Consider the following 260,039-nt stretch of genomic DNA (forward strand, 5'->3'; position numbering starts at 1 on the left):
TTATCGGTTCCTAGGAACTTTGAAGGGGATCATCTTATCTTGCTTCGTTATTCCCGTCACGAACAGAGTGATGTTTATGAGTGGCAGACCCAAGAGCGAAGGATTGTCAAGAGTACCAATACCTCCATCTCTAGCATTGTTCCGGTACCATCACGTCTTTTAGCTTTTCGAAAGACTCAAGACAAATACAACCACACTCGAGGCCTTAAGCCATGGGCGTGGCGAATCTAGTTTGGCCTCACCAAGGCCTCTTTTCATGAGCCACGCCAGCGTTCAAGCTATTCGTACGACATACTTCCTCGTAGACCACCGCCCGTCATCCAGGCTTCATCTGCACCCTCTAATCCCATATCCTACAGCACTTCAACCTCAATTCTCACCCATCACACCTCTCACGTCTCCCCAAAAACAAAAACCCCCTTCCCCTTCCTAAACCCACCAAGCGCCCCCTGAACAGCACTCTTCAAAACCCCCTCCTCAGTACCCCATTCCCACCCAACCTCCTCAACCGGCACATCCCTAAACCTCCCCTCCCGAATCATCCCCAACACGTCCTCAATCGCAAACTTCCTCCCCGTCGGATCCCTCTCGTTCCACTTACTCAGCCAGAACCCGACAAACCTAATATCCTTGAAGATCAACAGCCCCGTAGGCAACATGACCGGCTGCCTCGCCATCCCACCATACGAAACCATCGTCCCGCTCTCCCCCAAACTCCTCGCCACCGCCGTGGCAGACTTCCCGCCCACGCAGTTCAGCCCCAGACCGACCTGCTCCCTCCCGCCGCGCGTCAGCTCCGCAAGCCGATCCCGCCACTCCCGCGACAGAAACTCCTTCTCCGTGACCACGACGGTGGCGCCCAACCCCGTCAACTCCTCCTTCAGCGCCTCCGTCTCGGCAGCCGTCTCCCGCTCCCGGACGACATTGATACTCCGCAACCCCCACAACTTGCCCAGCTGCACCGCCGCCCTTCCAACGCCGCTATTCGCCCCATTCTGAATAAACCACCCCCCCGACCCAGGATCAAGAGCCTTCATCCCACCATCACTCCCCTTCCGTATCTCCCCGGGCCCATACGTCCTCAAAATCCGATACGCCGTGCACGGATTCACGCTCACGGTAGCAACCTGCGTAGGCGTCAACCCCTCCCTGCTAACCTTCATCACATCTTTCGCCTCGGCCACAGCATGCGTGCGCCACGTCCCAAACGAGCTGGCATTGGGGATGACCCAATCCCCCTTGCTCAAACCCGAATCCTTGGATCCCACCGACACGACCTCGAATACGCCCTCGTTTCCGGGGATCGCAGAGGGCTCGGGCGTGCCGATGAGTTGTGTAAAGGGGGGTTTGGCGCCGTATGTGCCCTGGACGGTGTTGATGTCGGCCGGGTTGATCGGGGCCGCGAGGGCGCGGAGGAGGACGGCGGAGGAGGGGATCGAGGGGGAGATGGAGTGTGTGTGTAGTCTGCGTTGGAAGAAAGCGTCAGTTCTTGTTGTCTATTCGTTTCGAATGGAGGGTTAGCAGGCTGTCTACGTACTGCAAAACGTCGCTGGGCTCGCCCTCCTTGGAGAACACGAGCGCCTTGGCCTGTGTATACCCGTACGGACCGGACTTGTATCGTCGCGCAACACGGGGGAGGTACTGCGCCGCCTGTCGGCCCGCAGCCGGTCGTAGCGCCGAGGTCAGCGGCCGAAGCGCCGTCGTCGCGGTGTTTGTGCGCAAGCTTGCCGCCATTATCATATGTATGTATCTGTCCAGCCGTGAACAGTAAGTAAGTTGGCAATTGGCACAATGACGCAAGAGTGGTGGTTGTGGGAAGTGGACAACCCAAAAAAAAAAACCGCAGCTCCAAAGCTGCAGGTCCCGGCTCTGGCTCGGCAAACGGGTGACCTGGAGCTCCAATCTCACAATGACGTCCCCTCCCACCACGGGCCGACGAATCAGCCCACTAGCGCCGTCCCCTGGAAAAGTGCACGGCGCACGGCGCACGGAAAGGGGGGGGGGGGAGTGGTGGTGTGGTCCCGCCGTTTCCGCGATTGGCTCGAGCTTTCCCACCATCACCACCCGCAGCTCCGGCCAAAAGGGGACGGACGCCGTTCCAAGGCACCGAAACATGAAGCGGCGGCTCCGGATATTCAACGGACTCACGGGGGATGCGGGAGGAGTCTGCCCGGCACGAAAGAACGCCTGACAGACGCGCTATTCCTCACAGGTACAAGTGAGTTTCGAGTGGACGGTCGAGAATGCATGGTGACATGTTCTAGCGATCTGCTTTGCTGCAGCATCTTTCTCCAGCAGAAAAAAACTAGGTAGCCATGGCCTTGCTAGGCTCTTCTGCGCGCCAAAACAACCTGCAGATGCAAGCCTCTCGCCACATGATGTGTTCAAGGGGCCATAGCGTCAGGTTCGGATGACGCGGGGTCCATCTGCCATCAATCTCCTTTCTCACCAAAGTTCGGCTCGTTGTGTAAGTCTTTACGAGTCGACGGATATCCTCACATGTACAGAATATCGAGGTCATCTTGATGAATCAAAAGTCAACATGTCGAAATCAGACGGTCGTAAAATGTAGTCTCTATTACTGCTGCTGTTGCCACATAAGCACCAGCGGCATCAGGATGCACTTGGCCAAATGCTCCGTGGTCTGGCGTTTCCAGCCATCGTGGCTAAGCCCAAAGCATCTTTGCCATTTGGTAGTTGCGTCCTTCTTTTTGCCATGCAAAGGCTGACGCGAGCCCGAGTTGTTCCTCGTTCCTCGTTCCGCTATCGGTCGTCAGCCTCGCCACCACTTCTCAACTCCCACAAGCTTCTCCATCAAACCCGTAAACACAAACATGTACATTAGAAGGTAAGTCGTAGAGTAGGAAAGGGTTTGACCAACAAGCCCACAAGGAAAAGAGATTCGGGGCCCATGGTGCCTGTTTTTTCCAGACAGCGCAATGAGATGAAGAGAAACACACAAAATAAAGAAAGTGTAAACATCGTATGTCAGAATGAGCCCGCGGCGCGAGCTGGGTATCTTGCATAACTTCTTCCAATCTTGCCTCCGCTCCTTTCCACATCTGCTTCGTCCCATCTCCGCCTCTTCGTCCCCAGCTCTGGCTCGAAATGAAGTTTAACTCAAGAAACGCTAGGAAATCGTATTGGTGCATCCGTTCGGATTCGGTCGTTCGCTCGTCGGCGCATATGAGGTGGTTTTCTTTTTCTTTTTTCTTTCGCATTCGACAAAGAAGCCGGTTCCCGACTCCAAAAACCGGCAGCTCTGTATATAGCAGTCATGACTAGTGTCGGGGGTTGTCCGCATCTAGTCAGTAATTATTTAATGTTCTTGAATAAGTCGTCTCCGAGACTGCCCCCGTCCCTTACATCCAGCCTGGCCTGGAGGGCGCTTAGCTCGGGGATCATGGGTGGCGGAGGCCCTTGGACCTGAGGTGCCTGCGCCTGTGCCTGAGGGATCTGAGGCTTGCTCTGCGTTTGGCTGCTCGTCTCGCTGACGTTGGGATGCTCGTAGACGACACTGGATCGTTTTTGTGGCGGGGAGGATTCGCTGGTTCTCAGCCTCTTGAACCAGCCGCTGCTTCGCTTCGATTTCTTCTCGTCGATGATGCTGCCTTGACTACGGCTCATGGGACGGTTGTGGGCGGACTGGGTTTCGCCTTCTGCATATGCTTGGTTCAGTAATGTCCGGCTGAAGAGACGACGGATGCTGCCTTGTCTGCTTGACGCTGCTGGAGAGAGTGGTGTGTCATCCGAGAATCCTTTCGTACCATTGGTGGTGGCAGGCGAGCCTGGAACTGCTGCTGCATGACCATTTGTCTTGTTCTCGACCTTCTCCTTGACGGCAGAACCGGAGTCCTTGGTTTCGCTCACACGCGGGGTCTGGGGAGGCGTGGGGACCTCCTGGACGGGGCTGGGGAGCGGCGGGGGGATGTTGGTTCCCTCGGTCAAGGAGCCGAACTTGAAGTCAAGCTTGGGGAGCTCGAATCGTTTCGAACCGGTGGAAGGCATGGTGGGCGGTGATGCGGATTAGAGGGTTTGTGTCATCAATTGACTTTGTTGATGCAAAGGCGAGGTTGGGCCAGGATGGGTCCGTTTGAAAGGCGAGGTTTGCAAATGGCAATTGCAGGATCCGCCAGCAGCCAGCTCGACAAACGAACGCGTGACAGGCAGTGAGTGCGGTTCGCCCCGTGGCGTGTGTCGTTGGACAGAGCAGCAGGGGGAGTCGAATCGGACCCAGTGCGAGTGCGGGTTGGGGTCTGGTGGGACAGCGTGGATGTGGTGGACGAGGAGCGAGCGAGTGCGACGCAAGAAAGTCTGGGATTCGGGGAGCGGTAGGGAGGGATCCGCTGATATGGTGAATTTTGTATGGAAAACGGAGCCGAGTTGTGAAGGGTCTTGAGAGCTTGAGAGTGAATGAATGTCGAGGTTGGTGACAAGACGGGCAGCATGCAGGGTATGCTTCAGAGCGAGATTGGGTATTCGTCTTGTGCGGTGGCGCACGAAGGAGCAGGCCGCCAGGCGGAATGGTGGACAGGCGATGCAGTGTACCAGGTACTCGTATAAATGCAGGGTACGCAGTAGGGAGTACGAAGCAGGTAAGGAAGGTAGTGGTCGTGTACGAAGTAGTGCAGCAGGTTCGGGCTATGTATTGCCGCCGTGCTGGGATTCGAATTGGGTCTCTAGGTATCCGTAATACCAAGAGGTCGAAGGCGGTTGTATTGAGCCACGATGATGTTTGAGTTGGCCTTGAATCGTAGCCATAGGCTGAGCAGTCGTAAGGGGAAGACTGAAGTGTCCTAGGCAAATGGACAGACACGGCGCAAACAGCGGTGCTGGTTCTACTTGAAGTCGAATCGAGTTGGGCTCCAAAGGACGTGGAACTGCAGCGGCCAGAGACGAAACGACACGAGACGGCGATTGAGAAAGAAAGTAGGCCCAAGAGAGGAAGAGAGGCCCGGGGAGGGTGGAGTAGAAGAATGGAACGGCAGGTCGGGGGTCAAATGGGAAGTGGACTGGACCATTGGGGACGGGATGCTGTGGGAGAGCGCCCTTGGACCTTGGACTTTGGACCTTGGTTCCTTTGCTTGCCGGTGCTTCTTCTGTTTGGTGCTTGGTGCTTGGTGCTTGGTGCTGGCGTGGGCGTTGGATGGCGGGATTGTGCATTGGGATTGGACTGTTCTGGTTCAACTGGGCTGGATTGGATTGGATTTGAGATGTCCTGCAGGGGTCTAGCATTTTGCGTGTTTGTCACCTCAGTGAGAAACTGTGAGTTGACCAGGACTGCTAGGTCGTTCCTTGACGGGTGGGATGGCGTCGCACTCACCTTGGAGCCCCTAGAGGTGTCCGGGTACGCAAGTGTGGGATCTGACAAGGATGCGCCTGCCAACTCGGTTTCTTCGTCTTTTCTTCCGCTGTTCTTTTTTTTTTTTTCTTCCTCTCCCTCTGTCTCCAGTGACCAAAGTCCGCACGAAGCAGATTGGCAGAACACTTAGACGCATCTCCGATCCCCTCTGCTTTTCTTCTTCTGCTCCCTTGGAGTTTCCCTCATAGATAAATGAACCCCAGGGCCCCATTGCTTCAGGTTGGTGTTCTGTTCTGTTCGGGCAAGCGACCTGAACCTAGCATTCCGCATTGCTGGGATGGCAGTTTGAGATGCCAGATTGAGGCGCCGGGCTGGACCTTTATCAACATCTGTGCCCCATTCTGGATAGCTCTGGCACTCTGCTGTTTCCTTACATAAGACGCCCCTTCCAACCGTGCGAAGATTTACCTCATTACGGCAGGCAAGAAAAGTAAGGTAAAGAGCACAGGTGCAGCTTGTCAAATTTCAACCCAAGTTACCTTACCTTACAATGTACGAGGTACTTCGTAAGTACAAGACGAAAACGGGGGACCGAGGGTGCGAAAATGACACTGACATTGGCAATTGCACTTGCACCTGCCTGCCATTTCCAATGCCCGGGCACCAACCGTGCCTGCATCTTCCTTCCGCGGTCACTTCCATTGGTTCTTGCCCACCCAACTTCCTCAAGTACTCCGTCCCTTCCTTGGGTATCCGGATGGAAGGTCCCTTCCCCTCCACTCCTCCGACGTGCCTTCCAGCTTGGATGTCAGTGTCTGGTGCATGAACATTGCTTACCTAAGTGCATATTTCCCGACATGCAACACGTAATCTTAGAGTTCGCATTATCGACTTTCTGCAAATTTATCCCATCCGGCCCAGACGTCAAACATTCAGCATGATCGGCGCTGCCTCTCGAGTCACAGAGCCTGTCACTGGTAGGCTGGCAGCAGGGGCTTTCTTTGCTCTTGTGCCAAGTGATTTAGAACTGCAAGCTCTCGAATGTCCATACCTACATACGGAGTACCTAGTGCCATACTCTCGACTGTGCCGTGGTTGTCACACTCTCACCACCCTCCCCTCTACGCTGCGGGATGGACATGAAAAGCTTGGCTTCACAACCACTGATATGCAAGAGAAACACGATTCAAGATGCACCAAGTCGACGCCTGCAGGGAAATTGTCCGTGAACCTGCACTAGCACAACTTGCACGACACCCTCTTGGCTGCACTACTTCGTACACAGTGGCACACTGCCTGCTGCACACCATACGAAGTACATATCACGACCGAGGTCTAATGGATGCATATCGGCGCGTCTCGACAGGTTTGCCTGGCACGCTGCAATTCCATCCGCTGTTCGCTTCTCCTCTAATACGATGCGCAGGTATACGCCGGCCACATCGGATTGTCATCTACATGAGCATTCCTCGGAACAACACCACAGTCATTTGTCAAACATTTACGTTCCTCTGTCTCGATTTTGCTGGGTCCAGCAAATGCCAAACCATGTCTTCCAAGTTTCCTCTCTCGGCCATTTTTGACTCCCATGTTCACGCCGCGCGCCGCCTAATACCATGATTTGGGTCCGTTCCCGAGCTAGCAGATCACAACCACCCATCTCCGCCCACGGGGCGTCTCCTTCTCTCAGTCTCAACCATCCTAGCAATCCGGCCACGAGCCGGCCTCGGTTTGAAGCTCCATAACTTCCCTACACAGATGTAAACCCGTCTCAATTGGTCCGGTATGCTCGACTGTCCGGCAGACCAAGCAAACGCTCGAGGCGCCGTTGCGCCGAGCCGTGTCGCTAATAATCCCGTTTCAGCAGTCAAAGTCAACCGGGGTTCATCTGCCGCAGATGGGGACACTCAAGGGAAGCTGCATTACAACTCGCCGCCTTTCCAACAAACGTCAAACGTCCCCTCCTCTACTCCCGCCTCTGATCCGGTTTTCAGACTTTGGTCCAGCGAGGCCGCCTACCGTTGACAGCATGGCTATTCGACTAGGTCTCGGGGCTTTTTCATGTAGCGATCGCCGCAAGGCTCAAGACCACAACGCTAGGTATCCGTATTCAAATTTCATGCGACGGCCACGTCCATGGTGCGCGAAAGATCGTCCTTCATCACGAGTCAACGGCACGTATTGACAACCTTACTCGATGCTGAGTCCTGACAAGCCATTCTGCCCTAGCCCAGTCTCACGTACGGTTACCTATCGCGTTCTCAACTTCTCGTTCAAGCGAGAAACATTGGATTCCCAAACGGGAAACCGGCTCCATTCCGAATCTCCTCGCATGCAGGCAGGCCGCTAGCACCAATCCCCACGACCATGGCCCACAATCCTTGATCCTTGAGCGCGTGGTGGTCCCTGGCCGCCCCCATCCAACGAAGAGCCAGACCAGGCAACCCCTATTTCGCATTTTCCCGTCTTCTTCTCATCGTCAAAGGTCCCGCGCACAAGAAGCTTTTTCTGCTCTAGCCCGAGACCAGGGACAATTGGTTAGAATTGGGCGAGAAAATTTGAGCTTTCCCGCTTGATCGTATGAATTATCGTAGCTTATCATACGGAAAGTGCCTATCAAGGATACGGATCGTTTCATGCAGCCCACACCAAGAGCCTGGCACGCAGCACGAGGCAAGAAAGTTCGTCCCCGCTGCCTGGGTCTGCAAGCAAGGGCGTTGAAACATTTCATGGAAACACATTCCCTTTTGCCGGTACGGAGATGCAGGTACCTCAGGATTTTGTTTCCTCCAGGCTGCATCAGCCGCGCTTATCTCCAAAACATGATATTTTTATCATGGGTCTATTGTGGGCTCCTTGAATTTTGGCTCTGTTGACCTCTTTGGGTCTTTCTAATGTCCGATTCTTCGCAAGCAGACGAGCAACGATGTTACACCGTTGTCCACTCTGGCTAGAAATGTCAGAGCGTTTGCGCCGAACGTGGCTCCGGCACGCTGATAGACCCAGAAACGATCAGGCATGACCCCATTTCTCCTACCCTGGCTCGAGTGGTACTTGCGTATCATGGTTCGCGCATCACCCGGCGTCAACAGTCGGACACGGAGCCCAAGAAAATCCTCATCTGCTAAAGAACTGCCACTGACTCGATTGCGAGCTGCCCGCTGCGACTTTGACGATTACACATGACGGTGCCGGCGGGGCACTTTCGGAACGGTGGGAGTTCGGGACCCTCTCCAGTCGGAGGAGCAGAGAATATCCATGGACGAAAAAGTGTACGGACTCTCACCGAGCTCCGACGCTCAGAGGCTCAGTCCTTTTGCCGTCACCAGCCCGAGTTGCCTGTTATCTTTTGCACTGGCCATCCGCGGGCCGGCGCGGCACCCATCGGACGACAATTGGTCTCCGAGACGCGGAGGCAAAGCTGGCTGTACGGCGTCTCTCGATGGTGTTGCTCAACGCCCAACTATCCGCGCTCTCACCTGTGAGATATTTTTTACATTTATCAAATGAAAGTGTTGGCCTTATAGTTTGAGCACCGCTCGTTGCTTTCAATGCCTATTTTCAGTATGGCGGAAGCCCATGCGAGCAGAGGCCGCAGTCATCGCCAGACCGTGGTTCTTTACAGAGTATTCCAGCACGGCTAATGGAAAGCAGAACCATCTCAAGACGTAGGGATCACGGTGAGTCGTATTCCAGTCAACTTCTATACTACAGAGCAAGAACACGATCCGCACAGGATAGAAGTCACGTATGCACACACCGACAGTCAGAGGAGAAAGCGGAGCCGGAGGATCTGCTCCACTGCTATTACATCGACACTTTTTTCGTCGCCACAAGTCTTTGTAGATGATGCCGTTGGGAAACACGGCAGCGACTCACATTCGCACGAGTGCGGGTTGTGACTGCATCCGCTTGGTGTTGGTGTCTGGCGACTTGAGTATCACGATGCCCTCGTCCTAACACATACGACCATACCCATTGGAAAACTCGGGATCCCGTCCGCTCTCCCATAGATAAGCCAATGAGGGCCGGATCAGTAGTTGGGTCGGTGACGACAAGCGAATACCTGGTGTTGTATGTTTTTGACTTTTGTTGATGTTGCTTTTTGTGGGTTGAGGTGGGTGACGTGACGGTTTGGATTGAAGAGGTGAGCTTCGAAAGCTGGGACGGAGCAGCCCACGCCAAGCGAAAAGCTCGACTCGGGATGGGGAAGTGTGCGAAGTAGAGAGAAGCAGCCGCATTCATGTTTTGCTGCAGTGACTGGCTTCTCACCTTCCCCGGGGCCCGTCGACCGCGCATATGATATCCCGAACTGCCTTGAACGGCATGATATTGGTTTTGGTACAGAGAAAGGCTCTGACTCTATGGTGTACGTACATACAGGTATGTGGCTGGCTTCCTATCGTTCAGATCTCAAGCCGTGCAGAAGGGCCGTTATGCTTTGGGTAAGGGGCTGAAAGGGGTTGTTGAGATATCCTCGTCACAGGACTGAAATCTAAAAAGGCATTACGGAGACGAGGACCAGAGCCATACATCTAACTCTAGGAGGCTGCAGTTAGAAGGGGTTCGGCAATGAATTAGTAATATATTCCTCTAGTTTGATTTTCATATGACCTATGAAGCATTGAGTAATACTCGGCGCTTTAATGTCTGTTTCCGGTGGCGTGAGGTCAGATTAAATATCAGTGTAGCATTGTTATTTTCACAGATAAGTCTCCATGTGGTGTTGAGTTTGATTGCCATAGTTGTAGAAGACCCCGAGATGTTAACCACTTTGTGCGATGGCATCGAGGAATACACCTGTTAGGGTCTGCTTTACTTGTATAACCAACCCGTATTCGATTAACATAACTCATCGAAGAGAGCCCACAGACTTAGAACATATGAAAAGCCAAGAGGTGTGTCACATTAAAGAAACTAAACTTAGAAACTGATGGTTGACTGACTTTCGAATCAGCCTGACATTGTATTAGGCTTCCGGGCCATAGTAGCAGACCAAAAACATGACTACAGCTGCTTGCCTTGCCTTGTCATACTTGGCAGCGATTTTGAAAACTTGCGTGCGAAGATAGTTCTAAGCTACCGGCTCGTCAGTTGAACGGCAACTGAGGCCGGAGTAAGTTCTATATATCAGATTTGCGATTCGGGAAGACGTGTTGCATGCCCGCATCCGTCGTTCCCGTGAGATAAAGAGGGAAGCTTTACATTTTATGCCGAGGCGAGGTTACTCCATTATGTCTGTCTGTACCTTAGGTACCTGAAGAGCCTCCTCAGATTGGAAGACGAGATACCTGCCTCTCTCTTCATGCCTGCCTGCTCTCCCAAGCGAGTTCCGTTCATTTTGTGGACTGCGGAACGTGCCGCTCAGTTTCAAGGGATAAGAGCACCACCATCACCTCTCACACTTCTCTTCAAGCGTGTAGAAAACATTATATATTTTAATTACCCGTAACCTCTCCTAGAGTTATCCAACACATGACTTTCACGACCAGAGCTTCTGAATCAAATACTCAATCGGCTCAGCGCGATATGTATCCGGCTGAACATGGACCAAGTCCGTAACATTGACATCGAAACCCATAATCTCAGGGTTCTCAACATCGTACCTCGGCCACCGCACACCCGTCGCGCCAGCATTGGCATTCGGATCCCCCTTGGTGATGAACCCAACCCACATCCTCGACATAATCTCCGCCAGCGCCTTGTACGTCTCTGGCTTGCCCTCGAAAGGATTCACCGCCACCGCCGTCTCGTATCCCAACCCGCCCGTGTTGTTGAACACAAACGCGACCTCCTGGAAGTGGTTCACGCCCTCGGCGGGCGTCATGCCGTTGACGAGCACGTTGAAGTTGTACGAGTACACGCTCTGGTTTGCCCTCGGTCCAGCCCAGTTGCGCGCAAAGAACCGCCTGGGACCGTGTTGCGCGCGGTCGCCAGCGAAGGCATTCACACGCTTCCACATGGCTCCGAAATTCGCCTGCGATCCCGTTGGTCGACCGTTGAGCGTCGCCGGTGTGCCAAGGCGCGGGATATCGGGGTACAGCGCCGAGAGCACCTCGATCGTGAGGTTACCCGCCCCGCCGGAGCGGAGGTACGATTGCCACTGCGCTGTGGTGTTGACGCCCTTGATACCAAACTGCGTGCCCTCGTCCGAGTTGGCGCCGATGAGCAGCGGCACGCGCGTAAACTTGCCCTCGTTGATGAGCTCGTGGCGCGCCGCCTCGAGGAACTCGCCGTCGACGACGCCGGTGAAGGCCGGGTTCGTGGTCGTGGCGTTGAGCACGTCGCTAAGAGTCCAGGCCGGAACGGTGCGAAGGCAGGAGAGGGTGTCGGCTGCCGCGGAGCAGTCTGTCTTGTTGACGATGGTGTCGTAGTAGTCCTGCCACGTAGCCGCAGAGGACGACGACGCCTCGACCTCGCCAAAGTCTGTGCCGAGACCGGTGCCACTCTGCAGGATCGCGGCGCGGTAGAGGCCCTCGTCCCGGCCGCCGTAGGCCAGCATCTGCGAGGCTACGCTGCGGGAGCCGGCGCTCTCGCTCCAGAGGGTGACGTGCGCCGGGTCGCCTCCGAACGCGGCAATGTTCTCCTGGACCCAGCGCAGGGCCAGGCGCTGGTCGCGGAAGCCGAGGTTGCCCGCGCCCTCGGCCTTCATCTCGTCGCTCCAGAGGAAGCCCCAGGCGTGGAGGCGGTAGTTGATGCTGGCGGCGACAAAGGGGGAGCCCATCCTGACCCCTTGCTCGACGATGAAGGAGAGGTTGTAGCGCGGGTCGGCGCTGCCGCCGTTGGTGAGGCCGCCTCCGTGGATCCATACCGCGACGGGGAGCTTCGCGTCGGCGGCGACGCCGTGGGGGCGGACGACGTTGACGGTTAGGCAGTCTTCTGATACGTGGTTGCCGAGGACCCAGGTGTCGCTTCCGTAGCCGAAGCAGAGCGGGGAGTACTCCGTCGCGTTACGGGTGCCGTCCCAGGACGAGTTCAAGGGTTGAGGGACGCGGAAGCGGAGGTTGTCGACGGGGGGTTGGGCGTACGGCATGCCGAGGAAGAAGTCCTGGTCATGGGGTCCATTATAGACGCCATAGTAGGAGCCGTTCTTGAGGTCTACGGTGGGGACGGTGCCGGTGGTGGTGTTGTCCGGGACGGCCTGTCTCGGGACCAGGGCGGACGCCGTGACGCAGGCCGTGGAGAGGGCGGCGAGCAGGTTGACTCGGGTCATGGTGTTTATCCGGGTGCTATGCTGCGTATGTGACCGACGATGTCTTGACGAGCGTACGCTGCTGAGCTGTCGTCTCGTCAGGTCACCGAGGAGCAGGGCAGCTCTTGGACATTATGTACTTTGGCCATGGACTGCGGGACCGGGAGAAGGTCGGACATTGGAGCCCCAGGTCGTTCTCCATGCTGTGAGATGAAGCCCACCATGGCTCGACCCCCTCTAGGGTGGTGATCCCGGCGTCATGCTACGAGACCAAGGCCGGCCGGGGGGGGATGGCCTCCAAGCTAGAGGAGTGGGCTACGTCACGAAGAGAGGAAGAAGAAGTCCGAAGCGGTCGTTCGCCGCAGTACTCCGTACCAAAGCCATGGATGCCAAGCCTGGGGCCAGGAAGACCATGATGCTTGATGAAGAAGAAAAAAAATCAGTAGCTTATTTGTCGTCGATGGAGACAGAACGGCAGAGTAGCATGGCATGACAGGTCCGATCCAATGGGCTGGGTTGGTCTACCCCGCAAACGCTCCGCAAGAATCGGCCCTACCCTGGCACTTGGGGAGCATTGTGGAGGGATTTGGGGTTGAGTGGTGTGGGGGAGAAATAGAGAAGTTTTGACAAGACTCGTGAGGAACGGCTCCGGGGTTGTTGGGTGCGGTCAACTCCCGAGGGGACGAGGGGATCAATGTGGTGTAGTGGAGGATGTTTGGTAAACACCCGAGTTCCGAATCACCTAGTCACGGAAGCCGAACATGCAAAGGTCGTGTTGTTCAAGGCGCTTTCGCGGTGTTGTGATCAGGGCATTGACAAGTCCTCTGCTCATGGCACAATTCACCGACTCAAAGTCCAACTACGTTGATTTTGATCAGTACCTAGACTCTTGGCAGTGCTAGCTTAAGTCCCTGAGTCAAGTCAACTAAGACCTTGGGCTGATGAATTACTCGACTACACATCACCTTTTGTCTTCTGTGTAGGTGCCAGACCGGAGCCGAGCAAAAAAAGCCACAGCGGCTCCAGCATTTCTCCGCGTTTCTCCGCCTCCTTGTCGTGGAGAATCCGGCGCACAAATTTGGCCCCCGACGTCCCGACAACTTGGCTCTAGTTAAAGACTAGAAGAGGCGGTTGCAAATTTGGGGTCTACGGGCAATTCCTACATCAAGAACTATCCTCACTAAGGCAACTTAATTGCTGGGCAAAGCTTTTCAGTCTCTCAGAAAAAAAAGTACGTTGAGAAGGAAAAAAGATTATGCTTGGTCGGCTCATTGACTCGGCTAACATTAGCTGCGTACTGTGCAATTTCACCGCGAAATTGACACGTTCACACCGTCACCGCCAATACAATCAACTATGGATGGAGATGCTTGAGATGGGGTAGTGATCGTGTCCTTGGTGCACCTTGTCAGTCTTGGCTACCTGTGTAGATAGGTTTCATCGTCAAAATTTAAAATAGACATGCCTATTCGTCATGCGATCGCGTTCCACGGCTTTGGGCAACCTCCCCTTGTTGACGAGGACTTGATCATATTAAATGTCCAACGCATGGACATCATCCGAAATTACTGAGAACGATACTTGAATTCACTATGAGCTATCTCACCAAGCGTAACAAGACTAAAGGGACTGATTCAGCTAAGACTCTGGCAAACGAAACACCAAGTACACCATGTTTTCTTTGTTGACTGAACTTCATTACACTCGAAGATAAATAAACGAACATCCCTCATTAGCTCCACACTTTCGATAGTAGTCTCCCAAACCCAGACCATCAGCATCAGAGACGACGGCGAATTCGACATATTTCTTACTTCGAGGATGGGTCGACTTTAAACATCTCGGTGGACAGCATTCAAGCTACAATCTTGCGGAAGGTCGTGGGGTACGGGCTCAAGATGTAAGTCGGGCTGTAGCCCGGGTTCGCCGTCACGGTAACCGTAGTGGTTCGCGTGACATGGTCATCGGGTGCCGTGGTGGAAGTGGAAGTAGAGGACGAGGAGGTGGTGGTGGTAGAAGAGGAGCTCGAGCTGGTGGTGGAAGTCGGTGTGACGGTGCTGGTGGTAGACGAAGTGGTAGATGAAGTAGTCACCGTGGTGGAAGTGGTCCTCCTGTGCCTGCCCTTACCCTTGCATCTGGACGTCCGGATACGTTGGGGCGGAGGGATGTAGTACTCATCCTCATTCTCCTCCTCTTCGTCCGCAGAGGGCTCGCCAGTCACCAGTTGTCTGGGTGCAAGGGTCTTGGTGGCCGCTAGCTTGGACAGCTTCTTCGACAGGCACGCACGTCTCTTGGGGCTATCTTTGTGGTAGGAATCGGCGGTATCGTCGGTGGAAGACTCCACGGCGCCCGTCTCCTGCTGTCTAGGCTCGAGGGTCTTGGTAGCTTCCACCTCCGCCCAGCGCCCACTCTGAAAGGGGCAGTCTCTGTGTGTGCAGAGGTAAGAATCGGCGGTCGTTTCCGCAGAGGGTGTCACTTGGCTAGACTCCTGCTGTCTAGGCTCAAGGGTCCGGGGGACCTCCATTGCATCGCCGGGGCATTTGTGCCATGTGCAGATCTTTTTGGGGATCTTAGGGGGGCATTCTCCGTAAAGGCAGGGGCGAGAATCGTCGGCGTCGTCCGTAGCTTTTCCACCATGGCCAAACTCCATCTGTCTAGGCTCAAGGGTCTGGGGGACCTCCATCTCTTTGGGGCATTTGCCGTGCGTGCAGAGGGGGGGCTCGGCGGTCTCGTCTATCTCTGAGCTGATCTGGGTCTTGGTTCTCTGTGGCTTGCGGGCCTCGTGGTGTACGTCTAGGGGACCTTGGTGGATGAGGAGAGTGGAAGGTTTCTCCTTGACGGGGACCGTAGGTTGAGGCTCCTGGGCATCGAGGGTCTGGGTATTGCTTTCCTTCGGTCCGAAAAGCTCGTAGATGATCGCGGGGGGGATTGCCGAGAGGGAGGCACCCTCGATCACGTTCGTGGGCCGCGGAGGGAGACTGGCCTCGGCGTTGATGAGGGAGGGACCGAAGGAGACCAGCAGGATGCTGGCCAGGATGGTGATGTCTTTCATCTTGAGCTTTGTTCCAGATGGTTGTTGTCTACAAGATAGATTGAGGTTACATATGTAAGAGAAGATGACAGAAGAAGAAAGAGAAGAGGAAATGTCTGGCAAAAGACGGGCTTAAGTACTTGGATAGAAACAAGCTGTGGGATGCAGTGGTTGAGTAGTCCACAGGGTTGCTGTCCTGGATTCAACTTTTGCTGATGGCTTGAACGGTACATGGCGGGACAGGGCTGTCAAAGCTCTGGAGATATCACTTGCTACCTATGTACGATGAAAAGGTTCGGTATTTGGAGGGCACTGATGGAGAAACATCACAAGACCGATCAGGGCCCCGAAAGAGACATGAACGTGACGGGAAAAGGTTGTTAGACGTGTATCGACGCGACAGGGGTCATTGGGACATATGTCGTTTTTCGCTTCCAGGCAGCCAGACGGCTTGTCTTTTCAGATGAGAGGTTCTCAACGATGGACGCCGGTTGACACCATTGTAGCCACGACAGATTTGAGTTTGGTGGTGAACGCCAGCCTCGACGGCCTTCGTGGCTCAAAGTTTGATACACTAGTGTTTTCGTACCTTTGGAGACAGAACTTTGTATTTTCTCGATTACAGACTGTGGAAACTCTTACATCGCTTTCTGTCCCTCTTAAGCTCCCGTGTTCACTGGCTATTGACGCCATGCATGAGCCGCTCCGTCATAAACCACTGTGGCTTCATTCACGGAAAGAGAAATACATACTACGAGTACCGCAAGGTCCTCAAAATTCCCAATGAGGGGCTTTCAGCATTTTCCGTGTGATATACATGGAATAGCAGGAGGGAAAGCTCATCAACAGGAAAGAACAAGAGTTAGTTTCAAGGCCGATAAGTCCTCATGTCTCCACAAGAACGATGTATCGGCGCTACGGTGCTGCCCATAGTCGTACTGGGCAGAAATTAGACCTATGCCAAGGGATACGAACGTAGAAAAGGAGACGACATGAGACTGGCTTTGACGAGGCAGACCAAGAGACCGTCTATACGCCGTCTATACGACATGATCTTGTTAGTGTGCCCATCAACGGCTTTCATAACGCCTTACGTTGTCATAAGCTCAGGAAGTAAGGCTGGATGAACGCTTATTACTCAGGGCTGGGAATGCTGCCTGAAGGAAGAAGCTACGGAGTGGTACTCGTGTGAGAACAGAATGGATTCTTTGAGGCTCGTAACAAAAAGGCGATCCCCTGCCCCTCGACGCTATGATACGAGCCCTCAGACAGACAACTGTACTACCAATGTCTCAAACTCTCTGATTCAAAACACGATGATGTTTTTCATGGACCGATACGTCCAGCTGTTTCGGATATTCTGGGTTGAATCGCATGACAAGCGTTTAATAATCTGGCCCTATGTCGTCGGGACATTTGGGACACTAAACTTGGTGGCAGCCTGCTCCTGGAGCGCATTGAGGGTTCACCATGAAACCAACACACACAAATGACTTCTTGAGCAATAACATAGAGTTAGGTAGTCTGTGAAACTTAATAGAAGTAGTAAACACTGAGGTGAAGTAGACGCGCCCCAGTTGCAAGACTCTCGGGAAATCAACCTGATGGGCAGATTCAGTCGCATTGTGCAGATTCTTTTCCCTGGAGCTCTCTCCGACCGGTATTGGTGGCAGAGGGACATCATTGCGAATGGCTTCCTCGATTGATGGTTTGGCCTGATGGTCGGTATATTCTGTGTAGAATATTGAGAGGATGAAGGAGGGCAAGGCGAAATTCACCCTAGAGGTACAGCACATCGAGTTAATAACGGATCAGCTCGCCTCCATCCGTTTTCAGTCGTACTCTGGTTACTACTTCTCTTATATAATACCGCAGCACAAGGACTTTTGTACCAAGTAGATCACCAAGAGCGATGCCTGCAATATTGGACAGTTCTTCAAGGACTTTGCCGCCGGCGTAATGGGTACAGTCCTTTAAGAAATGTCGATCTCCGAGACCTTTAGGCTTGAAGATTCGACAGAAGGGCAATGGTTACCGTGCTTTAGATTTTGTAAAATGGGTTTCAAGCTTGTAGAGATAATTAGACAGGTGGCTGATACCACGGTACATACCTCCCGAGATACCTGCCGCTGGAGGATAAGGTGGCTGCAGACGCAGCCACAAGCTTCGAATGAACCAAGCAGTTCACACTACAACCCACATTTGAGATCTTATGTCGTGCCACAAGCTCTATAGAGGCTGAGAGGCTTGGGTATCTGATAGAAACACATAGGTACCGTTGTGGTTTAGGGATCCACATTGCTCTGAACTATCGAGTTCTGCCCTCAATCTCCTACTACCCCTTTTGCAAACACGGAGGCCACGCACGCAGATGGTTGAGGATCATCAGTTGCGGCATAAACTCCAGACTGCCAATAGATCCGCCCGCCCTTTAACCAACCTTAATGACGAAGTAAAGGAACGGAGCGAGCCCTCGTTGACGAACAGACCCCTATGATCACGGCCGACGGCCGGGCGTAGCTCACATGGTTCACACCGACGAGTTCATGTCAGGCAGTCGACCACCGATAACAAGCTTGAAATTTCCGGTCTATGATCTCTAAACTAGCCAGTGTGAGGCGAGCGGGGTCAGTAGAGCATTCTCAGCGAATGTGGAAGACGATGTGAATTCATAGTATTGACCTTAATCGAGGCTCTCAGCTCCAGCCGAAAGAGGGAGAGTACCAATCACACACTTATTTTCCTTCGGCACTTCCAAAAAAGGAAGAATTATAAGCTCAGCCCTCCTGACGGGGGAGACACGGATACGGACCTCCGACACATAATTAGAACACTATTGATAAACGATGCAGGTACTTTCAACGAGACTAGAATTCGTGCCATGGGTGCGAAATAAATCAGTAGCGACCCGACATTCTCCGCTACAAGAACCATGGGCTGATGATGGCATCGAACAGATTTATTGAATAATAGGGTATCGAGGCGAGCAGTCGGGCGGGTGAGCGATATGTCATGTGTGTGAGTGAGAGTGAAGCTGAACGGGTCTGGTGGTGGTTGGACGCATTCCTCTAGGGACCCCAAGGCGGCACCTCAACCGCGAAGCGAGCGTGATTACTTAGAGGTGTTAGTGATTTTAAAATCTCGGAAGGGTGATCCCGTAACTTACTCTGCGTTCTTAACCGCCTTCTCGGGATCTTCAAGGGCGAATTGCTTGCATAAGTCGACATCATACCCGTAGTCAGTCGTACCAAGCACGTCTCGCATGTGCGTCGCCTCATGGATAATGGTACTATCAGAATCTCAGTCAGACACAGTCTCCTAACTCACTATGATGAGAAGACATAGCTGTCCTCGGGGTCGGGACATGAACTCACTCCCACTGGTTCCGATGCCGCCCAGTAGGCGGGAGCATCGCCTCGTTGAAGTACACACTGCAAATCCTGACGTCGCCGTACGTGCCGCCAATAGTCGCGTAGACGACGGTGCTGGTACACGAGCAATCATACGAAAACGTCGTGGCTAGATCAGGCGCGAATTTCTGTTCAACAATGTCAACTTCTTATTCAACGTGATTCTCAACCATGAAGATTGATAGCTCCGCCAAACGCACTTTGAATGCCGTCAACACGCGGTTATAGCGCGCGGTACTAAACGTCCCGTACCACGTCGTCTGCACATCGCTTCCGTTGGGGTTATCCTCCAAATGCTCAATCGCCGCAAGGGACTTGTTTGTCGCTCGTTCGATGGCCGCTTCGAGGGTGACGATCTGCGCATCGGTGCAGGACTTGAAGGTCGCGGCCAGGGTGCCGGACACGATGGACAGGAGGCCTGCCAGGTGAGAGATCCTCATCTTGTCTCGTGGCTTACAATCCGAAGCGATTACTCTTTAGGACGTTGAATTAACTCTAATTTGCTTGGGAGATCGAGGATTCGCAGAGTCTTTAATCCTATAGAAAAGCGGATGTCGTGTAATCGTCTCATGTCGCTAATTCTTGGCAGACATGCATTAGGAAGGTACAAGATTGCCGGCTTCCATCTCCCGTGGACACTTTCCGTTCCAAGGTATCGGACCGCGCAGGGATACATTATCTCGTATTTTCGCTGTAGACCTGCATGGGCTTCTTCAACATCACCAGTCCATTGCTGGAAAGCAGCTCTTTGAAGATACACGATCTCACTAGAACTCGAGCACGTTCCTTGAGAAGCTTCTATATTCCTTGTGACTGCTTGACACTCTAGCAAGAGAGATTTGAAAGGTCGTCGGAAAACGTGCTACTGATGAAACTGTCAGAACTACATCATTACCAACACATTCCTCAGCAAGGTTCTTTTCTTCAAGTCAGACTACGTCCGACATAGATGACCGATGGATGGACTTTTCGCAATTGCAGGCGTCAACCAGCCACGCCACTGCGTCCATCCCAGCGACCAGCACCATTCACCTGGTCGCTCTCCATGTCGTAACATAAACCCGGCCAGTTTTATAAATAGTACAGCCATCCCCCTTGTGTTGATCTAAGGCCAACACCTACCTCGTAGCTGTCCACCATGAGAATTCCTCTAGCTGCGCGATAGGCTGGTTCGTAACCGCTTCAACGAGATGCAAATTTAGCAAGCCGGTGCTATCTCTAACACAGGCGTGGATAATAAGGCAATGTCTCGGACTTCTCGGAGACCCCGCATCCGCCTCCGTATACTCGTAGACCCGCACCCGGCCGGAGGGCGCCGGGCCTCCCGACCAGGACGACTATAAGGGAGTAGCTCCCGACCCAACGCTGTTTCCATCCAATACATCGCCAAAAGAAAAAGTAAATATACTCTCATCGGCAACAGCTTCATTGTAAAGACGGGCGATCTCAGTCAATGCTTCTGTTTCGATACCTTCATGCGGGACTCCCAACCCCCTTTTATATGGAAAAAAGGTACGTGAGGTATATCTCAAGCGCCGCAACTCAAGGCACAGCCATAATAGCTTGTGAATCATCTAACATCAGCCCGGCGGCCGAATCTTTAGAAACTTGCCCCAAGAACTGTAGAACTAGAGCTCGCCATCTATACTTGGGCAAAACCAGACAGGCATGGTGCATGGGTACAGTAGATGCCCCCACCCAGCGCGGATTCGACGAACCCTCACAACCTGTTTCTCAAATTCCCCGGCTCTCGTTCCTTCAACTAGTTCCCTCGCCTCACGCAACCTCGCTCTACGAGACGAATGAGAAGACCACTCAAGCAATCCCCTTCCCTTAAACCATGAGAGGAAGAAAAAATAAGATAAGGCGTGTTAATCGCTAAATCCAAAGTTCGTCGCTCAAACTCATCCCCACAACGCCTTCCCAAACCATTGACACCTCCGGCCAAGCCCGAGGACGAACCCCTCACCCACGAAGCTAACCTCCGTACGTCATGGTGTTCGCGCGATCCTAACACCAGTTCGTGCAAAGCACCTCACGAGACCAATAATTCTGGGCCCTCTACCCTCCACGCTCTCGTCTCGCTCCTTTGTGTCCCCAATTCTCCTTCCCGAAGGCGTCAATCGTTCATGGCTAAGCACGGCAAAAAGTGGACAGGATGTATCATATGCAAATCCAATGGTGTTTTTTTTTTTTGACATTGACCTGATAGCCGCTGAACCCAATCGCTCCACACGTGAAAGTCATAAATATCTCTCGCTTTCCCAAATCTGTTTAAAAAAAAAAAAGATGTATAAATTCAATGAAAAGATGCGCTTCTCGCTTTCAAAGGCTCCTCGTCCAATGCTGCCGTTAGATAACCAAAGCTCCGCGCATACAACTATCGTCATTTCCTGCTACATGATTCCTCTTACATCTTCTTTCGCAGGACTCCTTAGCCTTCAATGGCAAGAGTCTCGCGGTCACGCTCTCGGTGGCGGTGGTGGTGATCATCACGTCGCCTCGAGTCGTCCTCGTACTCGTCTTCGTCTCGACGATGTCTGCGGTGGCGATCTCTGTCACGCTCCTCGTCGTACCGCTCATCATCGCCTTCCTCTCTCCTGTGGTGACGGTGCTTCCGCTTCTCGTCATCTTCACCATCGCGGTCACGTGCACGATCCTGGTCCCGGTCGCGGTCACCGCGGTCCCGGTCTTTGCCAGTCTCTTCGCGTCTCCGTTCTGTTCCACGATATTAGTCTTTGTTGAAGCAAGTGCTTCTAGTCTCTCAACATACCTCTCAAGACCTGTGTTGCGGCGGCATAGGCCTGGATCTCTTCCTTGCTGAGAACGCGAAGGACGATGACAAAGTCGTCTCGGACTTCAAAACGCTCCTTGCCAACGGTCAAGGCCTCAGGGTTTACGATCTTCCGGCTGATCTTGGTCCAACGGGCACCGGGAGGAACTTCCCTCAGCTTCTTATCGTCCTTGTGAGGTGCCACACCCTCGCGAATTGGGTTGTCCTCCTCGGGGTACTTCTTGGGTGCCTTCAAGATACCCTTGAGAGGCTTTGTGTCGGACTTGTCGCGAGGTGGAGACACAACGCGGACCTGTTTATCGTCACGAGGTGGTGTAAGGTCGCGATCGCGGTCGCGATGTTCATCTCTGGATGAAGTAACATTCGAGTCGGCTGAAGGGAGTGAGACGGGTGATTCTCTCTTTGGTGGCGGTGACTCCTTCTTGGGTGAAGGCGTGCGTTCCTTCGGCTCTCTGTGCGGCTCGCGGAGCGGAAGATCGGCATATGTTTGCTTGTCCGATCTGTCGTCTCTCTCAGATCGTTCGGGCCTGTCCAATCGGTCGGATCGTTCGTATCTATCAGACCGCTCTGTACGCTCTGAGCGCTCCGGACGTTCTGAGCGCTCTGGACGTTCTGAACGCTCCGCCCGATCGGCACGGTCTACACGGTCTACACGGTCTGATCTGTCAACAGGAACCGGGACCCGTTCTGGCTTGTCATCCTTCATGGCTGCCAGTTGCTCCTTCAACTCCCGAATATCGTTGGTGTTGGTAGGGTTGAAGCCAATCTGCCGCTTCGGGCGTCTTGACTTTTGCTCGTCATCTTCGGGGGACGCATCTCGTTGTGCAGTTGTAGAATCGCCCGTGAGCTTGGCTTCGCCATCTCGGCGGTTACGGTCGCGATCACGCTCTCGGTCACGCTCCCGATCACGTTCTCGGTCACGCTCTCTCTCGCGTTCTTTTTCGCGCTCCTTCTCACGATCACGAACGTCTGCCTCTTGCTCGGCGGCAGCTCTGCGAGTCTCGACAATGACGGGTGCACGGTCACGAGGGTCCCGAGACTCCTCCCGAGGCTTGTATCTCTCGGCAGCACGAGCTCCAGGGTCCTCTTCGTCGCTTCGGCGCCGGGACTCCCGCTCCGGCTTTTCGGGACGCTCGTCCTTCTCCTTCTCCTTTTCCTTTACGGCCGAGCCAAGGCCAATCGCGGTGGCGGCAAGACCGAGCCCTGCACTCAACTTATCACGTAGTCGCTTCCGCTCGGCTTCGTCCTCATTGGCCGTGCTAGTCCGCCGCAGGTGACGATCTTTGTCATTTTCGACGCGAGCTGAATCACGCTTTGGACGATCCTTGTCCTCTCGTCGCTTGGATTCATCGTCGGAGCCTCTCTTGACATCCGGAGGCGATGTTCGATGACCACTTCGAGACTCTGGTCGGTGACCACCGCGTGACTCCGGTCTATATCCAGTGCGGGAGTCTGGGCGATAGCCATTCCGAGACTCGGGCCGTGCCTCCCTGCGTCGGTCTTCAAAGTCGCCGCCAACGGGAGCCGAGTCTGTACGAATACCGAAGCCACGGCTAGTCACGCCGTTGTCATAGTAGTCACCGCTGCCATAAATGGGATCGTACTTGCGGTCAGGCTCCCGAGCTTGTCGCTGAGCCCGATCGTCATCGCGGCTCCTGTAGTAGTCCTCGTGATGGCTTGATCGAGGAGGAGCTTCGTTGTACACTGACACAGGTCGCCGAGAGGCAGCCGCTCCTGCGACAGTTGCCGCAGCCACAGAAGTCGCCGCGGCTACATCCATAGAAGAAGGGATACCACCAGTGGAGCGTCGGCTTGTTGGGCTGGGAGGAACTGGTAGGTGAACGGGCGCCACAGGGGCAGCCGGAGGAATCGAGCTTTGGGACGGATCATATACATTTGTGGAAGAGCGGTTGATTTTGTCCAATCCCCAGGTGGTAGGCGGCGGACCTGCTCGCTGTCGGCCGGCGTCGTATGCACGACCAGTGCTTTCAGTCGTGGTGACATTAACACTCGGTCGGTAATAGCCACGATCGATACTCTCTCGCCTGCGTGATCGGGAAGGAGGCCGAGTGTGGTCCAAGTCGTATCGTGCCAAGTCGCTTGGTGTTGTATATTCGTAGCCATCTGTGCCACCAATATCTGGGGCATTTCCATGGCGGGAGGAGTTGGCATATATGGCTGAAGATCTCGAAGGGCGATACGAATCGTGCCTAGACGGTGTAGGATCGAGGGTTCGCTCGCGCATGCGGGTAAATTCTTCGTTGTCCATTGTTGCGCTGTAAGAGCCACCGCGATGATGGCTTCGAGAACGTATGGATGACGCAGGCTGCGTGTAGAATGTCGAGTCGCTGGAGCGATAATCATCGCGAGTTGGGCTGCTGTGTCTGTTGCTGGACGAGTGGTGCGATGATGAACTGGCCTGCGGCGGTCGGGTGGTTGTGGTGACAATGACTGGTCGGGCAGAGGTAGAGTCGAGGGTCGATGAGCGATGAGAGCGATTACGGCTCGCTTCTCTCAGGCCGGGGCCGCGAGCAAGGGGGTCTTTGGTGACTGCATAAGTCGTCGTCGTGGTCGTCGGCGTGCCGGAATGATGCGGTCGTGAACTACCAGAGGCATATCTTGTCGAGGACGTGGGCATGACATGAATATCACCCCCATACATGGAACTGTAGCCAATACTGGTGGGAAGCGAAGCCCTCGCAGGATTGAAAGTGGGCGACCTCGGCCGAGCGGTGGTGTACCGCGACGATGAGTAGCGGTGATCCATGGCAACGTCGAGTCGTCCAGTCGTCGACAAATCGTCCTACGTGTGGCTTTCGCTTGTCGCCGTCGAGGTGCCTTTTCTCCGGAATGAGTTGGATAAGGCAGAATGCTCAGCGCCTCGAGGGTGCACGTCGAGGGAGGAGGATGAGGTGAGGAGGGGCAGTCGGGAATTGGGTTGGGCGCTGACCACCTTGAACAGATGGATATGAAGCGGAACGGCCGTAGCGGCTGGATGCACGTCGCAACCACGTGAGGAATTCCGCCCTAAGGAAATTTGGTCTCTTCTTCTCTCACTTTCCTAAATTTTTTTCTTCCCCCTCTCAGTCGCTTTGACTTGGAGGTACTTTAGCGCCCTTTTTCGGGCTGTCGCTTGTTTGGGCGTCGAGGTGTCTCACTTTGTTGTCTGATTTTGGGCGATAGAGCTACCAAGTGGACGGTGCTCTATTTTGTTCGTTTTTTTTCCCTCCCTCTTTTGCACGGAGGGCGAAGGAGAGAAAGAGGAGGGGCGAATCGTTAGGATACCCGCTGAAATGGAATGTGAGGTGGATTCTTTTTGGCTGATGAAAGATGGCGGGGTCCCGGTCTCCTCTCAGATCACTTCAGTCTGGTCTCTTCCCGTTCCTTTGGTCGTGTTTGTAGTGGAAGACCCCCGTCAAATGGGCTGGGTCAGGTCGGGTTCTCAGGTCGGGCTAGCAGGTCGGGCTGGAGTTGGGTGGACTCTGTCGTCGGATCGCTGTCGAAACGTCCCAGTCTGTCTGTTGTGGACTGGAGTGGAAATTCAACTGCATGCATCTGCAGTACCGTAGGAAAAGAGGGGCGAGTCAGCTTTGTTAGGAGATTCAAGTAGATGTTGAATGGGCGGGCGTAGTCTCAAAAATAGGATGAATGAATGCATGCAAGGTCTCCATATGGTTCCATACCATACACTGTGGATGGTTGTGCCGAGTATAGACCATACGCATGGCGTGTTTGTACGTACAAGAAAGATGAGGTGAAGAAGCGGGATGTGTGTATGTAGGAGGAAGAGGGAATCACCTACCAGATATCGTAATACATCGTAATACAGAGAATAACGTCACTGAGGCTGAGGCATCCGAGAAACGCAAGAGAGAGAGCCAGACGGGAAGGGGGGGCAAAAATTGGGCAATGGTTGAAGACACTGCGACGTCGAGTATTTTGGGAGGGGGATTATCCCAGGCGCAATGACGGAGGGAGGAGTCGACTGATCCCTGTCGAGTGAGCAGCAAGGATCGCGGGGGGTTTGCTTTGATGATGGATGCTGATGGATGGATGCACCGGGGCCCTCTCCAGCCCGTGTATCCTTATCCCCTTATTAGCAGAAATGTCAGGGAGAGGAGACAGTCAGCAAACAATGGAACAATACGACTGGTTGCCCGAGAGCTTGTCTTCGGTGTAGGGGGGAGCCGGCTGTAGTAGGTATACGGAAGTACTGAAGGCGTCGTGTTGGTGGTATCGGTACGGACGTTGACGAATTCTGCGAAAACCAAGGACTTGGGTGATAAGGCCAAGGATGTCACTTTGCCGAACCGTGTACTCAAGGCGCACAATGTTCCTCCAGTAGGGGTCTTCGGAAGATGGCGAGTGGCTGCGGTTATCCGGACTTGACGACGGCTGGTCGCTTCTCGTCGTGACAAGGCTGCATGTAGCGCAAATGCCAAAGAGCGTCTTGTTCTTGGGCGCTGACCTCTGCACGTGAAGTATTGCTAATGATCGCCAGAGGTATTTGGTTGTACCTTGTCAAGTTGTCCTAAGCTGACGAGAAAGATTGGTAGAAAATGGGCGGACGTGCGTCAACGTCAATGCCAATGCTGTGAGGTAGCGCCGCCGTCAGTGACGGAGCAGCCAACGAGATGACGGCAGACTGATACCAGTACCGGGTGGTTTGGCCTTTTTCTTCCCACTGTTAGACTTCTTAGCCCACCGCAGTAACGGCAAGCGTGTCGCCAGCTAGGTTGACAATCAGCCACAGAGTCTAGTTGAAGTTGCTCAGACTCGAGGTCGAAGATTCAGGCCAGTCAGAGGGTACATGCAGGAGCAGTTTGCTTGGCTAGGGCCGTTTCGTCTCTGCAGTGTAGATGGTTCTCACAAAGTTCAGATGAAAACCAGGCGGACATCGCATGAGACGGGGGTTCTGGAGTTGACATGCAGTTCCTGTCTCGGTGTCTGCTTTTCGGTGGCGGGTGGTCCTCAATCAGCTACAATAGCAGAAAGCCAAATTCTGCTCGGAATATTCGCTGCTAAACTGTGAATGTCGAGACGGATTGTGGCTTTCCAGCTGGCAGGATCTCAGGAGCTTTACCCCGTCCCGGAACGTGCGATCCGTTGTACTTGAATGGTGATTTGATCGCAACGAAGCTGCTTGCTGACCGCTGACGTCTCGGGATGCGAAATGGAATGTACCTCCAAAGACAATGATGATGATATTATGCAGAGGACTGCACATTAGATAACATGGATGGTGGCCTCAACCCAAAGTGCAAAAGCGTCCCGAGACAAGGGAGAGGCGAGAGCGCAGGTGCCGCGGAACGAACTCAGCCAAGATTGGTGTAATTATTCCGACCCAAGGGTCCGACCTGATGGCGCTGGCTCAGGAGAATGAAACTTCAGGTAGCAGAGCCTTCCCGCGGTGGGATGTGAGACGGCCCTCCATACCTCAAAGGCGAGGCAAAGAACCCTGCTATTGGTGTGAGCAAGCATGTAGTTGACGGGTTGATGGCTGTTGGCAAGGTGCTGATGGTGTGCAAAACGGTCGCTCTCTTGCCGTTTTGGGAAGCCGGTTGTCGTCCGTGTCGATCATGGCGATGACGTCCTGCTGGCTGGACGTGGATCAGGACTGAGAAGCTAAGTTGAGGCCAGGATCAGGACCACACCGGGCTGGTCGGTTGGAGTTTGGCGCTTTTCAGGCCCGGCGAAGTTTCCAATCCTAGATTTTCAACCTTTCAGCCAAGGTAAGGAGGGTCTGGGCCACGTCTCTCAATGCCTGGTGGAATGGCCTGGAAGACCTTTGCTGTTGTCGACTGGTAAAGAGAGATCCAGCTGCACTCCAAAGGATTGGGCAGATAACATTCCATCGCCACCGACGAGATCCTGTGACACTGTACCTGACGGGGACTGTCAACAACTGCTACCTACCACAGTATGAACAAGCCAACAGTCATCGAGTTTCCAGTGTTGAATGTATTCAAAGGTGCCTGGTTCTGCGTGGATATTGCATACATACGCATTCAATGGCACGTTGGCAACGGGACGAGAGAACTTGCGCCAGACCGCTCCAGGGGCGCTCAACCCCGAGATTCCATTCGCACAATTTCTGTCATCGTCTCGAGGGTCGACGTTGCAATTATCTCTTCTGCGGCGTGTGTGGTCCGTTGCTCTGAAATTCGACGGCGCCTGTCTCGATGCTAAGGGTCTACGGCAGGGGAACTGCTCGGGTCCCTGACTAATAGATACGGTCGGTTACCAGTGACAACTAGAAAGGCAGGCGAGAATTTGACCGACGTCAGCGTCAGCGGAAATGATGGTGACTGGATCTCGAAATTTGTGTTAGCGCGTGGTGACGACGGGGAGCATGGCCGAGGGACGTCTATGGACGCCAACCGTTCGGGACGGTTGGCGAATTATTGCGTTTGGCTAGGAATGGCCTGTACTGGGGCCAATGGAAGATGCTGTTTGGTGCATGAACATGAACACGTAGGGAGCCCACGGCCATGTTCTTCTGTTCCCTCGTTTTCTTCTCCGTTTGCATCGATCAACCGGTTTGGATGTCACAGAATGAAATTACTTCATTTGCAGCTCCAAGAGACCAGAAGTCTAGACCGCGCCGCCGTCATGCTTGAAGATGGACCATCTTTAGAAGGCAGGAGGAACCCTCGGGTCTTGCAGGTTTGCTCTTGCCATTGAATCCTGAGGTACTTGTGTACTTTCCACTTGCTTTGTCAGGGAAGGTACCGAGGTACGTATCAAGGGAGTCTGGGAGGGAAGGGACGTTCAACAGAAAACGGGAGGACAGGAGCAAATCAACGACGTGCCGCTTCATCGACGGTTCGCTCAAACTTCAACGGTCAACCATAACCAGAGACGTGGATGTTGCGCCCTCCTAAATTCCTTCAACATCGGAAAGGCAATGTGCCCCCTGAAAACATACACTCATGAGCACCGGAGAACAATAACGGCCTGTCACTATTGGTTGCCTCGTCGCAGTCTCTGTTGCTTGCCACACGCTTATCCTCCACTTCTCAAACCTTAACTACCACGATCCCTTCCTCTCGCGGGCATTGAGGCGCCCATTGTCGTCCACCGCCGCCTGTCGTGTGCTCCACTGAGCCGGTAATCCGACTTTGACTCCAACCATGTCCATGTTCGTGTGGATGTCTCTGAGCGACCTTTCACAGCCCCTGGCCCGTCGGGCTCTGTACGATCCATCAGGTTGCCAAGTGCAAGACTCTTCACTGCAACTGCTGTGGTATCGTCCGGTCCGCGGTACATCCAACACCATGCCCCGTTTCGACCCAACCAACACCTCCTGCATTTTCGGCCTCAGTTTTCCTGCGTCTACCTGCCTGTCGTGTCCCTCGCCCTCGCCCTGATGGCTGTCAGTTGTCGACAATGCAACCGCCAAGCAACAAGCCCAACTATGGGCCGTGTCGAAAACTCTGGAACCCTCTCCGCGCCGCCATCCCCGGGCTTGAGTTCGATACCATACGACGCTAGGCGTTCGGAAGTATGGATATCACCACCATTATTGACTGGGCGATGCCGACGGAACACAGCGGCTGACGGCAGACCACCCCGCACCACTTCACCCATTTTCAAACCACGACAACCTCTCGCCGTACTAAACTAGTTCTCTCGTCAACACCATGGCCGGTCAGATGCCGCCACCGAAACTCGATTTCGCCCTCCCCTCACCTTTGGACTACATCTGCAGCATCTCACCTTTCTGCAAGGCGCATACCCATATTAACTGCATTCAAAGACCACGCCACAGCGCAAAGCATACCACCAAACAAGCAATGACTTGCGTCTGCCCGCCCTGACTCAATCCCCCTTAGGCCTTTCTGCGTCTACAGCCCGCAACTGCCGCGTGGGGTCAACGGGGCTGATCTTTGAGCCCCAAAGATGCGATGCAACTCGACATGTCTCCGTTGCTTGCTCACCGCTATACTCTGGCGACACCCAGCTGTTGCCGCAGTATTTCCCTCACTTGCAGATTGCGGCATTACTTGCATGGGCAAGCCGCAAATGCATGGGAGAAGGCAACAAGTGCAACGTCTCCCAGGCTGCCTTGCCCGTGTGAGGTGACGAACGATACTCAACACCAGGGATGGCTGTCTTGACAGCCACGCAGATGACCGAAAAGAGGCAACGGCGATGCTCTCTCCCGTTTTTCTTCCGCCCAGACAAGGAGCATCCCATTTTCATTGCTTCGCCAAACAGCCCTGCCGAAAGACATGGTCTTAGCGGGCCTGTCGTTGAGGGTGTACACTACATACTACTAACTGGCTTGACTTGCCGACCTGTAGGCTGTTCAACGCGCTCCTTCGGTGAACAACGAGACCACTTCGCCTTGAACACTACTTACTCTGCGGGGGCTTGCTCTCGTCTGCTGTGGTCCCCATCAGACAACGTTGACACTTGGGCAGGGGCGGTCCCGGAGACCCGCCAACAACGTCCGTTCCGGCGAAGCCCAAGACGGGGATGCCCCGGTTCTGACAGCCCTAAGCCACCAAGCAGCGCCGTTGGATTCACGCCCGACCTGTGTCGGGCGCATCCGTCCAGAGGGCATTTGCTATCCATTTCAGGTCGTTCCGCTTTATTGACCCACGAGTGACCTGTCCCAGCCTTTCAAAACCGTCAATTCGGTGAATGAAGGAAAATTGTGAGATGCTTATTCTCGCATCTCGATCTCGCAACGTTTCATCCAGATCGGCCGACGATGGCGGGCCTTGATGTGCTACGTGCGCAGGCTTGATACGAGATGATGCTCTCCACCAAGCTCAGAAGATGCAACCGACAGCTCAATTTACGCTGAGCTCCTAACAGGCAGGGCGTTGAGGTCTGAAATGGCCTGTTTCCCACGTGGTTCTTTACAGTGCCAAGAAAGCACCGCACTGCCATCTGAATTGAGGCCATAGTCTCCGTAATCTGAACCCGCGCTGGCAAATGTGCGGCTGAGGCTGTTGACCAGTCACGCAGACATTGGCACTTCACAGATCGTTGGCGCTCCTGACCGAGCCAGTGCCTGGAGAGCTACATTAGCAGGGCAGACAATGACACTGACTACACTGAATAGTTGACCTGAGCACTAATGCGCCGTCAAGCGGCACTTGGCCATGCGTGATGGAACTAGTTTCTATCTAAGCGTAGTCCGTTCTTCCACGTGCCGCGATTAGACTCAACTTTGTCGACCGGCGGTTGGTCTAGTTCATGAAGGGCTTAGACAGGGCGCAAACTGATGGACTATGCGGCCTAGCTTCACGTCTTTGCTATCAATTTTCAGCCCATCAGAACACATCTTACGGTCTCAAGCAAGAGTATGCCTCAAAGGCGACGAGAAGATGTGGTAGGCTCGTGGCAAGTAACAACAGACTCAGCATTGCCGAAGCTGGCGCCAATAGTGACAAAAACTCTGCCTATACGCAAGGGCCCGCCATCGGGACCCCCTTCGCTTCACTTTTCGTCTTTTTGAGGCCAACAACCCGCCCAAACCAAGCTATGCAGAACGCGTCCGGCCTTGGAAGATAACTTTTGCGGGCCGGGCAAGACACAAAAGTGTACGAAGTATAAGCTGCTTACATGACTGGACCCTTTGTCCCGGACACCCGGGCGAGACCATTTTCGGTGAAGTGAAGTGGGGTTCCTTGCCCTAGAAAGTATTTGGCGAAGCGGAAAAGAACCCCGGGGTTCGTGGTCGACCGCCCCGGGGAAGGTGTCCGGGTCTTCGGGCTGTCTCCGTCCCGGAGACGGTGTGCGGGGGCGCGCATGTTGATGGTAAATGGAGCTGGAGATGGAAACTGGAGCAGAGGTTGACGGGAACTTTGACAGAAGTTGATTAATGATGAGTTGGCGTAGTCCACACATAGTCCACTTCGTGCGTCGTTGGTCTGACGCCGGTCCGGATTGAGCTAGACGACCGTTGACGGCGCCGGACCCAAAAGTGTCTCCATCTCGATGCTGGGTTATCCCGTGGGCAAGAGCTGTCAAAACCACGACCGCGGATAAAAAATCAATGGTTTTCACGTCGACCAAGACTGCGTTCAAGTGGGTTTCTATTTGAGACTAGTAAATTGACACGCTGTCTGCTGTAGCTGAAGGATTCTGAATCATCATCTGTATCATACGCAGAAGAGGGGGAAGCAGATGAATAGTATGCATCCATCTTTCTCACAAACACCCCTCCCCATCTAACACGGCATCGGCACACGCGGGATCTACAAAGATCTCTAAGCCAAACTGCACATGGGATCCCACAGCGGCAGCACAGTCGGCTCCGTCCCAACCACGCCGCGGACCTCCTTGCTCAGGAACCGCGGATCAACAACAGCCTGGTAGACAAACTCATCCATCCACGCATCGCTCATCACGAACCACCCCTTATCGCCCGCGCTCTCGCCCCAGCTATTCTGCACCCTCCACCGCACACTCTCGCCGCTCTCCTCGTCGAGGTGCACGGCAGTCAGCACCATGGCGTGCGTCATGGCGCTCTCGCCCGTCCGGAGACGGCTGGCCTTATCCATGCCCAACAGGGAGACATTGAACCCGAGCTCGTAGTCGATGAGGTCGAGATCCATCACCCCCGCGGAAGAATTACTGAATTTCCCGACATCGGAGCCGAAGAAAACGGGGAGTCCGGCTTTGATCATGGATACGCAGGCGGATTTGAGGGTGGCCATGGAGACGTTTACGTAGGTTACGCCGCGGCCGCCTACGATGTTGCCTAGGCGGTCGACTGTGAGGAGGGTGAGTGGCGGGTGGCGCGGGTCGTGGACGAGGGAGACCATGGAGTCGATTACGGAGGAGGTGATGCGTAGGTCGGAGGAGTAGATGTCGCGGGCGAAGGATTGAGGTGTTGTTTTGAGGGTGTGGGGTTTGGAGGATTTGTCGAGGTAGGTCCAGGTGAATTCTTCGCGCGGGTTGGGGGGCGGGCCGAGGGCGAGGGTTAGGATGGAGAGGATCTCGCGCATCATTTTCTCTTTTGTTGCAGTCAGGGTTTCTGCTGCTGAGGAGGCAGAAGAGGGGGAGGAGGAGGAGGAGGATTGGACGAGTTTGCGGAGGATGAGGGCGTATTCGCGGAGCTTGGTCTTGACGATGGAGTTGAGGACGCCCGAGTTCATGGCGTTCCACGAATCTGGGTACAGCGCCTGCGGGACGAGGCCGTACTTTTGGACGAGGTTGTAGACCATGTCCCATTGTCCTCCATCACTCACGATATCGCCCAGCAGGGCCTGGACGAGGCGTCCGTCGAGATCCTCTCCCGCGGCGGCAGTGTCGATGATTTGCTCGAGAAAATAGTTTGATTTTTCGAGCTTGTCCCAGAAGAAGAGGTAGGATTGGGAGAGCTCAAACGATTCGAGGCTGTAGCGGCGCATGAGGGCGACGCGGAAGACGTTTGTGGAGGCGAAGAGCCAGCAGCGGCCTGAGGAGCGCTGGTTCGTGATAGGACCGCCTTCGAAGGGGATGCGGGTGTTGAAGATTTGGGGGTCGGCGAGTTTGGTTGCCGTTGAGGTTAGGACTGTGCGGGGGTCTGCTGTGCTTAGGGCCGTGAGGGCGAGTCTGTTGGAAGAAGAAGAGTCAGCTGTGGTGTTTTGGTGGATGAATTAGAAGAAGAAGTATTTACTTGTTCTTGGGGTCGGCGAGGAACCTCGACTGCCAGGACTGCGTCTGTTGGACGGGGAGACCCTCTGGCTCGCGGACGAGTCTGATGTCGCGCTTCTCGTCATCGCTGCCGCTGGCAGCCACGTTGACGAAATCATCGTCGGTGACTTGGAAGCGGCGGAGACGCTCGAGGAGGGCCTTTTCGTTGGAGACGTCGACAGTGGGTTTGGATGTTTGGGAACCCATATTGACTGCTCTACTCTGTGGTTTGCCCTAGATCCAAATAGAGGTTGCGCTTGCTGTTGAGCTTGAAGTTGATAATGAAGCTATCTTATTAGCAACGCAAGGAAAGCTGAGGGTGAGAAGGATGATGAGCTGTCTTGAAGCCCGTTTTTTTTGCTTTAGCCAAGCAAGATCAAGCAATCGTCAGAGGTCAAGAAGCTTAGGGATAAGAAAGAAGTTCGGCTCTCCATTCAAGTCTACATAAAGAAGGTCGGGCTGCGGGCGTGGTATTTAAGACAAAGGAACCGATAACGCGAGTCGTAGACTAGAAACCCCCGCGACCCCTCACCACCCTCCATCCTTCACTCCGATCCGCCTGATACCGAGCAAATGCTACAGAGAAGGGGTGCAAAGGTGTCTCTCCAGGTTGCTTCGCTTGTGCTTGCTAGCCAGCTAGGTCGGGAAGGTCATGAACAAGCTTCCCGGGGTAAAGTTGGGTGTGTGGTGCCCGCACTTGCGCGTCTCCCTTCTGTCTCACTCTCACTACCTATCTCTCTGTCGACTGCGTTTCTCTTATCAGTTGGAGTCGAGTCCGAGAAGGGATGGAGGGGTCTGGGGTTCGCTTTAACGTGCTTCATGGGAGAAATCCAGCCATACAGCGATGAGAGTTGGGGAACTTTGGGGTTGGGTCGACAGGGATTAAGTGCCCACGAGGCAGCGATTGGAGAGTCACGCACCCGCAGACGGCGCGGACGGCCGGGGAGGATGAGTGGCCGGGGACCATCAAGGTGCTTACTATGAGACGGAATGTCGGGGAGAGGAGCACATGACGAGGTGGGTTGAGGGGATTGATTGAGGTGTTCCTGCGGTATGTGAGTTTTCGAGTAATGGCGATTCTTCAGGCGGTAGCACGCCATGGGACTCCACGATTGTTAAGTGCAGAGGTGCTGGTTAACGTGTGCATCTTTGCTGGAAATCATGTCTCGCCTATGTGATCTGACATTCGGATGAACATCAGTCGCTTACGAACCCCGTTGGACATGAGCTTTTGGGTAGATTCGTTGACTTGCTCCCTCTTTCCGGTGTTTAAGAGGTGCCATCTCAAATTTGGCGTCATCAACAGCCTCAGATAGGTAAGAGGTGCACTGAAGCAGCAACTACCTTTATACAACTCTGGAATACAGGTAAAACTTGATCGAGAAATACGTAGGAGATAAGCTCAGCATTGCGATCGAGTCCAGTCTCGTGCGATACGGAGGCCCCACCAAATCGGAAGGACCGGGAGAGGACCGGGAAAAGCGGGGCCGAGGTTTTCAACTATTTGAGGCAGCTATCACGACTGAAAGCTTGCGTTGAACGCGAGCTGTGAAATACATCGATACACCTTCGACATGTATCAAGGCAGAATTGTTCCGCTCTTCAACGTTTAGCGACGTAGCCGGCTAGAGACTGCGGAGCAAAGGACAGGGCAGGTGGAATGAAATAAGTAAGGGACAGGGCAGGACATAGAACTCTGACGAGCAGGAAGAGCATATTACGTCTTGCTTTCAGGAATAGACTGGGTATCATGAAGCAAGAAGGGAAAGGGAAGGAAGTTCGGAGGAGGAGGAACCTGGCGCAGACAGACCGCGAGAGGCATTCGGTGTGGACATGACAAGGATTTCTTGAGGTATAAGCTGGATGATTTGTTAGAATGCCAGAACACCTTAAATCACGCGATGCGGAGAGGACATCCAAGTCCCTGAACTATGGTCACACCAACCGTTGTAAAGGGTGAACGCCTATCGAGGCGTGGAAACTTCCACTCGGGTGCTAGATGTTGAGGCTCTATCTGTTGATCACTCATTTTGGCATTCTATAAAGCGATCTTCAGGCTAGAAGATATGCTCGACTGTTGGGAACATAGTTTGCAGAATAATCTCTCTTGCCTAGCGCGTCCTTTCTTGCGTCACCGAGCATCAAACTTCGGTGCATACCATTCTCCTACCGGGACATGTTTGATAAAAATAGTTTTCTTTTTCTTCTTCTGTCACTATAGTTATTCGTCCTTTTCCCGGTCATTTTTTCTCGTTTTAGGCTTTGGCAGTCATAGAAATGCAATAAAGGAACGTAAGGTGAGCCACGTCGGTGATCAAGTCTGTCCCAAAGCCTCCCGAACCTCCTGATCAAGCCGGAAAGCGCCACATTCAGCCCCCTAACTGCCTAACTTGCTTGTGTCAATCTTTAATAGCCTCCTTGTGCTGTATTTCCAACATGGTAGGTCTTCCTAGGCTGGCAAGCAATATTTGTTTTCGTACGGGCAATTTAGGCACTAAAATCCGCCACTAAGACTATGGCATTGTCCTCGAAGCCGATGTGTCTTTCTGTGACGGATTTTGGTTGTCCAGCGAAATTCATCTCAATATTCTTAAGAGATGCGGCTAGCTCGGAGGGACCTAGGCCTTGAGTGCCTTCAGACGTTTTCCTGTTACTGGCTGGGTTCATGAGGATGTCTCTCACTGTAATCCCTCAGTCAGTAATCCTTTTCACGCAGCTGAGTTTGATGATTGCGATGCATTACCTTTTCCGAGATCAGCCTTGAGGTGCTTCAGCAATTCGTCATCACCCAGCTTTGCCTCATAGTCTGGGCCGAATCGCGCTTTGAATAGGTCTCCTTGCTTCACCAAGACCCCCGACAAGTCCGCATTGCAAAGCTCAGGGTCTTCTCTGCATACCAAGATTTCATTGATGATAACGTGGCACTCAACTTGTAGAGAAAGTATCGTAGCGCGGGTTTTGGAAGAAAGGGGCGCAAATGCCATGACTGCGGAAGGAAGCAAATTCATTATAGAAACGTAGGTGGCGAGTAAATAAATGTTAGCTAGGCACTTGGGAAGGAGAAGTGAGTCCTTATATTTTCCGGAACAGGCGAGATATCTCTCATACCTTCAGCTAGCAAACATTCATGACAAAGAGGCATGTTCAACGAATGCCGCCGACCAGCTTATCCCGACGAGCACATGACGATCGAGCTTGACAGCACCCACTGTTCACTTGACAGTCCGAAGTCTTCTTTCTCTATGTCCACCGAGAATTATTCTGTGCGAGACAAGCAGTTAGCAGTCTACCGACGTGAGCGAGATTCTTATTCAAAATCGTCAGTGGCGGTTTCCCAGTCCTTTGTGCTTCGACCCAGGATCCTGGTACAGCGTTGACGATCGTAGATGCCGATTTCCACGGTTTGTTTCCGCCTCGATATTCCTCCTCCTTCCATACCGTCAATGCTGCAAGTGCTTTTTGCGTGTTCTTGGTGACCCCAGCGATGGGGGTAGGAGGCCCGGCTGGCAGTGGCACGCAGTCAAATTAAGAAAGATTTTGATAATAATAATACTTTATTTTGTGTTTTTTTTTTTTTTCATCCCGTTTTTTTATAGCTTTTGTTCGTAGGTCCGTATGTGAAGAGAAAAGAAAGAAAAACACCCAGAACCATGAGAATGGTGGAAACACCCCTCAGAAACACAATCGACACCAAAGCCATTTGGAGTAAGCAAGCCAGTCAAATACTGCCGCATTCATTGTAACCGCCTAACATCCGTAAACTGCTCTTCAAGCCCGGCGGCGCTGTATTCGAACATGCAGTGGAGGCTGAAGTCGATTTCTCCCAAACTCGCTTGGTAAGCCCGCGTCGTGGCTGTTGACCGTGCATATGAGACCACAGAGTATTGAAAATGACGAATGCGATCGGTTCGACTAGCTCGTACTTCCCTGCCGGCTGCGGGAATGGAGTATGTTTCTATACAAGGGGCTCGCACAGTACGCTCAGCAGGTACTTGTCCGAGATGCGAGGAATGACACCTTCATCCCAATTTGAAGAGTAGTCGGCATATCTGAGCTGGAGCAGTAGCAAACGCATTGGAATCATCCTGGACAACACTAAGCCCAGTCGTGACCGTGGGCCGATGCCCGGGGTAGTATCTCTGGTAACATCCTGACCGGGCAGTATGACGGGGTCTTGCAAAGTGGCTTTGCCATGCGGTGTGTTTTGAAGCCGGCCATCGAGCATCCGCCATACTGCATTACTCCGGTCAGCATTCAAACCCGTTGAGCTTGAGCCGTTGCGATGATCTACCTTCGGAGAGATGAACGTAAAGAGCGTCCAAGTCCATCTGCATATCTTTGGAAAACTGGGGGTGATTATCAAGGTAATTGTCGAATACTTCCTTCCCTTCCTCTGACTCCCCCCCGTCTTTGTCGAAAACAAGGACTTCATGACCCCACGCCATGAACCCGGCCTGAAGCCTCTCAACGGCACGGACCACATCAGGATGATCTGATCCCCTCAAGATGCTTCTAAACAGTCTCGCACAACTCTCAACCAGCTTAGATGCTCTTGCGTGTCCGAAACTGAATACGTGCTTGTGATTTGAAGTGGCTGTGAGCACTACATCCATTAGTCCCGAGTCTATGGATATGGAGTTCATTCGCGACGGGTCCAGCATTGTGTCGGCCATGATTGTCGTAGCAGTTTCGTGGTTTCGATGTCGGTAACAGAGATGTGTGCGAGAAGTGATGAAGCTAGGTATTGGAAAGAGAGGATGTCGGTGACCTATTATGTACCTCAGAGGATTACATGGTTCTTTCGTTACTTCGATTCACAGTTGCTTAGCATGAAGAGAAGGTGTTCAGCAAATGCCCGTAGTCGGCTCCTCCTATCACGAGCCAGCGATGGCTGGGCCCAACACCACCCGCTGAACAGCAGGTGATTCAATTTTCTTTATTGCCTTGTCATAGCTGGCCAGGACTAAGAACAATTGAATATTTATGCAGTTCAGGTGTCATTTCAAATGCATTTGAGTACTGATTCTTGAACCGGGTGGGATCGTATGTGGCGGTTTACCCAGTTCTTTCAATGTTGTGGTACACGACCTGAGTAGAGCATGTAAGAGAACAAAAAATGCAATAGGATCTCGAGACACTGACTGGAAGCTTCGTCTTAGCCACAGCGATGTACTGCACTGAAGTGCGTTTGACAGGGTAAGAAAATTGTTGCTCTACCGCGAATTTCTGGAGTTTCACCAATGACGGAGACACGGAGAGATGTTACACAAACCATACTTGACATTCTTTGACCTTCCAGGACATGTTTCATATGAACTTGAACAGAGGATTCAATGAAACCTCATCGAGTCTTCGGAGCGGTGAGCCCGCCATTGAAAGAAGATGCTGAGAATGAAGCCTCATCTGTAGTAGCTAAATGAGATCCAAGAAGCATCGCTTAGATCGGGACCTTGATGCTGATGATGGTGGTAATGATATCCGTACCACTAGGCTCCGTAAGTTTCGGAGGCGAACGAAATTGCCTGTCCAATGGCTTCCGTTAAAGGGGCATATGGGCACGATAGCCACGAGGGCGTCGTATCGCATTCTTGGTTGTTTTCTGCTATTCCCCGGCACGAAGTGAGATGACTGAACACCATTCTTTGTAAAGCCTTCATGCGCTCTTGCATATAAAGGGTATGGCACTGGCATATTGCACTCGTTGAGCACTTACGATGTCGCAACATCATCTCGTTCATATGCCTCTCAAGTATCATTGGTCGAGGCCTGCATGTACAAGGTCAACACACGAGACAGACGGGCTCCCAAACGGACAGATCGATATTGATAGAAAGCATGAAATGAACTTATGATGAAGACAGGCGTGTAAAGACCTGGATCTCAAGATCACAGCACATGGACTGCCTTCATTTATCCCCCCTCGCCGAGGCAGCTCTGGCCTTTGGAGATGCATAGCCAACATAGTTATTGGAAGACTTCAATCTAGTGAGTTCCCTGGGGATCTCTCCAGCGAACCGTGACTGAGTACGTTCGGGTCATGATGGTGGTGATGATGAAAGGCATCCAAAGCCGTGCCGAGGTACGTGTAGTGTAGCTGGAGTTCGAGGTGCCGCTTAAGCAGCGCGGCCCTCAGACGTAACCCTCAAGGGTGCATATAGCAATGAGATCTTCAGGATACGCTCAAATACGAGGGAGTCAAACGGCCGAACTCAACTGGATCCAACTGCTCGAAGGCAAGTGCAAGAGTCTTCGAATCTAATGTAATTTAAACTTTCTATGGGAGAGATTCACTAGGCCTCTTTCCACTGCCGCCCCATAGTTGAGTCCCAAGATCTGAATGAAAGAATTGCTCTTACAGTTGATTGCCTGGAGAAAGTATGCAAAAGCGGCTAGATAGGGACGACAACCAACTTGCCCGAGATATTTGGGCTTGAACTGCCTCATAACGTGGCAAGCAGAATCAATCATGAATCCCTAATCTCAACTAGATTGAAGTTCAGGTCCATATCACTCCCTTTGCCGTCGAGCGCGATGATGGGGCATAGCGAGCGCTGTATATTTTACTTGTACTGTGTACACATCCATTGTTGTAGATGGCCTCAAGAAATTCGGATCCCATGAAGGTCGATCTTCAACGCCAGTGATCCGGGAAACCCGCGTCATATACGATGATATACCAAGAACGATGCCACGAAAATGATGAAGTTTATTCCAGAGCTTCCTGAGCTAGGTAAACAAGCCAAAAAAGTACCTGATTCCTTGTAATCGCCACCATCCCACTGCTTTTCCCAAGCCCCGAAAGTACCGTATCTTCTTCTCAAAGCTGGTATTGGTCCACTGGCAGCTGCTTCGGAAAGAGCTGGTTGCTGTCCGCCGTCGAATATGTTAGGCGGTAGTGAATGTGGTTTCATTTGCACATCTCTCTGCTAATCGAAGGAAAAGGAGGATGTTTGGACTTCCGGGGATCCGGCTTTTCGCAGGAAAGATTTAGTGAAAACGCCCATTCATGAACTGACTCGTGACGCCCTCCTTGATAAACACAAGCTCTTCTAGGTAAAGATTGTCGAGCTTGTCGGTCTTGGAGAATCTGACAGACGCGACCTGGAGGAGGACGAGGCGCATTGGAATACCCAAGGTGATGTAATAGCCAAGGTCTGATCGTGGACCGTAGTCTAAGTTATAGAGTACCTTGGTATTCGAAGATTCCATCACGGGATCTCTCTGAGTGGCTTCATCACCCCTCAAGTAGTTTTCAGCTCCTTCGAGGAGCATAGATTTCACTTCATCAGGCCAGTCAGCATTTTCAAACTATTGAGGTCGGGTTGGGTGCGGTAACTTACCTTCTTGAAGTGATAGGCGGAGATTTTCCAGGTCCTTCATGAAGATGGTTTTCTCGCGTGCACTTCCCTTTATTATCTTGGCATCGAAGGCAACCATCCCAATCAAAGGTTTAGGTTTATCAAGTGTCACTTGAAGGAATCTATTGATCCAAGTCCTAAAATCATCCCACAGTTGGCTGACCAGTTGTCGCGCTAGCTTATGATGGATTTTGCCAGAATGTTCCACAATGGTCCTGAACTCTGCATCACATTGCAGCAACTTTTTCGATGGATCGTGCTCGTGGATATTGGTGTTGACATCACTTGTTGATGAATCGTTGGCGGGAACCACGGCGGGAACCTGGGTGTTGGATTCAATGGAAGTCATGTTTGTCGTGCAAGGTGGTCCCGATGTATTGAGGCTACAGAGAGGTTTCTTAGAAGTGATGAGGCTATCTGGGAAAGGAACTCCCGACATCTTTTATAGTCCGGGAGACTATCTCGCCCTCGGAGTGTTCAATAGAGACCCGTGGCTATGCCTCTTACTCACAAGCCCACGATGATCGAGCTTGACGGCATTCTATGACCACTTGATGATTCATATTCCTCACCTTCTTTGTCCATGAAAGATCTGTTGAACCGTCCTACCCCGAGTTCACGATTGATGAAATCTAGGAGTATTGATGTCCTGGTATGAATCGGGCGGGATAATTGTGGCGGTTTCCGAGTCCACTGTGCGACCACACGATAAACAATACTGCCTTTCAACACTCGGTCCTCACAATTAAGACAGAGATGTCCCACCATCCATCACACCTCGAGCTCCCACCGTCACAAGAGAAACGTAGATCTAGAAAAGAGGCAAAGTTTCTACACGTGCAAGTTCGAAAACGACTTCTCCCAGATGAATGATCAGCCACGATGGTTCGACTTTGGCGGTGAACAGCGGTCACAATGACTTCTGTTTCCTCCCATGATGAGGTGGTGTATCGAGAGGCCGGCATACCGCTGCAAAGTGATTACCCACAAATGTATCTTCTGAAAAGTGATACTCAAGACCGCCGAGGATTACCGACGGCGGCGTAGCTGACTTAGTGACCTCAAAAGATCTAATGCCCAGCGCAAGGGATCCCACCCAATTTAGGGGTCCTATAGCAGACATTTGGTGGATGGAGATGGTCAATTGATACATGTACTCGCGACTAATACGCATAGAGGAGGGAGGAGGTGCGCACGACAGAAGTCTCTCACTCTACTGACTGGATATCCTTTAGATTATATTGCCTCCTCGGATAGCTCTCGCTTACATAATATATAATGATATATTCAGATCAACTTGACAATAAATCATCCCTTTCCTCTATGACTAGATAGGGAGAGGCCATATGTGGCAGTACCCCCCCAGTTTCTTTGTTCGACCGCGTGGTAAAAGTTATGAAATCCAAACTGGGAGGCCCTGATATAGGGAAACAAGCCGCAACGTGCCGGGTCCCTCGTAACTGCAGCGTTCTATTCTGCTTCATTCAAGCCCCGATGGCACCTCAGTCGTATTCATGGCGAATGTTTCTCGAGGTATCAATAACTGGGTCGGAAAGCTCACCCTGTGGTTGACCGTTGTCGGCCCAAGGCCCAGCTCTTCCGACAATGGATGGTGAAAGCGAAATGTAACCGATTCTGATAGCCGTCGTTCCTTTCATACCTCCTCAGTGGGCTCTAACTGCGCGCTGGGGTATCCTGGGACTGATTCTGAATGAGCTTGGCATCTACAAGTGTACTCATTAGGGTCTCCTGAGAGACAAGGTTTATAAGTTCTTGCTTCGTTTCCTCGCTTTCCATAAACTCGTGTCTCAAAAGGGCAATCTTGATCTTGATACTGTGCATATGCGCTGAAATGAGGTAAAACAAGTAGGCGCCAAGGGTTGTGCATGGAGCACCGCCTGTCATATCTCTCGGGGATCCTGTCCGAGTTCCACGGGATCTTCCCTCGTGGATGTTGCCCACGCCCTGTTTTTTGGTCTATATGGGTGGTAGCCGTCAGCGTCTTGGAAGCCGGTGACAGCGTCACCGACGCCGACCATGTTGCCCGCTGTATTACTTCAGTCAGCCTTCCTAGCCTAGATTTAGATTGGGTTCGTTGCGATCCTTGCTGAATTTTTGAGAACTTTAAGTAGACAATCGCCGCGACTCAATGTACCAGCAAAACGATTCTGGTCTACAGTCTTGAGGACTCCGAATTGCTCACTGATACCCGCGATATACTCAGGTACCGCTTGATGAGGGAAGGTCACAATTCGCAAATTTGGAACAGCCGTGGTCGTTGTAGAGGTCGTAGAATGTGTTGTCGATTTCACTTACAGTGCCGTGATCCGAGAGAAGTCATGAGGCTATCCTGGAACGGAAGAATGACTTCTTTTGTATCCCGTGAAATCGCATGACTCTCTCTCGAATTCGACACAAAGAAGCATATTCAGTAAAAGGCTACAAACATGTCTCTTCCCGTCACGAGTCCCCATGATTGAGCTTGATAGCACCTATCAAACACTTGATAAGTCAGATGAATGCTGTGTACCAGTTGCTTAACCTATTCTCCGTCCATGAAACATATCTGGCCTTTGGGAATTCATTGCCAAAAAGAGTCTTCGAAGATCGTCTTCCTGGTCTCCCGGTCTGCCATGGTACATTCATTTTCGCTTCGTGATTCCTTACATTAGTTGGCGGCCTTCTCATTCATGCTGGTCTTCTTCGAACGAGATAGTCAAAGGAAAGATAGCCGAGGGTCTTAGATCTTCAGCAAGCTGAATGAGAGACTTGAGTATCTGGCCTACATTAGCTTAGCAATCTCCGACAAATCGTGATGGCCATTAGTACTGCCTCGGTAAAGTATCACTTCGGTCGTTTGCCGACCCTCATGAAGGCTAAGAATAAGGAAGATGATCTGAGAACGGCGGCAGTTTATATGGAGACAGCGGGCTTACAACAGCTTCTGCCCAGTGAGAAGATAAGATCGATCTTGACTAAGCTACATGTATAGTCATTAAGGCCTTACAGCCAAGTTCGACATTTGACTATCTAATTTGGTGCTAAGGGTTGTATTAGATCTATTTCTCGATTCCACAAGTCTCAAGAGCGAACTCTATCGCCTGAACACCAGCTTTAGTGCAGAGAAGGACCGGCTTCTAGCTCGAATCACCGATATCTATGATGATTTGCACCGCTTCTTCGACAGGGACTCGGGGTTAACTAGACCAACCGCCTCGAAAGCGACGATTTCCTTCCAGGAATTGCACGCTCGTGCATCTACATTGTATAAGTGTTTAGCACATCAGTGGAAGTGCTGCTGTGCTACTGCACACAAAATCGGCATCAACGCGCACCTTAAAGCTACCAAGTCACCGGCCATGTCTAAGAGCGAGTATTTTGACATCTTACTTGACGCCAAGGACTGCAGAACACAGCCAAGGCTGCATTTCGAGGCTCCCAACACCACTGGTGAATCGGATAAGACGATGTTTCCGCTTGCGGCACCGAAAGCAAACTCCGCGATAGATATCAAGAACCGGGTGCTTTTCAAACAGCAGATTAAGTCTGGGGCTGATGCGGCAAGTGAGAAGAGCATTTCCGCGTTGGCAATTACGTCTCTGGCGATTTCAGCCCATGCACTTGAGGCGACACGCCGATCTATACTCAGGAACGCAACGAACAAGCTGAAAAAGCTTCAGAGTCGGACCCGCATGACAAGCGGTGCACAATCGTCATCCCTTGACGGCCCGTCCGAGAAGAGCACTAGGTTGAGTCCCGTGGTGACAGGCACATTCAGCACATCAAGCACCGCATCTGAGGTGACTAATGATCCGAGTCTGTAAACAGCACCTAGCAGGTAAGGAGAGCCAAACCTGTCACTATATATAGCGCCGCTAACATTCATGGCATAGGAGTGGGTTGTCACGATATAGCATCACCACCTCGTTTGCATCCAAAGTGCGGTTTCGCCGACGCCGCGCCTCCAACGCCGCCACCCGAGGAATGCGAAGCCCAGACAGAAGAGATGAAGAGCATATGCGAGCTTGTGACCAGTTTTGACAACATGGATGAGAAAGCCAATACACTGTCAGTGGATGGAGAGAAGTGAGTCGTTCTGATGCCTGAACCCAAAGACCAGGGCTCTGTCAAAACGTCAACGATGCAATCGATTGATAGCTTCATCCACTCCACATCACTGAGGCCGGTTCGGCTTTACATCGGTCTCAACTTTGCCCGCAGCCTGCTTTGCCTCGCAACGTCCTCCTGGATCCCGCCCAAGCTAGCAAAAGACAACATCTTCCTCGTTTGCTGCGGTTTGTCTCTTTCTTCAACGCAGGTTACCTCTCGTTTTGTGATGTCAAAAGCGTTTGGTCATGTCAGCTTGAAGACATCCATCCACCACGCCCCCGCGCCTACCGCCTTGAGATTGACATAGGCTTAGAAAAGGGGCAAATGTCTATATGCGGGTAAACTTTACTATGGACTTTTCCCACGTATAATCACAAGCGACGATGCTAACAGAGACATCTCACCAATGCTGAGGTGGTGTATCGACAGGCCAGGTCACAACCTTTTTTTAGTGCTGCTCACAGATTCAAAGATTTGGTGGATGGAGATAGCCAATTGGTAAGTTTGCTCGTTTATACTGGGTGGTGGGGGTTGATGGATACCCATCTCTCTGGAGCTATCTAGCTGTATAAGCACGCCCATTCAACCACACAACTCGTCGCCTCAAGACCTGGTCGGAAGTCTGGTTAAGGTGTGGTGGATGTACTGCCATAGGTTCATGTGACTAGTATGCATGGGAAAAGACTTCTTGGATAGCTAACGAAATTGAGCACATTACATCACCAATTATCAGCCAGGGCATAAAAGACAGTGTAGTACCCAACACATGGATTACAGATCATATACAGAGCTACATATCTACGTAAAAGACTCCTGGATCCTTTATCCGTTCTGTTTTTATCCAAAAATCGACTTCAATTTCTCCATTACATTTGATCATCTGTAATTCGTACATGACATGTTTGCTAGATAACCCATTGACATAGCGCGGAACGCTTACAGACGAGAGCCGTGGATGACCTTGACGTCGACGGCGAGCTCACGGCCAGCATCGTTGAGGACAAGGACGCGGACGGAGCCACGGCCGGACTCGAAGGCGTTGTTGAGGCGGGACCAGAGGTTGGACTGGTCAATGACGGGCAGGCCCTGCTTGACATCGCCGGTCTCGGTCATGGCAGTGACCTGGCCATCGGAGAGGTCGAGGACGCGGTACTGCTTGAAGACGGGGCCGAGCATGGTCTGGACAACGACGCTGGGGGCAGGGTTGGCGATGAAGGAAGACTCCTCGTGGAGCTGCTTGGTGAAGAGGTCGACACCGAGGTAGCGGTACTGGCCGGTGGCGGCGGAGGTGGAGATCTTGATGACCTGGCAGGGGCGGCCCTGGAGCATCAAGAAGTCGCCGAGGCGGATGTGGTGGCAGGGGATGGTGACGGTGTTGGGGAGGAGAGGGGCACCGGAGCCAGAGCCGGAAGACTGGCGGCGGGGGGCGGAAGCGGCGCGAACCTCGGAGACTTCGTAACGGTCAGCATGACCATGATGATGATGGTGGTGATGGTGGGGGTGAGCAATCTTATCCGCCAGCTTGTGAAGGCCTTGACGGAAAGAATGGTAGTGGCCTGGTGGTGCGAGCACCCTTCAGTGTCGGTCCATAGATTGGGGGGACGAACGGCGCAACCAAAACACACACACAAAGCCCGACAAGCATCGGACAGACAAGCAAGCAAGCAAGCACGCACGCATAAGGGGGTCAAGCAGAGCACTGGGGAGGGGATTTCAAAACTTACCATCCTCGTCGTAGTAACCCATCTTGGAAGACTTGTGTTGGGGCTTGGAGACGTGAGTGGGCTCGATGGTCTCTTCGGTAACCTTGATGGTTTCCTTGTACTGCTGAGGACGGGGGCGCTCAGATTCGACGGTGTACTCGTCGACGTGGGAGTGCTTGTGGTGGGAGTGGTGATCCGAGTGGTGATCGGAGTGAGAGTGGTGGTGGTGGTGGTGAGCCGGGTAGGTCTCGACAGTGACTTCCTCCTTGTGGTAGGTAGGCTGGAGACGCTGACGGTACTGGCGTTCGATTTTATCAATCGGGTTTACCAGGTGCTCGTGGTGACGGGTGTCGATCTCAACGCGAGTGTCGTGGTGGTGGATGCGAGTGTCGTGGAACTCTTGCTGAGTGGTGTATTGAGAGGGAGCAGGAGCAGGAGCGGGAGGGGCAGGGCTGGATGGAAGGAAAAGAAGAGAGAAGTCAGTTGATGTTTTGATGGGGGAGCTTGATGGGGAAGCTTTTTCGCTCCGGTTGACATATTTGACGTGACAAGTGGTTACTTGGCCAACATGGGACTAGGGGGCCGGGAGGAGGCGTCCAGGGTCCATGACTGGCGGCTCGTAATGGGCAAGGAGGGAAATTTGGCGAAATACCGGGGCCCGAGCTGAAGCGGTCCCGAGGCCGGGGTGTTGAGGTGGTAGGGTAGGGGTGTATGGAAGATAGGTGAGAGGTGAGAGAGAGACGGTTGCCAAGGGGAGGCGGAGGATGGGGGGAGAAGGGGCGGTGACCGGAGTGACGCGAGTGGGTTTGCATTGTTTTGAGGTTGCATGGGAAGAGGGAAGCGGGAGTGAGGGGGGGTTGGATGAATCGATCGATGCCATGCCATACATAAGCTGTGATGGGCACATGCGGCCACAGATAGAGAGAGAGAGAGAGGGTTGAGCACAGAGAGGTCGGAGAGAGAGGATGGAGTAGAAGAACAGATAGACAGAGAAAGATCAGGACATACCGGTACTCCTCACGGTAGTTGTGGGACTCGTAGTGGACACCGGGACGGTGGTAGTGTTCTTCGATGCGGACCTCTTCTTCGTAGCGGTGCTGCTCTTTCCGAGGGGGCAGAGGCTGCTGCTGCTGCGGCTTTTGCTGCGGCGGCTGCGGCTTCGACTCGGCGACGGTGGTGAAGGAAGAGTATTGACTTTCCTCCCGTCCGGGCCTCTGAGGCTTCTTCTCGGGGAGTTTGATCTCAAGCTCTTCGTGAGTCTGAGTGACTGTTTGGGTCTGGGTTTGTGTCTCACTCTCCTTGTAGGTGGAGGGAAAGACGCTAAAAGGGACGGGGACACGAGCTTCAAAATCCAGATTGGCGGCCTTGGGGGCGCAGAGAGGAGAATCTTCTAAGCGTTCCTGAAGTGAGGAAGGCAAAGAAGAGTATCCTCTTGCTTCGTTTTCCTAAAAAAACAAAGGGGAAGGGAAAGGTGGGAGAAGCCGGTCGTTCAAGTGACACGCGCTTCTGCTTTTCTCTTCTCTTTTGGATTTGGAGGAAAGGGGGTGTGCCGACAAAAGGTGAAGTTGGGCAAAAAGGGCGATTGAAGCTTTTGGAGATGGATGGAGAGGAGAGAAGAAGGAGGGAGAAGAGGGTCGCTCGAGATGTGCGATGCGGATTGGGTTTTGAAGACGGGGGGGTTGGTGGTTGATGGTTGGACGGAGCAGCAGAGCGAGCGGCGAGCGAATGCAGTCTGCAGAAAACGAGGGTTGCGAAGGGTTGCCGGGGCAAGGGGTGAAATGTTGTGTGTGTGTATCCGTATTGTGTGTGTGTTGTGTGTGAGAGAGTGTGTCCTCTTGATTCCTCTTGAGACTTGGATTGGTATCTTGGAGCGATGTGGGACTGAGACTGGGATCAGTTCTCTTCGTGGGTGGATGGACGGCTGGGAGTGGATGCGGAGGAGGCGGGTTGGATGATCTGGATTGGACAGGATTAGATCGAGTGTGTCTCGTTTTCTTGGAGAGATATCAAAGATGGGAGAGACCAACCGAGAGTCTGTGTCTGTCTGATGTGGGTGTGATGGATGGTGTGCGAGGGTGAGGGATGAGAGAGAGAGAGAGAGACGAGAAAGATGCCTGCAGAATAGCACGAAATGGTAGTGTACGGATACTCCGTAGAGAGAAAGACGAGCAATTCCCAGCAAGAGAGGTGGCCAAAGTGCGCAGAGTGTTGTGAGGGAATGTTGACATTGGCTCCCGTCTCCTGCATCAAACTAGCAGTGGATATTCCATTTGTTTATTTCGGCCCGAAGAGGACTAGTCCGGGGGATGGGAAGTGGAGATTCGACATGGGGGGGGGGAAGAAGCTCGGAGCTGCAGCTCGAAGCTTTGACGCCCTGGCAAGCCGCAAAAGTCACGACATGGGAGGGAATCCTTGAATGGCGTTGCGATGGACGCCTTGCATCTGAGGTGTCCAGGCCAACGGTACCCAAGTCAGGCACCAGCTTTGTTCCGGCGCGGCAGGTACCGGGCACCACTGCACACTTTCCCATTCTCCATTTCGATGGCGACCTACCTAACTGTCTGGGAACGTACGTACCTGTGGCCCTGGATACGTACCTGAGCTAGCACCTAAGAATGGAAGGAACCTCGGATACGTACTCCGTACCCGCTGTCTGAGGTCGTCCCTCCCGTCCTTTCCCATCTGATTCTGACTGCCCGCACATGTCGCGCACACACCTCAGAAAAGCTATCTCTTCCCATCTAATCACTGCGCCTAACCACGTCAATTGACAGCCCGACAACTTTGATATGGGGTCAATTGATTCAATGGCCCATCTTCATGCAAGTAATCACTATTCGAGTCATTCACATGCGATGGAATGACATTCTGATGCATGCACGATGCTGCCGACTTGATGGGCAGCAACTGCTCCAGAGCTTCCACAGAGCTCAGCTTCCACACACCACACCCACGCCCACACCTCTTTTCCCTAGCGCTGGAACTGGAAGGTGTGCCAGGCAATGTCGGCAGTAATCGCACCTCCAACACGCCCGCTTGCGCAAGCTCCAGCAGTGGACCGTCCAGCATTGATTATTGACCACCGTCCTGGAGAAGTTAGAATTATTGCTCGACTGACCGCTGCCGACCATCTTCGTCCTCGGCTGTTCCTGGGTCCTTCCCTCCACCCCAAGATTGCAGGCGCCGTGGTCGATCAGCAACAGAATATCTAACCCCAACTTTGCTCGCTGGGCTGGCCCTGACAAGATACGGAGGCTGGAGCAGAGAAGAGGAAGAAACTGGGACCTTTGCTCAGATAGAGGGAACCCCCGGATTCTCACAATCGACCCAGAATCTGCAATTTTCCAGACCCACAGGCATTCCCATCCAGACGACGTGATGGGCGCCACAAATCCAAGAGGCGCCATTCAATGGACTCATTGGACCGTTACTTGTTCTTGAGCATGAGGCGACGAAAAGACACCAACGATGGGCCGTGTCGAATGTCTCCTTAAGTCCAGCTGCATTGCTGACGGCTGTCGCGAGTTGCGCACTGCGGATGATTGACCTGAAGGTTCTCGACCCTACGAATACGCTCTGTGCATGTCGCCTGTCACATCTGGCAGCTTGTTGACACGCTCGTCAAGTTACGAATACAACAAACAAAACACCGACTTGGGGCTGGGTACGAAGATCGTCGTTTCGTCCACGGCCCAAATGCCCGCTATCGACCGTCTGCATGGTCCGCATAGCCTGACCGCGGCAGCCCGGAAACTCAATTGGCCAGTCCTGGAGCTTCCCCAACCACCTTTCAGCTGCAATCGTCCTTCCCGGCCTTTTGTTTCCAGGGTTTTCAGGCCGGCGGCTGCTGCTGAGGCCCTGCCGAAAATCAGCAATTGACCACTTTCTCACACCAATATGGGGATCGAATACTGGGTCTCACACATCGTGGAACACCTCTATTGGACTGTCCGTCTGCAACCGCCGCACAACTCATGCAAGTCGACGGTCGCACATGCAAAACGAGGCTGGCTGGCGGCTTTGCTTTTTCCAGGGAGGCCTACGACGTGGCCAAGGCAAAGTTCCCTACCTGCGGTGCCTGCCTACCTCACGGATCCCGCCCGCAGCGCCCGAGTGGGTCTTCAAACTATTGATGGATCTCGACAGTCAGATTCCCCATTTCCCCTGGATCCATCAGAGAGTCATGGAGACGCTGCTCCGTCTCAGATTTGCGCTCCCACGAGACTCTGCAACGGGGGGAGGTTGGAGTTATTGATAATCACCAGCCTCCCGTCCTTGGATCATCCCGATTGGCATCAAATTGTCCATGGTTTCAAACCAAAGCCATCAAACCAGACGAACCGGTCGGGACACACGGACGGGAGCTCCCTTGCAATGCACCTTGTTGCCGTAACGACTACCTAGCCCCGGCTCCCGCACTAACCGTAATTGGATACCCTTTCTTCGGCACTCGACGACCATCGCTCTCCGCCGCCGACGGGATCAAACAAAAGACAACAGATCTGTTTGTGTACGGAGTAGATGGATGATGGATCACATGAAGTTGAAATGCAGCTTGAAAGTCTATGCCGCTCACTGTTGCCATTTTAACGAGAGTATTCTGCGGTCGCGGAGGAAAGGAGAAATCCGTCGTCCAGAGAGGCAAGAGATGACATTGGACAACGAATTTGAGCCGAAATCCTCAAATTGACGAGCAACATCAGTCACGACTCTTAGAAGATCTATCTAGCGTCTTCTCTGGCGGTGCAATGTTCATGGCCTAAACTCTTCAAGCCTGTCAAGGCTGGTAAATGTTGGCTTCTTTACTGAGTACGCAGGCTCCTGCTTCCAGTAGAGTCTACCTTGTGATGCCCTTGCGTCCAAGTTTTGGATCCGAGTTGCTTTAAAACATCGGCATAAACTTGACGATCTAAAAAACGAACTTTGGACTACTATTATCAAGTAAACTCTTGAGCGGCCTGGTCTATGCGATAGTACATTCTATGCTTGTCAAGTTGTCGATGCTAGTTTTGCAATACCTTTTACCTGTCGAGCTGCACCATCTGGTATGATGTAGCTTGACAATATGAAATGCTCACAAGACCGTTATCAAGAGTAATATATGACTTACTAGCCATTCTCTGACGAAGAGTGTCGGGGGTCCTTTCTTTATCTGAACCTTCTGTTGAACTCAGTATACGTAACCGCGTGGTTGTAACGGTTACTTCAAGATTGAACAGTACTGCAACCCTTAGACACGCTGTTCTGTGCTTTGTAAATCAACGTCTCGAGTGCAACATTCTAGACAAAGACTTTGCCTCGTCTTATTTGAGTTGGCACCTGTCACTACAAGCCGGTGGCACAGAGCTTTAATTTAGTATGACAGCTCTTCATCTTTTCTTTGCTTGAAGCTCGAAATGTGGCGCTAGAAGTTCGGTGTGCGTCATCACGGCCACCTCGGGTTGAGAGATGAGAAATCGAATTGAGGCCAATCCTCGTCAATTCGGCCAATAATCCCATTCAGAATCATTCAATTGTGTTAGTATTTAACTTGACTTGAAAGACATTCATAAGACCCATCCAATTTCCCAGCGATTGGCAGAAAGATACGGCGAATGTCGAGTGAAGTCCCGGTGACAAACCAGGCACGTGACGTCATCGTGGCGCATCCACATCTCCAAAGCTCTTCAGCCACGAATGCCCCGCGATTATTCATTTAGTATCACGAATCTTGCCCCTCATTCGAGTCAACTCCTGCAACGAAAGCCGCCACAAAAGACTGGCGCGCGTACTGTAACTACCCTCGCTCTGTACGAAACCTCCGCGACTCGAATTCCCGCAGTCATGAAGCAGCGTTTCTCCTCCATCGACGTCAAAGTCATCGCCCACGAGCTCCAAGAGAGCCTGAACACCTTGCGACTGGCCAACGTCTACGACCTCTCCTCCAAGATCCTGCTCCTCAAGTTCGCTAAGCCCGACAACAAGAAGCAGCTCATTATCGACTCTGGCTTCCGATGCCATCTTACAGACTTTACGCGCACGACGGCCGCGGCGCCGTCGGCTTTTGTGGCGCGGTTGCGCAAGTTCCTGAAGACTCGGCGGTTGACGTCTGTTAAGCAGGTTGGGACGGATAGAATTTTGGAGTTTCAGTTTAGTGATGGGCAGTACCGTCTGTTCCTTGAGTTCTTTGCTGTAAGTGGCTTACTTTGATCATCTTGACAAAGTATTCAACGCTGACTTTGTCCCTGCGCAGAGCGGAAACGTCATCTTGACCGACGCCGACCTCAAGATCCTCACAATCCTGCGCAACGTCCCCGAAGGAGAGGGCCAGGAACCCCAGAGAATCGGGTTGAACTACTCACTAGACAACCGGCAGAACTTCAACGGCGTTCCCGACCTGACGAAGGAGAGAGTACGGGCGGCGCTGGAGCTTTCAGTCAAGAAGAGCGCGACAGCCGTCTCGAAGAAGATCAAGACGAAGCCTGGTGATGAGTTGAGGAGGAGCTTGGCGACAACTATCACCGAATTACCGCCTATTCTCGTCGATCACGCGTTCCAGATTACCAAGTTTGATGGCACTAAGAAACCCGCCGAGATCCTCGAGGATGAGTCGCTACTGGATGCGCTCTTGAAGGCGCTGACCGAGGCCCGAAGCATTGTTGAGGTTGCCACAAGCTCTTCTACAGCCAAGGGTTACATTTTCGCCAAGTACCGATCAAAGCCGGACGGCGCGCCAGCGGCAGAAGGAGATGAAGCCAAGAGGTCGGATCTTCTCTACGATGACTTCCACCCTTTTTTGCCCAACAAGTTTGCGAACGACCCCACTGTCAAGGTTATCGAATTTGATGGCTACAACAAAACTGTCGACGAGTTCTTCTCGTCTTTGGAGGGCCAGAAGTTGGAGTCAAGATTGACTGAACGAGAAGCCGCGGCAAGGAGAAAGCTCGACGCAGCGAGAAACGACCAAGAGAAGCGCATCGAAGGTCTCCGTGAGGCCAAGTCCCTCAATGTCCAGAAGGCTACCGCAATTGAGGCAAACGTCGAGCGTGTGCAGGAGGCGATGGATGCGGTCAATGGCCTTCTTCAGCAAGGCATGGATTGGGTCGACATTAGCAAGCTCATTGAGCGCGAACAGAAGCGCCGTAACCCTGTGGCTGAGATTATCAAACTGCCGATGAACCTCGCGGATAACACGATTACCTTGTTGCTGGGAGAGGAGGAAGAAATCGAGGACGACGAGTCCAACTACGAGACCGACTCCGATGCATCCGACAGCGGGGACGAGGATACCAGCAACAAGCAAAAAACTGCGAAGCATTTGGCGATTGACATTGATATCACTCAGTCACCTTGGGCGAACTCCAGAGGATACCATGAGCAGAAGAGGACCGCCGCCAAAAAGGAGGAAAAGACAGTCTTACAGTCTCAGATTGCGTTGAAGAACGCCGAGCAGAAGATCCAGGCAGAGCTGAAGAAGGGCCTCAAGACAGAGAAGGCCGTTCTCGCTCCGATCCGGAAGCAGATTTGGTTCGAAAAGTTCACGTGGTTCGTCTCGTCTGACGGGTACCTGGTGCTCGGAGGCAAGGATGCGCAGCAGAACGAGATGTTGTACAAGCGCTATCTCCGCAAGGGCGACGTCTACGTTCACGCGGATATGCACGGCGCCGCGACTGTCATCATCAAGAATAGCCCCAGCGATCCCGGTGCGCCGATCCCTCCTTCGACGCTGGCGCAGGCAGGCACAATGGCCGTGTGCAGCTCTAGTGCGTGGGACTCCAAGGCGGGTATGGGCGCATGGTGGGTGAACGCCGACCAGGTTTCCAAGTCTGCTCCTACAGGAGAGTACCTCCCCACAGGAAGCTTCATGGTCAGGGGCCAGAAGAACTTCCTCCCTCCGGCACAGCTTCTGCTCGGATTGGGCATCATGTTCAAGATTAGCGAAGAGAGCAAGGCCAGACATGTGAAGCACAGGCTGTATGAGAGCGCCGATGTTCCCGCTTCGGCGGCTGATAGCGCGGCACCAGAGACTGCGACCGATGCCGCCCAAGCCAATGATGATGTTCCGGATGATGCTTCTGATATTGGTTCGGAAGATGACCAGGAAGACGAGAAGCCGCGGGACAATCCTTTGCAGAATCTTGGACGGGGTGGACAGGATGACTCGGAGGAACAGCTTGCATCTGAAGAGTCCCCTGCCGAGGAGCTGTCAAACCTCAAGATTGAAGAGGATAAGCCTGCGGAGGACGAAACCGAGCCAGCAGAGAAAGAAGAGGAAGATGAAGATGAAGAAGAAGAAGACGACGACGAAGAGGAAAGCGACAAGGCAGCCACAGGCCAAACATCAACGCCCGCAGAGCCCTCCGGCGCACCAAGCACCGCGGCGACTGAGAAGCAGCAACCAGCCAAGCGAGGCCGACGCAACAAAGCCAAGAAAATCGCAGCCAAATACAAGGACCAAGACGAAGAAGACAAAGCAGCTGCTGAAGCCCTCTACGGCTCCGCGCGCGGTAAGCAACGAGCTGAAGCTGAGGCGCAGAGCAAGGCAGAGCGAGAAGCTCAGCTGGCGTACCAGAAGGAACGTCGCCGCGCGCAGCACGAGAAGCAGCAGAAGGAGACTGCAGAGCACGAGGAGATTCGCAGGTTGATGAACGAGGAGGGCGTCGAGGTCCTGGACTCGGATGAGCTCAGCAAGATGACGCTGCTTGATTCGCTGGTTGGATGGCCTCTCCCCGGTGACGAAATTCTGGAGGCGATACCTGTGTGTGCGCCGTGGAATGCCATGGGCAAGTTCAAGTACAAGGCCAAGCTCCAGCCTGGTGCGGTGAAGAAGGGCAAGGCTGTGAAGGAGGTGTTTGAGAGGTGGAAGAGCGATTCATCGAAGAAGGGCGCGCTTGATGAGCGGTCGCAGGATAAGGAGAAGATGTGGCCGAGGGAGGTGGAGCTTATGAAGGCTCTCAAGGCGGAGGAGAGTATTAATGTTGTGCCGGTTGGTAAGGTGAGGGTAATGATGTCTGGTGGTAGCGGGGGGTCGGGGGCCAAAGGGCAGCAGGGGAAGGGGGGACGTGGTGGAAGGGGATCTAAGAAGAAGTAGGTTGATGAGAATGAATTCATGGCGAGGAAGGGGTCTAGGTATGCATTATATCTATATAGAGTTTCTTAGGTCTCCGATAGGAACTTGAGAACACCAATTGCATCCAACTCCCCCGTCTGTTCAAGTCTTTCTTGTCTATCGACCCATTCGCCAGCCTCGTCGTAAATCTACTTCTTCCCCCTGGCAATCTCAAAAGCCCTCAAGATATCCATCTTCTGATGCTCCGAAGTCCACTCAAACACTCTCTCCCCGCACCGATCCGCACGCACTTCCTCCTCCGTAGCCCAGACAAAGTCCTCGTGCTCCTCGGGATCAATCTCGACCTTCGCGGTGGTCTCAACTTCCACGAGATACGTATACTTCCTCCACGCATCCCGTCCCTTGAAGAACTTGTGCGAATCCTTCACCACCCCAACACCCGCAGTCCCCTCCTCCTCTACACCCCCACCATCACCAGACACCCGTCCAACCTCAATAATCCCCACCCCGCCTCTACTTAACCCCCACGCCTGATCCCCAGCCACAGCCTCTGCTAACTCGCCCGCCCCAGCACCTTCCCATTGATAACACCCCACCAAGGCAACAAAGTTTGCTGCGCGGAGGCCAGTTTCTTCCCAGAGTTCGCGGGCGGTGGAGGCGAGGGAGTTGGTGTCGATGGATTCTGCTGCGCCGCCGGGGAGTTCCCATTTATGGGGCAGGGCGGATTCTTTTGCGGAACGTTGGAGGACGAGAATTTTGCGGGCGGAGGGAGGGGAGGAGGGGGAGAGGACTGCTGCGCCTACGCAGAGGCGGTGGGTGTGAGGGACTTCTTGCGCGGATGACGACGACGGCGATGGTGATGGGGGTTTGTAAGGGTGGAAACGGAGGGTGTAGGGGAGGAGGGAGGGGGATGTTGAGTAGTTGAGAGGCTGTGTTGGAGCTGCGAGAGGCATTTTGCAGGTTGAATTTCTGTTACGGACTTTGGAGTTGGTTTGAATTGAGAGAGAATGCAGACGGAAACAGGATCGATGCTTCGATGACGGTAACTTTGTAGATTGTGGGAGCCTGGCTGGCGTCGTGAGGTTCCCGGGTGCCTGTTTGTGGTGGTGCGGGTGCCTGGTGGTTGGAATGTCAGACGGAAGGCGCAGTGCAAATGCGAATTGGGGCCCGTTCCGAGGACGGAGGTGGTGGCGCGGGGTTTGAGTCACCTTGCCGATGTGGGGCACGGATGCGGCGCCGGAGTGCCATACGCCGGGTATCGAGGCGGACTAGCCGGATTCGGTAAGAACACTGTGCACATGGTTGGAGGTGAAATATGCTTCATGGGATTCTTCTGATACTCTAGGCGGTCATTGGAAGATTTGTTTCAATGGAAGTATCCCATTGATGATTAGATACTTGCTACTGATGTTTCTAGTTATGTAGCTTCTGGGGTATCATTTGACCCATGGACATGACCTACTCCAGGTACGTCCGACCTCGAATCCACGCTCATAGTTGCTTCGACCTGCGTAACCTCCTACCAATCTAAGTATCGCCTGTGATATCTTCACTGACTCTCTCCATATACCTCCAAGGTTCCCTCTGGCTTTTCCCAAAGAATGTACTCACACTCCCCGCCCGTAAACCGTTCATGCCAAAACACAGGCGTATCCTCATCAACTCTCACATACACGTAGCTATACTCCCGGTCATATTAAATCTCGATATATGCTCAGACTGAACGATGCCGTCCTTCCAACCTTGTTCATACAAGAGATCATCGTAGAACCATACTCCACACAGCGAGAAGAGTCGTCTTCGTCGGGATTTCAAGTGATGCGTGACGTGAGGAACTGTTGATATGGCTCGCCTCGTCGTCGCTATTATTTATGCCAGAATCAAAAGGCTGACACGTGCTCAAGGTCGCCTTGAGGAACATCGTCGCCGGATGTTGCACCGCCTTCTCCGACGGTGATGGCCTGCATTTCGTTATGTTGTTCGTGAGAGTCTTCTTCTTCGCGGTCAGACTGCCAGCCCCAGTAGTTGATCGGATCTCTGACCTCTGAGACTTTGTAAATGTCCTTGCCATAATAAGATTGATCTTCCCAGTTGTCTCTGTCGTCGTCGTCGTCCTCCTCCTCCTCATCATCATCATCATCATCATCATCATCATCATCATCATCATCCTCTTCGTCATCGTCCTCATCACCATCATCGTCGTCGTCGTGACCATCCTCCTGCTCCTCCTCATTGCTCTCATCACTCTCATATCCCTCAAAATCCCCCCGAAGCCTAAACATCTCACCACCCTCCTCCACCCCCTTCCACCGTCCCCACACCCACCGCACCGCAAAAGCCAACACTCCAAAAAGTAATATCGCATACAACAACCCACTCACCACCACGGGAACACACTGCCCGAAGATCAACCTTCTCATTGCATCCCAAACAATCGCAACAGAAAGATACCCCGTCGCCCGACTCAATACACTCCAACTCCAGAAGCGAAGAGCATACCACAACCTAGTGAAGCACTCATACCTCCCACTCTTGGGAGTTTCCCGGGCACCGAGCTTAGTTCGTGAGACGAACTCCTCAAACATGGCATTCCCCTCGTGGAGAAGTAGGATGAGAGAGGCGTAGTGGGACCACGTCATCTGGAACGGGACGCCCTCGTCGGAAAGAGCCGTAAAAGCCGAATTTTGCGTGTCGGGGAAGTGATTCGGAGTCCAAAGGGTGAGGTAGACAATCGCATTGATGACGAAGGAGATAATCTCCCATGTATCAATCCAATTTTTCCGCGGAAACCGTCTCGTTGAGAGAAAGAAGTGAATTGAGAGAATGAATCCCAACAGCACTGCATCAACCCAAATCGCAGTCAACGAGTGTCCCACAGTCAGGATAACTTGATCGATGACATCCGGATTCGCGTAATTGAGGAGTAAGAAGAAGCCAAAGATCAATGGGTGGTTTGTTTTCTCTGTAATAAAGACTAAGATTGCTGTAGTTACGAAGACATTGCCTGTGATATAGGATCCGAAGAGAGGGGTGAGGACGTAGGTGACGTGGAAGAGGGACGTGTCGTCTAGGCACCCGCATATAAAGTCTTTAGCCCGTTGAGGGATTCTACTGGCCAGAGATTGGACGGCGTTGAATACAGTCTCTCTGAAGCCGTCCATTGTGTTGAACAGGCCGTTCTGTTGCAGTGGTTTCTGGTAAGTACTAGGCCGGAGAGATGGTGGTGACGAGGTTGGTGTTGACTTACGGTTGGATGATACTGTTGCTGAGTTCCTGCTCTTGGAGTTGGTGTATTCAATGATGTATAAGTCAGAGTTGAAAAGACGACGTACAGTAAAGTTGTCTCGACTTGAAGCCCAGGCGCATTCCATCTCCGAAACCAATGGGTTGCGAGGCATCGTGTTGGACTGGAAGTGCACGACCAATCAGCCACTGACGGAGCTACCTAAGATACTTCGAGCTTCCAGAGCACGTCTTGCTATCATTTCTAGCTAGCTTTCGGAGATCGTGAGTATGTATAGCCCGTCCTAACCATTGCGACGGAAGCCAGGGGAACGCGTCAGTCAACCTTCTTAGAAGGGACGTGGTTAGGCTATTTGGATCGTCTACTTATCACGCTCTTGGCGGACTACAGTCATTACCATTATATTGTGGCATTCTGCTATATTCCACTTGAGCCGGGGTAGTGTCAAGCTCACGATAACGTTGGATGGTCCCAGAAAACTTTGCGAGGAGATGACTCGAAAGGTTGGCTGTAAAGTCATACGAATGATCTGGGCCGCTCCTAATAGGTTCTTGAACTTTGATAACAAGGTGTTTGTACAACTGTTGAGGATATGAATTTCATTGTAAGAAAAAATAAATTGTAATTCAGAATCACGACCTCACGCATAAACATAAATAGGGAATCCTAGGAAAAAGCAGAGACTACCTCAAAAGGAAACTATCCCTCGGCTCCAGGATTTCGAACCCTCCACCTTCCTGCTCTACATGTATCCGGGTGTCCGCTGCCGCAGGCGGGGACGCTACAAACAAGTTACCGTCAATGGAATCACCCGTCCACAAGAATTCCAAAGGTAGGAGACCACTACAGTCTCAGCGTATCTTGAGCTCCCTCCGCTCCCACCCGAAAGCCTCCGGACATACATGTGTCTTACAATCTCTAATGTCGATCCTGAATATGTTCAATCGCTGCCAAGTCGACCCGCCATCACATGACACCAATCCTAGACAGTAGAGAAGACCGTTCTCTTCCTCTTCGATACCCGACCCGATGCAGAGACAGAGTGCCCGAGACTCGTCTGCCAACTCATCTTGCGTGACTCCGTAGGATTCTCACGCAATTTTAGCCAAGTTTTCACAATATAACCACAAAACTGTTCCCGGAAAGTATTGACCCGTTTCCCCCAAAGACCCAGCAGCCCTGGCGACATATTCGTCTGGATCATCTTTATCATGCATGGACCACAACGCTTTGAATCCAAAAGTCAGCCCCGTCACGAGAATGAATTCTATAGTGCCCTCATCTCGGTCGTTTATCAATCTGGAGATCCGCTCCTGCGTCATGGACGACCATTTGAAGGTGGATCCATCCGCGTACCGAAGTGACACTTGTACAGCAGACGCAAAATACACCTTAGAGTGCACCATCGATTAGTATGGAAAGCACTGGAATTTTTGGAGATGCTGAAATCCCGGCGATCCATGCCACCCCAGCCATGTCCAACTCTGCCCCCAAGCGCGTCTTTGGGGGATTGGAAGGAAGGGTTGTCGCTCTCCCCACAGCAAAGCCGGCGAAAAATCGCAATGGCCTCCAATCTTGATTCCACAAAACAGGACAGACTTCCCCAAATGCTCATGGTTGTAATGGCACTGCCATCCCTGGAATGCGCGGAAGACGTCCGCTTTGATAGATAGCTCCCGTGTTGCGTAGCTCTCAACGTATGGAATAGAAGATGACTGATTTAGTACAGTACTATCCCATGCGGTCCCATTCCATGGGCACAGTTCATCCGGTAGGCCTTCGACGTAGCTTTCTCCCTTGTTGCCATTCTCCAGAAGGGCAAAGTGGTTGGTGAAGTACAGCCGCCTCGCCGATGAAGCCGCCTCTTGACAGGTCCAAGCTCTCGTATTACACTTGGAATTCTGGATTTGTTGCTTGGCCCAATCAATGTTGGTGGGCATCCATCTGATGGTCTGGGATCCGATTTGGGAAATGTCAAAGACTTTTCGTGTTGTCTTTCCAACCCCCGGTAAGCCGTAGTCAACTGCATCGAAAAACCCCACTGACACAATGCAATCCTCGAGGCCGATAATCTCGTCCGTGAAGCAATCTATAACACTCCACCCGGGAACCTCTTGTCGGAATTACACTTCCCAGTCTCGACTGCCCTCCAACTTCGGGTGTTATGGGCAAGCTTTTCGCACTACGGCAGACTTGATTGACATCAGGTCTGCTGGGAACTTCGGCTGCGGTCGACTCGAGGAGATGAACTCAAAGGTGCTACCCTCGCTGGAAAATATCAGAAAAACAGTTACGTCCGCTTCCAGTCCCCTAGTTGGTTTAGAGAACGACATATTTAATCTACACATCTTAAGCTGTGGAATGAGAACTTCATCCTCCATGGGACTATGATGATCATATGCTGGCCTCCGTCGGTAGTGTAGGCAATACACAATATAAGCGTGGGATCATGGGTATCTGATATGGTTGAAAATGTCGCAACAGCTACAGCCATTGCTCTTGACGTGTTTGACTCTGATGCCCATCATCTCTACGATGCCATCATTGTCAAGATGCAGCAGTGCAAATGGAGAATCTAGACCATCTAGGTTGAGATAGCGCTTGCGGATTTCGGCTACCGGTTTGCCTACCACTGCTTGTGCATCGTTGATGAAGGTATCAAAGTCGATGGATGCGCATGCTGAGCGGAGGTTCCCTCTACGCGGGAAAGAGGAGATGGCGTCTTCTGACATTATTGTCGTGGAACAACTGCAATCGAGAAAGTGTGGTGATGTTGTGAGATTGACGAGAGGGAGTTGTAACTTGGAGCTGGAAAAGATGACTAACAGGCTGCGCACATGAAGTGAGGCTGTTGAATTGCTGCCTTGGCCAAGCACCAATCATGTCGCAGGTGAATTTACACGAAGCCTTCCTCAGCCCATGTGAGCTTTCGATAATGCTCCTCCCCATCATGCCGAAACATTGACTACTAGAACGGAAAATCTCGAAGAATGACTCAGCATCATGGGATTTGCCGTGCGGTAGTCGACAAGCGAACGGTGTTCGTCCGAACATAATGAAATGACCATCGGTCGTCAAACGGCTGATTCTTAAACAGTAGCCAATGGTCTCAGCTTCAAGGAGGCAATCCAGATGAGATTGTGAACAAGAACTTGTTTGCTACGATCTAACCAACGATTCGAGGGACTAGAGAAGAATAGCCATTGTCGCTTCGCAAACCTGCATGGATGCAACCTTCCCCACCCCGCCCATCCTCCGTCAAGTCCGTCCGCAAGTCAACCAGGGGGGCGGCTCGAGAGCCAGTCTAGGCCCCTGCAGCAGCGTGTTCGATCTGGGATGGGCCGCGAGCGGGACAGGCAACCTTGTTGTGTAGTGCGGCGCAGAGATTTCGCACCGACCAGGTAATTGGAGCTGAACGATCTACTGTGAAGTTGCAGCTCCAGGGAGGGCCATAGATTGCTTGCCGTCTTGGCGAGGGGTCGAGCCTTTCCGTACCCACTGTGGGGGAAAGCAAAGAAGAAGGAAAGAGGCCTGGTTTGAGAACGATATTGAGAGCAAGCCACAAAGAGCAGGCCAGACAAATGACCCTTGACAGATCACATTCAGACTTGTCCACCCTCTTTTGACGTATCGGTAAAGTTGAGTAGTTGACGCATGGGTGGCCTGAGCTGTCATTCCCTCCGTCATTCCGTCAGATAAAGCTCCAACGTGCTGGACTATGGAGTTTCGCCAAGCTCCTGTTTGTGCGCCACGGCCGAGCGTTGGCTGATGGTGAATGGCCTATGCCTCGTACAACTGCAGCCGCAAGTTGCCTCCCTGTTCGTCGCATGACCCAAGTTCAGGCGGAATCTGCCCTCTTAAAGATCCGTCCACCTCCCAAGAATCATCGTCAACTTTTGATGCTTGAGTACTTGTCTGAGGCGGCGGGGCGACAACAAAAGAGACCGACAGCATCAGACCAAGTCCAGACCGAGCCAGAAGCGTGGAAGCGAAAAGCGGTAGCCGTTTTTGACTGCGTACATTATCCAATGACCGCAATGACGGGGCTTTCGACAGCAGATGAGCAGACAAGCGAGATGCTGTTGGCATCTGGTGGAACCGCTAGAACACCGTCTCTAGAAGGGCTCCAAGACAAAGAATACAAGGCTCATGTCTCTATGGGCATCGGATCTGAGACACTTTCTGCGAGCAGACACGAGCTGCCAACTGCTTTTGCGACGCGAGAGGATGATGGCATCCCTGGTCAGGCATGGACCTCAAAAAAGCAATATGTGGCGCCCGACGGCCAACTGGTGCTCCCGCAACACGAAGAACCAGACTCCGGGCTCTCCTCTCAACTTACAGAAAACACAACAGAACCCGCCATCGCGCATTCGAACCAGCAACGATCGATCGACTCAATGACGGACGCGACAGCATCGGTGCCAGCAAAGAAGGAGAAGCCGTCCAGGCTGGATCGGCAGCCCGACGACCCCGCGGCGGCCAAGCCAGACACTAGCGAGTTCGCGGAAAAGAGTCAAGCAGCGCCCGATTTTGCATCTGCCAACCGCAACGCATATGAGGCGAATCAACACCTGCCTCGCGATGCATTCCCTGCGCTGAGGTCGCCTTTGACACATCCTAATGGTGTCCCGATTTTCCCAGATCTGTCGGCCGAGCAGGAGGTCACAGAATCGTCAGAAGCCACAACGCAAGCCGAAAGCTCCATCGTGGCAGACAGTGACGACATGGCCTCGATTTTCGATGGCACAGAATCGGATGGAGGATATGGAAGCGACAGTGCGACAAACGCCAGTACGTCCGTCACGTCATCAGTTCGAGATTACATGTACGAGAATGGGCGACGCTATCACCGCTTCCGAGAAGGACTGTACAACTTCCCCAACGACGAAGTAGAGCAGGAGCGTGAAGACATGAAGCACGCCATGGTGAAGCTCCTGTGCAATCAAAAGCTTCATTTTGCGCCCATTGGCGAATGGCCGCAGCAAATCCTTGATATCGGGACGGGGACAGGCGCGTGGGCCATTGAGAGTAAGTTGGGAGACTTCATCCTCGCAGAGTTCGTAACGAGTTTGTGATGTTAACAATGATGCAGTGGGCGACCAGTTTGAGAGTGCGACAGTGCTAGGAGTCGATCTCAGCCCCATTCAACCGGATTGGGTACCGCCAAATGTCAAATTTGAAGTCGACGATGTGGAAAGTTCGTGGTTGTATCCGAGGAACCATTTTGACTATATCCATTCTCGACACACGGTCATGGCCATCAAGAACTGGAGGAATTTGTTCAACAGGGCATATGAGTAAGTCGCGAGTCTCCGACTTCTCGATGGCAGGCCTAACGTATTGATAGGCATCTGAAGCCTGGCGGCTGGATCGAGTTGCAAGAAATTCATCATTTCCCATCCTCGGCATATAACGCCATGCCGCCTTCACACCCAGTGGCACAGTATTGGAGTTTCGTAACCCAGGGGCTCACGAGCCTCGGCATCGATTTCAATGCTGCCGCAGGAGATCGGTTGCCCAACATGATGCGCGAGGCTGGTTTCGTCAACGTGACGGAGAAGATTTTCCACGTGCCGCTTGGTACATGGCCGCGAAACAGGGTGCTCAAGACAGTAGGCATGTATTGGAGGACGATTCTCCTCGACGGACTGCAGGCCATTGCTCTCGGCCCGCTGACTAGAGGACTGCTGTGGACACCAGAGCAGATTGAAATGTTTCTCGTCAGCGTGCGGCGGGCGTATCACGATAATGCGGCGTTGATGTATATGCCATTGAGGATCATGTATGCGCAGAAGCCGGCGTATGGGGGTTTCCCTAGGTATTCGTAGCGCACTGGGGGAGAGCTCTTAGGTATCAGTCCTAACGCGGGCTTCTGTCTCGAGATGGGTTCTGTGGGGGGCCATTAGCGTACAGTATTGAGCGAGTGTCTGTTTTGAACCTCTGCAAGCGGAGTGGGTTTGTGCGACATTGACGACTTTGGTGATGGATAAGGTTGGTGTGGTCGGTATTACGGACGTATCATGGATGGGTTTCTGCTTGGCGGGGGATGTGAACAGTGACGACGAGATGGTCGGCTAGGAGGTGCATATGGATAGCCGCATCATGGCCGGGTCTTGGCGACATGAGGCGAGATTGCGAGAGGAGCATAGTTTTCGTGATGGGGTGACATGGGCGAGCGCTAGACAACGAGCTTCTGCGGTGTCTGATGGAAGAGGAATAGGATCAAGTAATGTGGTGCAAGCCATGGCTTGGGAGGAGGAGAATGGGGGGGCGGAAGATGGGCGGCATTGGTTGACGGAGCACGTTGCCGTTGCATTGCAAGAAGATGACCAGGGATTTCAGGACGCCATTTTCCAGGCCCGGAACGGCGGGTATCCTCTCTCGTGCTTTTTTGGCAGGGGGCGATGGATGGAACTTGCATGGAAGCTGTCAATGGTTCAGTTCTTACTCCGTAGGTTCCTTCCGAAAGAAAAGGGAGAGAGACAGAGACACCCACGCACACCAAATGGCAAGAACCACTTAATTCCCGCTGCGGTTGCAGGTTGAGACTCCACCTGACGGTAAGCCTCAAGGTATTTGGACAGTCCATTGGTCAATCGTTGGTCAGCTCTTTCCACGTTTTTGATGGAAAGACCGGGTTGTGATGATGCTGTGCCGCACCTTCCCAACGCTGTCAACTTGTCAAGCCCAATTGGCAAGTGCGCAGGGCAGTGGCAGGGCAGTCACGCTTGCCGAGTCACCGGTGTCTTGGAAGCCGTGGGAAGGTGCCTGCCTGCCGCCAGCGTGGTAACGAGGCGGGGGGAAGGTACACTATTCGTAGGTGGAAGGGAAGGGACAGCCCGTTGTGGTGCACCCACACTGCAGTCACTGCACTCGTCTGCACCTTCCATGCTTTCCCCTCCTCTCTCCGACTCGACTGAGGTGTCACTGAGGTCGGGTGGTCAGCACTCAGTCTGCCACGCTGCCACGCTGCCACCTGCCACAAGACGCCGGACGGCACCCGGGAGGAGTTCCTTCTCCCCATCCCTTTCCTAACCAGGAAACATCCCACACATCCCAGGCCGGCTGCTGCTTGACATCGATCAACCGGAAACTTGACATCTGACCACGGCAACTATGGGAGAAAATGTGACCAGTCTCTTTCTTGTTTCTTTCTGTCACGTCTGTTCCGAACCCACGCCGGTCAATTGACGAACAGGTTCCCAAATCAACGGCACTGCAGAATTCCCCGTCAAACGGCGGGCGGGATTCGTCAACGAATTGATACGACGCTGCCACCGGTCAAACTACCCTACCTCACCTGCTTTGTACAGATACTCAACGGCAACCACCCCTTTTGTCTGCCCTGTCCCATTTGGTTCCAATTTACCCTTTCGACTCCCGGCTGGGCCCCTGCCCGTCTTGCTGATTCCACTTCTCAGTCATCAGTCCTCACACGGCCTCGGTCTCGGTCGACATTTCACTTCTGAACTGAGAGCTCATCATGACATTGTCGACGATGCCACTCTAGAACCGGTTTGCCGCGGGAGCTTGGGAGCGTAACAGCCATGCAGCTTAGCTTGGGAAAGCTTGGGACCCTGAGCGATCGTCGATGGCTCCGCGCCGGCGCATGGCCTTCGTCCGAACAGACTCTTCTAGCCGCCAGCCACTCCCAAGCTTAAAAAGCCCAAAGATTAAGGACAAGGAGAGACTTGGACGCAAAAGGCACGCAACGCGGACGGCAATCCCAGCCCATGGCGTCGGATCCCAAAGCATGGACCGCCGCTAGCTAATGAGGTGTCGTTGCAATACTGAGCGATTCAGCGCCCATCCCGGTTCCTGTTCCGTCCAAGGCCCACGCTCGGTGAACCAAGAGTTCCATCCTCCCAGTCTTGGGTTCGCTCTTCGCTGTTTCGTTCCATTCGTGTCTGGCTCTCTACCTCAGTACCTACCGTACCTACCGTACCTCTCTCTCTGTCTCCGGTAATCTGGCACTCTGGGTCCATACCTACTCCCTACCCATCACCCAATGCCGTCCGTCTTATTAAACTAGGATGTATCCCTCCTTGCCGTTCCCTTGGGTCCCTCTGGTGTTTTGACGAGAGTTTTCGATTGTTTTCCCCCTAACTTCTCGGCGTTCACAAACTCATCGCCGCAAACTCGTTGCAAACTTGTTTACCAGACAATCTGACCAAACCTCAATTTCCCGTACGTCACAGTAGTTGGCGAACGACCTCTCGGTATAAAACCGTCACCGTTTCTTTTGCATGCCAGCTGGCCCTGATTTGTGTCAGTCGAGACCGCGTCCGTGTCCTCGGGTCCCTCTGTGTCACAATCGTTCCGAGCGTCGTCGCAACCCTGTCTGTCACCTCTTTCCGCGAATCTGTCGCCCAACCCATTTCAAAGGATCGTGGGAATCGACCATTCTATAGTTCCGAGGCATTTGGAAGGTGTGTACAGGTGCCTTCTTACCATCTTCTTTCCCCTCATATCGAATGCATCTCCAAAGCAGCTTCTCAAATAGCTCTTTCCCTCATACCTATCTTCTTGCCCCGCAACTTCAACGTCTGGCGCATTCCTTCACGATGTACCTGCCTTAGTCCAATCTAGCTCGCTCTCAAGCTCGAGCACAGATGGCTAATGAAGGCGGAGTCTGCGATCAACGATGCTAGTGCTGCTGTATCTCAAGCGGGTGAACCGCCCCCTTTCCTGGCGTGTGCGATTCCATTGACCCATGCTGACTGGAAAAGCACAAAGTTCTCTCGACACCCGCAGAATACCAACGTCTCTGTCTTAACTACCATCGCAAAGATGAACAAGTTCAAGTTTAGCAACTGGCTGGGTACCAGCCCGTCACCCACCGCCGCAGAGGTTGAGCAGAAGAAGCAAAACCGACGATCATTCACCCCATTCATCACTCGATCTACCGCCAAACCTAGGGACGAGGTCCCCAATGGAGCGCCGATTTCCAAGCCCGCGCCTGTCGCCTCAGAAAAGCCTGCGCATACGCCGTCGAGGTTAACGGAGCTCGCAAAGAAGATTGCGTCCGAGACAGAGAAGCTGGAGAGGTACATGCAAGAAAACAATCTGCCAATGCCTACATTGGACCCCAACGGCCCCAGTGACTTTCCAAGACTTCCCGAGGACATCCAAAAGAGCCGTATGGAGATTATCTTTGCGACTAGAGAGCTCGAAGCATTGGCCCACGGCCCGAGAGAGGACGTCCGGTGGAAGACGTGGAGTGTGAGTAGAGAAGCCGGGAGAATACTAAGAGTCGCAAGCTGATTAGTTGGCAGTTTCAAGACAGTCTGAGTCTCCAGCTTGTCAACCACTTTGGCATCGGTAAGTGCAGAACTGCAGAGCCGGAAGGTTTCTCTACCGCACACTAGACTAACACTTCACAGCCAAGCTTGTACCCATCAACGGCACCATCACACTAGCAGAGCTTCAGACCAAGACTTCACTGGATCCCGTCAACCTTGCCCGCGTGCTGCGTCACGTCATGACCAACCGCATCTTCCGCGAACCGTCCCATGGAGTAATTGCGCACACCGCAGCATCTCGCCTCCTGGCCGAAGACCAAGCCCTTCAAGATTGGGTGGGCTACAACCTCGAGGACAACTTCCCGGCATCAGCGCACGTTTTGCAGGCTCTCAAAGCATACCCAGAAGCCACGTCCCTCACACGGACCGGCTTCAACTTTGCATTCGACACCGTAGACAAGGAACCAATGTTTGTCACCTTTGGCAAGGACCCTCCTCGCGCCAAGCGATTCGGCGGCGCCATGCTCAGCTTGACGGGCGGAGAGGGTTACGAGGTCAGGCATCTTGTCGACTCGTACGATTTCGAAGAGATTGACGCCAGGGGAGGGACCATGGTCGACATTGGCGGCAGCCATGGGTTCGTGTCGATTGACCTGGCCAAAAAATGGAAGAATATGAAGTTTGTGGTGCAGGACCTTCCCAAGACCGTGGATTCGGCGCCCAGCCCGTTGTGCGACGACGCTCAGGTTGCAGAGCGCGTTCAGCTCATGGCGCACGACTTTTTCAAGGAGCAGACCGTCAAGGATGCCGATGGTGAGTTTCTTTGTCTCGATCCTTTTCAGGATTCTGTTGTGGGAAACCCCAAGACTAATTGAACCGCACAAACAGTCTACTTCTTCCGCTGGATCATGCACAACTACTCGACGCCCTACGCAATCTCCATTCTCAAGAACCTCGTTCCCGCACTGAAACCCGGCGCCAGGGTAGTCATCAAGGACCACTGCCTGCGCGAGGCCGGACAAGAGACGCCATGGGACGAGCGCATCATCCGCAGCATGGACATGGTGATGCTGGCTGTGCTCAACGCGCAGGAGCGTAACGAGGACGAGTACCGCGAGCTCTTTCGGGCCGCGGACGAGCGGTTCGTGTTCAAGGGCGTCATGAGGCCGAGGGGTTGCAGGATGAGCATCATTGAAGCGGTGTGGGATCCCGAGTCGGAGAGCGAGGGCGAGGGCGAGGGTGGTAGGATTGAGGCGGACGCCCAGACGGACGCGGGGTCTGCTGATTCTGCTGTCGTTGTGGAGGTGAAGTAGCGGTTGCGTTTGCGATGAGATGCGATGCAGTGTCTCCCTTACCCCGGATCCGCGGGCCTCCTGTGTGCGATACCCAGTTAGTTTGTTAGATTGTTTCTTTAGATCTTCTGTTCTGTGACAGAGATCCCCGAGATGGAATCCCCGATGTGATCGATCTCGGGTATCTAATCATAATGCCTGCACAAACACAAACAAAAAGCAATATGCGAGATCTTTGTCTTCGCAGAAGTGTTTGTGTTGTATTGTGTTGTTTGTCAGATCGGACCCCACATCGTAGATCTGATTTGGTTGGCATGCCCCGCCACGTCTACCTACATGAGTTGTCTTTTGTGCTTCTTTGTCATCAATAAGTGTTGGCCTGCTGGCGAAATGGCATCGCGTCACATTTCGGCTTTCTCTCTTAGTCATACTGTGAAGATTGTAGGTTCGATCCCTACGTAGGTCGCCAATAATTCATTTTTGCATTTGTTGCACGTTGTCATGGGCAGTTTTTCTGGTGAGGATAGCAAGTTGGTCATGTTTGTTTCGATGTTGATATGCTCTAATCAAAGTTTTGGAGCAACATCCGATCTCGTTAAACTCAAATTAAATTAGATTCAAACCGAATTAATTTGGAGTTCGCCAGGTACCCTGGAGAACTAGACCACCACTACCGCCACCACCATTACTGCCTTACGCCTTCCAATACTTCTCCAACATCTCCCTCGCAGTCAAAGGCTTAATCTCAGGAAACAACTCATTCAAAGACCCCTTCCCACCCTCAACCTTCCCCAACCCAGTCGCCATCCACAGCTCAAAAATCGACAGGAACCACTGTAACCTCTCCTTGGGGAACTGCGCATACGACGCCTGGTGGCCAGGTAACTCTGAAACCTCGGACCTCTTCAACTTTTCCACGTCATCGTAGACCACATCAAAATTTACACCCCTGATTTCCTCGGCCAGTATAACGAATTCGTTAAAGGTCAGTTCATCGCCCACGATGCGGAGTTCGTGGTCCGCGGGCCAGGTGGGCAGGTCTAGTGCTGCGACGACGTAGCGCGCCACGTCAAAGGTGTAGGTGAAAGTCACGGGGGTGTTGCCGTCGCCTGGGATCGCGGCGGCGGCGTGGGCGATGTCGAGGACGAGGGTGCTGTGCGGGTGGTGCGATTTAAGGGTGGAAGGGGCAAAGTATTCTAGAAAGGTGCCGTTGTGGACGGCGGCGTATTCGAAGGAGGTGAGGGAGAGGGTGTGAAGGGAGGTGAAGTAGTGTTCTAGGGGCGGGAGGAGGGCGACGCCGCTGGGGGGGGTTTGTTAGTCTTCTTGATGCTCTCTCAGTTGTGGTATGAGGGAAATTATGTGGTGAGGCGAGACGTACTCTTCGGGATACCGCATTGCAAACGAGCTGGGGATGAACCGCTTCGTTGCGGATGAGAGGTCCGCTGCCTTGATGAGGTTCAGCTGCGATGTCGCGAGGGACGTGGCGGTGATGCCGAACGCGCTGATGACGGTGTGGATGTTGTGTTCCTCGAGGAACGTCTTGAGAGCGTCGACGTTGGCGTAGTCTACCTCGAACGTCGGCGCCAGAGGGTTTTCCTCTGGATTGGGAGCCTTGCGGTTGCGGGAGAGGATGAAGGCTTTGTGCTTTGTCTGGGTGGATAGGACTTCGATGAGGGTGCGGCCTACGGCGCCTGTGCCGCCTGCGATTGCGACGTTGACCATTGTTGCGAGGTTTGGTTGGATTTCCAAATGCGGGGAGGGGCTTGAGGGGCTGATGTGAGGTGTTTGAGGGAGTTGGTGATGTTGGACTTGTATCTCGAGAGAATGCCTCGATCTTCATACCGGTGGCATTATCGTGGCATGATTCGAATATGTAAATATGTGATCTACTCACGGTATTAACGGACGTAAAGCACGTTTAACAAAGTTTGCTGACATTTTCTCAGAAAATCATCGGTTATAGGCCGTGAAAGACACCCCGTTGGACGGAGTGACTCCATTTCCTCGGCGGCCGCGGACAGCTTTGGATACACGTACGCTCAGTCTCATGGGCGACGATGATGGGCGAGGCTTTCCTCCGGTTGGGTTCTTGCTGCGAGCCGAGTCCGGGTCCGATCTGACGGATTTGTGGAGTTTCTTGCTCCGCCGAAAACCTGCCTGTTCTGGATGCGGGCGGACGGCATGTGGGTGAGGTGGACTTGGGGCAGCCGGCTTGTCAGACTAAGATCCTAGAGATGGCGAGGCGCGTGTTCGATGAGATGACGATGATGGAGTTTTGGAGTTTTTGAAGAATATTGGAAGGCTTCCGGGACAGATAATGTTACGGAGTATGGTCAGTCACAGGCACGGTTCCTCATCATGATGAAACGCAATGGTTCATTTTCTCAGATATAAAGGCAGGCCCCCAGAACCAAAACCTAACCCTCACCGGCCAGGCTCTGGCTCCGAGAGCCCGCCGCAAACACGCAAACACCCCCTCTTCCCTTTCCCCTTCTCCTTTCCTCCCCTCCTCCCCCTCCAACAATGGTATCGCGCAGACACCTCCCGACGATACCTAGCCAACTTTGCAGTTGGTAGGCATCGCCGGTGGTGTCTAAAGGGAATAGGCCGAGGCCCAGGGCGGGAAGGCCATGGTGGCGGTGGTGGTGGTGTGTTGCCTCTCAAAGGCCAAGGCGCTCATTGACGGCGGTGGCGGCGATCTCCCAAAAGACTCTCTCCATCCGACCACCATCCTCCAAGTCCTCCGGGTCGAAGATCTCGTCGAGATAGAAGGGCTTGAGGAGGTATGGACCGTGGTCCTTGTCCGTGTTCCGATGGAAGATGATCCGAACCGTGAGAACGCCCTCGTCGTCCACGTACTCCGGCTCCTTGAGAGCCACCTCGTCCGAGCTGGTGTCGTCCGACTTGTCGTCCGACTCGCCATCCGAATCGGTCAACTCTGCATCAGACATCAGCTTGCGATACTCGATACGGAGGGTCTCTCTGGCCAGCTCAGAGCCGTCTTTACTGTCGTAGTCGACGAAGACGCGGTCAGTGTCGACATTGTAGTTGACGACGTAGCTGTTGCAATCGCTTTTCCATTCGTCCTCGACACCACGGAAGATTGCGATAATCTGATTGACGTTGGGGTATTTGAGCTCGTCCAACTTGATTGTGGCGACGGGCTCCTCGTCGAGTGCGTTGAATTGCTGAATCGGGTACTCATAATCGGTCCAGGCGCTAAAGTCTTCTATGACGATGCGTGCCATCTTGATTTGAATGTTGATGTTGTATCCAAGGTCTGGCGAGACGTATCCGGGAGCGAAGGCGGGGTCGGGAATGTCGGTCTTACAGCCCAGCGAAATCTCATCTGTGCGAGGGTTTATATAGACACAGTCAACATGAGGAATCAGTTGGACCGCCTCGGTAAAGAAGAGGTCGCACATGTCCTCCGGGCGCAAGACTGCTGGATCGTAGACGATCGGATCACCCGGGTTCTTGTCGATTCTGATGTAGGCGTGGAGAAAGGCCTGGAAAGACTCCTTGTTGACATGGGCAAAGGCAGGGTAGCCAGGGCGGCGCGCGTTTGCGTCCGCGTTCGGACCGATACCGACGAGCTGGCCTGAAGACTCGGCGACCATCTCCTAGATGACCGAACGAATTGCAAGCGGGAGGCGACGGAAGCTGGTAGGGCTGGGGGTGGTGTCGGACAAGGCGTCAGCCGAGGGGGAAGACATTATCTCGATGACGGCATCGGAAGCGTGGTCGGCGGCGGCAACGTTCGAGGAGCTGTCGACTGAGGGAGAGGACATGATCTCAATAATGGCGTCAGGAGTGTTGTCAGTGATGACGATGTCGGACGAGTTCTCATCCGAGGGAGAAGACATGACCGAGATGACAGCGTCTGTAAGGTTGTTGGCGGTGATCATGTTGGACACGTTGTCAGTCAAGGGAGAGGAGGTGATCTCAATGAAGGCCTCAGAGGAGTTGTCTGCAGGAACGACGTTGGGCGAGGGACCAGCCGCGGGGGAAGACACGGTTTCCATGATGGCGTCGACAGGCTGGTCAGCGGCAACGACGGTAGGCGAGTTTTCAATCGAGGGAGAGGACATAGTCTTAATGAAGGAGTCGAGGGGGTTGTCGGTAGGGGGATCGTTGGACGAAGGGGAGCTTTGATGAGCCATCGTCGGTTGTTTAGTAGAGTCTGATGATGAAAGCTCTTCGTTCTCCTGAGGTGTAGGAAGGGAGAGATTTTTTTGGGAAAGAAGGGAACCCATGAGTAGGTCTAAGTACATATTTCGTGGGATGTCATATGATCAGTGAGCTTGCTTAGTCGTTAAAGCCTTCGTCTGGTGTTGAGAGAGGTGCTTTAAAGCGGGAACTAATATCATCGTGAGTTTGGACGGACTGCTTTGTTGTGATCTGCTCTCGGCCGTGATGAGACGGTTACTTACTGATGAGGTTGGCGGGTGGGATGGCTTCTCGTCTGGCGTTCAGACGATTGCTTTCGGCCGGCTTCATACCTTCAGACGTGGAGGTGTTCAGACGAGTGACATCGATACTGCTTTCGGCCATACCTAGACAGAGTTGTCCTCGACTCAATCTCGCCCCTATTCAGACGAATGCTTCGTCTGAGAATAGCTTCAACCCAAGTTCTTGCCTGGTTTGAAGTTGTCAACTCTTGACTGGGCATTCATCTTCGCAACAATTCCTTTCAGTGCATTTCATATTCTTGTGAACTCGACAAAGAACTTCATCAGACAAACTTAGACGGGAGAACTATGTCAATCAGGTCAAGTACCAACAAGGAGAACGCAAACAAACCAGGGAACCCTCAAAGTCTTAGAGTTTTCAAGATTTCGCAATCTTTGTAAGCGCATTCCCTCTCTACCAATTTCTTGTGGTTTTTATAGATAAAGTAGGTAATTGATGCATCCAGCATCGGACGTCAATCATTGCAGAAAACCGGTGGAAGGGTGGCAATAGTGATCATGGGAGGCGGGGGAGCCGGTTGAAAGGCAAATTGCAATGCCACATCTAAAGCAAGTTAGTAAACGGGACGGATTTCCCGTCGGTCTCAAGTCGAATCGAGAACCTGAATCGACACTCGAAGACATTCAGGAGCCGGAGGAGAAGCAAAACCTACAAGCACGCGCTGGACGAGACTCTAATCATTCCCTGTGCAGAGAGGACTTCGAACTCTGCTCTGAAGTCTTGGACCACCGGACAGCTGAATATACTTAAGCTTCTCAGTTCAGCCATCGAAGGGGAAGTTGAGATCACTTGCGCTGATATACTACAACGAATGGGAGGATGAGGCGACCACAAGATCATTGGGGGGAAAGTCGAGTCATTACACAGACACATGTGAGTAACATATGTTTGCGTGACTATCAAGTCACGAATGACGCCGGGGTATCCATATCAGAATCGATTCAATCGAAAGAAGAACAGTTCTATAGACGCTGACCTTGGACATGCTCAGTAGAAGTAATGTGAAGGCTTATCCACCACAACGCTGACTTTAAAAGGCCCTTGTGTACACGCACGTCTCGCTTCCTAACCGACTGGAAGCGTCCGAGAAGGCGTTCTCAATACCATCCACCGGCTAATTTTCATCTAGGCGCCCCGAGATATAATCCAAAGCAATTTTCCAAGCGCGGTGCATCAAATGAAGTCCATCGACGTGGAACTAGTCGTCAGTGATCCAATCGAGATTGCTATCGCGCAAGATGTCGATGCGGATACAGCAACTCTCATTCGCGTCGACCCTGAAACAATCATGAGGGGTAAACTCGTTTGGCTGTATACCTCCAAAGTACTCGCTAGGTAGAATCGCGTCGCGATGACAGTAAAGCTTGTTGGTCGGCAAGATGTAGCGAAGATGAACTCCCGTACCACGCAGCGAGAGTGTTTTCAGACCTAGGTTTGTGGGTATTGGAATGCAAATCAGAGAAACCAGGTAGATGACCTCGAGGCATGGGAATTGGAGTTGGGGAAATGGAATGGGGCCTTGTGGGCTGAAAGAAGTGATAGCTTTGCCTCTGGAAAGTCTCTCGTTGAATATCCGCTGCAAAAAGCAGGTGTCGTGCAAACGTAGTTTTCGAAGTTGTTTCTTGATGTCATCCGGCAAGGTTGGGACCACAAGTGGGTGGCCCAAGCCGTCAACTTGTACAAGCCATTGAGGGTTGGCGAGCTGAAGTCGATAATTCCCCATTTTGTGAACGCTCGTACCGAGAATGAGGGTGTCAATATCAGGATTGAGGTAAACGTGGTCTTTGATGAGCCAATAGAAGGAGCTTCTGTTATGAGGCATGCCCGTAGCTTCGCTGATGAGCCGAATGTACATGCTCAAGAAGAATTTGCGGCTTTCTTGATGAACGGCGGACATGACGGGCAGACGGCTTCTTCGGGCAAGCCAGTCTAGCCTGGGACATATGGCCACGAGCCGGCCTTCGAGAGTCTTGCGCCATACCAGGTGTCTTATTTCCAATGGTAAAAGGCTGAAAAGGTCGAATTTGCCGGCTTCGGACATGACTGACGCCTCTGGGTCTCGTCTTGTGCTATGGTGCGTGATGGTATGGCGATAAAACGAATGATAATACGAGCAGAGTGGTATTTTGGGAAGAAATGTAGCACTGGAAGATGCTGACGACTTAGTTGATGAAGCAGAATGTGGGCACTACCCTGCTTTCTCGTTGCTCTTTTCAGCCATTCGCTTCTATTAGAGGTGCCTGACTACCTGTGGAGATGCTGCCTTCTCATATTCGTGGAGCTGTCTATCGCTGCTTCCGTGGATGCGAATGGCCACTTACCATTCGAGTCCTCGGCACTAGATACCTGTTCCTTTTTAAGTCTGTCGCCCTTTCTAACACGAGGGCACTTTGAATGAAAGGCCAATCGAGTAATGAGGATGAGCGACCAAAGACCAAATGAGCTTCCATTCGAGAGATCCGACTATTTAATGATGCCTTGGCTTCATTCTCATCGCGCGTCTATTTGATTGAAATGTGACGATGCGCTCCCGAATTTCCATAACCTGATCTCCATAACCTGATCTCCATAACTCTCAGATCCACAACTCCCAGAACGCCCGTGAAATTTCAATACTCATCTTTCGCAAAAAAACCTCATTCTAAAACCCAAAGAACTCCTTTATCTGCACCGGACAACTGCAGACGAACCGTATCAAGCACCAACATCGCGTCCCATCTTAGGACCAACGTTGACCCGCTTGCCGTACTTCCTTTTCTTCGGCTGAGGCTCCAATCCATCTTCATCGGCGTTGTTGGTGCCCCCTTCATCATAGGCCTCGCACTTTCGCGCAACTACGTTCTCCGCTTCCCTCTTCACAGCTTCACGGCGCTCCTTCGCCTTGATCGACGTGTTGTGTTTCCCTTCGTATTAAAAGCGGGCAAGGCTCCCGAAGCGTTGATCTGGGTCAATTATGCCTTTGTCACTTGGCCACTTGTATCTGCGTCGGATGCTAGACTCGGGAATTGAATGTTCAACAAGAAACTCGTTATCGAGCCACGGCATAACGTCTCCATGCAGATTGAGGTCCCGAAGCAAGGATTTTGGGTCCCAGAGGCGCTGAACTTCATGATCCCAAGCCAAGCCAGTGCTTTGGAATCTCAAGATCGTGATATTCTGAAATCCTCGTAGCTCGTACGTAGTGGCGATGCGGATGGCCTTCTCTCTGCTGTCGGTTGCCGAGAGGAACGGACTCAACTCTCGACAGCGCCAGCGAAGATGTTTGCGCAAGTGAAGGTGCAAGAATATTGGATCGGTTCCTCGGCCCAATCTGGCCTTGATTCCTCCGTGAGGTTGATCGCCATGAATCGTCCTCCATAGGTACTGTGGACGAGTCTCGGCATCAACAGTCGAAACACTTTGATCGATTGAAAGCAGCGCTGTGCCGTTGACGCAACCACTGTGACGAGAATGCTTCATGACGTCCAGAACTCTGGGAAAATGGTCCTTGAGAACTTGTACGTACTCTGGCAGTGCCGGAAGGACCCAGGGGACGTTGTTCGTAGTGTTTTTGGTCAGCCAAGCCTTGACTTTCGAAGATCCATTTTCTGCAATCTTCTCGATTTTGCGCTCGTAGCGAGCCACCAAAACTTCCTTGGCTGGAACATACTCCATTATCGGGGAGCAAGGGAGCTACTTGAAATTGTTGTATGTGGATTCCAAGTGAATGATTGCAATGCCGATGCTGCCAATGAGTGATGTATGACTGTGTAAATTTGCAGAAAGAGTAGCATCGAAAGATCGATGTATTTGGAAGAGATCTCTATGTCGAGAAGCTGAAGATGGCCTCCTCTTAAATAGAACCGTCGGTAAGAGGAAGGCGTCAAGTGGAATGAGAAAGGAGGAAGGAAGCCATTTGAAATGGCAGGAGGTGGAAATGAGAAAAAGCATGACCCTTCGATACGCTCCTTTTCCATCGTATTTACGTTCAAAACATTCGTTCTCACTTGCAGGAAAGACCATACCGGATTAGACCATGATGTTTCCTTCGTCGCTTTGGTGGCTTTGGTGACTTTGGTGACTTTGGTGACCTTAGTGACCTTGATGACATTTTTTCCTGGTGACTGTTGCGACTTTGGTGATCTTGGTGACCTTGGCGACAATTTTTCCTGGTGACCTTGGTGACTTTTTCCTGGATGCGGAATAGCGCATACCGACAAGCATATGAATGTTGCATCGACGAATGACCAATCGTGGTTCAGCATGATGATTCTTCTCCGAATATCAAGACGCGCCGTTATTTAATAGGGGTAAAGAGCTTTCACGCCCTAGTCACTATGTCGGGGTTCAGCTAAGTAGTAACAATTATTCGACTTCGTTCTCCTTTGGCGCTAATCATCCCTCGTGTGGATTGAAGCGTACCTAGACGTTTTTGATAGAGCAGGTCCTCTACTCGCCCTAGAAGACCGGTGATTTGAAAGGCAACGACTGAGACTGCCCTTATCCTCGAGGGATCGGCGGTGATACGAGTGATGAGTTTCGGTAATAGGGTCCTCATTATCAGCAGCAGAAACTCAAGGCGTATCTCACATGAGGTTCGGCAAAGAGAATATGATCGGATTAATCTTTGCAGAGCTGGTCTTGGGGGCTTGGGTCGTCTCACACCTCAAGAGTTCACAAAAGTTGGTCAATGGAGACTATTTGATTCACTTCTGAGCCTTGTATTTCTCATGTCCCATGATATGAACCTAACACTCGAGATATCTAGGCAAATGCCGAACGGCTCTCATCCCAGTCAGGTCTCAAGGACTTGCTGTCGAAGCTCATATCGAAACTAGAAGTGTGAACATAATCCGCCTGCCACTCAACATTCAGCGCAACACCCTCCGCAGCCTGACTCCAAACCGTGACAGCAATGGTGTTGTCTCCGTTGTAGTTGAGAATACCAGTCGGGACAGGGAACTGAACCTGGTTGCCGATGTACGGGTTGAAGCGACCATACTGGTATCCGTTGACGAACAGAAGGGCGCGAAGGCGGTTAGTCTGGTCAGCTGCCGCCGTGAGGCGGAACGAGATGGAGACATCGAGGCCAGCGGGGACATCGAGAGGTACAACAGTGCGGAAGATGCGGATGCCGGCGTCGGGAACGGAAAGAGATCCGTTGGCAGCGTCGAAGGACTCCCAGTCTGCGTCGGGGTAGCCGGGGAGATGGGCTCCGACACGCTCGGCGTAGAGACCACCTTCGTTGATGGGACCGCGAACGGGGTCGATGAGGTCGTTGCGGCCAGCGGTGCCGGCAATCTTCCACTCAGAGAACTTGTAGTTCGCGGCGTCGGGGCCGAGGAGGGTCGCGTTAGTGATACCACGGGGCGCGAGGGCTGCCTCACGCAGGTCGTGGCCCGAGTTATCCATGATAACGACCAGGACATTGTCGCCGGTCTTGGAGAGGGTGGCGTTCGCAAAGGAAAACTCGCTGGCGTCGGCTCCCAGGTAGGATAGGCCGAGGTAGGAGCCGACGTACTCGGAGTTGAGCCAGACGGAGTAGCCGAAGGCCAGGCCGCCGGTGACGTTGAGGAAAACGCCGGTCGGGGCGGACTCGGAGGTCGGGAAGGTTGCACGGTAGATGTGGTTTCCGACGTGGATGTCGTACTCGTCTACGTAGAGGATGGGGTTGTTGGAGGCGGGCTTGACGGTGTTGGAGGTGTTCACCTTGTTGGCGGCTGGATCCTTGTTAGATTGCTTTCCCCCGAAGTTACAAACAAGATATATTAAACATCACTTACCAACCCAGCTGTCAGATGTAGCTTCGTAATCGGTGGCGATTTCAGGCAAGCTGTCGTGAACCTTCCAGGGGCCAAGTGCGGGGACCTCAAACTTGGCAGGGCCCTCGATCTTGGCGGTGAAGACGTTGCCTTCTCTCGAGAGGAGCTCAAGCTTCTTGCCGTTCCAGGTGATGCCGCAGATTGACTCAGAGGCAAAGACGGTGATGGTTGTCTCCTGATCGGCATCTCCAGAGAGCGCCAAGCTGCGGCCGGTCTCGTTGAAGGCGGCGTGACGGACGAGGTAAGGGCCCTGAACGAAGACTACACGAATTTGTCAGTGAACTGGTATACAATGTGTCAATGAACGAACTCACCAGTCTTGTTGGCAGGTGCAAAGGGGTCGTTGTCAAGCACAGGAACCCAGAAGAGGTACGCGGCGGTGCGGTCGAGAAGAACGACGCGGGATCCATCTTCAAGATCAACGAGCGTGATGCCCTTCTTCTGCGTGTATGCAATGGTGACGTTGCTCTCGCCGGGGTAGACGTTGAAGTCGCCGACGTTGCCGTCACCAACAAGCTTGGCAGAGTTGACACCAGTGACTGTGAACTCGCCAGCCTCGCCCTCGGGAAGCCAAAGAGCAATGACCTCTTGACCGTCGAGAATGGTGTAGCTGAGTACCTCGGCGGTGGAGTAGACGAGCGTCTTCTCGCCAAAGGTGAAATCGGTGACGAGGATCTTGGCCTGGTGGCCGTTGATGGCGATCGAACTGCCGTGCTGGGGGATGGTGACTTGAGCCCAGTTAGTATTTGATCCGCGGAAGTTGATGTTAGGTACAAGGAAGACTCACGGGCACCCTGGGAGGTGTTGACGGAGAGCTTGAAAGCCTCGTTGGTGTTGGAAGGGGAGTAGGCGTGACGAGCAACGTAGAAAGCTGCGTTGTTGTCGACATTGCGGAGCTCGGACACGGTGATGGCTGAGTTGGTGGTGTAGCCGGTACCCTGGAACAGATCAGCATCTCGGATTCCTGGGATCGCTGCTTCACTTACGTTTCCAACTCTCTCAGTCTTTGTCAGATCCTTGGCCACTGCCTAAATGTTAGAAACCATCTTGCCTCCCGCAAGTGCGAATACTCTACGAACCTCTAGTGAAGAGAGTTAACAGCTTCGTCTCATGGAACTTGCTGCCAATGATTCTGTTCTCAGAAACTGGGGAAGAGTAGTCGTAACTCGAAGCTAGTCCGCCCAATTAGCACAAGTCGATCTCATGTAGGCCGTAGGTTAGCGGTATGGACTTACCAACGACGGGACAAGCGAGCCAACCCCAGTTGGTTCCGCCAAACATCATGTAGAGGGAGATTGCGGTAACTCTCTGGTAGATGAGATCGCGGTAGAAGATGTTGGCAAAGTCGGCACCAATGTCGCTGGGGCATCCACCCTCGGGTCCACCCCAAGGATTGTAGGAACCGCCCTGGAACTCTGGGAGAAAATTGGGTTGCGATCTGCAAAAGTGTTAGACTTCTGCTTTGAGGGTATCAAGACTCGGAATACTTACGGTGATTGAACTGTGAAGTAGCTGGAGGAAATTTGTTAGTTTTGACACACACGAAGACATTCAAGCAATAAGGCATTCTCACGAGTAGTAGTCTTGAGTCAGCTGCAGGTGGAATGATTAGCAAGAGAACAGCAGTTCCGGTGAATCTGGGTTGCTCACGTAGGGGATGTAGGCTCCGTTTGTACCAGTGCACTCGCTCAAGTTGCAACTCCAGCATGAAGGGTAGCTGTCGACACCGACGACATCGACGTTTCCAGTAGCATTGGAAAAGTCTTTGGACCAAGAAAAGCCGCGCTGAGTAGGGTCAGAAGATGAAAGAATGCGGTTCCCTAGATAGAGTTTCTTACCATGTTTGGGGCGTTGTGGGAGAGAGGCACGTCAATTCCGTTCTCCCGGGCGCTGTCCTGGAGAAGCTGCATGTAGTTGGCGACAGGCGGGTTCAGGGTTCTCTTCGCAATGTCCTTCCACTGCCCGTTGAGCTCGTTTTCGATCTATGTTTCCGCTTAGCACATGCTCTCTCGTGAGTCCTTGGGAATCATCGCGTACCTGGAACATGATGACGTTTCCGCCGTTGGTGATCAGATGGGGCTTGATAACCTTGGAAATCTCCGACCAGAAGGGAGTCCATGCCGCAGTGTACCTCTCGTCGTCGTTTCTCAGATCGCCGTAGGCGCCAGTGGTGGCCCAGAGAGGGAAGCCGCCGGCGTTGGTCTCGGCGTTGACGTAGGGTCCAGGTCTGATGATGAGGTAAATGCCGAGTTCCTTTGCGACGGTCATGATGGAGGTGAAGTTGTGGGCGCCGGTCTCAAAGTCCAAGACACCGGGCGTGGGGTTGTGGTAGCCCCAGTGGTTGTAGATGGAGAAAGCATTGAAGCTGTCATCTGCATGTTAGCCACGAGAAAACTCATTTACTCTAGAGATTCTATCTTACCCAGCCGCCTTGACCTTTTCGAGGAGATCTCGCCAAAGTTCGGGACTTAAGAATATGTCAGTAAGCTCAGCACGACGCAAATTAAATCGAGTTGGATCACGAACACAGGAATACGCCAGTAGTGGAACTGTGATTGTTAGCGCGAGGGTCTCAACATGCGAAACCGGGAGGGAGTTCGTTGCCATACCTCGCCAGAGAAGACGAAGAGCCTCTCTCCGTTCACAATGTAGCTGTGGTGATCCCTGCGTGGAGCTCAGTCAGTATCAAAGCCACGATTCCACTTGTCAAAGAAGCAAGGAAACCTACCATTGAACGACCTCATTGAGACCATTGTCGTGAATCGGCCAGTCAACATCTTGAGCCAAAACACTCTGCGATCCGCAAAGCGACGCGGCAAGCCAAAGAAGGCCGCCGGCTTTCAGACCAAACCTCATCGTGGCGTTTCTTTTTTGACTATTGCTGAAACTTGACAGATGCAACACGATAGCCGAAAAAACAAGTGAAAGAGCCAACAGCCAATTGAAGAAACCGCGCGCGCAAGGAAGCCATCGCGTCTCTTCTTTAAAGGCATCCTACCCTACCTTGCTTGCCCACCGGCCCCCCCGGTCCCATCCGGTGTGCACCCCGGCACAGCGTAGCATCCGGACAAACGTGCTCGGTGTTGATCGAACCGACAACTGCGGGGAATCATGAGGGGGAACCGGGGGCAAAGACTGGAGAAGATGATTTTGACGATCCAACACCCCGGCCCGCAACCCCCGCGATTCCTGTAGCCGCAGCAATCACTGACCCAAGGCACCTTGGATTGTGAGCCTGATGTCATTCATCGCTTGGAGACTTTGCAGTAGCGTCTCTGAATTTTCGATGAGCCAATTTTAAGCGATCTTTTCACCGACGGGCATGGCTCCCGTTGTGAGCTGGGCTGGATGACTGGTTCGTCTAGCGTGCTCTCGTGAAAGTGCTGTGCCTTGGCAGCCAACACGGCCGGATATTACGTCGCAACATCATGGGCCGATGGCCACTTTTTATGTCAATTCGGTAGGATCCGATCATCCGAGGCATAGGTAGTATAGAAGCAAAACATGCTTAAAGTTGTCTTGGTGACATCAAAAACTGACCGATCTTTCAATGAGGAGTAGGTCTACTCCATATAATGAACGTCTGAATTTCTGAAGTTTGTTGGGTTACAATTCGGGCTGATCTGCCTTGCGCAACATGCCGGACGAACACTCATCCATGATTCAGTTCGTGTTTGTTTTGAGCAAGACAATACATTTGACTTTGGCTGATTCCGGTGGGATTCATTTGCCCATGAGTTGTCCACTGCGTGTTGGTCCGGACGGTTCATGCAGTCATCTCGCATTACTCCAATGCATTAGTGGCACAATAGCCCACAGAGTCTTGGGTCGGCCGACACTGCATTCCTCTAGTCTCCAAACAACATCACGCAACAACCCCTCATCTTTGGAGATCTCGTGCGGAGATTTGGGGTGGTCTTGTCTCCATCTACAGGAAGTAGTGTCCGAGTTGCCGACTTGGAGCAGCCTTAGTTTCCTTGAATTCAAATACTCTAAACATTTAATAGCATACATAATCAAGCGGATTATTCGTTCTACGAAAGATTGCGGTTGCAATTGAGTACCTATGGGAGTTGCAGCAAAGCTTGTTCAATCTCTAAGGCTCACCTCATCGTAGCCACTCTGTTCACACCATCCACTTTCCCTATCCTTACTCCAAGTTCGACAAGAAGAGAAGAGGAACTCTAGCACACAGGAGTTGTTGCAACTGCATACACAGTCCTGCACCCAATCTTGTTACAAACATCAGCCTCCTCACACTCAAAGTCGACGGATATAGTTGATAGAGCAGGGCAGCCGCAGGATCTCGTAATAGACGAGGTAGTGGTGCATTGAGCAACGAAGCAGCTCTTGCAAATGGTACCAGTAGAGGTGATCTTGGGACAGCTGAGAGATGAGCAGGGCGCTGTGGCCGTCTTCGTGATGATCTGAGTGACGAGTGCGGTGGTGGTTGAGACTTCTCGCAGCGTCGTCGGGCTCGTCACGACAGCAGTCGCCGTCGTAGTGGCGGTCGTAGTGGTTTCCCGAATCTCTGTCGTTGTGACGGTGACGGTCCTGGCTCGGTCTATCTTTGATGGAGTCAGCGTGATGACTTGGCCAGAAGCTCCCCTGAGTCGATCAGTCAGTAGCGCCCTCGACATATGGTGCAAACGGGTTCTGACCAAGTTGCCCAGCTCAGGATTATGCTGAAGAGACGAAGCGACTGCATCTTTCGCACCTAGCTATTCTGTCAAGGAATACGGGAAAGATGTCAGCACTGTGAGTGGGAGAAGTTCAGCGCAGGCTATGCGATGGGCTTCCGGGTCTCGAGAAGACCATGGCGGCAGACCGGTCTGGCTTGAAGGCTTCGTCTTTCTTATAGTAATGAGTCTCTCTCGAGAGCCGGGCGGAAGCGTTACAAACATACTTCCTTCCGACCTACACCATGTTAGATTAGGTGTACAAGGGGTTCACCATTCTCATCCGGCTGTAGACCAATCGAACATACAACGCAACCTTGACCGACTTGAGCCGCGAGCTGAGCTGAAAAACGGCAGCCTATAGGATAGAACGACTGAAATTAAGCCCGTAGCCGAGTGTGAGTCTGCTTCCAGCCGATACTGCTGCATGGCGGCTGAAGCTGGTAGTACTCTCACGAGGGCGGATGCAACGGCACAGATCCAATCAGAGCTGTCGTTCGAAACCAAACCTGCCGCATCGGGCAACTCGGAAGCAAGGGGCGGTGCGTGCAGATCGCCTCATCAAACCCCCTTCTCCTACGTTGGGCTCTGTTAGTAAGCCCCATCAGATGAATTGCTGTGCCATCCCAACTATGATTTGTACGAGCATACAAACATTCCTTTACACGCTCAAAATGGCTACTTCATCTCTATTTTCTCTTACCGTACGGCAAATGTGAGCTTGAAGCTGTGTAGTAATGGCGCGGTAATTAGAAGAGCAGTCCACGGACTTTCACCGCAGAGTACTTCGAATTAGAGGAATACAACTATAATTCGATTGCTACTTGTGGTATATAAATGGCTGATTCAAATACGGCCGGCACTTGGCCTGCCTAGCACCTCCAGGAGGTGATCTGGTTCTCGTACTCAACGGTACGAGGATCGTCGGGGAGAGCGACGGCCAGGTTGTAGTTGTAAGAAGAGGTGAGACCGCGGTCATCACCCTTGTTGTTGCAGCCCTTGTACCTTTGATGCATTGTTAGTTTACCTGATATGACAAGTCAAACCCATTCATGGTAAGGCACTTACTTGTAGAACTGGCACTTGCCGCCGGTGTTGGTGGAGAGGGAAGAGACCTGGTCGTTGAAGCGGTCGCTGATCACGGTGGAGTTGGCGGCCTGGAAGTTGAAGTAGGAGACTTTACATACGAGTCAGCATTTCGTTCATCTCATAAAAAGCGTAGAGTCAAGCACTTACCACAGTCGCCGGGGCTGGCACCGAAGACGAGGCAGTCACCGCGGAAACCCTGCTTCTGTCAGTATTACTTCACGACCAGTCCAGTCATATCTCTCCAAGCTTACGGCATCGGTGCACTGAAGCACAAAGATGGTCTCGGGGTTGGTCTCGTTGCGGTTGGGGTCGGGCTCGCCGTCCTGGCGGGTCTGGAGCTGCTTCGGGGCCAGGACCTCGGTGTTGAGGAACTTCTCGTAGGCGGCGGAGTTGACAATGTCGTTGCCGATCTTGATGTTGAGGTCGGAGCCGGTGTTGCGCTGCACAAGGGGCTTGCTGACGACGGCAGCGGTGGCCGCGGTGGCCGCGAGAACGAGGGTGGTGAAGCTCTTCATCTTGATGGAGTTTGGTGTTGTTGGAAGCGAACGTGTGTAGTTTGTTGAAAGGAATGGACTTGTTAGAGCGATCGACGACTTGCGTTGGCTACAAAGGATTCTATCTCATCACTCTGGGAGGCCGATGTGAAGTGAACCGGCTTATTTATCTTCATATACAACATGGCCGGATGGCCCGCAGTAGCCAAGAGACAAAGTTTCGATCATAATAACCGCATACAACCTCATCCCAGCCCGCCCCGCGAGCGCCGATGCACTCGGATTCGGTGATGATTGCCTGTGGGTCTATACCGGCTCGCCCAATGCTCATCTATTCTCGTGGCACAAACGGCCGCCGGAGGCATTGGTAGGAAAATAGGGAGAGTTTTTTGTTGGCCCGAGTGTTCCGTCACGGCCTCCGTTGACGATTTAGACTTCGGAGAGTTAATATCGAGACGGGGCTCATCACCACCGCCAACTGCCGACATCCATGACAAGGTTTTGAGTTGCAAAATGAAAAGAGTGGAAACTTCAAGGTCACAAAGGGGATGAACAGTCTGGGGCGAACCCGTTCGACGCCTGAGTGGACTTTTTACTCCGTTCATCTTACACAGTAGAGTGGGTTATATGTGCTGGCTCTGTGGTTTGTTTATCTGAATTAGGTTTTCGTCTGAACTAAGGCAACTGACTCGAAGATCGGACGGTTTAATAAGGATTCTCCCGCAACGTGAACCTAGAAAGGGGCCGGCCTGCGAGGATGTTCCGCACACGATTCTTGGGCTTGGCTTTGCTCGGTTGGCGACTTTTTGCCCCATTCACACCTTTTCCATCTTTACTAGGAAGGAAAAGAATGCCTCAAATCGCCGGGAGAGAAAGAAAGTAGCGTCCGTGGATCTTGATGGATACTAAGGAAAGTCTCCTAGGTTGGTGATCGTGGATCATACTGCATGCACTAGCCTAACAGGAGGAGTATCAATCAGATAGACGTTCCAAGCACATGTCCCCTTGGCTCCACGACTACAGTCCAACTGCCAATCTGGGCAGTGACCCTCGATCCGGCATGGATCTACTGCTCCGATAGCCTCTCGTATTCAATGATCTTTTGTGTTCCGGGGAATGCCCACCGGCAGCTTCCATCATTTGCCGGCCTTGACGTAAATAGCGGAAAAGTTGCCCAAACACGTCCCCGACGGTCCAACCACCGTTCAAGCACTTCTTGGCAACTCGGGAGTCGTGGGACTAGAGTCTATCAATAGCACACTGGTCACTCGGAGAATCTAAACTTGCAGTCGTCCTTTACACGTTTATATCCATGTTTTATCAGTAATCGGGAATATCTTTGGTTGTTGAGATCCTGGTCGCTCATTAAACAAAGACCTTGATGGTTGGGCTATTGTATCACTGCGCGGGGCGCTCTGCGATGTAAAGACAAGTCTCCGTATGCCGTCTTCAGCCTTTCGAAGTTGGCTCCCGTACCCATCATCGATCATGTTTCGATGAACTACGGAGGTAGATGTTCAGTTGACAAAGCCCTTACGAACACTCGAACAGTGGGAGAACGACACAAGGTTGGATTCGCTCCAACTTGATCCATCAAGTCAAAGTCTCCGAAAGGTATCAACCTGAGATCCCTTGCCAGACTGTGGCTGGGCACCCGGTATGGTCCATGTGCCCCGGGCTGTGGCTGAGGCCACCAGCGCATTTCCTTTAATAGGCTGACCTTGCCGCGGAGTTTCTCTCCTCCGCACACATCACCTTTCTAACACTGCAATACAGCACTTTTGCCCTCCGTCAGCCTACGGCTTTTTAGGTTTCTTTGCCTCTCAGATAGAGACTTGACTGTTTTGCTCTTCACAGAAGATCGGGCCCGTCCCTCAACCACCAAAGGTCGCATATGCGACGATGACGCAAACTTGTCGGTGTATCCTAGGTCAAATGAGAAACCTGCCGCCAGCTCATGACTCTTGGATAGGCATACACGATGAGTCCTTGAAGTTTCGCCCATCAATTCGCAAAACTTTGTGACGTTGATGCTGAATCCGCGACATGAAAAGTTGCCTTCTCATGGCTCGGTAGGTTCCGAGACTTGAGGTAGGCAGACGGAGTTTGCATCTCATCTTGAAACAGCCAGCGAGACAATCATCGATCTTAAGAGTTTGAACAAGACCTCCGGAGCTTAGGGAGAGAAGAGAATAGTTGCAACAAGTCGTAAACCTAACCTCAGTCATCTTGCACTTTAAAGGATTCAGGCCGAGTCCCAAATAGGAAACACGTAACTTGACTCTTCTGATTGGCTGTCGGGATCGCTCTCCGAGAGTAAGAAAATCAGTGATTGGTTCGTCGCATCAAAGAGTTCAGGTCCATGCTTCTCTCAGATCCTCGGGATCCTCCGCTTCAGCTTCATCAAAGGGCTCGTTCTCTCAGCTAGTTAGTCAGGGGAAATGGCATCTTCAGAATCTTCCGAAAAGAAAAACGTGTTCATACTTCTGACTCTCATAACGTCCTGCTCGCTGCTGTTTCTGTTGCTGTTGCTGTTTCGCCAATCGACTTATCGCCTTTAACCACGTTACGCTGCAGTAAACGCCGAGACCATGGGTACCAAAACCAGATCATCGGAGCCTACGTTCGTGGTTCACAGCTTCCAAGGCACGCGTTCTCAAATTCAGTTGGAATCGCGGCCAGCGTCAAGAGCCTCGTTTCAAAGTACCGATGAGGGCGATATCAAGGCGTAAGTAGCACGTGAGAGACTTGTTGGTTGGAAGTGAGGTGTCCAGGGCGCACTTTAGTCGACATGTCGTTTGTACCAGAGCCTGGAAGAGATCGAACGAGAGAGAGCAAACAGCCTGGAATTAGGGGGTCAGATGCATCTATATATCGAATCTGGATCAAGGACTGACCAAGACGGACATTAGAACTCCACCAAACGGCCAGGTCCATGTCTTCTCGCTCTCGAACCGACCCAAGCAGAGCCGCGCGAGCGCGCCCAAGACCCGGAACGGGTGTAAAGAATGCAGGTACGTTTTTGTCAACTCTCTTATACTCACCTGTCATTCGCTCCCCTCCTCGTTCCGCGTAGCCGTCCGTTCCCACCCTTGATGAGAAGAATACGGGTCTCACGTGGATCGTTCGTGTAGGAAACGCCACATCAAGTGCGACTTGGCCAGGCCACACTGCATGAAATGCGTCAAATCAAATCGCCGATGCGAGGGCTACCTCGATTCGGGACTAAGCCTCATGCCGCAGAGACACAAGCCAGCCCAAATCCCCTCCCATCCGGGCGGTGGAAGCGGCGGCGGCGGCGGCGGCGGGCAAATCACCCGCACCGCACAGCGTCGTGCCCCTGACCACCGCGTCCTCATCACCCCTGGCTACGAGACGGCCCTGTTCCAGAACCAGCGGCAGTGGGACTCGTTCCAGTCCCTCATCGTGAACCTGGAGCAGGGCGCGACCGTCCTCAAGGACCACGTGGCGGAGATGACGCCGCAGTACGCCAACCACGAGATCGCCATCCGGGAGATCTGCTCCGGCATCGGGGCCCTGGGCAAGGCCCTACGCCCCGCCAACATCGACAAGCTTGCTGGCGCAGACTACCGCGCCGCGCTGGAGCACTATGGCCATGCCATCAAGGCCGTCTTCAGCGTTAAAGCGACGACGTACACACTGTTGCACATGGTCCTAACGTCGATGCTCTTCACCACCTTTGAGATGATGGCGGGCAACCCTGAGGCTGCGTCGAAGCATCATAACCATTCCGTTGCTATGATGGACCAGTTTGTTACCCTCCGGCTGGAAGAGGACGGCGTCCCGTTTGAGAAGCTTCATCTCTCTAAGCTCGAGTCTGCCCTGTTCGATGCTTTGCAGAGACTTGATACGCATCCCTGGGCCACGGGGTTCGGTCCGGAAGGGATCCGCGTCAAGGCGCAGGCGCGCAACTTCCCTCACGGGTGTAGACACAGATACAACATGCAAGACATGCCGTCAAGTCTCACCAACATCACCCAAGCGTCGCGATGGTGGCATCTAACGCAACACGCCATGATGCACTGTCTCCACGGCCTCAAATCCTCCACCGACCCCTCCGATGCCCCCTCCAACGACACCGCCGTCTGGAAAGAATCAGCCAACCTCCTCCAAACATGGCACGCCAGCTTCTCCCCGCTCCTCCAAACCTCACGACAGCAAAGAGAACACAACCCCCACCGCTGGTTCCAAGCCATGACCCTCGAGTCCCTTTACGTAGAGAACCTCGCGGCAATCTACAAGCGCCACAAGCTCGACGCCAACGTCCTCCCCGCCGTGACCCCGCTGTACCGCGACATGATTAGCTACGCGCTGCAGCTGGCGCGGAAGCAGGAGCTCAACGGCCTCAAGACGCTGGTGCTCGAGAACGACCTCATCCGGCCGATGGCGTTTGTGGTGTACAAGTCGCGCGCGGACCCGGAGATTATGGGCGAGGTCACGCAAGTGTTGCAGGAGTTTGTGGGCGGCGTGGGGATGGCGGAGTCGTTGTTGTATATGTTTGGGTGTCGGGAGAAGAAGGCTCCTTTGATGGCGCTTGAGAGGGCTTGGGGGTGGTATTTCACGACGTCGGGCGTTTCTTCTGGGGCTAGTTGTCTTGATTACTTGACTTGAGCTGGTAGTATAAAGTATGCAGTGCCTTCATGTTGGGTAGACAAAACTCATGATGGCTTGCTATTGGGAGACTTCAATCAACGGTATCTACTGATAGAGTTACATATCAAGAGATTTGATCACTTTACGCATCACATATCACAACCGTCAATCGTGTAATGGAGACTCATTAGGTTGTAGTATACTATCTCCAATCGTATAATAACAAAATCTTCGCTATCATACATCCATAAACATGACCATATCTCCGGTGAATATTAAAGTTGTGGTGGCATCTTCGCCTATGTACATTTCCTCAAAAAAGCTCGTCCTTTAGAATTTCAAGGATGCATCTCCCTTAGAAGGCAGCGAGGGCCAGGCCGACGGCAGCAAGACCGACGGCAGCGGCGTTCTTGCCGGCGCCAGCAAAGACGGGGGTGCTGGGGGTGGCAGTTCCGGAAGGCTACAAGAGAGAGAAGAAACCACGTTAACAAACAAAGAACACCAAAAAAAACGAATTTTACGTCTACATCATAGACCAGGCCCAGGCGACACATACAATAACAACAGAGGTTCCGATGGAAGTGACGCGGGTGACGGTAGCCGCGGAGGTACCGGAAGCAGCGCCAGAGGTGGTAGCGGCACCAGAGGCGGAGGCGGAAGCGGAAGCGGAAGCAGAGCCGGAGGCAGCGGTGGAGGGAGTGGTGGCGGGAGCACCGGCGGCGGAGGTAGAGGCAGCAGGGGCCGAGGACTCAGCGGCAGCAGAGGTGGACTCAGCCGGGGGCGCGGCGGCGGAGGTCTCGGTGGTGGGGACGGGAGCGGGAGCCGCAGTGGTGGTGGCCGGGGCGGGGGCGGCGGTGGTGGCTGCGGCGGTGGTCTCGACGGCGCCTCCGGAGGGGCTGGGGGTCGGGGAGAGACCGCACTTTGCGGCGGCGGAGGTGACGCCGGAGGAGTAGTACATCCAGATGGAGTAGGTGTTTGCGCAGGTCATGCAGCGGCCGTAGCGCTCGTTCCACTCCGAGTTGCTGCAGAAGCCGTCCTCGCGGCCAAGGGTGATGAGAAGACCTTGTTTGGAAATCAGCTTTTCTAAGTCGTATAGAGAGGAATGGCGTAAGTTGTGGATATGGAAGAGGCATTGGACTTACCGCAGTCCTCGTGGCACTGGTAGCGGGGGGTGCCGGGCTCCTGGCGCTTCTCAACGGCGGGAACAGACTCGGGGTACTCGAAGCGAGGGTGGACCTGGGCGACGGCCATGGAGGCGACGGTGGCCAGGACGGTGCAGGTAACGAATGAACGCATCTTGAAGGTTGGTATTAGGGGTTGGTAAGTTGAGAGACTTGAAGATGCTTTGTGGGAGGAAGACTGGAAGGGAGGAGGATTGTCTGAATGGCAGTCAAGTTGTTAAGTTGGGGGAAGCGAGCGTGAGGAGGGAAAAGGGGGGTGGGAACGAGAAGCAGAGAGGTTGGAGAAAGAGGTTATTATAGGATGTGATGGCTTTGTTTTCGTCACGTACGAAGTAGGGGAAGTTCAGGTACGGGAAATCAGGTACAGGAACAGGCACAGGAGCCGGCGAGCATGCATGCATCAATCAGTCTAGGCTCTCCTGGCCTGTGAATGTGGAAACCTGGGAATGGATGCTCATGTCGGCCTCTTCCGTGGTCAAACTTGGCCGATGAGAGTCTCCATCAGCTGGCAGACCTAGGCCAGGGTAGAACCATGGGCTTGTAAGGGGGTAATACGACAGGATCTGAGCAGGACATGGCAAGGCAAGGCAAGGCAAGGCAATGACATAAGGCAGTGATAGTCGATGACCCGCGGAGCAGGGAGGCGGGCGCGGGACTCAAAGAGCGCGAGAACATTCGTATAGTCCCCGGAGTGTATGGGACAGCTAGAGGAGACGAGCAAGTATTCAATCGTGGAAGCTCGGATTTGCCCCGGATCGCCGAAGTAGACCCAGCGCGCTTGTAGTGTAATTTGCGGGATGCCGAAGAAAAAAGCTCGTACCAAAGGTAAAGAGATGCAAAAGATCCTTGTCATGCGTGGTCGTTGGCATGGCATGGGCTACTGCAACTCAAGTGGAGGTCGAGAGGAAGGGCGATGACTGGATGGGAGCGGAGGAGGAGGAAGAGGGTACCCGCCGAACCAACGCAACTCTAAGTGTACATACATGGTACGGATGTGACCCTTGGTTCTTGGCCCTTTGACTAAGAGGTTATCGAGAAGGAGGGGTGGAGGCTCGGAGAGGGGGATATGGGACATGGGACATGAGGAGTCTAGAGCCTGGATGTACGAAGAGCAGCTCAGCAGAGAAGAGGATGTTGGTGAGAGAGACGGAGGAGATAATGGACCGAAGCGGATGGCGTCGGCCATTGCCCGGCTGCTCTTTTACTCTCGCCGTTCGGTAGAGCGGGTTACTCCAGAGAAGGCTGATGATGATGATGAGAGTTCGCTCGCTCTTCCGTGATGTCCCCTCGTTAGTCCGAGAGTTCCTCCCGGAAGTCGGAAAATAGCAGCAACGGGTGACCTGATGGCTGATGCCAAGGGCTGAAAACATGCGGTTCAGCCGAGAGAGGAGCGAGAGTCACAAACCCGCCTTCCCAAAAAGGGCTGTCTGACCCGGGCAACCGTTTTATTTATTAGTCTTCTAGCGTTATCCGTATGTGCGGCGTTGCCTGTGCCTCACCGATATCGTCGACGGTTCGTCCATGTGGTCTTGGGAGTCAGGGACCAGTCACCTTGGATCAATGTGCGTGATTGGGGGGATCGGGGCGTTGTGGAGATGAGGAGAATGGCTGGGCGGCCCTGTGGGATACTATGTGTGACTGTTCGTGGCGTGAGGAGGCGTTTATTTCCTTGCGTGGGCTGCGTGAGTGGTGGGATGAATCGCGATCCTTGTTGGGACTCTCTGCGGGCGAGGTCGGACAGAGTCAAGAGTTTCTGCGACTCTGCGAGGATTCACCTAGACTCACCCATGTCCATCTATGCTGCGTCCGGGCTAATTAGGGTTAAGAACCGACGGGCGGCCTTTTGAAGCGGAGAACGGAGGAGACCCAGAACCAGACCCGACCAGGGGGTGGGAAGAGGAGGAGGAGAAGACTGGGAGTAAGTTGTGGATTAAAGGCGAGGTAAATCGTAAAAGTACCTAGCGCTGCGGATCTCGAGGATGCATCTAATCTTATCAATCACATCAGTTAAACGACAGCCCATCCAGCCATCAGCCAACAACTTCTGCCAACCATTGCCAGCCAGACAATGGCAGACATCCACGTCCGGTGAACCATTCCCTGTTTGGATATATTGCTCCATGCTGCCAAGAGACACAAGCGGGCCGGATGGCATGATCTGATTGGACAAAGGGATCTGATAAACTACTTACGGTCTTGGTGAAAAGGAAAAAGAGTTTTCGAAACTTTGATTGTGGTACATGGCATACACGGTAAATGGACTTGAAGCATGTTTATCCCTCGTTCCCCTCTATCTCACCACCCTAGAGTCGCACCCATTCCTACGCTACTCTGCAACCTGATTGTTTGCCAAGGGAACTTGTTGTGATGGTATCTTCATTCTCCAGTAATTGCCTGGGCACTTGATCCCTCACAAAGCAACGTATCCGGCCCCTTCGGCGGCCGAGCGAGAGAGAGAAAGAGAGAGAGAGAAAATCAATAGAGGCGGGGCGGGTTTTTTCGGTTTCTGTCTGCTTCGTATTCCCAAGTTTTTGCCGCCCAGCGGTCTTCCCTGTCCCATCCACATTCTTGGCCATCAATCCATTTAGATACCAGACCTTATTGCCCATCTGCCCTCCCCCAAAAGTTCCGCCGTTCATTTATCAATCTACGGAGACCCTAAGGATTCTAGGAAGACCTCTATGTAGACATGAATGGTACTTTCCAAGACTTTACCAAGCAAAAAACCGCGGTCGCCACCTGCACCACCCTTCACCCATGCGGCCATGGCCTCCTCCCCTCCCCATCCAACGGGATTCAGCCAAGTCTGTGGGCACAGAGTTGCCATGTTCTGGGCGCGGGTCGTATGGGCACTATTGGCGAGAAAGCCTGAACAGAACTCGTGCCTTTTTTTACTTTTCTTTTTCCCTCATTCCTCTCTGGGCGGACCTAGGCGGGATATCCGCCCCTTCGTGACTTCTGTAAGCCCATCTTTTCTCCGCTGACATGTGTGAGTGGAGGGTGGTTGGTGTAAAGTTGACCCAAAGAGGGGAAAGGAAAACGGAGACATGGTTACATGCAATATGCAACCAGTCGGCTTGCAAAAGGCAAGAGAAGGAAAAATCTAGGTAGACCTGCAGTAGTATAACTTGACCGTTGTTGCCATCCGGTTCGTTCTCATGGATGCTAGTCAACCGCCCCTTAATTCTTAATTCTCCCCTTGAACCCTCCCTTCCTCCACAGTCGTCGTACGCATCTCTTTCGTAACGCAGTCTGTTGGTCCCAAGGCATCGCGTGTTTTGCCGCATACCCGTCAAAGAAGAAGCTTATTTCTTGCATCTCGGTGTCTCCAAATCCCACATCACGGCAACAATGCACGCCTCCTCACTCAAGACGTTCCTGGCCCTGGGCCTCGCCTCGGTCGCCTGTGCTCAGCACACCAAGCAGGATGACGAGATGGGCCCCGCCGCCTTCATGTGGCCGGCCGACAGAGTCTGGAGCGGAGACATGGATAACCAGGCTCCGTGCGGTTCAAAGTCCGGTGCTGCCAACAGGACCGAGTTCCCCTTAGGTGAGTTAGAGAGCCTCATAACAAAAAGTCTTGATAAAGACGTGAGAAGATGTGTGGGCTTCTGACTGACAAGCATCGATGAATAGTTGGCGGAAAGGTCGCTCTCGTTGCTCAGGATGATTACTACAACAGCAAGATCTCCATCTCTTACCAGAACGGTATGTCTACGGAAACATCACCATCCTACAACGGAGTCTAGAGACTCGGCAACCCAGAACCCCAGAACCCTTCGACCCCTATTCGCTCTCCCAAACCCATCTAATCCCCCCCCCCCCCCCTCCCTATTCCCCTTCACAACACACGACTAACAAACCCCCCTTTCAAGACCCAACCTCCAACAGTGACTTCACAACCCTCATCGAGGAACAATCCGTCTCGGACCTGAACCCAGGCCACACATGCGTCGACGTCCCCAACCCGCCCTCCTCTGTCGCAGCAGGCTCCAACGCCACCCTCCAAATCATCTACCGCGCCGACTGGGACGCTCCCCACAACCAGACCTTTTACGCCTGCGCAGACATCACCTACGTCGAGGCCGCCACCTTCAACACCCGCATCCCCTGCTTCAACGCCACCGAGCCGGGCGAGGACGACATCGCCGCCACGGCGTCGCCTTCCGCCTCGTCGACCAACGCTGCCTCCAACTCTGGCTCTAGCAGCGGAAGCTCGGGAAGCAAGAAGTTGTCTGGGGGTGCGATTGCCGGTATCGTTATTGGTGCTGTTGCTGGTCTTGGACTGTTGATTGGTGCGGCGCTGTTCTTTTACCGCAAGAGTCAGCAGAAGAAGCGGAACTCGAGACTTGCCCGTATGGAGGAGAATGCGAAGCGCTCTGAGCATTACAATGCCGGCAAGGATTCTACTTCGCAGAATAGCATTAAGATGAACAACCTTCCTTGAGGTAGCAGGTAGATGGAACTCGGCATTGACGAGAAAGAATGTTGGTGGTCAGGACGAATTTTTGGCTTTTGGGGAAAAGGGGTAGCTGGGGAGAGAGGATGAATGGTACGTTGAAATGAGGAATGGGGGATCTGATGACGGACGAGGTGAGTTGGGTTAGTGGATGTGATGGGCTGGAGAGGTTATGTGTTATGTGCGATGAGATGATATCCAGTTCTTAGTTTAGCAATGATTTATGTTTACGTTGTCTTCCTACCTTGTGAATGGACCGCGAGCATGACGATACTGAGTGCTTCTCTGCTCTTCAGACTTTCTCATTGAAGGTAGATGTGAACGCAAGAGATCGCTGCATGTTTGATGCGACAAGCTTGTGTTAACTCCAATTCATTTCTTGATATATGGCGGTGTACATATATGTTTGTTCATGTATGACAGGTATATATGTATATATGCATGTGTATATGGTTTTGTTCATCCGGATGACGTTTAATCATCCCGGTTTCCCGCATCGGAACCAGAGTCCTCAACGCTCGACTGCTTATCAGATTCCAAAACACCGTACCTACATCAAAGTTAGTTAGTCACCAATCAAGTCAGTGCGGGATCATAGAAAGCATACCATGAAATAACAGCCAAACCCATAAACGCTGCCACGCAGCTGAAAAACATGGCAACGTATCCCTTGGGCGTGAACCCCTCAGGCAAAGGTCCAACAGGCCTATTCTCGCCAGTAAGGTCCAACACGTCCTTGGTGTTACCAGCCGCGTTGCCCTTGGTCGGCACCCCACCGGCGCGGCACGCCTCCAAGTGATCCTTGGGCACCTCCAGCCCCTGCAGGACATCAGGCGCCTCGATGATGGTCGCGATGAGCCCCTGGTCCATGTGCCACTCGATATGGCAGTGGAAGAGCCACACGCCGGGGTTATTCGCCTTGAAGCGGATGACAAAGTTGCCGTTGCCCTCGACGATGAGGGTATCGCGGCGCACGGGGTAGCGGGGGAAGTTGCTAACATCGTCGGTGGAGTTGGAGAAGGCGCCGGCGTCCTCGTCGGAGCGGTGGACGACTTGGAACTGGTGGCCGTGCAGGTGGAAGGGGTGCTTGCCGTCGTCTTCGTTGTTGAGGACGATTTCGATGATTTCGTTGTGCTTGAGGACGTGGGCGATGGAGTTTGTGCCATAGACGCGGGGGTTGGCAGCGTTGGGGGCGCCGACGGTGAGGGCGCTGTAGAGGGAGGGGACCTTGGGGAGGACGTAGGTTTTGTCGTTGAAGAAGGCGCTGTCAAGGGGGTTAGCTGGAGTCTTTGTGTGTAGAATTGTCGTGGACCTACTAGTTTGCGCCGTCGGCGAGGTTGTCCATCTTGACGGAGAGTTCGAACGAATAGTCGACCTTGTCGTAAATCTCCTGCTTGTCAAAGGGCACCAGCTCGAAGTCGTCAAAGGGATCAAACTCGTCGACGGTAGCGGGCTCGGGCAGGGGCTTCTTGTCGTCGTAGACGAGCCAGCCCGTGACATTCGAATCCTGGCCGTCGGGGATCACGTCAAAGAGCTCCTCGTCCATGGAGCCCACAATGGCAAAGTTCTCCGAGGCGTCCTTCTTGGTGGTCAGGAGCACGCTGTAGCGCTGGGCGGGGGCGATGTAGAGCATCTCGGCCTCGGCCTCGTCGGTCCAGACGCCGTCAACCTCGACGACGCGCAGGGTGTGGCCCTCGAACCAGATGTACTGGGAGGCGAAGGCGCCAATGTTGACCATGCGGATGAGGTAGGTCTTGCCGGGCTGGACCTTGACCTGGAGATTCTGGGTGTCGTTGAGGAGGGCGGCGTTGGGGACGGGCTCTGCGCCGGTGGGGTTCTCGACGCTGATGAGCTCCTTGATGAGGGTGCGGGTGGACTGGTGGTACCAGTCGGAGAGAGTGAGGACGAGCTCCTCGTCGTACTTGCCCTCGTAGGGACCCTTGGGGTCGTGAATAAGGAGAGGGCCGCGGAGACCTTCGGGGTAGGTTCCGTCATTGTGGGCATGGTACCAGTAGATGCCGACCTGATCAAACTGTAGGATGGTATGAGTATACACTTGCGTAAGTCGGAAGAGAGTCACTCTCTGGGAGCTTACCTTGAAATCATATGTGAATGAGGAAGCGGGCGGGATGGCGCACTGAGTGACACCTACGGCGCCGTCCATGTGGTTGGTGCCATTCTGGAACAGGCCGTGGAAGTGAAGACTGGTGCTCGCGTTGCCGAGGTGGTTGTGGACGGTGAGGACGAGCCTGTCACCCTTTGTTGCCTCGATGAGAGGCAGAGGCCACTGGCCGTTGACGCCAATGGTTGGTTTGTCAAAGGCGCCATCGGGGTTTGTGAGAATCCATCCAATGTTCCAGTCGAGCTCGATGGTCTTTGCCAGGGCGGATGAAATGAGAAGCGTGAGGGCGGCGACTCGGGCCAAGACGGCCGATGTTGATGATGAGAAGGCCATGGTGGCCGGGGGTGCTTCCAAGTGTGGTTGTCCTCTCTAGTGTACTTATTTGATGGTGATAGTGGTGGTGGTGGTGGTGGTGTTGTTGCCCTTTTGGCGCGGCTCAAAATGCCCTCACAACTCTCAACTCAACACTAGATTCGAGTCTGAGCCTATGCGGCTTCACTTGGTTGTTATGCAGTCTCGCACGGGCGTTCAGATGCGCGAGAGTTCGTCGTGATTCATAGACTCGTTGAAAAAATCCCACAAAAAAAGCTTCTACGAACCGGGCCGAGCGCGGAGGAACATTGGACGTCCGAGACTTTTGACAGCGGGCGGCGGCAATCGAGGGAGGGGTGGGGGAGAGATATGCACGCAGCACACGCAGCACACGCAGCACACGCAGCACACACACACAGTTGAAGTGTACGGATACCTACACTAGACGCGAGTGCTCGGAGAAAAGTGAAAGTGTAAGCGAGGAGGGGGAAACTCGCAGATGAGGAGAAGGGTGAAGGCTGAGTGAGGTGAGGAGTGAGGAGTGAACGTGAGAGTGAGAATGAAAGTGATACACACGTGAAAAAGGAATCGTGTCGCCTGATTGAAAATTGCACGACGAATGGATTGAAATCTTGGCGATCTGATAAGGAAAAGCCGCCGTTGCCTGCCCGGTCCTTCCCTGAAGAGTACCCGCTATAGTGGGGGTGGTGTGCGGTGTATGGTGTGCCGCCGGTGGGCGGATCGAAGGGGAGGCACTGGAGCACTGGAGCGCTGGAGCACTGGAGGGGTTTATCTGATCCTGAGGATCACCACAGCAAGTGTTACAGCGTGGTGTCCCCCCTGGGTGAAGCCTGTCAGAGACTCAGAGATGCGCCAGCACCGACGCCAGCGCACCCGTCCACACGGCCAGGTGGCTCAGTCAGCAGGCAAAACCCCCCGAGGACCCCTGCCCCACTCACATAACCTCACTGTTTATTCCCACCCAAAGGACCTAAGCAAAGGTTTCGACTCGGCTTTACGACACCAGCCGAGATCGCTGGCGCGACAGACGACGGTGAAAATCGGCGGGGAAAGAACTGCGAGAGAGAGCAAAAAAAAAAAAAACTCGGAATCCGCACTCTCACGCGACACCATCACCTCGGCGCCCCGAAGCCACCACTTCCAAGTTCCCTCTCCGTCTCACTCTCTCTCTCTCTCTCTCTCTCTCATTCTCGCCTAAGCCCCCGCGTGCCCGTCCCGTGTGCGTGTCATCGCTAGTGTCAGTGTCAGCGGTGTCTGTTTCTTTCTCGGCAGAGCCGCTTAATCCTGCCTCGAATTCTCGTTCACGTCCCCTCATCCCGTCTCATCGCCGCCCGATATCCAGCGCCACCACAACCACCAAAACACATCGCAGCTTTCAATCCTGTGATGCACTCTCGGTCTTGACGTGACCTAACACTATAACCTCGTCGCTGTCTCCCATCTCACTGAGGAACATTTGTCTTGCTCCTACACATCTAAGCGCTGCACCCGCATCTTAAGCGCTGCCGCGCCACTCTTTTTCACTGGGGCACTATCTATAATCTCTCATCTCATTCTCAATCCATACCAAAGCGCCACTCACCTTCATACAACACACTCACACCACCCACAAGCAAATCACGACCACAAACTCACAATGGAGGACCTATTCTCACTCCCCAGTATGTAATCTCATCGCCTGTACGACGATCACCACACACTAACAAAATCACAGTCTTCTTCATCACCTTCCGCGAATCCCTCGAAACCGCCATCATCGTCTCCGTCCTCCTCGCCTTCATCAAGCGCACACTCGCCACCAAAGATGACCCCGTCCTCCACCAAAAGATGGTAAAGCAGGTCTGGCTCGGCACCGCCGCCGGCCTCGTCACCTGCGTCGTCATCGCCATGGCCATCATCAGCGGCATCCACTCCCTCGGCGCAGAGCAGTTCGCCGCCGCAGAGAGCATCTGGGAAGGCATCTTCTCCCTCGGCGCCTCCCTCATCATCACCGCCATGGGCGCCGTGCTCCTGCGCGTCACAAAGCTGCAGGATAAGTGGCGTCTGAAGCTGAGCAAGGCCTTGAACGCGAGCGAGTCCCACTCCGGGCCGTTCCGTGACCGGTTGAAGTACCTCGGCGAGAAGTACGCGCTCTTCTTGCTGCCTTTCATCACTGTCCTGCGTGAAGGCTTCGAGGGCGTGCTCTTCATTGCTGGTGTTGGTGTTAGCGAGACTGCTGCGTCTATTGCTATTTCGTCTATTCTCGGCCTTGCGCTTGGTGCCTTTGTTGGCTACTTCATCTACAAGTGAGTACACTGGTGAATCGAGTCCTTGCCATAAGCAACACCTACTGACTGACTATCTAAAAAGGGGTTCCAAGACGGCGCCGATCCAAATTTTCCTCATCGTCTCAACCTGCTTCCTGTACCTCATCGCCGCCGGTCTCTTCTCCAAGGGCGTCTGGCACTTTGAGCAGAACGAGGTGAGCAGCACCCATTCCCCAACCACAGTCCCAGATTAATACTAACGCACAACTCAAGTGGAACAAGATTGTCGGAGGTGACGCAGCAGAACTCGGCTCCGGCCCCGGCTCCTACGACGTCCGCAGGAGCGTCTGGCACGTCAACGTAAGACACCCCCGCATTCATCACCAGCCATGAACGTATTCTAACACAATCGCAGTGTTGCAACCCCGACCTCAACGGCGGCGGTTTCTGGGGCATCTTCAACGCCGTCCTCGGCTGGCAGAACTCGGCCACCGTCGGCTCCGTCGTCTCCTACAACCTCTACTGGGTCGCCGTCGCCGCGGGCTTCTTCGCCATGATTTGCAACGAGAAGGGGTACTGGCCGTTCGCCGGCAAGGCCAAGAAGATCGCCGACGAGCACGAGGGCGACGACCAGGAGCCGCTTCTTAGCAGGCCCGCTCGGTAAGTTGATTCGCCCCTCGCTGGACGAAGTTGCGAAACCTGCTGTGGGGTTTCGCATCCCGACGACGCACCGAAAGAGGAGATGTAGCTCCCAAAAGGCGACCTAGTATTTTGGATCATGTATAAAGTGGTGAAGCCCGAAAGCGCCTTGGTTAAAAATGGAGATGATGGTTATTTATCCTTGCTATATATTGTATATACGACCACTTATGTATCCAAACCTGCAAAACGTTGATCGCCTAGCCTGACCTTTGTTTTCTAGACTACTTTCATTTGGCTTAGATGCGTCTTCCAATTCTTCAGCAAACAGACTCAAGCTGGCATAGTACGCCTTGCTTCCCACCGACCCAGTTGTTCTTCTCCGGCACTAGAATCATAGACGGCGGGTGATTGTGAAGAGTAATATAATGATAGCGCTGTGGATTTCCCCAAATGTCTTCTTCTACACTCGCCCAAACTTTAGGCTTGGGATGTCATCTTATCAATGTAAAGGTCATTGTGAGGTTGCCAATTCGTTTCCTTTCTTAGGTCTTCTGTTCTGTCTCTCTACTGTACTACCATGTTCTGTAGGTCTCTTGACCATACATCTTATCTTTCACCTTTGGCATCCTGCTCATTCAACCAGAGTAATAAAACTTTTGGTTCGCAGGTGTCTCATAAACGGCCCTCCTCAAAGGACTCTCGAACAAGCCCCGGATTTCGTCAATATCATATCCGGCATTAATGGCAAGCTGCAACATGATGCGCGCCTGCTCGCCGCCGAGGTAACTCGAGTAAATCCTAGTTGGTTCTGGCTGTCAGTGCATGCGAAAACTCAATAATTCAAGGGCAAGAGTGTGGGTGATGAGTCTGATCTAGTGTACGTACAGCGGCCCGGGAACCGGACTAGGGACGCCGGTGCCGGTGACGGGTCGGGCGACGGCGATGGTGGGTATCCCCCGCTGCTCCAGAAGGTCCGCGGCCGCGGCTCGGGCGCTGGGACTCACGGCTGCCGCGCCGGGTCCGAGGATCACTAGGCCCCTGATGATCCAACGTCAGCTTTCTCCTTGGTATCGGAAAGTTTCGCTCTGAAACCCCCGGGACGAACTCACTTCGCGCCGTTGGCAACGGCAGCGTACATCAATGACGCATCGAAACCCTCTGCAAAACTCCAGCGTCAATGTTTTGTCCCGTGTACCAAACTACTATCCCCATGCGCGGGGAGAGGTAATCGGATAGACTCGGGTTGAAAGACTCACGATGACCATAGACAATAATCACAGAAGGCAACTCCGTCACGCCCGTGATATCAAAATGAGGCCGGCCTGTCGGATACGCCGCGTCGAAGAAGTAATACGGCTGCCCCGCGAGGAAGGCCCCGAGGTTTCCCTGCTCAAGGGCCTTGAACGTGTCTGGCGTGTTTGCATTAACCTTGGTGGAGTAATAGATTGACGTGATTCTGTTCGACGCGTGGTCAGTTCAACTCGCTGCCTCTGTCTATCCTCCGTCATTTCTCCTCTCCTCTTCCGATTGACCAGGGGTGTGTATGATGAGTTCGATGAAAATTGGAAAGCTTACCTGTCATTGAAGGCGATGAGACCCCCTCGATCACGCGAAGAAGGAGACGCAGCTGCCGCAACAGCCTGATAGAAATTCGCATGCCCATCAGGAGAGACATACGTATCAGGCCTCATAGACCCCGTCGCGACGAATGGCTTGGAGCAATTAAACGTCAAATCCACGCCGAAAGCCTAGGTTCTCTCATCAGCCAACACTCTCAAAATCCCACATGCAAAGGCACATACCGTCTCCTCAAGCGTGTTCGTCCCATGAAACATAATCGCACCAGCGACATCACTCCCCTCAGCACACACCTGCGCGTTAGCGAGCTGGCTGATGTTGAGATACAGCGACGAGTTTAGCCCCGCGCTGCCGCCGGGGACATCGAGTTCCACAACAGCGAGCGGTGCGACCTCCATAACCTCGGAGACGTTGGAGATGAGGTCGTAGGGCGTTGTTGAGGGGCCGGAGCCGTAGGCTATGTTGTCGAGGCGGCTGTAGTTTGAGGCTGAGAGGATTGTGCCGCCTGCACTGTAGATGCTATGTTGGGTTGGGTTAGTAGGTGCTTATGAGGGGGCGCATGGGGACGGTGGAGGGCTTACATTACTTTCGGGAGGGAGGGGTCTGTTGAGATCCAGTCTAGGTCCCATGCGTTGTTCGTCGTTGAGGATCTACTGATTGGAGAGGCAGATGTGGTTGTTGCCAAGGCCAGCGCCGTGGCGAGTAAGTTGAGGAGCATTGTTGTTGAGGGAAGTAGGTAGAGTCACAACAATCACTGTGCAGACTGTATGATAGTTGAGAGGAAGAATTCATGTCCGTTGATGGATTTGCAGCTACTTTATACTCCTTGAGCCATGTCGAGATATCATCATCTCTATGACTTTGCTTTCGATAGAGGATCCTGTGCAGCATGCACTATTCCAAGCGATTGGTCGTCTGGATCTTTGGAACCTGAAAGTCGCCAATGACGAGGCCCTACACGACAAGAATGGATAGGGTCTATCAACGAACGCATCATCTTATCTCGGCTCCTGTCGCCGACGGCCGACTCTGCCACCGGGGCTTTGTGGAGATAATTCCCATAGTATCAGCGGTGGGAGGACTTGGCAGAGAGACTGATGCTACGAAGCAGAGTTCGTTCTCTACTCTCTCTTCTTCTGGATATATGTGTAGTCAAAGTAATGTATGGACATTCAACTATCGGTATCAGTACCCATGTCGGGGACATCGGTCGGTTGCAGATATGCTTATCCCGGAAGAGCATCGGGCGCCGTCCGGGTGGCGTCATGTTGCGGGGTAGCGCGGGGTCCAGACAGCGGGGGGTAGCGCACCAGATGGCTGGATCGCGCGGGACAGCTCCGAAGGCCGGGGCTTCGCAGCGCGGGTTGCGTGTTATTGAATCTTTGCTTTACATAGAACCGTTGTGCTAGGTATTTGGTTTTTCTTCACCAGTTCTTCTTAGAAGGCTTGTTCCCTCCTTGATGCGGCGGCGACCGTGACGCAGAAGGGAATCCATACTCATTACGCAGATAGACTGACAACATCATCTGGAGTACCTCACGAACAAACTCTTAATCCGCCGTGTATGAGATCACCTCGAGAATAGCAGTCTCTTTGAGTCAACCAACGTAAGATTCGTTACATACAATACAGTCTAATCAAATAAGACCAAGCAACGCTTCAAAGCAAAGCTCAGAGTTTCGTAACCGTCCCCTCAGACAGACGAAAGTCATAGGCAACCTTGGACGCCAGGACCGGCTACGCGGCACCGCCCTTCTTCCTTTCGGCCTCACTCGCAGCTCCAAATCCCAACGCCTTGTTCAGAAGAGTGTCTACGGTTGCAGACAACTCTCCCTTCGGCTTCCCATTGCTGCGAGTACCACCGGCACTCTCACCACTGCTTCGATTCGTTCCTCCCGAGCTATTCGTGTCTTTGGTCTCCTCGGAGAGGTTCCTGTTCAATCTAATTGCCATTTATCAGCATACAGGTTCCGACAAATTTATTCCTCTTCTCTTTCCCCCTTGGAAGTCTGATTTACTGTGTCTCATCCTGTTGCGTCATCTTCGCGGCTGCTGGTGCTGATACTGGTGCTGGTGCTGGTGCTGGTGCTTGTTTGACAGTCGGTGGTGATTGTTTGACTGCAGGAGCACGGGATTTTCCACCGGCCCACGGATCGCTTTGGATGATATTGGCGAGAGAGTCGGGCATCTTAATGCTCACTGCTTTCATGAAGAGGGTATCCATTGTGACGTATACTGAAATGTTGTGACAGCTTCTTGATAGTTGTGACGAGTGGCGGAATAATTGGGCACGGGTCCCGTAACGACGTAACGATGTTACAGCAACCCATGCCCGGGCCATCATCTTCTTTTAAACACCCAAAGGTAATAGGGATGAATTATACGTCATTCAGGGCCCGATGTGCGCTGGTCCGACAATGGCACCACCATCGGGCTGAGTACAGGGATATATAGAGTATCGGACTGTCTGGGGATTCTGGCCGTGCCAGGGACATCGCAGTTCGTCTTGGTCACGCGCCATATCATTAACGTGAGCTGTCAACTATATCCTTATCTCGCAGACGATATCCGTGAGGTGGGCTCGGAATACTCAGCCATCTTCAGAAGATCACATGGCCCATCACGACCGTGGTCCTGCAAACATGAAGTTCGACTCCCATCAAGACCCTGGATCGTCATTGTCGCCCTTTCCGCCTCTATATTCATAGATGAGTCAACCGGCTTTCTTCCTTCCCCCAACATCGCCGTTGCCTGTGCCTACATCACAAAAATAGAAAAGTATCAGCACGTATTCCATCCGTACTCATAAGTCGTCTACCTAGGTGGTGGATAGCCTTGGCAAACCCAAAAACCAAAAGCCAGTAATCGAAGATCACCATAAAAATCGGGTTCTCAAAAAACTCACACTCATAGTACGTAGAGCCCATGATCTCATAACACCCCGACGTCCACTCAGGACCCCCCTCCTCCCCCAACGGACGGTGCACATTCTGTTTCCCGCCAGAAACCCTGCAACCCGCCTCCCACCAAATTCTAAAGTCGTGGTTGACGCCGTGCCAGTCCCGGTAGCGCCAGCTCGCGTTGCGGACCAAGTGGCCGTTGTCGGAGTTCGGGTCATCGGTGTAGTCGAGCGTCTGCATCGTGGCATAGCGCTGCTGGCAGAACTTGTAGACGCCGTCGAAGAAGAACTTGGGTTCGATATCGGCGTGGCCGCGGAAGTCGGCTTCGTCGTGGCATTCGACGGGGGATACTTCAAGGGGGCGGATAGGGGTGAAGTAGGATCGTGGGGTGACGAGGAAGGTTGAGGAGGTGTGGTTAGTGATGGGAAGTGGGTTGGCCATGAGGCTTGTGACGAAGGTAAATACGAGAAGAAGGTAAGTGCTGATGCGAGGCATGGTTTATTCGGCGCTCAAAACAATGTAGCAGGTCGTCAAGATGTGAGGATCAATATCTACAGCCTGAACAGGCGAAGAGCTCTCTTTTCGAGATCAAGTTGCCACAATCCGTGTGTTATTTATGAGCCTTGAATAAACGCATTACTGACTTCCGAACGTCGCAGACTCCAAGGGAGCGCATAGCTTACCGGGAGAGCTCGTACTAGGAGTCCCGGATATCTCGTGTCACCTACAACTTCATTGAATGAGCATCTAGCGCAGCACGAGCGCCGCTTGCAGTATCCTACATCATTCACATTTGGTAGAGAGGGAGCGCTCTTGAAAGGATCAGCGAACTGAGTCCAGGCTTTCTGCTGACATCTGGGTGGGATCTCACTGTGTCGGGTTCCTGAAATGCTCGCCCTGATGTACTACCAGGCGTTGCAAGACCACTTCATTGCACTAGATGCAATGCGTAGTCGAGCCGGGTTGATGAAAGAACAAAGCTAACAATGTAGGCCAAAGGTGAAGACGAACTCGAAGGCCGCAAACCATGCATTTTTTCGCATTACCACTTGATGCCACTAACTGCTGTGCTTCAGGATGGCATGTCACGGTGCTCCCAGCTCGATTGAGTTACCGTGACCAAGCCAATTGTCCGTTCAACGGCAGTGGCCTCTCTTAAACATACCTCCCCAAACGAACGATTTCAATGACGCGCATCGATCAAATGATCCTTCGACTGCGTAGTCTTGTCAGCAACCCAGTTTCCGAAGAGGCATGTGCTAAACTCTCTTTTCCTCACGTATACAAGCGGGGGTCGTCTCAACTCTGCTGACTGGGCATCCCTTAAACGTCGTCTCAAACAGCTACTCGTCGTTGGAGCTATGACTCTGTAGTCAAAACTTCTCTGGACATGTGGACAAAGTGTCTTACGATGACCGGGTCCTCTTAGGTAATCAGAAAAGAGAAATATAAGCAGCTATTACCTCGGCCATCTATGACATGAAGTTGAAGTAAGATGCATCTCCGCGGAGGGAGCGAACATGTTAGTCAGCTTGCCGCCATGTTAAGCATGAGTGACTTAATTGCGAGTGCGAGAGTCCAGTTCATCCCCATCACTTACCTATGTACTCTGTTTCTGACCCGGAAATAAATCCATGATTTGCATCATGCAAGAGCAAAACCTGAATCTTGAATCAAGTTCAAGTAGGTCCAAGAAGAGATGTAGTATAATTCCATGGTTGCTGTAAAGTTGCGCAACTGTTGTCCAACTAACAACCAGATACAACGATTCTACTAGTGTCGGAAGGGATCGCGGGGGACGGGAAGATCCCCGGTACTTCCGCCGCATTTCCGACAAAGTTGGCTCAATATCCCGGTAGGTCATCGGCATTCTGGTTGGCTCGCCGAGCGGTTCCGGTCCCAAGAGCGCAAGAAAATTATTGCTTAGACTGAACAAGTCAATCACCGAGCGATGCCAATTGCAGCGCCTAGTGACTAATTCTCGAGTTTCAAACTTCTTTCTGCCGCCTCTGAGTAGTAGTTACGCGGGGTACAAGTTCTTATTTAAGGCTTGCTGCTATCCATTTACCCTTACCACCACACCGCCTAACCTCGGTAAGAACTAAGAGACGAACTAGGACCTTTTGCCATGAGTCAAATAAAAGGGATCTTGGTTCCCTAAGCGCGAAAGCGCGAGGGAACTGGTTCAGACATAGTCTTTAAGGTGCCGCTCCCCGCCATGGCCAGCATACGGGAATGAAAATCGCTTATTCCCAGGACACACACACGATCAATGTCCATCCAGGTCTATGACGCCACCCTTTTGACATCAGAACGCATGTCGCCCAAGAACAGATTATCATGATGGATAGTACTGAAAAGGAGACGAGGTCCGACTCGTCGCGGAACGAAAGCGGCCTTGTGGGAGAAGAGACGCACCGAACGGGGAGCCGCGTCGGGCGCGTGCTGAGTCGGATCGCGTCGGCGCCAACTGCGGATCCTGGGCCACCGCCTGACGGAGGATATAATGCTTGGATGGCCGGTGAGAATGAGATTGCGTCTTTGCTGATGGAGCGGAACTGAGCGTAGCCGTTGTAGTACTGAGCGCGCACTTCATCTTCATGGATACATGGTGAGTGAGAGACAACGGCGCAACGCAGACTTTCAAAGATTCGCGGCTAACATGACGGGCAATGTAGGGGCTTCGTCAACTCTTTCGGTGTTTTCCAGACATATTACGTTCAACAACTAAAGAGACCGCCATCAGACATCTCATGGATTGGATCCTTCCAAGTCTTCCTCCTCTTCTTCATCGGCGCATTCTCGGGGCGTTTTACCGATGCAGGGTACTTCCGTCACCTCTACTTCTCCGGCTGCTTCCTCATCCTGCTCGGCATCTTTGCGACGTCATGGTGCACGCAGTACTGGCAGATTTTCCTCTCGCATGGCGTCTGCGTCGGTCTGGGCTTTGGTCTGGTGTTTTGCCCATCCCTAGCGACGCTGTCGACCTACTTTGATAAGAAGAGGGCCATCGCCATCGGCATGGCGGCCGTGGGAAGCGCGTCGGGTGGATTGGTGTTCCCGAGTACGGTTCGGCAGCTGCTGCCGCAGGTCGGGTTTCCATGGGCTATGCGCACACTTGGTTTCATTCAGCTTGCGACGCTGACTGTTGGCTTCATCTTTCTCAAGCCGCGCATACCTCCGCGCAAGGCGAGCAAGATGGTGGACTTGGCGTCGTTCAAGGAACTTGAGTATACCTTCTACACTGCCGGGGGGTTCTTTGTAAGTTACCTCCTCCCGTAAATGTAAACGCCGCGCTGACTCGGCCACGCCAAGTCCTTCATGGGAGTGTACTTTGCCTTCTACTACCTGGCCTCCTTCAGTCGAGACGAGCTCGACTTCTCCTACACGGACTCGCTGAATCTCTTGCTGGTCCTGAATGGCATCGGCTTCATTGGCCGCCTAGGCCCAAACTTCCTCGCAGACAAAATCGGCACAATCACCGTCTTCACACCCATGGCTCTAATCTCGGGACTCTTAACCTACTGCTGGATCGCCGTGAAATCGCCATCGGGACTCTACGTCTGGACCATCTTCTTCGGCATCGCGGGTAACGCCATCCAGGCTCTCTTCCCGGCTGGCGTTAGCGCCTTGACGACGGACCCGAGCAAGCAAGGGACGCGCATCGGAATGGTCTTCACGATTGTTGCGTTTGCCGTGCTCACTGGGAATCCGATCGCCGGCGCCATCATCTCTGCTACCGGCGGTCGATACCTTGGCGCCCAGGCTTTTGCTGGTAGCTGTCTTATGTTAGGGACGTTCTTCTTGACCTTGGCGCGAATCGTGAAGACGAAGAAGATTGGCAAAGGTTGGTTTGTCAAGGTTTGAGCTTCATCGTTGTTAATGGGGGAGGGAGGAATGAAGGAAGCTGTACAATATTGTATAAAGCCGAGTCTAGACGTTTAAGGCACCTTTATGTAGTCCTACTCGTATCCTGGCAAAGAGTCTCACCCAATTCTAGTCGAATCAGTTACGACGGTTGTTTCTTCGCTAGCATCTAATAGACCGAATCCGAGAGGCTGACTGATCCCAATCTCCCGGGCTACGTTTGACTTTCGATCACAATCTGAATAAAGATCCGTGATTGAGCTGCTCTGCAAGCTGGCATTACCTCTCTAAGTAGTCAGCCACACGTGACAGAACGCTTAGTCGACTTGGCAGGGGCATAAACGAAGTTACCCTTTTGGTTTAGAGAACCAACTAATTGGGCAGCGCTTGGCTCGTCTCTTTGACAGGCGTAGATACTACATAGTCAGCTTATGTCAAAGTAGGCGCCGCGGTGCCGGTAGCCGTGTTCCCAGCAAAACAAGGTTCAAGGCCTCGATAGCATTCTTGATAAATATCACGCCACTGTCAACTCGAGACTGGCGAGTATTTTAGGAAGGTTACATATAGTGGCCAAGCAATAACTAGCCGCTTGGGTCGTGCGGGTGTCAGCTTGACTGCACGTGGCTCACAGGATCACGCGCAAGGTTTGAGATCCTCATAGATCAACTAGTAGGCTAGATGTAAATTGTATCGTTACTGCGAAGTTGTAGAGACCATCATCGTCATCCTTCTTGCCGTTGGAAAGATACCTTGCGCAACTAGACCACCAATTTTCGGAGAAATTCAAGCATGTTGATTGCTTCATCTGAATCATTTCAGCAACTGCCGAGACCAGATCCGCCCAAGCTTGATGGATTTGTTGAAATCTGACTCGCCAGAGCTCCACCCCGCCATGATGGACGGACACCGATACTAACAACAACCATGAATAGAAGACCGCATTTCTTGATTGAAATCAAACGGGAGCCGGGCAAATTCTGCACTATGAGTGGTGTCCGTGGTGATCCAGATCCACGTGCCCGGAGCCGATTATCTGTTTGTGGTGAGAGCATCGTCCACCATGGTCACTTAGCCCAGTTTTGTCATTGCTGACACGACGCCACAGAGGAAGGGATGTTGTCGACTCTTTAGTCTTCTCGCACCCCATCGTACCCAGAATGCGTGGGCCAAAATGTGGCAATGCTAAATTTAACTTTAATGTTGATAGCCGATATAGATTAAAAGTCCCATCTCTGTTCCCACCCCGATTGGCCACGCCAACATCTTGGTTCTGGAGCTGCCCCGTTTGGAACAACGGGTTCCTTGAATTCCTGCAAGGCGGGTGTCCATGCAACGTGGTTCGGACCAACTTTTTAGATGGATATTCGTTCCTGTTTGAGAAGTCACAACCTAGCGAATAGTTCACCCGATCCCATTACATCCCATCTACTTGGAACTGCGGAAGCTTGGTAAGGGTTCTATTCTATGGATCTCGTTGCCGGCCTCGACCAATATTCTACTCACGATAGCCTCCCTCGAAGATGGATAAACGGCCCTAACCGAGAGCAGCAATCCTTGAGGATATCGGCTCCGATGGGTAATCTAGAAAAAGGGTCTCCAATGTGCTCCACGGCGGCAGCCTGCCGCCTTTAAATATTCTCCTTCTGCCCTACTATTCAGTAAACATATAATCTTTGATGGTCGGCTCCAAGTTCCGGCAGGAGGATCTCCCTTTCAAGAAAGCTTGAGGATTGTGGTCTCGAACGCTGTTCATCCGGTTAAAGTTGCTGCTCCAGTAACACCCCGTAACAGACGTCATGGCCGTCCTCAAGCACTGCGTCTGGCTCCTCTTTGCCGCCGGCAACGCTGCCCTTACCTCTGCCAAGACCACCGCCCACAACTTTACGCAGACGGCGATCGACAATGGAGATGCCCTCGCTCAGCTCTCGGCGCAGGCTCTCGAGGTCTCCAAGGCACTGAACCAGCGGATGGGAATCAACTCGACCTGCACGCCCGACAAGCTTCGCGTACGGAAAGAATGGTGAGTTGCGTACAGGAAGATTGTTGGTTTGTTCACGAAATGCTGATATTGGATCTCCAGGAGAACACTTCCTGCCGAAGAGCGCAAGGCGTACGTCGCTGCGGTCAAGTGCCTCCAGTCCTCCCCTACGCTATTGAACTCCACGGAGCTTCCGGCTGCAAAGTCACTATACGACGACTTTGTCCTGACACATCTCAACCAGACTGGAATGATTCACGTCACGGTATGCCAAGATAGGTACTCTTTACAGATGAACGTGGCTAACTTGGTGGGCTATCTAGGCAAACTTCCTCCTTTGGCATAGATACTTCACATACACGTACGAAGAAAACCTCCGTAACGTCTGCGGCTACACCGGTTAGGACTCTTCGGTTCCTCTATAAGAAACATCTGAAATCTAACTCTCCGCGTACAGGAACCTTCCCGTACTGGGAATGGGGTCTCGACGTCGAAGACCCAGCCAAGTCCCCCGTCTTTGACGGCTCAGAGACCTCCATGGGAAGCAACGGCGCCGCCATCGAGCACGAGGGCATGCACCTCCTCCAGAGCTTCTCCAACACCACCATCATCCTCGAGCCCGGCTCGGGTGGCGGCTGCGTTGAGACCGGTCCCTTCTCCGATATGGTCGTCCACGTCGGGCCCCGGCTGCTGTGGCAGTACGGCACCACGACGCCGCTGAGTGTCGATAAGCCGACTGAGGACCACCCTCGCTGCCTGAAGCGTGATCTTAACAAGCACATTGCTTCCAGATACTCTTCGCTGCGGAATACTACTGAGTTGATCCTCGGCAATGACAACATTGAGTGGTTCCAGGCTGTTATGCAGGGCGACGACAGGTACACGCCTGGTATTGAGGTTGGCGTTCACGGAGGAGGTCACTACACGATCGGAGGCAAGTTCAGACTCACGTGTGTTTGACTCAGACGGTCACTGACTTTCCGTATAGGCGACCCTGGTGCGGATCCCTTCATCTCCCCCGGCGAGCCGGTCTTCTTCCTGCACCACGCGCAAGTTGACCGCGTCTACTGGATCTGGCAGATGCTTGACTTTGCCAACAGACAGGTACGACTTTATGGATACTCAAGATTGAGTCTCATGTTCAATGACAATAACTGACAATGTTTGTTTTTAAAGGATATTTTCGGCACCAGGACACTACAGAATAACCCGCCGAGCGCAAACGCCACCTTGGACGACCTCATTGACATTGCTCCCATCGGCGGATCGGCCAAGCTCAGAGACCTGATGAACACTGTCGGAGGATCTCCGTTCTGCTACGTCTACGAATAAACAGCGAGTCTATACCACAGGGGTTGACTCCCCAAACAACTAACATCTCTCTATCATCTTCTACTGTACATAATTCAGCTGTAAATAGCACTCCTGTACAACTACCTGATTATATAGAATATACAGACTACAGTCTTGTTACACCAAGTGTCATTGATATTGCCGTGTAATAGGATTGGATGGTTCGCGCCGAAGGGCCGACGGATAACGACTGCAACCTCGACCGGCCACAGTTGCAATATGTGTGGACAGCATGCTTGCAGCATCAAGGATTCGTGCGTCAGTTACCAGCCAGTCGGCAAGGCAAATGGTACGACGTATCCCAAAGCGGTCTAGGAGGGACATGCAGAGTCAAGAGTGGCTGACACGATGAGAGAAAAGCATCTCGTCTTATTTGATCCCGCTGAAACCCTCCGCCAAGGAGCGTTCATCTTAAGAATCTTGTCATCCTAAAAGAGCATGCATTTTGGGTAGCATGGATGATGCTATGGCGTGAAAGGGGAAACAGGGGTTTGTTGCGACGAAGAACTCTAAATGTGCGGATGACACCCCAGCCCGCGGACGAGAATCGCGGCAGTTTAAAGGGCTCCGTCACCGATGACCTTAGTAAAGATTTTCTGCTCCCGGCTGTGGAGATCCTTGCCCGGGGATCATATGTCCGTCTTGAAATCTTTCCTTCGAGAATAGAGTTTGCTGTTCTGGAACACGACATCCGCGACAAGATCGCATCAAAAACCGGTCCTGAAACCCCCGCAGCACACCCCAAAACTCCAAAAACTGCGGACAGTCCGGAGAAGCTTTTAAAAGGCCACCAAGCTGGCAAGCTGGGTGCAGAAGATGGTCCTTGAGTCAACAAAATACTCCGGTCTGGTTTCGGTCTCGGGCTGTCAGGCTGGTCTGGTCTAATTCAAGTTCAGTCCCTATAACAGATGACAAGACCGCCATAATCCAAGCTTCTTTTCGGATGATGTTCGAATTCTCTCCTTTGCTGTGATTAGTTATTGGTGATGATTGTGTTTAGTCGGTCCTACTATCATTTTAATCTAAGTCTGTCACTTCTGTAATAATGCCTTCCTTAACCAAATCCCTCGTTTCTCTTCTTTCGGCCGCAATCATCGGCCAGGTCCAGGCGGTTGACCCGCTTGTCGACCTTGGCTATACCAAACTCCAAGGAGTCGCCGAGCAGGGCGGTGCGACTCGATGGCTGGGCGTCCGGTTTGCTGCGCCGCCGGTGGGCCAGCTCCGGTTCGCGGCACCGGTTGATCCCCCGAATACTACTGATGTCGTCGATGCTTCGAATGTAAGAATCTCTTTGAGATGTAGGAAACAGCTCTTGACCTTGCTGACAAGTCTGCCCAGTTCCGCCCGATATGTCTGGCCCGAAGCGCTTCCGACTTCACGATGAAGCCTAACAAGCGCTTCACGACGGACGAAGACTGTCTTTATGTCAATGTCTTTGCGCCGTCCAACGCGACACCTGAGTCCAAATTGCCAGTCATGTACTTCATCCAAGGCGGCGGGTTCCAGTCTCTTTCCAATGCCAACTTCAACGGCAGCGATCTGGCCAGGTTTGGAAACATGTTAGTCGTTCAGGTGAACTATAGAGTTGGTATGTGGTTGAACCTGGTGCATCTTGCACCAGCATCGCGAACTTGCAGAGCAAAGGCTAATGTCAACTACAGGACCCTATGGTTTCTTGCAGAGCAAGGAGGTGGAGGCTGGCGCGAGTATGAACAACGGCCTCAAGGACCAGATCCAAGGCCTGAAATGGCTGAAGCAACACGCCGCTGCTGTGAGCTTTCTTCCAACCCTCTTTTATGTTGCCCCTTTGCTGACTGAACTTCCAAGTTTGGAGGAAACCCCGATCAGATGGTAGCCGTAGGCGACTCCGCCGGCGCAACCTCAGTAGCCATGCTTCTCGCCGCCTTTGGAGACAACGACCCAGGCCTGATCAAGGGCGCCATCATGGAATCCGTCTCCGTCGCCACCGTCCGCACCCTCGACCAAGGTCAAGAGCAGTACAATTGCCTGACCAACGCCACCGGCTGCAACAAGCAAGCCGACTCCCTCGCCTGTCTCCGCGGCCTCAACGCGACGGCACTGCAGACGGAAGACTGCCAGTTCAACCCCAACCTCGACGGCGACCTCGTCAAGGCGCCGACGCTGCAACGCTTCGCCGAGGGGAAGTATCTCAAGGTTCCCACCATTGCGGGAACCTGCACCGATGAGGGGACCAAGAACGTGCCCCAAAAGACCGACACCGTCGAGGAGGCCTTCAAGGACATGAACGACCAGGCCACCCAGTCCCTCAGCAACGCCTCCCTCGCCCTCCTCAAGGAAACCTACCTCGATAAGCCGCAGCCTGTCTTCCCCAAATCAGGTAAACTCTGGCGCCAGCTCGCGACCGCCCACGGGGACTACAGAGCGCACTGCATCACAAAGATCTTCCAGGACGCCATGGCCCGCGATGGCGTAGCGACCTTCAACTACCGCTACGGACCCCTCGACGACGAGCAAGAGGCCCAAGGCTTCGGCGCCTACCACACTGTCGAGCTCAACGGCGTCTTTGGTCCCAATAACACGGACGGCGCCCCGCCAAAGAGCTACTCCACCACCAACGCGCCCATCGTGCCGCTGACGCAGGCCTACTGGGCCAGCTTCGTCCGCAGCCTCGATCCCAACGCTGCCAAGATCCAGGCGGGAATGCCGGAGTGGCAGGCGTGGACCGTCGACGGGAAGCAGAGGCTGCTGTTCCAGAATAACACGGGCACGATGGAGGGTATGCCCGCGTCCCAGCAGGATAACTGTGCTATGCTGGCGCCTATGATTCCGTTCATCGAGACGCCTGCTACGGATGCGCAGAAGGCGTCTGTGAATCTGCAAAAAGCGTCTGGGGGTACGGCGCCGCTGGTTGGTCAGCCTGCCAAGGCTCCGGCTGCTGGGACTGGCGGTGGTGGCATGAATATGGGCGAGTCCATGTCTGGCGGGCAGATGGGGATGGAGTCGGAGCATGGGAACAAGCGTAATGGCACCAAGCACGGCGGGGGAGAGGGCGGCGGCAAAGGTGGTGGGAAGGACAAAGGTAAAGGAAAAGGCATGGGCCACAAGAATGGTACGAGTCCTGATGCCCCGAAGCATGGAGGAGGAGGAGGAGGAGGAGGTGAAGGCGGTGGCAAGGGCGGCAAGGGTGGTGGCAAGGGGATGGGACACAAGAACGAGACGATGCCGAAGCCAGGAGGAGGTGGAGGGAAGGGAGGAGGGAGAGGTATGGGAGGCAGAAATGGGACTAACTCTACTCCTCCTACTGCACCTCCTCGGGTCGGCTCTGCTTCAAACATGGGATACGGACTCACCGGGGTGCTGTCCGCCATCGTTGTAGTATGCCTCGGGCAATTTCTTTTGGTTTAAGCCTGTAGAAAAGGTCGAGATATGTCCGTCGAGAGAGAATCACCAATATTATACAATGTGTTCAATGCCAGGAGCTATACTTTTGACATGCTACGCAAGTCCCCATGTTTATCAAGTGTTTCCGTCTATTTTAAAGCCGTGACTTTGGCGGTCCGGGCTGGCCTACTAGAGCATTGTCGAATAATTGCCCTTGATGCGTCGGTTGAGCGACCAGCCAGCCTTCAATGGCAGACACCAAACCTTCCAACTCCTCGACAGAGTTGCCGGCGTGGAGGCAGATCCTCACCCGCTCGCTTCCTACCGGGACAGTAGGCGCAACAATCGGCCTCAGCATGAAGCCGTGTCTCTGGCAGTGCTGTGCCAGGCCCCTAGGATCCGAAGTAAAGAGTGGGATAATGGGCGATCTCGGCTTCCCAGGCGACAGGCGCATTAGGTTTCTATCAGGCCGGTGACGGTCCAGCATCTCTAGCAAGAGCTCGTTTGTCTGGTTGATGAGGGACCAGAGGTGGCGGAGGAGAGGCTCAGAGTGACCATTTGCGATGAAGTCGTAGGCCGTCTTAATGCTTGCCAGAGACGTGTAGGGCATGGCGGTGGTGTAGATGAGACTGCGGGCGTAGTTGATGAGATATGACCGAGTGATGTAAGAGCCCAGGATGATTGCTGTTCAAAGTCAGCATCAACAAATGGAATCAGGGTGTGGAATATGAACCATACCTCCTGAGCAACTCATCGCCTTGCCAAAAGTGTGGACTCGAGCCCACACCCGATCCTCGAGACCCAGCTCACAAACGAGCCCTCTCCCTCTTTGCCCCAGAAGGCCCGTTGAATGCGCCTCATCGACAACAACCAGGCCGTTCCCACGTGGGAGTAGCCGTTCAACACATTCAACCACTTTTTTGAGCGGCGCCACGTCCCCATCCATGCTGTAGATCCCCTCCACGGCGACAAAGACGCGTTTGCGACCATCGCGTACCAGGCGGCCTTCCTCGCCATCGGTTAACCTAGACAGAACTTCGGACAAGCTCTGGGGCCACTGCTGGGCTTCTGTGGGATCCACTGTATTGTGTGCAAAGGCAATCTTCTTGTCCGCTCGGCTCAGTTTCATGCCATCGTGAACGCTCGCGTGGATGAGCTCGTCATAGACGATGATGTCGCCCGGCTGGGGGGCGCAGCTGAAGAGCCCGACGTTTGCGTCAAAGCCCGAGTTAAAGAGCAGGCCGGCTGGGCCGCGGTGGAAGGCTGTGATTTCTCTCTCGAGGGATTCTGCGAGGGATACGTTGCCGTCTAATAAGCGTGAGCCACCGGACCCAAGGAGCGATGCGCCGTGGGGTTTGCGATTGCCACTGAGCTTGCTGCCAGTACTGCCATCTCTACTGTGTGCCTCCCGGGACGGGGACGGGGACGGGGACGGCTCGAGGTGGGCCTTGATCAGGGACAGATACCGAGCCTGAACCTCGGGGTGGGTCGACAGAGAGAGGTAGGCGTTGGACGAAAAGTCGGCGCTGCCGGCCGGAACGAGGGTCAGCCGCCGGAGCTGGCTCTTTGACTCCCGGCGGGCCAGGAGTGCCGCAAAGACCTTGTCCAGACGGTCGCTCGCCGGCATAGTTTTGAGATGAGCTGTAGCTGTCGGATGATTCCCGAGAAACTTTCCAATGTGAGTGGTTTAGTCACTTTGGTGTAGGTGAAAGGGGAACCACTTCAAACCTCGGCATTGGGGGACTATGGAGCTGTCTGCGGTCCGCGGCGTAGAGAAACAAACGAGCTCAACGAGGGAATTTCAACCCCCTGGCCTGGCCCTGAAGATCTCTCTTAGAGTCCCGCATAGCCGAAAAGCGACGCGAGATGCAAGATCCATGCAAGGACGAACCCGCCCCTGGCCGCGCCGAGCCACCGACGGCACCGTTGAGAAAGCTACAAAAAGTCGTCGTTCAAAAAGAAAAAAGGATAACACTAACACCAACAGAAGCTCAACAACTTTGGCCTTTGATAGCCGCTTGCCCCAGTTTCTCGGCACAACAAATGCCGCAGCGCTAGAACAGCTACGGTATTACGGATACCTTACCCCGCCTGTTCTAACTTCTGTGTCCACTTCAATGTTTCCCCGGCTTCCTTGGACTCTTGGAAACTCGGGAGGTTAGTAATAGGCATTGTGACTCGTCTGGTGACTCTGGTCTCTATTTGGGAAGTTCAAGGTGCATGCTCTGACATCAAGTGAGCAAATAGTCAGTCCCATCTTCAACCAATTGCTCTTGGCTCTTCGTTCCTCAAGTTCCCATCTCACATGGGAGCTTGAACCAGCCAAAAGACCTCAATGGCACCCGTCGGCGCTCTGCTCTGGCGTTCGCTCAGGACATACCAGGTCTATGGCGCCAACACCGATGTCGGCAAGACGGTCTTCGCCTCAGCCCTCTGCAATGCGGCCCGCAACTTCTGGCCGCAGGACAAGACGGCTTTCCTGAAACCCGTCTCTACGGGTCCGGCCACCGAAGCCGACGATAGGTGTATGTTGTGCTATCCGTAACCCAAACTCCACTGTCGACACCACCAATGTCGCTCCCTTGGTTCCGATTTGTGATCTCTCTTGTTCGTAACAGCTGACACGGAGGGAAACAGAAATGCGAACTCCCTTCGGATTCAATTCCGCTCTTTGGCCTTGCTAATTTCGCTTCCGCTTCCCCAGTCACATCTCAAGGTTTGCACCAGGTATCGCGAAGAAGACGCTGTTCCAGTTTGAGATTCCAGCAAGTCCCCATCTGGCCGCTGCAGCGTCAAACCAGGTAAGCTGCCAAATCCATCAATGGAACCCAATCACCTCACTGTTGTTCATCATACTAATCAATTCACTGAAAGCCAACCCCATCAGACAATGAAGTACTAAAAGGCATCTACAATTACTCCTCCGGCCGAGCGGCCGAAGGGCCGGGCTGGCTCTTCATCGAAACCGCCGGCGGAGTCCACTCCCCGGCTCCGTCCGGCACCCCGCAGGCCGACCTCTACGCCCCGCTCCGGGCTCCGGTCATCTTCATCGGTGACGCCAAACTCGGCGGTATCTCCCAAACCATCTCGGCCTTTGAGTCTCTCAAGCTTCGCGGTTACGACGTCGAGAGTATTCTGCTCTTCCGAGATGGGTACTACCAGAACGACACCTACCTGACCGACTACTTCCGCCGCGGACATGGCATCCCCGTCACCGCCGTAGACCAGCCGCCCGCTCGCGTGCAAGACGAGCAGGCCGACGCGAAAGCAATGTCTCGTTACTACGCCGAATTATCGTCAAGCGCAGCCATCAAGGATACGTTGGACCATTTACACGCCCGCCACCTCGCTCGCATCGCCCGTCTGGAAACCATGTCTCGCGACGCGCACGACATCATCTGGTACCCCTTCACACAGCACAAGGGTCTAACACCAGACAAGATCACAGCAATCGACTCGGCCCACGGCGACAACTTCCAAACTCTTATTCCCCAGAGCCAAGAGCAACCCGGTGACCAAGCTCTCCTGCAACCATCCTTTGACGGGTCTTCATCGTGGTGGACGCAAGGTCTCGGCCACGCCAACCCTAAGCTCACCCTTGCAGCCTCGTACGCGGCCGGACGCTACGGTCACGTAATGTTCGCTTCAGCCGTTCATGAGCCCGCTTTGGCCCTGGCCCAGACTCTACTCCAGGGCCTCCAGAACCCGCGCCTTTCGCGCGTGTTTTACTCTGACAACGGCAGCACGGGTATGGAAGTCGCCGTCAAGATGGGCCTGCGCGCCGCGCGGGTGCGGTACGGCTGGGAGGCGAGCGACAAGCTCGAGATCCTGGGCCTCAGGGGCAGCTACCACGGTGACACCATGGGCGCGATGGACTCGACGGAGCCGTCCGTGTTCAACGAGAAGGTGGAGTGGTATGACGGCAAGGGGTTCTGGTTCGAGTACCCGTCTGTTATGTGCAAGGGTGGTAAGTGGCAGGTTCGGGTTCCGGATGTCCTGCGGGAGGAGCTGGGTGCTGGGCAAGAGTTTGGTAGCTTGTCTGCGGTGTTTGATGTCGCTGGTAGAGAGGCGGCGGGTCAGGCGCGGGTGTATGAGGAGTACATCGCCAGCGTCCTGCGTCGTCTCCGGGACCAAGGGCGTAAATTTGGTGCTTTGGTCATGGAGCCTGTCATCCTTGGAGCGGGAGGCATGATTATGGCGTAAGTACAAGACGTCCCCAACGCGTAGCCGGAGACATTGTTACTAAGATGCATACACAGCGATCCTCTGTTCCAGAGCACTCTCGTCAAAATCGTCCGTCAGCACCCCGAGCTCTTCGGGACTGCAACTCAGTCTTCTTCGGCGGCAGACGACAAAACCTGGACCGGTCTCCCGGTAGTTTTCGACGAAGTCTTCACGGGCCTCACCCGACTGGGCCGCTTCTCCGCCGCATCCTTCCTCGGCGTCGACCCGGACGTTGTCTGCAACGCCAAGCTGCTCACCGGCGGCCTGGTGCCCCTCTGCACCACCTCAGCCTCCGACAGTATCTTCCGAGCCTTTGAAAGCGACGAAAAGAGCGATGCTCTGCTTCACGGTCACAGCTACACCGCTCACGCGGTTGGATGCCAAGTAGCCCTCGAATCACTAAGGGAGCTGCAGAGAATCGACCGCGACGGAGAATGGAATTGGGCCAAGACGAACGGGTGGGGGGCTTCGGCCACGGTAGACTCCGCGACTCACATTGAATCTGGCAACTCTGCTGGGGCATGGTCTGTCTGGTCTCAGTCTTTTGTTGACTGGGTTTCGAAGCAGGCTAATCGAGTGGACGGCGTTTGGGCGTTAGGGTCCGTTCTTGCGATTCATTTACAGGATAGCGAGGGTGCTGGATACTCGAGCAACGCAGCCGCGAACCTACAAAGTGCTTTGCTTCAGGGAGAGCATGGTGCCGAGGGTGCAAGATGGAACGTACACAGCAGAGTTCTTGGAAATGTCCTCTACGTGATGACTAGCCAGACAACGAAGCAAGAGGATATCGAAAGATTGGAAAGCTTGTTGCGGAATTCCCTTGTCTGAATACAGGCATGTGCTATGGACAAGGTAGACGTGTAATTTTAGCACCAAAAGTCTGGAATCGGCCCCCGAGCGAATCTACCAAAGCTTGTTGCATAACCTAGTGACTTGGTATTACAGGCGCAGGTACCTCGCGTCTGCTTTCATCATGTGCTCCTTGATACGAAGTATTTAAAGACATATAATCTTGACTTTGCAATGCCTCCCTAGAGCTCGTCTGTGGAGTTTTCCCCGTGGGGCGCGCCAGCTGCTTCATGCCCGAATAGTTTGACGCTTCCATCGGCAGGCGCGCCATGTTCCTCCCTCTCCAAGGGCCGCAAGTACAGCATCTAAGTTTAGCATGAGAGGAACTCGGGCTGGTTTACTATGTCGACTGTCGTGAGAAAGGGCACTTACATAACACTAACAATGAAGAGGAGACCGACACAACCGCAGCCGACACTTACGCCTACCCTCTGCTCGTCTGTAAGATCTTTAAATGTGAGTGCTGGTTCGACACGAGACACGCTGGTGAGATCTAGTAGTACCTTGCATGATGCCGCTTCCGGGCGGCGGCGCTGGCGGCTTGTCTGATGCAGAAGGGGTTGCTTCTGGAGGTGGGCTGTATGACGAAGGACTACCTGTCGGAGGACGACTGTCTGTCGGGGGTGCACCTGGATTTGGTTTCCCGGTAGAAGTACCGGTAGGAGGAGCCAGCGAAGTGTACAATGTCGACGGTGGTGGTGTAGTAGGCCTGGTGGCAGACGCACTACCAGTCAAAGACGGAGTAAAAGATGTAGCCGTCGAAGGGGCCTAACTAGAGTCTGTCTCTTCCGAGGTTCTTCGAGTGCTCGTCGGTTTTGGTTTGGGATCTAATTGCGTCGTCATTGGTCTTGCGGCACAAGAGAAGGCCGTCTGCTTGCCCCCAGGCCAGGTGAGTGTTGCGCAAAAACGGTCTGTTCCCGTACTATTAATATCATGTTAGAAGAGCTTTGTTCATTGACTTGATGCATGTGTATCCACAAGAAGTGCATGTAGCAACTTACCATATCAAAGTTCTGCTGCCTGGGTTTGATACTGTGGACTGCTCCGACCCAGGGTAGCATGTGTTGTAGATTGAACAGCTACGGCCATTATCATCGCAGCATCCGATGAAGTTATCCTTGTTGGTCCTGCAAGAGCCGTTGTTCGGGCATGCGAAAGGCTTGTCTAGAAAAGCCTCAGCTGCATGATCTCAAGGATTCGGTTATACAATGTCTACTTACTCGCAACGTAGCCACAAGTGTTTGGGTCTTGTAATTGCCTGCCGAGGATGGCTCCGGATTGAACCGCGGCTGCAGTCATTGTCATGTTTGCCTTGTTGATGTCTACTGCTACATGACGAGGAGCCTGAGCGGCAGCCACAGTCCATTCAAAGAAGAAGCAGGCTAGGAGAAGAGGAAGCATTGTGAGATTGGAAGAGTCGATAAAGGGTGTCGAATTCGCCTATCAGTCATAAGCTGTCATGTAACCGAGTTTGCAATTTCAAGTCTATACAAGTCTTTCCTAGGGGTGCTTCTTCTTAAGCAAACTTTTCCCTTCACTGTTACACCGAGGCATCTATGTGAATGATTAGAGTGAATAGGTCGAAAGTGAGACCTTGTCCCCTCCTGCTCATCTGGCAGCCTTACGATTGGAATGATCGACTCGCGACGCAGTCTGCCCGGAACGCCTAACAAGATGCTTCCGGCGTGAAAGACACAAGAAGACAACAAAATTCTCCAAATTACCTGCTTGGCCAGGCTGAGTGGCTTGTTTAGCACTCATACATGAGGCACATTAAGCATTTCCTAATAGCTTCTCGTCCGCCATCTGAATAGGCTGCCTACATTTGAGTTCTAGAGGAAGAGGTGGTCTTGGCAACAACGTGGAAGAGGACAGTACTTGCTTCTTCCCTTCTGGGGTAGCAGCCTTCTTCTCGTTCGTCTTAAATGCTCGCACGTCGACTTTCCAATTGCTTTCCACGACATGTAGCTCAGTTCCCTAGATCATTACAGGTTTTCAGTCTCTTAAGGACTTTACACCGAAGAACTCATGGCCAATATGACTGAACGGTGCGCGAGCCTGGAAGATCTCAACGACTTCAACCTCTACATTGAACAGCTCAAGTCAACAACGAGCTTCAACATCACCGAACTTGATCGATGCAAAAAAGAGATATGCGGCGCCATCTGGGGCGATGCCAACCCCGATATCTCAGGAATAGGGGTAGTTAGGCTTCACTTAACTGACACCATCTACCTTTCCAACGGTACTAAATCATAGCATCAACAGGTTTCTATCGGTTATGCCGTCGAACTAGCCCTGGGCTTCGTCCTAGCCTCCCTCATATTGATAATCCGCCAAAGGCACGGTCCAAGAGCAGAGTTCTTCCAACTTGTTCTCAAAGCCGGCTTCGACGCCTTCTTCGAGTTCGCAATTTACTTTGCCGTCGCGATCGAACTCGCAGCGATAGTCATGCTCGTCAACAAGGACTTTGGCATGTCCACAGCTGGCTTCGGCGCTAATGAAGCCCAGATCGCCCTCGCCGTCTCCGTCGTCTGCATTCTTCCGCTTCTGTACCCCATTGCTCTTTTACCCCTGGACCTGTTCCATCCAGAGAGCGAAAGACAGACGCAGCAGAATAGCAGAAAATTGCAACAGCGCCAGAGACGACGACGGGACTTCAGCCTGATGCTCTTCGCCCTTGTCTGCGTCTTATTCTTCTACCCCCTCCTGTCGCAGTGCATACACAATTGGGCACCGCTCCGCGTTGGCGAGGGCAATGGCGGCGATGGGAAACCATACGTCACAAAGGAGAAGTGGGAGAGGATCCAGGACATGTGCTTCGGCGAGGTCAACAGGTACACCGTCAGTGAGCACTGGGCCCTCGCCGTATGCGAGATCATCGCCTCGTTACTCATCTTCTTATTCATGTTGTGGCACGCCATGGAGCTTGGCCTCCGCAGGCTACAGACGCAGGATCGGTATATTGGGAAGGATCGCGAGCGGACCGCCGCTCTTTCGCGGACTCGACGGTTCGTCAAGCGGGCGTGGGCGAGTCAGAGTCTGGTCCAGGCTCTGCTGCTGTTCGTCCCGCTTTTCTTCGGTTGCGTACTTCTTTGGTGCATCTTCCGTCTGAGGAGCATTCAGGCGGCGGCGGCGAGCAACATGGGGAGCGAATATGCTGGGAACGACTGGGGGTTTGGGCAAATTGTTGGTATCATCATCTTTGCTCCTGTCCCTACGGAGATGCTATTTGCGGCGTGGGAGGCACGGTCTCTTGTTTTGAGGAGTGATTACGACAGCGTGAGTAGTCGTAGCTAGCTACCCTGCCTGCTCGAGGTTTTTATTGATCTTGCTATCTTCGAAATCGATGTCTTGAGAACTGCCTGAACAGCACGGCCAGATATTTTGCGAACATTTACAATATGCGTCAGGCTAAGGTACAGCAATGCACGTCGTTCGCTGACTGATATATTGGGCGCGGGAGGCAGGCAGGTTTTCGAAGAAGAGAGATCTTCGCATGGGACCTTGCCAGGGGCCTCTGCTGTTCCGATGCATCAAACCCATACAGAAAAGTCTGGATGAAGCCACCAACCGGGCCTTCCCCAGGGAGTGAGTTACTCAAAGCAAGGACGGAAGGCTAGAGCGCGACAGGCGACGAGGACCTTTTATGCGGCCGTCCATTTTAAGGTGCTGTTTCACCCGGAGTTAGTGTTGGGTCGTGGTTGCAATTCCCGGGTGAGTGTATGAGTGGTCGCCCTATGCGAGAACGAGGGTGGAGTTAAGACTAGAGGTGCAGTCGATGACAGAGAGCACGGAAGGGAGGACGACGACGCAGGATGATGAGATGGGATGAGCGTCGTACGTGGCTGGGATAGCTAGGTGACAAGAGTGTAGCTTGTGAAGTTAGGTATGCTTCAAGTTTCCTCTCGGCCGAGAGGTGCGCCTGAGTCTTACGAGTCTCTGCTCATAAGTAGAGTCCAAGGATGCTATCCGCGGAGTCAAATAAACCGAGGCACCACAAGATAACTGCGATATCCCCGTGCGAAATGCAGAAGGAGTTGAAGGATTCCCGGCGCTATGAAGTGAATAGGCCGACGTCCAGTCCATGTCTGTGTGTCTCTTGATCAGTGATCAACGTAACAGAGCAGCATGTTAGCGCTGCCTTATTTGCTGTAGTCCGTAGTAGGTAAGGGTCTTTTGCCAAGTTCAGACTAGAAGGCGAATTGGAAGCTTCTGTCGCAGAGATCTGCGGCGGTTTAGAAATCCTTCGCCCAACTTGTGTGGGTGTGTGGCAGTGTGAGTGAGAGTGAGAGTGAGAGTGAGAGTGAAAACTGAAAGTGAGTTTGTGTGAGTGAGCTGTGAGGTCATGGGCTGCTGACGTATGCGCCACTCCCCGGGCCCCAAACTCTGATGATCCTCTTCGTCCTTGTCCACCACACACTATCCGTACGACCACAAATCACGACAAGTTGAACCAGTAAAGACGGAGAGAAGTTAGCGCAGCGGCCCCAGGGAAAAGGGAGGAGATCTGCAATCTAATCTGTCCCGTGCGCCGCCAAATGCCGACCGCTTCCCGCCCGCCTTGCCGCCGCGCCTCAAATGTTCCGTTCCAGTGCGATCCTCTGCTTTTTTCAAGCTTTGCTCAGTCATACTCGCAGAAGATCACTGATCCTGGTCGGGCCAGCCGTCTTTCCGTACCCCCTTGTTCTGCAGATGCAGAATTGCAGACTGCCGCGCCACTCGTTCAGATTCAAACAAGTTGTGGAGATGCCTAGGCACAGGAGCAGAGCCAGCAGAAGCTTGAGCAACTCGAGAGATACGAAGAGATCGGGCCCTAGGCCACATCTCACAGGCTCGCAGCCCATTGGATCGAGTTCCCACATTCTCGAATCACACACCAAGTTCTCTCCGAGCCCTCCGAAGGAGAAAAGCGGATATCACGGCCCGTCTTAGCATCAAAGCTTGACCTTTGATCCACCCCACACACGCGTACGGTAGCGCCTGCAACGTTGAGGCACTCTTGCATTTGTAGTCCTGTCACTGTGAGGCATATCCAGGTGGCCAGGGCCCAGGGGGTAAATGACAGACAGACAGACTGAGACCAGTCAGGTCCAATATTCGCCGGTTTGCTGCCCAGTTCGTCAACGGCGAGCCCGTACCTATCAGACTAAAGTCAGTCAAGGAATCTACCTACTCCCTTACTCTCTATCCGCACGTTACTGTACTGTGAAAGAGCAAGGAGGTCCCATCAAAAAGGTCTTCAACATGCCGTGAATGTCACCCGAAGTGCGGTTTCGCAATCGCAGTTCGGACTCGAGCGAGAAAATCCATAGACCATGGTCCATGGATGAAGCAAAGAGTATCCACCACCCCCGTCCGCCCCCCTCTATGCCCCTTTTGACGGCCGAATTCCGTCCTCAACTCCTCCGTCCTTTTCGCCCCACACTGCCCGTACGTGCCCCGCTAGAAACCGGAACTTGTTTCTGGCAGTTCGCGAGGGCAAAGGTGGGCAAAGGCCGCACACCGGCGGTGACACCTTACACTAGTTCGCGGCTCGCCCCTAGAGGACGACCGATCTTCCTGCGTTAGAGACACGGCTTAGTTCAGCACTGAGCAACAAACGAACTCGAAACAAGCCTTTTCTTCCCTCCTCTCTTCCTCCTCCTGCTTCAGTCTTTGCTCCACTCGCGGCGCCGGCGCACCTTGGAGCGCCGACCGGCCGATAGCGGTCCCGGCCCTTGTTGCAGCACGGTGGAACTGCTGCCATGTGGGCATGACGTCTTCATCTCAACTCCTTCGCCGAGCTATGTCCTTCTTCGCTGAATAGGTGTGCGGACTTGAGCATCATGGGAAAATGCCGCCGCATAGCTGGGGCCCAGAACCATGCTGGACCCAAAACTATGTTTTGCTACCTTTGCCTGGGTGAGGAGAGAGCACAGCTTCTTCCGATTGTATAAAGACTTTGGCTTGGCCCCGTGAATCTTGGTATTGAAATCACACACATTCACACATCTCACTCTCACACGTCTCTTGACTATCATCATCTACAATTGCAATATAATACAGCTTATACCACTTAACACATCCAACCAACGATAACACCAGTACCACCATACGATACCAATTTACTACTGTTGACAAACCAGCACTGCACTACTTCAGCATGGCACAGCCCCAGTACGGAAAGCGCTTGATTCCCCAGGTCCTCGACGAGGTCGCACAGTCAGAACCCAACAGAGAATTCATCTCCGTCCCCCGCTCCTCGAATCCCCAAGATGGCTGGAAGCCCATCTCCTACAAGCAGATCGCCAACGCGGTGAACCGGATAGCCCAGAGAATCATCGACAAGCGCGGCAAGCCCGAGCCCGGAAGCTTCCCGACCCTCACCTACATCGGCCCCAACGATGCCCGCTACATGATCATCATGATCGCCTGTATCAAGGCTGGATACAAGGCTCTACTAATCTCGCCGAGAAACTCCTTTGAAGGCCAGATGAACCTGTTCGAGAAGACAGACTGCCACATCATCTGCTTCGACTCGTCCTTCAAGGACGTCATCCAGCCCCTGCTGGAAGAGCGCCCCATGGACGCCATCATGGTCAGCTCGGCAGACGCCTGGCTCTCGGACGAGGAGGTACCCCATTTCCCCTATACAAAGACCTACGAAGAGGCGCAAAACGATCCTGTTGTCGTCTTGCATACGAGCGGCAGCACGGGTCTACCCAAGCCCATCGTCGCCCGCGTCGGCATGATCGCCGTCGCAGACGCCTTCCACAACCTTCCCGATTTCATGGGCTCCGAGAACTGCGTCAAATCCATCATGCACGGCACCCGCCTCTTCCTGCCAATGCCCCTCTTCCACGCCGCCGGCTGCTACATGTCAACGTTCGCCACGATCTACTGGGGACGGCCCGTCGCGCTGGGCCACACGGACCGGCCCCTGACGCCGCAGACTGTTATCGACGCTGCGCAGTACGCCAAGATCGACAACGTGATTCTGCCCCCCGCCATCCTCGAGGAGATGAGCCACATGCCCGAAGGCATCGCAGCGCTCAAGAAGTTCAAGCGCGTCAACTTTGGCGGCGGCAACCTCGCTCGTGGCGCCGGCGATAAGCTTGCCAAGGAGGGCGTCCCCGTCTCCAGCGTTATCGCCTTCACCGAGGCCGCGCCTCTGCCGTACTACTTCCAGAAGAACCTCGAACTGTGGCAGTGGTTCATCGTCGACTCTGACAGGCTCGGTGTCGACTGGCGCCAGGCCAGTGGTGAGGACGAGGATATCTACGAGCAGGTCATTGTCCGCAAGGAAAAGGCGGACCCCCTCCAGGGCATCTTCTACACCTTCCCCGACGTCAACGAGTACAATACAAAAGACCTGTACCGCAAGCACCCGACCCTGTCCAACCACTGGATGTACTACGGCCGCTCCGACAACATTATTGTCTTTTCCAACGGCGAGAAGCTCAACCCCGTCACCATTGAGGAGATCGTCACCGGCCACCCCAGAGTCAAGGGTGCCGTTGTCGCTGGCGCCATGCGCTTCCAGCCCTTGCTTGTCCTCGAGCCCACCGAGCCCCTGACCTCCGAGGACGATATCCAGCAGTTTATCGACGATGTCTGGCCCCTGGTCGTCAAGGCGAACAAGGAGACCGTCGCCCACGGCCAGATCGGCCGCGCCTTCATCGGCGTCACCAACCCGGAGAAGCCCTTCCCCCGCGCCGGCAAGGGCACCATCCAGCGTCCCATGGCTCTGAAGCTCTACAAGGAAGAGCTCGACGAGTGGTACAACAAGGCCGAGGACGGAGCTGACTCACTGTCCGTGAACATTGATGTCTCCTCCCAGCAAGGCATGATCGACTCCATTGAGAAGCTTTTCCAGCAGACCCTCGGCAGCCGCGCCCTCTCCGCCGACTCGGACTTCTTCAGCGCCGGAATCGACTCCATGCAGGTCATCAACGCTTCCCGCCTCCTCCGCAAGGGCCTCGAGGCCGCCGGCGCAAACATCACCGCCGACGCCATCGCCACCCGCGTCATCTACGCCCATCCCACTCCTCGCCAGCTGGCCGCCTACCTCATGGATCGCGTCAGCAAGAACACCACCGCCGACAGCAACGGCGACGGGGCGAACCACGACATCCATGCCATGGAGGCCCAGCTGCAAAAGTACACCCGCGACCTCCCCAAGAGCACCAGCACCAAGTCTGCGCCCAACGACAAGGGCCAGACCGTCCTCGTCACCGGCACCACCGGCGCCCTGGGCTCCTACCTCCTCGACTTCATGGAACACAACCCGGCCGTGTCAAAGGTCGTCTGCCTTAACCGCAGCGAAGACAGCGGCAAGCGCCAGGTCAAGATGTCCGCCGAGCGCGGCCTCGCGACCACCTGGAAAAAGGCAGAGTTCCTCTGCGTCGACATGGCCAAGAGCAACCTCGGCCTCGAGCCGGAAGTCTACAACCGTCTCCTGAAGGAAGCAGACCGGATCATCCACAACGCCTGGCCCGTCAACTTCAACATCTCTGTCGAAACCTTCGAGCCGCACATCCGCGGTGTCCGCCACTGGGTCGACTTCTCCCTCCGCGCCGCAAAGAACGTGCCTGTCGTCTTCGTGAGCTCCATCGGCACCGTCGATACCTGGCAAGGTCCCGGCCCCGTCCCGGAGAAGAGGCTGATGGATCTGTCTCTGCCGAGCACGGGCTACGGCCGCTCCAAGATGGTCAGCTCCCTCATCCTCGATGAGGCGACGCAGGTCTCGGGTGTGCCAACAGCGGTCGTCCGTGTCGGACAGGTCGCAGGTCCGCAGTCCAAGGACGGCGTGTGGAACAGACAGGAGTGGCTCCCCACCATCATCGCCAGCTCCAAGTACCTCGGCGTGTTGCCGCGTGACCTCGGCGCCATGGCGACGGTCAACTGGACCCCCATCGAGGGTATCGCGAACCTCATCCTCGAGGTGTCCGGCATTGCTGCCCCCGTGCCATTGAAGAAGATCAACGGCTACTTCCACGGCGTGAACCCGCGCACCGTGCCCTGGGAGACCCTGGCCGAAGCCGTGAGGGAGTTCTACGGCGACGGTGTCATCAAGAAGCTCGTGTCCTTCAAGGAGTGGGTTGAGTTGTTGGAGAACAGCGCGGCGACCACGGATGATGTTGACAAGAACCCAGGTATCAAGTTGCTTGACTTCTACCAGGGACTGGCCATGGGTGAGGGACAGGGTGTCGAGTTCTCCATGGAGCGGACGACAAAGAGCAGCAAGACTATGAAAGAGATGCAGGCTGTGACGCCTGAGTTGATGCAAAACTGGTGCAGACAGTGGGCCTTTTAGGGAATGACAAACATTTGGGGAATGGGAAAGCATAGAGTACTATTTTTTTAATAATGTGCATAGATGAGATATGACAATTAAGTTCCAAACATCTGACAAGCCTGTGCTATTTCCCTTCCACCATCATCTCCTTGTAGAGCAAGACACTCAACGATCCGGCACAGTCTGTTTGTGGTTCCAAACATCTGACAACCCTCTTTCCCTTCTGCAATCATCTCCTTATTCAGAAAGACATTCAACAGTCCGGCACAGTCTGTTCGCCCTCGCTTGCCGTCGTGCAAACTAGGGACAACCTTGGTAGCGAAGCTGTATTCAGTTGATACCATTGTCGATTACGCGCCAGAAAGTGAACAGCTGCCTCTCACACTATATTCAATGTGGTCAAGTATAAGAGGATGAATGGTATTTTAACCTACGCTTCTCAATCATCAATGCAAATCCAAATCATGTAAAACTCGATAACTGAACGTGTTATTGAAGATGGTCTCATCAAATTCTGCGCAAGATATCTTCTTCCATCGTCCTCACGCCTGAAGAACGACCATCTTGAGTTCAAGCAACCCAAAGACCACCAGAAAATGAGTCAACAGAATAACGACGGCACCAAGGGCGATACTCCTGCTCCATCCACCCAGGAAAAAGACTGTGATAATCCACGACATTGCGTGAAATCAACACATTGGACCTCAGACCCGCCCCTTCATCCTGAACCCACGCGAGTCGGACCACTCTCCGTCCATGAACCATGTGAAACACTTGACGGTACCGTTCTCGGTATACGAGTTATCTGCCATCTACAACACAGCTGCCCAGGTGTGCATTTCGAAAAAAGCCCAGACCTGCGCAGTGGGGGGAGACAACAACAATTCCAATACAATACAAGTCGCGAGGCGGCGGAAACAGTAGTCGAAGCGGAGCTTGCAGATGCTCAGAAATCGCAAACTGGAAGGTTTATAACAGACAAGCCGGAAGAGCGTACAAACACCCGGGACCCGGGGCCTTCTCAGAGTTCCGGATAGAGTCGCGAGACTCCTCGGACTCCAACAATAACTAGTTGAGGGGGCTTCCCGTTGAGGGCAAAACAGTAGCAAGATACTTGAGACTTGGGTTGGTCATGGGATGACGATGGTACTTAGACTCTAGTCCTTACTAGGAATTGCAAATCAACCACAAGTCCTATGAGCTTAAACAGTCTGGTCCAAGTCTTTGATGCTACGAGTGAATAAAACGACGAGTTCATGGCCGTGGTAAAGCAGATAATCACAGCTATCTACTACGGAGCGTATGAAGCATAAAGTTGGATTGGTTTTTGTACCTGTTCCCAAAGCTAGAAGTTCACGGCGGACCTGAAGACTGGGTGGAATCTGTTGCTCCATTACCGTCCAAGAAATTGATCAAGCCCAACGCCTCGGTCAGTAAGTCTTACAACAACATCCATGCCAGACAGAGGTAGCTTACGGAACCATAGCAAATACATCATTCTGCTGCTACAGCAAGACATTCAACGGTCTTGCACAACTTGTTTGCCCTGTCTCGCATTCTTGACGCTGTTCAGATGTCAAAGAACGAACAGCTTCCTTTCCAACTTTCATCACTGTGTTCAAACATCAAAGAATGCGCAACAGCTTTGATCTCCGAACTAGACCCACATACGCATGAAGTCGATAGATAAATACACGTTGGATTCATAGCACACTTACATGTAGACAGCCTTTCCCAAAGACTGCGCAAAAAGTCATCCGTCAATCCACAACGGCTTTCGTGAAAAGACATTTCGATCTCGACCCGAAAAGCTATCAGAAGATGGGGTCATGCATGTCTAGCAGTACCGGGGACAACACTTCGTCCGTTCAGCCAAGAAGCCGTCTACCGCATCACGACCAACCGGCCCACCGACCCAAACCACTCGATGAGAACGAACCAAACAACCTCGGGAGAAAAGCTTCCCCACATGGATTGCTTCATCCAGAACCATACCTTGGTGGGAGACCACCAAGTCCATACACCATAAAGGATGGTTTAGCATCGGTCATGCGTGCAGGACAGGAACCGGAAAGACTCCAAGAAAACAAATAAGCACGTCTTGCAAACGCCCGGGACGAGAGACCATCTTAGAGGTCCTCGTGGAGTCTCTCCAGATTGCATTGGTAACACATTATCCGAGTTTCTCGGTGAGAATCTTTCATTATCAAGACATTGGAGGGTTTATACAAGGCGATGAATATTGCTATGAGGCTTGCAGATCAAGGCGTTAGGTTCATGTTTTCGGGTAGGTTGTGAGGCATTATAATTTCGGTTAGTGGTATCTTAGACCAGTAGCAAGCTGTCAGCATCGATGAAAGTTAGAAGTGCAGTCCGAGTCCATGTTCCGTGTAGGCCGCAGTGGAAAGAGGTGACAAAATATCCATTACTCCAACCATCGATTTCTCCTCTTCCCATAAATATCGTCGTATGGGCTTGGGCCAGAATAAATTTAGGCCATAGAGCACGTACCAGACGCGCCATTCCCAGTAGTTCAACAGCAGTAACAATTACAAGAAGAATGTCTCCAGCTGTCTGCCATCTTCCTATGCCAGTACCTGATTTACTAGCAGCTCGAGTCCCTCAGGTGTGCCCGCAAACATGAACAGCGGCTTCGACCAGGAAGCTCTTTCTTTCGCCCCTGGCAATGTTCAGGTTTCAAGGAAAAGAACAGCCTCCTTTACCAACGGATTTCTAAAATACCATTCTAACATTATCAATAATAATAGATGATAGTACGTCGACCATAGCATGAAGTGAAGCGTCCAAGAAAAGGAAGAAGGGAACTCTCATCAAATCTTCTCCTTGCAGATAACAGAGTAAAGCGTTCTAAATCAGGAGAAGCCCCATCAACCTTGGGAGAAGAGTGCTTGAAGATCCCTCCCAGAGAGACTGGGAAAAGGGGTTCTGTAAGCGTAAAAGACCCATTGATAATACGACACGAGATACCCATAAACCTTTCTGAGGGGACGGAAGAAGGCGTTCTGAAGGGAGAAACTACAACGCGACAGTGGAGGAAGTGACAGATCCAGACACCAAGTGAGATTCATCCAGTATGGCCTCCAAGAACCACAAAAAGCACAACGGTCGGTCCATGTCTTGCAATTGCAAAATTTCGGGAAACCCTCTTACCATTTCGAAGTAGGAGGTGAAATCTTTATGTATAGCTGCCCTCGAAAAGACTAAAGGTCTGTTCAAATATACTGCAGTCAATGGAATGATTCTTCGTAGACTGCTATCGAATCAGTGCTTGATGCCAGTAGCTCAACGTAGACCTACCGTTGGCATCCTATTATGACCAGAAGGCACTCATTTTCAGGCCGAATTGAGGGCCTGCAAATCTAAACCGTAGGACGCCCATTATTCTCTACTTCTGATCGAAAGTTCCTCCGTAATGCATCTTAGTCAACTCCTCTGAAGGCTCCAACACCAAAGAATCAACATAGAAACCTCACAGCCCAACATCCACACAATCATCGCCAACTTGATTCTTTTACTTCACAAAACCCGCTTCAACCTAGCGACAGGCCCAGCCTTCCCAGGATTCTCCCGATGAAACTCCAACACCCACGAATCACACCCTTGCAGATCCCTCGCCGGCTGCCACGTCGGCTCAGCATACTCCCACTCAACGAGATACTGCAGCCCCGTCCGCGGCGTCTTGCCGGCCCCGGACCACCGCGAGTCCAGAATCGAGCGGAACGCCCAGCGCTCCTCGTCGGGCTTTCTGTCGTCGTGGTACTTTACCACGACGCGGCCCTGATTTTCGGGTTCTGGCTGGGTGATTTCCATCACGACGAGGGCTGCGTGTGTCGTGCGGCGGGCTGTTCGGGGGTAAGTGGTATCTGGGGAAGGTGATGATGATACGGAGACAGGTTCCGGGTTCAGCAGCTGGATTGCGTTAGTTTGTCTGAGCCAGGGGTCGAAGAGGAGGGACCAATCGAACCAGATCTCGGGGGTGAGTCTACTCTGCGGACAAGGAGCATCAGACTCGCACACACCGAATCGCTTAGAGGTGATAAAAGAAGGTAAAGAGGACGCACCAGCCCGCGACCACGAAGCATCAACAGTTGGCGCCGTCACCCACGCGTTGCAAAAGAGGCCTATAACGCCCATAAAGACCTGGATCGTCGAGCGGCGGGAACCAAACGCCCAGCGGTTCCAACCCTCGAACTGGGCGCAGAGCTTGACGAGGCAGAAAATCAGGGCTCTGTCTGCGAACTGCGGGCCGGGGCCGGTGACCTGGTTGAGGTAGGTCTTTCGGTCTGCGGAGCTCGTATTGGAGACGATGTCGTTGACTCTGTCGAGGATCGCGAGCTCGTCTAGCTGGGGTGAGGGCTGTGCTTCAGGGTGCTCTAGTTCGATGACGAGGGTGCGGATGACGGCGCGGACGGGCGGGAAGCGCATGAAGTTGTGGAGGGCGTTGATGGGGATGTCGAATCTTCTAGCCAGGTTGGCCAAGTCAGTGTGTACGGCTACATTTGGTGTATTTGAGGGACGACGTGGGTGAATGGACTGAAAGTAGTAGTCGCTGGGCCAGGTTGATCTGGTTCTCTTACATGGGTGAGCAAAGTTGACTTCGAGGATTGTAGCGTCAACCTCTGGCTCGTCGTAAGTCCACCCCGGTAGGATGTGACGCTCTTCTAGAGCCGAGTTCATGAGCCTAGTAAAGTGCTCGTCTGTGCCAGTGTTGTAAGTGTTCTTGGTGTTGGTGTTGGTGTTGTGTCCAGAGACCAGCTTGGACACAATGGCACTACGCAAGCCCATGTTGTCAAAGGTATTGTTGTGTATGCGGGATGTCGTGTGAAGGCACGCAACTTATGAAGAAAATACAATGGTATAGTAATGTAATACAATAAGAATGTTCGATTTCAAGAGAAGAAAGTCTATGGTCTGTGAAATGAAACCTCTCTATCTACGAGAATTCTCCTCGAACATATACTCTAAACTGCAATTAAAAGGCACTGAAGTATCTTATTGACGATCAAAGACAAGTTCAACACTATGTTTTCTGTTGTGCCTCTTGCCTTTCACATGGTTCAAAGATGCCATGACCAATTTGAGATTTTGACGACAATGGGCAGCCAAAGAAATCGACATGCCCATAAAGACTCTGTCTTCAACGGATAGTTACCCAAGCCTCGAAACGTCCGAAACGCAAGTCCGTTGTCAAAGAACGTTGTTGCTCAGGTTCTACAAAAAGAAGACAAGCCATTGTTTTGCTGATTACACTGCCCACTCTGAGCAAGTCCGGCCTTCCTCAAGAGCTTCACTTGATGATGGAACCCGAATTGGCAGAGAGAGGCTGAGTTGGTTCGCAAGACATCGCCAAGCTCGGGACTAGGAGTGCATCCTGTATGAACACTCCGCAACTTCCTTCACATAGGCGGTCACATTACAGAAGTTGAGACGTTGACGAAGTGTGCGTAATCTCAGTTTGTCGGGTCGCAGATCCGAGAGACTAGCCCAGCAGCGAGTGTGCCAAGACCGGGTTTATAGTGGCACAGCTTGTCTTTTCAAACACAACATGCGGCAGCCCTGCAGTAGACGGAAATCGGTCTTGTCAAATGGGGCAACGCGGCTCATCAACGACAACAACGACGAGCGGGCCCAAGCTCCTGACGATTCCATGTGTCGTCTACCTTCGACGGACGTGACGCATGACATGGCGCTGGCGATGGTTGACAATCTACTTGGAGTCCTTGAATGTATATCCACGTTGGGTTTGACGCTCTACCGTGGTAGACAATACACGACAGGTGACAGACAGACCAGCCCCAGTGAGGTGCTCACATGGCCGTGCGGGGTGTACCTCTCACGGCCATAGATGGCATGGAGTGATCATGAATGAAAAAAAAACGCTAGGGATGGGTTGCTGTGCTCTGGACTGCATGTCTGGGATTCCTCCCGCAATAGGCGCCGAGCAGAGACAGGGACGTCCAATGAGGGGCGGTGCCTGGGCAGGCCACAAGTCCCTCGACTTAGCCCTGTGACTGACAGCGCTGGCCAACGAGATGATGCTTATCAGATGACTTATGGGCAGCTTGGAGGCGAAGTAAGAAGGAGAGAAAAGGAAGATACAAGCGCGACGCAATACCACCTCGATAACTTGGCCAGGAGTTGCGTGTCTCCCGAGTGATATGCCAGCGTCAATGAATGCGTGGCTAAAGTATCGACTGCCCGACGTTGGGTGGCCAAAAACTCTCGAGACCCTTGAAAAATTTCAAGATCAAAGCTCGACAGACTTTTCCTTCTCTCATCGGGCCCAGCGGACGGGTAAGATGCGGTCAAGATGCAAGGAAAATGTCTGTTGCAGGTGTTCTCGACTCGTGCGGGATGGGTCAAGCGGACAAGGGGAGAGCCTGTAGACGTTGGTTGGGTTGGTCTCTGTGCCGTGGTGTAGATAGACTGCATCCAATGAGAAAAGACCGAGAAACCGGAGCTTAGGCTGCGACATATCCACAAGCTAGGCGATACCGCAATGTATAGTTCCGCAAGCGATGAGTGACAAAGAATGGATTTGGTAGTGAAAGAAAGCTCAGGACGGGCTGAACCCGAGAGTTGGGTATGGTGATGGTGGCATGGCGCTGAGGACGTTGGGTACGACTCGACCGGACTGAGAAGGCCCAACCGGTTGCATCGAGTGCCGAGTGTCGAGCCTGATCAGGTCTGTTACTGTACGACATCGGGGGCGTTGGTCGCTTTGCCCCGTTGCAGCATGCGCTGGGTGCGCTGGGCCCTGGCTATGTTGCGCAGTACCTTGACTGGACAGGGTATGTTTCTCCCACGGGGCGTCGGTGGACTTGACTATTGGACCATTGGTGACAGAGAACTCGAACATGTCGTAGATGGGCTGCTTGATGAAAGGCCGTCTGTCAGCAAACTTGCAGGGGCTATCGGATTTGTCTTGTGGCTAAGAATGAGGTCAGAGTTAGGGGTCTTGGGAGAGTGTAGGTATGCCATGCCCTACGGCCCCTACCGACCCAACTTGGAGCATTTGAGATAAAGTAAAGAGTCCCCACTGGCTTCCCGGTGGCTAGTGACGATATGATGGCATGCGTCAGCGAGAGAGCAAGGTGTGATTGGTGGTGCCGGGACCTCTCAGTAAAGGAAGCCGGCGTGGTGGACTTGGGTCTTGGTGTCTTTCAGACGGAAATTTTCACAGGGTGTCCCAAGCCGATTTTCGACCTTGGAGCAGAGGAAAAGTGTCTTAGCTAAGGCGGCAGGGGTTGCAAGTGCAGACGGGAGTGAGGTGGAGACTGCGATCTGACCTTCTTATCGATTAGGTTGGTGGTTGGAAAGAGGAGTTCTTATCTTATCTCAAAGTCGCGTCAAATGCTTGAAAGCGCCCAGCACATGGAAGATGAACCCAGTCAATCGTAGAATGTCTCGATGCCAGGCACATGAAAGACTGCATGCGACGTAGGCTTCACTGCTAGTATTATTCCTGTTGATTGGCAAGACTCAAGAGCATGTTGGCAATTCGACTTGCTTGGAGAGTCTCGACGGAAAAGTCGATGCTTCAAATCCATCCAGGTGGATATCAGCAAGGTATCTTGAGGAAAGTGCCATCACAATTATCTACCAAGTGCCTTACACCTACCTGCCTTGCCTGGAATGGCATCTTCATCTCATGTCCCCGGACCCCATAGGGACTTTGTTGCGCCTTCCCTTCGTGACCTCCTAAGATACTACGGCAAACTTGTCCTGATTGAGATGGTTTGACTATTACCTTACCTTATTCTTCATTCATTGTGCGATTGTTCTCTCTCTCTCTCTCTTTCTCTCTCTCTCTCACACCCAGTCTCGCATCGTAGTCTTTCCACCCTCCCTCATCCCCCCCCCCCCCCCCCCCCCCCCCCCCGGTTCCGAAGTCCACGTTCCACCCCCACCATCTGCCGTCACCAACTGCGGTCGGCGACTCGGTCGCATCAGCTGCTTGTCGCATTCAAGTTCTCGTCCGCCGTGTTGCGCCCAACAACCCCATCAATGACGTCCTCAGCTCCTTGCAGAGCGGATTCCGGCTACCTTGCTTCACTTTACCTTCGCGCTCTTCGATACGCAAACGCAGGCAGACAGATAGAGAGAGAGGCCTGGTTGATTCAATCAATTTCTTACCTTCATTGCCGCAACTCTCGACTTTCGACTCGAACTGAGACGCCACCTCGCTGAGTGCCCTGCTCTAACCCCAGCCATCCATCCATACATCCCATTGCCCTTGTGCATCCCATCCCCATCCCATCCTCCCCCCATTCCGCATCCGCATCACCTCGCTCGACCTCGCGCACCTTCTTCCCGGTTCTTACCTTAGCAGCCATCTTTCTGCGTTGGCTCGCCCTCAGCAACACCTTCTCCCCCAATCAGAGCTTCGTGCCTTGCCTTGCAGATACCTCACCCTCACCACCCTTCACCCTAACCTCGCCAACCTCCACTACTTTCGCCAAACACGAAGGATACTCACCACCTTACATGAATGCAAGCCGCCAGCGTCACTCCGACTGCCAAACCTCGTCATCTCCCGCTCGCTCTTCTCATCCCTCAAGCACTGACCACGCCTATCCGCACCGAAAGACCTTCATCGACGGTTATTTCGTATCGCGATTGATCTTGCCCGACTCATCCCCAGCTGTTCGTTTTTCCTCGACACCGAATGCCGTCCACATAAACCGAAGTGAATAATCCCAAGTCGCACTCCATATTTCTACCAATCGCCCGCGCCCGCGCCCCTGCTTCGCCCTCCGTCTTGGTCGCCTGGTCGCAACATCAATCTCCTCCGAATTTCACCCAGCTCGATTCACCAAGACAACCACAACAATAACAACAGCGACACTACGTTAGCTTTTCTCGCGAGGGAGCACTCGCCTGATCACATCGTAGCCAAGAGCCACAAGTCATTACCAGCTATTCCACCCGGCTTCCGAGAACACCACCATCACGACCACCTCCAATATTAGGATATCGCGCAAGTCTAAGGGTCCTCAACCACAAACGACACCGTCGCATCCCATCTCGTCACAGCGCAACACATCTGATGAATCGTTGTCGCAGACCCGCGTGCTGCTAGTAACTGGACGCACCTTAGATCCAGTTACACACTTCCTTTTCGCTCACCCGTGGATCCTGTCGCCATCGCACATCGACGCTGCGACTGCGCCCCTCTCTCGCAAAATCCCGCTCGTCATTTTTGGTCTTCACTCCCCCGCCTCGACCTCTCCGGCTCGTCTCTCTTGACTTTCTCTCCCACCCCACCTACTATTGCCAACCACTGGCAGCCCGACTTGTCCGACCGTGATCTTCACACGGGAACCACCTGCATCAACTGTCAAGTTGTCAGATACCATACCAATCGAGGCGCAAGGCTAGCCATCACAGACGGGAATAACGGTTTGACACTCCCCACAGCTGCTTCTAGTCGCTGCGCTGCAATCGGATACCCGAGCTCAGACTGCTCACCACAGGACGAAGCATCACCAATCCAAGGCCGTCACAGCGGCGCGCACTGCCGCCCTCGAACTGCCAGTCTGGACCTTCGAGCTCGACCTATCCCCCCAACTGTCCCCCACACTACCCGACCCGGACGACACCTCGCATTCCAGCTTGCACATTCCATAGAGCCCATCATGAACGGCACTCAACAGACCCAAGACGTCGTCGCACAAGAGCCATTGCAGCCAGCAGCCGCCAATGCCAATGCCAATGCCAACGCCAATGGTTCGTCGACGGCGGCTAAGAAGCGCAAGAAGGACAGCCTGAAGCCTATTATCACCACCGAGACACCACCGTAAGTTTGACCAAGAACGTTTCCTTTTCTTTTGCTCTATCTTGCACTCTTCATGCCGCATTGTGTTATTTTCGTTTTCCTTTGATGGCGGGGAAGTTGCAAATTGCTGGTTTTCATTACCTCAATCTTGTTGCCATTTAGCGCCCCAAGCTTCATTTACACAGGACATTACTCCCCTTTCATCCTCCTCCACCATCCACACTATTACCCCTCTATCCTGTCTAAAAGCGCCGCGCCCGGTGCCGCACGTTCTTCCCTGCGCTCTATCCGTATGGCGGGGCGAAGTACGGGGGGGGCAAGCAACACGGACCAGGCAAGTTTGAGCCTGTCAAGTCCGACAGGCCCTGTCCAAGTCCATTTCAGTCCAGTCCAGTCCGGTTCAGTCCAGTTCAGTTCGGCCCAGTCCGAGTTGGCACACCGCACAGCGAACGCAGAGGGCAGCGTCCAGTCAGTGTGCTCAGCGCTGCGCTGCGCAGCTTGTCTCACACCCGGGCATCTGGAAATATGCAGACCGACGGACCGCCTTTCGAAAGATGCTGCGACAGCACTGTCAAAGACGTGGTAGAAGAGCACGACGAGACGACAGGCGACGAATAGATGCTCAGGGGGATCCATCCAGTGGGACCAACGCTGATACCCGACGACATGGTGGCTCTGGATTGGATGCTACCGTTGCCGTTGCACAGGGAAGCCATTGGCCGGACCCGAGATGGACGTTTGTTTGGCGCGCTGAACGTCAGCCAGAAGAATGGACGGCTCCTCCACACCGCAGATATTACGGGTCGCCAGCTGTCGCCACCACCGCCCGGTAGCTCAGCAGGAGTAGCAACAGCAGCATCATCACCACAACCCTAGAAGCGCAGCACTTGGAAGTTAGAGGTGCATGCTGTTGATGTGCCTCATGCTGCGCTCGACCTGTGCGACGGCGGATACCGGAACATTCTGGAGGAGAGATGGCCAAGAGCACGCTTCATGCTGCGCAAAGCGTGAGATTTGGTGGTGACATGTTGGCAGACTAGGTGCGCCGACCGGTGCGGGAACGTTTCTGGCGACACCACTTGTCGAGCAAGACACGACCATCACCGTCATCGGCCATCGTCAACTGGACCAACTGGACTCAACTGAACTGGACTGGTATGACCTGGTGTGCATTGGACAGACAGACTGGACTGTGAATCTCTTGGAGACCAGAGGTTGGCATACCAAGCTGGTATCACCCTCATCTGGTGGTCTGAGAGGTATCACGAATATTCACTACGCTCCCCCTCCGACACCCTGACTATGGAGTTGTGGCTTGGGGTAGGTGCAGGCGCGGTAAAGGGATCCCAGGACCCCAGTACGCTGCAACTGGCAGGTTGTTGCTGCTGACGCGACTGCGAATACAACCTGAACCCGACGGGAGGAGGACGATCTGCTCTGGCTTTGAGGTGGGCAGTCCCCGCTGACCCTCACCGTCCACCCTGACCCTGAAGCCTGAGGTGACGCTACCCGACCCTGGCCCAAGTGGCCCAGACCTGGGATTCCTATTGCGTCGCCAGACCACCTTCTGACCCCCCGTTCCTGGCCTGCTGTTCCCGCCCGTTCTCCTCACTCACATCACCGACCCCTCCTCTCCTCTCATTACCTGCTTTTTTCTTGCTACCTTACCGACTGGGGGTGCCCTTTCTGTGCCTTATCCGTCCAGAGTGTCCCGCTTCCAGTGCCTTTTAGTTGGGGATACCGGAGAGTGAGAAAGAGAGAGGAACACAGAACACACGGAGAGAAGAGCAGCAACAGCGGCACGCATGCTTTGTATTCTTTCTCCGTACCAACCTTACGGATACCTGCCTCTAAGAAAGAAAAAAACCCCCTTCTTTGCTCACTACCTACCTTAACCACGCTGGCCTACTGTTCTTATTTTTAATTTGCCTTTTTTTTTTTTTTTTTACTCTGGCTGAACTCATCCCGCGCCTCACCCGCCGCCGCCTCGCCTCGCCTCGCCTCGACCGCCTTCCACCTACCATCCTTTCCCTCCCATCCATCTTCCCTTTCCAACCTTTTCTTTATCCACCCTAGTCGGCCCTCGACTGGACTTGCCGCTGTCACTTCATTCAACCTTTTACTTTCCCATGTTGTGAGCGGCACCAGTTTCGCACTGGATCTTGTCCTGACCCATCATTTCTGCCAATTTTCTCTTTTCCCGCTTGTTGTTTTGATCTTTCCCATCGCTCGGTCCTCGGCTCTTTCGATCCTCTTTTTCGATCCATTCCTTTCTTTGCTATAGGACTGTTCGCGCCGGATGCGCAATGTTGCAAACATGAGCTTCCTAAAGACAAGGTTTCTGCTCTTCTTTTTCCTACAGTTGTCGCATTCCGTGGCCCGTTTGGCGGCTGCGAAATCTTTGCCCGTCGACCTGCTATTCTCCACCCCCGCCATTTCAATCACAGACACGACGCCGCTTCCTGCCAATTTGCGCGCCATGACCTGAACCACAGCTACACAGACTTGCATTTGCGACACTGAAGCTAACTCCTTCCTCTCTAACAGAACCCATCAATTGTCCGCTGCCATGCAGAACTCGCCGACTTCGACATCATCCGGCGAAGACCCCGCCGAGAACACAGCCGACGAGGAGGATTCCGAAGATTACTGCAAGGGCGGCTACCACCCCGTCCAGATTGGCGAAAAGTTCAAGGACGGGAAATACACCATCGTGCGCAAGCTTGGATGGGGTCATTTCTCCACCGTCTGGCTCTCCAGAGATAACACCTCTGGCAAGCATGTCGCCTTGAAGGTTGTCCGCTCTGCCGCGCACTACACCGAGACCGCCATCGACGAAATCAAACTCCTCAACAAGATTGTCCAGGCCAAGCCAGACCACCCCGGCCGCAAGCATGTCGTCAGCTTGCTCGACTCCTTTGAACACAAAGGTCCCAACGGCACACACGTCTGCATGGTCTTCGAGGTTTTGGGCGAGAACCTCTTGGGTCTGATTAAGAAATGGAACCATCGAGGTATCCCCACGGCCTTGGTCAAGCAGATCACGAAGCAAGTGCTGCTCGGCCTCGACTACCTACACCGCGAATGTGGCATTATTCATACCGATCTGAAGCCCGAGAATGTCCTCATCGAGATTGGCGATGTCGAACAGATTGTTAAAAAGGTCGTCAAGAGCGAACCCGGCGACAAAGAGAACAACAGAAACGGCCGTAGAAGGAGACGCACTCTCATCACTGGCAGTCAGCCGCTGCCATCTCCTCTGAATGCCAGCTTCAACCACAACAACCTTTTCCCTAGCACCAACTCAAGCCTTAGCCAAGTGCTACACGAAGGTACGCGCCCCCCTCAACACCGCCACTTTGCACCCCGCGATTTGCGCCACTACATTCACAACGAGCCTGTTGCCCCACGCCTTCTTCCACACCCATCGTATTCTGCTTAGCGACCGTATGCTGACCTTTGCTGCGATTTTAGATGGCAAGACATCAAGCAACGCTTCCCCCAAGCGCGACGCCGATCAAAAGACGCGCGAAAAGACAGCGTGAGCATTACCCCACCTGGCTAAATAGTGGAAGGTGTTCATCTGATACTGACCGCCCTTTCTCGTCGCAGTGATCTCCTCACAAAGGAAGTTTCCGGCATTTCACTCGACAAGACCAACTCACCATCTTCGGGAGATAAGCGCAAGGCGGATGATGCGCATGCCTTTGATGTTATCAGTGTCAAGATTGCGGATTTGGGCAACGCCTGCTGGGTCAACCACCACTTTACCAATGATATCCAGACCCGGCAGTATCGGTCACCTGAGGTTATTCTAGGCGCGAAATGGGGAGCCAGCACTGATGTTTGGAGTATGGCAGCAATGGTGAGCATGCCCTACCTAGTGCCACTGTCCTCTGGGCCGTAGTAAGCACATTTGACCTCTTCTCGTCTAACAATGTGGCTCTAGGTTTTCGAACTGATCACAGGAGACTATCTCTTCGACCCTCAATCCGGAACCAAGTATGGAAAGGACGACGACCACATTGCACAAATTATCGAGCTTTTGGGGCCCTTCCCCAAGTCACTTTGCCTGTCCGGCAAATGGTCCCAAGAGATTTTCAACCGAAAAGGCGAGCTGCGAAACATTCACCGCTTGCGCCACTGGGCTCTGACGGACGTCCTCCGTGAGAAATATCATTTCAAAGAGGAGGAGGGGAAGCGCATCGCCGATTTCTTGACGCCCATGCTTGAGCTGGTACCCGAGAAGCGTGCCAACGCTGGAGGTATGGCTGGTCATGTGTGGCTCGAAGACACGCCGGGCATGAAGGGTGTCCGAATCAATGGGCTCGAGGTTGGTAGCCGAGGTGAGGGCATCGATGGCTGGGCGACTGAGGTGCGGAAACGGTAAGGGGGGCAGAAATGATGACCACTTTGAATGCAGGGGGGGCCACCAAAGATATTAACGTAATTTATATGAACGGTCACGGGCTCCCCATCAGCATTTCTGCGTCTTTGTCACCAGCATTGTACCCTTGACTTTGGCTTGATTTTTGCACCTTTTCATAGCACAATGCGCGAGGTTCCGCTCCTTGCAAGTGCGGAAACACAGAAGCGCTTTGTACGCTGTCATACTCAAAAACTACAACACGATGGAAGTACTGCAAATGATAGAGGGGAGGAGCAGACGGCGGGGGAGGGAGGGAGTGAGGAAGGAAGCAACGATGGAACGCCAAACCTTGAGAGGTGAAGCATACCCGGTATTAGACAGTTTCTGTCAACACAATGAATAGAATTCTCGGAGAACAGGACCAAGAGGACCAAATGGGAAGCTCTTGCTCTATGATCGAACCTACATGCCCTGTGCATAAACCGTCAATAAACTATCGACGAGCTTCAGGTAGACGATCCGACTTGTTCGCTGGCTCTTTCAACAGGCTGTACCTGAATCTCTCACGTCTGTAATCTTTGGATTGCTGCTTTGCTACGGATTTACTCCAATGGATGGTGGGCCGGATACCTCTGTTCAAAGGAAATTATGCTACATGAAGGGTAATCGAATGGACATTCTTTTTCTTCATCTTGCTTCACGTAGCATTGAATCATTAGTACCTGGATGGACTTTGGATACCCCCGCCGCACCCTTCTTGGCACATACTTTTTGTACAGGGTCTGGATTGCGCACATTGGCAGAATGGAAAATTGCTGCAGTTTCTTCGCTCGGTTACTTGAAGTTGTTTGCATTCTTTCTGTCTTCTCGATTCCTGGAAATTCCTGCTACCACAGCCCTCGACCCGGAACGCCAATTTGATGCTCAAATAATACAAGCGATGAGGTCCTTTTTTCATCAAGCCCAGTGAAGGAAAATCATCACCCCCTACCGGGGCCCATGTGGCTGTTCTCCAGCCCATCTAAACAACTACCATGACCTCTTTCCTTACCGCTTCTTGCGGTTCTGGGTCATCTTGCGGAACGCCTCTAGACCACCAGCACCAATGGGACGGTGCTCGGGCGCCCGCGAGACATCGTAGGTGCTCTTGGGTGCGATGGTGTAGCTGTCGGGAAGACCTCCAGGGCGGGCACGGTTTGACGTAGCGACGGGCGCGAGCATAGCCTCGCGCTCCAGTTCTCTGGCGGACTGGGACGGGCGCTGCGTGAGTGTGAACTGGGAGCTTCCGGCCTGGCGTTGGGACATTTTGAGAGCTCTGTAGTAAAAGTGTTAGCAATATGGTAAGAGGGCGATCCACAAGTATGACATACTCGTAGTCGAACTCGCGTGTCTCGACGTGGCGCTTCTTATAGTCGTCAGTCCGCTTGAGGATCGGTCTGCTCCAGTCACCCAGGAGACGCTCAGCCATGCGCTTGATGCTGGGTTCGGGTCTCTTGGAGCGGGTGTAAAAGTAGACGACTTTTCCGATGCCACTGCTCAGCAACGTCTCCTTCTCTATGGGGAGCCGAATAAGCTGGGTGAAGATGTCGCGCTGGATGTTGTACGCCGGTAGACTGCCGTCATTCAAAGGTTCGAGGAAGAACTTGACGTGCTGGAGGAAGTTGGTATCGGGATCGAGGATTGCATGCTGAATGTTGTTTCTGTTCAGGAGACCGGTCACTGCTGGTAGGAGCTTCAACTTGTGAACAGCTGGCTGGCCAGCCTCGCGCGCTGTGTTGTCAGCTTCGCAAGCCTTCTCCATGGCGACCTTGAGATCGGCAATCTCCTCATCGATTTCGTCGTCGAGGTCCTGCATTGTCCACTGTCAGCTAGCACTCCCAAGACCGCACATAACGCGATGATACCCACAATTTCGTCCTTCTTCTTCTTGCGCTTGACGGGTCCCTTCATGGCCGCGTCCAACGCCCGATCAATCGCCCGCCGTCTGCGCTCCTCGGGGCTGAGATGAGATTCATCGTCAATCTGAGGCTCGGCAGGCTTGCTGGGCCGCGGCTTCCTCTCGCCGGCATCGGCCTGGCGTCTCGACTTTCGGGCCGGGCCTCTCGAATCGATATCCATATCGCCAGAGACTTCGTCATCGCGTGATCTCTTCTCCCGGCGCCCTTCCTTGGGCTTCTTCGCTTTTGCGCCATCGGCGATCTTGCGCTTCGACGCCTTGAGCGTCTTGGCCACATCTTCGTCTACAGCTACTGGGCGATCCTCAATGTTTGCCGTCTCTGGGTCGTAGTCCTCGAACTGATCCTCGTCGATTTCTGATAGCAAGTCGTCGTCGGAGACGTTGGCGGCATCGTCGCGGTCGGGCGCCGGGGACTCGGGGAGGGATTCGATATCCGACATCGTGACTGATTCAGATGTGCGCACGCTGTGTTGGAATATTCGAAGCGCGACTCTGGGAGTTGATGAGTGAGGATTGGGTTGGTCTCAATGAAATGTAAGTTGCAGAAACAGCCAGCCGCCTGCCTCGTCGTCGTTGCCCTTCGATTTTCAGATGGCCCAAGCTCAAGTCGTTAAAGGGACTGGGAAGGCGACAGGTACCAGCCTCAGTAGTGGGTCATTTTTCCTGAGCTGTGGCTGGTGCATAGAATGCTCTTGGCTCACTTCGGTACGTACTTTCTCCAGTCGACCTGAGCTGAAATGGAAGCCACCGGGAGATTCCGTTGCCTGAGGCACGGTTTGTTTACTTTGATTTCTAGAACTGTGGTTTGTTCTGGACAGCAGCTAGAATATTTCGACCCTTGGCCGCCACCCCCGGACCGATCGCGACGAAAGCTGCTAAGCACTTCCCACACACAACACCACTTCACTTTGTCTCCCCAGGTTGTCGCATGCAAAGAAGTTCACAATGGATCGCCGAACCTACGAAAGTCCCATGGAATGGGAATACCAGGATCGAGGTCCGCTAGATGCGACCAGCCCATTTTCCCACGTTGCGAAAAGCAGCAATCAGAACAGTGAGCTCACCTCCCATCGCGTTGTCCCCACGATCGTCATATGTCATACGCTGGCCTCTACGTCGAATTGCCTACTGACCTTCCTGCTTTTGCACAGTCTTCAACTCACCAAACAAATTCGCCACAAGCTCCAAGCCCAACCCATTCTCTAGCCCCTCCAAGCCGAACCTCTTCGCAAACACCCCGTCAAAGCCGCTTCCAGCCCTCCCACAGACATCTCTCTTCTCGCCTAGGATCCAGAGTAGCAATACCGCGCCACCATTCCGAAACCCTGCCTTCACTACCCCGCGCAAACCGTTCGACGAGAGCGCCTTTTCGGAAGCTTCTGGCGCAGAGACCAGTCCCGCCTTGACGGAAAATTCGGAATTTCCAGACGACACACCCGACGTTGATAGATTCGGCGACATGAACATGGGAACCATCACGCCGTCCAAGGTCAACAAGAACCTTCGCTACGGCAAGGCTGGCCTTCAGTCATTGAAGCGCCATGTACCCGGCAAGGGCGAGATCCCCCGAAGTGGACGAGACTACCCCGCTATAAGGAAGCGGAAGCGACACAACATGGACCGGGATGTCGGCAGCGTGCGATTTCACGGATCACGGGATTGGGATGGATCGGAAGAGGACTCGGACGACAGTGGATCCCGCTCGTCAGGTGCGCGTGGTGGCAAGGGCAGCAGAAAGAGGAAGAATGGTCGCAGCTGGATCAGCAACCTCTTCCACACATTGGAGGAACACCCGAATGCGCCCGAGAATCTCTACCGATGGATGCAACTTCTGATCAACTGCGCTATTGTATCGGGCTTTGTGTTCATCTGCTGGACCATGTTTGATACTGTGCGGTCGGATATTCGAAACGCCAACGATGCAGCTCGTTTGGACATTGAGAATAGGATCACTCAGTGCCGGACTGAATACACTCTCAACGAGTGTATCAAGAAGGACCGGCCCGCTCTGAAGGCCATGTGCGACGAGTGGGCCGAGTGTATGATCCAGGACTCGTCGGCCATCATGAGAGTTCGGGTCACAGTTAAGCAAATCGCCGAAATTCTCAACGAGTTTGCTGGTGCCATGCAGATGAAAGCTTGGGTAAGTTACATCTCGCGTCCACATCTTATGACATCTCAGCTAACAAATACAGCTTTTCTTCTTTGGTGTCGTTTTCCTTAGCATCGTTGCCAACAATCTTGCTCTGGGTCGTATGGCGAACAATGCCGGCCCAAGCCGCCCTACCCCATCACACCGCGCTGCTTCTGGCATGGCTCCCGAGCCATCGGTGATTCCGGAACCCTCTCAGGCCTACATGTGGGTTCCCGTCCAGACGCCATCGCATCGTCGACACCTGCAGTACGACAACGACGACACCGATACCGACGGTGCATCGCCGCCAAAGATGAAGGCGATCATGCCGCCTCGAACCCCTTCAGGACGCCGCAGCCCAAGCAAGGGTGACCGCGACCGTCTGCGAAGCCCAACGAAGTATGGAGGCGGAGGCCTGAGCCCCATGAAGGGTTACTGAGGAAGTAGAAGCGGGCTTGCAAGGAGACTCTCAAGGATATTGTATCCTACGCAGGAGTGAGTACGAACAGAGAAACAGAGGTACACAATGCATGGGATTGGAGTTGCAAGGTTTAATTGTATAAAGTACATATTCAGGAACAAGGTTTTGGGGGCCAGATGCGGCGTCATCTGGAGGCTCGGGACGAGATGGAGTGGGCTTCGGCTACACCTCCACTGGCGGATCAGGATATGTTGTTTTGCAGACACACAGAGACTCGCAGGAACCTCATCCCTGCGACTACTCACAATACCGAAAAGTTCATTTGTCCGTATCTTTAATCGTAAGCTGAGCGATACAACCATCGTCTGGCTACAACCGCATCTCTTACACTGGACCTTAAGCTTCAGGTGCCTTAGGTAAGATACCTTACCTTAAGGTAGGTACGGATACGAGAATCAGTCAGTGCCACAGTGGGCTTGCTCTTATCGATAATCGGCCTAGGCCCAGTTCGACTTTAATGACGTCAAAGGAACGGCCCTTGACGGAGAATTCGGCCCTGTCAAAATGTGGTCTCCACCTCCAACGAATGGGACCATTCGAATTGGGGTTTCCTGAATCGCGGCATCGCATTCTACTACCGATCCAGCGCTGGAACGGAGGAAACCCGAACAGCTCCTGAGGCTGAACTGCTGAAGCCTCACAAGACTCCGTAAGGCATTTGTCCTTAGCAGATCCCAACAGAACTTTGCCTGCCTGTCTAATAGCAACCCGCCTTGTTTAACCCAGACTCATATACCTAGAGCGCAACCAGCTGACGCGACGGAGTAGATTCCGTCTTCTCTGGGCTATGATCTATCTTGGCGGCTTGCTGGGGGATGATGTCTAACCCGAAGCATCAGCTATTGTACCCCCAAAGCTGCCCTGCGTGCATGCGTTCGGCAAAGACACTTACTTTGCTGCCAACCGGAACTTGTCTCGAAGGAGAGGGGTCGGGGACCAAACACCTTGGAATGTTAGCCGACGATAGAGCGCGTGGGTGAACGAACGAGCTAAGCGTTGGTCACACAAGCCACGATTTCGCGAGCTTTTGCTGCGGCATGGGTGGGATTTTTGGTCATGGTGTGGCTCATTATTTCTTCCGGAAGTGTAGTGTATATTTCGAAACGCCTCAGCATGGCGCATGTTCGGGCTGGGAGTTGGGTATCGTTCAACTGTTCAGCCCATGTGTGCCTCGGGGCCCGGGTTTTGAAGGCAAGGAGTTCCATGTCTTGTTGTCTCTTTTCAGGCGTAGATATATGTCTACATGAGGTCCCCCGGAGCAAAAGTTTGCAATACCGAAGGCCTCGTTGTCTGTGTCCATTGGCGCGGGGGCAGCAAGAAAAAAACCTAATCCTTCCACAATTAAGGCTCACTCTCCAGTCGGAAGAGACCATCCATCCACAATCCAGCCTCGGGATGCCTGGGTAATCACGATGAAGATGTGCCAGGACACCGTCGTATCAGAGCTCCAACTTGGCAACCACCTCAGGTACCTCTGCTCTAGCGGGCAAGGAAAACCCCTGACGATGTGAGGGTCGCCGACCAGGGTTTTTGCAAGAACGCGTTATGCTCGATGCCCCATAATCGCAGTACAGCATCGCAAAGTGAACTATCTGGCGGAGGAAAAGTTCCAGCCCGGCCTTTCGAAATTCGATCGTGATATCTGTCTCGACGAACCACTCGTGCCCTCAAGAGCCTTGGAGTTGCCTATAGTTTGTGCCTCGTAGGTACCTGGGACATCCAAACTTCACTTAAACGTAGGTCCTTATGCGATAAGATGGTCTCTTGATGGAAGAACTGCACTGGTTTCCAGAATAGTCGACTGCCGGCTTGGAGCAACCAAATCAGGACGACCTACGGCTCTTAGCGGCAGCAGGCTAGGCTAGGTGCCTTGGTTCGTTGGATCGTCAGTTACGCACAGAAAACGGAGCGAGATAAACGGGCGCCTTATCCGTACCGTGAACTGAGAACCTGCAAGAAAAAGAAAGAAAAAACACGGCTTTGCTGGCGCTCGGACTCGGGGGGCAGGGAAGACGGGCAGATTTCTAGCTGATGGGATTACAGAGTAAGTGGAGATAGTTACCGCTAACAGGTGACGTAGTGCCGCTTATCTGAAAAGAACCATCGCAACTCGCTTGGCTTTCTTGCTCATGAGATGAAATATTCTTTGGATAGTAAATGATATCTGGGACTCGAATTTGGCGAATTCATGTACTACAAATCATGTAGAAATGCGAAATCGAAGAAGTTTGCTTGTCCAAGCCGTAAATCGGCTGCATGAAGCTCAATCTGCAACCCTCCTAGTCGAAGCTGCATACCTTGGGTATCCTTTGGATACTTGCTTACCTCAATGCGTGTGCCACTGTGCCTTGCTTGCCTTTGTCACCGCTAGCCAGTCATTTTTTAGAGAACAGAAAGAAGCGCAGGTACTTAATTCAGCTGAAAAGAAGTCAGTCTCAACTTCTTTCAGGTCTGCCTGAGGCGTCCCAGCCCTGCCTTGGAAGCAAAAAAGTTTCACCTGCCCCTCGCGCCTCGCGGGCATAGTGTGTACGGAGTATGGTACAATTTCAGGTAGCTGGACCTTGCGCGGCTGGAAGCTCGGGAATCTGGGGAAGGAGCTGCCCTGTCACGTATCCGTACCTACCTCCTTCCCAAGAACCAAGGAGGCAGGACCAAGGCCAAGGTACCTTACCTTCCGTGCTTCCTTCCCTTCCAGTTCCCTCCCGTCTGTATTCGTAAGATACCTCCTCAGAACTTGCTTTACGGAACTGCATCTTGTGTGTCTGTGCTTCATCTACCGTCTCTTTCTCCTTCCGTCGCCTCGTCCGTCTTCTCTCTCTGTAACTGGGGACCCGACTTGGCCGCTCGCTGCCCACTGCCATCCCTTCTCTTCATCACGGGCTGCCCAAATTTTTGCGCTCCCTGCCTCACATCCTTTTCAGTCATTCACCACCCACGCCATTTTCCACCTGCCTAATGACATCCTAACGGCTGGCGCACAATAATTGCAAAGTGTCACATAACCTTTCTCCACAGGATAATCGCGTATCCAGTTGTACACCGAGCGCATGGTTCAATAGCAAGTGCCTTTACCAAAGAGGGGCAGTTCTCGCTGCGAACCTCCCATCCTCCCGTCTCTTGACACCGCTCGTTTGTCTGCTGCTCGACGACAACGATAGCACCGACGGCTAGCAACGGTCAATTCACCTACTGCGCAATCCAGCCGCCTTGGGCCATCTACCGCGATTCTTTCGACCCTTACGCGCGACACCTTCCCTGCGCGCGCCTTCTGGTCAGCTCTCTACCTTGCGCGAACCATCTAGACACTCAACGCCGCTACTGGGTGGCACTGCTGCTAGGCCACACCTGTCCGAACTTTTTTCTCTTCTTCTCTCGGATCCATGACGACCAGCTCCCGCCTTTGAACGGCCTCATTATGTCAATTCACACACAAAGTCCTAAAAGTCGAGTTCGCCCTGTAGACTCGGCAAGAGGCTACAACCAGTCAACCTGAAGCGCTCAACTACTGCCGATATGGAGGAGGCACCCGATAGCCAACAGCAGCCTCAACCAGCCGCCGGCTCTGCTTCCTCCACGGGGGCACCACCTGCAGCCGCTTCCTCTTCTACCTCCGCCCCTCTCAATGCGCCAACGCCGTCAAGCAGCTCCAGTGCTGCTCAACTGTCCAAGAGGAGGAGAGGGCTAGGAGTGGTCACGCCCAATGCCTGTACCGAGTGCCGCAAGAAGCGAGCAAAAGTAAGCCAACGCCAGATGGCCCCCCCGCGCCCACCTACGCTATCTTTGCGCTGACACATTCGCAAATAGTGCGACGGACAAAGGCCTTGCGGTCGTTGTAAGGCTCAGAAGGACGTAGAATGTGTTTACGAGGTCCCAGTCCGCCAATCCAAGGAAAATCTCCGAACCGAGCTCGAGCATTTGCGCCAACGCCAGAAAAGTAGCGACCAGGTCATGGCCGCCCTCGTTCGCTCCGATATGTGGGAGGATGTGTTGCAACGATTGCGCAGTGGTCAATCGCTCGAATCAGTCTCGGACTATATTGGTACTCTGCCTTCGGGAGGCGGTGCGAGGACTTCTTTTGCGCGCCCAAACGAACAGTCCAGCGATGCGAGCGCAGGCCCAGGGACTCGCCCGGGGTTTCCTCCGGCACCCATCAGAACCAGGAACCCGGGAGATCATGGCTCTGTAGCTATGAGCCCGGTTACTGGGCAGTCTGGCTTGCGTCAGGAAATTGATCCGAACAGCCCCTGGCATCCTTCGTCACACAGCCAGAGCACGCGAAGCAACTCTCATCCTGACGCAATGAACTGGAGCGCAGACACCAGTAGGCCGCCACAGGGACTGTTCGATACCTGGGCTGAGTCTACAAGCAACACGGAAGCCTCTGAGGGCGGCTCGAAGCATCAAGGCGTCGAACAGTTGTTAGCGCCGTTAGAATTGCCTGACATGAAGCTAGCCCCCGAAGAATGGACAAACATTACGGAGGACGGCTCGCTGGTACAGCATCTGCTGGCCCTATACTTCTGCTGGGAGTACCCGACCTTTGCTTCTCTGAGTAAGGAGCATTTTCTCAGGGATTTCCAAAACGGCGTCGAACGCTACTGCTCTCCAATACTCGTGAACGCACTCTTGGCTCTTGGGTGTCGGTTTTCCAGCAAACCGAGCACAAGAGCGAATCCCAATGACCCGTACACGTCCGGCGATCACTTCTTCAAAGAGGCGCAAAGCCTATTTTACAAGGAGAAAAACCATCACAACCTCACCACCATCCAAGCTCTAGGAATAATGTCTATTCGAGAAGCCAGCTGTGGCAGAGACTCGGAAAGCTGGTACTATGCCGGACAAAGCATTCGTCTGGCTATCGAGATGGGCCTCCATCAGCTCGAGGAAGATGGAGATCATGACGAATTTGCGGTTCAGGCTGCAACTTTCTGGGGCGCATTCGCTCTCGACCAGTAAGCCCCCTTGACGATATCCTACACCATGTCTTGCAAGCTGATTTTCTCCTAGTGCATGGTCTTTGGCGACCGGCTCGCTTCCGCAATGTTCCTGCTTTCCTCATCTGCCGCCGAAGCCTGCCATAATAGATGACATAGAAGCCTCTCTTTGGATCCCCTACACCGACGATGGTAAGTCTTTAATAAACCTAGGCGAGGCTTCTGGCTCTCCAAGTGATAGAGGCTCAGGTTCATCGATAGGCGCACCATTGCAGCGGTCCGCCGAGCAGCCATCCAACGTTCGATCCGTGTATAAGTGCTTTTGTGAATTGAGCGAGCTCGTGCACCAAAGCCTCTACGTTTTACACTCACCAGGGCAGCCGCTGACTAGCCGTGATCTCCTCGGCATTTATACTCAGTACCTCAACTGGTATGACAAGATACCAGAGGTTCTGAGACTGGGGCACAATTACACGCCGGCAGTCCTTTTCGCGCAGTAAGATTATTCCAGAGAGAGAGGGAGATGACTGTGACACGCACTGATCAAATATCGCCATAGCATGTACTACCACTTTGCGATCCTGCTTCTTTTTCGGCCCCTGATTAAGCTGAAGATCGTTGGGTCTAAGCTGTTACCTCGAGACGTATGTGGCCAGGCGGCAGATGCTATTCAAGGCCTCTTGCGATCCTATTCGCAACTGTACACATTACGCCGGACACCGTCGTTTGTCCCGTACTTTGTGCTCACATCAGCCATTATGCATCTAGCCATCGGTGCCACAACCTCCTCGTCATTGTCGTTGCAGAAGGCTTTCGAAGGACCAGGTCCGGACAACACCGACGATCCACCTTCATATCCGCCTCGCGTTGTAGAAGCTATTCAGCAAGGGATCCGAGATCTAGAGGAGATGGCGCCGTGCCATCACTTTGCCGAACAGGCACTGAACATACTACGGTACCTTGCGAAGAAGTGGAAGATGGACGTTGACATGGGCGGCGAGGTAGCCTCGGATGCCGAGTATGCACATCTCGTCAGGCCGTACACAAGCAGTCTCAACTTCTTTGCACCAAACGTTATTGAAGATGACTTCATTTGCGCTTGGGGAGGCGGCGCCGATGCCGCTGATGTACCGAACCCGGCGGTAGCAATGGGGCTGAAACCCATGGAACCAGGACAAGCATCGGTTGAACGGGCGGCCAAGGTGCTGGAGAATCCTCTCTTCTGGCCCTTCCCGATGCAGGGGCGGCCGATGCTCCCTACCGGTGTCGAGCTAGCAGATGCTGGGTTTGAAAGAATTTGATGCGGTCGGATTGAAGACTCGAGCAATGCACCAAGACAAGAGGCAGTCATATCGAACCCATTCAGCTATAATATGGACCTCTGTGTATGAGTGGACTTGGGATCAAAGGCGGGGCCTCGTTCTGCCCGCACAGGAGTTTGGCCTCGGGCAAGGCATTTTGTTTTTGTGATACCCTACCATTTCCATTCGAGATGAAGACGACATTGTCGCTTTGAGGCAGGCTGTCTCGAGCCCCCTTCCAAGTACTTGTTGCAGCTTTGTTGACGAGTTGTCACTGGCACAAGAGTGCCTCGCTACCTTATATTGAGAGGTTCGAGAGCGCAAAGGCCAACCGCTTTGTGCAAATAAAAGGATGTTCCCGATGAGCCAAGGCCATTCAAGGTGTAAGGTATGCGACGTATCGTTGTCATGTTGTCGTAAGGCTCATTCAATGTCCATAAGGATGTGTCGATTTTGTAGAAATTCGAGAGTAGAGTCGCGATGTAGTATAAGTATGCCAGTAGATGGGCTCTGGAATAGCAGGGGTTGCCCTTACCGAGGCATGTAACGTAATCTTATTGGCCCAATGCGTTGGTTAGGCGGGTGATGATGCACTTTCCTATCTCATGCCAGCGACCCAGCGCAATTGCCTGAGGTGGCAGGGCCGGGAGATGGCAGGCGACCTCGGCTTCCCGTCGGTCGCCCGCGGGCTCAGACCAGCATGAGCAAATAGCAACCTACAGGCGCACTCCACGTCAGTCCCCGTCGCGGTGAGCGTGTGCCCCCCGAGGTCCCTGCAACTTTCCGTCATTAAACCATCCCACTGCTCCTGCGTCTGCACCTGAACATGCACCACCTCGACTCTGGCGTTTGTGAGAGCTTACCTTACCTACGTTAATACCTAATTCGCACTTTCGCCAACCACTTTCCCTTCCTTTCATACATCGTCAGTGTCATTGACAACCACTTCATCTTGACATCTGGCGCTCTTCTTTCATTCTCTTCGTGTTGACATATCCGCCGCGCGCTTTTCCTCTGTACTTGTTCAATCCCACCTCGGTTCAACTGCTCGGTGCGCGACCTCTGCCACGTCCTAATGATCTGAATCTTCCACCATGTCGACATCCGCCGATATCCCCAACAAGACGCGGCTATCGCATCAACCGTCAAAGATCCGCGCCGTTCTCTCATTACCGCCGCAGTGGCTTCACATGTACGAAGAGTTCATTACCAAGAACTCTAGTCAGGTCTCTCAAATAGAGTCGGCTTTGCGGTCCCTCACCTACATCATCCCTGGTAAGGCGCCTCTCCGTAGAAGACTGTTCTCGCTATCGCCGGCCTAACACTGCTTCAAAAGGTCGATTCCGCGACGCCGAGATTGCTTCCGAAACCGTCCATTCGAGTGTACAGCTCCTTTCTCTTTATCATGATACCCTTCTCATGCGCGCCCTGTCGCGCATCCCGATGGCCCGACTGCCATCCCCTCATGCCCGATATACGAAATACTGGACTCAGCGCAGTCCCATGTACCGGCGCATTGCCATGTTACTGCAAATGGTCACATACACACAGCTACTATGCGAGATGGCTGCCAAGAGGCGTGGTGGCGAGCGCAGTCGATGGCGCGTCGTTGTGCTCTTGGAGGCTATCAAGGCCATTTGCCGCCTGTTGCTATTGCGCGTAACGCGCTCTCGTCCTCTTGTGTCGCCCGTTCTCCCGGAACGCGAGCCGATCCCTGAAGAAACCGAGGCCGAAAGCGACGGTGCTCTGAAGGATATCTTGGAAGAGCAGACCAATGGGCACGCACCGGAAGACAGCGAAGAGGCGCAGAAGCCTCACGAGAAAGACTGGACGATGCCCAGGACTGGCATGAGTCTTCCCTCGCTGCCCAACGCTGGTGACATTAGCGGCTATCTCCTGGGCAAGGTGTTGACGGCAGAGGATATCAAACCAGCTGCAAAGCTGCTGAACCAGCTACAGGGCAGTGCACAGGCCGCAGAGGTACTACACATCCTCGCGCCGTTGGTGTATGCCATTGCTTTGTCGAAAAGCAAGAATAAGAAGTCATGGACACCCTGGCTCGTCGGCCTAAGCGTCGAATATGCAGCACGGCAACTCAGAGACCGGGGGCTCAGGACGACGCCACTCGAACGCGACGAATGGAGCAAGAGAGGCTGGGCCATGGGTTGGTGGACCATGCGCGGAGCATTCTATGAGAACATCATGAAGGGTGTTGTTGGCGGCGTACGATCTAGAGTACCCAACCTTGTCGGTGGCATTCTAGAGGACTACGAGTATCTGTGGGAGAACTACTATTTCAGCACGAGTGCCTAGGTATAGGCCACTTGGCGATTCACAGCGCTGTTTTCAGGCGGACTGGTTGGTGCCGTCAACAGCCCTAGCCTTTGCAGAGTATCTCCTGCATTTCTATGCAAATCAGGACTTGAATCATGGCGCCAGGAACCCTCCCAGACCGCCTCAAGCCACCGTCTAGGTCCCTCATGAGGTCCAGCGCGACAGCGAATCAGACTTGTGAAGGCTTTCTTTTTGCCGTGGCCACGCAAAATGCCAGGTGTTTGTGCAACTCTAGCTCCACGCATATCCGCCAACGTAACACCGTGCGTTGAACCCAAGCATTTCAGCTTCTTTGACGGGCGTCGTGGAGTGGAGAAATGCGGAGGGCTTGACATGCGGCTCTGAGGGAGGCCAGGAGCCAAGCCAAATCGTCATCGACAAAACGTTTCCGATGCGAATGTGCGACGTGTGCAAAGGGACCCGGTTTCGTGCAAAACCTCCGAATGGCTACCGGTACAGCGCTGTCGAGAGACTACGGGGGGTATCGTCCAAGACGATATTCGGGGACACGCCCAGGGGCCGTTTTGGCCAGGCTCGATATACGTGTGAAGCCGGAAGCAAGGAGGACTGCGACTCTGCGAGCCATGTTTCTGAAATACCCATTTTGAGACACTCAAGCCAGCCGCCATGGCGAAGGAATGCAATTCCGGTGCCACAGCAGTGGCGCGATGACGACTGTCGAGATATGTACATTCATCTGGTGTTCACTCGTTGCTGGAGAAGTCATAATTACGACCCCGATCCTCCATCTGCTGCAATGTTCGAAATAAGAGCGGCTATTGTCTACCCCGTATTTTAAGGCTGGTACGAAGCAGTTCGTTCACCATACGAACCCGACTGCCATGCAAGGGGGTGAAGAAGGTCAACTTTTGAACCCTCGAGCGTGGAACAGATACGGATAGATGATGGCTATCGGATGATGGTAGGATCAGTATGACTAGCTGTTGAGCCACTTTAACCATCTTAGGCATCGAATATGAATAAGTGTATCCCTTTTAATGCTCCCTTGTGTATCTGTATCCGTAGCCTCCAAAGACCCTTGTTCAGCCGAGCGCCGCTCCCAAGCGCCAGCTTGACACCAGCTGGACCAGGTTCTCTCTGCCCGTTCAGCTTCTCTCATCCCTATCTCGCCCGTTGGGCGTTTTACGTGATTCACAAAAGGCCAAAGAAGAACCCACTTACGCAGAACGCACGACACACCGCTGATCGTCGAAGAGGGACATCCGACGGGAGGACCTACAACAGTGAGTACCCATCATGCAGAGACGCAAGGAAAGGGCGGCGGCAGCAGCCCCATGTCTCTCTCTTTTGGGGGTAGCTGGGGTTGCTGGGAAAGCGGGCGCGCGGCGCGTGGCTTGTCGATCGTGGTGGTGTCAGTGGTTGATGCCTTTGGTGGTGGTAGGTCCCGGAAGGCGATTCCGTGGGAGCCGGTGGACGCTGTATATTTGCTTTTTCAAGTTGTTGTTCGTCAAGGACTGCTGTGTAGGGTTTAGCTATGACTTGGGAGCTCTGGACCACTGGACACTGGGATTTGATTTGGTGCCTCCGTAGCACTCTACCTAGCTAGGTGAATCGGGGTGGGCGGGTGTGTGATGGAAAAAAAATTCTTCACGTGGATCGGAATTTTATTTTGTGAGGATTGATATGTTCGTGATGGCTGGGGATTGGGGATGGTGAATGCCCGGGTTAAGGTTGTCACGTCATGCTGAAGCGAGGCTAGGGATAGTCGGGAGTCGGAATCGGATGGTGAGACTTGGGGTACCCAGGAGGTAGGGAGAGCATCGTGGCATCACATCATCAAGTTCGCTTCTCGGATCCCTCAGCTACGATCCGGGCAGAGGGAGGACTGAATAAGTTGGTGGTGGTGTTCCAGGTCCGAATAAGTATGATCAACCTAAGTTAAGGTAGTCCGTCCATCATCCGTCAGCATCTCTGGCAGGCTCCAGTCCGTCAGCACCAACGGAACGGGGGTGGGCTGGGCTGCTGCATGTCGGCAACTTTTTTTTGGCTCATCCCAAGCGCAATCGTCAGGCCCAGTCGATCGGGTCGTCATTCGTCACATTTTTCGGGTTTGGCGAGAGGGGGAAAAGGGAAGGGTTGCAAGGGGATGGTACGGACTACGGAGTAATGATGGGATGGGAAATATCGGTAGCAATTCAATATCAAGGTATTTGGACGAGTGCTGGTGGTGTGATATGTCACTGGGCACAGGTAGCCAAGCACAGCATTTTTTTGGAACGGGTGTTTTGCTTTGTCGTTTTGAGATTGAGGCAGAGCAGTGCAGAGCAGAGCAGAGCCTGACGTGAGATTGAGTCGTCCTATTTGATTACATTGCATCCTTTACGTATCAGTTGTGTGTTGGTGTTGGGTAGCAAAAAGGCAACGATGAAGCATAGAGCCGAGAGTGCAACTCGACATATTCGTACCTTTTACATATTGAGCTCAGGCAAAATACTCGGGCAAAGAGCTCAGGCAGAGAGCTCGGGCAGAGAGCTCGGGCAGAGAGCTCGGGCAGAGAGCTCGGGCAGAGAGCTCGGGCAGAGAGCTCGGGCAGAACCAAATCAACCTGCAATGTGCGGGCTACTACAACATCAACCAAAAACGCGAGCGTACGAGCCCACGGGAAGCGAGACTAAGACGACGGGTAAAAGGGCTTTATTATCAGGTCATGTCCACTAACCATTCTGAGCTTCTTGTCTTTGACGCGGTTTGCGAAAATTTGAAGTTCATCGTGGATCCATATTCCAGCGGGAATGAGCCCGAAGAGGTTGACTCGTCGAGGGGCAAATAGGAAAAAGCAAAAAGAAAGTCTCTCCTCAAGTAGACCAAAACTTGCTAAACTATGCTAAATCTCTTCTTAGAGCGAGATGCAGCACCTCCTTTTACGCCACTCGGCGCATCGCCCATTGGTCCGTCTTCCCCGGATCTTTGCCCATAGGTAGACGTCTCGGGGGCCTGTCCCTGGACCTCCTCCTGTCGACTATCGACTTTTTTGACAAGTCTTGCTTCGTCTATCGATCGTAGAGTTGTGGATTTTCCCTTAGTGCCGGCGGATTAGGTCCCAGTTTGCGGATAGGGCGTCATGTTTTTTTCAAGATCAACCACACCAACCACACACAAACCAAACAACCACTGACAACTTATACGGGTACTGTATAATAAGTAAACGGGGAATATAAGCAATCCCTGGGAAAGAGGGGTCTCCGCGTGCCGGGCCAATCCCAACGTGAGGCAGGGGTGGGCTTGCTGAGATGCTGCTGGTCGTGCTGGACGAGACATGAGTCTCAGAGGAATCTGCAACTCATCTGCCAGTCTCTTTCTTCATACGTCCGTACCGGGGGAGGCGTTTCTTCGTGTTCAACCGCAGTCTACAGATACTTCTGTACGCAGCTACTTGGGTATGGATACACAAGTACTCTGCGTGGTATCTGCGCGTGTAAGAGTGACGATTATGACATTGACAGCACATCGGAGCGGAGTCTGGACAGGAAAGCCAAGCCCCAGCAGCACGCAACGCGCAGCCTGCAGATTGTGGCAGCGGCACGACACCCACGACATACACACGCGCGCAAACAGGGGTGCCGGGGATGTCTCGATGCTCATCCAGGTGCAGACGTACTGCTGTAATGTGTCTCTCTAGAGGGAAGCATGGAACCCAACCTGGGTAGCCACGAGGTTGCGCCTGATCTGTGTAGGTGGCCGTGTTGGCCCAGGCCCTTTCCGCCTCGTCCGATGATGTTTGATGACCTGCAGCATATCACAACGCACGCCGCAGCATCCTGTCCTGCTTTCCCGTGCCGAGCGAGCCCTACCTACCTTATACCTATACATAGTAATGTGTATTCTGTACAATGACATAGCACTCCAGCCTCGGATCTTATCCTTTGGGTATCCGTACGGACACAACACTGGAGATAGCACTGCAAAAAAAGGTTCACTCATATCGAATCGATCTCGGCCCTGGCCCAACCGCCCGCTGCTCCCCTTCCCCCCTCTCCCGGATCACCCCTCCACTTCCCAACCCCTGGCTATTCACCTTGACCCTTGCCTTGGTCCCCTGGCCCTTCTCCCTGACCCCGGCCACCTTGTACTTTTTGGGCTCCAGTCTCCCAAGATTATCTACTGCACGCTATCATTGTGTCGTACGTACGGATACGTACCCGTACCCGGCTCTGGCTCTCCTGCGCATCCGCTACGCGTGTGTCTGCAGAAATTGGGCATCTTCCGTCCGCTGGAACCCAGCTTCACCAGTCACGTTGCAGGGCGCAGACGTACGCAGTATAGTGCGCATGTGCCTGGGTAGCGGCAGGGCCGACAAAAGCACGCGTGAGCGAACGACGACAAGGCAGAGAGATACTTACTGAAAGGGTGATGGGGGCCAGGCCGCAGAGAGACTCTGAGAGACAGAGAGAGTGTGTGGGTATCCATCCGTAACGCGCATTGCTTTTTCCTTTTCGCGATACTCTGAGACTAGGGCCAGCCACCCTGGGGGGTAGTTTCTCGCCTTGCCCTTCTTTTTCTTTTTGATTCAGGTGAGCAACCAGCGAGAAAAAAACCGCTGGATACCATGGACTGGTGGTGCTGGGGAATTGCGATTGGGTTCATTGGATGGTACCTTGGCTCTTTGAGGGATTCCCTCCGATCCCCCCGCTGCCCAGCGGTGGGAAGTTAGTCGTCCGTCCAGCCAGTAACCAAAATATCGTGAGCGACCCAGCGCAGGGGGCGTCATTCAATCCGGATCTCCTCCTACATCTCCCGTCCTTTCTTCACTACATTCACTTCCCGCTTGAACTCTTTGTACAAGTCTGTACATCACTTTCATCCACTCCCGGCACGCGCTGTTTGTCTGAGATCTATCTCTCCGCTCCATCGTACATGACCGACTCGCTTCCGCCCGTCCCTTCTCTTCGCCTCTCTCTCCGTACTTTGTGTTCCCTTTTCCATCTGCAGTTACCCGTGGGCGAGCAGCAGGCCAGCATCAGCAGCATCAATCAAATCATTTCCTAGCTGAAGATCCCGTGAGAAGAGCAAGCTGCCAGATACGTAAACGCCCAAGGATACAGGAAACCAGAACCCAGGGACCAGGATCAGGAAACGAAGCACGACCAGACAAGACCAGACCAAACCAGACATTTGGGGTCCTTTTCGTCCCCGGCTCTGCCGCCTTTTACTTCAAGCACCCTCCAGAAGCACAACATCTTCGCCCCCGCGTAATATGAGCCTGACAGTCTCCAATCGATTCGTCGGGCATCAGAATTCTCTTGGGGGAGGTGATTTTCATCCGTTTCCCTCGCCACATCATGGGTCTCTCATGTACAGCCAACAATGGCCACCAGCACGTCCGGCTGTCGTCCAGGCCCAGCCACAGGAACGCGAGACGCCTGCTGCTTCTTTGATACCCTCGCACAACAGCAGCGGCAGCGGCGGCAATAGCAGTAGCAGCCGCCAAGGCACGGGGCCTCCCCGTTTTGGTAAACCACCGAATGCTACTAGTGGCCCGGCCTCGTCGTCTGTCTCGGCGGGCATCACGAGAGGAGGTGCAGCAAATACCGGCCCTGGCGGCGGCGGGGATATTCATAGCCAAGGTGATACCAACGACGGCACATTTTCCGCCTCGGTAGCACAACAACAGCAGCCCGCTCCGGCTCCGGCTGCCGGGATCATCAACCCATTCGACCTATCCGCCGCCGAGCCCTCACAGCCGCGTCACGTTCTCGTCCGCGTAGACGGGGACACGGGTTTCTACCTCGGCAACGCCGTCGGCCGCCCGGCGCCGCAGGAGTTCTCTCTCCCGACGGAGGTGGATGGATCGCGGTCCGTGGCCAACGGAGACCAGATCCAGACCGGATGGAGCATCGACTACTACGGCCTCTCACGTAGTCGCCACGAGTATGGCAACGGCATCGGGTGGCGGTGCCAGGAATCGGAGGCGGTGGCGGACGCGCAGGGGAACTTTGGCTGGCCGAGGAAGTACGTGTGTTCCATGTGCTGTCTGCGATGGAACGCCATGCCTTTGCCCGCCAAAGTGATTCGGGGTGATGTCAGTCAAAAGGACCGGATTGGACTGAGGATAGTACGTGCCCGCTACACTCATTTCTGTTTCATGAGATGATGTCCCCAGTGAGAAGAGGCAGCAAATGCTTACAAGATGCGCAGCCAAATCCGGCAGATGCCCGGAGAGACCCCGGATTCTCTCGGCCGGGATGTTCAGAGGTACGTTTTTTTGAACGCACGCCGGTTTGGGTTTTAAGACAAACCCGTCTTAAGGCGAACTTTATGAGTTGACAAGTGCCGGGGACCCCCAGTTACACTACTACCTCGATCATGAAGGACCCGGAAACGAGCCGTGCGTCCGGGGCCTTTGTCAAAAGTGCCGGCCGGTGTCTTTCCTGCCGGACTCGCAGCCGACGACCCACTGTTGTCCGCCGCCGGTGGCTGAGCCGGGCTACCTCAAGGAGATTTACCGGTGCATCATGGACAACTGCCCGTTTCTGACAGACACCCGGCGAGAGATGAAGGTACGAGACAGCCAACAAGACTGACCGCTGTTTCTTCTCAACGCATCTCTTGAATCATGATCTCTAACACCGTATCAGGCCCATCTCCATTCCCCAAGAAAGAACGGCCACAAATCATACCTGACATCCCTCGCCGGCCGCATCGAGCACGGCCAACCCCTCAGCGCAATCGACAAGGAAATCGCCTCCCGCCTGATGCTCATGTTCAATGACCGCGACGCCCGCGGACAAAAGTCCATCTCGCAGCCCATCAACACAGTCCTCGGCCCAGAGGACGTCAGCAGCCCGGCCATCCTGCGCGAGCACACGCAGTGGATGTCGTACCTGGGTCTGCACACGCCCGAGCTGCACCGGCGGGATTTCTGGGACCCGCGGACGGGCGGGTGGTATTATCGCGAGTACAACATGGACGACGACTTTGAGGACGCGTGCGAGAATGTGAGGATTATTTCGCATGCTACGGGGAGGCCGGTGAAGCCGTCTGATTTCCTGTGGCGTTGAAATGGGAGATTCTCATTTCAGAGACTGTTTGGAGGAGAAGATTCACCATTTGAAAACGACGTTGGCTCAACAACACACGACTTGAGCAGGGGAGGGAGAGGGGAGAGAAGATGAGGGGCGTATCACGACTTGATGCTTTGTTATGACCGACAACAGAAAACCGACAAGAGAAAACAGGACCTTCAGCCCAGCAAGGGGCTTCGAAAACTTGCAAGATTAGATCACGGAACGGAGCACACTCGAGGCTGTCAGGCCGCAGCGAAGGGGTGCGTATTACCATGGATTATGGGGGCTTATCATCTTCTTCACATTCTCGGCTTCATGAAAGGGGGAAAGAGCATTTCGCTATTGAATTATGAGGTGTTCGGAGGGAGCTACTAGGCTCCCTATCTTTTTCTCTATGCTTCCGCGGCGAGAGAGGGGGACTCTCCGGCGTTTTGACGAATCACTACGGAGGCATCTTTTTTTTTCAAACGGGGAGACTTTGGAAATACCCTTCATGAGCATTACGACGGAGCGGGGTTTCGATGAGAGATACCAAATGGTTGGTTTCTCCCTTGGGGGGAGAACTCTGTACTTTAGGAGACGAGAACGTTTTGACTTTGGGTGCTTGATACATGACCGATTGAGTGACTGGCTGGTTGAGTTAGTCGTTGACAGTCGAGGTACTTGAGCTCGAATGAACGGGGACTCAGTAGACGAGGAGCCCCATGATAGAGAGGTAGAAACGTGTGCAATAATTTAGATATCCGGGTTTACATGGAGAGACGAGAACGATCAACATCAGCACTGGCATCTCAACTCCCCCCACCCCATGATCGTTCGCCGCCACGTGTTGAATGGTCGAGATACCAGGCGGGGTATGTGGCTAACGAGCAGTGCGCAACATTTCAGCAGGATGAACTGCCCAGTGAGTACATCGCTGACTTGTACAATCTTCGCCGAAGCGAAAAGGGCCGTCTCCGATTCATGCTTCACTTGTCTTGGCCATGAAGACGTGTTCCAGGCTCTGGACATCCTGACCACATGCACGCGTAGTCGTGAGACTTTGCGGTCTAAGCGGTGGCCTAGAAAGCATCTCGACCACTGATACCTGGAGCTCCCTAGGGCGTCATACACTCATTGACTCTGCGGCTGCTCTTCTTATTCCCCAGAAACACATAGTGACAATAATGTTGTGGAGACGCGAAGAAGCCAGTGGTCGTGACAGCAGATAAGTAATCACAACCTTCGACGCGCAACAAAGATGTTCACTATACTTTGATCGTATTTTGCAACTGTGCTTGACGCTGCGAGTTTACTGGGGACTTAAATAATTGATTATCGTTATATCACTACTTGCCCGACCCTTCCAAGAATCTAAACCTTGACGCTGTAGCCTCCATATTGGTTAAACAAACTTTACAATAGTCTATCGATTATTTGTCTTCCGTAGGATTCTCGAGTGACTTGTTGCCGATATATCCTTGGAAGTATCACGACTTCAATATGAACTTCGGGAAGTATCCCGGTCCTCAGTCATTTGTACGATCTTTTAACTGATCTGCCGCAGCTGTTGACTCATTTTCTGATATGTTTCGGGTTGCTCGGGATTGTCTTGGTACTTCTTCGGAAGGTGTTGGCGATTGGGGATATTTCTCTTCACGCAGTGTTTGATAGAACCAAGTGAATGCCAATGGTGTGTGATCGAATTGCTTTCAAATTCGGAGTTTATATATATACACATTGATTAGTACTGGAAATTTGGAAACAAAAGGAGCTGTTCATTTTTTGATCTTTGAACATTGTTAAGAGTGGGATAGACAGGTGTTCGTCTTTGACGGGAGCGCTGAGAGCGCTAGAGAGCAAGGATATCATGCGAGGCTGTCGGCCCTTTTCATGTAACAGGAGGCGACGAAACGTAAGAAACGTAGCTTTTTTGGGTACTTGAAATCAATCGTCATATGAGTGAGAGAAACTACTGCAGGCTTGTGACCCCTGGCCTAGATTCGTGATACTCGCGATGGATAATTTCACACTTGGTATTTGTGTGAAATTCTCGCATCCGCCACCTTATTTTCATAGCTTAGATTCAGCTGCGGACCACCTCAGGAGATCAAGTTGGAGGTCGACTCTATCCACTTTGAAATACGGCTAGCGGGAGGACGTGACATAGACATGGGGTGCTTCTGGGGTGCTTCTCTGTTGAGGACGGCGCTGATCTTGAATGTGTTATTGATACATGTTACATAGATTGGTCACGGGTGTGTGGTTGTACGCTTGAAGCGAGTACTCACGCCCACACAGTGTTCCAGGTAATCTCATCAGCGTGTATTGAGCTACTGGCACCAAGCACTGTTTTAAGGCAGCCGCGAATATGTGGATACTTTAAAGGAGCAAGACAATTTGCATCCTTTTGTTCCCTCAAAACACGAACCGATTTTCATATTTCTCATATTTCTCGTGAGCCATACTAAATGAAATTCATTTTGAACGTTTTCGAACACAACCACAACAGTATACTCGCCAAATTATCCACAAAAGCGTTCGTATCTGGGAATCTTGCCAGCATCTTGCTAATTTCTGTCTTGGATGAGGTGATGAGGTGTACTGACCTCAATATACTGCTGAGACGGGTCAAGACCTCGCGATGATACCGTGCTAGGATCCCATTTTCCTTGGAGTATCTCCCTGTCGAAGTCGCTTCCGTTCATCTCAATTACGCGGGAACCTCTCCCACTACTGAAAGTCGACGGCATGGCTGGTGCCATGGTCCCTCCCCACCAGAATAGCCCGACGGAGGCTGCTGATTTTGCGTCCATGGACCTGGTTTTCTCCAGCCCGGGTGTTGTGAATAATAAGGATCTTGAGTCCCTGGCACCCGTTGACTCCATTCATCCGGTGTCTGTCCCATGGCGTACCGGGGTGAATAGGACTGTCCGTTTGGATGTCGTTGAGTCGGTGGAAATGTATGAGGTTGTCTCAGTGCATAGTCTGTCGATGCTCGATTATCGTCATAAAGCGTGCTTGTTGGGACTTGAGGTATCGGCAGTGGGAATCCTGCAATAATTAGCCCGTCCGGATATCCTTAATTCTTCAAGTGACTCCCTGTGTATTTTGGCCCATCACTCTTGGCTCTCGTCTTTAGAACTGGTCTTGGAGGGCCTACTACCCGGCGGGATTGCTGCATGTGGGCTTCAGCAGCCTGGCCACTGCTTGGGAGAAAGACCACCCCGCGTTGGTACGCAACTCGGCCGGCTTGCCTAGAACCCCAAGTGTTTGCTCTTCTATCTGCATCGTGTCGTATTCCTCCAAACTAGTGTGAGCTAGCTTCCGGAGGCGGAAGATTCTGTTCGGGTTTTGTCCAGGCCTCCTGGGTCCGGGGTCCGGAGTATAATAAAACGTCCTCTGGAATTCTATTGGTCTCTGGTATCATGGAATTCTATGCACACTCGCGCACTCTTTCCTCATGGTATTTAGTACGGAAATGGTTTGGGCGCGGACAACCTAAAGCTCGTCCTATGCAGTGCGGTCGCGAGTGAGAGTCGCCAGCTCTTTATTGCAGTGGTAATATTCGGAAGACTTGACAGTGTCAGTTTCGTTGGAAGATAATGAATTAGTCTCCATGATGTTTCTTGGGCCGATAAGATAGAATCATTCGAGAGGTGTTTCGGGTGGGAATTGGTCCTTTGTCTATACCGACTCCTGTTCGTCTTCACTTGAATCGGGGGTCATCGGGCATGATGTCAAAGGGCGCCGCGTTTTTGTGGGCCACATCAGCCGTCCGGCCGGTAGCTCGCTGACGGGTTCTCCGTTGGCACTAGAGAGTGAGCGGAATCTTCCCCCATCTCCAACATTGAGAGCATAAGTCACTGAAGGTAGGATAAGCAACATCAACACCCGAGTAAGTAGCTCACACAAGCGCTATTTCCTTGCATGCTTACATCGAGTAAAGCAGGTTAGTAGCTACCTGAATACCTTGGATTGCACACTGATGAGCCAAGTCCTGTGCGAGCTGGACGGCTGTTTAACTATGTCGGCGCTAGGACAATATCTTCCTGGTGGATTACCTGAGCTGGATTTCATCTGCATAGTAATCGCACGGCTGGTCAAGTGACGTGGCGGCATCCCATGGTTCAAGCCCAAGACCGAATTCGAGATGGTTGCTGACAGTCAGACTTATGTGAGCTCCTCTCTCCCGACCGACCCTCGAGCTATGGCACTTGAGCTGCACTGGCATGTGATGCTTAGAAAAGGCTGTTGGGAGTAGCGCATCCAATGATGAGATGCAGCTCGAGGCTTGATATTGATCGAACCTACTGCAATCTCAGGATTACAGTTGGTCGCAATCGATTGGCCTGCACAGCGACAGCCACACCGATGGGCGGCGGCACAATCGGGTCGGCTGTCGGATAGGTACCTTGGGTGTGTGGTAATAAGGGGATCTGCATGGCTGCCGAAAAAGCCAGAGGTAACGTCGCACGAATGACGACGTTCGTGTCTATGTCCGAATTCTTGCGGAGAAAAGGAAGTACACGATGATGAGGGGATAGGTTCATTGGCGATTACCCTGAAAGCCTCGGTCCAACGGCATTGGGGACCTCAACAATCCACCTGACCTAAAAGCTCCCAAACTTGAGAGGTTGACGGGTATCTTAGTAGAGGAGGGGACCTTGGTAAGGTCCCTCCCTAGGGTAAGTACTTAGGTCCTAGCTCCGTTAGCCGAATCCCCAGAAAGTGCCTAGGCACTTGCCCAGATAGGAAATAGTACATCTGACCTGCCGCTTATCGATAACGAACCTTCCGGAGATACGACGCGGGGGTCGCGCGCGCATTTTGTCGCTGAAGGGGAGAAAAGGAGGGGGGTAACTCGAGGTGCTCATAAATTGTGAGGTATCACTTGCATTGCAGTTTTTATCGGTCCAGGGTCCCAGTCACGTTCAACTGAAAATCGTCGAGTGCGTTCCACAATCCCAAAGCCCTCGACAAACACTCCTCTCTGTCCTCCGACGAGCTTCTCCCCGCCTCCTTCAACTCCGAAGCGAACTGACGCCCAGCGCAAGGCGAACCCTGCGCCGACACCAGCCCAGCACCGAACAACCGCACCACCGTCCGACGCAACCTCCCCAGCCCGTCCTCCGTGCTCCTCGCGAACGGCTACGAACATAGCTCTTAGACCCTCCCCAAGTTCATGAATTGCGCCGTCCCAAGCCACCCGACCTCTCCTCCGTCTCCGCGCGCCGGACGACCACACACACACACTTCCAAATAAAGACCGAGCATGTGCCCTGCGCCTGATCATGGAGGCTCTGCCATAGAGGACCCCCGACCCGAAGACGACGACAACACCCTCAACAACACCATCGACAGCGAACACAACCCTTCCGAGCCTGTAGTCTTGGCCGGCGCCGATATCCGCACGAGAGCCCGGACAATGACGAGCACCGAGGAAATCGACAACACCATCATCCGGCCAGGCTCAGTCCGCATCAATGTTAAGGGCGCCTTCATCGTCGATCCGGACTCGAGTTCTCCGAGGAGCAATGGCCGAGGTTCCCCGACCCACCACGAGACGAGCGATATCCGCCTGCCCAACCACCATGCCGTTGTGAGCCACATCGCCGTTGACGTATGCGACTGCCCTCTCAATACCTGGCTCTGCCTTCTTGTCTAGCTGCTAATCCCCTTTATTTGCGCAGATTGGCGGTTCCTTGATCAAGCTCGTCTACTTTACGCGCGAGGCGCACTCTACCGAGCCCGGCGGTCGTCTCAACTTTCTCAATTTCGAGACCGATCGCATCGACGACTGCATTGAGTTCATGCGCCACCTCAAGGACAAGCAGCAGGCCCTCAATGGCTCTCAACCGAACGAATTGAGCGTTATGGCAACGGGAGGCGGCGCCTTCAAGTTCTACGACAAGATGCGGGATGTCCTGGGCGTAGATGTGTTGCGCGAGGAAGAGATGGAATGTTTGATAATTGGTCAGTCCCCGGAAATCTCTCGGCGCATACTCGATGGTGCTAACCTACCTCTAGGCCTCGACTTCTTCATTACCGAGATACCCCGCGAAGTCTTCACTTACAGCGAAACGGACCCCATGCACTTTGTCTCACCTTCAGAAAACATCTACCCCTACCTCCTCGTCAACATAGGCTCCGGCGTCTCGATGCTCAAGGTCTCGGGACCGCGCCAATACCAACGTGTAGGCGGAACCTCACTTGGCGGTGGTACGCTATGGGGTCTCCTTTCGCTCCTCACGGGCGCCCGCACCTTTGACGAGATGCTCGACTTGTCAGAGCGGGGGGATAATGCCAAGGTCGACATGCTCGTCGGCGACATCTACGGTGGAGATTATGGCAAGATTGGCCTCAAGAGCACCACAATCGCATCTTCGTTCGGCAAGGTCTTCCGCATGAAGCGCACGGCCGAGAACGAAGCAGAAGACCATGGGGGACTACACAACGGCGATAACAAGAACACATCTCCGCCTCCGGAAGCGTCAGCTGAAGACAGCCCCCATGAAGCAGCAGAGCACTCCTCAGAAGAGCCCTTCTCTGGAGCAGATGTGTCGCGTTCGCTGCTATATGCGATATCCAACAATATTGGCCAGATCGCCTTCCTTCAATCGCAGACCCACAACCTGGACCACATCTACTTTGGGGGATCTTTTATCCGTGGACACAGACAAACGATCAACACCCTCAGCTACGCCATCAAGTTCTGGTCTCAAGGCAAGAAGCAAGCCTACTTCCTCCGTCACGAGGGCTACCTAGGCTCCGTCGGAGCTTTCCTCAAGCGCCAACCTCGCAACTGGGGGCGCCGTGGTTCTCTTGAGCAACCAGAGCCCATGGAGATGCGTATTCAGAATCGTAGAATACACGACGTTGAGATGCAGAGCCTTGTCGACGACTACGCCTCGGACTCTGGGCGCGAATCAGGTCGCGACTAGGTGAAGAAGAAGAAAAAGTAAAACAACACATAAACATTACATTCATAAAAAGGAGCGAAGGTAGACGTGGTTGACTCTTCCAAGTTTTTGGGCGTTGTGCGGGCAGGCGGCGCGGTATATTCTGGCATTTTCGACGCTTGATGGCAGAGCATTTGCGATATGGGGATGCGAGATTGAAAGATATCACACCGGCTTGGTGGCCAGTTAATCGGCACATATCATTATATTTTTTTACCACATACTTACCAGTTTAATGTTATCAATCATAGCTCGGCTGGCCTGTCGTTACAGATCGGCCCTGGATTGTCAGCAAACATTACAAATATTATAACCAAATGGATCGGGTCCTCATTTCATCTTCATGTGAGAGGTGTCAGGCAAGCTGCGAGGCTTTCTCTGAGCCTTCCCGACAACCCCTGAAGGTACTGCACAGCCGGAGGCAGTCTTTCAGCCCAGGTCTGTGCGTGGATGGTCATCTGGTTGGGAGGCAGGTCAGTCTAAGAGCAAGCAAGATCTGACTTACGATCACGGGCTGTCATTATCAACTCTACAGTTAGTGGAAATCTCTTGACAACGTCAGTTTATCATCTCGCTGTTCATCATCGAAACAGCCCATCAGATTGATCACTACTCATGTTACCCGGGCTGCCTGTTCGGATCTTCAGAAGTCTAGGTTTGTAGTCAGCGTTACGTCCAATGTCGTCAAGCCAACCCTTGTCCTACACATCATACCTCTACGTCATTCCCGTCCCTCCGTACTACCGTATGACTTTTGACTACCTACATGGCTCCGGACGAAGCGGGCATTCACATGTACTCCGAGAGTCGACCCACAAATTTTCGGCACCTTGGAGAGGCGTAGACGGGGCACATTGAAACGTATATGGGTTGTGGAAGACTCGGGAATCGTCCCCGGCAACTCTAAACGTTATGCGTATTTACTCTGGATCGGTAGACTAACCCTAAGATAGTGCCTGGCCTACTCACCGTCACCTGTGGAAAACAATAGTTTGAAGATCTTTACAAGCGATTACCTGACTTAGTATAGGCCAGTGGGCTGTAAAGACGGACTTTGGTCTGATTTGCGATTTTCGAGTGTGGGATTGATTAGCTGACTATTATGGACTCTAGGTGGCTTCTGGCGTGAGGAGACATGTTTAGACATGATGAGATTTTCAGTGAGAGCAAGTGCTTCTGCCTACTTTGATTCCACGGAGTAGGGTAACAACCGCTACCGACCGCAAGACCGTCACGGCCGAGGCATCGTCGGCGCCAGTCCAGATCCCGCGATCCTAAGCTCGTCGACGAAAGTGTCTCAGTACAGCCCTCCGACAGAGTTCACCAAAAACGTCACCGTCCCGCCACCGCAAGCCTCACAAGTCCACGACGTAGCCGTTCGCAACGGGGTCCGGTCTAGAAGCCGCAACGACGGGGGAAGGAAACGACGGAGAAAACTCATCTGAACGGTCTCTGTCTCTCTCACACCTCAACGTCACCTAACCCAGGGTTATGGAAGCACACGAATCGGGGAATTCCTACTTTCAGCTGTTCGCACGAGAAGATCCCGAGGCAGTGGTTTACTATGCTCAAGGAAGTAAAGCCCAACGATTATGATTCTGGAACCTGCTCTAGTCGGCCGTTTTTTTCGTCTCAAGTATAACTCAACTAGGCTACGCGACGTCACAGACCGGTACCCCCCACCCGCAGTAAGAAAGATATGCCGAGGTGCCAGCCGCGGTGTGTCGTCTGATGTTTCTTACTTTGCATGAACAGACGTAGGTAATCGAGGCTATGCACGGACTGCCGGACAGCGTGTTTACTCACAACAGAGTTCCTTATGGTTGCCTAATATGGAAGCCGATCGCGAGAAGGTATGGCTTACTACTACGTAGGAGGGAACCGCAGGTCATTGATCCGGACCCTGCGGAGTCGGAGGGCGTAGATCGGGAGACTTTTCCAAGGGCAGACCCGGACGACCGCTCTGCTTACTGCTTAGGCGAAGGTAGCGGACCCGAATACGGAGAGGTGGAAGGGAATCGGTCCCCCACCGCGATCATGAAGCTTACTGCGTAGAGGTTGAGAGAATGAAAAGGTAGTGGGAGCCCGGGGCATTACATCATTGCGGTTGTCATTGCTGTCAGATATCCCTGTCTCCCGTGAAGTGACGTCCGGCAGACACACACACATACCCACGCATTCGGCTGAGCCCTGCGGGTGGTCTGGGCATGGACTATGCGTCTTGTTGAGGCAGGGTTGCGAGCCTGGCGTCTCCCAGATGGTAGTCGATCGCGGTGACGGATGAGAAGGATGTTGGGTGACGGGGAGGTTTGTGAAAATGTATATAGTTGGCTAGAATACCCGCCCAACCTAGGCTTTTCCTCTCACTCCAATCCATCAAACAAACAATAAACAACTGCAACATCAAACATTGAGAATCTTCTACAAGTCGCACACACAAGCCTTCTTCAAACCACCACACAAACCAAGAATCTACCAATACATCTAAGCCTGAACGGAGTAGAGATCACACAACATACCAATTTTAAACATTCAACACACACATCAACACCGTCAACATGCAGTTCTCCGCTGTCTTCGCCATCTTCGCCGCCACCATGGTCGCCGCCGCACCCACCTCTCCCATTGACTCAACTCTTGAGGCCAGAAAGGACCCCGGTGCCATCGCCGCCTGTGAGACGCAGGTAGCTGCTGACCAAGTCTCTTGCATCGACAAGTGCAACAAGGACGCTGCTTGCATCACTGCTTGGTAAGTCGCTTCTACACGACAAACGATTGATGAGAAACATTGCTAACATAATATTAGCTCAACCGACGCCGCGAAGAAGTACACTGCTTGCGCCACGAACTAGAATTAGAAAGCCTGCGAACGGACTAGTGTATGATACAAGCATGAGAGATTGCATAGCCAGCGATGAGAGTGTAAGACTAGTGTGTAGCGAGATAAATAGAGACATGGCGATGAATTATCAGATTCGCTCTACAGCCTATGTGTTTTATGAAAATGACTCCCGAGGGCTGTCGTGATATATCCTCAGCCCGTTGTAACACGGCCAAGGGTCCTTATGCCGACTTTTGATGACGATCTCTACGGAAGATGGTCAGGCCCTAGGTAGATAGAATCTTGATCGTCAATTCTCAATAATTGACGTCTGGGCCAATGTGGTAAGTGTGTAATGGAGCATAACTAGTAACTCCCGACGCCGGTTGACTAGGCACATCAAGTCCTCCGCCAGAATCTTCACCATGGCCATCGTATAACAAGACGATGCGCGCAACATGTTCTCTCCCATCCCCTCCTTCCCATTCACCGAACTCTGATGACTCGGAATGGGACCACAGTGGATACGCGACCCCCTCCCTGAGACACCGATTCCGCCGGCATAAGCCGGCTTGCCAAAGCCTGACCGGCGTCATGGCATCATCAAATGGCTTGGTGTCAACTGAACTTATCGATAACCAGCACAGGATGTCTCAAGTGTTGGACAGACTCCATATTTCAAAGATGGATTATAGATCATGTTCTGGTCTCCGGGGGCTCCGTCGCTGGTTATCGGAGAGGGATCCACTCCGTTCGCCGGTGCCGACTGGATATTCTCGTTTTCGCTAACGAGTTAAAACTCAAGGCATTGGGCCAAAAGCGGCATCGGTAGACTTTTGGACTGATTGCACGTGTATGTGATCAAAAACATCAAAGACAAGACATGGTATAATCTGTAGCATAACGCTTGACGCCTTCATAGGCACGATCTGGGTTGACTCTATGTGCCTGGTTGTGATTCCATCACGATGGGGAAGATCTGAAAAGTCTTGGTGGGCGGTTCTACTGGAGGAGGGGTGAGGGGTGGTTCCGAGGCACATAAGACGTTGAACGTCGTAGTCTCCGAAGCCGGGACCGAGGCACCGCAGAAGTGGGACCACTTCCGAATTATCGGGTCGGCGCCGACGGGCTAACGACCAAACGTACGGGGTCGTGTAAGAAACGCCGGGGAAAGGCGAAGAACGACTTGGGAGCTATTGAAATTTTGTCATGACGAGAAGACAACGTATGGATCTTCTTACTTATAAGCAGTAGTGTGGAGCAGTCTGGTTCGAAAACGGCCTGTAGATGCCGTCCTGGAGTTATGCAGCTAGGCAGAATGTATGGCGGAGTACATATGACCTTGCCACAAAGTAGAGACGCAAATTCAGTATGAGCCTGTAGATTCTTAAGCGCATAGAGTAAGACACGGCGACGGATCCAAGTCTCCTAAAGCGCTGAGGCCCTCTGTCACATTACCAGGTAATCAAGCTACATCTCTCGACCCAAGCAGTCTATCGCCAACTCATTCCCGTTCAACTCGGCGTCAGTTTTTTGAGACAACTCGATGCGAGTGAACAAGAGATCTAATGATTCACGAAAGCCGGGAACCACAGTGTCCAATCTAGGTAGCTGAGAGCTTGTGCTTGAAATTGATCTTTTCTGACCTAGAGCTCGGTGATTCTGCACATGAGGAAAGTTTCCAGCTGGAGTACTGCATAGTACGTTAAGAAATTAATTAAATACGGGGGCACCTACTTTATCGGAACAAGGGAGACGTTCTCAACTTTCTCAACTTTCTCAACTTTCTCAACACGTGGTCTCTCTGAAGCCCATGTCCTCAGAATGAGTGAACGCCCAGCCATGATCAGGTTACTGCACTTGTTCCGATGTCACTCTGGACATTTTTAGGCAGGCAGAAAATCAGCTCATTGTACGTTGTACCCTCAATAAGAGTCTGACAAGTTCATCGCCAACATGCGTACCATTCAGTTCAGCCGCAAACAAGTCGTGAAGCTGAATAAGGAATTCAGATCAGCCGATCTTCACTCGCCCTACCAACGACCGAACACGACTTATATCCAAGTGCAGGCCATCTTTAAGCGAACAATCTCATTCGTAGACAAACCAGGCTCCTTAAAAGCTGAAGGGGATACCGACTCTCTACAACGGAGCCAAAACCTGTCTTCCGCAGAAACGATCCCCCTTCTTCATCGACAAGCAAGGTTTCCAAATGGCGTTGATAGCGTGGGACCGTAGAAATGAACATATCAGAATAGCCTACAGATTGATTGCCAACTCTACAGTGGTCCAAAGGCACTTAAGCCATGCAACAATCCAAGAAGGCGATGATCATGTGATCGAGGACCTGAGAACCCCACGATGGATGGATGACGGTAGTCCTGTCATTGTGAAAAAAGGGGAGGGGGGGTCCATGCACACCGGTGAGCCCGTGAACATTCAAACAACCGGCCAATGTACAACATGACTTTTGGGTCAACGCACTTTGGTTGGGTTTTGATCAAATTGATTAATATCGCTTCAACACGGAAAATCATGCGAAGTTGAAGATTATTTCCCTGTTCCCCTATGTTATGGGATAGGAGAGTCGGTGCAAAACAATGGCTCATTTCCGGGGCCGTCTCAACTACAACCTCACATGATTCATTGCGACCTCGATGACGGGCAGCTGGAGCATACTTACTCACAACAGTCTGCATGATCAAGCTGGATCGGAAGATATCTCTCTTTAATTCAGATGATTGGAACACATCACGAGGCAGATAGGGAGCAAGGAAGTCATTGTAGAGCGCATTGGTATTCCTCTCGAAAGGAACTAGCTAATTAAGTATTAATCCAACAAGCCAAGGGGTATAAAAATCTTCCAACACCCTTTTTTTCTGATGCGCTCTATTAAAAAGAATCGCGGCCAAATGGAGGTAAATGTGGGATATAAGCCTATGTGATAACACCGAATGTTTTCCAGACCTATAAAAACCACCTATGCAATGTGTTTGTTTCGTAAGGATCGTAAGAATGATATGTAAAATTGCGGGCTTGTAGATTACAGATTTGTGTGCGTGCAGCGACTTGATACAGTAAGAAAATTTTGGGGTTTGCATCTCTCCTCCGCGCTCAAGTAAGTTTCATCTTAGTAGAGGAGGGGAGGGAAAGCAGCCATGTTACCCAGCTTAGAAAGCAGCGAGGGCAGCAATGGCAACGACGGCACCAAGGCCGAAGGTGGTCTTGCCAGCACCGGCGACAACGACGCCAGTGGTGGTGGGAACGGCAGCACCGCCAGTGCCGACAGGAGTGGTCTTGCTGGCGCCAGCGGCGGGGGTGGTAGGGTAGGGAGCAACCGGGGCCTGGGAGGAGGCTGTCGCACCAGGAGCAACGGGAGTTCCAGCCGGGGCAGAGGGAGCCGGGACGGGAACAACAACCGAAGCGGAGTTGGTGGCGAAGGAGACGTGGGGAACCTCGAGGGTGGTCTTGATGATGGCGGTGGTGGAAGAGCCGGGAACGGTGGTGCCGGAGGTGACGCAGGGGACGACGATGGTCTTGTCAACGGTGACGGTGGTGTACTCGGCAGGGTTGGTGGCAGCGGGCTTGGTGGCCGAGACGGTGATGGCGGTTGTGATGGTGGCAGGGACAGTGACGATGGCAGGGTTCTCAGGGATGTGAGCAGCGCAAATACCCTGGAAGAACTGAGTGGCCTTGGAGATGATCTCGTCGCTGGCACCGTAGGAGTAGATGCAAGAGAAGACGTTCTCGACGAACTTGGAGTCGGGGCAGAAGCAGTCGACGTCGGAGTTGTCAGTGCAGCCGGAAGAGAACATCCAGGTGCTCAAGCACTGGGGAACAACATCGGGGCAGGGAAGAGTCTCAACGGGGCCAGCGGGAACAGTGACCGAGGCGACGGGCTTCTGGGAAGAGACACCCTGGGAAGGAACACCAGCAGGCTGGGTAGCGGCGGGCTTGGAGGGAACACCGGGGGTGTGGACGAAGGTCTCGGTGACGGGGCAAATGGTCGTAGAGACGGGGACGGTGACGGTGACAACGGCGTGGGACTTGGCGGGGCAGTTGGTGACCTCGGGAGCGCAGGAGGTGACGGTCTCGACGCGGGTGGTGTAGACGGTGGAGGTGGTGTCGTAGACAGTGGTCTTGGTCTCAGGAACGGGAACGGTCGCGGGGACAGTCTCAGCGGGCTGGGTGCCGTTGATGGGGACGGTGGGGACGGAAGCGCTGGGGAGGGCAGCAGAGGTGGTCTCACCGCCGACGGGCTTGGTGACAGACTCAACGGGGACGGACTCGACAGGCTTGGAGACGGAGGGAACAACGCCGCCGGTGGTCTCCTCAGTAGGCTTGGAGACAATAGGGGTCTCGGCAGGCTTGGTGACGGAGGGAACAACAGCAGTGGTCGACTCCGCGGGGATGGAGATGGAGGGGAGAGCAGAAGAGACGGTCTCGCCGTTGGTGGGAACGGGAGCGGTCTCAGTCTCCTTGGAGGGGCCAGTGGTGGCAGGCTTGGTGGCCTCGGTGGTCTCCTCAACGGGCTTGGTGGGCTTGGAGACGGAGGGGACAACGGCGGTGGAGGTGGCCTCAGCCTCGGAGGTGGTCTTGACGGGCTTGTCATGGGTCTTGGTGCTCAGGGTGGTGGCAATGGCGAAAGAGCTGGTCTTGGTCTTGGGGGGAACAGTAGTCTGGGGAGGGCTGCAGTCGAAGCTGATAGTGTGGATGCCAACACCGCAGGTGGTCTTGGGCTTAGAGGGCTGCTCGGGGTAGACAATGGTGACGTTCTTGGCACCACCGCACTGGGAGTTCTTGACAGTGGTTCCAGACTTGGAGCAAGCAGAACGGTGCTTGCAGCTGGAGCCATCAGGCATGTCGTAGTGGAACTCGAGGTCGCAGTCGAACTCGACGGAGACGTCGAAGTGGACAATGGAGAACTTGTCGGGAGAGCTGGTGCCGGAGCCGCAGCCGAAGGAGGGAGAGGTCTCCTTCTTGCTTCCGCAAGAGCCCTCAATGACCTTGCCCTTGCCAAAGGTGCGGGGAGCGAGAGAATCGCGCTTGGAGAAATCGCTTCCGCAGGTCCAGCCCTTGAAGTCGAAACCGCCGTAGTTGCTGAACGATCCAGTGTTCAAGTCACCCCAGGAGAAACCATCCTTCTGCTTGTCGTCACACTTGTTGTCGGTGTTCTCGGGGCAGTTGAAGGAAGGGAACTTGTTCCAGCCCTGTGAAGCTTGTTAGTGATCACCGACTAAAAAAGTAGGCGAGATCTCATGTGAGATCCGACTGTGGAGTTGAATATGTGAGAACTTACGGTAGCAGTGACCTGGCTGACGCCGGCGGCAAGGGCCAGAAGAGCAACGCTGTTCTTCATTTTGACTGATGGACGAGGATTCTTTCTTTTGAGTGAGAGTGATACTTTGTTCTAGTGAAAGTGGAGGAAGAAAAAAAACTAAGTTGGTATTAAGTTGAGAGTAAAGAAGCGAATGACTTTACACTCAGAAAGCGAATGGACTGTTGTTTGATAGAACGAAAGTAGGAAAGAATGTTCGATGAGGATGAGAATCGAAACAGCAAACATGGGCGGGAAGAAGAAGAGTCTATATACAAGAACGACGACTCCTATCACTGGGGATGGTTGGGTGTGAGGTTCCTAGTCCTCACCCTCACCTGAGGAGGCGACTTGCCAGGGGGGGTGGGAGACTGACAGACAGACAGACTGACTGACTTACTGAGTGACTGAGCAGACTAAGAGAGAGGACCGAACGGGGATGAGGGACGGAGACGGGGTGGATCCAGGCAGGAGGTGCAAGTGCAAGGCCGTGCTGCACGGACTAGGTACAGCGGACCCGTGGCATGGCCATGGATGTGGACAGCACTTGCACTAGGCATGGGGGCCTGTGGACTGGTTAATGGATGGCCGTGGTGCAGTGGTGGGCGCAGATGTGGATATGGGATGGGTGGATGGATCATGGAGGCTAAAGGAGAAGAGGTCACCGGAGGGCATGGCAAGCAAGGCAAAGCGAAGCCGGGTTTGATGCCGGCCTGCTCTGAAGGCCATCCCATCCGCCAACAGGGGGCCGTTCTCCAACAAGACTGCTTGGTGGTGCTGCGACTGAAGACTGGGCTGGGAGATGGGGAATTGCAGGATGGGGCCAGAAACAGCACTGCCTTCTTCCCATCCGGCACCTGAGCGGTTGAACGGTTCCTATTCGAGCGACTTCTTGCTTGGATCGGAGCCAGGAACAGACGAAGAAGGGGCATTTGGGCATTGCAGCCCCTGGACAACCCCTTTGATCCTTGAGCATGAAGACGGGACTCGCTGGAGCCCGACGGTTTTCTCTGTGTGTGTCTCTATCCAGATGGTTGGACAGTGGTCTCCTCGCTCAAGTCCCGGAGGTCCTCCATAGACTACATGGAGCTTACGGCACGTGGTTGACGAATTGGAAGTGATGGATGTTGAGATTGAGTGTGCTCAGCCTTCCGGAACAAAGGCAATGCTCATGCTCGCAGGTCAGGCTGAGTTTCATGCTCATGCATAACCGTGTGATGGTGCTTAATGGGAGAGATCCGCAGTTGCTTGGGCGGTGCCATAGGGTTTAGTCAGATTAGGGGGAAGATGGGGATGGCTGTTCGGTGAACAATGACGATATGCTACGGCCGAGGGCGAGATCGAGAAGTGTGTTTATGGATAGCAACAGACGCCATGTGGAGATGTGCTTGATGCAGGACCGAGACTAAAGAGCACCGCCTGTTATGCTCAAGATGAAGGTGTCGACGATCCGTCAAAGCCATGGGCGGACGGAAAGGACGGGAAGCGAATGCAAGACAAGCCAGACAGCGTCGGTGGACTGGGCTTGGTGATGGTGAGATGTTGGGCCGAGTCTGTGAGTTGCGGGATGGAGATGAGGTGAGGCCGGTGCGTACGCATTGTTACCGCCGTCTGCAACTTTTGGATGACTGGAGGGAGCGAGGAGCAGCAGGTTGTCTGCATGTCCTAGACAGTAGTCTGGCTGACTGCTTTTGTGCATGCTGTATCCGAACAGGAACCGTAGGCTATGGATCGTGGACCGCGGTGAAGGATGCAGACTGCAAAGTTGCCATCTGCCAGTTCTGCGCTTTGTTTTGCCGCCGCCGTGACGCTCGGGCGGTAAGTCGTCAGGTACGTACCGTCGGTGACCTCCCCCCCTTGCCATCTTGTCCTGTTCAGGAACAGGAAGGAGCAGGGACAGGGGTTGCCTAAAGAGACCCCGTCGCCGACGACGTGAGAAGGCCCAAGCTGCGAGCTGCCTCTCTCCAAGCCCCCTGCAGGCTGTTGAGTGTCGACTGCTAAAAAAGACTGATGCAGTTTTTCGAGCCTTCATTTAGTGGTAAGGTGCGGCGGATACACAGTAAAGATGACCTGAGAGACTCGAAAGTCTGGAATGCAGTTCTAGGCTGGCCGTTTGCGCTACACTTTCCCCAGAGGCTTGCTTTTTTCTTGCCGGGCTTGGTCTGAAATTTGGGCTGGACGCCACGGCGAGTCTGAATCTCCTCAAGCAGAAAAGACGCCTCTTGGATCTTTTGAGGGGACAACGGGCGCCTACCCCGATCTAAGTGACCCCGTGGCTTGCCATCTGCGACTCGCTGCAACAGCACCATATCCCGCATTGGGAATGGCTGATTGTTAGCCAGTCTATTTGGTAATCGTTCTGTAACTTCACACACACTTTTGGTTGTCAGTTGCGACTCTGCACTCTGGACATTGTAACCCCAAGGGTGCACCAATTCTTTCCCCTCGATGACTTTTAGTCAGGGGCAGAAGGAGAAAAAAGATGGAGCAGCCCAGGTACGTCGTCAGGTACCCGCCATCCATCCAAAGACCCCACTCCATCACGTCCAGCCAATCGTGGATTATTACGGACTGGAGTCTCTGGGGTTGAACTACGGCGAATCTGGACGTCTCAAACGGACTCGCCGCCGCCTTTCGCCCTCCAATACACGGGATAGATGGGATGCCCCAGGGTGCCTCGATACGCTGGCCTCCGCGCCTAACGTCAGCCTATCCAGCGCTTTGGGGCTCTTTTGGAGATCAACACGGCGGTAAGGCACGTATGGAGGCATTGGATGCTGCACGTAATCATTACCCGTGTGTATTTTCGGCCTAGCAGAAGGTCGCCAAAGTTAATTTGAAAGGTTGATGCTGTTAACCGTGTTCCAGCCTGCATCCGTATCCATCTCAGCCTCACTCTATGGAGTGTGTCTCTCAACGCGGTATCTTGCGACAGCAGTGCAGACCGATAAACTCCGTACACAGTTAGAGACGGAGCCGGCCAACATTCAATTGGCAATTTTTCCCCATCTGCAAAATCGATTCTTGGTCCATCCTACCCTAGCCACTCCAGATAGATGGAAGCTGATAATACGCGGACCACTCTGCGTACCCGTGTATAGACACCTGGGCCCATTGGTGTACCTCCCGTCGGTACTCCCACCTGAAGGACGGAAGCATTGGACGAAAGAAGCTCATGGCGGTGGAAAGGGGCCAGCCAATGACAGCTGCCAGATCATCTGAAGTTGCGCTCCCAAAGAGACAACAGACAATTTGTTCGCACCTACCTGAACTCAAGCCTCAAGGAGTCAAGACTCAAGACACTTACTCGACGAATCAACTCAACTTCCTGGTTCCCTGCCGCCCATGCCCTTTTTTGTCCTATCATGCTCCGAACAACGGCTCCTTTGAGAGCCAGAGGGTTGCTTTGGGCTGTTTTTTGCTTGTCAGTGACACTCTTCGCTTTGCATCCCGACTCCTTGCCGCCTGTCTCTTCCTTCAAGCTGTTCCTAGCCTCTCGAGTCTTCTCCCACCAAGCGAGGGGCTCCTTGCCCAGTCCAAGTTGAAACGCTCAGCCACAGCGCCAGCTTCTTCGTTGCGCTAATGCAGGAACAGCACCTCGGAGCCAATCATTGACCAGCGGAAAGGAAACCTCTTGGGAAAGGGCAACCCAGGACGTTACCTCACATCCCTGCCACTTCTCTCCCCCTGCTTCTTGCCTTGCCTTGCCTTGCCTTGCCAAAAGGAGGAGAGACTTCCTCTCCCCTGTTCCTTTCTTCACCCCTGCTCGCCCGGGGGCACACACTCCACAACTCTTCACTTCATGCCCCTGGCGCCTTGTTCACGACGTGGTCCTTCCGCCTCTTCTTTCCCCCTGGTTCACAGTTCAACTTCCATTCACCTCGAGGCTCGACTCCATCATCCCCAACTCTGCAAGGAAAAAGCATCAACCCACATCCAAATGGCCATACACTCGCATCCATAGTCCACCTCGATCGTAGTCCTTCTCCATCCTGCTACCCTAGACCCCTTGCTCCCGAAGGAAAAGTCTGTCAGCAAGGGCACGCCGGAATCTCGAGAGGCTATGCCCTTCAGAGAAGAATAGGAATACCTGGGAACCCGGGGGTCCTAGATCTTCGAGGTACGCTTTACCCGATCATGACGCGAGCTGTCGGCCCTGTTGCCCAAATCCATCGGCACTGGTTCCCATCCTAGTAGACGATGCTCAGACCCTCTGGCCAGAAGCTCCACGATAGCTCTGAGCGTTGTTCGCTTCCTTTCGATTCACCTCCCTCCCTCGCTGTTGCTCCCTGCGCCGCCACGCCGCCTACCCTCTTCCGAGAAAAATAGGCTCGGTTCAAATCGTTCGATCTAGTACCCAGTCTGGTTGCCACGCCTGTCAAGCGATATTATATCGTGTTGGGTATATTCAATTCCAATTTATTGCCAAGATACCGCGGCTCGGTCAACCGGCCCAGATCAACCAAAATCAACGGCCCGCCAGTAGTAATCGGAGATGTTGACTGATCCGTCTGGGCCTCTATTTGCTTCCGGAAAAGGCCTGCTCGCCAGCTACATTTCGGCCTAGCATATACGGATACCTGTACTGGCCATCGCCACGAGCCTCGCAAACCCTTCGAATGGCCTCAACCCGCTGTGCGGCTGTCTAGCCTCGGGTCACTACAAACCCACACGTCAATAGACGTCACGATGCTTGGCCTTTGACTGGTCCAGAATAACAGGCCAAAGAGTCATCCATAGTGTCTTGGCCTGATTGCCATCCAAAGAAGTCGTTCCGAGGAAACGGTTTGTTTCACCAGGTCAGCCACCCGAAGCCAACGAATCCGAATGTGGACTATCAGTCTACCTCTTTGTGGAATTTGGACCCAATGATCAGGGCGACACAACGGCTTATTGCAACCTTGGCGACAACGTAACGCCAGCGGTGGTTTCGTTCTCGATTCACAGCCACGGCTTCTAGGCTCCCTCAAGTGTGTGGATCGCCAAACTACAACCTTTTCTCGGTTTAGATTTTGTTTTAGATTTAAGCATCCTTTTTTCTCTTCGGTGGGTGGCCGAACCGCTGCACGATGGCTGGACCCGTATCGGGCCTAACTAAGAGGCCATGCAGTCTGCAATCCATCGAGAAGCGCTGGCCAGACCGCGCGGCACTACGTGATGAATGCGGGATGCCAGGCGCCTTACCCAGACACCGCTTTTCACCACAACCTATCGAGTCTTTCGCAAGCAGCCTCTCTACCTGAGACAACTCGTCAACGGTCAAAGACAGCGTCGCCGTCTGTTGGGAGCCAGGCGGCTATGCCCAGATGTAATTACAAGCCTAGATGTTTAGTCTACAGTGTACGGAGTAATCCATCCAAATTCTTCGCCTTGCAGTCATTATTCGAGGCACAGTTTTCGATCATCGACCAAAGCGTCGACATTTACAACTCTAGGTTGCTCTGGCGCCCAATCCATCATCTATTCGCAACCGACTCTACGGAAGAGTAACTGATTTTGCCAGCATGACGTCGGCCGATTGCCCTATCGAATGCCCACCAGGCTAGAAAGAGCCGAGTCAGCCGGGGGGCTTTGCCTAATCGAGCACGCTCACCTGAATCTGAGAACACGAGCCATGCCAAAAGTCGCCAGCAATACGACCGTCTTGCCTCCGTTCTAGGTCCTCAAAGTATCCTCCAATTTCCACTCGCGTATGGCTGAAACAACACTCTTTCTTGCTTCAGAGCTGTCAACTTTTTCGACAGCCATATCTGTATGGCTGTTTATTTCTGACGGGCAACCCCAAGACAAGTTGTGAGGCTCGAGCGGCCTGTCTTGAGCCGATACCGCCCGAGGACCGTGAGCCTGGCCCTGACGGTCTGACCTGACTAGGGGAGATTGGATGACATAACTGACCGCCGTGGTCCCCTAAACTCCGACCGCCCTCACAGACAGCGGCGCCATGGGCATCATGACCCATCCTTTCCGTGGAAAACGACTCCCGACAGGCGTCCCTGGATATTGCGACCAGCTGTCTATCGTTGGACCCTGCGCTGGGTTTGCTTGAAGATCAGCCAGCATCACCATCATGAATCGTCCGAGACCTCAAAAAACTCAATCCCCAAATTCCAAGTATTGAGTTTTCATCTTCCTCCTCAGGCCGGTATCCGAGAAGAGGATGAACACCGTGCCGCTCATCTCGTTGTCAACGCTGTGGTCGCTATCGAGATGAAATATTGAAAGTCCAATCAATTATCGACAACTGTATCCGCGAACCGGAGCTTTCGCGGCCTTCCCCAGAACGCACACTATCTGCCCCGTCTTCGCCGTCGATCATTGATCCCGCAGATTGGTTCAATACCTGGCTGGACGAAAGAGGAAATCAGACCATCCAAAACGGGGGTTTGCGAGAGAGAACGCAATCACGGCTCGGTCCCGATCATGAGATCGCCTGGTTCCGTTGGCGTGACCTGGAGTCTTGTCTCTAGCCATATGGTTCACTGGGTTTCTTCCCTCTTCTCATTTCCCAAGGCCCGCCTGAGCTTCTATTCTCAGCGACCTCTCTTGTCAAGGTTGCATTTGTTTCCTCGGCACTTTGAGGATCTTCCAAACAAGACAGTTGGGAGCAAGGGCCGGCCGTCTTCGCTTTCGAGCAATGTTGGTCCTCCGATGCATCTCCGTTGCCGGGCTTGCGAGCACCGGCGCCCCTTTCGCGGCGGAGAGTCCACTCCGGGAATTCAGCGACACCCGCGACTCCGCGATGGATGGCCTGCTGTTCGCATTCCTCGTTGCCCTGGTACCTACCGGAAGACAGGCCAGGTGCGTAACAGGGACCACCCCGTCCGGTGTCCTATGCTCCAACGAGTGTCTTCCACGGTGCAACCCTGACGGTGATGGCCGGGGTCGTCGCTGAAATCCCAAAGAGGAACTCAATGGCCCGACCCCTGCATCAGGGTTACCAAATCCCCGAGAGTCTCCTGTGGACAGCTGTCGAAACCGTTTTTGCCAGCGCGGCTCACCTTCAGCCACTGGTTGGTCTTCATTCAACAACAGCAGCATGCGTTGGGTCATTATTTACGAACCCCAAGTTTTGAAAGAATCAAGTTGGATATACTGATCGGGCTCCTCCCGTCAGAAGCTAAGTCGGTTGACTGCCAAGTCAATCGATCTTTCAACACCACCCTGCGATGTAAGCGGGAGGCAAGGTCAGCGTAACTCCCGCGAAGTCTATCGTACTGTTCCTTCGCGAGTCAAGATCCTGCTCAATAGCCGCGTTTAACACCCTCCTCTCTGCCAGTGGCAGTCGTGGCAGTCGGGGGTATCCCATTCATCCCATTCAGCTGATGTCAAGCTGTTAACCTCTTCATCCGAACTCTTGCAAAGGGGCGCAGAAGAAAAATCTCCTAGGCCTCCGATCCCTAGTTGTTTCGATGTCATACCCCGCCAAACATGCATAATGGACAATCCGAACTCAGCATCGCGTTCTTTATGCAAGCCCTACCGTGACGTACAGGGTGGCTGTGAAGCTCGTTCGTCGAGGAAGAAATTACCCGGCAGTTCCGCACAAATGCGATGCAGACGGCAAAATGTTGGTTGACTGACGGGTCCCTTTTTACTTCCCTCTCGGCGTGGTTATCCCCTCTCTCCCGCTGTGGGGAGAGATAGGGATATCGAGATGGCTATCATGGCCCAAGGGTGTAGCATAAAGACTGAGCGAGTTGTGAACTTATGGTAGCGATGGAAGAGCCGGCCAGTGGGGGCGGGGATGGTTCGGTTTCATGACACGAGGCTCGATGGTGTTGGTCGTGGTATCCCTCCTCCTGCTGGCCAGCTTTCTCGCTCGCGGCTTCGCTTCGGCAGACAGGGGCATCAATCTAGTTTTTTTTCCTTCCCTCCTAGGTCCTGTCTCTAGCACCAAGGCCCTACGGATACACTACCTTCGCGGGGCTCGAGGAGGTGGCTGTGAAACGGAACGCTGTTTATTTTGCTCTTGCTAGTTTGGCCAAGTGCGATCGTCAACTTGACCATGGCGATCTGCCGTAATGAAGGCGGGTACGGGTGCCCCGTGGTCCCGGCTTTTCGAGGTGCCCGTCACTGCCCTGTGTACGAATAGTAGACTGGTCTCCTGGAGAAGGGGGAAGGCTGTGTTTGAGGTGGGTTGGATGGGATTTCAGGTCAAGATGGCTTTCGGTATCGTTCATGCTTGTGGGACGAGCTTATGCTATGTTTACGGGTATATCAGGCGAGCGGGCTTTGATTCTCGGCTTTACTTTGACGTAAGAGCTGCGTGTGAGTGTTTGTCAAGACGTCAAGCTACGGGGGCCGCGGGGAGGGAGGGTTGTAGAATCGGTGAATTCGGTCCCGCTGCGTTGCCGTTGCATCCATCACATGCCTCGCAGGTTGCAACGTTCCGTCAAATTCGAACCATTTTGGAAGGGCCTTGGTTGACTTGTCTTGTTTGGTATTCTCATGCAGGTACCCGACCGTTTGTGGGTACCCTTTGAGATCCTTTGGGGAGCAACAAGTGTGATTCCTCGGCAAAATCGGGATCGTAGAGGTGGATGGACTGTAGGGTCTGTTCCAGGGGAATAAGCAACGACGGATTACGACCTCGTAAGTTTGGAAAAAGCAAAATTCGTGGTTGATTGTGAGTGCGTCTGTCTTTGATGCATTGACGTTGACGTTTTGTGGAGAGGCGTTTTTGTTCGGTGTGTAACTGTAAGACAAGGTCGTATAAGCGGTAGAGACTCGAGGAGGTGACTTGGATAGGATACGAGGTGAAGTTGCGTGTTTTTTTCTCTTCCGTGGTATCTCTCGCGATGGAACCTGCTTGTGGGATAAGGTGTGTTTCGGGTCGGAAGAGGCATGCTTGAGGAGTTTAGTTTACCTAGTTGATAGAGAATAGGAATACAGCTTTAAACCGTTCGGGGTCAAGTAACCGTTTTTTTGTTTGGTAACATGAAGGCCCGTTTCAGAGAGGCTTAGACTTGCTTGATACCCGTTGCGTAAGTGGTGTGCGGTTTGGAAGACGGGCGATTGTAGTTCCAGACGGGTGGCTTTGCAAATCGAAAACCTGTCTCGAGTTGTTTGATGTCAAGTGGGACATGGGTAATCACGGCCACGGCTCCATAATACGAGGTAGTTATGGCATGATACTCACGGGATATTGTTGGAGAATACGGTGCGGGTTAGTCTCGAGAATGATTTTGTGATAGCTGCTGACTTTCAGAGTCTGTCGTTGCGTTGAGTATGTGGAGAGATGAGGTTTGTAGTCCATGTTGGCGAATCTTGCCGCGGTGTGCCCGAATGTCGTTCCGAGTGAAGGGCCTCAATGATACTCACAGCTCAAAAGCAGGTTGTACTTGCTTCCCAGACGGTTAATCTGTCTCGGTATCTTGAATGTCGATGACGGCGGTGGTAGAAACGCCTCGGCCTGGCTGAGCAGACTGAATCACACCGCCTCGGAACATCGCCATCAGGTAACTCAACTTCAACACGTAATTTGTTATTCGGCAGACTTATAAGGACGATCCATGGAAGACGACGGAGGCGAGCGCGCTCTATGAGGAATTCGGCGGGCATGTTCTTTCCTGAGAGCTTTTCTGTTCCTGTTATTTTATGATGAACAGGATGGTGGTACTTGACGTGACCATAGTCCATATGGTATTTCTGACAAGAAGGTCTTGGTTTTTGCTGGATATATTGGCTGGCTTCTATGATGCACCTTGACGGATGTTTCCGGGGCTAGTGGTGATGGTGTTGGTTGTCGAGAGTATAGCTTCAACTCGTGTCAGATCTGTATGATACGGCAACATGTTTCCCTAGAGAGCCATCATATCACATAATATATAATTTGTGTTCTTTTCTAGGCGGTCATAGGCTAGAGGGATGGATGAGTTGCTATCGTAGCCATTTGGCAATGCTTCAGCTATTCCTTTTGGTAGATTTCAAATTACAGTTGCAAAAAATGAATCATTGTAATTCGAAAGAACCTCATGATAGCCCACCACGAGAGATTCATTACAAACCCTCCAATTAAGCGGCAATCAGGCCTAATCCAAAAATTGGTAGAGGCTGGAACAACCACTGTCTCCTTGCCATCGCCTCGCGCACGAAAGCACGAGAGCATACGTTGATGCCGTGCTACACGGTCCAAGGTGCAGCAGACTGTGTAATATTGCCCAGGATGAAGATTCCTGCACGTCGCAAACCTTTCTTGGTTCAAGTATTTTCAGATGCCAGCTTCTTGGTCGGCGAAATTCTGACCTTTCCGGTCAAGGAGTCGACGCAGAAACAACCCAGCCCCGGAAGACCAAAAACCATACCGATGTATGCCGCCGCTTTTGAACTTGAAAGCTTCCAGGAGATAGAATATCAAGATCGTGGCATCGTATATCTCGGGACCAGGTCAGATATTCTCCTCGTCACCGGTACTGACGCAAACCTAGGAGGAAATACATGAGAGTGGGTGTGAACGTAAGTACACCAACTCGGAGAATTTCGTTTTCTCGAAAGGAGTTTACCGGTTGCCACAGGATGCCAGTTTTAATGTCTACATTTGATCAAAAAGACTTCGAGTGAATACGTGTAGAATCGCTGTACTCCCATGTTTGGGCGAACACCTTCATGTCACAGTTCCTCAACATCCATCATCAAAAGTCAGAGAGAGACACCTGGCTCAGCTGTGTCATTATTATCTCTGTTCAGGATATGTATAACATGTCCAGGTCGCTCCTAGACTCTCTTGAGTAGAGTAGAGGTCGGTGACAGCGCACTCAGCCGGCACACGACTATGAACTATTCTGCATGCGCTTGAGACGCTCCTCGGCGGCCCTCGCTCTCCTCTCCCGATCGAGCTTCATCCGCATCTCAGGAGTAAGGCCCCTAGCTTCTTCTACCCTCTTCTCTTGCGCGGTCTTCGTAGACGCTATAGCCGCTAGACCACCAGACTTTGGCTTCCTGCCATCAGCCTTGGGCCCTTCGACCCGTAACCTCTCTTCCTCGGCACGCCTTCTTGCTGTCTCCTGTTCGTCCTTCTCTTTCTTATCTCTCTCGTCGCGCTTTTCAGCATCTGCCTTACTAAGAGGTGCAGGTACGCGCGCGGCCTCCCAATCCCACTTGTCCTCGCCAAGCTCCGATCGTGCGACACGGAAGGCGTCTCTTGTTGACCTGTCTCCTGCCAGTTCGAACGCGGTCTTGCCATCTTTGTTGGTGATCAGAGGCGATGCATCGCCACGTGTAATGAGGCCGAGAACTAGAGGCGCAGCATTTTGATGAGATGCCAAGTGTAGGGGTGTTGGTGAGTGGTGATTCTGGTCTGACGGCTGAAACTGGAAGTCGGGAGACACATCATTTGTCTTGAGGTAGGACAATAGGGCTGGAAGTTTCGAGCGCCGGATGAACGCCTGGATCTGTGATGTGTGTAATAGCGCAGTCTCCTCTTCTTCTGTAAGCTTCGGCTTCGTGGGCTTCGGAGCGGCAGTCTTCGCAGGAGTAGGGGTCTCGGATTTCGGTTTAATCTCGTCCTCGGGGTTGATTTCTCTGACTTTTAGTCTTGTGAGCTCGATGAAAGATCTCATCAACTCGTTCTGTGTCGCTCTCCGCGTGCTGAACGGGAAGCCTCGTATCCTAGCATCATTGTGTTTCAATATTTGCCCATCGTACGGTCCGAACAGCGTTCTTCGATTCGTCGCCCCCGTTGCTCGAATGAAGAGAAGCTCAGACGTATCGAGCAACCCTTTCCATTCCTGGAGAAGATTGCGTACATCATCCACCAAAGCCTGTTCATTGTACCGACGAATACTAGCACCAGCCGAGTGGGCATTTCCCTTGGAGTTGTCGTTGGCTGATTGCGAACCACCCTGCTTTCGTCTAGTCGTATATCGATGGAATGTCTTGTGAGCAAGCACAGTTGCTTCGCGATTCATTGCGCCTGCTGAAGACTTGTTCTGTCGCGGCGGCAATGCTACGACCATGGCAGCGAAATGGCCACCACCAATCATGCACAAGAAGAAATGAGGCCCTGTGTACGCCGCTGGTGGCGGTGCTGTGCCGTCCTTAGAGACCTTGGGAGCGACTATTGGGTCCAATTGTTTCTTTCTGACGACTTCCACCAGCTTCGTCTCGTCGCGCTGCTCTTCGGGACTGAGGATAGCCCTGTAGAGGCCAAAGTATGTATTTGACGGGAGAACTGGTGAACTGAACCATATCAGAGGCGGATTACCCTTCCCGCTACGTCGTATCGTGTCTTCGTCATTGTAATCTGCGGCTGGCAATGCGTACTTGTCGACGAGCGTCGCCTGCTTCTTCAGCAGTGCTGTGAGTGTGGATTCCTGGCCATCTTCATCCTCAGACTCTTCCGAATCTGAGCCCGATAGACTCTCATCAAGGTCCCCGATCAACTTCTCGAATTCTTTCTCGGATACCGGTTTTGCGCTGCGCAGCTTCTGCTTCAGATTGTAGTGGTGCCAGTCGCATTTCTGATGGCTTCGCTGATCGATGACGGTGGGAAAGGTAACTCCGCAAAGGGAGCAGGCCTGTGAGCCGACGGAATCGGAGGAAGATGTGTATTTCGAGGGAGGCGACGGAGGGGCCTGTTCGAGTATGGAGGCGTCTGGCTTAAGGGAGAGCGTTGTAAGGACTTCTTGGGGAAGATCATAGACTGCGACTGGATTAGTTGACGATGGCGGGGTAGTAGTTGCAGAGAAGACGAACCGTAGAGAGGCCGCTTGAGAAGATCCGATGTATTGTTCGAAGCCATTTTGAGCTGTCTGACAAGCCCTCACGGCGGCTCCAGTTGTTGATTGTAAAATGAGGAGTTGATAGGCCAGTATTGGTGTTCGTTCTGCGCCGTCGCAATGACTTAAAGCTCGGTATGGCGGGGCACTGCATCCAACTGATGACGAAGGGCTGGCTTTCGGAGATGACTCAGCCGGCGAATATTGAAGAGCACACAGGCCACAGGAGTTGGAGCGGGTGGCCGCCACAAAGCCCCGCGATATGTGGCTTGACGGACTCGGTGGGTCCATCTGATCCAACGTTGACAGCCACGTGATGCTACGGAGTGAGGTACGAACACATCAGGACAAGCTTGGCGGGGTTGAGCAGGGGGCAAGGACGAAGCCAGCTGAAGTGACAGTACACTAGGTTGGCGACAACCATCACGTCACCAAGCGTGAATTAGCTCCGTGGACCATGAGTGTGCCAACACTCCTTGGCTGAAGTGCTTCTTTGGATTTCTTGGCAAAGCGAAGAAGCGCTCTGGGCTGCATTGTATGGACTGTCTTACCTGGCTTACAGGCTTGTCTTGTTCCTCCTCTGCGACCTTGTTGCACATTGAGGTCGAGTGTCGGTACTTGTACCACCGTCATCGTCTGTCTTAGGTATCTTATATGGCGCAACTTGCAAGCCGTGCTGCCAGAAACTTGGCCTGCGTCAGTGCACCCCTGGCCAGCTGATGATGTAACTCCACCAACGGTGTAGGAAACTGCGAGGTGTATCGCGACTCCCAATTCTATGTCTCCTTGCTGCACCTCGACTAGCCTTTTGCCAAGACCAGGGAGGACAGGCAAGACGACGGTGCCCGCCTGCTGGATGCAGCTAAGATAGGTACTCTGCTACCTCTGGTCTAAGCCACTATCGTCCCGATGGTCTCCCCTCCCCTCCCTGCTCTGGTGACGGTTCCCTGTCTCTCTTCCTCGTGCAACCTTAGTCGAGCTACAAGTAGCCAAGCTGTCCCGTCATTCTTCCCATTCTGATCTGACTTTCTCTCCTCAACTCAATACAAACCTCGAAGATCGATTGCTCTGATTCATAATATTGACCACTACTACAACTATTCCAACAAGTCAAAACAAACCATCATTCATCATGGACTTCGTCAAGAACCTTGCTGGAGGCAACAGCAACAACAATAACCACAACAACGCAGCCTCTTCTGCTGACCAGCCTGAGAAGAAGGAGTCTGGCGGCTTCATGGACAAGATCAACGGCATGGCTGGCGGTGGGCGTGAGAGCGAGAAGCAGGAAGACGGCCTTGACAAGGGTGCGTGGGCTACTCTCCAAAACACCCAGTTACAAGACTAACATCACTCATAGCTGTCGACTTCGTCCAAGAAAAGTTCCTCGGTCAAGGTCCTCAAGACAACGAGAGCGCTGCTGAGCAGGCCAAAGACGAACAGATCAGCGACTTCATCCGTGGCCAGTACAAGAACACCACCGGCAAGGATATCCCCATAGAGGACAAGGACAAGAAGTACGGCCTGTAAATGCTTCGATCCTTCAGTCGAGCATCGCATAAGGGAGGGGAGCTGCACTCCGCTCGGGTTCATGAAGAAGGCGACCTGGAAATGGCAGCTAGACAAAGTGGACTTGATGAGTGATGGTACTCAACACAACACACTTGGAAAAGGACCCTGGAATGGGCCTTTGAGAATTGTAACTACCTAGTAATACCTACGAAGTCACGACTTTAACGATTATAACCCATGTATACACCCGTCTCATCATCGACTATGATGCTTGGGCCACTATTGAGTTTGACCAATCTATCGTAGGCCTACCAGGTAGCTGCATGCTGTGTAGCTTGCAGATTCGAGAACAATGACCACAAACACCTAGCCTGCTGGGAACAAAACCATTGTATAGGCAATTGAAGAGATTACCTAACTAAGGGTTATGTTTCCACGCACCTAGGTTCTTCGATTCAGCCCTTTGTAGTAGCTTTGTTGTTTCTGGTAACACAATAGCTCCGTCCAAGTATCACAAAGCCAGACTTCTACCATTAATCCTCCAAGATGAAGTATCCGCGCTGCCTGAACATGAACATATGATGAGTCTAAACTACAAGGGAAGCCTAAGATACATTGCTGGTGGTATATTTCTACATAGCCTCTGGTTCGCCATTCCCAAACTGGGGGGCCCTTCAACGATGCCGAAGACGTCAACGAAATCTGCCATAGATCAATTTCAAGATAAGTTCCTTATTGAACCAACATTCAGATCCAAACAACATGTGCTTCACCCAGAAGACCATCCATACAGTATGTGCCCATTCCACAGTAGAACTAATCGAGTGTAAGAAGTTTCTCGCAAAAAGCGACAAGACTGACCGCGATGCCTGCATCATACCTATCTGCCAACACACCCAGGCCCTAGCCACCGTCCTCGGCTTCTGCCACCACTGTGAGGTGGTCTACAAAGACGTCGACGTCTCCACTGTCAGCGCCTCGGAGCTACTTGACAACTACTGGAAGTTCAAGGCCGTACAGAAATGGCACCACCCCGTCGATCCTCTAATGATCCCCGCCTTGGCGCTTACAGAAGCGAGCATGGAGCTTTCCTCATCGTGGTACACCTTCGCACGAAATGAAAAGGAACTGGGGAGAGACATGGTAATGGCTGCTTCCGTGCAGTCACTGGTCCATGCCCTTGGCGAGCCCATCACACACCCTTCTTGCGATCTGTGTCGGAGGAAGCACCGCACGGATGTTTGTCGGATGGCAGTTGGTGGACAGAGGGCGACTGTTAGCTGGGCTACACGTCTCGCCAATGCTGGGGACATCTTCAAGACGTACGAAGTCTCTCATGTGCTGAGCCACACCAGTAAAGCGGAAAATGCGAACCATGGTGATTATGGAGATGAATCGGTCCTCTCCTTGGAAGAGGTTCGGATACCACCGTGAGTCGCTTTCATCTCACAGCCGCTTGGCTCCGAGAGCCCTCCGTCGCGCCGCCTGAACATCCATGAGCGTCGTGAGATTGAGTTCAAGGAACGACAAATATTGTTTGCTGAGCTCGCGGCCAACCACGAGAAGGATATCGAAAGGCTCAAGGAGCAAGCAGAGCTTGAGATCAGAGCAGAGGAGGAGTTCAGGAAAGCGATATCAGCCTCTGATAATGCTACTGGCGTCACCGCCTCTTCTAGCTCGGGTATCTCAACTAATTCACCTCCTTCACCCTTTCCTTCGGATGACATCGCGAATGCCTTCCCGAGCTTTAGTGGTCTTCATTGCGAGACCCCATTGATCGACGATGACGAGTTCGGCAAGGACAGCTCCATCTCACATCCTCTCCGCTATGATGAAAATGCTTTTACAGCTCTGGCAGGGGGCACCAAAATGATACAAGATGTGCTCGAATTGCGTCAAGCTGCGATAGTGAAGCCAGAGAATAGCGTAAACCTGCACTCATACTACGGCGAGATAGGCGACATTGAAGAAGAGAACTCGGAAGATCCGGCAAACCATTGTCCTGCAGACGAAAGAAGCGACACAATCGACGCACACATAAAACTTTATTGGAGTGATGTCACTGGTGACGAATCCTCAACTTCAGAAAGGGACCGTCTTTCAGCCAGCAACGTGAGATTGCCAGATATTCCCCCACTTTCTCCCCTCACGGTTGCTGGTCTCGATATACCATTTGAGAAAGTAGGACTTTCCAAGCCTCGCCCTCGCCCTATCATGCTAATGAAAGTAAATGGTTCACAGTCAAGTCACTCCCACAAGAATCAGGGTTCGGGAACAGAAAATGGCAAGGGTAAGAACGTCGCCGGTCCCGTTCATTCGGGACCATTAACCGAAGCCCCACCATTAGGGCCGGAGATCCGTCAGAAAGCCCCGCCTCGCCGGCCGCGCGGCCCCAGATATTGCCCAGAACACGCTGCTGAAAGAGATCCCGATTGTCACGGATGTCAGGCCGGTTGTTGGGTTGAGGTTGGCTTGCCGCCGGGTGAGCGCGTCGAGGAAGCAGAGCTGAAGCTGATTTGAGGTGAAGGGGGACCAGTTACCTTACACAGGTGAGTGGTCTAGCGTAAGTACTTACATGAGTAGATAGCTGAGATTGTCTAACTGAATTACATGAGGAATTAAAGCGATGCTGTGAGGTGACTTGGACCAAGACGAATCCCGCATTGTAGCAAGACGCTGCTGAGTCACGACTTAGGGTTTAAGACGTCAGAGCAGGACAGCGGGGACTAAATCTAAAGCCCGAGGGAACCAACAACATAGTTTTGCTCCCGATCAGACGAATCCGGGACTTCCAGGGTCTTGCAACATTATTCGAATCATCGAGCTACATACTTCCAGTATAAGTTACGCCCACAACATTCGACAATGATGGGCGAGCTTGGACAAGAGCAACAAGATAAATACGTGGATGGTCCACAGTCACACACGGGGATGCGTGCAAACCAACGCAGAAACAGGAATGCTCCAGTTCTAGACAATACTGGCCAGCATCGCACTGCTTGTTTTACGTGCCGCGCAGCTAGACAAAAGTGCGACAGGCAAACTCCTTGGTCGGTTTTCCCTTCAAACTCTCTTGGCGCACATAGGTGAAGTAAGCTGTCGCTGACGTCGCATGTAGCTCACGATGCGCCGTTCAGGGGCACACTTGTCGCTACCCGCTTAGATCCAACCGAGGTCGGAAGGAAGGAAGCACCAAGTAAGTGACATTGCAATCGTCCAGTGGCCTCCCGAAGAGTCCGCTGACGAAGAGACAGCAAGCCAGACACCGTTCAAAAGCTGTTAGACCGCATCAACGAGAGTCCTGTCCGGGACCAAGTTATTGCAGCCATCATCAACTCATCTAAAGTTCAGTCCCATCCTAACGTCTCAGCTCTAGACTCATTTTCAAGTTTAAGAGACAGTGTACCAGCTCAATCAGATGCGCCAGGAGCAGGGGAAACTCCATGTCCTGCCGTTGTTGAGCAAAGTGAAGAGTCAGACCGCGATGGCCCACCGGACTCTACTCTATCCCCGTGTCCGTGTTCAAATTTGAGAAAGGAGAGCTCCGTCGTGTCTCCCCTTCACATCATGGCAGCTGCTTTTACGACAAAAGACACGAATTCCGCAAATCAGATTATCGACACAGTGGTGCCGCACCTGCCATTCGATGCAGTCGGACGACGCGGCAACGAGAGCTCTATCAACAAACGGCTGATGGAGTATTTCAGTAAGCCGACGCCGGCGGGAACATTTTGTTTTCTATCGTCTGTTGTATATTAACTAATTACGACCTAGCACCTCGCCTGACGCACGACACGGATTGGCAAGTCCTAGCGTCTCAGCCTATCAACAGCACACTGAAGTTGGAGATCACCGCTTGTGACCCTGAAACTGCTCGCCTGGCGGACCAAGACGATGTGTCATTGTACTTTCAGCTGTTCGTATAAGAGGACACTGACTAGTGATTTACTTACCGAGATACCTCACACTCAGGTTCTTCCAGACGCGCAACCCGCATCTGGGGCTATTAGACCCAGATCTTCATACCCCTAAATACGTCCGCTATGCATCCTTCACCCTCTTTTCTGTCATTTGCGCTCTCGGGTGCGCCATTTCGACACGTCCGCGGGATCGAATCCTGTACCCGACCCTGCTCTCCTTGGCCGAAGCCAATCTCGCGTGGTCTATCGCGGTGCCAGTGAGATCGCTGGAGACGATCCAAGCCATTATCGCAATGAAGTACTGGGCACCGATGTATCAGAGACAGGGGGACGATCCTCACTGGCTTCACATCAGTCATGTGAGCTCACCAAGAAGTCTGGGGTTAACTCTAAGGAGACCACTGAGCTGACAACACCGTGTTTCTTCCGTAGGCTGTGCAACTTGCAAAAGAACTCAGAATTAACAAACCTGCCACCATCACTGAGCTTGTCAAAGCTTTATCCACCGACAAAACTATTGAAATGAGAGAGCGATTCTCACGCAATCTTGAAAGGACCCGGCTATATGTGTTCATAGCCGACAAGAGCTTCGGCATCGTCATGGGCCGCTCCCCAAGCGTAGCGTGGAAAGAGCTCCCGCCTTGCCCTTGTCAATGGTGGAGGAAGTCGATGACAACACCTCTTGATCGCATGATTAGTGGCATCATTGAGATCAGAGTGCAGTTGGTGAGTGAAGCCATCTTTCTGGATACTATCTCTCCTATCTCTCTCGCTTTGATTCAGTGTCTGTCAAACAGCCGGAGTATAATGCCGAAAACTGACATCAACAGCTCGAGTCCTTGAAACAGTTAGAGCGGACGAAAAAGACCGCTGCATCCGTTTCAAACTGGCACATAAATAACTACAAAGTTCTTGATCGAACTTGCAAGATCAGGTGCTACGAAAACGACGGGTCGTCTACACCCTCGTTGCCTATCCTAGCCTTTTACATGAAACACAGTCTCATGATTTGCAAGGGAGTTGAAGAGACTTGGGGGAGCAACAGCGTCAACTATTGCCTCGGTTGACAGCAAGGCATTTGAAACCGCACGCCAACTTCTAGATCTCGTTCTGCATGATCGAACGGTTATTGATGTTGGGTTGGGATGGCACAACAACCAGTTTGTGATGGTTGCCCACGCCATGACGGAAATTGTTCAAGTAAGTGATATTCCACCATTCTATGCAAGCCTGCTAGCAACGACTTATGACCTCAGGCTATGAACCGAGGAAATCTATCTCCTACAGATCACGGAGTGGCAGCATCCCAGATCCGAGCCACCTCAACGTGGCTGGAGGCGAAGGCGCAGGCGCTCCCAGCTACATCTATAGCCAGTCTCTACTCCGATCTCTCCAGAGTCTTAGTTTACGGACTAGATGAAGAGACCAGCACCGACACACAGAGAAGGCAGGGCCGCACTTCGAACGAGATCCCTGACTGTTTCATGACTGACTGGTCACGGGCTGTCGACGCGGCCTCTCTGAACCCAATGGATTGGCTCGATATGAGTTTTCTAGGCAACGAAGACTCGTTGGCTGGTCTCGAGAATATTAACTTCAACGACCTAGGCGATGATGGCGCTCTCCGATTCCCATAAGCTTTTCGTCCTGCATCAGTTGGGAGCGGCGAACTTAGCCATCGGCGCCAGAGAACGGGGCCGGTTGTGGATCCTAGCAACTGTGGATGTTAAATATCTAGAAATGGTAAAGGTTTGTCTTCGCTCTCGATGAGGAGAGCAGACAGATAGATCAGACATTATCAACAGCATGATCGACGGTATTCGTCATAGATTAGGTATATTTTCAGCCTTGCGACTGGATTCTGTCACATACGACCATACCCATTGGAAAACTCGGGATCCCGTCCGCTCTCCCATAGATAAGCCAATGAGGGCCGGATTAGTAGTTGGGTCGGTGACGACCAGCGAATACCTGGTGTTGTATGTTTTTGATTTTTGACAATCTTGTTCTTCCTTCCCAGGAAGCTAGATAGGGCGTGTTATGGTCGCGTGGTGCAGAGTGACATATATTTAACTCGTCCGACTCTCCAATACGTTTATTTAAACTTCAATTATAAGACACCGGTTTTAAAAGTAAGTAGTTAGGAAAACGTAATTACTTTAATCTCGACCGGCATTCTATTATCTTCATTAGAGCATAAGGTAGAGAGGTTTGAGAACTTATCTTCAATATAATAATATTAGGTATAATTAATACTATTATCAATAACACTCCCAATAATACTACAGTCGCCGCCGCTACTGCTGCTGCTGCCGCTTCCGCTTCTGTCCTTCTCGAGCCTCGACTTATGTGGTTTATTCATCGCTGAATGCCTTAGGCACAGTGGGATTCAGACGCGGAACGCGGAGCAGACACCCATTTCATAAAAGTATTGACTTCCGCGAAATCAGTAGCAAGACGGCTGCACAAGAGCGTGCCTCACTGTAAAGGCGCCGCGACTTACTTGGTGAAAGATCAGTCGACGCTACCATCGGCACAGCCTTCAAAACTCCCATCAGAAGACTATACGGTATGGCTGATTGACTGGGAATCATCACCACAGTGCTCTCGAACCAGTGTGTATTTAAGACGGACTCGTGCTAGCCTTGCTAGTATACACCTTAAGATGAACGTCAAGATCTCAGGGTCTTGAATCTCTTCATCCAGGTTCACAGTCAACCTCAATGGTCTCAAGGTGAGAAAACTTCAACAGTAATGATAACTCGATGGCTCTAGGTAGCCAAGTACTTCCTGAACGAGACCGCAGCGCCCAAGTTGGTAACTCCCTTCTATCTCACAACTATCGTGTTTGTTCTCATCCAAAGAATTTCTACCTACATCGCTCCATTACCGGAGTAACCCTAAACGCTCGGTCTGTCACACCATGTCTTCAACATCACACGGCAAGAAGCAACGGGATTTAAGATGGGACGGCCTTCCCAGAGAAATCCGACTTCTCATCACACAACACCTGATACAAGAAGGTAGTCCGCTTGCTCCCTTCGCCACAGTATCTCGAGAAATGCAAACGGACATCGAGCGACACAAATTTGCTCGAATCAGACTGACGCCATCACGGCTCCTAATTTCCGTGCTATGATCCAAAGAACTCGGGGTCTCTTCGGGTACATCTGGTTCTGCTTAGAACTGGACGAGTACGATTGCACCGCGTGCGCCCCTCCCCTTGGAGCGAGTACTTCAGATGACTTCACAGAGGGATGCGAGATCAGCGTCACAGATAAATGTCCCATCACCGCGTCATTCCAGTACCTCTTCTCGGTTCTCGGCGAATGGGAACCTCGCGGCGATTTGACACTCGATATTAGTCTATACTCACCCAGCGACTCAGAACATTGGTTCCCATGTCTAACCTTCGTGCCCCCCCCCCCCCCCCCCCCCCACCCCCCAAACGTGCCAATTGATCATGCCATTGAGAAGGCAAGTCGCGAGTATCACGACCCTGAACATGGCTGATTAGACTGCTCCAGACACCTCGCCCCGCCTCCGTTGGCTCTCAGGAAACTGTTCCATCTAATAATGGAGCAGGGACCGACCGCATGATAGTGATCAAGAAGAACTCGGCTGGTGGGATCAACTTCCGTTAGTTCCAGCTGTGACGACTTTGATTCTCCGTCAACAGAGCCGCCGGCGATGGAAACCGGTATCGCTGGCACACATGTTTGCCTGGTTCCCCAGACTCTAGGAACTCCACTGCGAACCGTGGAGGGAATGGGACGATTGAGAGCAGGGCTCTACAGATAGAGCTGAGTTGTTGCTGCACGAAACTCCCTGGCTGACTGGATAAGTCGAGTTGTTGCCTTCTCTCTGCAAGCACACTTTTACTGAAACAGATTCCGCATTTTCCCTGTCTTCTAGAATACAAGCATCTCTTCGAGTCAATCCAACGTTCCAACAAAAGCCTAAGGAAACTTGTAGTTTCTGAGAACTTTATCCAACAGTACCCAGCCAATATACGTCCTTACGGAGACCCTTACGGAGACCACGGCGGGTTCCTTGCGGGCCTTTCGCGAGCCTGTCGGAGCTGTCGGCCATATGCTTGCGCTCGCCAGCCTCAACCTTGAATAACTTGCAGCATCCTACATCACAGACGCGAGCCACTTCTTCGCGATCCGGTCTGAGCGGGCGTGGCCGAAACTCAAATCGCTGACTCTCACTGCAAAGATACGTACGCCCGACAAAGTCGACTCAACCGGGATTAGAGCCCTGGTCCTGGCAGCGGCGGCAGGGGCCGAGAAGATGCCCCGATGAGAAACCATGGATATCTGGAACGGGCGAAAGGGGTCGACTGCGCTTTTCAGGTATCAGGTGTTCCGCAACAAAGGGGAAGCTGTCCTCACTTGGAGAGAGGCACGTTGGAGTTGGCCATGGAACCAGCTGTAATTCAGGCCTGGCAAGCTGTGGCGAAGCAGTATGAGGTTTTGAGACTCAATGTGGTTGTAAAATGGCTGGATGGAGCGATTAACAGATCTCACGGAGATACGATACAGCACTTAGAGCTTTCAAGCCAGGTCATTCGGCCCGTCTCGTTGCAACATATCCAAGTGGAACAGAACGCTTTAGAGGGTGTAGCCATCTTTGAGAGTTAGTGGAAACATGACCGACAAAATGAGAACATAGTCTACGGGCAATAGTTAGTAGCTAGAGGTCGTCATGGTGGACGTTATCCTGTGATATCACCCAAACCCAACCTCAAACAAGTACCTTTTAATCATCACAACATTTATCTTCCCTGACGAATTCGAAGATATCGAATCTCTCATCCACAGATCGTTTCATGAGACCAGGAACTTCTCTGGGCATATCCAATACTTCAGTACTAGCGAGATTACCTGAGAACTGATTGAGCAGTACTGCCCGCAAGGATCATGGAAACTCCCAAACCTGTAAGTTTTCAATCTCATTCAATCATCAAGCTAGCCGTTCACGCATGCCATAAATCGACTCCGAGTCTACGATCTACAAGATATAAGATAGAGATAATCTTCAATGAGAAATACCATCTGTACTGACTACCAAATCCGACTTCATGCTCCATCGTCACCCTCCAACAGTTTTGCACAAACAGCGTACTCGACCCTCGCAACCACCAAGGTCGGGATCTACCCCAGATCAGCGATAATCATGTGACACAGGTACCACAATCCTCAATTTCGATCTACAGTTGTGCTGGAAAGGTTCGGATTAGGGTTTGGGCAAAAAGCACACATGTGATGCGACTTCAGCTTTCGGCGAAAAACGCATCATGATCTACATCAGATCCCCGATCACATTCACGGGCCCATGGACTCCGACTCGTCACCGACTCGAAACTTTTTGGGGGATCGACTTCTGAACAATTCGATCAAAGCTCAAAGGGGGGGAGAGAGAGTCTCCGCCTCTATCCGTAGAAGTGGACCGCCGGGAACGCTTCCCAGGCTATTCAACTTCTTGACGTCATGCTCCGGAAAGTTGAATCTTGACATATCATGGGATATTTCGCAAAGTGATGCTAGGCCAGGTTTACGTGGCAAATGGAACCAGAACCGAAACTCATCAATTGATGAAAGGGTCACATTCTGAACATCAACATGCGAGCCGCGCGGTGTCAGAGCTGCCAAAAGGGCTCGAGCCAAGCCCGACAAGTCAGATCTGTGGGCGGGAACGAGCCTTGTAGACGAGTAGATCGCCGTTGCCATGCTCCCGTCCCATTCGTGCGAGGAGACACTAGACCTGACCACTCTGACTAGAAACTAGGCAGAAACCCTGGGAAAAAAGAGATGCAGAAGCACTTGCTGATCTGTTCTGATGCTTGCTTTTTGCCACCGGGCAATCCGCATCTACAGTTTTCGCGGTCTGCGATTGATCGAGTGAGGGAATACCCGAGCCTGGAAAGAGATCAGCAAAGCACGGGCGATCGTTACCCCTGAGGCTCCATAACATTGACTCGTTGTCGTTCTGTTCCTCCTTTGAGGGTGAGGAAGGGGGGATCATCTTGGAGTTTCCGGACTGCCCAAAGCACATGACTCCCTCTGGCCCACAACACGCGCAGCATTAACTTGGGCCCCTTTCCAGGCTGCAGTATCGGAAAATCGTGACCCCATTCAGGACGTGCGAATTTCAGCGAGTGAAAGAGAACAAGATAACAAGACCGCATACGAAAGACTCTTGATGCCTCGCTTGTGTTCGCTAAGATGGGCCTAGAGCCTAGATCACGTCGCGTCGACAGAGGGTCGAACATTCGGCGGCTAATCGGCACATCGCAACCCTTCAAGGCTGTAAATAGAGTTGTTGAGTGTACTGAACGGCCGATAGTCTCGGAGGGAAGCGCGATTCCTCGCATACGATCTCAGCTGGTCCCTTGGCCTTGGCGGGACTGTCCCTCTGTAGCTGAATGACAGTTTCCCAGTGTTTCATCAACCTGCTTTGGGAAGAAGGCGTCTTCCTCGGAAATGAAGCTCTCATGCCCGTGTGTCTGTCAACCACCAAGGTTGCGTCAATGCGGCCCAAGAATCAAGACGGGCGGCCTCTGCCCTGGCAAGAACCTCAACGCGATGGCAGAGGCCGTCGAAACCTAGAGATGTCGCGGAAGCTGTGCGGAAACTGTAGCGCGGCGTCGTAGGCATGAGCGTTCGAGATACGTCCTTGAGAAGAGTCTGCGGGGAATGGCCCTTGCCGCAGATCTCGGAGACCAAGGCGATCAAGTGGGCTGTGTATCGCGATGGAGTCGTCGAGATTGACCTCGCCACGTTGTCAAGTCACGATGGCGTCGACTGGTCCCGACGCGTTGATGAAACCTCTGCAGACAACGGGCCCTAAACATGCGCGTTCCTGAAATAGGGCATCTGTTCGCGTCTTAGCTCGAGGGAAGCTCGGTTTCTGGGACCATGATGGGATGGCAGAGGCCATGGACCGTGGACCGTGAGCTTAGAGCATAGGCAGTCCGTCTGAGCTCCGTTGCGCTCGGTGACCGGGACTCGATGGATAGCTCAGCTTCGGAAAAGGACACCCAGGCGATCTAGACGAGAAACAGGAGTTTCCCCGCCGCGAGCCGAAGAGGAGAACTTGGATGGACGGATTGATAGGAGCGCATAGCTGGAGGCGTCTTCCATCAAGCCATTGTCCAAGCCATTGTCTTTCTGTGCCACAATCAAGATGGGGTAATGCGTTGCTTAGACATTTATCAAATAACCGGCGGCCGATATGGCGTCTTTCAACGAGGAGTCGGTGTTGTGCCTGTCACGCCTGTGTGTTGTGGTCGCGGGTGTCGTCGTCGTTGTCGTTGGATAAAAGTGTAATTAGTGCGTGTCCAGTGTACCTCCTCGAGGAGCCCGCCAGAGGCGTCGAGTGGGCTTTCAAGCCTAAGAAACAGGGAAAGGCCATGGTTGGTCAATGTGCGGAAAGAGGTCAGGTTTGGACGGCGTTGGCGGGTTGTGTGACTCGCAGGCTTCATGAGGCGTCGCGAGGTGTCCGAATCGAGCGAAGCCGAGCCGGGTTCGGGCGTGTTGCTGGCATGCCGGTGTGCCAATCCCCGTTCGGAGCTGGCGGCCACGCCCTCGGGATTAGCTGCAGGGCCAATTTCCTCGAACGGGCATACACGGGCCGCAGAGTGAGCAGAGAGGCGTCGGTCTTGCTCGTAGCCTCGTGTTTGAGCAACCCGTCCCGTTGTTGAAACATACGCACTGGCATTGACTCTGGACTAAGCCAATTCAAGGGCTGCATTTTCCCAAAGAAGTCGCCTGAGGAGCCAAGCCTGTGGGTTGGAGAATTGACTTTGAAGGCGTTGCCGCTGCGGGAGCTGGTACATGCTGCTTGTGCTAGTTGCAAGCCAAGAAGGAAGCGTGCTGGTTGGTGCTGATGCGGCAAGCCACCGTTCTTTTCCTTCGGGTATGAGAAAAAATCCGGCCGGCTTGATGACAGAAGACGATGGTGTTAGTCTGAGAGAAACAGACGTTGTGGCGGGGAGGTAATCGCGTCGTGGTAGTACGCGGATAGTTCATTGTGTGTGGATGAGCGCGTGCGAGACCCCCAGATAGTGACGGGAGTCATCGACAGTGACGGAGCAGAAAAACGCACGAGGACAGCACGGAGGATGGGGAAAGTTGGGAGAGGCTTGATCGGCTCTTCGTCGGGCTCGGAGCGGCGTAGTGGATGAAAACGGATGGATAATAATTATTACGGCGATGTGAAGTATGTCGCCAGGCGCTGTACATGATGGCCTGTCCGTACCGTCACATAGTCAATTAGATCCACTGGAAAGAGAGAGACGAACCACGGAGGCCGGGTTGAACAGAGTCATTCCGGGTCTCTGGCGCCATTAAGCAAGCAGACTACCAGACGTGTCGGTCACGGGCTCCATTAGATCCATCAACTGGCGTAGACAATCAGGGCCAATCGTGGCAGAAGTCGGCTTCGACGCAGCAGTCAAGGTCTCGGCAAGGGACGATCGTCAAAAGATCATTTGATGTGCTGACGATGGTTGGACGGATCTCAGAGGCACGAGCTTGTCGAGGCACCAACAGCAGCAGCTAAACCGTTTGTGAGCGCCGCCAGCCCACAAGCTCATCAAACATGGGATCTCTGATTGAGTGCTCTCGGACCCTCAAAGTCTGCGCGTCGGCCCCCTCCCCTTTTTGATTTTCTCTGGTATTTTGTGCACCGCCGAGCTCGCCGCGGTTAGAACTTGGCCCCCCTCGCGATTCGGATCCCGCAGGCTCGTCTTGGGTTGTTGGTGGTCTCGAGCCCTGGGCCGTGCCCTTTTTTGTTATTTGCATGCGTATTTTCTCGGTTTAACTTCCAAGGGGGAGGGCGTGTTTGTCATTGGCGCTAACCACCAAGCGATTTGGAGCCTTTCGTGCGCAAACATACCCATACTGTCCCCAAGGCGGTTGGATTTCTCAAGCCAGCGCGCCGTACAAGACGCGCCGAGCCTTGCAGGAGCTGAGCCAGTCTCGCCGAAAGGCCATTGCTGGCGGCTCCAGTCTGTCGAACAAGGCGGCCCGGCGGATAGAACCCGAATAGGGGTTGGTGGAGTGTCCCGACACCCGCGTCAACAACGAGTGATCAGTAAACGACCCGGTGATAGGGTTCGCATCCAGCAGGGCGCGAGAAAGGGTGGACGACGATGGCGTCTGTGGGGGATTTTCATAGCGTTCCCACAATAACAGCAGCATGAAGCGACCACGGACGACGATGGCAAGCTGTCTTCGTACTCGTAGAGTACTACGTACTGCGTAAAGTAAGGTACTTTGTCAGGTATCCATCCATCCATCCGTAAAGTTGCAAACAAGCTTGTGTGGCTTATCCGGACCCCCTACTCGCTGAGTCGCCTTACTTTTGTGATGGGACGATTGGGAGAGTTTGATCTCTGTTCTTCAACCTCGAGTGCTGGAACAGGCGCGTTTGTCCCGTCGGAGAAGAGCAGACATTTCAATATTGCCCACTCGGCAGCGGGACCCTGATGCTCGGCCCCATTTGTTCCCAAGCCCCCCCCCCCATGCTCTTTTGCGAGCGAGTGCTGGGATGACAATGAATGGCCCTGGTTGGTTCGTCAAGCAAATGGCTTCATAGAGGTATCCGTACCGTGGACGGAGCTTTGCCGGTCGTTGGAACTTGGCACCGTTTTGCGTTGTGCACCTCTGCGGTTTTGACACGATGTAGTGACTAGTAACTAAGGTAGTATGCCAGGGCACAAAATTCGGATGAAATCAGCCCAGTCATCTGGTTTTCATGCGTCATCCGATAAATAGCATGTCCATGGCGAGTTTGGCAAGAAGAAAACGAACAAACGTCCCAAAAGGGAAATACATTTGAAACATGCCGGGATCAATGGTGAAGAGAGAAGACGAGGAACTGAAAGGGTGAGGGGGTTCGAGATGTGCTGCAGGAGGTTGAGCGGTTCGTCTGAAGAGGCGAGGACAACCGGGGGCTTGTACGCAGTAGTGCCCCCGTGTGGATGGAAATATTATCAGGGAAGCAGCGGAGCGACGTGGAGGCGAATCGCACCTGCATTCAGATACGTAAGGTACAAAGTCCTCTTCCCTCCTGCATCCGTATGGAGAGGTACCTGGCAAAGTATCCGTACTTCGTACCTGCCCTGGAGGCTTTCTGTGGCTGGACATGGATTGCACGGCAACGGCACAGGCGCAGTGGAGGCAGGCAGGCATAACGGGGCGGCGCTTCGGATCCGACCAGCTGGGCGAGCGCCCGCCCACGGAATCCGGTACAGCAAGAACAAGCAAGGGACCTTCCACTCATGCCGTCCTCGCTCCTGCTCCTCCCATCCATGACCTACACTACCTCACCTGAAGGTAAGGGAAGGTGCGAATAAGGTCCAGCGACATATACCCGTCGCCGAGCCTCGCGATGTCGACAGTTAAGGTAATTGCAGTTTGCCCGGACCACACCTTACCTGGACATACAATGTACTTCGTACTTTGTAATCGCAGCCGTCCCGGGCTTGCAACTCCCGTCACCCACGTACCTTGCCTTACTTACCTACTCGAAAGGTACGAACACCTTGAGTAAGTAGGGAGGAGCTCTCCTATCTGTTCTCCATAGCATACCTCCACTGGTTCACGATAGGCACCATCCGACTTCCCTTGCCAATCTTAATAACTGTCAGCAACAAACCAAAAAAGCGATCAAGTAGCGCAAACGTTGTTGGTCGAGCCTCGCCCTTGAGCAAGCCCCAATGCCCCATCAAGGCCAAACGGGGCCGCGGGCGAGTGATGTCCAATGTTTGCACCATGGTGTTGCCACTGGCTGTCTGTGCATCGCGTCAATCGATGTCTTCCCAAGGCCCGAGGGGGGTAACGCCGGTGCGGACCCTGATCATTCATGTGAGACTCGAGTCATCTGCCATTTTGGCGACAGGACTCAATAGATACGTGCGTACGCAAGGCACACGAGGTGCCTGCATGTTATATCCACTTTGCATGGCATCGTCCCAACATAGCATTCTGAAAAGATAGAAAGCAGTGCGCGAAAATGGAAGAGCCCAATTCAATTGAAACATGACGGCGACGGCACAGAGAAAGACTAGTTGCAACCTCGAGCCTCAGAGTAGCCAGCAGCACACCTAGCCTGGGACCCAGAAAATAGTGGAAGAGAGGAACCGACAAAAGGGCACAGAGATCCACGAATCCGTTACAGAGGGTCCGCAATGGGGCCTCTTACCCTTAGACAGCTTTGCGAGGGCCGACTGCAAGGTGCTCCGTACAAGCAAGCGCGGGCGGATCACCCAGCGAGCGCAGCGAACGCGCCCAGCAGACTTGAGCGATTCCTTTGCGAGTGTGGTTGCCGTGAGATGGCATGTCATGACACATGAGGGCGGCGCGGGGTGGGGCACCAGCGCTTTCGATGAAAAACTAAAGTCTGAAAGTATGAATATGTCTACCGCGTATCTGTGTGTACGTGCGCGGCCTAGAGAGGAAAGGACTCTCCAGGAGCGCGGTTGATAGCGTTGATAGCCCGATGTCAAACTCGACGCTCGTCACAGTCATCACGGGTTTGCTGTAATTATAGTCGTAGCTCGAGACGTGTGCTTGTTGTCACAGATGTCCTGCTAATTCGAGAGCTGTTGGCTTCGTGGGCGTGTTGGGGGGAGATTGCGCGCGCCATCCAACTAAGCAATCGAGCATGGCTTGCTTGGTCGGCCTGGTGGCTGTTTACTCGCATTCGGTCCTCGTCTTCTTCGTGTCTTCTATTCTCGATTCTGGATTCCACATCACATAGGCCGTGCCCAGTCCAGGTTTCCGGATCTACTGCGTAGATGAACGCTCCGAGTAGAGTAGTGCGTTGAGGGTATACGTATGGCTGACGGGAGTTGAAGGTCCAAAAAAAGACGTGACGAGCCGATGAGAAGAGCCGGTTCCTGGCAACGAATTAAATGGTACCGTCCCGTCCGCGTCCACTTCCCATCCGACGTCGACAATCACATTCACATTTCACACCCAGGGCCCACTACCTTAGTCTCTTTTAGACCAAGACCAAGGTCTTCTCCACGCCCGCGTCTCTGCCAACTTTCAAGCGCGACTTGACAATGTGAGACGCGCCGCTAGCTCCGATCGGGAGCTGATGTGCCGCTGGGAGATTCATGTAAGAAGCACGATGAGGCAGACGTTGGCGAAGCTGCTGTGGGCTAGCAACGGCGACGCAGGTACCTCAGCAAAAAAGGGACGTTGGGGTGGTAATGTAGCAGAAGATGGATGGCGCAACTTGCAAGGCGTGGTACGGCGAGAGACATGGTCCTCTGTTGAGGCAAAAGATAGTCGGCCAATGCGCATCGTATTGGATCTTGTGTCCCGTATCAGCAGGAGTCGGAGACCGCTGACCAAAAGAAAAGAAACATGTATCCTTTGCGAGGTACATTGATGATTGGCGACTCTATGCTCTGTATCCGTACTCCGTACCTTAGCTTGGGCAAGTCTCAAATGGAGGACGGGCTGACGTATACGTGGTTGCACACAGTAGTGTTGAAACGTCCCTGAGGAAGCCGTCGCCGTAAATGGACCCACAGCAGAGGTTGTTGCAGCTTGCATGTGAGGGCGTGAGCCTCTGATGTATTCGTACTGATACTGTGTATTCGTATGTAAGTAATCGTAGGTTCGTGTCGTGTCTTGCTCTTTGGAGTTTGGAGGCTTTTTGGCTCTTGGGTCGATAGTCATGGTGACCAGCATTCCGTCCAATCAAACTCATCGTCCAATCAGACCCAAGTTTGTGGCTAATTATTTCCCCTCATCCTTCCCATCCTTATCCCGTCATGTTATTAAAGCTGGCTCAAATCGGCAATGGGCCCCTGCCATCGACCCCTGTCACTTCCTGTGGCTGCCCTTGCACATCATCTCATGGTCTCCGAAGCTCACTGGGTGATCCCTGCCATGTATTCGTGGGCGGGACGGCGGGTGCCTGAGCAGTGAGCGATGGTAGAAAGGAAGTGCCAGGCCGTGGTGAGGCGACTCCGAGCGAAAAGAAGCTCTTTCGAGCATGACTGCTTGGCTACTTGGCCCCAAGACCCCGAACAGATACACCCCTTCGTCCACGAGAGAGGAAGAAAGGCCCCTATTCACCAAGGGTATCCGCAGGAGTCTGGGGCCAGGAGCAAACTCTAGGCATGCGGCCTGCCATCCCAACCATTTCCATGCCACCGAGCACACTCACTGCCTACGGAGTAGGTACCTAGGCACCTCAGTGCAGGTATCGGTACAGTACAGTGAGTGCTGTGCGGTGTGCTTCACTCTGCAGTAGCAGCTGCCGCAGCCTGCCAGCACCTCCGTGGCCCATGGGATTGCCTGCTTCTGTTTCCCCCTCTGCTCTTGTTTCGAAACGCTGGACCGCCCCGTGGCGTATCGGTGAGCAGTCCTGAATTTGTTTCAGGTGATAACTTGACCAATCATGCCGAGGCAATCGTCAACGACCGAGTTGGCTCCCGTGAATTCTCTTGATTTGGCCAGTTTATTCGCGGCTGTCTGTGAAGCATCGGCAGACCAGACACGCAGGCTCGCACACACACTGTCGTTTCTCTGGCCCCCGCGCTGCTGAGCCTGATGCTGCGCCATCATCGTTCAGCTGTGCAGCATCGGCACCGGTGCAGCGGTGCTGAGTAGTGTCGATGAAGGGGGCCGGGGTTGGTAAGTATTGAGAGAAACTGGACCACAGGAGAACTCAAGGGTTGGATCAGGTACCTTGGACAATAGACAATATCCGTATCCGTACGTCAGAAAAGAAGAAGAAGAAGCAAAAGAAGAAGAAAAATGAGTAGGGGCTGGTAATTTGCCGTTGGGAAGGTACCGTTACCCGACGATGCAGCGGGCATTGCGCCACCATGGACAACCTAAATTCATTGCGGATGAGATGGATGAGAATCATCGGCCGACTAAACGTGGGAAAGCAAAGGAAAATGGCGGTAGAATTGTAACCCTAGACTCTATTGGCCTCCATCATGTCTCTTTGGCATTAGCCTCGATGGAAAAGCGGGGAGAAGGGGGGAGGGTGTCGAGACTTACCTTAGTGTGGGTTTCCTTACCTAAGCCTACGACTCCTTATGTAAGTCAACTTCCTGAGTTCTCAAAGTCAACGGGAGGAAGGAAGTGCATTCGAAGGTGCTGCCATACCAACCTCCGACACCGCAAAAACAAAAGACAGTTGCGAATTGCAACTTGCTGATTGCCATTATTCCCCCTTGCTCTTCCGACCCTTGCCTTCCATACGTTGCTCGTTGCTTCTTCTTCCATTGCATCTCTCGCTTGTCTTTCGCTTGCTTCCTAGCGCATGCCTCTAGCGGTCGGAGGCTGGAAAGCAGCAGCAGCTTGACGGGATATTTGCGCGTACGGAGCAAGGTAAGGTACGGATACCCGTACGTGCCTTGCCGTTTTATTGCTAGCGGGCAGCGGAATTGGGCCTGGATCCGTTGCTTGCATTTAATGCTTGCTTCCCATTGAGGTAACAAGAGTGCCCATTGGCAGTCACAATCTGTTACAAGTTGCCGTCAAATCAACAAACTGAGATGTCAACCCCACCCAGTCACGACTCACGTTTGTGATTTGAGTTGTCATCATGTGACGACTTCAACTTGACAACCATTGAATCTTGGGACCGAACCTTCCTCAAGTTGATTGACTTCCCCCAAAGTACTCTACCTATTGGTAGGTACCTTACCTAAGCACGTGCTAAGGTGACTTGGACCCAAGGTTCCAAGGTGAGATTGGCTCGAGCTTTGACGTGCCGACTTGATTAATTTTTTATGATCATCTTATCCCCCCATTTCTCCGTACCCCCGTTCCTTTCTTTCACCTTGTCGGTCATGATCCCAGTCCGTCTCTTGGGGCCAGGTACTTCGTAGATCCCTCGGCTCACTCTCCCATTGTCCATTGTTTCTCTGCTTCGTCGCCTTTTCTTTCGCTCCCGTTCCCGTCCCTATTCCTTGCATTACATTCCATCTGGCATCCACGGCCCAACTCTTCGTAGGTCCCGTCCTATTGCATCACATCATCACTCACATCCCCTGCTCAGCTCCCTCCACCCCGTTCACATCTTTTCCCCTTCTTTTCCCTTGGTTCTAGTGGTGTGTTCCTGCTCTTTCGCCCCCATAGCTGACCGATAGAGCTTTCGTCGCCCAATTGCCTACTACCTTCCCATGGCACGGATGTGCCTGAATTCTGAACTGCGCAGAGGATGAGATGGATTTAGTCCCCTGATCCCAGCGAGGCTGAAGTGTCTCTCCAACTGTTCGTCCTTACTATTTCCGTCTGGTCTCTTGATTGATCCTCTTTCGACAAACAGACGTTCGTCCCTTGATAAGCCAACAACGTGCCGCTTTTTTGTTCACACCCCTGCCCCTCCGCTCCACCCCAAGACAAGACAATTTTTTTTTTAAAAAAAAAAAAAAAAAAAAAAAAAAAAAGAAAGGCTAGCATTAGAATGGACTGAACCGAGCGTATCCAGATGAAGTGAGAAAATCCGTCGTCTCAATAGGCGTATCAAACGCGCGACACTCACTGTCTATTTCACAATGATGGTGTAGCGTCCGAGCCGAGCACGTCGTTGGTGACAAGATGTTGGTCTGTAGTCGGCAAACGATGACGCGCTGAGAGTCTAGAGGTTCGTTTCGTGGCGGGATCGACCCTGCTCTATGCTCGCAGCTCAGGTCCTCTTACGCTACAATTCAGTCACGATATGTACCCCCCTAGTTCCTCCCCTTGTTTCTACGCCCCCCCTCTACTTTCAAGACCTGCACAGACGGAGCATCACAGCACTTTACCTGCTTCAACGCCCTACGGGCCTCGCGTTCCAAAGCCAGCCCATCGTCCAGAAGGAGTGAAACATGCCCGTTGGAGCTGCCAGCGGGCACAGTCAGCGGGTAATTCACCAAGTACTCTACGAACGGACTGGTCAGGCCGGAACACACTTCTCATACGGGGGCGGCGTCTCTGTACCATTGTTATTACGGAGTATCTCGGAGTACCCTCTGCACAACACCCGTATGAGGATGCGAAGAAGGGACGCGCACCGGGGGCAGGAAAGCAACAGGGGCCAGGAAAATCTCTGTTCTATTCTCTGCGTCTTCTACTCCGTATTGCTTGCTGTCATCATCTCTGTGCCGCATCCTCGACTGGGCTTTCTGGGGCTCAAACATCGGATGGTATAGACAAGTGCCATTGGGATATCCAAGCATCGAAATGCTGCCATAGTGACTTCAGAGGTCAGACTGCCTTTCCATTGTCTGGTGTGTATGCCTGCATATGCCGAGAGCGGCTTCCTACTTCACAGACATTAGAAGCGCACACGCAAAACGCACGCACACAACCTGGCTCGAGAACATGGCATGTAGCCCACTCCACCTCGCTCGGCGCCTCTTTCTGCTTCTGCATCTGCCTCTGCCTCTCTCTTGCGGTCTTCAGTCCCACCAATCGTGCTCGTCTTTAGTAGTTTATAGGCGCATAATACCTATGGATACCAGGACCGCCCAAAGCCCAACCCAGCTAACTACCATCGAACAAGATAAGGTAGATGGATGAACCAGATCTCGCTCCAATCGTCAACTTGTACGGGTCCTGTAACATTACATAAGATACACTCAGCTTGGGAGATGTATTCGTAAGGTAAGGTCAGGTGTCATCAGTCAGTGGGAAGCAGGGGAGGGTGTAGTGAGTAGTGACTGTACAGATAGGTAGAGCAGGGCAGCAAGAGAAGAGCAAGAAGCGCACCAGAATCAACGCACGACGTACGAGCAGGGATCATTCCGACTGCTGTACACCAAGTACTCCGTACAGTACCTTCCCTCCATCCCTCCTACTCTAACTCCCGCAACCCTAGCACCTGCTTTTTTATTTTATTTTCCAACTCGTTTCCCTCCTCTCTGTTTCCATTTCATCGTTTCTCCCTCCTCCTCCCCCCCCTCCCCCCCGCTTTTCCTCGCGCCTCCTTCCTAGCAGCAACCTCGTTGTTCACTCTCCGCACGCCTCACACTTCTCCAATCTCACGCCTCCTCCTTCTTTTTCTTCGTCTTCTTCTCCTCCAAGGTACCCGACCCCTTAGCTCTTCTCTCTCGCTCCATCTCTCCGCGCTAGGTCCCTGACTAACTTGCCCAAGCTTCCGTGCTGGCTTTTGGGCCTTGGCTCTGATTCTTGCTCTTGCTCCTCTCTGGTGCTGGCTCTGTGCAGTGTGCAGGCAGTGTGGGCTCTTTCTGGGATCCCAAAGCACACGCCTCCCCTCCTTCCTGGCTCCTCCGCCTCCTCTCGCTTCCCACCAAAGCGTCCGAACTCCAACACCAACTTCTTTTCCCGTCCGGAATCTGATCTTTAACCTCGCACCTCCCGCACCTACCTCTCACCTCACCTCAATTCACCTTTCCGACCTCATCACACGCCAACCACAACACCCTTTAATCCACACCCACACTCGTTTCCTATTATTATATCTCCGAGAGACACCTCACCAACTTTCGACCAACCTCCTTCTCTCGATCTTGTTCTTTTTTATTCATTTTGCTTCTCGCATCATTAACCCAGGCTTGCCCTGCACCTCATCTGATTAGCTTCCGCCAGTCTCTCGCTCTTACCTATTCGCCAATCAACCACTTACTACGCCGATAACTTCTCTACACCATAGTCTACTACGACCACCATAATTACCAAAGTCGAGATAAACCTCCATCGTATACGTTCGCCCTTACTTTTGCGACGAATCGCCTTGGAAAGGCTTGCTCCGTCGAACCACAGCACTCAAGAGCCGACCCGAGAACGCCGGCGAAGCTCCCAATTCGACTACATCGAGTGAGGGTGGAGAGCGGAACGCCGTCGAGATGGATCACCCCATGCAGGATGCCGCAGCCGACGTGCTGGCGGATGCTAGACGTACACTAGAGGCTCTGAAAAGCTCTGGAGTTTCCCGTGAAGCACTATTGCAGATGTGGGAAGCTGGCGACAAGGCGGCACAGCAACACCAACAACAGATGCAGCTTCAGCTTCAGCACCAACAACAGCAGCAGCAACACCAACAGCATGCCCCACAGGATGTCGCGATGGAGGATGCTTCTACACGAGGTTTGTTCCATCCTTCCCCCAAATCTGACCTTTGTGGGAGACAGGACACCCTTGCTAACGTCCCTCTTGTTTCCTCAGCGATATGCCATGGCCAAATAGGTCATAGACCACGCATCTCCGTATCATCGACGAGCTCGGGCTCTTCCGGCCATGCGAGTATCTGGTCCATGGGCTCCGCTGCCTCCAATGCCACAGTCGCGACACATTACTCCCAAGCTTCGCAGACCCCTTCCACCCAGCAGTGCGCGCCCGCAGCTCCCGGAGGCGTGCCCCAGGTAGCAAGCGCTCAGACAGGATGGGGTCCCGGACGCTTCAACTTTTACTGGTGTACCTCATGCGAAACGAGATTCAAGCGCAAGTACGACTGGAAGCGTCACGAGGAGGAGTTCCATGAGCGTTGGAAGAAGTACCCTTGTCCCGAGCCTGGCTGCAACAGGAGCTTCTGGGGAGCCAACACCTTCAACCAGCACCACAAGGCTTCGCACGGCTGCAAGTCTTGCCCGCACTCCGAAAAGGTTGTCAAGTATCTGAAGAGGAGAAAGTACTGGGCTTGCGGCTTTTGCTCGGCCCTGCACCCTTCGAGAGAACGTCACGTCGAGCACGTCGCCAGACACTTCGAATCAGGAAAGACAAAGTCGGATTGGATGCACTCAAGAGTAATCTACGGCCTCTTGCATCAGCCTCTGATCCACGAGGCTTGGAAAGATGTGCTCATGTCCAAAGCCAACGAGTTCCAGGGACGTCAGCCTAACTTCAGCTGGAATCCTACCCAGACTGGTCGAGCGCAGGGTTTCATGGAGAACGAGAGCCCAGGCCAACTCCAAGATTTGCTCGAATTTTTCTCTGGGTCCAGCTCCGAGGCTGAGTCTATTGTCCTGATTGCCTACAAGCTTGCAGATCTCGTCTACCTTCCTGTTCCGGCCTCGCCGCCAATGCAGTATTCTCAATGCTACGCACCTCCTGCTGCTCTCCCTCAACAATACCCCCCTCAGCCTCTTCTTCCTCCTCCTTCGATACCTTCCCAAACTCTTCCGACACAATCACCCCAACCTCCAGTTCTGGCATCACAGGATTCATCACCCTCGCCGTACATGGAACAAATGAGGGCTCAGTCAATGATGCCGCAGCCTTTGTTTCACCCTCAACAGCCGCGCGCGCACACGGAACCTCTGCGTCGAGCATCACTTGACAGAGAGCTTCCGCCGCCGCCACAAGAAAACCAACCGATGAATTTCCAATTTATGCCTGAAAATATGGTCACATTTGAGGACTGGGAGAGTTTTTCCAGCACAGTCGTCGACGAGAACGCACCACAACCCACGCCAATGACAACAGATTGGCCGCTGGTGCCTGTACAATATTACAATGCCCCTGTAGGGCCATGAACACCTTCATTTTTCTTGCGAAACAGATAAAAGTCATTTTCCTTTGTAACATGTCACATGTATTGCAGCTAGCGATGCCCGCTGGCGAAACAATATAGTATATAATGGTAATCACCTTGTGGGGGACCAGACTCGAAAAAAATTCGAATCAACATTTCTTTAGGCCACGGATTCGGGCGAAAACGGAACGGACCAGGTATCGGATGGGAACACGAATTGGCAAAGGGAGGCCAAAAAGAGGAGGAAGGCGTCGCTTACGAAAGAGGTGTTCCATTACGGCTGATGGCGAATATCAAAATGCGATGGATAGAATTCAATCAAGCTCATTGCACTGCAACCCTGGCGTCTACCTCCCCTCTCGTGCCCTCCACCCTTCAACTATTGACTGATGAGGAGTAGCGCGCTGCGCTGAGAGACAAATAGCGCCTTACATAATGGCAACAAATGCATACAAGGTACTCGACCTGCGACCATCCATCACTGGTGCTGGCTCTAGCGAACTGCAAAGTTGTCACCTCGCAGCAGCAGCATCCGGGACGATTCCCACCCATTGTGCATTCCACCTCGACATCAGATCATCCGGGACTTTTGCTTTGCTCTTGGCGTGGATGATGGGTGGTCGACTTCGGTGCAAAGTAAACACTTTTTTCGGCCGTTGCTTTCCACTGCCATATGAGAATTCGGTTCGGTCCTGTCAACTCTGGCTCGGTGGGAAGCTGCAGCGCAAGTCAAACTATTTGGAAACCGTGCAACCTGACAGAAGTCGTTTGTTGTTCACACATAACGCCGGTTCGAATCGTATGGTATTAAAATTGAACTGCCCATGGCACCTACTCGGGAAGCGGCATGAGGTTGGAAATGAGAGTGCGGGCGCCTATGTCCATGGATGAATCAAGGTACTTTGTGCTTATACTTGAAGCGCATTGCTTGGACGAACGTGATTTCAAGATGACAGATTTGACATTGACAGATTTTTCAACCTGGGCCTCGTCGGCCACTTTCACCGTTTATCGAGACTGTTGCTCATTGTTATGGGCCATACCCAAGCTTTCTCCAGGCAAGCATTGCTTGCCAACTCATTTCGCCCTTGATATCAACGCTGCGAGCCGAGGCGCACCCCGGCAACCACCTTGTGGTTACTCGTATGTTATCCAGCGGCTCGGACCCTGTCCTTTGTTTGCTTGTCTTCGAGGGCGGAATGAGAAAGAAAAGTTGGGAGGGAAGAAGAGGTGGACCACGAGGTTTGGAAAAGCTTTGTTTGGGGGAAACACATACTGAACAGAGTCGCAGCTTTTATCGAGCTCGATGACGTTTACACCATGGCCAAAGTCCCCAAACTCTCGGCAACCAAGCCAACGGCGGCGACTGTGGTCGGCAAGCGGGCCGAAGCACGCTCAGCCGCAGCCGCATCCGCGATCTCGGGCACGGGTCCGGCCCGCAATGGGTACTCCCTTCGGCGCTGGCTGCGCGATGCCGACGATCCTCGCACGCCGTGTGGGGTCTTCGAGACTGGTGGTGGAGGTGATGAGGGCGGTGGCGAAGTCGCTGGCGTTGTCACGGCTGTTGCCACCGCCGCCTCTGAGAAACATCCGGGAATGTGCGATACAGGTGAGTCGTTTTCAACGGTTTTTAACTCTCCTTGTTTAGTTTATTTCGGCAATCTGAGACCTGGAGCCCCGCCACTGCGGGTTGAGGTGGTCTGGATCGCGCTAATATGGGTTTGCAGTACGTATATAACTAATACGTCGGCGCCAGAGAGATCGACTGAGGATTGGGTTGGCCATTGTGATCAGGTAGCCTACCTTAGGTATTTGACGAATCAACAGGTGTTTTTTCAAATAGCATGGTGTCCAATCACAGCTCTTATATTTCATTTGGATATTTGGTGCACTGTGTATCCGTGCCTGATGTTTCGAGTCTACGTCTTTGTAAGACTTCCACTATCGCATCAACCAACATCATCACCATACTCTTCACCCTGGACATCGAAAATGGCATTAGAATGATGCTAAGCCTTGGAAATTGGCAAGTACAACATCATATTAGTGCTCATTTATTGCAGCAGGCCTGTCCCGCCATATTCTCAAGTCACGCCAAGCCTCCGTCAATGGACGGAATCATGCCGGAACGCCCCATAACGCCCCCAATACCGAGCCTACAACGCAACTAAATAAATGCCTCCTCATCTATAATACCCAATAGCTTTCGGACGCCTCACGAAATCAACCTTGGCCGAAGCAGCAATGATCGGTGCCGGCGTCCCCGACACATGAGGATCCCACCCCATGACGTCGTACGGCCACCCAGGCTCCCACTTCTCCACGCTCTCGAGATACGCAATCTGCGCCTCTGACAACTGAATCGTGAGCGCGTCGATGTTGTCCAGCATCTGCTCGACCTTGCGGCCCCCGACGACGGGGAACACGTACGGCACTTTTGCCATGACGTACGCCAGCGCCACGGCCGTGATGGACGACACGCCAACTTCCTCCGCCACCTCGGCCAGCGCTTTGCTCACGCGCATCTCCGTCTCCGTCTGGTCCGCCAGGTGCCGGAACGCCTGCCCTTCGTCGTCGCTCCGCCGCCGTGCCTCAATCATCTCCCGTGTCTTGAACTTGCCCATGCCCGCGGCGCCGTACGGCGCAATGGCCATGCCGAACTGCCGCGCCATCGGGATGATGTCCCGCTCCATGTCGCGCATGATGACGCTGTAGTAGCCCTGGTAGATGGAAAATGGCGTCTTGCCGTGCGCGCGCGCGTACGTATTGGCCGCGCTGACGACCCAGGCAGGGCAATTTGATATACCGAGGTAGTGCACTTTCCCTTGCTGGACGAGGTTATGCAACGCGTCCATGACCTCCTCGATGGAAGCGGTATAATCCCACCACTGAACATAAAAGACGTCGATCCAATCGGTGCGCAGCTTGGCCAGCGAATCGCGGAGGCTCATGTGCATCGATGCGCGCGAGTTCCCGCCCGCGTTCGGGCAGCGGCCTTTACCGAGGGCGTGCATGCGGTAGTCGGCCGAGAACTTTGTCGCGACGACGCAGCGGTCCCGGACGCCGCGGACGTCCATCCACTCGCCGAGCCAGGCCTCGGATTGTTCGTGCTGGTAGCCGTTGGAGCAGTCGAAGAAGTTGCCGCCGGCGTCGAGGTAGGCGTCCAGCAGGCTGAAGGCGGCGTTCTTCTCGACGGGGCCCATGCCGTCTGACCAGGCCGTTCCCAGGGACATTGTGCCCATCTGAAGGGGGGAGACGCGGATCGCGGCGTTGGGGGAGAGGATGCGGTAGCGGGCGAGGGGTGTTGGGGGGTCCGGGGCCGGGAAGAAGAGCGTTCGAGCGCTTTCGGTTGCCATGATGGCGAGCTTTTCTAGTAATGGAACGTTTCTTGCCTGGTCGTGGTCCTGGATCCTCCAATGTTGGCTGATGTGAATGGTGAGCGAAGGTTAAGATCGTTGAGATACCCAGGTATGAAGCAGCTTCAATAAATCAAACTACAGGTTCCTACATTGATGTACATACAATTTAAATGACCCGGTGTTTGCTGTCATTGGGTTCTTATACCAATCTCTCGCAGGCAGGGCACTCAGTCTGACGGGATTATTTGGCGTCGCCGTTTTGTGACGGGGCGTCGTCCGGGTGGCGCAGCGGCCTTCAATCAAGGAAGACATACTAAGACGTTTGGCCAACACCTCCCAGATCTCACCCGCGGAAGCTTTTGGGACGGCCGCGGAGGTCTCTGACTTTGTCACGGAGAACGCATGGCCACACATGGCCGCCGCCATCTACTCGCTTCTAGGGCACGTGTAGTCGCAGCTGTAGTGCGTGATGCCAGTGGCCAGACGAGCCCAACTGTCATGTCTCCGAAGAATACTGAGAGGGTCCGAAGTAGACAAATTGAGTTGGTCTCATAGTGCTTGCTGCTTGAATGGCTGCCTGACTATCATGCCAGCCAGTCTGGTGAATTCCTCGACCCCGACAGAAACGAAGTCATTGTAACCGAATAGTGTTTAACCGAAAGTTCACCGGACATGTAAAATGCGTTGAAAAATATCAAAGTTCAAAATGGTATCGCAATAGTGCCAGCTGCAATGACCGCACCACGCCCCGAAGCCTCATCGGGAGTGCTGCTCGTCTTAATGATCGGCAGAAGTCATGCCGTCAACAACATAACCCTTGAAATCACGCGCCGGAACTCGTCTATCGAACAGAATATCCAACTCTTCATACGTGCGGCCCATTGTCTCGGGAACACGGAACCAAGCCCAGATGAAGCACAACCCAGCCAAGCCTCCGAAGAAGAAGCCCAGCTTTCCTTGCATATTGGCCTCGTCCGGGTTAATCATGTACGGGATCGCTACGGTCATGATGATTCCCAAGACGCCCTGGGCAGCTGTGGCGAGCGCAATCGTCTTGGAGCGCACTCTTGTGGCTGAAGCCTCTGATATGAGGACGAAGCACACGGGTCCAACGGACAGGTCGTAGGCGAAGTTCCAGATGAGCATGAGGGATGACTCGGCCCAGGCCACGCCAGAGGGACGACCGGGGACGCAATCCAAGATGCCGATGAGGAGCTGCAGGAATACCAAGGCGGCGAGGCCGGTGATGTAGATGGTTCGTCTACCGTAGTGGATCAAGAAGTACCAGGAGATGACGGTGCCAAGGAATCCGACGGCTGATGAAGTTAGCTAAGGCTCATATTCTCGAGGGGAAAGCAAAGGGTCAGCGGTTTACCAAGGAAGCCAATGGCCATGTCGAATGCCTTGTCAGTAGGCAGACCGGCTTGCTGGAAAAAGTACGTCCCGTAGTTGATGAGATAGATGCCGCTGAGGACTTGAGTGCAGTAAACACCCACAGATATTTCCGTCCGCCTCAAATTGGCACCTTTCAAGCAATCGGAATATGTGCTTCCGGCTTCAAGCTCTTGCTCAAGTTTGTCGGTTTCTACGATGAAGGCCAAAGAAGCGTCAACATTGACCTGCTTGGAAGCCAAACGGCCCAGGCTCTTCCTCGCATCGTCCACCCTACCCTTCCTCACCAACCACCACGGACTTTCTGGGACAAAGAGCAATCCTGGGAGGATGACAAGAATCCAGAACCATTGCAGCGCAAAGGGCAAAGAATAGGCCCAATGGGTGTCGAGCTTGGAAGTCCCCGCTGTGACGCCGTTGGCAAGCAGCTGGCCCATGACGAAGCAGAGATTCACGTAGGACGTCAAATGGCCACGGATAGCAGTGGGGCAAACCTCGGAGGCGTAGGCCGGTGCGATGACCACGTACATGCCCAAGACGAGGCCGCCGAGAAGCTCGCCGACCAGGAGGACGGGCAAGGAGCGCGCGAAGAATTGGATGAAGACGATGCCAGCGGTGAGAACCACGCACACGGCAAAGGTCAGCTTCCGGCCGTACCAGTCCATAGGGTACGCAGCGAAGAGGGCACCCACAACTTGACCGACGGGATTGCCCATGGAGAGTCCGGTCTGCCAAGCGGCAGCTGGACACATGTTAATAAGGGAGATGCTTCAGCCCAGGGACTCAAGTCTAAGACATACTAATGATGTACTGTAGCACGTTAGTATAGGGTTCACGTATAAGAGGAGACGACAGCTTACGGAGCCCTCATATTCATAACCAAAATCTCTCTGAAACTGAGGCGTGGCGTAGAGGTTTCCGAGTAATTGCGGATCGAATGCCAACATAATGACCCCGATAGACACGAAAGCAGACCATCCAATGGCAGCGGGGTAGAGCTTGACGGCCTGAGAGAACGTCAAGTTGTGCTCGAGACGAATAGCCTCGGCCAGGGCAGCGTCATCGGTACCGGGTTTCGCATCCGGAGCCACGGCAATGGTCTCGACATCTTTGGACGTCATCGCGGAACTATTACTATAGGATGAAGTATCGGCTCCCCGTAAAAGAGGTTGGATCTCGTCGTCTTGTGCGGCAGCCGTTGCGGATAAGCGCGAGTGTGGGGGAGACATGATGATCTTATTTCCTCCTCAATGATAGCAGCCGTAATGCAGATGACCCGGCCGGGCTTCGCGTCTCAATGAGCGGGCTCCACGGTATCGGGACCCCTCATCCCCGGCAAAGACCGGTGTGAGCCCCGAATGGCCAGACTCTATCGACCAAGGGATTCGGGACCAGGGCACGGAGTGGTCAGCAGGTCTAGAGAGATATGAGAATCTCCGACTCAACAGGGGAGGTGGGGGGAGGTGGTTGGGTGGTATTCGGACTAGCTACGGAGTATGGTGCGTTGAAGATTGACAGGAGTTACCAGGCCCCAAATGAGAGCCAATCCGGGGTAAAACCTGGGCGCACATGCCGCCTTCCGGGCTTATCGGGGAGGTGGGTATGTGGTCAGCTCACGCTAGACCGCTGTGGGATGTTGGAGATAGCGGTCCAACCGTTGTTGCAGTGACCCCCTTGCGGGTGCTTCGAGGTTGGCGGGGAAGTCCTTGGGACAGGATGCCGAGACCTCCTCCCGAGCTTGATTTGACCACTGATCTACCTTCTGCTCACCTTGTCACTGTTGAGAGGTTGCCTTCAGCTAACATAAGATGGTACAGATATCACAAGGTAGATTCGCAAGTGAAGAGCCTCTTCTGGCTTGATATCACGTCGGGGTGATCCTGCATCTCTTTTTATCCTGAAGTTTCAGAACTACCTGACCTTTAATGAAAAGCCCAAACCGATGTGATTCAGCGTTTGATATGAGATGCAATGGTTGTAACTTTCCTTACCATTGGCCCCTTTTGGAATGAGCCTCGTCTTATCACCAATGAGACACTTCACTCTCTGCTTCTCATAGAGCTCGCTTGTTGCATCTCAATAATCCGTGTGAGATGAAATCGCAACCGTCTGATTCCGATCCAGTGTGGTGTTTCTATCGTGACTCACACTGCTGTATACACACTGGCGTTTATATTATTAGATATTGGGGCAAATACTTGTGGTGACATAGATCATTGCGAGGAGAGGTGTTCGTCGCGAACAGGCGGATGAGAACAGGTAACTACGAGTAAGCTAGTATTTCTCTAGAAGGTCGAGATTTTCAGAGCGTTGTGTGATAGTGAGAAGTCGAGAGTTTTCACCGTTTAGCCTTGTCACTGACAAAACCAGCTTCTGAGTAGAATAACCGTGGGTAAACCTCCGTTAAGAGCTCACCGATGGCACATTTGATCCCTCAACTGAAACGGTCTTCAAAGTTGAGGGTGATTGACCACCTTGGCTGAATACCTCAAGTATACATGGAAATGACAATGAGTTAGCAAGCCTTGAAGCGCATGCGTTAAAAGGGGTATCACATCGTATGTCATATGGCTCCGGGAGGGTTTTAATAGATGGGTATTGATATTAGGCCTTGAGAATCCCAAGGTCTTTGAGAACGCTACAACTCTAAGACGAGTCTCCGCCAGACTCCAAATTGCACGTCAGAATTTTCTCCAAACTCCGTCTCTGCACCTCTCTCGCTCTCACGTTTTCGGTACGTGATTCGAATTCCTATCCTCGACTACCAACAAAGAGTCAAAGTGCAGAGTTCTATTTTTCTTCGGTGACGCCGATCTCGTATCCAATCAGAACCTCGGTGCTCGTACCTTCCCAACCGCGCGTTCCTGCAGTTGAGATCATGAAGCGGCATGTTCGATCAATGTAGAGTGAGGAAATGACACCAGCTCTAGGCGGGCCAGGAATAATCAGGAAGGGGACGGTGGAGTGCTTGAAAGCCCGCGTGTCCTTGAGATCATACAGGCGAAGAATATCATGGGAAGCACTGCCTCTATGTTAGCTTGACAATCATTTTTTCACGCCGGCTTTTGATTACTTACCAGACGAGATGGCGGCCATTCGGCATCGCTCGAACCGCACTTACGGCTCCGCTTCCGGCCGGGAACTTGAGAGTCCTCTCTGGCGCCCAGCCACTTCTGGCCTTGTGGATGCTGTACTCCTCCACCGTTCCGTTTCGCCTGCCGGCGTAAATCCAATTGCCGTCAGGACTCCAGCAAGCACCCATACACCAAGGCGGCACGCCTCGTTGACTGCCTATCCTTGCGACGGGGTCTTGAACACGCCGATCCCATATTCTGATATTGCCATCAATGGCTGCGGAGAAGAAGACTGTGTCCGCTGATTGAGTTGGGTCCATGGCCGGGGGAGGAGGATCCGAGGCGAAAATCATGGACGGTGATCCGGGGTTTGCATCATCTGTCTGCATATCAGGTAGAGGAGGGATTTCTGGAAAGTCGGGGACAGGCAGCTGCGCCGTAGCATCGCCCGCGCCGTCTAGCGCCGAGGGACCATCTGTCGCAGTCGTATCTACAGCTGGTGCTGGGGGCTGATTTCTTGCGGCTTCGGGACTGCTGCTTCCTGGTGCCTGGACCGCTGGCGCCGACGTGGCATCGGCGTTGAAGGCATTTGTCATATCGATATCGGCAGAGTGATCCATACCGCCGTCCTGCCCTGAACCATCATGGAGAGTGGGCATTCCCATATCTCCCATCGCCCTCGAAAATTCATCATCGTCATCGCCGCCATAATTGCCTGCGACGTTATCGCCAAAGAGCGAGCCAGTGTCACTGCCGCCAAAGAGCGACTCATGTGCGGGTGACGCTTGTCCTTCAGCGCCCTCGCCAGCCATCGCAGGAGGCGGAGCTTCGATGCCGTTGGTATCGTCTACGGTGCCGTTTTGAGGAGGTTTGCTGTTATTGGACGTAAAGGTTGGGTCTGGTTTGATTTCTTCCTCCATTGCCTCGGCAGGAATTGGTGCACCGTTCACTGGACGAAGCTCGATAGCAGAAGTTTGTCCTCCGCTGCCGTCGTAAGAACGTTTGACAGCGCCAGTATTGAGATCCCAGTCGAAAATGTTCTTGTCCCAGCTGCCACTTAGGACGCTCTTCTCGTCTTGTGCCAGTGTCAACACGCTCACAGCATTAGTGTGTTGTTGCAGGCATGTTATGCGCTTTCCTTCATCGTGCCTTACGCTTTGGAGATTGATGCCACCAGATTCGAGACCTGAAAGTAGCCATAGCGCCTGTGAGTGGACAGCCAATGAGTAAACGGGCGACAGGATGTGTTCCTCGTTCCCTCTTGGGTTCGGTGGTCCTGGTTCCTCATTTTCCCAGTATGACATCAAAATGCCCGCCTTGACGACACTATCGACAAAGGGGTGTCTTTGCGCCACTGTGAGGAGTTGTTTGCCATTTATTGTACCAGGCCCGTCGTACTTCCGGATGTAGCCGTCGGAGCCTCCTGTCATCCAGAACCGAAGATCAGGCGTGATGGCGACTGCGTTCACACTCGTTGCCTGCGGCGCGGCCATCGTAGGCACAATGTCGTACAGTCGGGCATTCACGGCTTCGGGCCGGACGCTTGGGAATAGGCTTGAGGACAGCAGTGGTGATCCGCTCTTTATCCCCGGCGACCCTCCCGCGCCAGCCGAGCCAGCTCTAGAAGGCACTCTTGCATCTCTTGTGGCTGCGTCGTCACCCTTCTCTTGCGCATCATCGCCCGTCTCCTCACGATCGTTATCCTCTTGGTCGTCGTCGTTGTCTTCCTCCTCGTTCTCCATGTCTCCCTCTGCATCGTCTACATCCTCCATGACCTCGTCCTGGTCATTCTGGTCGTTCTGGTCATTGTCGGAGCTCGCGTTTGAGTCTAGGTTGCCAGGGCAGGTCAGCGGGGTTTTAGGAAATAGTACAAGGCTCCGAGACATACCTCTATCATCGTCATCCATTTTGAAGCTTCGCTATGTAGAAATGCGAACAATGCACAGCTATGAAGTCGCAAGCAGACACCTGGAGGGTCGCGCAGAAGGTCCGCGGCGTTCGCAGGGTGACGCCGGGGTCGGAGAAGCGGTTAGGTTCGTTCGCGACTAATTATGTATATTTGAGATGTCGCCACGCGGAGAGTTTCGTTCCATTCCAAATATTAAAAGAGGTCTGTCAACAAAGTTGGCGGCAATGGGTTGTGGAAGATGGGTGGCTGGTGGACGCTACTAATGTTCGTTGCGCATGCAATCGTCGCGAAAGCTGCGGTCGCGACGACGTGCTAGGTTGGAGCACCTCAGCAGCTCAGCTCGGTGGGGCCGCCCTGATGCTGTGCGTCCACTTCTATGTATCACCTGTGTGCCTGTGCTGTGCGCCTCGCCAGGGCAGTTTAGCTCTCGATTACGGCGGGGAGACGACAAGGTTACCAAGCCTAGTCGCGCTAGCATCCCCTGGAGCACCGCCGCCGTATCCCCTATCCGTACGAGAGCGCTCCGGAGCGGAAGCGCCGCCGGTTGATTCGGCCGGGCAAGCCGTTCCGGCAGAACTTCGGCGCCGCCCCATTGGCGATCCGCCGGAACCACCGGTCTCTCAACGACCTCCCAACTACACCTCCGCCTTGAGGATCTCTAAGATTTCTCGCGCCCGATGCGCGATATTATCCATATATTTGCAGCTTTGACAAGTGTCCTAGCATGACAAGATCGTCTCCAGTCCACCTTGTACTATGGCACATCTAATCTGCCTCAAAACAACGGACAATCATGGTTTCTCTCTTATCGTCCCTGGTCATTCACCATTCTCTCTCATGACCTATGCGTTTGATGCTGTCTGGAACTAGGGCCAGGCAGAGTGTGTACATTGTTACATTCCGCACGGCTCAGCTGCGTTTGCATCAAACCCGTTGCAGCCTCTATGCCACGCAGGGCCCTTCCAAGCATGTTGCGGGTATCTTTGTTGCAAGGTTTGTAACTTCGCTTGATGGTTTTGCCAGGCTCTCATGTAGGAACCCGTCGCTGCATAAATAAGCCTCTTGTCAAGCCTGCGCTGTCCTGCAAACGTTTGAGATAATGTAGGCAGTTCACCGCTCTCAACAAGCTAGCTTGTCAGGAGTTTTTATTTTACAATCATTGTATTCTCCTTCCCCTGGAAACTGTTGTGAGTCTCGATTTGTTCAACTCCGTGGCGGACCCTCTCGCTTTATGTGTGGTCAACCGCCCTCTCCATGTTAAAGCATAGCCCGTCGATTAACACAGGCCCATCGGGCCTACTCCAAAAACCATTTGTTTCAAAACATGTATGGTTCCTCAGCTAGAAGCAAGTATTGTACCTTATCCGAGGCTCAAAATACTTTCTTCAGTCACATAACCAACTACGTTTCTCACCTCACGGTCTTGGAATACTGACCTACCTCCAGGACTGTACTTGATCATGTCCCAGAAACCGCCCCCTGACCGTAAAATCGCAACCATCTCGCCTCATACCCGCCCACACTCTGAGATGAGTTGGCGCGATATACCCGAAGTGCCACGGGCAGAGGAGATCATGAAAGAAGCCTGCATACTCCCAAAGAAGAGCGGCCTAAACGCCGTCTACCCGGCGAAAAGCGCATATCTCCGGGCCCAGTACGACCTCCTACGCTTCGAGGGCGTCGAGCCTCTCCGCAGAGCCGTTCAAGAGTACAAGTCCGCGCCAGAGATGGCAGAGAACACTGAGGCATCCATATACACCGATGTAAGCAAGTCTTGCCAGAACTATATCATGAAAGTGGATCTAAATAGGAAATACAAAAAGGTCTTTGTCCGCGGAGTCAACATCATACGCCTCGGAGTCATGGTCCGCGTCACCTTCTCCGCCGTCCGCGCACGACGGCTCATCAACTGGCCAGCATCTCAGCGTGTGGTCCCAGGCACGATAGTAGCCCTGTCTCCAGCTTCGGATCGCTTTAGAGCACAGTGTATTGTGGCAGTGGTGACGGGTCGCTATGACGAACTTGCTGGCAGTTCATCGGCGCCTCCTCCTCTGGATCTGGAATTTTCCGATCCTGGCATCACGGCCGGCTTGATGGAGCCAGACCAGGAGTATGTCATGATCGAAGCCCGCTCCAACTACTTTGAAGCCGTTCGACACGTTTTGGAAAGCCTCAAGCAGTCGGCAGAAGACGAGTAAGGCAAGAAGAGATTCTGGAAGGGGTCGTTGAGCTGATGTGCGTTTCCAGTTCACCATTCGACAAGTACTTCGTCGGCCAGCTGAACACCGACGGCATGCCTAGTTCTTTCTCGCCCTCCTCCACCACACTGGATATCTCAGCCCTCCACGATGGTCTCCAACGCCCACAACTCATCCACATTCCTATCCAAGGCGACGTTCCCAACAACATCCAACAGAAAACAAGACTAGATCAATCCCAGCTCCGAGCCCTCCAGCGGATGACGAACAAAGGAGCTCGCAATAGTCCAAGGCCCCCCCGGAACAGGCAAAACACACACGTCCATGGCCGCGCTCAAGGTCCTGCTAAGCACACAACGCTCCAACGTCCCTATCATCGTCACAGCCCAAAAGAACGACACCGTCGACGAGCTCCTCTTCAGATGCCAACAGCTCGGCGTGGCCTTTGTACGCCTCGGCGGCCAGGCTAAAGACGAGGTCATCGCTAGCCGGACGCTCTTTAACCTCCGCACGCGATCTCGCTGCAAGACGTGGAGCAACAGCGCGCTCGAGAAACGTCTCATCTCTCTCAGGTCTCAGGCGAGGCTTCTCCTTCAACGCTGCTTCCCGCCCGCTCACCAGCAGCTGATCATGCCGGAGCACTTTCGGGAGGTTGGCTTGATCAGCGCGGAGCAGCATGCCTCGGTCATGAAAGGCTGGGACGGCGACCCCAAATCCATCGCCCGAGAGGGATCCCGACACCCGCTCGGGTCGTGGATCGGTGATCATCTGCTTTCCAGATGCCACATAGGAGTGTCCACGTTCCTCTCAGCGATGGTGTTAACGATGACGAGGCAGCCTCAGGGTCCGGCATCAACGATAAAGGGTCTGCTTGCAACAAGAAGGAGCAGTTATCAGGCAAACCTATCCCAATCGCGCGCTGGAATAGCATCAAAGACTCAAGCGGTGTTGTTGTTGTTGTCAGCGACAAGCTGGCACAAGAGCTGCTCGCGCATATGGTCGATTGCGCCTGAGTATCGCGGCATGGTATACCAGCACCTCGAACGTCGATACATCACATCAACCATGCTAGTCCTCACCGCAATCTTCAAGCAGCTCGACAACGTCGTCAAGAAGCTCAAAGTAAGCCGCTGGCAAGAGGACATCACCGCCATCCCCGACTCAAAGGCCCGCATTATAGGCTGCACGACAACAGGCCTCACAAAGTACCGCAAGCTCATCGCCGCGCTCCACCCCCGCGTCATGATAATCGAAGAAGCCGCCGAGACGCGCGAGGCAAACATCACCGCCGCGCTGTTCTCCTCCCTGGAGCAAATCATCCTCGTCGGCGATCACATGCAGCTGGCGCCCCACGCCGACGTCCTGGAGCTCAGCAAGCCCCCCTACTATCAAAACGTGTCTCTGTTCCAGAGGCTCGTGGAGCGCGGTTTGGAGCATTCCACCCTCCAGGTGCAGAGACGCATGGCGCCCGACATTCGCAAGCTGCTGAGCGCGTGGTACCCTCTCCTGGTAGACCACCCTTCGACCTTAGATCGAGAAGCCGTCCCGGGCATGGGCTCAGAGAGCCTGCTGTGGTTCAACCACCAACGCCCCGAGTCATCTAACCGGTACTGCAGCAAAGTCAACACTTTCGAGGCCGACATGATTGTCGGGCTGTACAACCATTTAGTGTCCAACGGCACAAGCCCCTCAGAAATCACCGTCCTGACCTTCTACAGCGGACAAAAGGCCTGTATCGAGAACGGCCTCCGCCAAACCTCAAGCGCCGGCCGCCTCGGTCCCGAGGTCCAGACCGTAGACGGGTACCAGGGTAGAGAAAACAGCATCATCCTCATCTCCATCACCGGAAGCTCAGGAGACCGTACGAAACCGGACGCGGGCTTCCTCAACGATCTAAGGCGCGCCATCGTCGCCCTCAGCCGGCCCGACACCTTCTGATCATCCTCGGAGACATGCAGAATCTGCTAGCGTCATCGGCTCGACCCATCTGGAGCGAGGTCTTGAACAGGATGGAGGCACCGCCCACGGACTACATCCCCGTCTTCTGCAAAGCGCATGGGAGTGAGATTCGTATCCGGCAGCCGGGTGACTGGGCAAGACTTGCGAGTAAAGGAGGCTGTAGTATGCGCTGCGGGCGAGCGACGGGTGCACGAGGAGCAATATGTTGCCGAAAGTGCCACGGGTACGTTGGTCCCAAGCCTTTCGAGGAAGAATGCTGACTGGATCTGGTGTTTAGAGGTACTTGCAAGCCCATGTTCAGTGACACGTTCACGGACAGCAACATGCGGGCGATTTCTCAGCTCCCCAGTGCGACGAGCATCTTGAGCCCTCTAGAGCAGGAAGTTCTCATAGACCTTAGCGGTTTCTAGGGCGGTCGGCTGAGAGGCACGCCTGGAAGTAGATAGACAGAAGTGAAGATTTGGAAGATGGTCTCAAGAGTCGTCCCGCATACGGCATATGAGACTGACTGAAGACTGACGTCAAGAAGAGCAAGGCGAGGCCGCCGGGGCAGATCACAGACCCAGGTAGTAGCAGCTTGAGGACGACAAAATGTAGCAAGTTCCGATGGTCTAGCCCGAGACCTTTCAACGAACATGGACCTGCATCAAACTTAATGACGAGTGAAGCATGGCCCGAAGTAAACCAATCAGAATCAGATGTGATGAGCCAAGTCAGCGCGAATACGTCTCCATGGACACGGCTCAACCACCCAGTCTTCCCTTCCCAAGATGATGCTCGCCATCGAACCATCGAGTCGACGTCAAAAGCTGCCAAGAGTCAACCCGACATCATGGCGCAACCGCTTCGCGGCCCAAGTAACGGTCCAGTAACGAAAGAAGTTTTGCGAGAGAAGAGAGAAACAAAGCCCTCGGACGATGTTGTTTCCAGAAATGTTTCCCGTCCGTCTTATCGATAGCTTATCGTGCATTGCGAGATGGAAGTGACCTTTCAATCTTCTTTGCCTCAGGCCATGAGGCTCCCCTCCCCCTTCCTTCGACACCAGTACCACGGTCATAAGTTGCAAGAGACCGCACTTACATTTACCTGCACACCCCCCTCCTCTTTGGTAAAGGCATCGAACAGACCTACCCACACAGCACGAGGCGTCCGGGATGGTAGGGGCCACACCCGCTGCGGGCTACGGCAGCGCAGTCCTAGGGCCCCCGGGAAGCCGTCCAGCGGACGCGAAAATTTTCTTTGCATTTGGCACGAGCCGGGAATGGAGACAGAAACGGCTGGGAGTTCTCCTTTTTCTCTTTATCCAGCTGTGCATGGTAGACAATTACTACCTCTAGTGTATATAGAGATCGGCTCGAGGCGAGTCCGGGTGTATTACATCCACGTGTCCCACTGCACGACATATCTAGCTTTTCTTCATGGCAAGCTTGGTCGAGGACAAAATTCGGCAGGGACCTCGTTTCTCACCGTTTCTGTTTGGGGCGTTTTGGTCTGAGAAAGAAATCTCGAGATGAAGGTTAAGCCAGTCGCCATCGTCATTGACTCTTCCTCAACCCGATCGCAAGTCAATTGCGTCGTCTGAGTGGTCAATGCCATTGCTCATCCCATGATTCTCGTCCCGTAACGACGGCTATGGGAGACGAGAGCGAGTGTGCTCGTGGACCATCTACAATCTTGCAGACCAATCGATCTGCCGGGCTGTTACGCGCCCTGCTCACCACATCATCGGGAGACTTGGGTGGTGTTCATCTTTCCATACATAATGCGAGTGAGTCGGACGAACCTGGGTTGGCCACAAGCAGACTGCAGTCAGCTGTCATACAGCAATATCGACAACAAGATCATGGCGACGAGAAAGCTTCAACGCTTTGGTAGGACAAGTCGCCCTGCTCATCAGACATTCCATCAAGGGGAAGAAGGAATGTGAGGATAAGTGAAAGGCCCCCGGTGCCGCCAAAGGAGCAAGATGAGTGATGCTGCGGGGATGGAATGTGCCTCAGGCAATTGAGGCAGAGAGATACGAACCCGTTGACTGTCACAGTCACACCCCCGAGCTCTCGGCAATCCTGGGGGCCAGCCAAGGCTCCCTTCCGCCCAACCGCCGTGCCGCCCTAGCATGACGGTGCAGCAACTGACACCTGCGTTGGCTCGATCCGAACGTCCAATTCCCCCCCACCCCCGCGTCGATCAACAGAACCCGGGCTCCGCTGAAGAGCCGTAGTCTTAACACGCCCCTCCAAAGAGGGAAGGGCAAACGGGGAAGAACACAACCTTGGTACAGGTCCATCTCATAGGGCTGAGCTAGCATCTTCAACAACCTCTTGCCAGCGCCATCACAGCTTCACAGGCCACGACCATTACGGAACTGTCACTGCTGTTGTTTTTTTAGTCACATAATATCTTGTATAAGCTTGCCATACTCAGTTCGCTAGAAATTGCCCGACAACCCTGGCGGGTGGTTATTGACGGTTGACACACATTGAACTTAAGACCGTCCTGTCCTCCTAGTGGAGGAATAGCTGCCGTACCACCACTGAAAACCACCCAACAACAAAGCAGCCATAGTCAATCTTCAGACTATCCTAGCGACTCAGCCATGTGCTGATACATTGGCCGCAAACGTAACCTGTCCTGACCCGAAACCGATTGTCCTTTGACCAAAACTGATGGAAAGGGGGTATGATGACCAAATGAGCCAAATGCAAAACCAGAGAAAGGAGATTGTGATGGAGTGGGGTGACAAGACTGGGGTAATCAGATTTCTGTCGCACTCCGGGTATCATGGTAATGTCCCTAATGCTCTGATGTGGTGAAAAGGCTGTGTGTCCGTGATGTGATGCCGCATGCGTGATGAAACAGACCCAAAATATCAAAACCGAGTGAAACCTGATTCCGCTCTCGCTGAACAAAAGAAACACGCAGGAGGCAAGTATACCGTATCCCACGATACTGGAACTAGGAAATCCGGGTGTAGAGACCAATCCAAAACCTAAATCGCTGTATGCATAGAAGTGCCCCAAAAAAGGAAAAAAAGAACGAGGAGATAACTTGAGTTGTTCTCATGTGTCGTATGTCGTAAGTCTATTCAAGTCATCGTAAGAGTAGCGTCGTGGAAATAGTTTCGAAATATGACGCAGGTAAATATAGGTATACCAGAGTCAAACACCACGGATCATGCCAGATGATTCATGGTTCTGAAGAACAAGATGCTTGGACTGTTCAGAGAAATTTGGCCGTCCACTTGAGGTCTAGCCAGCCGACCTTGTCGAAGGCTGTCCAAAGCTTAGAGGCTTTGTTGACATCAATCTTACAGGCCTGCTGAGCGTCCGTCTTGCGGAACTCCTTGCTAACCTTTGCACACTCGACCCGACGGACGAAAATGCGTCGCTTGCTTGTAAGATAAGTGGCACAGTCTAGCCGAAGGTTGGCGGCAAGGCTAACCTCGTCAGGGTGAAGTAAGTGGACGTTAGGGTCGTCGCTGAGGTCGATGGGAGCACCCTTCCAGTCTACCTTCAAGCAGTTGGGCTTGTCTGGCAGTGAGGTGGCCGGAGGGCAGTAGTCAGGAAGAGCAGTAAAGTCGCGGTCCTCTCTGTTTGGTGCCACGACACGACGAGTAGGGTCTGGAGTCGAACTAACACGGCGAGCATGGCGAGTCGGAGGGCTGTTGCGGATGGGCCGGGGAGCCTGGGGCTTGCCAACACGTTCAGGCTTTGGGTTTGAGGATGAGGGAATCCTAGGCTTGCTGACTGCTGATTTGGAGGCCTTTATGGGTGCGGACTTGGCTGGGGCGATGTTCTGATATCGCACGACGCTGTTCCACCGGGCGTGGTTCAGCTTCCGGTCGGCTCTGACCTGGTCTCTCTCCTTCTCGTACCAAGACTTCCTCTTAGTCGCAAAGAGTCTCATGACCTGCGACTTGAGTTGCAGGGCTAATTCGTAATCTTCTCTGAGAGGAGGCGAGCCCTCGCGGAAAAGGCCAGGAGGCCGCGTAACAATGTGTTCGTCGACAATGCGCCTGTGTTCGATGGATTCGGTGCTGGGAAATAGAGGTGGCTGTGTCGGACTCGAAGCCGCCTCCTCACGAGGGTACAAGATCGGATCCTTTGCAGGTGTTCCAGGAATGATTACGTTGCTGGACTCTGTGATGTAAGGCGAGACTGGAGGCGACATGGGCATGTGGGGCTTGGTCGATTCGTTGGCTTGAGAAGCACCCGATACAATCTGCGTCTTGATTTGTTGACCTTGGCTGAAGCTGTCGTAGGGAATCGGCTCTGGAGGAGACATTAGATTGCTGATGTCGAAATTCCTCTTCGGCTCGCGAGCCATCGTAGTGGCTTGATGCGGCGTCATGTTGTAATTGGGCTCCATCGCTTGTGAGATTGAGGCTGACGAAGACGGTTGCATCCTAGAGAAGTTGAATGGGATTTGGGGAGCGTGAGCTGAGTCAAAGGTTCTTGTAGGTTGCGGAGCGGCGGTATGGTTGGGTTTGTCAGCCATATTATATGTTATTGGTGGCGAGGCGAAGTATGGAGATATCGGAGTTGGGGTCTTTCGGGTGTAAGGGAAGCCGGTGGACAGCGGAAGAACAATTGCGTGTTCAGGGCTGAAGAAGGATTTGAAAAAGCAACTTTTTCGCTCTCAGCGTCTGACTGCCTTTGAAAGAGATTAAATTGACCAGAAGTTGGTTTGATTGTGTTAGGAGGAGCGAGGGCCGTCAGTGGGAATTTGTGACCCAACTGATGATGACGTTCGCTGCGGGAAGCTTGTTTGAGTGTCGCTTTACTGCGGTCGGGTGCTGACGCAGCCGTGCTGAAAATGGTGGACAGTGGGAGCAATGCAATCGACCAGTTACTTTTGCGCTCGATGACAAGCACAAACCTCCATTAACTTGAATTGATTCAACAGTGGACAGAAGTGTGCGTCAATGTCAAACGAGGAGCGAGAGGGCACCGAATGGATAAATACTGTTGTTCGGGGCGGGGCGAGGCGACCGAAGCGAATTGATATCTGTGTGGAGGGGCGGGTTGGTGGCGGTATTTACCAGCTGAGAGGTTTCGAGTAGTGGCGATGAATGCTGGGCAGAAGAACGGCACAGTTTCGAGAGCTGGATATGTCGATGTTTGGCACGGTAAACGGGGAGGACTGGTGGAAAAGAAGAGGAAGAAGGGAGCGCAAAGTGTGGCTCGGTGGGCAGCAAGACGAATAATAAGGACTGGTCTAAAGCGAAGCCTGGCGCAAAGTGGATGATGGATGACTGAAGGAGGAGAAGTGCAGGCAGATGAGTACGAGTGAGTGAGTGAGTGAGTGAGTGCCAGGTCAGGTTGGGCAGGAGGATGAGGACAGGATGAGGAGGAGGAGGAGGAGGAGGAGGAGAAGGAGAAGGAGTAGGGTGAGGGGAGTGAGGTAGGGTGAAGAAGATGGAGACGGGGGGAGGGCGTGCAGGGTGTCACAGTCCACAGTGGATGTAAGTACCGAGCGGTACCAGGCAGGACCTTCGGGAAGATAGAAGACGGGAGACGGTCGGGGGAACTTTCAAGGCACGAACGATGCCTGGAGCGAATCTACCTTGCCGGACCTGGAACATTCAGGTAAGAGAACGGGTCACCACTGAACAGCACAGAACGGGATCGTTGGAGTAGAGGAGGCCGAAACAGAGAAACAGAGGTTCCCGATGACCCTGCCATGTCTGCCACCCACTGCTTACCTGACCGTACTCCGTAGACAGTAAGATACCTTAGGTAGACCGGCCCTGGAGTGACAAGAGACGGGATAGAGAGAAAGCGAGAGCAAAGTCCGGTGGGAGGAAGGACAAGTCTCTTTCCCTTCCCTCTTCCTGCTTTAGGTGGGTGTTTGGGGTCTTCAGGTTGTTCTGGCTGGGAAAGAAGAAGAGTCACTCATCAAGATGATAGTCGCACACCCCTTGCGACTGGCCCACCTAACTGTCTTTTCCTGCACCCGCTCCTTGTCTGAATCATCTGTGTAACCCCACACCCCCCAGTCCAGCTCAACACGCCCTCTATTTGCGTCCAGTGAGCGATACGTTGCCTTGCGGGCTTACCCAGTCAGACCGAGCCACACCTCACCACTCATTTTCCGGGCATTGCACTCTGATATGATTTGTTCAAGGCAGAAGTCGAGGAAACCCCCAGAAGTGAGCATGAGTTGTTGATGTTGTTGGAGGTGTTGTTTTGGTTGTTGTTGTCATTGTCGCTGTACCTAGCCTCTTGTCGCACAGGACCTTGCTTTGCTCCTGCTTCTTCATGCGCTATCAAGACTAAGGGAACTATACAGGCGGAGGGTGTGTCATTTATTGCCTCGATACCATTCCACACTTTACCTGCAGAGTCTACGGATACTTGGGCTTAGAAAGCACAAAGAAATCTGGAAAGAGAAGGAAGGGGGTTTGTGTCACAGTGGCCTTGGGCATTAAACACTTGAACATCCCAGCACCCCCATGTACCCCATCCTCAGAGGTACATGCTTCCGCAATCGATACCTCCCCACTCTCTTCTGCGCACCTCATCCTCTGCCTTTATGTCTCTAAGCGCCTGGTTTCCATCTACGCACTTGGACTGCTGGGTACCTTGCCTCGATCCAATGGCTGCTTATGTTCCTCAATCACAAAGACGGCTTAAAGTCAGGTCGCTCAAGGCATTCGACCTAATCTTCAGCCATGGAAAGGAAGGTACCTAAACTAGTTAACGTAGTGGGTAGGCAGCCAGCCTCTGCCCCTCCCCCGCTGCCCCTCCATGCAAACGTTTGGGAAGAACGAACGACCTTGGGAAACCAACCTGACGACGAAGCGCTTTGCTGCCATTCTTCGTCATATTCCAACCAACAAGACACAATTCGCTGCAGTCGCAAGAGAGTACCTAGATGGATTGAAATAGACCTGCTCGGTTTGACAACGTCAATGCCGGCGGGACGAACGGGCGGTAGAACCATTGACTTTGACAATGCCTCTCAATTGAGTCTCGCAGGGGTCAAGTACCTAGGTGGTCTTTGCTCCCTCTCTGTTCTGTGCCTCACCATAGGGTAGATTAGGTACAGAGGTACTTGGTGATGATGGTGTGCCTCGGGGCGATGAGCGACGGAACCGCATCCGTTCCTTCTCTCTCCTCACCTGATGCCACCACAAACAACACCGCTTCTGGCATCATGTCAATGGCCCCGTCATGGCGTTTGAGAACCTGGAAACCAACCCTCTTTTACCTCCGTGCCGTGCGTGCCCTCTCTCTCTCTCTCTCTCTCTCTCTCTCTCTCTCTCTCTCTCTCTCTCTCTCTGCCCAGGAAACGAACGAACGGTCAAGTCTCTTGGTGGACAGGCACGACGGGCTCAACAACGAACCTACGAACGGTGCATCTGACGGCACGTAGCAGAGGTGTGTGTCAAACGAGGTGGGCGGGTGACAGCCTGTCTCTCATTCTGGGTCTCGAATCCGAGTCACTTGCTCGCCGCCAGACGCCCAATCAGCCTCAGCTTCTAGCTTCCAACGGGCTCTGGGCCACGCCCCCCAAAGTCCTCACACACACAGGCTCACTCAGAGACTAGAGTTGATTCCCCATCTGGCCCGGCCCAATCAACTCCGCTCTCGCTGCCGTACCTGATCGATACCTAAGACTGGGGCCATACGATGAGGAACAGCCCGAACAAGGCGGTTACTCCATTTCATATGAACAGCCTGCTGCTGTGTACTACAGTGAATTCAGAAAACGTCCCATACCTCGCTCTCCACCGACTGCCACTAGGCAGACAGACAAAGTATCAGGAGCCTAGATCGAAGGCAGTATTACTTGGACGCGGAAAGGTACTAATAACAGGTAGACAAGCACAGACGCAGGCTGACAGTCGATATGGCGCTGCCATTGACGATAGTTAAAGGAGGGGCGGGCTGCCTTATCCTCGTTGAGAAGAAGACGGGATGGCACGGGAAACGTACCAAAGTTCCACCAGCCAAGCAGGAGCGTCGTTAAGCTTTCGGCGGTGGTGGTCAGTCTCGACAGTGCCCGTCTCATCACTTCTATTATTACAGTGGTAATCATGTGTGAGCCGAGCTCACCTCGACTACTGCTCATAGATTGACCAGCGGGGGGGGGGGGGGGGGGATGAATTGAGTTGAGGTATGGGTCTTTCTTCCGACACTCGTCCGAACTGACGCTGTGCGTGAGTTGCTTGGATCCAAGACTAACAACCAGCTCCATCAGCAGCAAGAGGCGTGAGTGTGATTGCGACAATTATGGGCATTTGGCATGGCTTTTTGGGGCCTGGCCATGCAACCTTGCCAAGGCCTAGCGAATCTGATGAGGGGCAGAAATCAGAAAGACCCAGACAAACGCACAAAGCGATGCAGTAGGTAACACAGTAAGTACAGTGCAGGGGATGCCTGGTACGAATCTCGACGCAAGGTACCTTGCTTTACTTTACCACGGCGCATTGGATTGGTTTATTGTGCACATTGGCCTCAGAACCGTGGAGCAAGAAGAATGTTATCCGTACACCAAGCATCATGGCAGAGGTGGAGAGAATTGGGAGACTAGTTGCTTCTGGTGAAGTTTTGCTTGGAAAGCATTGTCGCATTCGATGTGCCACACGTTGTGACTCCAGATTGGCCTGGCACGCCTGGACAGACTGTATATGACAGGGAACTGGCAGGCATGGCACGCAAGGCATTGTGCAGAAAAGAAGGGCAATTTTACGGTATGTGATGCAGCAGCCGTGTTGTTAGCCGCAGGCAAGGCAAGGGGGCCGTTTGTCGGCGAATTCAATTCAACCATGTCAACAAGTCGGGCAGAATCAGGGACGACGAAGCAGTCAATGGATGGATCAGGACCATGGAGCCGCAAAAGGCAAAGGCGGGCAACGGCGCAGACAGGATAGACACGGCGGGCTGGGTTGGCCGCTGGTCCCTTGTCCCCTGGATGATGAACGAGGATCCCGTCGATTCGGTCAAGACACACCTTGACACTCAAGTTTTCCCTTTTGGCTGATGCCGCTGATGCCAGTCGCTGCAGGAAGCGTGGCAATCGGCAACGGGATGGCACAAGAAGGAGAGGCGAACAGGGCGTCCATGTTGGGCAGTTGCAATTGACCAATGGGTGGGCCCATTGACCGCTCAATTGCGCATCAGAGGCTCCATTTTCGTGCCTGGAGAATGTCAATCTTGCACATTGGTTTAGCTCCGCAGACTCTGAGAACTGGAACTAAAGGACGGGTCCAAGTCAACATGCTAAAACACACAAACGCAGCTCGGAAACGGAGTGACGGAATGGGTGAATGAGGAGGAGAGGCAGACAACAAAGTGCGCAAAGTGCGGTGAGGGCGCGTAAGCCTCACAGCTAATGGGAGACCTGACAGGAAGGTCAATTGACAACCTTGAGGCAATGGGCGGCCTCCCACGTGCGGTTGGCGTGAGTTGGCCTGAGGTGGTTTGATTAAGTTACGGCAGCTCTGGTATACTTACCTTTCAATGTCTGAAGTTGGCATGCCTTGTTTTGAGAAGCAGGGCCAAATGAACACTAGCACCAATAGCAACAAAACAACGTTTCCTGTCCAACTCAATGGGACGGTAATCCTCAGTAACAGGCAGAGATGCACAGCAGTGAAATGCACTGTACAAAGTAGAGGCGGGGGGTATCGACGGTGGCGATGAGGTGGACTTTGGGCGGGATGGCGCGGCCAGCGGCCAGAGTGGCTCTTCCATGTGCGCAGAGTTACGAAATGCAGGAGTCACCAGTTGGGTTGTGTGAGTCACAGGGAAAAAGCGACTCTGAATTTGATGGATCACGGAGACTTCCCTTGGACTCTGGAGTGCTTGTGTGCTTCTCGTTGGTCTTGCCGCGCCTCAAGCCGAAACACTTGACCCCTGTAGCTCAATCCGGCCTAGCGTGATCGTCGTTTATCGATAAGACGTCACGGCAATGGTGGGGCCAGCTGCACCTGCCCTGCGCAGTGCGGGCTGTGGCCTACGAATACCAGCAATTTTTGACAAGACTGGAAAAGGCAAGTACCGCTTGGGATCGGGTACTTCCTGTTCTTTGTTCGTGATCCCTCCAGATTGTTACCATTGGAAAGTGCCATTTTAACCTTTTGTACACTTACAATCCATGGAAAGTAACTACCTGAACTGCCAGGCACCGTCCCTTCCAGGGCCTATTATATCTCACTATAAGGTAAAGTACGATGAGGTAAGGTAGGCGCTCGGTGATGCTTCAACGTCTATCGTCTTCCACGTCCTTCCATTCGATGGATTCGCGAGGAATCAATGACCCGAGCAAAGCAACAACGACGCGAGCCCGCATCTCTGGATGCCCCTCGTCAGTCAACAAGGCCCCGGTCTGCCCATTGCCAAATCCCTGTCCTTCAATGCCTGAGATGCGTCCAGCTCATCCCGAAGAAGGACCTTGCATGGCAACGCACCCAGCCAGCCCCCAAGCCAAACATCTCACCCAGCAATGTGTCCAGCTCAGCGCTTCCAACGCCATCCCATCCTTATTACACCCCTCTTCATAATCCCCATCTCTACCAGCCATGAGCCCACGAATAACTACTCTTCGGCACAGCCACACCTGCCATATCTGCTCTTCACAGTACTCCGTGGAAGAAACAGCACGGGTCAATTCATCTGCTTTTTAAAGAAATAGAGATGGGCCAATGACGAATTCCAAAGTGGCAGAGCACACCTCGATCTCACGACGCATCTGTCGCAGACACCCACCACCCTTGTAGGAGAGGTATCGGAGCTATCGTCCCCTTGGAATGACTGCATGCGCAGACTTCTGGAAGCCCGAATACCGCAACGGGGCAAGACCTAAATCCTCCGATGCCCCGAACTTCCCGGGAGGACGAGCGGCGTCACCATGGAATGGAGGATTTAATGGGAGTTCAACAATGACTGTGGCAGCAACAAGTGACGACAACGGGGCCCCGGGGTTAATACACATTTGTCAGTAACATCTCCGTCGCTACCGCCCAGAGCACTGCGACGTCCCTGGAACAAAGTACAATCGCAATGTCTCGCACCTGCGGCCCCAAGGTAAGACCAAAGGAGACTGGCGAGCGAGTCTGAAGATGGAAGATCTTGGGTTACCGAACTTTCAGGATCAAGCGGTAGGCAATGTGCAACTGAGTCGCTGTTGAGGCGACTTCCTGAGATGAATGCCTCTCGTCTTGGTCTAGGAAGCCTTGAGATATCCAATTCGTCACAAGGACATTGGATGATACCCAAAGTTTCTCTTTGCGCTTGCAGCGATGGCTTGGTCGATAAGTTGCGGAGGAGACGGCGGGAACCCAGAACCACTTCTCGCCAATGACCAGTGCCCTCTCGGCAGCAATCAGAGGCGCAATTGATGCTGGCTGCCTGCTTTGAATCCGAGGCGCGGTTCTCGCGGGTAGCAAAGGCAACGAGACATATGGAGTTTGACTAGCCGGGCCGCTTTGAAATCTTGAGAGAGCCCAGATCATCGCCCCCAGATGGGCCCCCAGATCAAAGATGCCCCCAAGGGCACCAAGGACCCCAAGTGGCGAAAGGCGCACTGTGTCCAACGGTCTAACTCAGTCCAGGTAGACTCATTACTCTGTTAGAGCATCAACGGAAACTTATCGATAGCGGGAACGTGCGCTATCAGTAGCAGCCGCCGTGCAGCAGCACATCACCAGGCCCTCGGGTGGTCGGTGGTGGTCAGGTTCATCCTCGTTGTCAGCTGGCGTCCACAATCTCTACACTACACCATAGCCTCTACTCACTACTCACTATGGTCGTCCATCAACCTGAGATGGTGTCAATGACATGCTCGACGACCACACCCTTCCCGACCAAGACTACGGCCACATGACTGCCCCCCAAGCCCCCTCCTTGCCACCAACGGACCGCGTACGAGGTGGTGGTCTCGTGGGATGGACAAGACGCGCCGCTTGAGGGGGCTTGCGGGCAGGCATGAGACGGCAGCAACGGCGTGCTCTGGCGCGGGTTCCGTTTTTCCAAACCTCGACCTCCGCATCCTGGCTCGTAGCCCGACGGCGCATTGTCGTCATATCGTTCGTTCCCCTTCGTGGGTTTGATTGCCTCACCGTTGTAGTAGCGAGATGATCACGAGGCCCGGATCTCAAGTGAAACCACCATACCACACCATGTCCTACCATTGACCTCTTATCTCTCGACAATGGCTGGCGATAGCTATCGGTATACCTGGGACTTCGCCGTAGCGTGCCCGTTGATGGATCAGGCTTCGCTCACTCTGACCCCCCCTGTTTCCCAATTGGACCCCATCAGATGCCAAAAAGGGTGCTCGGAATTGACCACTTCTACTGGCCTCACGCATACCGCACTTACCCACGAACTTGGCGACTTTTCGCGGCACTAAATTGCGACATCAGCAGTCCAGTTCCTAACACCCTCCTGGCGTCTCCCAATGAGTTGAGCGACATCGCAAGGCAAGGGATGACGGACGCTTTCTTGCCCAATTCTCCCGACAAGAGGGGAGGGACAGAGAGGAGGGGTCAAACAAAGATGGCGGTCAACGGAGTCGAAGTGTTGGTCCAACCTGGAACTCGTTCTCATGTTCATCTCGGCCGCGGGCACTGATTTATCGACGAGACGCGCGATACGCACCGCCATGATCACATACCGCCTTGATTGGTTCAACATTGTTGGTCCAGCGCCACTTCCAGTCCCTTTTTCCTTGATCTTCATTTCTTCTTCGTCTTTGCCTCGCCTTAGCTTGCCATTAAGTGCTGGATCTAGATCTTGTCACAGGGCAGCCAAGTGCGGTCGGCCAATGCCGCCGACAATCCCTCACTGTCCGCCGCCACAAGGAGGGGCATAAGGGTGAAGCGGTGGTATCGATATCCAGCCTCCTTATCACCCCTCCTTCTAGATAGCTGCCTTATCTTATCCCATCCCAACCGCTCCCGCATCCCTCTCACTCCTCCCACACCCCTCAGCATTCTCACATGTGACGGTACGTGGCTACAGAGTACTATGTACACTACGCACACTAACACGATCCGCATCCAAACGGCCTGCCTCATACAGCAAGCAGGGACGTAGACCCAGTGGGTCAGCGGGGGCCCAATGGGGCCTGGATTCCTCAGCAAAAGAACACGCCAATTCTCGACATTTGTGCATGTCACGAACGAATGCTGGCAACCCATTTGTGGTGAGACTTGCTTCGACGTTGCCCTACTCCGTACACAATTCAACAAAGTTGACCAAACTGAATACAATCCATTAGACACTCAATTCACCTCCAAATATACACCGTACTTATCATTCAAGAACATCATATGTTTCTCAAAACTTGTCAGGTGAAAGAGCAGCCAAGTCCGAACTTGAGACAGGATGTCTCGGCTGTACGAGAGAAATGGATCTGATCTTATCAATCACTGTAGATCACATCACATCACATGGGCTCAAAGCCCCCACGCATGTTCGCGGGGGAGATCACTACTATGGTATACACACACCTTGAATCCATATTAACTGAGGCAACGACTCGAAAAGTTGATCAGGGCAGCTATATGCTTGTAATTTATATTCTTTTGTTTGTTTGTTTCTTTCTTTTTTTTTTTCTTTTTTTTCTTTTTTTCTTTTAGGCCGGCGTCGACATTGCTGACGAGGCCTCGTCATCCTGTTCCCTTGTTGGCATCTCTGCCCGGTTATAGGCTTCATGGGTTACCTGAAGAGATCAACGTCCTGGGCATTCAAAGGTCCTGTTGATGAAACTTGAACAATCCTGCAAATGAGACTCAGTTCTTCAAAAAGTCACCTCACAGCGACCGCTAGCTACGTCTAGCCGGCCAAATTATACTTGGTAAACTTAGTCTTTGGCCGCAACTCGAACAATGATGTCGCCTCGTTTGTGACTTCTGTGCTTCGTGACTAGCAATGAGTTAGTCAAAAATATTCACCAATGAAAGGATCTCCACACGTGCTAGTAAGAGCCCGATGTACCGTGACCATGGATTAAGCATGAAGAACGTCAAAAGGCCTGTTCCGAATGCCGCTCAAGCTTGTCGAGCTCTCGTTCATGGTACATGCTCGTTGGAGCGATATATATCCTCATGCTCGCAGTTCTGCGGTCTATCTTGTATTCTGATCAAGTATATAAGGTCTAGAGCGGAGAGAACTGAGCCCTCCAACTTAGCAACGTGATCGACCCTTGACCATGTCTAATGGTGGTACTCGGCAACAAAGCATCCTAGAAAAGAGGTTTCGGTCGACATCTCCTGACTAGTTGGGCCTCGCGGTTTACCTCTTCCATGGTTTCTCTACCTTGCACTTCAAGATCTCGTCGACGAGGCTTAGATAAGACCTCGTGTCGGATCGACCTTGCCGTTCGTAACGTAAATGCCTACGGATACCTAGCAGCCGGGCCCTCGATTTCACAACCGCGGAACCAAACCGAAGGCCCAATCATTTGCACTGACCAAGTGCTCCTGGTTGATGGAGCCCACCACAAGAAAACCTCAGTAATGGGTGCTCCGTTGATCAACTTCAGTCGTAACTGCTCAGCTTCAGGGGGTTCTTCCAAATATCCGTAGGCCAATGTTAGGCATGTATAGAGTCTCATCGCTGGCAACATTCTCGGGACAGTACATGACACCGAGGAAGTGCGGTACTCATTGTCGTTATCCAAGCTGCCGTCTGACCTGGGATCAAAGCCAGACGCCATTTCGACATTGCCGCTGCGTGGCTTAGATATTTTTGTGTTGGCCCGTAGCTGCTCACGAATGGTACTGCAAGCAAGCGCAAGAAATGGACGAGACACGTCGTGACCTCGTTCTTGTCTCAAAGGCGCCAGCTTGTCTTCTGCACCCCGCTGGTGCCTATCTGCCCGACAGAGCAGTTGTTGCCTACCGCTGGTCACAAAAGCTCGTTGACCGCATGAGGCTACCCTTGCGTTCCCGTGGGGACAAGATAGCTACCTGGACAAGATCTTTGTTCAATGGAAAGATCCCATCGACTGACCAAGCGAGTCCGTAGAAGTCTTCCTCGTGAAATGACGTGGCCTTGTTGCGTACTTTTGACCATTGCCCAGAGGCGGGGTTTGGAGAATGCCATGTCCACGCCTCAGCTGCCTAGGCTAGCCAAGGGTTAAAACCTCTCGTCTAACCTCAGGCACTTCTGGCTATGGCCCCTCATCAATGTCGTTCATGAGAAATCATAAACGAGGAGACTCTCTTTTCCATCCTTGGCCTCCTTCAGCACGATGACCATTTCGTCATCGAAGCCCACCCAGTTACGTCGGTCGTCCCAGCGTTCTGTTGTCGCTTCAGGCGAGGGCAAAGCGATATCTGTGGGAGCAGAGCCCAAGGTTGATTTTGGCCTAATTTCGATACTTTTGCCACTGACGCGTCCCTCGAGTTCCCAGACTCGAATTTCCTCGCCTCGAGAGCTGACGCTCACGGCTTTGCCTCGTGCCGTGATTTCCGCATCGCTGATGCCTGATGTATGGCCCCAGAGACGAATGCCTGAAGAAAGATTAAGCTTCGTGGCATTTGATGTACAAATGTGTAGAATCATAGTGTTATCTGGCATCGTGGCCAAAAGATACGGGTGGCTGTAGCATAGCGTCGTCGGACCTTCGGGTATTTGTGTTTGAGACTGAAGCTGTGGGCTCGCAGTTGAGGAAGTCGAAGAAATTGAGGACGCAGCCTTCACGGGCTTAGTGAAAGCAAGTCGTGTTGAGGCGATCTCTGACGATGGTTGGCCTGCGCCCTGTCGCCGTATCTGGAGGTCCTGTATACCAATGGACCATCCTTCATGTGTAGAAAATGTATATGCAATCGATGCGATCACGTGTGAAGCCACCTGGCGAATAGACAGAGCCAATGGGGCTCGAGACGTGTGTGACTTGAGCGAAGTCAGAAGAACAGGAGCGGGGAGTGGAGTGATTCCTTGCGGTGATTCCTGGGTTTTGCCAACCTTTGGCAATGGGAACGCTGTCATAGGGCTTTCTGACTCTGGGTATGCTGCGCTTCCCGAAGTAGCCTCAGTCTCCCTCTCTACTAGAGTGATGGTATCTCGTTTGCCGATGGCAGTCGCTGGCTTCTGGCCAGAGGAGGTTCGCTCAAAATCGTACAGAGATACCAGAACTGATTCTGTTGCCGTGAGGATGAAGGGGTGATGATAGACAATCTCCACCAGTTGGCCGTTACTGGACTTTTCGTGCCTGTATCTTTTCTGAAACCGACCTTCTTCGAAATCAAGCCCCCAAACGCCGAAGCTCCCATCCAGAAACCCGACTGAGACATCAAGCCTCTTATTCTCAAGGTTCCGGGTATCCATCGCTATGCAAGTGGGAAATGATCCGTCATTTCCATCGTTGAAGTCAATCTGAGCAATAGGCTCCTTGGTCTTGAGATCCCAGGCTCGCATGCCAGAAACGCAGTCGGCAGTGACCGCGATGCCTTCAATCACTTTGACCAGAGTCTTCCCTGTGTCCACAGAGTCGTATAGAGATTCCCCCACCTTCACTTCCTGGACCGAGGCATTGCCACTAGCCCAATTATGCCGCAGCTTGTACTGGCGCTTCCAGTCAACTGAATGTCCCAGGGCATCTCTCCGACCCCAGCCACCGTCGGCCCAGACGGTGCGCCGTGTAGAGAACTGAATTCGACTGCTGTCTCGGGCAGAACCATCGCGAAACCCGGGTATCTTCAGAGCGCGCGGCAGGACGAAGCGGTGGTAGTAAAGCGTGCGCCACAGTTGGGAGTCGGCAGAGAGGCGGTAGAAACGGCGCGAAACGGGTGATATGCCCAAGAGATTAGAAGTCGACAGGAATGATAGAATGCGGATTAGGAGCTCGTCCGACAGAGAGGACAAAAAGTCGTCGGCGGCGAAGACAGCCCTGCCTTGGGGCCTCGATTTCGAATCGTCGGGGTGGGTTGCGGTGAAGCGCGCGCGCTTTGCAGGCCCGGGGCGCTCGTCACTGCTGTCGGGCGCATGGCGCCGCTTTCCTTGCATTTTCAGGATCGAGCAAAGCGCTCGCGGCAGCCTACCTTAGGTGCCTTGTTCAAGACGTACTCTGTTCAAAGCTGGCATTGGCGGTAGGTGCATCTTCGATTGCAATCAATATTCTCGGTGACAGTCAGGTCCCCAACGAGCACAAGGACGAGGTGAAGGAAGTGCGACATTATTAATGGTCACAGATCATACTTAATGGTAAGGTAGCCAGCCGCCACGCGAAAGATGCGGTCACTGATAAGATAGAGCATCTGAGGGGGCCTGTGCGCGCTCTGCTACCTAAACCTACCGCGTTCCTGTCCGAATGACTTGAGCTCGATCGCAAAGTGTCTATCTCGTAAAACACTACTTCGCATTTCAAGGGTAATAAAATAATACGTGGTGAGACTTGGATGAAATAAGCTATCTTCACTCCCTCTTGACATATGAAAGCCTTGTATAAAACAAAGGAAAAATTACAGGCCTCCCATCGCCTGCTTGAGGGGCTGCGCATCCTTCATCCGTGGCCTGAAGGAAGTATTCACTCATAACCCACAAGACACATAAGATAGATTCTGCTTGGAGTTGTGTAGCGAGTATGACACCCATATCAGTGGAGTCTGGCTACGTGGTCAAACTTGGCGATGGGTCATTGGAATTATACTAGGGTCCATGTGAAAGGCCTTAGGAGTGCGCATGGCCGTAGCAGCGGTCGAACTCAGAAATACTAAACTACTGTGAAATACTAAACACTCGTCAGTTAAGTGAAGTAGGCCGTCGCCAGGACTAGAAAATCTTAAAGAAAAGAGGGAAGATTGGGGGGGAATTATCAAGAACGAACCTAGAGGTGCGTATAAGGCTGCAAATTTTGGCAAGTATCTAGAGTCTACGGTTCTACTACGTACCTACTTATAGTACTCTTAATCCAGGTGCCTATTTCCGCTCACTCAAGACAAGGCACTTGCTTGGGCAGTATGACTGGCCGGTTTGGCCGGCGCTTTCTAATCTCCGTCTGGTGGGTCTGCCGGGGGCGGGCTCTCAAGTTCTCGCCGTATCCCCGGTCAGTAATCCCGGGCTTGTGGCTACCTTGCACTACCTTACGGTACAACGATGCCCACGTACCTCGGGTATATATTACATCACTTCAACAACTATCCAAATAGACCCGATGGAACAGCAGTCACCACCGAACGTTCCAATTCGGGCACAAGCAGCGAAGATTCTGAAAGTTCAACGCCCGGAGTCGCGCACGGCCGGACTGCAGGCTACGACGCACAATGTACTTGGTTGAGCGGAGAGACTTCCGAGACGGCGCTGGGGCTGTGTGGTGTAACGAACCTCTCTGGCTTTACGACCGGCCACTTGAATGATTCGAATCGCACTGCCAGTGGAGGTGGCCGAAATTGACGGGAGAGCGAACAGCTCGGACAGGGTGGGGTATTCTCGGCTTCGACTGGATCCAACTAGATGGATTGTAGCTGATCGATGGGATCTTGAGGAAGCCAAGGCGCCATGTCGACACGGTATCCGTCTCGTTAGCGGCGAGGATATTCTGCTTAGCATAGGCCATGTTAGCGATACTGAATAGCCACATTATCACGCTTTACAGACTATAACTAATAATAATAATAATAATAATAATTACACTATTGATTATTAGTGGTTTTTTAATCACTGAGATTAAATTATTAATAATAGTATATTTAATATTCTAATAAATGTTTATTATTAAATATATTTAAAACTTTTTTTTTTAAGGAGATTCTTTTAGAGAGTTATGGCTAAAGTTTTCGGCTGTTATTACTAAAACTATATAGTTGGAATTATAATTATTATAAGCTTTAATAAAAAATAATTACTATAATAATTGATTTTTTAAAAATAAACTTCAAAATTATTAATTTAAGTACTCAGTAAGAGTTATAATATTTAACTTGAATTATACTTTTATATTCATGACTTATATATAATCTTTTCTCTAATAACAAGGTACTTGGATCGACAGGATCTGAGAAAAATCGGCCGATGAAGTTTTCTGGTCAGCTAGGGTACCTAGCTGGCGTGCCCACGCTTGAAGCACCGGCGAAAGCTAAGGAGACAAGGAAGAGGACGGGACGATTGCGTGAGAGAAAATTCGGACTGCATCATGCGAATTGTATAGTTCTGCCTGCCTGGCGGAGACCTCTTGACAGAATATATGTTCTCCATTGTATGCTAGAGACCATAGGGTGGTCGGTGACTGAGTGATGGCATCCGCGGGTGCCCGAGATATAGTGCTTAGCTGCCGCAGTCCCGCAGCCCATCATCGAAGTGGGCATTCCTCGGTAAAGCTACCGACAGGTCCTTGCGATCATTACCCGTGGGATAGTAGAGTGTTCGTACGTACGGACATTTGCCTTTCTTCCAAGGGGCACCTTGTCGGTATGTACACGCATCTTAACCCAATGCTGAGGCCATAGCCCAATAAAGTAAGTAGTGCCACACCGTACGTTTTTCAGCATTCGCAAAATGCATTGGAGTAAGCCATCACAAAGTGCCTTACCTCAGGTGCTGAAGGTAGGCAAGATCGCGCAAGAACGGATAGCGAGTCAAGCATTGAGACTAGTGCATTCAACCCTTGTCTCTAGGTCGTTCTCTCGCTTCACTGAAATGGAAGACTAATATCCGTATTCCTCCGTCCTACGTACTTGATAACTTCATCCGTCAACAGGCAATGAGAAGGCGGTGACTTTCATGTACCGCCTTACGTATGCTCCGTCGAGACCAGTACCACGTCCTGTACCGTATTTCATTGGTCGCCTAGGTCCGCCTGGGTAGGCTTGCGCAGCATGATTAACCAACCAATGTAAATGTATCTCGTACCTTGCCCAACTTGTAAACACCTAGTAGAGGAGAGGGGTCGCTAGTGAGCCTTGCCCTTTCTCAACTATCTTGCCGTACAGAGCATTGATGCTCACTTTACACTAGGAGACTTCAAACCTCAACCTCACATTCATCCAAATCTCAACCCCGGGCCGCCAGCCTAAGCCGTCAAGTCTATCTTCTACCAAAGCTCAACCGTTCCAGATTCATCGTAATCGAGCTACACTGCCATAGCTACGTTGAATAAGCCAAGGATCGACGAAGTAAGCTCATTGATCGGTTCCAATACTTGCATTGCCGCTGCCGTTGCCGCATTTCGATTCATAGTTTACTCTCCGTCTCCTCCCACACACAAACACACCCTCCCACTATCCCTTACGCTCTTCTCTTCATCCTTCACTCACTCGCTCGCTCTTTGTAAGCCCTTCGTCACGGACCCTCAAGGAGGATCCGCGTTTTCCGAGTGTCCACGACCCAGACCTACACCCTTACCGTACTGTCGGTTCCATTCACTCCACATTCCTCTCAACTAATTATCTCTTGCTTGCCAAACCACCCGTACTGCAACTCGCTCGCTCTCGGCCTGGGGGAAGTATCACAAAGCCAACTCCATCTCCGACGCAACAAGCACTCCGTCGTCTCCTCTGCCCGCCCGAGTTCTCGACTTCCGAGACCATTCAATCACTGCCCTGCAGCGCCTTACCTACGGGCCCTGCCTTGGCCTGTCGCCTTCCGAACCAATAGTTCAGAGCAGACCTTGGCACACACTGGCACATACCGCCGCAAAGCACGGCTTAGGCACGCTACAGTGTCGGGTCTGCATTGTTCTTTATGAACATGGATTCTGATTCCCGGTCCGCGGGCCCCGATGACCAGGGCCTCCGTCGAGCTGTATGTCACATACATCCATATTCAGATTGTTTTGCTTCACAAGATCCATCAGACCCCCTTCTCACCAGTAAAAACTCGTCCGCTAAAAACAAGTACTGACTCTAATTCTTTTATCGTCTAGTGTGATCAATGTCGCACCCGTAAAGTTGGTGCCCCCAAATCCCACTCGTGACGCTTTCTTCACCAGTCCTCGATCGAGTGCGCCGAGCTGGGCATTCTTCCTGCCCGCCGTTGCCCCTCCTTCCCCCTCCTACCTCGCGCCAAGGAGGTATAGCCAACGCATTAAATTGAGATTTCGGGTTTGCTGACAGAGGACGCACGCTTTGGCTTTGCGCTACAGATCCGTTGTGATAAGAGTTCGCCATGTTCCAACTGCCGTATAACTCAACGCTCCTGCAGCTCAAACGGCGTTGGTCAAAAGCCAAAAGAGCAGAGACATCGCGTGCTCATCTCCCTTCAATAGTACGCCGTTCACCTTGCCTTTGTTTGTCCCTTTTCTGAGTAACACACCTCATTTCATAAAACCACTGCCGGCTGAGTTCATCGTCTTGCGTTCACCAGAACTGTTTCTGATACTACTCAACTCATGAAATCCTGGGCAGCAGAACTCCAATGTTGACATTCTTGTTGCTAGTGAGAAAAAGATTGATCTAATCGAGGAACGACTTTCGAATATCGAGGAACTCCTGCGGAGCCTAAGCAACAATCCTCCTGGCGTAGGTGGTCATTCATGGGATGCCAATAGGGCCAGACATACGACCCCCTCGGCCTCGACTATCGGGGACGCTTCTATCCTATCCCACGACGGCGCAGACTCGGATTCAGCTTTCGAGGGCGACCTCTCGTTGACTGCCCACACCATGTTCGCCAGCGACTTTATCGAAGACGCCGTGCAGAGGACTTCGCTCCAGGTCGTGGCGCCGAACATGCAAGCGGCGCTCTCTTCTCTCCGGCAGATCGTCGCTATGCAGAGCAAGGCTTCTTCCAACCGAGAGTTTCGGTTCCGTACGCAACAGCCGCTTCCTCCGGGTGGCTTGCCCGAATTGCCCATGCCGCCCATGAACGCTGTCGTTGCCTTGCTTAAGCATATGAAAGGTTCTTTCATTTTTGATCCGCAGACTTCAAGAAGCTGACATGACTGTAGTTTCTCCTCCCAGCATCTTCTCACTTGCATGCTCTTTTCTCGATGTTGACGATCTGGCTGAGCTCTGCCGGAGAGTGTACTTCTGCACGGACAACTTCGCTGATACCACCTTCATCATAGTGAATGGTGCGCTCTTCTACTTGTTCATGGAACAAGCGTATCTGGCTTCCGATGCGACTGCGCGGGAAGAGTTCGAGAGGTATCAACACATGTGTCAAAATAACCTCGAAATGGCACTAGCTTCCTTGCCTTTAATGCTCCCTGCAAAAATCGAGAGCATAGAAGCCTTGCTCCTGGCGGTTCGTGAGAAATCTTTGTGTGCCTGTTTGTGGATTATACAGCTGACAGTGACTGCAGGCCGTTTATGCTGTGGATGTTTCGAAAGCATCCCTCGCGTGGCTTTTCACATCGACTGCTGCAAGCTTGTGTCAGACGCTTGGCTACCACCGCGTATCGCAAGTCAGGAGTGAGAGCGCCGGGCCCAGGGACATCAAGACGCTTTTGTTTTGGCATGTGTACATGCTCGATAAGACGTTGTCTTTGAGAACAGGGAGGGCATCGGTCATACAGGACTGGGACGTTACCTTGCCGCGGCGAGTCGACAACACCATGGTTGCGGATCCATGGGGTCTCGTTATAACAACATGGATCAAGCAGGCTGAGATCCAGCATCGCGTTTATGAACAATTGTTCGACTCCGCCATTCCAGTGATGCAAACCATCAAGCTAACGTCCGCGGTAGATACAGTCCTCTTGCTCTGGGCCAGTCGCAGGAAGAGCGCATCGAAACCGTGCGTCGCCTGGAAGACGAACAAAAGACGATCATGGCCGCTGCGTCGCATGTACGGGAACAGGCTCTTTTCGGCCTCAAAGCCCTCAACGCGTCATCAATTTTGGACATACATCTGCGAGGCGACGAACTGACGTTTCAGTCTACTTTAACGCTTATTTACAGGGCATTACCAGCGCCCGAAGGTTCACCAACACGATTTTCTCAGGAATGTATAGACACGGCACGATTTGCTATGCAGCTGCACCTTGAATGCATGCAAAGAATTGCCGAGGAAGGGCGGCACCTTAAAGCAGTCTATATTCACTGGTCAGTTGAAGCAGTACTCTGACCACGATCCATGCTGACTCGTTCTAAGGGCAATTCTTCTCACTCCTTTCACGCCCTTCTTCGTCCTTTTCTGTCACGTCATCGACACTTCCAGTGCTGACGACTTCAAGAAGCTGAATGAGTTCGTTGCTTCCCTTCGACCCGCGTGCGCCATGTCGGAGCCGGTGGAGAAGCTTCACCAGCTCTGTTCAATGCTCTGTAACGTGGCGACTTTGTACGTGGAGAGCAAGTCGCAGCAATCAAATGAGCGTGGCCCCATCAACGACGAATTTGATGTCTATCTGAGTGCGCTAGGATTCCCGCCCACGGAGTATCCTGCTTAGGGTATGGACACCAGCGACATGTCGCATCCTACTCTCCAAACTGCTCAACTAGGCAATTGGTTCTCGGGTAGCCAGTACATGATGGGTTTGCTTGAAGAAGACCTATCCCAGTTCAACTGAGCTGGCCGAGAAGGAACGGCCGATAGCGGGCCGCCGCATTTCCACCGGAATGAGTCCAGATTGCCGATTGTGACCTCGCTGACACGATCTTGTTATTCAAGAGTGTTTTGCGGTGCGAGGCTAGGCAACGGCCAACCATACGAGGGGTAACGGATGGTTTCGGGTTTCGCCACATAGTGTTGCGAGCCCATATAGAATGGAAATATCGTCGAAAAGCCTCAGGGCAAGCCAAGCTCTAGTTTGCTCTACTGCGTATATTATGTGATTTGCGTCCAGCTTGAGCTTTCATTCGGTGGGGTATCGCGGGTCGTAATGTTCGTAGCTCTCGTCGTCAGTGTCGCTCTCAATAACGGCATCCCGTTCGCGTGCGTTCGCAAGTCTGTCTGCTTCCAGGGCTTGGCCAGCTTTTGACCTCGGTGCGTCTGACGCATTCAGGGCGTCGACGGGGGCGAATGCCGATTTGAAGCCCGACTTCTTGAAACCGCCCTTCTTAAAACCTCCGCCTCCGGCAGACTGCTGTGGCTGTTCGTTGTTGGCGAGCTTGATGCTAACGAGGCCATCCGCCTTGGCTTCGGCTTTTCGGGCTCGGGTGCCGGCGTTCGGATCGCGAACCATAGCCTTCATATCTTTGAGTCGCTGTTTGTGGCTATGATCGTAGCTGCTGAGATGCGCCTCGTAGTCATTCATGCGAGAGTATCCCTTCGAGCAGAGACTGCAATAGAAAGATTGCAGAGCTTCGCGGGCTGCGGCGGTCTGCGCCGGGGGTAGTGTTTGGTGTCGCTAGGAAAGTAGCATGGATCAGGAGTTTGATCAACAGGTAGGAACATTGTCATTTCTCTCACCGGAGGCATGTTTGCAGGTTTATAATCGTGAAGAGCTGCCGATTGGTGGCGTCGAGATTCTACGAGGACAGGTGGGTATGGGTTAAAGGTAACATCACATTTAAGAGTGCTGGCTGGTTATTGTCGAGCGCGCATGTTCCGTTCCCAGCAACATGGACCCACAACGCTATGCGGGGAGCCGCAGCAGGCCCTGAACATCACGGGTACAACGTATCTTACATCCTGCTGTGCGATAGTGTACATACACCACAAGAACACCAATTACGTCTTAGTTTCGGAAAATACAAGAGGAATCAAAGGAAATTCTTGTGCTGTTTCCCAAATGAAGCAATATTACGGGTTATACACAAGTCAGTGAGCGTAAGGTAAGGACAGAGAAGGCAAAGTACCTTGTCAAAGCAGGTCGCGCGAAGGTATTGCGGCTCCCCGGACTGCCGCCAGGTCCACTAAACCTGCAAGCCCAGACGCGGAAACTGGTCCCTTGTAACTTCAACCTATGACGTCCCGAGGATTGATCAGCTGCCCAGTTTTACACCTGGAGGCTACGAAACAAATCGCAATCTTTACCCGACAATTCTAACTTCACCTTCCGAATCTCAGTTCAATACAGCCCGGGTTCGAATTCGCGCTTCTTCTACGTTCAAAGGGCCGGTCTCAGTCGTGCCGGCGCTTGCGTAGCCATGGAGTCCAGATCTCTTCAATCCAAGCCGTCGGAAGAGACTCTCATATCGCTCCTTCAACTAGATCCGTCCCCCATCGAGACACCACCGGCCGACGTTGATAAAGATCTTCCTCCCCTGCCCGAAGATGCCCTAGAGAATAGCACTGGTTCCCTCAGGTCGACTTCTTCTGCACCCGGTTTAAGCGGCAGTGGTCACAGCGCGATCTTTTACCGTAAGCTGTCAAATGCGAATGCATAGACAAGACCCGTCACCACCAATGGCACTGAAGTTATATTGGCTAATGAGTACAAACTTTACAGTGACACGAATCCAGAAGTTCTCTTCCTACCTGGTACCGGTCTTCACCTCACTTCACGTTGTCAACACCTCCATAATACCACTCTTTGCGCGATCAGTCCCAGCTTCCGAGGCATACCTGCTACTTTCGAGAGAAATATACCAAACACCCCTCACGGAACCGCTTCTCGTGGCATTACCCATCGTCGCACACATCGCCTCTGGCTTCGCCCTTCGCCTCGTTCGCAGATCTCAGAACCTGAAGCGTTATGGAGGCAACACACCCGGCATGTATGCTTTGTATCGAGCCCAGACCGGCAAACCATCACGAGCCTTGACCTATAACAGCGTCAACTCCGCTAGCAGGATATGGCCGTCCGTCAGCTACATATCTATATCTGGCTACTTCTTCACAGTTCTTCTTGCTGCCCATGCAGGCATTAATCGCATCCTCCCCCTGCAAGTTGACGGCGACAGCTCGAACATTGGCTTGGGTTTCGTTTCTCATGGGTTTGCCCGGCATCCCATCATCTCGTGGATTGCGTACACCGGTCTTCTCACAATAGGCTGCGGACATATGGTTTGGGGCGCAGCAAAATGGCTGGGCCTGGCGCCAACGGCTATGGGTTGGAGTGGTAGAGGACGCAGTGTGATAGACAAAAAGGTGCGACGGCGGAAGAGAAGAGCGTGGTGGGCACTTCACGGCGCCGCTGTGGCAGCGGCCGGCGTCTGGGCTGCGGGGGGATTGGGAATAGTAGCAAGGGGTGGTTCAACAGACGGCTGGATTGGGAAGGTTTATGATGATATATACAGCAGAATTCCACTCTTGTGATCAGAGGCAAGTAGATAATATACCATGAATGATACCCAGCCAACAGCAATGCGGCAACTCGCAGTGCCGGTATTTACAGATAGAGATATGTCGTCAGCCACGAAGACAACAATCAGCCGAACATGATGGAGTATCAAGCTTACCAATTGGCCACAAACACTTAACATCTCAACGACTACGGTGCTAGGTCGCCACAAATTAAGGAGAAGAATTATTGTACCATAACGACTACCCAAGACTAGCACACACCTGTTTGCTTACAAAAACCGTTACCTCAACTTCTCAATAAATTCAGCACCGAAAAAAGTTTCCCTTCGCGCATGTTCAGCTACCCCGTTATCTCTCTTATGCGATGCACATTCCTCCTATGCAGCACCATAATGGGTTGAGAAGCAAACTCCAAGCTTTGAAGAAGAGAGCAGAGCGGTTTGTATCAACAAGCCCAGCCTCACGAAGCCTAGTTCTTTCCTCCATTGTTGCCACCGTTATTGTTTCCACCTCCGTTATTGGTGCCGGGAATGAAGCCACCTGTGAGCTGTGGGCATGCCTTCTGAGCAGCCTGGGCAGCCTTGACTAGGTCGTTCTGATCTTTGCAGGCACCACTGACACAGTTGACGAGTGAGTTGACGTTGGCCTTTTGGCAGTAGCAGTCCTTGATCTGATCTTGAGCGCAACCGCTCTTCTGGATATCATCATTGACGCACTGCTTCGCACAATCGGGCACGTCAAGACTGTCGGCAATGGCCATGCCGGCGGCAGCAGCGAGAATGGCGATAAATGAAGTCTTCATTTTGAATTATGTTGGGTTTGCTGAGAGATTGTTAAGTATGGTGAAATCTGAGTTTGGTGTATACGAGTTTGTCGAAGGGATTTCTTCTGTTGTAGCTGCGATATCTGAGTGATAAGAATACCATTTCATTTAGAAGGCGGTCGTTGCGAGCACTTATATACGCGATTCGGACAAGTATCAAGGCAGGAGTCTTTGGTGATTGTTTCTCTTCTCGTCCTTCTGATCCTATCCTCTGACGTATGTTCTGTTTCCATCATCGCTGTCATCGGCGATGGAGCTTTCGGCATTGCCTTGTTCATCACATCAAATTGATTGGATATCAGGAGAAGATGACCGCGAAATATGGTCAACTAGGTTTTCGACGCTCCGCCGAGCAGGAGCACAGGAGCGAAGGAGCTTGTTTCCAAACCTAAATCACGACCGAGAGTACGCTGCGATGACCAGATCCCAACTTTTATACGCTTTGCTCCATTGTTTTCCGCCGACACAGCCCAGTAGTGTTGTGAATCAGCACCCTAAGGATCTTCTGGGTTTGGCAATCTGCGCCCAATCACATTAGTCGTCATGGGTGAGCCGTTCTGGCGTTGATGCTAGAGGATCTTCCACTGCCTAGCTTGCATGAAATACTTGAAGTGATGGGACGAGCCGTTCGGTTGAGGCACAGGCCTGCGTTTTGATCGCTTCGAACCGCATAGAGGGCTGTGTGGTTACGTATGACGGCGTGGGCGGCAACTGCAAGACGAAGAGCGGCGTCAAAGCCCCACGGAAACATGACTGAGCACCCAACGGCTGTGCTTCTATCTGAGCATTCTCTGAAAACTTCGCCGGCTGGCTGTCAAGTAAGCGACCTTCGAGACGTTTTCCGAAGTCAGCGTCACTGAAACGGACGTCACATTATGAGCCCTGAGCGTTGTTCCGAGGATCGTCAAGTCGTATCGCAATCACTCTTGTATCACTGACCGCCAATCTCTTGCTTCCTATGTTCTACTATTATCTTGTCGTGGCGGCCTAAATGTACTCCATATAAGTCGGTATTTTCCAACGACGTAGTCCTCGCGTACTGCAACTATGACCTTCTTCGATGACGTTTCGTTCGGAGCCTCGAACGCCGCACGGCAAAATCGCGAAGCTTCGTGACCGTATCCGTGTTAAATACCGAGGGCTCGGAAACGCTGGGCTACGCGGCTCTATCCCTTATATTTGAGCTAGATGGCGGAGAACAATGAGTAGTTTATTGAGCTTCGATATCTGATAAGTGGCTGTACTTCTATCACCACCGTATCTATTGCTACTGTTCCGAGTACTACTATTCTTATCATTACTGTCACTTCTACTTCTACTATTACTAGAATTCCTTCATTCTTTCCTATGTATTCCTCGTGTACTTTGCTTTAGATGGCGGACT

General features: G+C 53.1%; 80 protein-coding genes and 1 non-coding gene across 81 annotated transcripts; 37 read left to right on the top strand and 44 right to left on the bottom strand.

Annotated features, from left to right (window-relative positions):
* Positions 1-392: 392 nt before the first annotated feature.
* On the bottom strand, positions 393-1,734 carry BDP55DRAFT_539080 (zinc-binding dehydrogenase; the record flags this gene model as incomplete). Its single annotated transcript, XM_060568001.1, has 2 exons — positions 393-1,464; positions 1,538-1,734. 2 exons carry the CDS (start codon positions 1,732-1,734, stop codon positions 393-395), a joined length of 1,269 nt encoding a protein of 422 aa, XP_060437247.1.
* Positions 1,735-3,315: 1,581 nt separating this feature from the next.
* On the bottom strand, positions 3,316-4,008 carry BDP55DRAFT_689277 (uncharacterized protein; the record flags this gene model as incomplete). Its single annotated transcript, XM_060576723.1, has 1 exon — positions 3,316-4,008. The coding sequence occupies one exon, from the start codon at positions 4,006-4,008 to the stop codon at positions 3,316-3,318; it is 693 nt and encodes a 230-aa protein (XP_060437248.1).
* A 317-nt stretch (positions 4,009-4,325) lies between these two features.
* Positions 4,326-5,362, bottom strand: BDP55DRAFT_22702 (uncharacterized protein). The gene has a single exon (XM_060566120.1). The coding sequence runs from the start codon at positions 5,233-5,235 to the stop codon at positions 4,642-4,644; it is 594 nt and encodes a 197-aa protein (XP_060437249.1). The 5' UTR covers positions 5,236-5,362; the 3' UTR covers positions 4,326-4,641.
* A 3,488-nt stretch (positions 5,363-8,850) lies between these two features.
* Positions 8,851-9,547, bottom strand: BDP55DRAFT_625708 (uncharacterized protein; the record flags this gene model as incomplete). Its single annotated transcript, XM_060571516.1, is given in 3 exon segments — positions 8,851-9,010; positions 9,182-9,258; positions 9,278-9,547. The coding sequence occupies 3 exon segments, from the start codon at positions 9,545-9,547 to the stop codon at positions 8,851-8,853; spliced, it is 507 nt and encodes a 168-aa protein (XP_060437250.1).
* Positions 9,548-10,720: 1,173 nt separating this feature from the next.
* Positions 10,721-12,954, bottom strand: BDP55DRAFT_641761 (carboxylesterase). Its single transcript, XM_060573417.1, has one exon. The coding sequence runs from the start codon at positions 12,513-12,515 to the stop codon at positions 10,785-10,787; it is 1,731 nt and encodes a 576-aa protein (XP_060437251.1). The 5' UTR covers positions 12,516-12,954; the 3' UTR covers positions 10,721-10,784.
* BDP55DRAFT_22761 (uncharacterized protein) lies at positions 12,635-13,088 on the top strand. The gene has a single exon (XM_060566123.1). It carries the CDS (start codon positions 12,754-12,756, stop codon positions 12,985-12,987), a length of 234 nt encoding a protein of 77 aa, XP_060437252.1. The 5' UTR covers positions 12,635-12,753; the 3' UTR covers positions 12,988-13,088.
* Positions 13,089-14,059: 971 nt separating this feature from the next.
* Positions 14,060-15,961, bottom strand: BDP55DRAFT_641764 (uncharacterized protein; the record flags this gene model as incomplete). The annotated part of the gene is made up of 1 exon (XM_060573418.1): positions 14,060-15,961. A coding segment is annotated over exon 1 (1,192 nt), but the record flags the coding sequence as incomplete, so codon positions are not given.
* A 2,632-nt stretch (positions 15,962-18,593) lies between these two features.
* BDP55DRAFT_722689 (uncharacterized protein) lies at positions 18,594-19,375 on the bottom strand (the record flags this gene model as incomplete). Its single annotated transcript, XM_060578637.1, has 4 exons — positions 18,594-18,639; positions 18,692-18,814; positions 18,900-19,063; positions 19,136-19,375. 4 exons carry the CDS (start codon positions 19,373-19,375, stop codon positions 18,594-18,596), a joined length of 573 nt encoding a protein of 190 aa, XP_060437254.1.
* A 1,061-nt stretch (positions 19,376-20,436) lies between these two features.
* On the top strand, positions 20,437-20,772 carry BDP55DRAFT_625712 (uncharacterized protein; the record flags this gene model as incomplete). Its single annotated transcript, XM_060571517.1, has 1 exon — positions 20,437-20,772. The coding sequence occupies one exon, from the start codon at positions 20,437-20,439 to the stop codon at positions 20,770-20,772; it is 336 nt and encodes a 111-aa protein (XP_060437255.1).
* A 914-nt stretch (positions 20,773-21,686) lies between these two features.
* Positions 21,687-24,759, bottom strand: BDP55DRAFT_22806 (uncharacterized protein). Its single transcript, XM_060566126.1, has one exon. The coding sequence runs from the start codon at positions 24,494-24,496 to the stop codon at positions 21,692-21,694; it is 2,805 nt and encodes a 934-aa protein (XP_060437256.1). The 5' UTR covers positions 24,497-24,759; the 3' UTR covers positions 21,687-21,691.
* A 7,196-nt stretch (positions 24,760-31,955) lies between these two features.
* On the bottom strand, positions 31,956-33,573 carry BDP55DRAFT_689280 (peptidase C1-like family protein; the record flags this gene model as incomplete). Its single annotated transcript, XM_060576724.1, has 2 exons — positions 31,956-33,285; positions 33,350-33,573. The coding sequence occupies 2 exons, from the start codon at positions 33,571-33,573 to the stop codon at positions 31,956-31,958; spliced, it is 1,554 nt and encodes a 517-aa protein (XP_060437257.1).
* Positions 33,574-35,853: 2,280 nt separating this feature from the next.
* BDP55DRAFT_625715 (uncharacterized protein) lies at positions 35,854-36,508 on the bottom strand (the record flags this gene model as incomplete). The annotated part of the gene is made up of 3 exons (XM_060571518.1): positions 35,854-36,047; positions 36,110-36,352; positions 36,475-36,508. The coding sequence occupies 3 exons, from the start codon at positions 36,506-36,508 to the stop codon at positions 35,854-35,856; spliced, it is 471 nt and encodes a 156-aa protein (XP_060437258.1).
* Positions 36,509-37,171: 663 nt separating this feature from the next.
* On the bottom strand, positions 37,172-38,039 carry BDP55DRAFT_709791 (uncharacterized protein; the record flags this gene model as incomplete). Its single annotated transcript, XM_060578137.1, has 2 exons — positions 37,172-37,599; positions 37,658-38,039. 2 exons carry the CDS (start codon positions 38,037-38,039, stop codon positions 37,322-37,324), a joined length of 660 nt encoding a protein of 219 aa, XP_060437259.1. The 3' UTR covers positions 37,172-37,321.
* Positions 38,040-40,353: 2,314 nt separating this feature from the next.
* Positions 40,354-41,073, bottom strand: BDP55DRAFT_625717 (uncharacterized protein; the record flags this gene model as incomplete). The annotated part of the gene is made up of 2 exons (XM_060571519.1): positions 40,354-40,646; positions 40,707-41,073. The coding sequence occupies 2 exons, from the start codon at positions 41,071-41,073 to the stop codon at positions 40,354-40,356; spliced, it is 660 nt and encodes a 219-aa protein (XP_060437260.1).
* A 2,466-nt stretch (positions 41,074-43,539) lies between these two features.
* BDP55DRAFT_625718 (uncharacterized protein) lies at positions 43,540-44,548 on the top strand (the record flags this gene model as incomplete). Its single annotated transcript, XM_060571520.1, has 2 exons — positions 43,540-43,675; positions 43,782-44,548. 2 exons carry the CDS (start codon positions 43,540-43,542, stop codon positions 44,546-44,548), a joined length of 903 nt encoding a protein of 300 aa, XP_060437261.1.
* Positions 44,549-45,585: 1,037 nt separating this feature from the next.
* Positions 45,586-46,682, bottom strand: BDP55DRAFT_641788 (woronin body major protein). Its single transcript, XM_060573419.1, has 2 exons — positions 46,559-46,682; positions 45,586-46,285 (listed from the first exon to the last, which is right to left on the bottom strand). The coding sequence occupies exons 1-2, from the start codon at positions 46,578-46,580 to the stop codon at positions 45,771-45,773; spliced, it is 537 nt and encodes a 178-aa protein (XP_060437262.1). The 5' UTR covers positions 46,581-46,682; the 3' UTR covers positions 45,586-45,770.
* Positions 46,683-47,581: 899 nt separating this feature from the next.
* BDP55DRAFT_22906 (uncharacterized protein) lies at positions 47,582-48,822 on the bottom strand. The gene is made up of 2 exons (XM_060566136.1): positions 48,565-48,822; positions 47,582-48,493 (listed from the first exon to the last, which is right to left on the bottom strand). The coding sequence occupies exons 1-2, from the start codon at positions 48,782-48,784 to the stop codon at positions 48,027-48,029; spliced, it is 687 nt and encodes a 228-aa protein (XP_060437263.1). The 5' UTR covers positions 48,785-48,822; the 3' UTR covers positions 47,582-48,026.
* A 3,538-nt stretch (positions 48,823-52,360) lies between these two features.
* BDP55DRAFT_538687 (uncharacterized protein) lies at positions 52,361-55,607 on the top strand (the record flags this gene model as incomplete). Its single annotated transcript, XM_060567973.1, has 2 exons — positions 52,361-52,708; positions 52,770-55,607. 2 exons carry the CDS (start codon positions 52,361-52,363, stop codon positions 55,605-55,607), a joined length of 3,186 nt encoding a protein of 1,061 aa, XP_060437264.1.
* Positions 55,590-56,737, bottom strand: BDP55DRAFT_709795 (uncharacterized protein). Its single transcript, XM_060578138.1, has one exon. The coding sequence runs from the start codon at positions 56,537-56,539 to the stop codon at positions 55,775-55,777; it is 765 nt and encodes a 254-aa protein (XP_060437265.1). The 5' UTR covers positions 56,540-56,737; the 3' UTR covers positions 55,590-55,774.
* A 729-nt stretch (positions 56,738-57,466) lies between these two features.
* BDP55DRAFT_709796 (uncharacterized protein) lies at positions 57,467-58,984 on the bottom strand (the record flags this gene model as incomplete). The annotated part of the gene is made up of 1 exon (XM_060578139.1): positions 57,467-58,984. One exon carries the CDS (start codon positions 58,982-58,984, stop codon positions 57,467-57,469), a length of 1,518 nt encoding a protein of 505 aa, XP_060437266.1.
* Positions 58,985-60,141: 1,157 nt separating this feature from the next.
* On the bottom strand, positions 60,142-60,881 carry BDP55DRAFT_22967 (uncharacterized protein). Its single transcript, XM_060566138.1, has one exon. It carries the CDS (start codon positions 60,768-60,770, stop codon positions 60,240-60,242), a length of 531 nt encoding a protein of 176 aa, XP_060437267.1. The 5' UTR covers positions 60,771-60,881; the 3' UTR covers positions 60,142-60,239.
* A 2,349-nt stretch (positions 60,882-63,230) lies between these two features.
* Positions 63,231-64,661, top strand: BDP55DRAFT_538114 (methyltransferase; the record flags this gene model as incomplete). Its single annotated transcript, XM_060567914.1, has 3 exons — positions 63,231-63,861; positions 63,926-64,130; positions 64,181-64,661. The coding sequence occupies 3 exons, from the start codon at positions 63,231-63,233 to the stop codon at positions 64,659-64,661; spliced, it is 1,317 nt and encodes a 438-aa protein (XP_060437268.1).
* Positions 64,662-67,176: 2,515 nt separating this feature from the next.
* Positions 67,177-69,721, top strand: BDP55DRAFT_598447 (O-methyltransferase). Its single transcript, XM_060571021.1, has 5 exons — positions 67,177-67,504; positions 67,570-68,055; positions 68,109-68,154; positions 68,217-68,888; positions 68,964-69,721. The coding sequence occupies exons 1-5, from the start codon at positions 67,478-67,480 to the stop codon at positions 69,386-69,388; spliced, it is 1,656 nt and encodes a 551-aa protein (XP_060437269.1). The 5' UTR covers positions 67,177-67,477; the 3' UTR covers positions 69,389-69,721.
* A 22-nt stretch (positions 69,722-69,743) lies between these two features.
* BDP55DRAFT_t9 lies at positions 69,744-69,833 on the top strand. Its single transcript has one exon. It is a non-coding gene; the product is annotated as a tRNA-Arg (tRNA).
* A 227-nt stretch (positions 69,834-70,060) lies between these two features.
* On the bottom strand, positions 70,061-71,089 carry BDP55DRAFT_539025 (nmrA-like family protein; the record flags this gene model as incomplete). The annotated part of the gene is made up of 2 exons (XM_060567998.1): positions 70,061-70,667; positions 70,746-71,089. The coding sequence occupies 2 exons, from the start codon at positions 71,087-71,089 to the stop codon at positions 70,061-70,063; spliced, it is 951 nt and encodes a 316-aa protein (XP_060437270.1).
* A 938-nt stretch (positions 71,090-72,027) lies between these two features.
* BDP55DRAFT_709800 (uncharacterized protein) lies at positions 72,028-73,921 on the bottom strand (the record flags this gene model as incomplete). The annotated part of the gene is made up of 3 exons (XM_060578140.1): positions 72,028-72,968; positions 73,005-73,631; positions 73,801-73,921. 3 exons carry the CDS (start codon positions 73,919-73,921, stop codon positions 72,028-72,030), a joined length of 1,689 nt encoding a protein of 562 aa, XP_060437271.1.
* Positions 73,922-75,038: 1,117 nt separating this feature from the next.
* Positions 75,039-75,881, bottom strand: BDP55DRAFT_625727 (uncharacterized protein; the record flags this gene model as incomplete). Its single annotated transcript, XM_060571521.1, has 1 exon — positions 75,039-75,881. One exon carries the CDS (start codon positions 75,879-75,881, stop codon positions 75,039-75,041), a length of 843 nt encoding a protein of 280 aa, XP_060437272.1.
* A 323-nt stretch (positions 75,882-76,204) lies between these two features.
* On the bottom strand, positions 76,205-77,494 carry BDP55DRAFT_598451 (uncharacterized protein; the record flags this gene model as incomplete). The annotated part of the gene is made up of 2 exons (XM_060571022.1): positions 76,205-76,743; positions 76,807-77,494. The coding sequence occupies 2 exons, from the start codon at positions 77,492-77,494 to the stop codon at positions 76,535-76,537; spliced, it is 897 nt and encodes a 298-aa protein (XP_060437273.1). The 3' UTR covers positions 76,205-76,534.
* A 742-nt stretch (positions 77,495-78,236) lies between these two features.
* Positions 78,237-82,497, bottom strand: BDP55DRAFT_598453 (family 35 glycosyl hydrolase; the record flags this gene model as incomplete). The annotated part of the gene is made up of 15 exons (XM_060571023.1): positions 78,237-79,539; positions 79,603-79,902; positions 79,956-80,369; positions 80,429-80,579; positions 80,628-80,665; positions 80,721-80,813; positions 80,877-81,079; positions 81,215-81,234; positions 81,292-81,426; positions 81,480-81,623; positions 81,679-82,006; positions 82,064-82,108; positions 82,168-82,190; positions 82,251-82,305; positions 82,370-82,497. The coding sequence occupies 15 exons, from the start codon at positions 82,495-82,497 to the stop codon at positions 78,584-78,586; spliced, it is 3,033 nt and encodes a 1,010-aa protein (XP_060437274.1). The 3' UTR covers positions 78,237-78,583.
* Positions 82,498-84,893: 2,396 nt separating this feature from the next.
* On the bottom strand, positions 84,894-86,035 carry BDP55DRAFT_23086 (uncharacterized protein). Its single transcript, XM_060566150.1, has 4 exons — positions 85,661-86,035; positions 85,557-85,605; positions 85,389-85,497; positions 84,894-85,325 (listed from the first exon to the last, which is right to left on the bottom strand). Exons 1-4 carry the CDS (start codon positions 85,922-85,924, stop codon positions 85,193-85,195), a joined length of 555 nt encoding a protein of 184 aa, XP_060437275.1. The 5' UTR covers positions 85,925-86,035; the 3' UTR covers positions 84,894-85,192.
* Positions 86,036-88,317: 2,282 nt separating this feature from the next.
* On the bottom strand, positions 88,318-89,267 carry BDP55DRAFT_641817 (uncharacterized protein). The gene is made up of 3 exons (XM_060573420.1): positions 89,038-89,267; positions 88,816-88,917; positions 88,318-88,759 (listed from the first exon to the last, which is right to left on the bottom strand). The coding sequence occupies exons 1-3, from the start codon at positions 89,077-89,079 to the stop codon at positions 88,625-88,627; spliced, it is 279 nt and encodes a 92-aa protein (XP_060437276.1). The 5' UTR covers positions 89,080-89,267; the 3' UTR covers positions 88,318-88,624.
* BDP55DRAFT_641820 (uncharacterized protein) lies at positions 89,154-90,692 on the top strand. The gene has a single exon (XM_060573421.1). It carries the CDS (start codon positions 89,378-89,380, stop codon positions 90,533-90,535), a length of 1,158 nt encoding a protein of 385 aa, XP_060437277.1. The 5' UTR covers positions 89,154-89,377; the 3' UTR covers positions 90,536-90,692.
* On the bottom strand, positions 90,658-92,006 carry BDP55DRAFT_23089 (uncharacterized protein). Its single transcript, XM_060566151.1, has 2 exons — positions 91,660-92,006; positions 90,658-91,579 (listed from the first exon to the last, which is right to left on the bottom strand). The coding sequence occupies exons 1-2, from the start codon at positions 91,811-91,813 to the stop codon at positions 91,041-91,043; spliced, it is 693 nt and encodes a 230-aa protein (XP_060437278.1). The 5' UTR covers positions 91,814-92,006; the 3' UTR covers positions 90,658-91,040.
* A 2,853-nt stretch (positions 92,007-94,859) lies between these two features.
* On the top strand, positions 94,860-96,438 carry BDP55DRAFT_23166 (uncharacterized protein). The gene is made up of 3 exons (XM_060566154.1): positions 94,860-95,248; positions 95,335-95,406; positions 95,574-96,438. Exons 1-3 carry the CDS (start codon positions 95,050-95,052, stop codon positions 96,143-96,145), a joined length of 843 nt encoding a protein of 280 aa, XP_060437279.1. The 5' UTR covers positions 94,860-95,049; the 3' UTR covers positions 96,146-96,438.
* A 193-nt stretch (positions 96,439-96,631) lies between these two features.
* BDP55DRAFT_625734 (multicopper oxidase) lies at positions 96,632-98,612 on the bottom strand (the record flags this gene model as incomplete). The annotated part of the gene is made up of 4 exons (XM_060571522.1): positions 96,632-96,707; positions 96,765-97,421; positions 97,474-98,189; positions 98,253-98,612. 4 exons carry the CDS (start codon positions 98,610-98,612, stop codon positions 96,632-96,634), a joined length of 1,809 nt encoding a protein of 602 aa, XP_060437280.1.
* Positions 98,613-100,048: 1,436 nt separating this feature from the next.
* BDP55DRAFT_23214 (iron permease FTR1 family protein) lies at positions 100,049-101,724 on the top strand. Its single transcript, XM_060566157.1, has 5 exons — positions 100,049-100,273; positions 100,327-100,897; positions 100,962-101,073; positions 101,132-101,218; positions 101,274-101,724. Exons 1-5 carry the CDS (start codon positions 100,249-100,251, stop codon positions 101,520-101,522), a joined length of 1,044 nt encoding a protein of 347 aa, XP_060437281.1. The 5' UTR covers positions 100,049-100,248; the 3' UTR covers positions 101,523-101,724.
* A 131-nt stretch (positions 101,725-101,855) lies between these two features.
* On the bottom strand, positions 101,856-103,837 carry BDP55DRAFT_23238 (Asparaginase/glutaminase). The gene is made up of 7 exons (XM_060566160.1): positions 103,660-103,837; positions 103,303-103,597; positions 103,076-103,248; positions 102,757-102,956; positions 102,610-102,658; positions 102,386-102,538; positions 101,856-102,298 (listed from the first exon to the last, which is right to left on the bottom strand). Exons 1-7 carry the CDS (start codon positions 103,794-103,796, stop codon positions 102,136-102,138), a joined length of 1,170 nt encoding a protein of 389 aa, XP_060437282.1. The 5' UTR covers positions 103,797-103,837; the 3' UTR covers positions 101,856-102,135.
* A 978-nt stretch (positions 103,838-104,815) lies between these two features.
* BDP55DRAFT_722711 (uncharacterized protein) lies at positions 104,816-106,473 on the bottom strand (the record flags this gene model as incomplete). The annotated part of the gene is made up of 3 exons (XM_060578638.1): positions 104,816-105,020; positions 105,097-105,313; positions 105,984-106,473. 3 exons carry the CDS (start codon positions 106,471-106,473, stop codon positions 104,816-104,818), a joined length of 912 nt encoding a protein of 303 aa, XP_060437283.1.
* A 1,440-nt stretch (positions 106,474-107,913) lies between these two features.
* BDP55DRAFT_641840 (major facilitator superfamily transporter) lies at positions 107,914-110,243 on the top strand. The gene is made up of 5 exons (XM_060573422.1): positions 107,914-108,499; positions 108,556-108,589; positions 108,657-109,239; positions 109,294-110,124; positions 110,193-110,243. The coding sequence occupies exons 1-4, from the start codon at positions 108,319-108,321 to the stop codon at positions 109,843-109,845; spliced, it is 1,350 nt and encodes a 449-aa protein (XP_060437284.1). The 5' UTR covers positions 107,914-108,318; the 3' UTR covers positions 109,846-110,124; positions 110,193-110,243.
* Positions 110,244-111,641: 1,398 nt separating this feature from the next.
* Positions 111,642-113,295, top strand: BDP55DRAFT_598474 (tyrosinase central domain-containing protein; the record flags this gene model as incomplete). The annotated part of the gene is made up of 7 exons (XM_060571024.1): positions 111,642-111,865; positions 111,926-112,088; positions 112,147-112,222; positions 112,281-112,515; positions 112,546-112,761; positions 112,789-112,927; positions 113,000-113,295. 7 exons carry the CDS (start codon positions 111,642-111,644, stop codon positions 113,153-113,155), a joined length of 1,209 nt encoding a protein of 402 aa, XP_060437285.1. The 3' UTR covers positions 113,156-113,295.
* A 926-nt stretch (positions 113,296-114,221) lies between these two features.
* On the top strand, positions 114,222-116,563 carry BDP55DRAFT_538319 (carboxylesterase; the record flags this gene model as incomplete). The annotated part of the gene is made up of 5 exons (XM_060567933.1): positions 114,222-114,455; positions 114,515-114,764; positions 114,838-114,947; positions 115,004-116,222; positions 116,403-116,563. 5 exons carry the CDS (start codon positions 114,222-114,224, stop codon positions 116,561-116,563), a joined length of 1,974 nt encoding a protein of 657 aa, XP_060437286.1.
* Positions 116,345-118,489, bottom strand: BDP55DRAFT_641846 (aminotransferase class I and II). The gene is made up of 3 exons (XM_060573423.1): positions 118,268-118,489; positions 117,278-118,208; positions 116,345-117,223 (listed from the first exon to the last, which is right to left on the bottom strand). Exons 2-3 carry the CDS (start codon positions 118,164-118,166, stop codon positions 116,694-116,696), a joined length of 1,419 nt encoding a protein of 472 aa, XP_060437287.1. The 5' UTR covers positions 118,167-118,208; positions 118,268-118,489; the 3' UTR covers positions 116,345-116,693.
* Positions 118,490-118,520: 31 nt separating this feature from the next.
* On the top strand, positions 118,521-121,784 carry BDP55DRAFT_709816 (dethiobiotin synthase). Its single transcript, XM_060578141.1, has 4 exons — positions 118,521-119,062; positions 119,244-119,340; positions 119,414-120,738; positions 120,799-121,784. Exons 1-4 carry the CDS (start codon positions 118,875-118,877, stop codon positions 121,589-121,591), a joined length of 2,403 nt encoding a protein of 800 aa, XP_060437288.1. The 5' UTR covers positions 118,521-118,874; the 3' UTR covers positions 121,592-121,784.
* Positions 121,785-122,062: 278 nt separating this feature from the next.
* Positions 122,063-123,013, bottom strand: BDP55DRAFT_625744 (uncharacterized protein; the record flags this gene model as incomplete). Its single annotated transcript, XM_060571523.1, has 3 exons — positions 122,063-122,380; positions 122,614-122,651; positions 122,833-123,013. 3 exons carry the CDS (start codon positions 123,011-123,013, stop codon positions 122,063-122,065), a joined length of 537 nt encoding a protein of 178 aa, XP_060437289.1.
* A 636-nt stretch (positions 123,014-123,649) lies between these two features.
* Positions 123,650-124,912, top strand: BDP55DRAFT_722717 (uncharacterized protein; the record flags this gene model as incomplete). The annotated part of the gene is made up of 2 exons (XM_060578639.1): positions 123,650-123,814; positions 123,881-124,912. The coding sequence occupies 2 exons, from the start codon at positions 123,650-123,652 to the stop codon at positions 124,910-124,912; spliced, it is 1,197 nt and encodes a 398-aa protein (XP_060437290.1).
* Positions 124,913-126,028: 1,116 nt separating this feature from the next.
* Positions 126,029-126,964, top strand: BDP55DRAFT_641852 (uncharacterized protein). Its single transcript, XM_060573424.1, has one exon. The coding sequence runs from the start codon at positions 126,194-126,196 to the stop codon at positions 126,545-126,547; it is 354 nt and encodes a 117-aa protein (XP_060437291.1). The 5' UTR covers positions 126,029-126,193; the 3' UTR covers positions 126,548-126,964.
* A 1,343-nt stretch (positions 126,965-128,307) lies between these two features.
* Positions 128,308-131,000, top strand: BDP55DRAFT_641854 (thioester reductase domain-containing protein). The gene has a single exon (XM_060573425.1). It carries the CDS (start codon positions 128,343-128,345, stop codon positions 130,908-130,910), a length of 2,568 nt encoding a protein of 855 aa, XP_060437292.1. The 5' UTR covers positions 128,308-128,342; the 3' UTR covers positions 130,911-131,000.
* Positions 131,001-134,429: 3,429 nt separating this feature from the next.
* On the bottom strand, positions 134,430-135,590 carry BDP55DRAFT_538597 (uncharacterized protein; the record flags this gene model as incomplete). The annotated part of the gene is made up of 1 exon (XM_060567963.1): positions 134,430-135,590. The coding sequence occupies one exon, from the start codon at positions 135,588-135,590 to the stop codon at positions 134,430-134,432; it is 1,161 nt and encodes a 386-aa protein (XP_060437293.1).
* A 7,670-nt stretch (positions 135,591-143,260) lies between these two features.
* On the top strand, positions 143,261-145,081 carry BDP55DRAFT_538299 (kinase-like domain-containing protein; the record flags this gene model as incomplete). Its single annotated transcript, XM_060567930.1, has 4 exons — positions 143,261-144,023; positions 144,166-144,232; positions 144,304-144,556; positions 144,641-145,081. 4 exons carry the CDS (start codon positions 143,261-143,263, stop codon positions 145,079-145,081), a joined length of 1,524 nt encoding a protein of 507 aa, XP_060437294.1.
* A 773-nt stretch (positions 145,082-145,854) lies between these two features.
* BDP55DRAFT_641869 (uncharacterized protein) lies at positions 145,855-147,686 on the bottom strand. The gene is made up of 3 exons (XM_060573426.1): positions 146,969-147,686; positions 146,431-146,909; positions 145,855-146,375 (listed from the first exon to the last, which is right to left on the bottom strand). Exons 1-3 carry the CDS (start codon positions 147,455-147,457, stop codon positions 146,108-146,110), a joined length of 1,236 nt encoding a protein of 411 aa, XP_060437295.1. The 5' UTR covers positions 147,458-147,686; the 3' UTR covers positions 145,855-146,107.
* Positions 147,687-147,962: 276 nt separating this feature from the next.
* Positions 147,963-149,590, top strand: BDP55DRAFT_538941 (Di-sulfide bridge nucleocytoplasmic transport domain-containing protein; the record flags this gene model as incomplete). Its single annotated transcript, XM_060567988.1, has 3 exons — positions 147,963-148,071; positions 148,169-149,160; positions 149,213-149,590. The coding sequence occupies 3 exons, from the start codon at positions 147,963-147,965 to the stop codon at positions 149,588-149,590; spliced, it is 1,479 nt and encodes a 492-aa protein (XP_060437296.1).
* A 3,291-nt stretch (positions 149,591-152,881) lies between these two features.
* On the top strand, positions 152,882-156,043 carry BDP55DRAFT_23523 (fungal-specific transcription factor). Its single transcript, XM_060566174.1, has 5 exons — positions 152,882-153,367; positions 153,437-154,584; positions 154,640-154,758; positions 154,816-155,062; positions 155,126-156,043. Exons 1-5 carry the CDS (start codon positions 153,146-153,148, stop codon positions 155,865-155,867), a joined length of 2,478 nt encoding a protein of 825 aa, XP_060437297.1. The 5' UTR covers positions 152,882-153,145; the 3' UTR covers positions 155,868-156,043.
* A 918-nt stretch (positions 156,044-156,961) lies between these two features.
* On the top strand, positions 156,962-158,180 carry BDP55DRAFT_538955 (peroxisomal membrane protein; the record flags this gene model as incomplete). Its single annotated transcript, XM_060567990.1, has 2 exons — positions 156,962-157,142; positions 157,204-158,180. The coding sequence occupies 2 exons, from the start codon at positions 156,962-156,964 to the stop codon at positions 158,178-158,180; spliced, it is 1,158 nt and encodes a 385-aa protein (XP_060437298.1).
* An 852-nt stretch (positions 158,181-159,032) lies between these two features.
* Positions 159,033-159,708, top strand: BDP55DRAFT_23537 (uncharacterized protein). The gene is made up of 2 exons (XM_060566175.1): positions 159,033-159,123; positions 159,169-159,708. Exons 1-2 carry the CDS (start codon positions 159,118-159,120, stop codon positions 159,517-159,519), a joined length of 357 nt encoding a protein of 118 aa, XP_060437299.1. The 5' UTR covers positions 159,033-159,117; the 3' UTR covers positions 159,520-159,708.
* A 3,604-nt stretch (positions 159,709-163,312) lies between these two features.
* BDP55DRAFT_23555 (uncharacterized protein) lies at positions 163,313-165,398 on the top strand. Its single transcript, XM_060566177.1, has 4 exons — positions 163,313-164,274; positions 164,358-164,414; positions 164,507-164,719; positions 164,798-165,398. The coding sequence occupies exons 1-4, from the start codon at positions 163,417-163,419 to the stop codon at positions 165,218-165,220; spliced, it is 1,551 nt and encodes a 516-aa protein (XP_060437300.1). The 5' UTR covers positions 163,313-163,416; the 3' UTR covers positions 165,221-165,398.
* A 5,082-nt stretch (positions 165,399-170,480) lies between these two features.
* Positions 170,481-172,149, top strand: BDP55DRAFT_722726 (fumble-domain-containing protein; the record flags this gene model as incomplete). The annotated part of the gene is made up of 3 exons (XM_060578640.1): positions 170,481-170,828; positions 170,899-171,181; positions 171,236-172,149. The coding sequence occupies 3 exons, from the start codon at positions 170,481-170,483 to the stop codon at positions 172,147-172,149; spliced, it is 1,545 nt and encodes a 514-aa protein (XP_060437301.1).
* A 2,396-nt stretch (positions 172,150-174,545) lies between these two features.
* Positions 174,546-175,110, top strand: BDP55DRAFT_641887 (uncharacterized protein). Its single transcript, XM_060573427.1, has 2 exons — positions 174,546-174,916; positions 174,974-175,110. Exons 1-2 carry the CDS (start codon positions 174,726-174,728, stop codon positions 175,017-175,019), a joined length of 237 nt encoding a protein of 78 aa, XP_060437302.1. The 5' UTR covers positions 174,546-174,725; the 3' UTR covers positions 175,020-175,110.
* Positions 175,111-178,158: 3,048 nt separating this feature from the next.
* Positions 178,159-180,347, bottom strand: BDP55DRAFT_625757 (uncharacterized protein; the record flags this gene model as incomplete). Its single annotated transcript, XM_060571524.1, has 2 exons — positions 178,159-180,198; positions 180,288-180,347. 2 exons carry the CDS (start codon positions 180,345-180,347, stop codon positions 178,159-178,161), a joined length of 2,100 nt encoding a protein of 699 aa, XP_060437303.1.
* A 10,477-nt stretch (positions 180,348-190,824) lies between these two features.
* Positions 190,825-193,204, bottom strand: BDP55DRAFT_641898 (ankyrin repeat and zinc finger domain-containing protein). The gene is made up of 2 exons (XM_060573428.1): positions 192,999-193,204; positions 190,825-192,945 (listed from the first exon to the last, which is right to left on the bottom strand). The coding sequence occupies exons 1-2, from the start codon at positions 193,042-193,044 to the stop codon at positions 191,075-191,077; spliced, it is 1,917 nt and encodes a 638-aa protein (XP_060437304.1). The 5' UTR covers positions 193,045-193,204; the 3' UTR covers positions 190,825-191,074.
* Positions 193,205-194,153: 949 nt separating this feature from the next.
* On the top strand, positions 194,154-194,551 carry BDP55DRAFT_538887 (uncharacterized protein; the record flags this gene model as incomplete). The annotated part of the gene is made up of 2 exons (XM_060567986.1): positions 194,154-194,328; positions 194,382-194,551. The coding sequence occupies 2 exons, from the start codon at positions 194,154-194,156 to the stop codon at positions 194,549-194,551; spliced, it is 345 nt and encodes a 114-aa protein (XP_060437305.1).
* A 388-nt stretch (positions 194,552-194,939) lies between these two features.
* Positions 194,940-196,185, top strand: BDP55DRAFT_23705 (uncharacterized protein). Its single transcript, XM_060566186.1, has one exon. The coding sequence runs from the start codon at positions 195,296-195,298 to the stop codon at positions 195,965-195,967; it is 672 nt and encodes a 223-aa protein (XP_060437306.1). The 5' UTR covers positions 194,940-195,295; the 3' UTR covers positions 195,968-196,185.
* A 1,213-nt stretch (positions 196,186-197,398) lies between these two features.
* BDP55DRAFT_625760 (uncharacterized protein) lies at positions 197,399-200,090 on the top strand (the record flags this gene model as incomplete). Its single annotated transcript, XM_060571525.1, has 9 exons — positions 197,399-197,583; positions 197,652-197,729; positions 197,788-198,239; positions 198,308-198,449; positions 198,506-198,812; positions 198,886-199,179; positions 199,284-199,387; positions 199,524-199,653; positions 199,710-200,090. 9 exons carry the CDS (start codon positions 197,399-197,401, stop codon positions 200,088-200,090), a joined length of 2,073 nt encoding a protein of 690 aa, XP_060437307.1.
* A 1,286-nt stretch (positions 200,091-201,376) lies between these two features.
* Positions 201,377-203,286, top strand: BDP55DRAFT_699931 (uncharacterized protein; the record flags this gene model as incomplete). The annotated part of the gene is made up of 8 exons (XM_060577904.1): positions 201,377-201,502; positions 201,556-201,934; positions 201,971-202,016; positions 202,039-202,153; positions 202,377-202,467; positions 202,586-202,719; positions 202,792-202,889; positions 202,937-203,286. 8 exons carry the CDS (start codon positions 201,377-201,379, stop codon positions 203,097-203,099), a joined length of 1,152 nt encoding a protein of 383 aa, XP_060437308.1. The 3' UTR covers positions 203,100-203,286.
* A 1,909-nt stretch (positions 203,287-205,195) lies between these two features.
* BDP55DRAFT_23775 (uncharacterized protein) lies at positions 205,196-206,347 on the top strand. Its single transcript, XM_060566190.1, has one exon. The coding sequence runs from the start codon at positions 205,559-205,561 to the stop codon at positions 206,159-206,161; it is 603 nt and encodes a 200-aa protein (XP_060437309.1). The 5' UTR covers positions 205,196-205,558; the 3' UTR covers positions 206,162-206,347.
* A 1,039-nt stretch (positions 206,348-207,386) lies between these two features.
* BDP55DRAFT_625761 (uncharacterized protein) lies at positions 207,387-209,239 on the bottom strand (the record flags this gene model as incomplete). The annotated part of the gene is made up of 8 exons (XM_060571526.1): positions 207,387-207,689; positions 207,824-208,027; positions 208,072-208,152; positions 208,581-208,667; positions 208,794-208,900; positions 208,987-209,032; positions 209,055-209,098; positions 209,122-209,239. 8 exons carry the CDS (start codon positions 209,237-209,239, stop codon positions 207,387-207,389), a joined length of 990 nt encoding a protein of 329 aa, XP_060437310.1.
* Positions 209,240-210,584: 1,345 nt separating this feature from the next.
* BDP55DRAFT_625762 (uncharacterized protein) lies at positions 210,585-211,157 on the bottom strand (the record flags this gene model as incomplete). Its single annotated transcript, XM_060571527.1, has 1 exon — positions 210,585-211,157. The coding sequence occupies one exon, from the start codon at positions 211,155-211,157 to the stop codon at positions 210,585-210,587; it is 573 nt and encodes a 190-aa protein (XP_060437311.1).
* Positions 211,158-216,304: 5,147 nt separating this feature from the next.
* On the top strand, positions 216,305-217,918 carry BDP55DRAFT_538560 (uncharacterized protein; the record flags this gene model as incomplete). The annotated part of the gene is made up of 2 exons (XM_060567960.1): positions 216,305-216,533; positions 216,612-217,918. 2 exons carry the CDS (start codon positions 216,305-216,307, stop codon positions 217,916-217,918), a joined length of 1,536 nt encoding a protein of 511 aa, XP_060437312.1.
* Positions 217,919-218,764: 846 nt separating this feature from the next.
* Positions 218,765-219,686, top strand: BDP55DRAFT_625764 (uncharacterized protein; the record flags this gene model as incomplete). The annotated part of the gene is made up of 4 exons (XM_060571528.1): positions 218,765-219,060; positions 219,201-219,526; positions 219,566-219,643; positions 219,676-219,686. 4 exons carry the CDS (start codon positions 218,765-218,767, stop codon positions 219,684-219,686), a joined length of 711 nt encoding a protein of 236 aa, XP_060437313.1.
* A 326-nt stretch (positions 219,687-220,012) lies between these two features.
* Positions 220,013-221,641, bottom strand: BDP55DRAFT_23826 (putative aryl-alcohol dehydrogenase). The gene has a single exon (XM_060566192.1). The coding sequence runs from the start codon at positions 221,271-221,273 to the stop codon at positions 220,101-220,103; it is 1,173 nt and encodes a 390-aa protein (XP_060437314.1). The 5' UTR covers positions 221,274-221,641; the 3' UTR covers positions 220,013-220,100.
* A 343-nt stretch (positions 221,642-221,984) lies between these two features.
* Positions 221,985-223,990, bottom strand: BDP55DRAFT_23841 (sugar porter family MFS transporter). Its single transcript, XM_060566195.1, has 4 exons — positions 223,529-223,990; positions 223,469-223,478; positions 222,652-223,410; positions 221,985-222,592 (listed from the first exon to the last, which is right to left on the bottom strand). The coding sequence occupies exons 1-4, from the start codon at positions 223,895-223,897 to the stop codon at positions 222,054-222,056; spliced, it is 1,677 nt and encodes a 558-aa protein (XP_060437315.1). The 5' UTR covers positions 223,898-223,990; the 3' UTR covers positions 221,985-222,053.
* A 1,170-nt stretch (positions 223,991-225,160) lies between these two features.
* On the bottom strand, positions 225,161-227,969 carry BDP55DRAFT_641933 (transcription factor SPT8). The gene is made up of 3 exons (XM_060573429.1): positions 227,631-227,969; positions 225,746-227,570; positions 225,161-225,690 (listed from the first exon to the last, which is right to left on the bottom strand). Exons 1-3 carry the CDS (start codon positions 227,647-227,649, stop codon positions 225,459-225,461), a joined length of 2,076 nt encoding a protein of 691 aa, XP_060437316.1. The 5' UTR covers positions 227,650-227,969; the 3' UTR covers positions 225,161-225,458.
* Positions 227,691-230,929, top strand: BDP55DRAFT_763094 (helicase required for RNAi-mediated heterochromatin assembly 1; the record flags this gene model as incomplete). Its single annotated transcript, XM_060580899.1, has 6 exons — positions 227,691-227,775; positions 229,098-229,414; positions 229,475-229,845; positions 229,899-230,046; positions 230,123-230,609; positions 230,687-230,929. 6 exons carry the CDS (start codon positions 227,691-227,693, stop codon positions 230,860-230,862), a joined length of 1,584 nt encoding a protein of 527 aa, XP_060437317.1. The 3' UTR covers positions 230,863-230,929.
* Positions 230,921-231,927, top strand: BDP55DRAFT_641938 (AAA domain-containing protein). Its single transcript, XM_060573430.1, has one exon. The coding sequence runs from the start codon at positions 231,092-231,094 to the stop codon at positions 231,785-231,787; it is 696 nt and encodes a 231-aa protein (XP_060437318.1). The 5' UTR covers positions 230,921-231,091; the 3' UTR covers positions 231,788-231,927.
* A 3,100-nt stretch (positions 231,928-235,027) lies between these two features.
* On the bottom strand, positions 235,028-236,305 carry BDP55DRAFT_689322 (SWIRM domain-containing protein; the record flags this gene model as incomplete). The annotated part of the gene is made up of 1 exon (XM_060576725.1): positions 235,028-236,305. The coding sequence occupies one exon, from the start codon at positions 236,303-236,305 to the stop codon at positions 235,028-235,030; it is 1,278 nt and encodes a 425-aa protein (XP_060437319.1).
* A 4,008-nt stretch (positions 236,306-240,313) lies between these two features.
* Positions 240,314-240,878, bottom strand: BDP55DRAFT_625772 (uncharacterized protein; the record flags this gene model as incomplete). Its single annotated transcript, XM_060571529.1, has 2 exons — positions 240,314-240,723; positions 240,767-240,878. The coding sequence occupies 2 exons, from the start codon at positions 240,876-240,878 to the stop codon at positions 240,314-240,316; spliced, it is 522 nt and encodes a 173-aa protein (XP_060437320.1).
* Positions 240,879-241,854: 976 nt separating this feature from the next.
* Positions 241,855-242,441, top strand: BDP55DRAFT_24010 (uncharacterized protein). The gene has a single exon (XM_060566208.1). The coding sequence runs from the start codon at positions 242,013-242,015 to the stop codon at positions 242,316-242,318; it is 306 nt and encodes a 101-aa protein (XP_060437321.1). The 5' UTR covers positions 241,855-242,012; the 3' UTR covers positions 242,319-242,441.
* Positions 242,442-246,957: 4,516 nt separating this feature from the next.
* On the bottom strand, positions 246,958-248,772 carry BDP55DRAFT_538616 (F-box domain-containing protein; the record flags this gene model as incomplete). The annotated part of the gene is made up of 1 exon (XM_060567967.1): positions 246,958-248,772. One exon carries the CDS (start codon positions 248,770-248,772, stop codon positions 246,958-246,960), a length of 1,815 nt encoding a protein of 604 aa, XP_060437322.1.
* Positions 248,773-253,364: 4,592 nt separating this feature from the next.
* On the top strand, positions 253,365-255,091 carry BDP55DRAFT_722744 (uncharacterized protein; the record flags this gene model as incomplete). The annotated part of the gene is made up of 5 exons (XM_060578641.1): positions 253,365-253,599; positions 253,649-253,947; positions 254,006-254,337; positions 254,391-254,747; positions 254,797-255,091. 5 exons carry the CDS (start codon positions 253,365-253,367, stop codon positions 255,089-255,091), a joined length of 1,518 nt encoding a protein of 505 aa, XP_060437323.1.
* Positions 255,092-255,496: 405 nt separating this feature from the next.
* On the bottom strand, positions 255,497-256,062 carry BDP55DRAFT_722745 (uncharacterized protein; the record flags this gene model as incomplete). The annotated part of the gene is made up of 2 exons (XM_060578642.1): positions 255,497-255,991; positions 256,054-256,062. The coding sequence occupies 2 exons, from the start codon at positions 256,060-256,062 to the stop codon at positions 255,497-255,499; spliced, it is 504 nt and encodes a 167-aa protein (XP_060437324.1).
* A 183-nt stretch (positions 256,063-256,245) lies between these two features.
* BDP55DRAFT_641981 (uncharacterized protein) lies at positions 256,246-257,941 on the top strand. The gene is made up of 2 exons (XM_060573431.1): positions 256,246-256,947; positions 257,036-257,941. Exons 1-2 carry the CDS (start codon positions 256,734-256,736, stop codon positions 257,842-257,844), a joined length of 1,023 nt encoding a protein of 340 aa, XP_060437325.1. The 5' UTR covers positions 256,246-256,733; the 3' UTR covers positions 257,845-257,941.
* Positions 257,942-258,301: 360 nt separating this feature from the next.
* BDP55DRAFT_625777 (CFEM domain-containing protein) lies at positions 258,302-258,634 on the bottom strand (the record flags this gene model as incomplete). Its single annotated transcript, XM_060571530.1, has 1 exon — positions 258,302-258,634. The coding sequence occupies one exon, from the start codon at positions 258,632-258,634 to the stop codon at positions 258,302-258,304; it is 333 nt and encodes a 110-aa protein (XP_060437326.1).
* Positions 258,635-260,039: the final 1,405 nt, after the last annotated feature.

This window comes from Colletotrichum godetiae (genome assembly GCF_030913485.1).
Source record: "Colletotrichum godetiae strain CBS 193.32 chromosome Unknown BDP55scaffold_1, whole genome shotgun sequence".
Classification (NCBI taxonomy): Eukaryota; Fungi; Ascomycota; class Sordariomycetes; order Glomerellales; family Glomerellaceae; genus Colletotrichum; species Colletotrichum godetiae.

Excerpts from the sequence above, each read along its gene's own strand:
- BDP55DRAFT_22702 (XM_060566120.1), bottom strand. The coding sequence starts at position 5,235 with ATGCTAGACCCCTGCAGGACATCTCAAATCCAATCCAATCCAGCCCAG.
- BDP55DRAFT_641761 (XM_060573417.1), bottom strand. The coding sequence starts at position 12,515 with ATGACCCGAGTCAACCTGCTCGCCGCCCTCTCCACGGCCTGCGTCACG.
- BDP55DRAFT_22761 (XM_060566123.1), top strand. The coding sequence starts at position 12,754 with ATGCTACGAGACCAAGGCCGGCCGGGGGGGGATGGCCTCCAAGCTAGA.
- BDP55DRAFT_22806 (XM_060566126.1), bottom strand. The coding sequence starts at position 24,496 with ATGGATCACCGCTACTCATCGTCGCGGTACACCACCGCTCGGCCGAGG.
- BDP55DRAFT_641788 (XM_060573419.1), bottom strand. The coding sequence starts at position 46,580 with ATGGGTTACTACGACGAGGATG. Across the intron at positions 46,286-46,558 it reads GGGTTACTACGACGAGGATG|TCTCCGAGGTTCGCGCCGCT; the intron begins GTAAGTTTTGAA and ends ACCGTTACGAAG.
- BDP55DRAFT_22906 (XM_060566136.1), bottom strand. The coding sequence starts at position 48,784 with ATGCAGGAGACGGGAGCCAATGTCAACATTCCCTCACAACACTCTGCG. Across the intron at positions 48,494-48,564 it reads CAGACAGACACAGACTCTCG|ATCATCCAACCCGCCTCCTC; the intron begins GTTGGTCTCTCC and ends TGTCCAATCCAG.
- BDP55DRAFT_709795 (XM_060578138.1), bottom strand. The coding sequence starts at position 56,539 with ATGCCTCTCGCAGCTCCAACACAGCCTCTCAACTACTCAACATCCCCC.
- BDP55DRAFT_22967 (XM_060566138.1), bottom strand. The coding sequence starts at position 60,770 with ATGCCCACCAACATTGATTGGGCCAAGCAACAAATCCAGAATTCCAAG.
- BDP55DRAFT_598447 (XM_060571021.1), top strand. The coding sequence starts at position 67,478 with ATGCTAGTGCTGCTGTATCTCAAGCGG. Across the intron at positions 68,155-68,216 it reads TGTCAACCACTTTGGCATCG|CCAAGCTTGTACCCATCAAC; the intron begins GTAAGTGCAGAA and ends AACACTTCACAG. Across the intron at positions 68,889-68,963 it reads GACCGTCAAGGATGCCGATG|TCTACTTCTTCCGCTGGATC; the intron begins GTGAGTTTCTTT and ends CCGCACAAACAG.
- BDP55DRAFT_23086 (XM_060566150.1), bottom strand. The coding sequence starts at position 85,924 with ATGAAGAGCTTCACCACCCTCGTTCTCGCGGCCACCGCGGCCACCGCT. Across the intron at positions 85,498-85,556 it reads TGCCAGCCCCGGCGACTGTG|TCTCCTACTTCAACTTCCAG; the intron begins GTAAGTGCTTGA and ends TCGTATGTAAAG. Across the intron at positions 85,326-85,388 it reads GGCAAGTGCCAGTTCTACAA|GTACAAGGGCTGCAACAACA; the intron begins GTAAGTGCCTTA and ends AATGCATCAAAG.
- BDP55DRAFT_641817 (XM_060573420.1), bottom strand. The coding sequence starts at position 89,079 with ATGCAGTGTGGCCTGGCCAAGTCGCACTTGATGTGGCGTTTC. Across the intron at positions 88,918-89,037 it reads CGCACTTGATGTGGCGTTTC|CTGCATTCTTTACACCCGTT; the intron begins CTACACGAACGA and ends ACAAAAACGTAC. Across the intron at positions 88,760-88,815 it reads CCTGGCCGTTTGGTGGAGTT|CCCCTAATTCCAGGCTGTTT; the intron begins CTAATGTCCGTC and ends GATGCATCTGAC.
- BDP55DRAFT_641820 (XM_060573421.1), top strand. The coding sequence starts at position 89,378 with ATGACGCCGCAGTACGCCAACCACGAGATCGCCATCCGGGAGATCTGC.
- BDP55DRAFT_23089 (XM_060566151.1), bottom strand. The coding sequence starts at position 91,813 with ATGCGTTCATTCGTTACCTGCACCGTCCTGGCCACCGTCGCCTCCATG. Across the intron at positions 91,580-91,659 it reads CCAGTGCCACGAGGACTGCG|GTCTTCTCATCACCCTTGGC; the intron begins GTAAGTCCAATG and ends TTTCCAAACAAG.
- BDP55DRAFT_23166 (XM_060566154.1), top strand. The coding sequence starts at position 95,050 with ATGCACGCCTCCTCACTCAAGACGTTCCTGGCCCTGGGCCTCGCCTCG. Across the intron at positions 95,249-95,334 it reads CAGGACCGAGTTCCCCTTAG|TTGGCGGAAAGGTCGCTCTC; the intron begins GTGAGTTAGAGA and ends ATCGATGAATAG. Across the intron at positions 95,407-95,573 it reads CTCCATCTCTTACCAGAACG|ACCCAACCTCCAACAGTGAC; the intron begins GTATGTCTACGG and ends CCCCCTTTCAAG.
- BDP55DRAFT_23214 (XM_060566157.1), top strand. The coding sequence starts at position 100,249 with ATGGAGGACCTATTCTCACTCCCCA. Across the intron at positions 100,274-100,326 it reads GGACCTATTCTCACTCCCCA|TCTTCTTCATCACCTTCCGC; the intron begins GTATGTAATCTC and ends ACAAAATCACAG. Across the intron at positions 101,074-101,131 it reads GGCACTTTGAGCAGAACGAG|TGGAACAAGATTGTCGGAGG; the intron begins GTGAGCAGCACC and ends GCACAACTCAAG.
- BDP55DRAFT_23238 (XM_060566160.1), bottom strand. The coding sequence starts at position 103,796 with ATGCTCCTCAACTTACTCGCCACGGCGCTGGCCTTGGCAACAACCACA. Across the intron at positions 102,957-103,075 it reads CTCATCGCCTTCAATGACAG|AATCACGTCAATCTATTACT; the intron begins GTAAGCTTTCCA and ends CGCGTCGAACAG. Across the intron at positions 102,659-102,756 it reads GATTATTGTCTATGGTCATC|AGGGTTTCGATGCGTCATTG; the intron begins GTGAGTCTTTCA and ends GGAGTTTTGCAG.
- BDP55DRAFT_641840 (XM_060573422.1), top strand. The coding sequence starts at position 108,319 with ATGATGGATAGTACTGAAAAGGAGACGAGGTCCGACTCGTCGCGGAAC. Across the intron at positions 108,500-108,555 it reads ATATAATGCTTGGATGGCCG|TACTGAGCGCGCACTTCATC; the intron begins GTGAGAATGAGA and ends TAGCCGTTGTAG. Across the intron at positions 109,240-109,293 it reads ACACTGCCGGGGGGTTCTTT|TCCTTCATGGGAGTGTACTT; the intron begins GTAAGTTACCTC and ends GGCCACGCCAAG.
- BDP55DRAFT_641846 (XM_060573423.1), bottom strand. The coding sequence starts at position 118,166 with ATGCCGGCGAGCGACCGTCTGGACAAGGTCTTTGCGGCACTCCTGGCC. Across the intron at positions 117,224-117,277 it reads GGCGATGAGTTGCTCAGGAG|CAATCATCCTGGGCTCTTAC; the intron begins GTATGGTTCATA and ends GACTTTGAACAG.
- BDP55DRAFT_709816 (XM_060578141.1), top strand. The coding sequence starts at position 118,875 with ATGGCACCCGTCGGCGCTCTGCTCTGGCGTTCGCTCAGGACATACCAG. Across the intron at positions 119,341-119,413 it reads CCGCTGCAGCGTCAAACCAG|CCAACCCCATCAGACAATGA; the intron begins GTAAGCTGCCAA and ends ATTCACTGAAAG. Across the intron at positions 120,739-120,798 it reads GCGGGAGGCATGATTATGGC|CGATCCTCTGTTCCAGAGCA; the intron begins GTAAGTACAAGA and ends ATGCATACACAG.
- BDP55DRAFT_641852 (XM_060573424.1), top strand. The coding sequence starts at position 126,194 with ATGTTCCGTTCCAGTGCGATCCTCTGCTTTTTTCAAGCTTTGCTCAGT.
- BDP55DRAFT_641854 (XM_060573425.1), top strand. The coding sequence starts at position 128,343 with ATGATCGCCGTCGCAGACGCCTTCCACAACCTTCCCGATTTCATGGGC.
- BDP55DRAFT_641869 (XM_060573426.1), bottom strand. The coding sequence starts at position 147,457 with ATGTCGGATATCGAATCCCTCCCCGAGTCCCCGGCGCCCGACCGCGAC. Across the intron at positions 146,910-146,968 it reads AGAAGAAGAAGGACGAAATT|GACCTCGACGACGAAATCGA; the intron begins GTGGGTATCATC and ends TGGACAATGCAG. Across the intron at positions 146,376-146,430 it reads ACACGCGAGTTCGACTACGA|AGCTCTCAAAATGTCCCAAC; the intron begins GTATGTCATACT and ends CTTTTACTACAG.
- BDP55DRAFT_23523 (XM_060566174.1), top strand. The coding sequence starts at position 153,146 with ATGGAGGAGGCACCCGATAGCCAACAGCAGCCTCAACCAGCCGCCGGC. Across the intron at positions 154,759-154,815 it reads GATCCCCTACACCGACGATG|GTTCATCGATAGGCGCACCA; the intron begins GTAAGTCTTTAA and ends ATAGAGGCTCAG. Across the intron at positions 155,063-155,125 it reads CCGGCAGTCCTTTTCGCGCA|CATGTACTACCACTTTGCGA; the intron begins GTAAGATTATTC and ends ATATCGCCATAG.
- BDP55DRAFT_23555 (XM_060566177.1), top strand. The coding sequence starts at position 163,417 with ATGAGCCTGACAGTCTCCAATCGATTCGTCGGGCATCAGAATTCTCTT. Across the intron at positions 164,415-164,506 it reads CTCGGCCGGGATGTTCAGAG|TTACACTACTACCTCGATCA; the intron begins GTACGTTTTTTT and ends GGGGACCCCCAG. Across the intron at positions 164,720-164,797 it reads ACACCCGGCGAGAGATGAAG|GCCCATCTCCATTCCCCAAG; the intron begins GTACGAGACAGC and ends ACACCGTATCAG.
- BDP55DRAFT_641887 (XM_060573427.1), top strand. The coding sequence starts at position 174,726 with ATGCAGTTCTCCGCTGTCTTCGCCATCTTCGCCGCCACCATGGTCGCC. Across the intron at positions 174,917-174,973 it reads GCTGCTTGCATCACTGCTTG|CTCAACCGACGCCGCGAAGA; the intron begins GTAAGTCGCTTC and ends ACATAATATTAG.
- BDP55DRAFT_641898 (XM_060573428.1), bottom strand. The coding sequence starts at position 193,044 with ATGGCTTCGAACAATACATCGGATCTTCTCAAGCGGCCTCTCTACG. Across the intron at positions 192,946-192,998 it reads TCTCAAGCGGCCTCTCTACG|TCTATGATCTTCCCCAAGAA; the intron begins GTTCGTCTTCTC and ends ATCCAGTCGCAG.
- BDP55DRAFT_23705 (XM_060566186.1), top strand. The coding sequence starts at position 195,296 with ATGTGCTTCACCCAGAAGACCATCCATACAGTATGTGCCCATTCCACA.
- BDP55DRAFT_23775 (XM_060566190.1), top strand. The coding sequence starts at position 205,559 with ATGGACGGATTGATAGGAGCGCATAGCTGGAGGCGTCTTCCATCAAGC.
- BDP55DRAFT_23826 (XM_060566192.1), bottom strand. The coding sequence starts at position 221,273 with ATGGCAACCGAAAGCGCTCGAACGCTCTTCTTCCCGGCCCCGGACCCC.
- BDP55DRAFT_23841 (XM_060566195.1), bottom strand. The coding sequence starts at position 223,897 with ATGTCTCCCCCACACTCGCGCTTATCCGCAACGGCTGCCGCACAAGAC. Across the intron at positions 222,593-222,651 it reads CATGGCCATTGGCTTCCTTG|CCGTCGGATTCCTTGGCACC; the intron begins GTAAACCGCTGA and ends TAACTTCATCAG.
- BDP55DRAFT_641933 (XM_060573429.1), bottom strand. Across the intron at positions 225,691-225,745 it reads AATGGCCGCCATCTCGTCTG|TGCTTCCCATGATATTCTTC; the intron begins GTAAGTAATCAA and ends ACATAGAGGCAG.
- BDP55DRAFT_641938 (XM_060573430.1), top strand. The coding sequence starts at position 231,092 with ATGATAATCGAAGAAGCCGCCGAGACGCGCGAGGCAAACATCACCGCC.
- BDP55DRAFT_24010 (XM_060566208.1), top strand. The coding sequence starts at position 242,013 with ATGCTTCAACGTCTATCGTCTTCCACGTCCTTCCATTCGATGGATTCG.
- BDP55DRAFT_641981 (XM_060573431.1), top strand. The coding sequence starts at position 256,734 with ATGGAGTCCAGATCTCTTCAATCCAAGCCGTCGGAAGAGACTCTCATA. Across the intron at positions 256,948-257,035 it reads TCACAGCGCGATCTTTTACC|TGACACGAATCCAGAAGTTC; the intron begins GTAAGCTGTCAA and ends CAAACTTTACAG.